The 255,188-nt window shown below is 42.0% G+C and overlaps 4 protein-coding genes across 4 annotated transcripts; 1 reads left to right on the forward strand and 3 right to left on the reverse strand.

Annotated features, from left to right (window-relative positions):
• Positions 1-14,921: 14,921 nt before the first annotated feature.
• On the reverse strand, positions 14,922-69,295 carry tmx3b (thioredoxin related transmembrane protein 3b). Its single transcript, XM_049564608.1, has 16 exons — positions 69,187-69,295; positions 68,880-68,937; positions 68,008-68,047; positions 65,631-65,754; positions 63,456-63,501; positions 59,547-59,627; positions 58,999-59,098; positions 58,681-58,758; positions 58,234-58,300; positions 51,356-51,454; positions 45,061-45,118; positions 44,783-44,836; positions 37,347-37,403; positions 29,844-29,973; positions 28,308-28,376; positions 14,922-19,905 (listed from the first exon to the last, which is right to left on the reverse strand). Exons 1-16 carry the CDS (start codon positions 69,278-69,280, stop codon positions 19,636-19,638), a joined length of 1,425 nt encoding a protein of 474 aa, XP_049420565.1. The 5' UTR covers positions 69,281-69,295; the 3' UTR covers positions 14,922-19,635.
• Positions 69,296-72,162: 2,867 nt separating this feature from the next.
• pxdc1b (PX domain containing 1b) lies at positions 72,163-89,527 on the reverse strand. The gene is made up of 5 exons (XM_049564609.1): positions 88,817-89,527; positions 78,236-78,327; positions 77,959-78,076; positions 77,757-77,868; positions 72,163-75,783 (listed from the first exon to the last, which is right to left on the reverse strand). The coding sequence occupies exons 1-5, from the start codon at positions 89,070-89,072 to the stop codon at positions 75,660-75,662; spliced, it is 702 nt and encodes a 233-aa protein (XP_049420566.1). The 5' UTR covers positions 89,073-89,527; the 3' UTR covers positions 72,163-75,659.
• A 17,975-nt stretch (positions 89,528-107,502) lies between these two features.
• Positions 107,503-119,385, forward strand: prpf4bb (pre-mRNA processing factor 4Bb). The gene is made up of 16 exons (XM_049565211.1): positions 107,503-107,592; positions 109,320-109,398; positions 109,768-110,912; positions 111,294-111,467; positions 111,644-111,802; positions 112,895-112,976; positions 113,162-113,363; positions 115,409-115,482; positions 115,664-115,754; positions 115,950-116,097; positions 116,213-116,350; positions 116,471-116,624; positions 117,441-117,555; positions 117,647-117,798; positions 117,928-118,014; positions 118,189-119,385. The coding sequence occupies exons 1-16, from the start codon at positions 107,534-107,536 to the stop codon at positions 118,390-118,392; spliced, it is 3,063 nt and encodes a 1,020-aa protein (XP_049421168.1). The 5' UTR covers positions 107,503-107,533; the 3' UTR covers positions 118,393-119,385.
• A 1,106-nt stretch (positions 119,386-120,491) lies between these two features.
• Positions 120,492-243,431, reverse strand: gli3 (GLI family zinc finger 3). Its single transcript, XM_049565152.1, has 15 exons — positions 243,020-243,431; positions 224,636-224,809; positions 198,165-198,410; positions 178,839-178,944; positions 154,008-154,213; positions 150,255-150,416; positions 145,279-145,480; positions 140,158-140,377; positions 138,956-139,069; positions 137,029-137,169; positions 128,587-128,736; positions 128,329-128,493; positions 127,935-128,222; positions 125,957-126,350; positions 120,492-124,629 (listed from the first exon to the last, which is right to left on the reverse strand). Exons 2-15 carry the CDS (start codon positions 224,766-224,768, stop codon positions 122,258-122,260), a joined length of 4,899 nt encoding a protein of 1,632 aa, XP_049421109.1. The 5' UTR covers positions 224,769-224,809; positions 243,020-243,431; the 3' UTR covers positions 120,492-122,257.
• Between the last annotated feature and the right edge of the window lie 11,757 nt (positions 243,432-255,188).

Below are 255,188 nucleotides of genomic sequence, written 5' to 3' on the forward strand. Positions count from 1 at the left end.
GGGTTGGTTTTTACTGATGAATGTACCCAAGATACATTTTTTGGCTGTGTCCACTGATTATGGCCGGATACATGTGGATGCTGATGATTGGTGCACATGTCACCGGCCACATTTCTGGTGCTCAACTGTGATGCTAGCAATATTGTGTTACTTGTCTTCTGTGTTAGAAAGCAAAAGTAGTTAGATATGAGCAAATGAAAAAGCATTTTTCAGGCTTTCAAAATAAGAAAGTGATCAAGCCTCAGCAGCGAAGAATATGCAGAGCAGCAGGACGAGCACCGAGTCTGCTAACCTTACTGCTGCTAGCATTAACGTTACAACGACAGAGGCTAGCAGCCAGCTACAAGTTCAGGATCCACCCGATTTGCAAAGTGACGAGCCCCAGGATCATCATGATATTGAAACTGATGCAGAGGCCATTCTGGAGCTTGATGCAACAGATGCAGAATGAACTTCAAATGCTTAATTTTCTCATCTGGCCTTTTTATTGTTTATTGTAGCAGCTTTGTTTGGGCTTCGTGTTACATATTGTTGCTGTATATTTTTTTATACCTAACTGTTGTTGTTGTGTCACGCTGCTGCAAAATGAGGGAATCGGTTGTGTGCTAAATGCTTGTACGTTTCTCTGGGCTATACTCAGTGTATTATATGGTATTCTATTCTTTTGCTGGCTGTTGTCAGGTCTGTTGACTTGTCTTTGAAATGCACGTGGTCAGCCAGTCCCTATATGAGGACATTACAGTTTGGATTTACTGAACCTTATACTTTATTCTGCTTAACTTGGGCCTGCTGTCCTTGTTCATGGACACTTTTTTTGTGCCATCTAGTGGCAGTAAGACCACAATACACTAATCCATGTAAAAACAAGATGGCAGCCACCTCTGCCAAGTCAGTCAAGGTCCAAAACCTGATTGAATTTAATGGTTGAAACTTGTTTATTTATGATTAATAACATTGGTAGTTTGATGGGCCATAGAAACTTTACCAGTTCTAACAATGGGAAGCAACAACAAGCTAAGACACTGTTAATTAGAAAGTACTAAAGATATTGGGAGTTTATCATCAGCTCATTGAAGGACTTTTGGATTTCATTATTGTCTCATTTGAGGATATTGGGATTATCATTGTTGACAATGTTTAGTTTCTTATGCTTATCAGGTCCTGCTAATCCCAAATAACTAGGACAAATTAAAAATGGCTACCAAACAAAAGTTCTGGTTTCAGGAGGATAATCCTGCTGGTGCCACTGGACATTAGGACATATCATGGAGCTTTGCTTTTGTGTGGTAGAGTTATGTACAATCCTGAATTGCATAAGTCTATGTCTAACATTTATGGAACTATTGTATATCTTGATAAGAATATCCTCCCAAGTATCATCAGTGATTTCAATCCCCAGCTCTTCTATCCAAGTGTTCCGTAATTTGGTGTCAGACATTATAACATAGAAAAGAGACTGACCCCTTACTATTGGGGTTGTGGTGGGTAAGGTTGTCAAGTGTGGTGTGTTTAGGCATGTTTTCTAATTGTGGTAAGTGATGCTTAATATTATTTCGTATTTGGAGGTATCTAAAAAAGTGAGTTGAAGGTAGACTATAAAACTGTTGCAGTTGTTGGAAGGATGACAATGACAAATATATACGTCTCCAGTTATGGCGATATTTTTGTCTTTCAAAACAGACCTGGAGGGAAAGCATGGTTTTTGTAGATAGGGCTATCTATGTATACTGTGGGTAAATTCAGATAGGACTGAATTTGCTTCCATGTTTTTAACATATTTAGATTAATCTGGCTGGTTATATATGATGGAATCTTTATATTCACAAGCACAGGAAAAGAAGTGCACCACACAGTCTGCCCGTTTAATCTGGAGCCAGGCAGCCGTGGTGGAATCTGCTGAAGAGCTACTGCACCAAAGATACAGTACTCTCAAGTTTGTGGCCCAATAATGAAATTTAAATTGAGGGAGGCTGAGAGAAATGACAAAAACTTAACGCCAAATACAGAAATGAATCACAATAAAATATCCTACTGCTGCAAGTCTGGAAAAACGGTTATGTTTATTTATTTTCATTTAACCTTTATTTAACCAGAAGCACTGAATTAAATTTTGAATCTCCTTTTCAAGGGAGACCTGGCCATGACAGGCAGCAGCACTAATTAAAACACATAGTTAGGGACAGAAAACACAAAAAGAGACAAAATGAAAAGGAAATAAAAAAATCAAGCAGAAGGAATTCATGTTTGAGAAGAGAAATTTAAAAGAGTTAATTCTATAACCAGGTAAACATAAAACATTGACCTCTTCTGCCTCTAACTCTTTCATTTTTTATTTTTATTTAAGAGCATTTAAACAGAAACGCTGCTATTTTTCAACATGGACTCTGTTTCAGTTTCTGAAACTGACCTGGTATTGAGTGAGAGGGCTGCAGCTGCAGCCTCGAATCAGGCTGCAATGTAACACAGGGCATTTGTGCACCAACAATTTATGTGCATTAAAAGTGCTTGTTTTTGCCACTGACAGGATCAGACTATTATTCTGACAACATTATGGAAGTGATCCCTACAGAGATAAACCTTTTCATGAAAGAGTAAGATCTTTGCTTAATCAGAAACAGCCCAGAAATAGCTATCACCAGACTCCATTTAAATAAATAATAGTTTTACTGTCATATAACACACTTCATTCAAAGTCAAAAGAAACAAACAAACAAAAAAACTCACAAAGGCTATCATGGTTAGTCTTTCTAACAACTACTAACTCTGGTTTGATCTAGATAACCCTTAAATTCATCCAGTTATATGTAAAAATATGCTAGCAATATACATGCTAAAATTACTCTTTTTTCAAATGGAGTCTGATGGGTCGGAGGTGGCGATTTCAGGGGTGCTTTTAGTTGAAAAATAAGGATCTTGCTCCTTCACAAAAGGGTCTGTCTCTGTAGGAATGCTTTCCATAATGTTGTCAAACTGAGAATAATAATCTGAGCCTGTCAGAAGCAAAAAAAGCACCTTTAGTGGATGTGCATTGACAGTGGACAAATGCCCCAATGGGTTACATTGCAGCCTGTTTTGCAGTTGTCACCTGCAATGGTTTCCTTAATACTGAACCAGTTTTAAAAAACATTGTTCCCATTAGTCACTTAAACACAAAAACATGGGAAAATAGGGTCCAGGTTAAGAAAAATACAGAAGTTACCCTTTAATGAGATACAACTTGTGATATTCCGACAGTGCTGAATACACAAATGCTCCTTTTCCCCAAATTCTGTACAGGTAAAATGTGTATCAATACTAAAAGTAAGATTTTCACACAAAATATAAGAGGATTTGTCATTATGATATTTCTAATAAAAACAAGTACAGTTATTAACACAACATTCTCCTTTTAAACTCATTGCAGTTGTCTTCCCCTAAAAAAATCATTGGCACACAGTGTCTGTAACAGATCACTGCTGGCATTAGAACAGGTTGAAAAGCTGGATAATTAGTATTGTCCAGTACATTTCCAACAACAAAATGTTTTAAATGTGTCAGGACTCTCACTGTAGAAGGATCATGTTGTGGATAAACTAGATTCTCTGGTAACTTTTGCCTAAACCTGCTGTTTTGTAGAGGCAGCAGATACTGAAGACAGGAAAATGACATTTTGCTGTCTTAGTGAATGCCTTATTGTTTTCATTAAAATTTCAAAAATCCTGTTTTAGATTCTTTTGTTTTAGACGGGAGAGAAGCTGTGTCACCAGCAGCTGCATGCTGAATGTGTTTTTCCACTTGTCCTCCTAATATTTTGCCCACAGTGAACACATATTAAAGACACTTTTCAGTGTAGCCCTATCCAGTGGCAATAATTCACTGCAACAACTAGAAAAAAACTGTATTATTACACCCCGGAAGGTTTCTATCAGAAATATTAAGAGAAAGCCCAGAGGAGTGTGTTAGACTTGGTCCCTATAAACAGTAATAGGCCTCCAGTCTCATTATTACTTGTTTTTATGTGTTCCTGAGCCATCCACTACCAACAAGAATGTATTTTAAGAGATTAGTTCGCACCTCTGGGTCATTTTAAACCAAATAACTACTCACAATTATGTTTTCCTAATTATGATTATTTCATGATTACATTACAGAGCTCCCTTGACATGGCAAACACAACACGGTCTCCAGGCTATTGAGGGAGTGAGGTGACAGTGTCACTGAAAGCAATTAAAAAGCTATCAGAGGGAGCTGGAAAGAAAACATTTCCTATTAGATTGCAAAGTTAACCACTGGCCTAAGCCAAATGTGGCCACAGGAGCACTGAGATGTTATTACTCTCTGCAGGCGCTGTGCTGTTATTCCTCTGTGGTGCTAGATGTTAAAGACTCAGTAATGACCACTAACAGCACTTTGCACTGCTGTTTTAAAGAATAGCACATCAGGAGTGGTTGTCTCTATTCAAGTTGTCATTGTTCACATGAATTCTAAAAGACATCTTGTAAATATTAAATGCATTAATTTCCTCCAGTGGAGGGAGGCAGGGGTGTGCAGAAGGGGGCAAAGATGGGCTTGTTCTTCTCTGGGGGCCGTTCAATCAACCTACAATTATATCTCTATATGATTCTGTCACTTTAAAGTTCTCCTGCTTTTTATCAAGTTGAAATGATTGCTTTATTAACACAAATTATGCCTGGCATCTGATTCTTTCTGTAACGGGTGTGACTGAACCCAAATGCAGCACCCTGTGACAGCTGGTAATGACCTTTATTTATACATGGAGTAAACAAGAACTTAAACTGACGGATATTTTGGTAACAGTTTGTTCTTCAGGGCTCAGAGCCCACACACAGTCTTTGGGGTTCAGGGGTCGAACAGTTCAGTTGATTAGATGGCAGAGGTAACAAAGAGGGGCAAACTGATGGCGTGGTTTGAGAAGGAGAGGGATCCGGAATCAGGAGAGCAGTCTAGCAAAGCAGCAGAGCCGACGAGGGATGAGTAGCAAACACATACACAAGGCAGCGTGCGGCATCTCACAGCAGGCAACTGACAAGCAGGTAGGAACTCTCACACTGAAATGCGTGGCAGGAAAACACCACACAGCCAGAGAAGCTGAAGCAGAGTTTGTGGTCGGGAAACAGACGACGTAGACAGGTCAGAGGCAGGCAGGGTTGGAAACCAGAGATCAGGCAGGTAAGGAGTGCTGGAAAGTCTTGCATGTGGTCAAAGCAGCTGTGTGCACAGGTGAGTGGAGTTGTCTTGATGAGGGGGGCGTGGCTGGCAGGTAGAGTGGTAATGCGGACACTTACAATATATCGTGCATCTGCCAAATGCTGCCGCTTAACGTCTTCTACATATTCAACCTCATTCAGTAGTAGACCAATTACAGTTATTAAAGAGGACTCAATATGCTCAAATTCACATTCATATTTGCATTTAAGTTTCTATTAGAACATGTTTACATACTTTTATTGTCAGAAAACTCATACTGTCTGTGCTAGAACACCCTCTGAGACACTTCAATTTGGCACCTATCTCTTTAAGCCCCTCTCCCAAAAAAGCCCAGTCTGCTCTGATTGGTTGATGTTTCAGGTCTTCCGCATGTTAATGGTGCTGCAATGTCATTGACTGTAACTGAGATTTTTTTCACCGTGAAAAATTACCAAGCTTTTAAACCAAAATCTTCACAGCTGGACATGTTGCAGCAGCAGTATGATCTGAAATCAGGGAGAAAGTGAAAACATCGGTGACCAAGATTAAGTTTCTCTGATGTTAGCATGTAGCTACTGGCAGCTGTGTACTTGCAGTAACAAGAATAGCGACATTTATAACAGTGAAAAACCACCGATAAAAGCTTCTGAACATACCCTGACACGTTCAGGCAGAAATATGATCTGAAATTAGGGACAAAACAAATTTTGGCAACCATGTTTACATGTTTTCCTGATATTAGCTTGTGGCTACATGTAGCAGTATATGTAATGTTAGCACTTGCAGTAGTGTAAAAGCTTCTAAAACAAAATCTATGCAACTGGACACATTTTGGGCGGCACGGTGGTGTGGTGGTTAGCACTCTCGCCTCACAGCAAGAGGGTTGCCGGTTCAATCCCGGGCGTGGGAGCCCTTCTGTGCGGAGTTTGCATATTCTCCCCATGTCAGCGTGGGTTCTCTCCGGGCACTCCGGCTTCCTCCCACAGTCCAAAGACATGCAGATTGGGGACTAGGCCAATTGATAACTCTAAATTGTCCGTAGGTGTGAATGTGAGCATGAATGGTTGTTTGTCTCTTGGTTGTGTCAGCCCTGTGATAGTCTGGCGACCTGTCCAGGGTGTACCCTGCCTCTCGCCCGATGTCAGCTGGGATAGGCTCCAGCCCCCCCGTGACCCTCAAGTGGATGAAGCGGTTAGAAGATGAATGAATGAATGGACACATTTCAGCAGAAATATGATCTGAAATCAGGATAAATGAACAACATCAGCAACCAAGATAACATGATTCCTTGATGTTAGCATGTAGCTACACTTAGCAGTGTATGTAAGCACTTGCAGTAGCGTTGCTGGAGCAGATGACCATTAAAAAAAAAACCTGTCACGAGCTGAGGTCAGCTTGTCTTGAAAGTAGGAAAAAAACATTTTAAACAGAGAATTCAAAACGGTCTGAAGCCTGAGGTTTTTGCTCAGTAGCAACTTTAATATATATATATATATATTGTAATATCACCTAACAGAAAATAGGGAAAAGCATGAAATGTCCTCTTTAAAGGAATTGTTTGCCATTTTCATATCTGTCTCCACATTTATCTATCTTGTTATCTTGTTTTATTTGCTTTATATTAGGTTTTGTAAAGCATTTTGTAACTGTGTTCTGAAAGGTGCTACATAAATAAAGTTTGTTATCATTATTATCACTAAATAAACCAGCCCATGATAATCTAATAGCCTAGCTTAGCTTTGTGTAAAGACTGGAAACAGAGAGACAATGTGCTAGACTCTGACTGTAAGTAGGAAAAAAAAACAGCTAAAAAACAGCTCAGTACAAGCTTACTAATTGAGACATTATGTGTCATTTGTTTAATCTGTGGAAAAACTGAAGAGCACAGACAGCAAGTTGTGGTTTTATGGGGGGTTATTTCAGGAAGTCACTGCTCCCTGCTGATTCATAGTAGAGCACATAGGCCTCCTGTAAAAACCACAACCTTTGGTAAGAGACGGGCGAACTATTTTGGTTAACTAATCAACAGTTCCAGTATGTTATATCCATGGCCCAGGAAAGTTCAATCAATATTATATTTGAACATGAGCTACTCTCTTTCAAAGTCAGAAACCAGAGAAGTAAGGCCCTGATCACACAGAAAGCATTGTAGCACCTGGAGGCACCTTTTTGTGATGGTTTTTAGTGAGAATCAAGGTTTTTACTTGTGTTATTTGCATTGCAATGTGCCTCATCTCTTTTTCGGCGTCTTTTTCCCCATCGTCCAATCGGATGATTTGGGAGGCGGGCCTTCTGTGGTGGTCAGGACAACAAGTTTACAGTTGGTAAACAATGGAGGAGAAACTGGTGGTAGTGGTTGCTGGATACCCAGAGCTATATGGCCCGACGATAGACTGCAAGTTGTCAAACTGCCCTTGAGTCATCCTAAAGTATGCCTGGAAATGGCCATCATGGATGTGAAGCTCCTGGACCAACTGGTGGTACTCCCCATGATCCACCCTCTTTTTTTAGGGTCTCATGTACCCACATAGATCTCTGTTTCCCTGTACCCAACAAGCTATTTACTGACAGCCTCTCACCCTCAACCAGAGCTACAGCAGGTACCCTCTGCCTGAACATTTTAGGAACTACATACTAATTACTGTGACATTAAAAAAACAGTAGATTGATTATACGGGAAGGTTAGGGTAGAGAAGTGATGGGGTGGTTGCCTGGCAACGATTAAAAGGCACAGCAAGCTTTTTGTTTTACCAGTGGACCCACAGAATGTTTGTTTTCTTTTTTTGGATTCTGAGAGAGTTGTTCATGTTTACAACTATGTTTGGACTGTCTAAGACCATAAGAATAACATGTTTAAATATTTTAAAACTTGTTTGATGCTGAGCTTAGCTACCCGTCTCCTGGCTGTAGCCTTATCTTTAGCACACCAACATGAGACTGATACTGAGCTTTGCATCTAACTGTCTGCGAGAGAGCATAAAAGCATATGTCCCAAAATACTGAACATTTTTTTTTGATTTTCTGTGGACACGGGATAATATAAGCAGATGTATTTCATGTTATGATAATGTAAGGCATGTTTCTCTCTCATGGCTTACTTATACACTTACTAGTTACTGAATTAACTGTCAAAGGGCTGTGGGTGAGGTAAGAGCACGGGGACTGCTTGTCTGTGTAACTCGATCCATTTTAATGTCCAAAAAAGAACTCAGGACAACAATAGAGGCATCTCACATCTAAGGTGCATGATATCAAATAGTTCCAAATTTAACATGAAGAGCAAAATAAAATATGTAAACAACATGTGAATGTAGTTAACATTAAATTATGTAGATGCAAAGTAATGAACAGAGAAAAACAATCTACTGGATACGTCCTCACAAAAATAAATCCCCTCTTTTCTCTTCAGATGAAAAGTCCTCATTCCAAAGTTTATGAAAAATAAATCTCATCTTACAATAATATATAGGTGTTGCACATTGGATTGAATCTGTTTTTATGTTTCGATCTCTTCTCTGTTTTTCTTGTTTTGTGAATATTTGTGTGGAGTAAGTGTGTTATTTGTGTATGTAGCACAGCATCAAACCTGATTAAATAATGTATAAACAAGATAAAAAGACAGACACCAGAATGCTGCAGTTGATATTAAAGTTAAAAAGGATAATACGAGACACCATGTGAATGATTTAATACACCAGTGTGGGTCCAAACTCTAATTAAACCTAAAACATAAGTCACACATACCCTTTTAGCTACATGTATATTAATTAGAGAAGCCCATTAATATTTTAAGACCTCCATAAGGAGATAAATTGATTGATTGATATCCTGCTCACAACAAGCCAGTCTTGAGTCTTGTTTGTGTTTATGCTCCACTGAAGTGAGTGTTTTTCTATAAAGGTTTTATGAACACAGATGTATTTGTAACAGTTTATAACATACAGTACAATCTATATAAACACACAGCCGTCTGAGACTGTGACCCCACCTATTCAAAATATTCTACACATTCTCCTGAAAGGATTATTGCACAAAAGCTCTTAACTTAAAAAAAATCTCACTTTCCTCACAGAATATAGCGCTCAGCTCCTCATGCCCCAGCAGTATTTCCTGAGATATCCAGTTTTCAGGGGTTAAAGGGATTCAGACACTGTTCCCACAAGCTCTCACATTTCCACAATCTGTTCCCTGAGCAGCAAAAGGTCCTCATGTCAGAAGTCTGTGTGTGTGTGTGTGTGTGTGTGTGTGTGTGTGTGTTTACAATGTAAGTGTGCATGCGTGTACATAAGTGTTGCTACTGTACCATCATTAAAACCCAGCTGGCTGCAGTCACTGTAAGGAGGTTTGGGAGTAAGCTTTGGACCCAGCAGGCCAGTCACGTAACGTCCCTGAACATCTGCGTGAAGGGACTAAGGATCAGATTAAACACAGGCTATGAAGGCTGTGACACACACACACATTCACACACACACACACACACACACACACACACACACACACACACACACACACACACACATTCACTACAAGCACTCATGCATGTGTTGATGAACCTGTTGTCTTCCTTGACTGTGAAAGCTGATTTTTAAGCTCTTTGGATAATCAGGTTGGAGGATGGAAATAGCCCGTGGCAAGTGGGTGGGAAGCGGCGGCGTCAGCGGCTGCACACATGTCACCTCCTCCAGGAACAGCTACGTCTTAGGTACTGTAAGTCACCCTGACCCCCCTGAGGGGACAGGTCCCTTCAGTAAATGATCACGACCTGGGCAACATCATTAGGCAGCTGCTGTGTGGCAGCAGCTCCTTGGCAGAGTGATAAGCAGAAACACTCCACGGGGAAATGCTTACATTGCACTTGTAGGTGACAGCGATAATATGGGCCATGTACTTGTTATTCTCTGCAGAGCTGCACATCATTTGTACGCTTCGGCTATAAATACAGATTTGTCACAAACCAAGAGCTGGAGTCAGGGTGAGGCGCTGAGCTGCAGTCATCCTGAATTTTATGATTTCTAATTGACCATTTACAAAACCTCTAACCCGAGGAGCTGTTGTCCAATCACAGCTTAGCAACTGTAACTAGGCACTGCAGGCAAATCTGACTTCCATCTGATACCAAATAATAACAGGACCAGAATCACCAATATCATTACGTTTTGCTGCACAAACCAACTAATAATATCACATTAGAAAGATAAACATGATTTATTTAAAGGAGCAGTGTGTGAGATTTAGGGGATTTAGTGGCATCTAGTGGTGAGGATTGCAGGTTGCAACCAACTGAAACTTCGACCAGCTAGAATTTCTTCAGTGTTCATTGTTCAGGAGGTTTTTACTGGGGGCTGAATTATCCACAGAGGTCTCCTCCTCTCAAAAACAAACAACCCATTGATTTAAACCAGTAAAAACACTGAATAAAGCTTCATGTCACAAACAGGATGCCAGCTGCGTACCTGCTAATTTGCGCTCACCTGTTTTCTGATCCAGATGTTCAGGTGGTTTTAACCAGACACCAAATTATCCGCAGAGGTCTCCTCCTCTCCAAAACAAAGAGACCCAGGGATTTATAGGGTAAAACAATGAATAAAGCAGTTTTATGTTACAACACTGGCTGCTAACCACAGTGGCTGACTCAGAAAATGAGCTAGTGTTTGGTTTGTCCATTCTGAGCTACTGTAGAAACATGGTAGTGCAACATGGCGGTCTCTGCAGATCAGGACCCGCTCCCTATGTAGATATAAACAGCTCATTCTAAGGTAAAAACAACACAATGATTTCTATTTTCAGGTTATTATACACTAAAGAAAATCATTATATCAAAACTGTTAGAAGTCTGACAGCCCGTCTGCAGCCCATCCTAAGGTGTTTTTTGATCATTTATGATAGGTAAATAGCAGCTGTATTTGTTGTTGTTTAAGTGGTTTACTCAAAGGACCTATCATTCCAAAGCTATGCTCCTCCCTGTTCTATTAATGCTGACCATTTCATAACCAAACAACCACAGCAGCTTCAAGAAACTCTTCTTTAAGACAAAAAACAGTTTTAACTTAGCTATAATAAATAATTTGAATCCACTGACTGACATTATCCAGACAGAACCTCTGCTTACACAGCTATCAATTCATTTCTCACACACTGCCAATAATCCAGATGATCTTAATCCAGCTAAATATTTAGTCCAACACACATCATTACATCCACAGATATCCACTAACTGCTGTTGTATCATTTCACACGTTCATATTTCTCCACATATTATCTTGAACTTCTGTCATTCTTCAAAACAAAGTAAACAATAAACCGACTTGCCGGATCTCAAAATGGAGGCAAACTCCTGGCCTTTTTATTGACACCTCACTTGAGCCAATAGGAACTTCCATTGCTGGTGCTATGGCCTCAACAGCCAACGAAGGTATGTGTTGAAGGAACATGTGTGTACATTTCCAGGATAAGACATTTAAATTTCCATTTGTTCTGATGGCTTGTGGGTCTTGTAGTCAATGACACTCCAGACCTCAAAAGGAGATGTGAACTCTTTACAGGCCCCACAGACTGTTATACATGTACAGAAAAGATGAACAAATGTGGAAAACAGTCTTTCTTATCAATTTCTTATCAACGTTTTTCTAGAAGTGTTTTATATACAGAAAGCTGCTAAATAGACATTTATGTCTGTGTTGATTAGCTTTTCACTCATATTCATACATTCAGCACATTTTTTTACCCTCTTTTATTGAAAAGCACTTGGATGAAGCCTTAGATGTGTAAAATGTTTTATTTCTGTGATATTGTTATCTACTTTGGACGATGTCAGGCTTCATGTTATGGCCCCAGTCATCTGCAGTATCTTTTTTCAAGAGAATATTCAGGTGGAGATAAAAAAAAATCAAGCCTGTGTGTTGAAGCTTATGTAACTCAATGACAGGAGCACTTACAGTAATTTTTAACTGTTGGGGAAAAAACTTGCAGACCTCACCTTTCAGATGAGACTGTGCATGTACATGTGCTAAACATGGAACAAGGACAGCTCTCAGTTTACTTTGGGTAAACCTTGGAAAAGTGTTTTAGGTACATTTAGGGGCATTTCTGCAAACGCATCCCCTTAAATCCTGCACCATGAACCTTTAACAAGAAAATACAGACAGAACAATACCAGACACAGACTTGATTAATGAGGTGAATGCATTATTAATAAGTTACTTCTGAATACATTTTAATCACCACTAAATAATGTGCCAAACACAAGGCATTTCCTTTCAATATTCTCTGTTAATTACTTGATCACATGCATGTTTAAATACAAGGCAGTTTTCAATGGCAAATTAACTGAAGATGTGATTATTGCAGATATGCACACAGCAGCAGCAGCAGCAGTAGAGATGCAAATATTGCATCTTCATAGCCTGTTTATTAAAAAAAAAAAAAAAAAAAGACTAGGGAACCGTAATGTAGTTCTCTAGAGAAGTAAATCTGCCCTCTCATTAGTGTCGACTACATGTAAGTGATGAGAGAATGGAAAGCATGACAAGACGGGGGCTGCTCTCTGCAGATGTGATTTGTGGTGACCCTTAATAATATATAATCACGGGGGAGCACTAATGGAGAGTTCAGGTTTATATAACGCTGCTTCAAAGCAGGAATTCTGATTGAAATTTCCATAAAATGGTTTTTATTATTGTTTGTTTATGTTTGTCTTACTGAAATAATCAGTTACCACTGTTTAATTTAGATTGTTGTATTTGCATTCAGAAACACAGTGTGTGTTTGACTCTAATGTGTTGTTATTATCTTTTCAGCTGGCAGACACCATCCTCCCGTGACTGTCTGATGATTTTTGATACAGAAGTTGTACCACCTTTGATGGGCATCTTGGCACACGGTCATTTTCACGCAACCCCTGAAGAAAAGTTTTCCAAAATGTCAGGTCACAACAGCAGCAGCAACAAGCACCATCAATCGGCTGCCAGGCTGACAAGCGGAGATTAAACCCAGTTGAACTGTTGAACGTGAAGTCACGGTGCCAAAAATAGTCTGACAGGGGGCTACAAGAAATTAAGAACTGCTGATGATGGAGACCAAAACAAACAAAAGAGGCATTTACCGAGTGGAGGCGATACCTCAAAAGGGCAAATTTGCTGACATTGTTTGTGTAATTAGGCATTGAGGTATTTGTGGCAGCAAACAGATGGACTTTAGCAGCTGCAGCCATCTATCAGCTGTAAGGAAAAAAACGGGATCTGCAAAGGCTCATAGAGAACAAGTGCCCTGCATACATTTATTACATTCCTGTTTACATTCACTGTTTTCATTTGCAATATGGTATACACACATTTATAAAACATAATTTATATTTTGTTTACATTTAAACAATATTTTAACTCGTACAATTAATTTTATTGAGATTTATTTTGTTTTTAATTGCTTGATTTTCTTTTTATAGATATTTAATGAGTATTGTAGGAGGGAGCCTCAGGCCTCAGATTTTCACTGCCACTGACTGCGTCTTTGTAACTGTAACTATGATAAGAACTTGAACTTGACGCAGGGATGTGTGCAGAAGGGGGCAAGGGTGGGCCTCTCCTCCCCGGAGGCTGTTTGATCAACCTACAATGAATTCCCTTCAAAATAAACTGTGCGTTTCCATAACCATACTACCATACTAAATAGTGTGCCAGCAAAAGATATAGTATGTCTCAATACATAGGACACAGGTCAAATGTCTAAAGCTCACAAGTTAAGCTGTAGAGCCAATCAGATGGACTTCAGCAGCTGCAGCTATTCATCAGCTGTGATGTAAAATATAACGAAAAAAAACCCTGCTTTTTTAACAGGATCTGCAAAGACTCACAGAGAACAAGTGTGGGTTGGTTTCCATGGTGAGCAAAGCTATTCAGCCATTCCTCATCTCGTTGAGTGACAAACCGAGGCCCTGAAACATAGGCTGGAAGCATTAACTGAAATAACCATCTTTACCTTGACCCTACGTGCGACCCTACACCATTAAACACCTCCCATGTGAGTCAGAAATGAGATGATTACTATCTCGCCTTAATATGCCATTTCAACACCCGACAGACGTCAGAATGAGCAGCGAAGTGTAATTGCCCTTGTCTAGTGCGCGAGATTGTTGGTTCTCTGAAAGAAAAGAGACAGCAGGCCTCCTTCATTTGCCACGCGACGAAACTCATTCTCAAAATATATGGCGAGGTAATTGTGCGATGAATTACTTTTTGCATCAGCACCACTCAGTGACACTGATTCTGATGTAGTAATATATTATCTCCCCCTTTGTGGTAAATTATCCTCAAAATGACATCCAATAGAAAATGAACATTCTTCTTTATCAGACCTGAAAAACAAACTTTCCAAAAGCAACATTTTTTTCTCTCTCTCAAACTGTGCGAGGGTCAGAAAGTACGCCGTGTCATTATGCCTTTTCATTATGTAAAGTCACGTCTCCGAGTTTGACTTTTGAGCGCTGTCATTCCCTAAAGAGAAGAAATAAATGAGTTTCACATCAAGTAATGCAATCAGCCGCGGTTAAACCTGGATCTCCAAAAATTTGATTACATCTGCTATAATTGAGTAGACACCTTTACCTTGGATTATACTGCCGAGAAAACACATTTAAATACGTGTGATAATTGGAGATAGATGGGAAGATAGATAGCTAAATGGAAGACGGGCAGATTATGTACATCAGATGGAAAAAGAAGATTACAGTCAACAAGAAAAAAAGAGGACAATCTTTATTTTAACCTTTCAAACTTGTAATAAAGTGTGACAATCTTAATTCAAACCCAAAGAGGAAGTTTGGCAGAAAATGGTAGGCAACTACAAAGACCAGAAGGCAAGGCGAGGGCATGGTTCCATTAGTGCAGTTTCACAGTAATAATACAGATGACCTCTGTATATTCAAAACAACAGGTGTGCTTAGGTTGAGGTGCCAAAGTCGATCAAGTTACAAGATTTACTGAGCTACAAAAGCACAATGAAATAAATAACGAATCTTGAAGCGATCTCATTACTCAGCTACACTTTTAAAAAGGGGGTTACAGAGTGGGATTAAGGATTACCTTTACACAATTACAGCATTAACAGCTCCAAACATTCATTACCATTTGAAAATATCTTAATTCAAAGTCCACTTTGTATCTTAATAGTTTGCTCAGTTGTTGAGTCTGTTCAAAAGTTTGGATGTAGACGTAGAGCTAAATTTACTCTGTCATATGACTCTTTCAAAGGTCAAGGATGAACTTAATGCTCATTCATCACCAGGTGTTGAAGCTCCCTTGAGAGAAAGTCTGTTTTAGAAGTTTTCTTTGCCTTTGCAGCTTTATATGTTAAAAATAATGTTTCAGATGAGTAATGTAAAAAATATTATCCAGTGTACCATTCCAAAGAAGTAGTTTGACATTTTAGGAAATACGCTTATTTGCTTTCTTGTCGAGTTAGATGAGATGATGCCAACCAGCGCCTCAAACTCTTTAAAGCTGGGCATACACTGTATGACCTGAGACTGTTTCTGACCCCATTTTTGAGCCGCACAAGTCATTTTAGAGTCAGACTGAATTTCAGCATCATTGGGCATTGTTTGTCGTGGACTATACGGGGTTTGGATGAATTTCTGACAAGTCAAATTTTGCTTGTCTCTATCACAGTTGAAGGAGAGCCACGAGTCGATTCCCCAAGATCAGTGCCTTTCTTCCCAATCAATCCCTCAGCGTAGCCTCAACCCAGCAAGTTTGGTGGTACTGCTAACTTGAGAGACAGAGGAACAGAGGGAATAAAAACTTAGAGCTACCCGTTTTTATAGAAATTGACTTTTAAGCTCTTTTTGGGACGTCTGTCTCAACATTATTGTGAACTGTAAACTTCTACCTGCCCTGGAACTTTCAAATATTTATTGACAATTGGCAATACCCAGAAGAGTCAGCAAGGGGCCAACGAACCATGTTACTGTATATTTTACATATACAGTGTGAGCACTCAGGTCGTGGTTTGACGATCACACTGCAGTGTGAGCACATAAATCGAGAGCTTTGGTTTTACACTGCAGATGATCTATTCATACAGTATTTCTTAAATTGTACATTGTATGCCCATCTTAGTGAACAGATTATATCCTGTTTGTTAAATCCGTACATGCAAAAACATGTAGTTTGGTACGTCTGAATCCTTAGTATGAAACCAGCAGTACAAAAGACAATGGTGAACAGCAAGGAGACAGCTCTGTAATGCCAATTATGCTTCAATTTACTTCTAAGTATAAGATTTCACTTAGCAGGGGCTGGGGTTTCCATGGTTATGCATCTTCAGCTGGCAGGGAGGCTCTTAGGAAGTGACGTGGTAATTACAGCTCAGTGACAAAGATACATACTACCGTTTAGTTAAGCAGAAGCATTGTGAATGATAGCATACATATTGGGTATGTAGTGCAGAGTATATGATTTCAGATGCAGTCTAGATGGATGTTATTATCCTTTGACAGAACCGGGCTAGCATGCTCCTGCTGTTTCCAGCCTTTGTGCTAAGTTAAGCTAATCAGCTGCTGGCGCTAGCTTCATATTTTCCCCGTCAGACATGAGTAGTATCAACTTTCTCATCAAACTCTTGGCAAGAAAGTGAATATGCATTCCAAAAATGTATACCTTTTGAGTGATGGGGTCCGACACAATTTACACTGTTACCTGCCACCCTGGTTATTTAACACAAGATTGTTATACAGTATTTGTGTATTTGTCTGTGCTCTTTCAACAAGTTCTCACTCCCAGCTTGTCAAATATGGCAGCCTGGTCAGTGGTCCTATGTTTCAATATATGACGCTCTAGGTACCCCTCTAGCATCAGTTTTGGATGCTTAGGGATGATGTGTAAATTTCTAACTGTTACATGCATTGTGTCTTTTCAAAATAAACTTCCACATTCACAGGTAATTTAGGTTTAGACAATAAAACTACTTGGTTAGGTTTAGAAAAACATGATTTGGCAATCAGGGGGGACAGAGTTGTCTCGCCTCCGAGCCAAGAATGGAGGTAGTAACAGCGCCAACTGATGTCTGTACAAGTAGGGGACAGCCGACAGAATGAGATCATCGGTGGCACCAGTGTGACGCTTTGATGATGTGTTATGCATACGACCCACCATGGTAAATTTAAAAAGTAGCTGATAGCAGCTGGCAGCTAACTCAAAGAAGAACAGCAGCAGAAAATGTCTGCAAATTGGGAAAACGATGAGGTCCAAGAGCTCCCAACAATCCGAGCAGAAGATGAGATCAGCCACCGTATAACAGAGATGGTAAATGATCGTTATTGTTTATAAAGCGCTGCCGATGCGTATGTTATACGTCACACTAACGGCTGATGCTGTTGTGTTACATGTCACACCCATCACTCTTCTTTTGATTCCGCAATGTTGTCTAAAATCACACGCAAGAGTGGTGTGATGCTGCTGTTGTTTGGCTTTGTGTTAAAATGCAAAGGTGGCATGAGAAAGGGACTTCTTAGTGGCCCTATGGTGCGGTCTGTGTGTAAAAAGGGCTAAAGGTCATATGTGACATGTATGTCACGTGACAGTAACTATGTTACATAGCACAAAAAAACCTTGTTGACTTTTGGTTTCACGCAGGACACAAACATTGGTCTCCTGGATAAAAGTCCTGTCTTTGTTTGACCCGTCTATATCCCCTCCCTCCCACCACAGACTTTCTCACCCTTTAAACTATGTCATTCTGGCGGACGGGTTTACACTGGAGTTAGTTAAAAGCTCTGTGAGTCTCATATAGATGCCAAAGGGTTCCTTGTCCGTCAGAATCTGATAGCCACTGACCAAGCTGCTGTATCTGAGGCCGTGTGAATGAGAACAGACTGGCTTTTCCCACTGGTTTTGAAGTGGGTGTTTTTTTGTTGTTGTTGGAAATATGATATTTAAAGTATTTCCATGCTCCAATCATGACCAAGAATCTAACGACAGCTGTTGAAAAATGTGCTTTTGTTGCCACAGAAACACCACTGTGAATCAAATCTCAAAATTACATCCTGAGTTCTGGAGTGTTAAGGGCTTTATCTTTATTTTTTTTCCATCTTCAGTCACAAATATTCAATTTTGAAGATAATGAAACATGTTTTTCAGGTGCTTTAATATGCCCCAATCCAACAAGTTGCACTCTAGTGTGCAATTCTCATAAAAATGGTATTACACTGGGTGTAACAGACTTTAGGAACACCTGCTCTTTTTCATGAAATAGGCTGGCCACTTGAATGCAAGAGGAAGTCATAGCCTCTACTTGACTTCAGCTATTATATACACTTTAGTCGTGAGGGTATGAAAATAGGATAGAGATGAATTTCTCCTCTATTAGAAAACCAACACTAGTGGGTTATGGCAGAAAAAAGAGGGAAAACTAAGCAGGAGGACTGGCTTAATGTTTTCTACGCTCAGTGTACATCTCAGTGTATCGGGATTTAAACTTCAACCTGCCTGCTGGATTCAATATAGCAACCAGAGATGGAGGGCAGATTGAAATATGGAAACAGACGCAGCCAGTCTATCTGAGGAATATGAGTTGTTAAAAGCTGCAGGAACTACTGATGCATGTTATGGGTGTCTGCTGTACAGGTACAACCAATCTGTACTAGGAATTTTATGCAGGTTGGTCATGTTGGGTTGAAATGAAAAAAAGAGTGCATTTGCCATGTTCTAGTATCAGACACCAATTATCACTCGAGCTTTTTTCATCAGCAGGTGGCTGGCATAAAATGAGGAGAAATGCACAACAGTCTCAGCACTTTGCACCTCTAGAAGAAGAAATGTTTTCAGGCAATAACATACAGTAGAAAAAGCACAATTCAGTTATGGCAGATTTTCCTTCTTGGGCACTTCCTTTGCTTTCTGCACGTCAGTCACAATCCATGACAAGCCTACACTTTGGGTTGGGGGTCGAGGCGGACAAAATGACTGTGTGTTCATGTTGTATTCGGTTTGAAGGCAAGATTGATCTGTTTTCTACTAGTCTAGGATATCATAGTGGAATCAAACAGAAAAACAGAAGAGATCGGGATATGACAAAAAAGAAGAAGAAGCTATAATCGGAGCATTTTAGTGGCTACAAAACAACGAGAGAAAGGGTAACATCACATGGAATAAACCACTCGTTGGTCGAATCATAATAAATAAGTGGTTTGTTTGGTTCACAGCCATCCCTTCTCCTCGTGATCATTATGTGTTCACGCTCCATCATTAAAAAGGCTGTTAGTTTGAAACGATGGCTTCGCTGAGCAGCTGACCTTAAACACAGAACTTTGAGATGGAACAACAGTCTGTGCTCGAGGGGCTTTGAGGGAGAAGTGATATGAAAGACAAAGAAGCAGAATACATTGATATGTCTTTGAGTTTCATGTCACTGCATTTGACTAGGCCTATCATCCTCTATCCGGCGAGTGCCCCTGTGTTAATCGGTTTTCTTCTCCTCAGGATCCTTCTCTACAGCGTCGCCTTCCTCGTTCTCGCCCTCTTCGGGGCCCTCCAGCTCAGCGGCGCGTTGCCTCTCCTCCTCCTCTTCGTCCTCTTCGTCAGTCAGGCCCTCCCTCTTGAGCGCGTCTATGTCATCCGAACCGTCATCCGACTCAGCTGTGCAGATGCCATAGCACATCAGGCTAATTACACCCAGCGGTAGGCCAAAAAGGAAGCAGCCCAGCAGAGGAGAGCTGCGAAACACTGACTGATGGAGGGAAGGAGACAATAAAAGATGAAAGGAAGACAAAAGGGAGAAAGTGTGAGAGAGAATACTGAGACAAAAGTATACAGACATGAATGGGTTGAGGGAAATATAGAAATAATGGAGCAAATGAGGACAGCAAAAAAAGGACAACGTATGAATTTTCTTTCACAATTAAGTGTCCTGCAGGAAAGATTTGGGCTTGTTTACTCTATATCCTGAAAGAACACACTTATATTCAAAGCCTCTATGCTCTTGATGTAAATATACACATACAGTTAAAAAGCATTTCCATCTATAAACACTGACATCACTCAGAATCCTTTCCTGAACCTTTGTCTTTTCTGTCTTATTGAAGTCTGGATTACCAAACCAGACCTCAGGGCCAGATTAATTAGTTTGTAAAAATGTGATTAATTGCAATTTTACTCAGTATATAACAAGTGATAGGAGACAGAAGGCGATTCCAGCAAAGAGTAACTTAAAGTGGACCTATTATGCTCATTTTTATGTTCATACTTGTATTTTGGGTTTCTACGAGAACATATTTACATGCTTTAATGTTAAAAACAATAAAATAAAATAAAATAGACAAGACGTCAAAACTACTGCTACGTATTGTGGAGCTCAGAGCTGCCGCGCCTCCTGTGTGAACAGCCCAACAAATTACAATGGGCGCCAAAAGCAAGCAGTTAGCGCCTCTACTGTGAACCTGGTGTAAATCTGAGTATTCCTTTGACCACCATGAAAAACACTTGGTTGCCTGCTAGTAGCAACCAGCTAGGGAGCCTCTGTGTCGGACAATTATGTCACTCACAGCCCAGCACCGTGCAGCTCGATTGGCATTCACCAGAGAACACCAGAATTGACAAGTCCACCGCTGACGCCCTGTTCTCTTCACAGATGAGAGCAGGTTCACAAAGGCATGAAAGAGTCTGGAGACGCTGTGGTAAATGTTATGCTGCCTGTACCATCATCCAGCATACCTGGTTTGGCGGTGGGTCAGTGATGGTCTGGGGAGGCATATCCTTGGAGGATTGCACAGACCTCCATGTCATAGCCAACGGTACCCTGACTGCTGTTAAATCTAGTTTTAATATTTTATTATTTAATTAAGATTTATTGATGGTGCAGATTCCTTAATAGGTTTGTATCTATTTCAATTACCACAAGCCTTGTTGAGTTACAGACCTCTAAATCACCATCCAAAGCTTCATGTTTTATCCTTTCTCATAATCTGATCATTAAATCATATGTAATATATCTTTTACATCATTCATAATACAATATCAGAGTTTTAACTTGCCAGATTTGCTCACAGCTTGTGAAAAAATAGACAAGACGTCAAAACTATTGCTGCGTATTGTGGAGCTCAGGACTGCTGCGCCTCCTGTGTGAACAGCCCATTGGCCAGCCGGCTGAGGAGCTTCTGCGTCGGACAATTATGTCACTTAAAAATAAAACAAAATAGTCCCCCGTCCCACCCTCAAATAGAAATAGTATGTATTCCAGCAAAGAAGAACTGACTCGGGGTAAGATATAAAAAAGCTGCCTTGTGTCGTCTGCCATGTGCTCTGTTCATGATGGGAACTTAAAGGCAGAGAAGATGCATGCACAGGCATAAAGAAATTGGATAAATCAGGGTTCAGCAGGGGCCACAAGATCATTTTTACCTCCTAATGGGTTAATCAGGCCCTGACCTTATTCTTAAGTTCACACATAAAACAGCAAACACTAACAGTCATTTTCTGTCATTTCTCTCAGTGCCTCCTCAACATAGTATAGCACAAACTGGAATGACTGTCTGGCTGTTTAATAACAGTGCTACATCTCTCTCAGCGGCCAGTGTTTACAAAAGTAAAAAGCCTCCTTTTAGCTATTAGGTAGAGTGAATTCAAAATGCTATTCAGAGATTCAAAAATATTTTTTGGAAATGTTGCAACAGAGATACAGCGTTTTTATTCATTCATTTATTCATTCATTTGCATTAGGCCATTAAGCCTCGCGGATGTGTTTAGAAGGCAGGTCACAAATCATTTGCAGAAACCCGGGAAGGCTTTAATATTTTAGTGTTAATTAAATTTCTGTTATGTAATTTTAGGATGTCTGTGTTATGTTATACTGTTTGTATCTTGTAATATGTTGTCTTGTTTGCTTTTGTTTTGTTTTACACCGATGATGTCCATATTGGAGAGATTTACCCTTTTATCTGTAATCCTTTTGGGATGTTTGTACTTTCAGATTGTTCAGTTTGAACTGAAATAAATAAAGAAATCTCACACTTCAAACACAAGCAAAGGTCCACCTTTTGAGTCTGTCTGAAGATATTTTGTGTTATTTTTCTGTCTTCGTCTCCTATAACAGGCTCACCTCCCATAACTACACACCCACACAAACTCAAACACATACTGTAGCTACATGTGTGCAAAGGTTGCATGCACACACACTGTAATGTCTCTTAAGAGTGAATTACAACATGTTTTTTTCTTACAGTGCTTCAGTGAATCTAACTTTTCTAGAATTCCTCTTATTGGGTGTCCTCTTTCACTCCCTGTAGATTCAATATAATTTGGTGACAGTCTTAGAGGCCCCTTATGTTGTGTTCACACCAAAAACAAAGATTATTTTTGCGTCATGTTACTAACTCAAGTTTGAACGCTAGAATATTTTGTGTTGACTTGCTTCATACGCCTGAATAACTCATCATACACACATGAAATCACTGAATCTATGAATGAACTTCTGCCAGTAGATCCTTGGCATCGTACGTCCCTGGAGGACCTTAATGTTGATTGGCTATTGCAAGAAGTGACGCAAAATTGCACTACTTGCTTCATTCGCTGCTTAATTCATGTATTTCACATCACGTTTGTCACGTCCATCATGCTGCCTGGTGGGAACTCAAGTCTAATCGCGTCTTTACATTGACTTTACATGTAATTCATCCACGCGAACTGTTTTATTCGGTGTGAACACAACATTAGAGTGAAAAGTTTATTGGTAAATGGAAGTGTAATTAAAGGAATACTTCACTTCCCAAATAAGCGTCTGTATATGAATTACTCATTCTACCTTGCATTGAAGTCGGGAAGGAAACTTTTCTCATATGCCTCTACAGTAACCGAGAAGAATCCAAAAACAGAAAAAAATTCTTGATTAAGTCAAACGGTTTGGCGTTAAACAACAGCAAACCCATATCATAATATCTATTTACAAACTCTCACACAACTCATGCAGTACAATCGAAGTCTCATTTATCCAGTCGTACACTCAGTACTTCACAAACAGACAGCCCTTTGCAATGGGGAACTGAGCTAAAGGGAAAACTTATCTATGCTCTATTCAAAGCCAGACTCCATCGACAAAAACAGTAATTTTACCTCACTGAACGCAGGAGCTGCTGGTTTATCACTACCTCGATTAGTTTGTTTGTGTGTTATTGTGTGACTTTGGTGAATCCAAATTAACCCTTTAAAAACACCAAAGCTCCTGTGTTCAGTGAGGTAGAGTTACTGACTGGATAACAAGACTTGGATTATACTACAGGAGTTGTGTGAGTGATTGTAAACAGGTATTTCGATAGAGTTTTTCTGTTGTGAAACGTGGTCCCCAATTACGACAATTCATGTAAAAGTTTGCCCTTTTTTTTGGATTATTCATTCACTGTCGAGGCATACAAGAAAAATGTTTTCTTCACGAATTCAGCATAACACATGGTGAGTAATTAACAAACAAATGGTCATTTTTAAAATGCAGACCACTATGAATTAAATTCATCAAGAATTTTCTCTGCTTTTGGATTTTTCGTTCACTGGAAGCAAACAAGAAAATGTTTTCTACACAAATTCAAAAACAACACGGGTTAAGAAATTGATGTACAAACGGTATTTCGGGGGGTGAAGAATTCCTTAGAAGAACACATAATTCACACCCATGTCATTAAGCTGCATATAAAATTTAACATTTTGTGACAAGGTACAAAACATGATCCCTGCGGGCAAAACAATGCTGGAGTCACTGAAGGACAACTTCTTCTTTAAATGATCTCAGTTACAAATGAGTCATTTGACCTTAATATAGCAGGATACATCAGAGACAATGTACCTAGAAGGGAGTGCTCGGTCACAACTTCTGTCAACCATTGGGCTGAGCAGAAGAGAAATATTCATGTTCCCTGCAGTCATTGCCACAGGAAGAGGGATGGTAATTGCTGGTGCTGTGTGATGCGGGATGAGGTAGAGATGGGTATGCTATGCTAACACAGCTGGCTATGAGTCATTGGGCCTAATACCTCATGTTGCTGTCAGGTGTGCATTTAGATAGGTTCTCCAGGGGCAAGGTGATGGCTGCCGCCTATCTGCTTTGCATCATCTTGTGTCACTGTGAGCAACACTAGCCATGGTGATGCATGCAGCTCGCTAAATTTAGGAAAAGAGAATACTATTTCCTTTCTCTCACTGGTGTAAGTCAAGCTCTTCACATGTGGATTCTTCCTTTGGTGTAGTTGCTAATGAGAAACAAATAAAATCCTGCACACTTTGCTCCTGCACAGCCCAAAAAAAGAACTGTTTTGCATTAAGATCTTTTCCTGACAGGTTATATTCTTCCACTGATTTACACTGTCAAACCAGACCTGACGGCTAAAATGTTCAACCTTAAATGAAAATGTTCCGACAAACCCTCCTTCATTCCTCAAGGTTAACTTCCATACCTTCAATTTAACAGTTTCCTTGAATACAATCTATAATTTTCCTTTAGGAGTTCTCTACATCCCTGTAAGGACACTGTTAAACTTCACCCGTGGTTACAGTACAAGTGGAGCATTACAACGCAGCTGTATTTGCATTCCTATCACACCCATGGTAAAATAAACACCAGTTCCCCTAAAAGAACCGACTACTTAGAGTAAAAGTGGGAGGAGAAGCAAGTTCAGCCTCCTGACCCTGTCTACTCCCTCATCACTCCCCCTCCTCCTGCTCTGTTGCCTGTTTCTCTTTCCACATACTGTGTTTACTGCCTGCATTGCATATTCTCAGTCGCACTCCCTCGTCTTGTCCTCTGAATGTTGTTTTTCTCCCACAGGGGAAGAGCAGGGCACTAGGGCATTTGTTTTACAGTGCTACTGAACTTGGCGCAGGTTGCATATGCAGTATGCAGTATTTACTCTAAATTGGCAGTCAAGGTGAGGCAATGTGTGAAGCCAATCAGCAAGTACAAGGTGATAAGCAGTGTCATAGTGTAATAATGAATGCTTTTACTGTAGAGGTAAAGAAATACCAAGGCTGGTACAGAGGTATGTAAGCTGGGTAGAAGATAATGAATAATGGAAGCCTGATGTAAAACAGACCTTATAGGTGAACTAATCAATATTTTTATATAGACAATGAATAAAGGATTATCCGGAGAAATTTGGAGAATTTAACTCCCTGAATTAAAGGCGCTGTATGTAAGAATGTGGCCAAAACGGTTACTGCACTCAAATTCAAAATACTGCCACGAGTCGTGTCCGCCCGCCCTCCCCTACAGATTCGAGGTTGCTGGACAGCGGCACGCTGGAGACTGATTTGTTTGCCCACGGGTGGCTGCCATGGCAGGGCCACATCGCCACGTCCTTGATCTTCGGTTTTCCAGCGGACCGTTCGAGCAAGTCTGGCTTCTCTGCTGCTAACGCTGCTGCCAGGATACAGCTGAGGAGGAGCCGGCTGCTCATGCTATGTACCGGGACACTGCTAATGCTGCTTGCCGTGCTGCTGTAGCTCAGTCGTAACTGTAACTGATGCTGAGACTCTACTGACTGCGTGACTGGTAGATGGCGGTGGGTGGCGCAACATGCCAAAACACAAATTCAAAACATAAACATGATTCCTTGCAACAGAGGTATTCCTCTTCTGTGGGCACTGGGGTACAGCATTCACAGGTAACGTTACACCACCGAGCTCCAGAGCTAAAGCCTTCCAGCAGCCATTCCTCCTCTGTCGTCCTCTAACGTTACCTGCTGTGCCTCCCTCTCTCTCCTCCTCCATTCTTCAATTTCACGAAGCTCTTCGTCAGTGTATTCTGGCTCAAATAAATAAGGGCAGCCATCGCCTCTCGATGTGGAAAGCCTATATACTAACATTCCACATTTAGATGGTCTTCAGAGTTGTTGTCTTACCTTACTGTGTGTTTACCGTTTACCTCTGCTTCCCAAAGCGCGGCCAAAATATCAAGAGAACAAGCAGCGATCTCATACCGTGCCTGAAATCTCGCGAGAACAAGCCGCAGCAAAGATTTATAGAATAATGACTGACTTTTTGCCAGACTTCGACTTTGTGGAGGAGGAATTTGATTTTGCAGAGTTTTATGGCCGCCATTATTTATTTGAGCCAGAATACACTGACCAAAAGCTTTGTGAAATTGAAGAACAGAAGAGGAGAGAGAGAGAGGCACAACAGGTAGAGGACGACAGAGGAGGAATGGCTGCTGGAAGGATTTAGCTCTGGAGATTGGTGGTGTAATGTTACCTGTGAATGCTGTACCCCAGTGCCCACAGAAGAGGAATACCTCTGTTGCAAGGAATGGGACCGGTTGCAGCCTTAGCTAAATGGTAAACAACAAACATGGCAGCACACCGGTAAGGTAAGACAACACGTTTACATGTCGTTTTCTATATGTTCTCTGACATTTATCCTAACGATATGAGGCGGTCTTTGTGGAGAAAAAGCTTGTTTAGTGGACTAACTTTGCACTTGAAGGGATGCCTGTTCACTTATGTTTTAACAGGTCTGACGCTACGGCTGTATCTAGGCTAACGGCTAACATGCTAACTATTATTTCTATATCACTAGTCACTTGAAACAAATTTAGGACGATAGGAGACAGGTTGAAATAAACCGAAATTTCCCTTTAAATGCGAATATTCTGACTGTACTATTGTTGTCGGTGAGATCGGAATGTTATATGAACATTATTCCTTAGTCTCTGTGACATATTAGGAGGATTTTACGACTATTTGCTTTAGATTTCTTACATATAGCTCCTTTAAATCTAAGGTTTCAAGTCTTGGTGTGATTATTGATTCAGATCTTCAAGTCCCACATTAACAAGGTGACGAAATAGTTAAGGTATGACCATTTCTAACTGAAAAAGATACAGAGAAATTGATTCATGCCTTCATTTCAAGCAGCCTTGACTACCGTAATGCACTTTTTACTGGCCTCTCAAAAAAACACCACTGACAGACTCGGCTATTAACCAGAACCAAGAGGAGAGATCACATCAGGTCAGTCTTAGCTGCTCTGCACTGGCTTCCTGTTACATTTAGAATTGATTTTAAGGTCGTCCTGCTTGTATACAAAGCCCTACATGGGCTGGGACTGAGCCTACAATGCTAATTCTCTTGTTAACTATTTGCCTCCAAGAACACTGCGATCATCTGCTGCTGGTTTATTGGAGGTTCCCAGAAACAGCCAGAAGAAGATCAGGGATGCAGCCTTTGTCAGTGACGCCCCAAAGCTATGGAACACACTACCTTTAGATATCAGTGAGGCTAGCTCGCTAAATATTTTTAAAAGAAAGCTAGAAACATATCTGTTCACTTTAGCCTTTAACTAGCTCTGACTTTCCTGATACAGGTCTGAAACTCTTTCTTTTTACACTTCACACTGCTGCAGCTCTTTCAAAATTAAAATTAGTTATGTTTATTGGGAACCATGCCATCCAATAATTCATGATCAGCCATGCTATTTATAGGCCTGACGTGGGCCTATTTCTGCATCCTAGGTTTACTCGCCAAATGGTTTATCTTCTGCTGCTGCTGCAAGATGTTGCAGATCGTGCCCTGAGGATGGAACGCATCTTCCCGGACAATGTAGATCTATTTGCAGGGAGTGACAGCCAAGCCTGTCGCCCTCCAGTTGTCAGCGTCTCTCATATGTGTTAATTTAAAAAATGTTGGTGTCGGATTTGATATCTAATTTTCTACATTTTTTAAAATTTTTTTGTAAGTTATACAGTATGCCCTTATCCGCATACAGCAAGTAATAGCATCCCATGCATCATTTTTTAGTATTTTTTACATTCCCTGCTAATGCTAATGCTAACTACTTGTGGAGTCTGTCGCTCCATCCTCTAGATTTTGTTTTGGGCAGTCTTGACATTCATTCTCTCAACTTTGCTTTTCAGTCTTGGTTTCAGCCCTGCAGTCTCACGCCCTTTTATGTGGACTGACAGGATATTTACCTATGCTAATTAGGATCAGGTGGCTCGTGTTGTCAACTGACGATTCATCATTATAAAAACACAGGCTCAAACATATCTGCTGTTTGAGAACAGGTCATGAATCTAAAGTGGACTTTTCTTTGAACCTTTCTGAATAAAAAAAAAACTGTTTTCCGACTGTCTACATGTAGCAGCAGTGAACTTACCATAATGGTGGATCTTGCATCAAATGCCACACGTTTGATCCTCTGAATGAAGCCATCACCTCCATACGCCTGCAAGGAGACAGATCATTTAACAGGGACAGATGAGCTACTGCATCTAGTTCATTCTAATTGTTTACAATTATATAATTTGATGCAATTACTTAGGGACAATCCTTGTCAGTAAAAAAAACTTCTCTATATATAAGGTTCTATATATATAAGTATAATATATAAGTCCAGTGTATCCAGTCACATGGTCAGTACCTTCTAGACATTTAAAATATTGTTTAATTAGCTGCTTCTCTGCACAAATGATCAGATGTGCCTGACTCTGGTTTGTTCACTGTCCAGCAGTTCTACTCAGTCTGAGCTCATTTGTTGGCAACAGCACCTGGCCAGCCAATGAGTGATCTGTCCCGACGCTAATTCATCAGGATGGCCAATTAGCGAGCTCTGACTGAGCAGGACTTCTGTGAACGAGCTGAAAGTGGGCATGGGAGGATTTCTGTGGAAGCAGCTGTTGCACAGAGTTATGTTTATGCTGTGTGAGGACTGCATAAGTAGTTTGAGAAGTTTTAAAAAAACACTGTTATGGCATGGTGTTAGAGCCTATGTAGTGAGTGGGGAGATACTTAAAAAATTTCGCAGTTCCCTAAAAATCTGCCTGTGAGTTCCACAGCCTGCCAACTCTGTCCTCCTCTGGCTGATTCATGCTTCATGCAAGGCTAAACACGCCGTCTGTGTACCTTAATGTGCATACTTCTTATGAAAAATACTCCAACATTCAAGAATTTTTTAGTTATGCTTGGGGAAAAAATCCAGCTCTCCGCATTCCCCGTCTAAAAAGAAAAAAAGACTAAGAGAAGACCGCTGAAATCAAACAGTAACTATTGTTACTTCAGTGAATTTAACACATTATTTTGTGTATTTCCACATGAAGCAGAAACCAGCCTCAAGACATTTCATGGGAGATATTACTAGCATGACGTGAAGACGCTGAAGCTGTCCAAGCTTTGGCAGCGACTGGACAGCAGAAACATGGAGGTTTCTGTTTCTGTTTATTTGGTGGGAGGTGGTTTGTTTTGCCAAGTGAAAAATAGTCCAGACCTTTCCTGGGAAAAAAAAGGACAGGACCTCTGGCTGTTTGGCTTATGGGTTCATACATCTGGTGACTAGCAGGGAAAGCGATGACATTTCTTTTCCCAGATTAGAGTGTACACTACAACACAGAGTCATGTAGTAATCTCAGTGTTTGACTTGGAGAAGAATTATTGCAGATAATCCATTCAGGGAGGACAGCAATACCAAATCTAAACATGCAAAAGAAGATTGTGAAAATACCTCATCTGGTAAAAAAAATTTTTTCCAGGGAGGACTTAAAATGCAAAGCAACGTGGTTGATTAATGAAGACTACTGGTATGATTACAACAATACAACACAGGGGGAAGGGAGGGGAAATGGCTCCACTGAGCTGAATGCTTAAAGAGGAAGCAGGAGAGGGAGACGAGGGGTAAGGAAGAGGAAAGGATTTGGACCTGTGCAGAACCGTTCAAAACGCTGTTGATGAATTGGACCAGCTGCTCCATGGTCTCGATCGGCTCACTGGGCAGGAAGTACTGCTCGTTGGATGTGTTGAGAATGATAACGGAGGGCACCGTCACCTCCCTGAGAAAAACAGGAAACGCAGCGTTTAATCTTCTTAACCTCGGCATCTAGGACTGCCATTATCAAAGTGCATCATTAGATGGGAACAAATTGCGGTTTCTTTAAGAACAAATTGTAACACAGAGAATACAATAGTGAGATAAACAAACCCTTTGTGCTCAGAGCAACCTAACTTTTCCCATGGGCATCATTTCAAAGAGAGGATTTCTTTTCTGAGGAAAAGGCGATGGAGCCTGGCCTATTTTAGATTGGCACTTCTTCTCACACGGTGTCTACAGGTATCAGATGCTTCAATTTAATGCTTTTTAAGACCTTTTTAAGATATAAAAAAAGACTTTTTGGACAAAGCTTTTTTTTTCTTATTCAAGTAGTGCAGCTCAGTATAAATGTAGTCTTGTGCAGAGGTAGGTTTTATGCAGGAATATGGAGAGTGAGTTAGGTTAACCTACATTTAGCCAACAGGTAAGTGCAAGTATAAAGTAAAAAGACAGCATTAGTTTCAGTGGCAGGTTTAAAGATTTGTAACGTAAGTAATGTGGACTTCTCACAGAAGAGCTTGACTCATTTGGACAATGTTACACCCCTCCTCCCATGCACCAGGTTGCTCTGTTGCTGTGTGCTGCTCTGGTTGTGTTGCAGGAGCTGAAAGGAGAGTCATCAGTCGAATAAGCCACACCTGGGCCCAGTGTGTTCTCCACCATAAACACTTCCTTGCTTTGACAGTCCCGGTCTCTCTCTCTGGAGATTTCCTCACCCTGGCCAGGCTCATGACAACACTTGGTTTCTTTGGTGTTTTGTTTGGTATTTTCATGCTCTGTTTTGATAAATGTGCTTCTACCTTTTTGTCACAGTGTTTGAGCCAGGGTGATACCAGTAGGGGCTCACCCAAATAAATTAAAAGACAGATAAATGAAATTAGATCAAATATACCGTTTAATGACTTTTGAGGCCTACGATTTATAAAACTGAACACATCTGAAACTTTTTAAGGACTCATACACACCCTGTCTTTCTGTCATGCATACAAAGGCGAATGGATTGCACAGTACAGTGATTTGCACATCACCTGCAACAGCTATCTGCCCCGTCTCAAGGTCCAATTCACAAAAGATATTGTGCTGCTTCTATTACAGCACAAACATGACACAAAACAAAGACAAAGTTTTGCAGCTGAGTGCAAATTGCCCTTTTGTTGCGTCAGATGCAATTATCCATGTGGCAAAGTATGAATGTTGCCTATGTGCCAAGAACACAGCGGACAGAACAATGACAGAGAGATAAAGAAAATTAAAATTTTCAGACTGCCAGCTACAGGTCCTCACTGACAAGGTAGGGATGTCTAGCCTGGTTCCAGACCATAGACCCCGCCCACTCAACTGAGTAGGCTTGCATCTCTGGTCTGGCATACTGCAATGAATTTGAGATTTATCTCGTCCAAACAATGGAAGGACCAATGAACGCTGGGGGTGGGGGCGCGTCAAGCGATTAGCCAATCAGCGCCACGCTGACGTCAAGCTGTGCGCCGGTGGGTAACTGGTGAGGATAGCAACAATGGCGACCGCTACAGATCCTACAGACCACATTAACGATGCTATCGAGGTATTTCGCCATTACTTGCGTTGATGGAGGACCAAATTAAGGAAGCTGCTAAACTGGATTTAACAGCGATGCAGCTGGGCGTGCACGACAACGAAGACATTTTAAACGGGCAATGCACGCTTGTTTTCAGCACCCCCGAGGCATGGATACTAATGACGTCAGATTCTGGGTGAGTCATTGATCTCTACTGATTGGTTAGGGAAAAATCAAATTCCCTCCCCCTTGTAAATCGCCTTCAATGGAGGCGATGTCAGACTGAAGGTTCTGGGAGCTTCAGTCTGACACTCATGTCATGAGAACAGGTACTCTGGTAACAAGTCGATGCCTGAATTCTAAAAACGTGACAGCACTTATTTTTCATCTGCACCATAGGTACTGGGGATGCACTTCTTTTAGACCTGACAGGTCAGTGTATATGTCTTTAAGTGTTCTAGTCTGCTGTTAAATGCCGAAGGAAGAAGAAGACTTGCAGTTGTACAGAGTGAGACGTCCGGGTAGCAATGATGAAAAGGCCAGAGCACAAGTGTGGGCTCGGGAGAGACCCAGATCTTTTCGGGCCACACCCAATATTGCCAACTGTGGCTCTGGGTCTATGGTTTTATTACACATGTATGAAAATATCTCAAAAATTTTGTCCCAAAATTGTCCGATCCTTAGACATGCCCAAAATTATTAGAAAAGAGTTGCTGGGTCCTGAATGAAAGTCGCCACTTTTGACCCAGCCATCCAATCACAGTGGAGGAGGGGTGGGGCAAATACAACAAAGACCAGTTGTCACATCTTACATGTACAAGTGCTGAACAACAAGAGAGGAAAAATATGTTAATATACTGTAGGCCATATATTCATATTTCCTCCCCGGCAAAATCTCATGAACCCACCGACAGTAGTTCCTGTTGGATCATCAGAGATTAACAATACAATTTAAATGTGATTTAATTTGAATGTTTTTAATGGGATTTAGGATTTTTTTGTTCATTCATTTGTTTTTCATCATGGTATCCAATTGGGTATTGAGAATCATGGAATTTCCTTGGTACTGGTATCGACTACTAAATTTCTGGTATTGTGACACACCTGCGAGATACAGAGGCAATCCTCAAAACTTCAGGCAAGGAATTTAAATGTGACAGAGAGAAACCATAATTGGGATTTATATCCCATTCTGCACTTCAGTTACCACCAACTCTCTGAAGACGCTAATAATTTCACTGTTACTGTGTTTGGCAATTAGCGCTGTTTTTGTGAATTGAACTGTTTTTGCACTGGGGCTCATTTGCAGAGAAAAGGGCCAATTTGGTGCCAGAGCTATGCATATTACCAAATAGCAACATGTGAAAGAAGCACAAAGGCTCTGAGATTCTATTTGCTTGGCAGCGCGATTCACACTTTGCAGGTGCATTGAGAATTACACAGTTTTGTTTTTGTCTGTTTGTGCAGGTTTAGTGGCTGCAGAAGCCGCACAGTCCTTTTGTGAATTTGAGAGGTTTTATGAGTCTGTGCCGGTCACAGTTAAGGAGACCTTCACAAATTAGAGCTGACAAGTGAATCGCAGGGAGCCCAGAGGAAAGCACCTCAGCATCCATGCTGAGACATACACAAAACATACACAAAGAAGCCCAGTAGTCCAGTGATGTTGCCACAGTTCCTTCAGAAAACCCAGAAACAGAGACACAGACACTGCATGCTCTACAGCCCACTTTTTTTCAACAAATCAGCAGAGGAATTACAAAACTCAGCGAGATAACGAACAAGGTCATATAAACAAGCAATCCCTCTTTCACACGTCTCACACAACACCAAACCCTGGCTTAGATAAGGTATCCTGGTGCTTAGACACACACACAGGCACACGAACAGTCCATCAGAGCGCTGCCACCTCACATCCCCGCAGTGTTACTCAATCCGGCAACAAATTGCACACACATGCACACGTATCCATCACTGTCCCAATCCACCACCCAGCTGAGATCAGGAGTGCAAACACACACGCACACACACACACATGCCCGCGTGGTAGAGTCATCAACACCTCACTACTCTCTCCAGCTGAGATCTGCAATCACATGAACACACACGCACACTGTGAGTGTGTAGTCCATCTGACATCCAGCCTACTCCAACAGATGGCACCCATTTAAAATAAATATGGATTAGCCTATTCACCTCTGTGAGTGGAGACTACTGGGGGTTTGCCGCCCATAATGAAGGGTCATATACCGTTCTCTATAGAATTAGGGCTGGCAGAAAACACACATTTAAGCCATTTCCTTTTCCGATGCCAAATACAGCTGCAACACTGTACAATTAGGGCTAATTGTTGTTTTATTACAGGAGGAATTTTATCCATGTTTATTTGGATTAATAAAGGAACAGTTTAGGTAGTGACATTTAGGTAAATACCAAGCCGCAACCTCCAGGGCTGAAAAATGAAGCTAACCCAGAAGTGCCAAAGTAGTTCCTGTAGATCCTCAAATGGCCACTTGGACCGGCTTCAGTCAATATCCATAGAATGCCCAACTTTATGCAGAAATAAACAAATGGTCTTGGTCTCTATGACTAATTTCCCCATTCATGACAACTGTATGGGGGGTATTTTTTTTTAATAACTCGCCTGTTAAATTGTTAAGTCTTTGAGTGACAGGTGGGTGTTGTCAGCTGACAGCAACAACATTGATTAGGTAGCGTTACGTGGTGTAACCCCAGATTCAGAATATGGGCATAGCCAAAGTTATTTCAGTGTGTTCTCAGTTCATAAAAGTTAACTGTAACATTTTGGTCGCCTAAAAAGTCTTGTTCAGCATTTGGTTTTACTAAAAGACCCTTTTAGGGTGCTTTCAGACCTAGAGTTGTCTTGCTTTGGACTGAATCAGGGACTAACTTTGTTACCAAGTTGCATAATTACCTAGAGTTGGTTCGTGTTCTCACGGCAGCATTTACAAGCGGACCAGAAAAAATGCCTTGTGGGAGAAAGCTGCTCTTGATTGGTCAGAATTTCCATGCAGGAAAAATCCAGGAAGTAAACAAAATGTTGAAGAAGAGTACACTTACAAGATAATGACACTTTCTCATGTCGCAATGGAGGGACAACTACGCAGGTTGATTTCAGCGCTGCTCATTGTGGACTATATTGCTGTCATTGTTCATTTTAGTCAAACCATACAGTTTGAAAACGCGGCACGGCTGTGTCATGTGACTGAAGTTGGTTTGGATGGAGGTCAGAATACGTTCTCACCACAAATGAACCGCACTTAGGGGGCAAACAAACTTGAGTTCTATTGAACCAAACCAAACAGGACAGGTGTGGAAGCACCCTAAGTAGTCGGATGTTCATTTTTTCTAGTAAGTACATTGTTTAAATGAATGTTAATAGGCCTAGGGGTGGGGAAATAATAATAAATTGCTTGGTGACATCTTATCATTACAAGGATGCCAAATATCAATTTGTTTTAGCATCTTATTAGATAATATAGATGTTGACAAAGTTTTTGTTATGGCAACATAATTTGCAGTTTATAAAAGGTGCTACACTGAGTGACTAGCTAACACTGCTAACAGTTATCATCTAAGACACTTAAGTGGTTATCAAAAACGCTATATACCAAAACAAACAACAAATACTTTCAGTTTTCATGTTTACAAAGCTAACTTTGAGAAATTAAGTCACTAACTTAGGGATGAAAATGCACTGTGATCACTGGAGGCGGAGGAAAGGTAATGTTACTGCAAAGTTGACAGGAAGTAAACAGATGTGTAGTGCGTAAAATTGCACACTACATTGTGCAGGAAGAGAGTCTGTGGTTTTAAGGGAAGTGGCATGGTGAAACAATGTCCTCGCAAACATGTTGTGTTAAACTAAAGCCTGGCTTTAGCTCCATATCTAAAACAGAGAAATGGAGTGGTGTTGATCTTCTCACCTAACTCTCAGCAAGAAAACTAAATGTTAAAACTATTCTTCATACAAGATAAATAAACAAATAAAAAATGAATTCAAATCCAGGTGCAAGCTGGATTTTAAAAATACCATTTGCATTCCAAACAATCAGTAGTTTACCCATTTTGAGTTTTTTTGAGTTGTTTTTTTTTTGGTGGGACTCTGGCTCATTATCTGCAGTTCATTAGTTCGTTTTTCCCCAAGTTTCCTTTTCACTTTGTGTTACCGGAGGCATTTCTTTAGCTTTAATTACTGCAGGAGGACTAATTAAAAACACTAACTGTAAAGTGTGTTAATGATTATCACAGTGTGTCCAGGAAACGTCCATCTGAGATGCATGGGGACATAAAAACTGCATGACAATCAATAGATTAAAAAAAAAAAGGTATTTGTTGATAAAGACATTAAAAAGTTGAAAACAGCAGAATGATGGAATTTAATGGAAATCGACTTTATTTCTGCGTGAGCTGAGACTTTCATTGTCACTCGCTGACAGAGGTTCAATAAATCTTTAGTGTAAAAATCAAATGGCTGGTTAGTGTGGTAATAACCTTTCTAACCATTCACCTTCTATGATTGCAAGCGTTCCCTTCACATACAGACTTTTCAGTCACCTCACATCTCTTTAAGTTTTTCACAGCCCACAATGTGTTCCATATAAGGGGTTAGCGATAATCCTACGTTTAAACAGAGGCAGAGACAGCCTCGGGCTCAGAGTGGTGCTCATGGTGTATGTGTGTGTGTTCATGAGTGTGTCTATGTGCCTCTGGTGAAAGCAGGGGCAGCCTTACGCCAGACAGACCGCTGCCAGAACACAGTAATCGCTGTGATGACAGAAAGAGGGATAAAAAGCCATCAGATTTATTTCCATGGCTCTCCTAAGGGAGAGAATTAGTGGACATTGACAGGCCAGGATTTCATTCCTCAAAGGAGGGCAATTAATCCCGTGCTACAGCGGCCAAATTCAGGCCCGTAAAAACCCAGCAGATACATATTGTATCCACTCATACAAAATTAGGAAGGCTAATCACCTCTTTTATCCTTAAATATAAACGCTGCCTGTCTAATTTCAGCCGTGCTACCAGGAGCCTGTTGTGTGAATGTCATCATATTTCCAATACCACCTCTACTGTACTCACCGACACACTTTTAATTACGCAGGACTTAGGAGACCATGTCTGCTATAATCTCCCTCGTACAAACAATAATGTGCTCAAATCAAAATAACATCCTGCAGCGGCCTATTACGCTTGCAGATTCTCACACTAGCGCTCACAACATTATACAAAGACACACATAATTAGATACTGTACACTGGTAGATACAAAACAGACACGCCAACTGCTACAGCCCCGCTGGCCTGTAACACTAGCAGGGTTCTAATTAAAAGTGTGGGATGTCAGTTGTGGGCCTCTCCGAGCACGACACGGCAGCAGTAGGCTTGGGTGCAAAGCTACTGCAGCAAGGCTCTCTGCATCATTAGCGCTGCTCTTTGACAAGCTATTAAAACACATGACCACTATAGGTTTAATCCATGCATGGCCTTATCCGTAAATTCCACTTATACTCCTCTTGCCTTCGCGGAAGCAGATTTGCAGGAACTTGTGTGCTTTTTCATGTGTGCATGATGGTGGGGGGTTGAAGTTTCCAAGTGCACTAAAAAAGAAATGACAGTCTGTCTGTGTAATTGACTTCTCCACAAGAGAGCATCCTTAATGGCAGAGGCTGGCATTACAAGTCAGTCCAGACCTGGATAAGTAGCTGACAGAAGGTAATACGAGGTGGAGAAAAAGGAGGATGACATGAGAAGAGAGAGGCAGGCTGGATTTGTGACACTCACCCCATAATGAGGCTGTTAATGTAGTCATTCCCGTCCATGTGGCCAAACTGGAAGTCCCTGGAGATGTAAGACAAATCAGTGGCATGAGAAATCGAAACAGTGCATCAAAAACAACATACAATAGAGCAAAATGAGCACATTGTGCTGTCTCAGTGGGCTGCACGAAACTGGGACGACAACTTTTCGGCACAAATATGGAAACACATTGAATGCAATTGCATGTTTTCGCTACGGAAACCTGGGATTTTGTCAGTGCTGGAAAAAAAAGAAAAGAAATCCCCAAAGCTCTGTCCTGTGCTGTCTCCTGTTCCCTCATCTTTTCCACCACAGAAGACTCAGGTGATTTATCTAAACGATAAGGCAGGAGGAGGAATTCAATTTGTATCTCATTGTGCTGCACTATGCCTGAGCAGAGTGTACTGTGGATAGACTCGGATAGGGGGGGTTGCACAGGTCCAGGAAAGCCAGTGACTTCTGCTGAATGACTGATTATGTGGGCCTCTACATATATATTATATTCATTTTGAATCATAGCCACATCTTGCGCGTTTGTCCCCTGGGCGCTACACAATACTGCCTGCGCTTATATCAATGACATGATTATGAAGAGACTGGACTACATAATAAATCCGGTGGATGCAATGAAAAAAAAAAAATCAGTCTGTGTTAGTGATGATATTGCTGACAATAGTCAGCCAAACTGGGAATAAAGCTCATCAAAAAGTCAGTCTGTAACTTTGGCTCTGAAAGCTGCCGCAGTGTGAGTTACAGATCAGAAATAGTTTGAGCAAACTGATGGGAGGAATACGAGATCATGGAAATTAAATTCTTTTTTACTTTATCATCAATATTTAAAGGTCCATTTCTCGTGTATGTCCGTCTTCCCTCCCACTCCCATTGACACTTCTTAGCCAGACTGCTGAGCAGATCAGCCAAGCGGGGTGAGTAACTAACTGAGAAACTTGCATGTGAGAGAGGAGGCCTGGAGCAAGGACTATTTCTAGTAAATACTTTGATTTGTCCAGAACAGTTGGATATTTGGCTAAACGTTTCCCTGTGGAAATGTGCAAGTGTCGGTTACTTAGGGAATTTTTCTGACTGAAGGTGATATTTATTGGCGTTATCTTTAATGTCATGTGTTTCTCACGAAGAGAAGAATGTTTTCTGAAGCCTGTTCCCACAGCATTAATGTTCCAGGGAAGGGATGTGGGGGTGAACAGCTATTTCCAAATACCAGCCGGTGGTTTGTAATACACAAGAAAATTCCACAGTAACATCATGTCATGCTTATCACCAGCAGGCTTTAAGCTCTCAGAGATAAACTATAAAAACACAAGGATTCTGTGCAGACAGGAATTAATTATCAACAAACAATGATTATATAAAAAAACAGTATGTTTTTGGAATTATGATAAATAGTATGGTGGGTATAGGAAGAAAAATCTCCCACATATAAACTTTAAACAGGATTTAAATCACAGATCAACACATTATATTAAAGGGGGCCTACTGTGCTCATTTTCAGCTTCACACCTGTATTTCTGGCTTCTAACAGAACATTAGAAAACAAAATGTGAAACTCTATTAGGAGCTGTGCCTTGTCAAAAAACAAACAAAACCTTAATTTGAAAGGACAGACACAGGAAGAGGCCATGCTCAACAGTCAGATAGGAGTCATGTTACAAACCAATCACAGCTGACAGATATCTCTCCCTTCTGTAAATATTCAGTCTGATAAATACGGAAAGGTTGATCATGTTAGTGCTGAGCTTTACATCTGTCCCACAGACGACAGGCCTACACACTTATAAACAGCATCTGGAAGAAGATCATGTTGGGCAGGAAATCCAGAGTGTGGGATCATTTTGAGAAGGTGAAGGACGAACCCAAGGTGATATGTAAACTCATCTTCATTGGTCGACTACAAACATGACGTATCATCTGAAACATGGAAGTAGCTACATGCCCGTTAGCCACTTAGCACAATCATTACTGCTTTGCCGACAGCGTCATTAACAGGCGGCTCGCTCAGTGTGTGACGTGCACTTGTAGATAAGATATAGCCCTATATTAATGAAGGTTCATTAGTACGGTTTGTATTTCTCTGTAATGTAGCACAGTGTTAACAATGTTACTGATACTATTCTTTCTAACACCTTCAACTCAAACCATTGTGCTGCCCCGCCAAAAATATATAATTCAATAATTAAATTGATATCATAAACATGCAGGTGACTAGACAACTATTGGCCCTAAATGATGACTATTGGTCGACCAGGAAAATTCTTAGCCGGGGGCAGCCATACTTTAATGTTCAAAAAACACTTTATGTTCCTCATACTGTTTGTGCACACCTGTATTCACCCTCTGTCTGAGATGCTCTGTTTTAGTGCCTGTCTCTATAAGCCACCCTCCTGAAAAAGCTGTCTGTTCTGATTGGTCAGCGTTTCCGCATCTTTTGAATCTTGGCATTTGTGCACCTTCACTGCAGCTGGGGAGTGGCAGTAAGGGAGAAAATCAGCACTTTCTATTCACCAGAATCACCAATAAATGCTTTAAAACACAACCAGACATGTTTTATTGGTACACAAAATTGGTAAGAAATTTAACAACATCAACAACCAATTTCCCCTGACATTAGCATGTAGCTACATGTAGCAGTGTATGTAAAATAAACACTTGCAGTTCCGTGCCTGGAGCAGACGACCATATAAAGAAATCTGTGAGGAGCTTACGTCAGCTTGTATTGAAAATAAAAAAATCATTGGAAACAGAGTACAAAGAACGCTCTGAAGCCTGAGGTTGTTGCTTTTGATTACTTTTACATACATTTACGTCATTATCTGAAACTTTGGCCACGATTAATAAGCGACAGAAAAGAAGGGAAAGTATAATAAGTCTCCTTTAAAATACAAGGTATCTTTGCAGACAGAAATCAATATTAAAAACAGTATATTCTGGGAACTATACTGAGTACAATGGTGGGTATGAGGAGAAAAACCTCCCACATGTGCACTGGACAGGATTTAAATCACAGATCATCACATACAATATTAAAAATCATTAAATTTAAAGCGATCCTGTGTGACATTTGTATATGATTTAAGCATCTGTCAAATTATTCAGATTGCATCGTTTTTTGTTAAAACGTTGAGCCTTGACAGAGTATTGGCTTGCAATGCTGTGCATCTTTCATAATACTACCACTGGGGTAGAGGCTTTATATATTCTTAAACCTATTGATTTATTTTGGCCACTTGCAACACAACAAGCTGTTAATGCAATGGTGACCCTGTAAAGTTGATATGAGGAAAGCAGGAAAACAGTTTTATATTAGCATTCATTTAGCTTTTAATTTTAGCTTTTAATTTTGGCCTTCACCCATAGAATATCTGGCTCTTTAGCTGCTTGATGCTCCTCTATGCTCACCAGCTAGTCTCTAACTGTATCTGCAATGTGGTGCTGAGCAGGTAGCATACAGTGGATTTATGAGAGCTGTTTGGCTGAAAACAGCTCACTGCTGCGCCTGGCAACAGTGGGTGCTGAGACTGAGCCAAAACAATGAGCTGAAAGACACTTCAAAGCTTGAGTCAAGGCAAACTGCAGAACCTACTGATCAGTAAGATTAAGAGTGACATCTCTCACAATACAAATTTAATCAATTTCAAACATAAACATTTTGATTAGTGCAGCTTCAAGACATTTTAAATGTTAAAAATGTTGCTCAACATCTAATTGCCTTTCAAGAGGTAGGTACCAATTTATCGGCCGAACAACGGTATCGGCAAATATTCACCTTGTTCACATATGGCACTGGCTGATGTTTATCTGTAGTCTCATGTAAATTTTGCGCAAGCTCAATGCTGCGTCGGTTATTTGCAGTGACAGCAGTAGCTAGCATACCCAGCTGCTGATTCAGAAAAGGCGAAGCTGCTGGCTGGACCGTCTCTGGTCTGACATTAGATGGAAACGGGTGCCATGCAGGACATGTGGTTTCTTTTTCACATATGCCCTCAGTGAGCAGCTGTTAAAAGAGTATTTCACCAGTGTTTATGCAGGTATGTGTCACCATACTGAGGGTAGTGTGTGCAGATGAACCACATGTTACCAGCTCCTGAAGCTCCCCGTCTGTCAGAGGACACAAAACACACCATCTATGACTTGAAATGATACGTATTTTTGCTCCAGCACAGTGGGAAAGCCTGACACTGTTCATGTGCACACTCTCCCCACACCCCGACAAAGAAAAGGCAAAGTATCTCTTTAAGCTCTGCGTCTCATACCCTGGATGAGAAGAGAAATAGACTGAGCTGCAGCTGCGCAGACATGCTGATCTTTGTAAAGAAAAACATGCATCTTACTAAGAAGTAGGCAGGCAGTGATGTAACAGTGATTTTTTTTTCTTTTTATCAATATTTTTAGAAGAGGAGGCACACTGTATGATAAATAAACAACAAAACAACAACAACAACAAAAAAAATCGATATTGGCATTGGCTATCAGCCAAATTGTTATTTTGAAAAACAAAATCGCCCAGAATTTCACAATCAGTGTATTCCTACTACGTACTATCTGAAGCCTCAACAGTCAAGGGCCGTTTATGGACAGTAAGTCAAAGGTTTCAGTTTGTGAAGAAGCTCTTTCTGAAGAGGTTTCTTGTCTGGCTTTGTTGCACAAACTCTCTGTGCAGCAACTGGCACATAAAAGCCAAGACAATAATAACTGGTGCTGAATTTCAGCCTGACACACACCCACTAACTGACGAAATCAGACTTTCCCACAAGTGCAATTTGCCACATGTAGGCATGTGCCTTTCTCCCCCCCCTACACAAAGACTAGTTCCACTCAGATCTGCATTCATTGTGCTGTCAAAATGCTACAACTGGTGGGTGAGCTGAACACCACCACATTTATTACTGCTTCAAACAGCGTCAGCTCATTCAAATGTCACTCATCACCTATGATCTATAGTCTGCGCGCTGTCACCGCCCACCAACGGGGGCGTCGCTCGAGCCCGCAACTTGTAATTACAAGTACCGTTTAGGTGTGTCAGAACACTGCAGGCAGCTCTGATCTCAGTGGGGTTTCTAAAACTCTAAAGTCTTCAAAAAAAAAAAAATAAAGTAAAAAAAAAAAACACAGCACAGAGTAGTGCAGCGGATAGCAGTCCAATTGATGATAGGAATCTGTGTAATTCAATCAGTCCTAATGGGAATGCTCGGAGTGGGACACACTCTTTGATCATGGCGGTCTGAGATACACCTCTTCAATGAAAAGCAGAAACCCATCTGATGAAGCAACATGGTCAATGACGGGGTGCAGTGAGGAACCTAAGCGCAACATAATGATGAAAATGTAATACATTTTTTCTTTTTAATCCTTTTGAGGAAATCCTCTTGTCGCCTGCCGCCCTGCTGGGAGATCAGAGATAAGGGTCAGCTACAGAACAGCGACCTTAGAGCTGATTTGAATTCAAGCCACTTGAGCTAAGCATGTTCGCTTTAACCTGGGTCCTCCAGCTAAAGGATGACCTACCTACTGTACTCACTAAATCATCCTGCTGCACACATGCAGCAATTGTTTCAGGGGTCCCATGTTACAGGTCCAGTGTGTGGGATTTAGGAGGATATACTGGCAGAAATGGAATACAATAAGTATGTTTCCTTCAGTGTATATTCACCTGAAATCCTGAATTATTGTGCTTTCATTACCTTACAATGAGCTGTTTGCATCAACACAGGGCTCACCATGGTGCACTGCCATGTTTCTACGGTAGCCCAGAAAGGACAAACAAAACACTAACTCTAGATAGAGCTACGCGTTTTCATGTCAGCCCCTCCACAATGAGCAGCATTGGCAAAAACAAAAAATACTTTTTTTAAAACTTGAAACTTCTGTGTTTTTAAATCACTGAGTCCATTTGTTTTGGACAGAAGGAGACCTCTGTGGATAATTTAGCTCCCAGTAAAAACTTCCTGAATGTCTAGATCAGAAATAAGGCGGGTGCACATTAGCGGGTGCTGGGCAAACAGCCCTTTTGCGACACACCAAACAATGTTGGAGAAACACAGATTTTGAACGTGAAACTGCATAATTCAGTGTTTCTACCAGTTCTTATCATTTGGACCGTTTGTTTTGGAGAGTAAGAGACCTCCTCTGATAATTCGCCTCCTGGTAAAAACCTCCTGAACAATGAACACTGAAGGAGTCCTGCGAGGGATGTATGATAATTTGACCAATACATTTGACCAATACCTGATACCAATATCGATACATCCACTTTTTTCCCTGCCTAATTTTAGTGATAAGTCTCCTCTGTAGTGGAATTAATGTCATATTATGCTGGCAAACTCTTATCGTGATGGCCCACCAGCAGATGGAGACATGAAATGTAATACTTGTCAATATATATAATATTCATTCATTGTACAAAATAAGAAAAAGTACGTTGGCCGATTCTGATAGTTAATTTTAAAGCCGATATCAGCTAATACTGATGACGTGCCGATATAATCATGCATCCCAAAATCCTAGCCTGAAGAAGTTTCAGCTGGGTGTGATCTGTAAGCCTCGCCACTAGATGCCACTAAATCCCCCTAAACCTTACACACTGAACCTTTAAATCATTTGAGAGTCTGCGATCTAGGGCTGAACAAGTCATAAAATACTATCGAAATCACAATATGGCCAAGTGCAATATTCAAATCGCAGGAGCTGCAATTTTTTGCCATTGTAAACACAGCAGAGTGGAGCTACAGAGATCCCCCGGCCTACAAATCATATCCCAAACCTAAGGGAACATGTTTGTTTGGTACAGACCCCAGCAAAAACTACATCATTATCATTTTTTTTTTTCGGTGATAATGAAGTGCAAAAATTACCATCCCCACAAAAATCGCAACTCATATAGCAATCGCAATGCCTGTCAAAATAGTCGCAATATAATTTTTTGGCATATTGTGAACCCCTGCTGCGTTCTTACATCATCTGTTTCCTACTACTGTTTTATTCCGACCTCTCCAGTCCGGTGAAAATAACAGTAATACTGTTGTGAAATTATACATTTGGAGTGCATTCCTTCTTTGTATTCAGAGCCTTGTTTAATTGGCTCCTCTCCAGTAAAAGAACAGGTCGAACAAGGCGGTGAGCAACACAAACATCCCGTCTCCAGTTGGAGCCGGAGAAAACAGAAATTATGCATTAATACAAACCGAGCTGAGTTTTTGACTGACAGCTGAAAAGAACACCTATATTTGGAAGCTGACATTTTGCATAATTACCTTTCTACTGAACCTCAACCAAAACAGACGTGCCCCGACAAAGGCATAAACTTGCTTGTGAATAGACAGCCGGCGCTCCCCGGTGAGCGCGCCAACCTCGAATAAATGTATAAATTGGATATTCATCTTTGACCTCATGGCGTATCCGTGCCTTACCTGTTAAAATGTTCTCTGTATTCCTTCGCCACCCTCTGAATCAAGGTCTTTAATCTAAAAGCAAATGAGAAGAGAGCGAAACACCACATGAGTCGGGAGTCTAACCTTTTTGTTTTTAGACCGAAGCCTGTAATTTGTGGGGAAGATCCAAACAATAACAGAAAGTCTTATCTTTATTTGAAAGCAGTGCACTTAGGCACAACTATAGTGGTAAGCGTGGGAGTGTGTGGGAGTAATTTATATTGAACCACGCTTTTTAATTTCAGTGTTCTTTGTACCTGCCACTCTCCTCTGTGGGGTCCTTCTCATCGATGACTGCAATCGCCACCAATTTGCCTGAGGTGGCAGACAGGGATTACAAATCACAATCACACACACAGAAAGAGGGTGAGAAGACAATGGCAGGCAGATAAGAGGCTGTGGAGGAGACGAATCACCTCTCAATCGCGGGAAAGAAAGGAAAGAGGCACCGAGAACACTTTATTCATTCATCACTCAAACATTAAGCTAGCTTAGGCTTTCTACTTGGTTGAACAGGAAACAAGTGGTCACTTTCTGGTAGAAGAGCTATTTCAGTACCATTCAAAACCCAAACCCACGACATGACAAACAGGTCTACTTAAAAAAAAAAAAAAAAGTGTTACACAACTTATAAGGTCTGTTTTGAGGATAGAAACCCCTTGTTGCTGGGATGAGAGTACCAGCCTGCCCCCTGGTGGTCACTGATGGTGGTTATGTGGGGATAGGTTGAGGTAATGTAAAGGCAGTGAACAGCCTGTCATGAAAAGAGATGGTATTTCACATGGTATAAGTTGCAGCATGTGGAGTGGCAGTTCAACCATGAAAGCTATTTCTAAATGGTAACATGTGTTAAGTGGACCAGAGCTACTGGATACGAGAATACTTCCAGCCCTCCCATGTGCAATATTCATCTCAACATATTCCCAGAATAACTTTGATTGCATTGTCCTCAGGCTGGCAGAAAAAAAAGGAATGCAGTTAACAATAGTTTTTGTATAGTTTACTCTGTGTTTTTTTCTACAGTACTTGGGAATATAACCTACAAAAATGTGCCTAATTAACTCTTTGCAGTACCTAAGTAGGGGCACCATATCTACTGTTGATGCAGCTACATCACTCCTGTATACTGTCAGAAAAAACAAGCCCATTTTGTTACATTGCTCAGCTACAGGCAAATGATTTCCACTAAAGGAAACACCACAATCTCAGGTTAAAGAAACACTTGGCAAGAGGCGGGGTACACCCTGGACAGGTCGCCAGACTATCACAGGGCTGACACATAGAGACAGACAACTATTCACACTCACATTCACACCTACGGACAATTTAGAGTCACCAATTAACCTGCATGTCTTTGGACTGTGGGAGGAAGCCGGAGTACCCGGCACTACCTGTATGCGTTTTCAAGCGTTTTGAATATCAAGCTTTTAACAAAAATGCTTGTGTTTGGGTAGTTCTGAGCATAGGACTAGATATACAGGGGAATGGATTTTACTTTTTGGATGAGTTGTGTGAGACTTTGTAAACAGATGTTTTGATATAGTTTTGCTTTAGTGAAACGCGGACCCCTTTAACTCCAATTCGTCAAGACTTTCCTATGTTTTTGCATTCTTCGTTCACCGTGGAGGCATGCAAGGAAAACAAAGTTTTCCCGATGACTTCAAGGTAACACGGGGTGAGTAACTGATACACAAATGACTGTTCTGAGGGTGAAGTATTCCTTTAACACAGAAGGGGCCACTTTCTCAGAAGTTCATAAATTGTAACTAATGGCTAAAAGTTATTAGTTTTGTTGGCATTTTTGCCTTTATTTGACAGATGACATGACTGTACAGACATTAGGAAGACAAAGAGATATGGCAGGCAACAAAGGTCAAATTGAATCCTGGACATTGCACTATACCCACTGGCTACCAACGCACTCCAGAATGTCTTAAATAATGGTTATTGGTAATGGTTAGTACAGCTTTTCAGATCAGATGTAACTGATCTGATAAGACGTTTTTATCCTTTCTGTGTGGTAATAATGCAGTTCAAATGCTGATAAACCATCAATACTCTGAATAGGTTTTCTCTCTCTGATAAGCCATCGAGTCTATGAGAAAGCATTTTAATAAAGTTATTCATTAAGAGTGACAAGCTTTAGTTTCAAATTTGTCTGGTAGAAGCTGAAAGAAAGAGCTATTAACACTCAACCTTCACTGTGAAGTGATGTAATCCATTTACAAGACATCCATCTAGCAACTTCTGAGCATCATATTTCTTAAAATCTTCTAAAGCACATTTATAGACTGGACCAGCTCATTTTCTAATTCATTGGATGGTGGACTAGACGTTGTTTATCTGGCTGCCTGTGCTGAATTGACTATTTGTGTGTCTAATGCTGCTTACATGAAATCAGGAAGACATTAGACAGCAAACCGGATATATCATTTTCATGGACGAAAGCAGGATGGTAAAATGAGGCGAGACTGTCGGAGAAACCTGCAACAGTAACGGCAGCAAGCATTGCTGTTTGAAGTTAAAGTATTTTAACTTTTTGGCATCATGCACAACGAAATTTACCACCGGATGTTACACACATTCTTTGCAAACAATATGGTGTCACCATTGCAACATATTGTCATGCATGTTTTGTTTTAACGTCGTGCCATTCTGTTGGACTGTTTGTTTCTCCTGTGCCGTTCAGAGGGTGTTTTCTGTTTGCTGTCTACCGTCTGCCTGATTTCACGTAAACGCAGCATAAATCTAGTGAATGTTATGCAGAAAGTTTGATGTTTATGGGCCAAATTTTGAGGACATTCACACCAAAATATATAATTATCTTTAGTTTTTGCTGTGCCTGTGACATTCTGTCACTCACTGTACACTACTTTGGATTAAGATGTGGTGAAAAATATGCTGTGCAGTCTTCTTTTAAGAGGGTTGGTTGTGTTTTAGTTACAAGACATACTATCAACATACTGCCACTGAAGAATAACCTTCAAATGCATCTGTACACCACAAAGCAGGGTTTCCTTTCATCTGGTAAGTAAAATCTGAACATTTTGAAATCTCTCCAGTCATAATGTCCAGTGTAAATGATTCCAAACAAGCGAGCATCAGCGACAAAATTCAGTTTGACTGCATTATTTTCTGTTGGAATGTCCCAACTGGCTGTGAGTGATGCAGGTGCTGCTGTTTCGAGCTTAACTTTTTAGAAACTTTTGATTCCTGATGCTCATTTTGAAAGCGTCACAATGGACAAGGAACAGTCGATTCATGAAATTGAAATAAGGAGTTATCTACACCAATGGTGTGCCAATCCAGGTGTACCATGGAATTTTGCGATAACCACACATTATTACTGCAATATTCAACTGGGACTATGCACTAAGTTAATGAATTTTTAACTGACTGTATCAGCATGTTGTGCGCACCCATTTCCTTATAAAGAGGTGAACACTACCCAAAAAATGTAATTTAATTCAATTAAAAAAGCCATTACTGGGAACCTATAAGTGTCTGACACATCACATTATATTACATTATTTTATATTATTTCCTGTTTAAATTGATGTGTTATTGGTGTTGGATGCAAAAAGTTGAATAAGTTGTACATGACCATCTCTAATAACAACCTCATTGCTGTTGGCTGTATTGTATGTCCTTTCCAGTGAATGTCAAAATATAAAATGTGTGATTTCTGTCTAAAAAGTATTAACGTAAGAAGTTAGCAAGAAGGCTACTAACCAATCTTTTAAGTGGTTACTTCTCCATTGGTTTGTTTACACAACATAACAGCACTAATGGTCGTTTTTAAGCTCAGTAAACACAGATAATATGACTGTAATTTCTCCCATTTGTCCGGGACATTGAAATCTACTAGGACATGGAACGGAACAGAAACCCTGCCACAAAGAAAACACAACTGCCTTCTGTGAATCTGTCAATTGTATTTTGTTTCCAATTTTATCCTCGCCTCTGCCTGTTCTCTCTTAAGTTTTGACCCATAAATAGATCTAAATTGCAGCTTGAGACTATTCATTGATTTTGGTCACACTGGTATTTATGGGTGCATAGACTTGCGTGGGATGAGGCTTTTAAAGCATCAAAATATCACTGTGCCACCCCAAAATGAGCCCATGGGCATGAAACCTGACACTTGATTGAAAAGCCTGTAGAGACGAGGCTGAAAGATTTTATACTGTTTCCACAAACTACTTCCACTTCGGTCTAAACCCTGAGTTATTGTAACAGACTGAAGCTACAGACTACGGCGTCTTTAATCAGTCGCAGTGTTTATCCAATTAAGGTGCTTTACAGACTGTTTTGTGTTCAGAATGACAAACTGCAAATTTGGCACAAATGACTTAGATACTGACTGTAAGCGGCAACAAATGTAGGTAAAACTCAACCGTTAGGCATCACTGAATACTGAGTCAAATGCACATAAAGCGGTAAAATACTGTGTCTAATATTAGAAAGCACAGCTCTCTTTGCACACAGCATCAATTTACTGTTTAACAGACAGTTTGTATTTCACTCTCGAGCTTAAATTTCCTGTGGGAGAGACAGTGTGCGTACATTTGAGTAAGTAGCACAACATGGTCTAAATCTGGAGGGAAGTGACAGACTCTCCTATCAAACCCCCGACACACAATTAACGCTGATACTGTTACGAGGAACTTTTGACAAGAGCAGCTCTGAGATATTTGATTTTTAATTATAAAGTCATCATGTGGTAGATCGGATATTCGGGGGCTGGGATGTTAAATATTAAAGATTTTTAGTGTGAAATAGCATTAAAGAGGCAGGCTGTGTAAGGCTGTGTGCTGATGCACTTCAAATTATGTGCTGGTAATCATTCGGTAATTTAAAAGTGTTGACTATTGACTTTGGCTCCATCATCATTAAGAGTTAAAGAGCGCAAAATATAAAAATCTACACTGAAAAAGTCATCATGCTCATGACGAACAAATTATCACCGTTTATAATGTTTGAAAATAAAACAGAGCAGAAACGAGGCAGAGAAAGAATTGGCATCTACTCTGAAAATTGTTTAAGTGCTTTATTGTTATGCAAAAATGGAATTTCTAGATCCACATTCTCAAATGTGAGGACTTCCTGTATTTCTTTATCTTATGTGACAGTAAACCAATATAATATGTGTACTAATATAACTAAGCATCTGAAGATGTCACCTTGGTAAAAACATTTCCTGAAAATAACAGTTTGTTGCAGGCCTAAAATTAATCTATATGTAATATGTAAGGGATACTGCCTGATGAGGAATGAGGAATTAATGGCTGGTTGCCTCCTCTGAGTCCATTAATCCCTGATAATGGACACCTCAAAGGGCATTATCCCCTTTATACCATGGTCACTTGCAGAAGAGAAAAAAAAAACAAGACTATTCATTTATATTTTTATGCGTTTTTCAATCAAAATCTAAAGTTTTTCACAAGCCATAACTCCTGGTAACGCTTGAGGCTTGGACTAACACCTGAAACAGTCATTACCACCCCCACAAGGCTCTTATGTTATGGAAACGATGCTCACTCCTCCAGTAAATAGGACGAGCCTTAGATACGACTCAGCAGTGAGATATTTCTAGTCAGCTCAGCTCATAAAACCCTTTGGCCAAGCTTAAAGCCAAAAAGCTAACGTTAGGGCTTGATCACACAAGACGCATCACGCATCATCATTTAGTGCTATTTAATCATGACTAACACTAACTGGGGTTGCATGAGCAGCCTGGTAACTCAAGTCAGTTAATGCTGCTTACTTAGCTAGCTAGCATGTTAGCTTTTGGACTATGAGAGAGATACAGAGTATGTGAGAGGGGGAATTCATGTCCCATGTTGTGATAGTTTCATGCAGGCTACTGTCTTAAGGCCAAAACACACCGGCGGCGTCATATGACATATATTTGAAGCGGCTACAGCTGTGGCAACATGTCTCGGTGTGATCAAGGCCTTGTGCTACCAAGATTCAAAGTCAGTAACATTGTGTACAGTTACAAATACTAAATATAATTTGACAGTATGTTTACCAACAAGACCAGCTAGCTACGGAGCCATGCCATTGTCCCCCAATCAATAGCAAGATGTTAGCTTGTTAACGTGTTGCAATAAATTCTTAAGGGAGGCTGACTGCATCCCTGTTGCTACGGTTACTTATTCTAGATACAGGCTGATACTATGCAGCCAGCGCATTAATCTAGAATGGTGAACAGATAATTTAACAGGAACTTCTTAGTAGGTATCCATTACTATTTCACCTTTATGTCTACGCTGGATTATGGTGATGTTTCGTACATGCATGCATCTTCACAGTGCCAACACACGCTGAAAGCTATCTACCATGGATCTACCTTGGCCAGCTTGAAAACAGATTTTTAACCTTAATGACTGTTTTTACTCCTGGTTGAATAAAGGTTAATAAAAATATAAATTATCAGGAATTATTCGACCACACCATGAAATAAGACTACGATATGAATATGTTATTTGGAACAAGTCATGGGAGTGAAGAACATATTCTGGATGACAAATTTTATGCATACGCCACCTGTTTCTCCCAGCTCATACAGTGTGAAGCCATCAATCTGAAGGTACCCTTGGAAACGCTCCTTGTTCACCCACGATGACAAACTCGCATCTTCGTACTCTGCAACACAAAGACACACATAATCTCTCAGAAGCAGAAGTACAAAATCGACATTCAGCACACAACATATTTGTATTAAAAGCACAGCACAACAGTGTATTGATGCCTGGATTGTGAGAAGATCACAGTGTTTACCACCTGTGCGCTCTCTAGGGAATAAAGAGTGGGACACAAGCTGAGTGTTCATGGACAGAGGTCAGTTAAACAATGATCAAAAATTGTTTTGACAGGGGGCTGCCTCTGGGTTAAGTAGTCAGGGAGGCTATTTTGGCTCTGAGACAGCATATGGATTGAGCCAGAGCAAGCAGATTGGGAATCGATCCAGAGGTAAACAATCAAAGGTATCAGTTTGGTTGTCAAGATGTACATGAAAGAACATTTCGCTCGGCCTGGATTGTCCACAATCAGCATTAATTTCCCACTTACCGAACAGCCGTTTGTCAAGATATAAAATGAAAAGTAATTTTCATTCACAATAGATGCTGTTTTTTTCTGAGATGCTGGCTCACCTAACCTCATTTTCACAGCTATTATGCCTTTTAAAAAAACACATTTGGTTTGTAAATGATTCTGCATGCGTACTACATTCATTTTCAGGACACAGTTTTGGCAGATTTTTACACATTAGGAGTGAATGCATAATTCAACAGATGCATTAGGCAAAAAAAAGATAAAGTGCAACAAATAAATAAAAAATAAAGTAAAATAAAGGATAGCTTCCTGAATGTGAACCACATGTTGTTGCCACCCTAGCATCTGGAGGCAACATGTAAACGGTAACCAGAGTCTGTCCCTGGAGGGTATAAACAGGGTGTAGTGAGGCTGCTCAAACAGTGCTGTTTTCTCCGGCTGAGAGAGGCTACAGGATGTTCATAATTGATGTCAAATGTAGCTGGGACCTCATTATGACATGTTAATAAGTTATCATGACCTTTTTGCTACCATTACAGTAATTACAACAACACTGATGACTTTAACATGGTTCTTGAGCTGCTCCCCAAACGAGCTGGGCACACAATACCGAACATGACAACCTAAAACCTGAACACGCTTTTAAACCCCCTGGGGTCGTAGCTTTTATTAGATTCGAAATGACCTTAATGCATTGCAATCTATTTCTCAGTGCTGCTGCTGTGCAAAGGCAGAGTTGTTGTTAAAGCTGCTGAGTCAGTCATCTGGTAGACATTCCACAGAGTTCTTTCCACAGATGTTCTGGCTTTATAGACAGCACGCAGCTGCCCGACTCTCCTCCCAGAAGCGAGGGAGAGAGCTGAAGGCCCCATACTGGGATCGTACAGCCCGATGAACCTCTACACCGACTGAACCTGCTTCACCTTCAAACAAATTAGAGCGGCTCTCTTCCTGGGTGCCAACCTCGCAATCTCCATACTGCCCTACAGGAGCCTGTCAGCCCAGAGTTCACACAGTGGGAGACAAGAGAAAAAGATGAGAGGCAGGAGGGGAATAAAAACAGACAGTGGGTGGAGTGAGGATGATCCAGTGTCAGAGTTTCGCGCGGAGGGAGGAGGCGGCTCTGACACGTTTCAAGGATGAAGGTTAATGGCACGGATGACCTCCAAGACAATGCAAATAGCGCAGAAAGAAAACTAGAGGGAGAGGCGAAGAAGAGACGGAGAAGAGGAAGTGAACATCAAAGATAATTCAAACAGGGTGAGACGCAGAATGTGGCAAAGGATGAAAAGACTGATGAAAGAGAGCTCAATGAGATGACGGGACAACACGTCTCGCTTTCTCAGAAAAAGGATAATCCTTAAAGATAAACAATGAAAATGCTTTAGCTAGTTGCCAAAAAGCACAACAATAAGGCCACAGTGAGAGATGGAAAGCATGTGTGGAAGACATGTGGAGCTCAGTTATGGAATCAGCTTCTTTAAATTTAGGCTGCAGCTAACAGCTATTTTCAGTGTTGATTAATCTGCCCATGATTTTCTCAATTAATCATTTTGTTGATAAAGTATCATTAGTAAAACATGTCCTGTATAATTTCTCTGAGCACAAGGTGATGACAAATTCTCACATTTAGGAGAAGCATGAAACAAATGTTTGGTGTTTTTGTTTAAAAAATTAATTCAACGACCCTCAACCTACTAATCAATTAATCAAATAATCACTGGAGGTCTGCCTGATTCGTAAGAAAGCAGACTGGTTGTTTATCACATTTTCCAGCCTGCCTTAGCATGTTAGTATGCTAACATTTGCTATAACACAAAGTGCGGATAAGCTGATGTGAATGTCATTGGTTTTTCAGGTTTTTAGCCAGAAACAAAAGTATTAGACAAACTGACGATTGTTATTGGATGATGGCACAATATGAAACATCAGGGGATCCACAAATTATTACAGTTCATCCTCTGGGGACAAAGGGTATTTGCACAAAATTTCAAGGAAATCCATCCAGTAGTTGCTCATATTTCACTCAAAACCATAAATAAAACCTCATGGTGGCACCAGAGGAAAAGTCAAGGCATCACCATAGTCAGTAAGAGTAATCTTCTGGGGACCATGAAAATTTCTACAAAATTTCATGGTGATCAATCCTATAGTTGCTCAGATATTTCAGTCTAGACCAAAGTGTTAGGCAGAAAGACTGACACCAAGGCCTAATCCACACCTACATGGATATTTCTTTAAACTTAGCTTTCTCTTTGTGTTTTGGCCTTGCGTCCACACACGTTTTAGGTCACTGAAAGCAGTCCTTTTGTAAAACTCCACCCAGGGTGAAAGTTTTTGGAAACTCAGTGTTCAGTGTTGATGTGTAGACAGTAGACTGGCTTGTAAACCAGAGTTTTGCACTGTTATCTCCTTTGTACGGCGTTCCAAATGAGGCAACGTTTCGTGCAATGGCAGATGTGTCAAAGATAGTGGTGGCTTTGACCTTGCTAACAGGACTTGTTACATGTCAACACATAAATGTAGAGTTACAACTCTTCCTAAAATACAGCCGGTGAGCGAACTCTGGCTAATGGAGTCCAAAAAAGTGTCCAGATCTACAACAAGCGACAACAACACTCAGGGAGTATCGAGCTTGGTGTTGCTCTGAAAACAGATTAGAGGTGCACGAAGCTTCACCAGAACAGAGCCAGGGCAAGCGGTTTTCAAAATAAGCGTCCCGTCACTTAGCCTGTTCGCTAATGCACGGAGCAGGTTAGGATTTCGTTGGGAAACACTGAACCAATCTGATGTTCGCTTGCTCACTTGTTTGCATCGTGACCAGTTAGAAATAGGTGTTACTCTTCCACTGTATTGAGGAACAGAGGCATCAGAATGCACTATGGAGGTCACCACTCCATGTAGCCTTTCAATCATAGCTTTTTCTGAGGCTTCTGATTAGCCAACGTCTTCTTCCTTTTTGCATGGCTTTAGGGTGAGGGTTGTGTCACCGCCTGTTGGTCTGGCATGTTACTGACAGCGATGCCATTGTGTTCTTGCATTTTCATTTGGACAGAGACTTCTTTAAAACGGTGCTTGTGTGGACAGGATTATTTTTAAGAGCAAAGGATGGAAAAAATATTTTTAAAAATACTGCTGTACTAATGGACTAGGCCTAAAACTAACAAACAAAATAGCTGGATTATTTAGGGTTGGGTACTGAAGTTAGCAGTTTAAAGGGTACTAACCAAATTCCATTGGTACTAGAGTACTAACTCATGTTACATCTGTAGGTGCCAAATTTCGGTAAGTGAGAGCTCATCTAGGTGAGAACGCCAGGCTTAGACAAGAGGCAGAGGTGCTGCGAAGCGTCCCAAAGCCTGGAAGCCAGATACAGAGCTCTGGGAGAGCTTCGTCAGCTTTCCAGCAAGCCAAAACTATCGCTACAGTGTCGACTTGCCACAACAGTTTAAGTCTACTATGTCCCCCCTACAGCTTGTAAAAAATAATTTTTTGTTATTACAGAGAAGGTAAAGTGCTGAGTGTTGGGTATCAGTACCGAATTCCAGGTACTGGTACCCAGCTTGAATTATGATGCAGTGGTGATGTTACATGTGTGGAAAATATGGTCACCGTGTCATCCGCACTGACCTTGTTGTCTTTGCCAACTCAAATAACCGATGAAGTGAATACTTTCCATGTGTGCTGTCACAAAATATCATCAGTGTGTTATCACCTTTTTAAGTGTGATCTCGTCTTGTCATCACATTCATGGGCCGTTAATCCGCCTGTCATTTAAGTGCTACCAATAAACACATGCAAAATAGTGCAGCCTCACAGCTGGCTGTATCCTTCCATACAAGGAGCGGTGAGGCCAAACCATAAACCACTGTAACAGATTAACAGAGAGCCTGATGCTGAGCTCTTGAGTATTAACTCATGTGCATTCACACTCAAAACACGTTTGAAAAAACACTCCTGTCAAGGCAAACAGCATGCTGTGAGGACTAACATACATCCTAATTACATTTTTCAGTCTTCTTACAGCGCTAATACATAGCCCAGCAGATTTCACTGCATGCGAACGATGATCAAAACCATTTGGCCCTTGAAGCACAATAACAGTGCAGACCTGTATGAAACTGAGGATTTGAGTTATTAAATATGTATGAGCCTCTGTGCTGTACCATATTTTAACAGCTCTCTACAAAAGGGATGCTGCTGTTTGTGATGTGCACTAAACCAATCAAAGCGCAACCATATGTCAAATATCATTTTACGCAAAGCGAGAGGCCGTGTTTGGACAGTGTGGCTTCCCTCAATGGTGTCTATTGTTTAAAAACACAACAAGTCAGACCTGCACAATGAGAACAGCAAAAGTGCTCTGAATTTCTAATAAGTATTCTGAATCTGCTTCTAGATAAAGGTTGCTTGTATGTTTTGGGAATATACAAGCCTCTGTAGCTGGTGGATAAACAGTACAGCTAATAAAAAATATATTATGTGTTATACATCCAGACATGAGTCCTAAAGGTGGAAATGAGTCAGCATTTCAGCACTGCCTGTTCCCTTGATTTGAAATCAACTGGGTTTTTTTAATGGGTTTTTGCTTCGATGCCTGAATTAAGGTCTGTGCTTAACACAAGCTTAAGAGATTTTCACATTGCTCAACTTCATAAATACAAGACGTCGTCACGCCTAACACTGCTTTCAACCTTGTTGTGGTGACGACACTAAAGGCATACGAACGTAGTGTAGGACATTTACAGCCTACTGTTAGCTTTATACTTCTGGTGATTGCATTTACACTTCAAAAATCATAAAAGTGGTGTTCACTTGTGAAGATTATCTTGCTGAACGAAACATTTAAGTACCATAAGCATTTGTTTGCTACAGAGCTTATTTTCTGTGTGGGAACCAGGGCGATGCTGACTTCCATGTCAGCCTACAGAAAAACCATCATCCCTGCAGAACTCTACAGTCGGCCATAAAACAGTGTTACTGGGTGCCTATGCAAATGTGTCTCAGAAGTTCAGCCAAATAACATTTGATAAAAAGTGTCTGACGGAACATCATGCAAAGTAAGTGTCACAAAAAACCACATAAGGTGCCTTGGGCTCATTTATACCCTCATTCAACATCCAGTCGGCGGACTTGCAGTGAGAACAGTTCTCTGAGAAAAACACGGCACAGCTGGAAAGAAACCAGATGCTGAGAACCACAGGTGGTAAAAAAATAGAGCAGGCAAACTACTTTCTCTGATGTAGAGTGGGAAATTTCTTTTTTTTGCTGTCATTGTAGGTAAGTGTTTAATGAGCTGCACTCTCATTATTTTCATCCATTTCCACCAACAATAACCAATAATAATTACAGCATTTTTCTTCAACTAGCTCTAAAGGCTTGAAAGGGGAGAGGAGAAATCCACCATTTGAGGAAGGACACAGCCATGTCATTTTGCCACGCTGCTTCCCTTCTCAGTCCTTGACAAGCTTAATATGCCGTCACCATGGCAATGCTAGACATTCGACACATCCTCCGTATCAAGGTCCTGGAGGACTCTTCAGAATGTGGAGTTTTTGTCATCAGCGTCTGCTGTGGCGAGCCTCTCCTGCTGCAGTTCTGGTGCAGGAAGCCTCCCTTCCGTAATGGTCAGGTGGAGCAGACGGATGTGAGCTTGCAGACAGCGGTGAAGGTGGATTTTGTTCTCCGTGCACTACACCGCGCACCAAACCTGCCCAACAGCCACTACTGGTGCCCGTTTGTGTTGACGTTGTGTCTTGATGCTCTTCCCTTCCGCTTCCGCCTCCCAGCTCGGGCCCACAGCGGCAGCAAAATACAAGACATCATGGAGGAATGTGGTGAACTCACGCTGTTGCGGTGAGAAGCTTCGGATTGGGCAGCAGAAAAAAAGCAGCTCCTCTAAGCCTCATATGTCATGTACGATCCTTCTGCAGAGACCTGACAGCTGCTGCAATGATTCAATTCTTGGCTTTAAATGACTGTATGTATACAGCACCAGCTCTGCACTGATTTCTTTGGCCTAAACTGTGGTCTCTCATGCCCATCCACCCTCGCCTGCTATGCATGTCCGCCCAGAGACAAACCACCACACATCACTGGCCTCGCCACACACACAATAGTGGGCAGAGCCCTGGGTGCTTTATGATGGGCCAGGCACACCATAACTCAATGTGGTGAGGAAGATGAAAGAACAGCAGCAAAGACCGGAAAACTAGAGGAACACAGCTGGAGAAAAAAAAGGGATCACAGCAGGGAAAAGACAAGGAGCAGGACACAGAGAGCACCCTACTGGCACTTATAAGCTGTGGTATGACTGACTGAAAGAAACAAGACGACAGTGGCTGAAGCCAGGGTGACACAACACTCACCATCATAGGTAAAGTAGGCCCCATCCTTGAAGACTACAACCGCAGGAAGCTCTGGCAAAGTTACGGACTGTGGAAAACACAAAAAGATGCTTAATTCAAAAGCAAGTTCCATAAATCATTTTTACTCTATGAATGTACACGCACCTGTAAAATATGGGACAAGACTGTAGGCAGTAGCGCTTTGCAGCAAACTGTGAAACTTATAATGATTTGCATAATGCAAAGACAGCGAGCAAGCCTGGTGTCTGTATATGCAGTTGTGGGAGGATAGTTATGTTAAAAGATTGTAATTATTTGCTTTAATCAAGAACCTAGCAACAATAGAAACATCAAGTGGTTGCACAATACTCAAGAGTATCAATAGTGGTGTTGAAACAATATGTAACACTCCGCAAGTGATTATAGTATTTTTCTGAAATTCAAAGAGATGCAAATTCAAAGAGTTACCTCTGGAAAGACTTCCTCCGAAGCCGAGAAGAAGTAAGTGTAGACAATGAGCTCAGAGGCTACGTCGTTGTACTTCTCCTGCAACGGCAAATGAGTCTTTCAGCGTGTACACAATAGCTTCCATTAAATCAGTGTTAAACAGATGTAAAGGCTGAGTCACTACAAGGTATTACACACAACCTGCTCTTTGTTTAAAATGTGATTCAACAGCAGCTGAGCCGTGCTTCTATCACTCAATCGATGCACAGTTTTAGCACTGCGGTAGCTCTGGAGAAGTCGGGTACTCAGAATAAAATTCATGACATAAATGATGCTTACTTTGAGAGGAGACTCCCCACCGACATACACAAAAAGAACATCATGTCGTTTCAGCATGTGCTCGAACATCTGCTTGCTGGGAAGCGCCCTGACGGCTGGTCTGGAGAGGGAAACAAAAACCCACACGAATTAGTTTATTTTAATGAGTAAAATCCTATTCAGCACAAAAATGGCACACTAATATAACTGATGGGAAAGACTCCCAACTATTCTGTATATTCTGTTCTCTATTCTGTGCTGGTGGCGCCACCCAGTGGAGACTCAACAACGTGCAGCCCTGAGGTCCGAGCCAAGCTTTTGATCAACCCCTCTGTTACGGATCTAGCTCGATTTCCCTCAAGGAGGAGAAAAATCTGTCAGGCACAGTTGATACAGTGGCTTAAACTGGAGCATTGGAGGGGGGAAACCCACTGAGCTATGAAACAAACACGGCCTACATTGATAAGCTTGCTTGGAATGGTTCTTATTAGCACAGCTGTAATAAAGGAAGTTGTACTTATTTATCAGTTTCACATCATTTGCTTTCAGAGCAGTGATTGAAGGCTTACCCCGCCACCCTGTTGGCAAACTCCACGATATCATCTTTTGTCCTTGGTCCCTTGTAGTTATAGGCGAGATCACCCTTTAACCTGACGAGGAGACAGAAGCAAAACAAGAGTGAAAGAGTGTCAATTTAAATGTGAAACCATTCGGTACCATCGGTTATTTTGTGTTGTTAATTTGCTGCTGGGTGAAGACATTCATGTGAAAATTAAAATGAAATGGAAATCAACTGCATGACATTGAACTTTGCATTCAGGATATTGGTTTGTCTGAAAAGCCTCAAACAGTGAGCAGTAGGAGGAAGAACGCTACAGCTGAGGCTGCAGCTCAAATAAATTGTTTGATTAGTCAATAGGCAGGAAATGAATCAGCAACCAATTTGATATTCGATCGTTTTTGTTGTTTAATCAAGCAAAAATGGCAAATATTAACTGGTTCCAGCTCCTCAAATGTCAACATTTGCTGCTTTTCTCTGTTTCATATGCTCACTGGCTACTTTCTCTGGAACACCTGCGAGATTTCCTTTCATAAATCCCAAATCAACTCTGAATTGCTGCACGTGGATCGGCCTCTACACGCCCACATTCAACTACAACTGGTTAATACAAAGCACCACATAAATGTTTATGCATGAAGAGAGCCTGCTGGTCAATGGCTCTTCACTATAAATTACGCCATAATTATGTGCGCCTGACATCAGTCGTGTTCTCTTCAGCAATTTTACACACAAAAATCAATACGAAAACTAAAATCATACTTGGCAATTTAATGCACACTATTAAAAGATATTATTGTAATCTATTGATGCTCTGCTCTGCAATTATTTAAAGCTATTTGATGTTATCTTGTATTTCTCTAACTGATGATGATTATTTCATCAGTTAATGACTGTTTTCATATCGGGGACAGGAAGCACAGACTATCCTGAATCCTGCCACCTGCCACATCCTGGCATCATCCTAGCATTTCAACATCTGACCACGAGTGTCAGCAACATACAGTCCGGGCCCCTCCTCTGTGCTCCGCTGGTGGGGAATGTGATAGTGCGCCAGCGCTGATGAAATACTGAGCAAACTTTGATTTGAGATTTGAGTTGTCTTGTGTGTTATATAATTGAAAGGTGCTCATGGATTAGCCATGGCTCACCAGCACAAGCACAAATAACACTGCAGGATTCAATGTTTATGATAAAGCGGATCTACAGGTAACGTGATATGAAGTGAATTTGAGAGGAATCGTCTTGAATCCCCTCACATTTCATTTCTACGACGTGGCTTCAATTCACCACCACACCATCTACGTCGCCAATTTGTCTCCAACATGTTTGTATGCATGGGTCAGAGTTTCCATAAAGGTGCCCCCATTCACCTGTCAAATTTGTTTTTTGGAGATCCTAACTCTAACATGAGAAATGGCATATGCCCTTTTCAGGCTCTGTCTTGGGCACACGCAACAATTATAGATGAGGCCCCTGGTGACTTTGGAGGCCACTGGAATAGACTGAATACATTCATTGTCATGTTGGTGGAACCAACTACTCATACCACGCTGTCTGGTACCAACGATCAGTCTACGGTCTGCCACTTAGGACGCATTCACACTGGCGCTATCTGGTCTGCTTTAAACGAACCCTGGTCCACTTCCACGGAAAGTTCGGTTCGTTTGGAGTGGTGTGAACGCTCATTCGAACTCTGGTGTCGACCAAACAAGCGAACCCTGGTCTGCTTAAAAACTGGGGGTCTCGGTTCACTTGCAAGTGAACCCTGGTGTGGTTCACTTACAGAGGGAAATGCAAACGGACTATCCAGTGAACCAAAGAGAGGAAGTGACTTAGCGCACAGTGCATTTTGGGAAGAAAAAAAACAAAGCCTACAGTGTGAACCGGGAGAAGCAGAGGTAAAAAAAATATTAGGTTTGAACACCAAAGTAAAAACAAAAAACCCCAAGACTGCATAAATTTGGTGTTGCTCCATTGTTTTTGTGGTGACTAATCCGGCTTAAGGGGAAGGATTTCCGTTTTCAGTCCCGGCCAATCGATGAGCAGGGTTTTCTTCTTCCTCATGCCTTTTTTCTTCCTGGTCAGACGTTGTTTCGGGCAATACCACCCCCAAACGAGCAGCTGTTGTAACTGCGTGACGCTGTCCAGGTGGTTTGATCCGCTTCAGAAAGTGCAGTGTGGATGCGAACCAAACCAAATGAAGGTGTGACATTTTTCGGCATTCCCCGCCCAATCGAACCGAGTCCCCCGGACTATCCTGGTGTGAATGCGCCCTTAGATCACATTTCATCTCCATTCTGATGTTCAAACAACAACAACTGAACCTCTCAACCAAGTCTGCACACATTTTTGCATTGACTTGCTGCCAAATGTTTGGCAGAACAGATATTTGCATCGACAAGCAAGTGTACCTAACACTGTGTCCACTGAGTGTAAACACAATGTCTTTGTGTTTGGGACTGTTAGTCAAAAAAAACACAACATGTGGAGCCGTCACCTTAAAACTATTTTACATTTCATAGACTAAACAGCTAATAAACAGTCAGAGACAATCCTTAGCTGCTGCTCTACTTCAGCCCATTAAAGACAACATCTGTCTTTGGCACTATTAAAGTCTGTGTCAGACATCCTAGCAACGGCAGCCTGTCTCTTCCAAGATGTTCTGATGAAACAGCAAATCTATCAGGAAAAGCTGCTTCATCACAAAGGTCAACTTAATCTAAATCCTCTCACCTTAAATGAAAAAACAAAACAGAACAAATGAGTGTCCCTAATTAAGTTCCAGCAAAAGAAACTGCTCGAGTTGAACTCTTACAACAAGCAGAATGCATTAAGGATTTCTAAGGTTGCATCAGCCCACAGGGCTTAATGAACTCAGGGGGAAACAGAACTCTAAATCAAGTCTCCCTCTGTCACCCAGGGAGGTATCTCATGTTCTCCGATGGATGTTTCATCACTTGCTTGGTTTAATGTTATGAACCCTGCCGTGATCCTGTGGCAGTTTTCCAAATGAGCTTGATGAAACTAAATGGGGAGCCTATTATGGCAGCGTGCAGATAAATGATTCTGTTTCAAATACATGGAGGAAAGTCTGCTTTGTAGGATGATCATTTCTCTCAAGTCAACATGAGCTCCGCTGTTGAGCAGCTGGCGTCTACCTAAACTCATTTATTTTATATGAAAAAATGAAAAAAATGTACTGAGATATATGGGAAAATCAGCTGATAGTTCGGAAGTGGATTTAGGAAATACCTGGGGGAAAAAAAGTAAAATATAAGAGGAGCATTTAGATTGCTAAAGCTGATTTTAATCAGTTTATTGTGCAAGAAATGTAGAATCAACAGCACCGAAGAGTGTTGCACCTAATCAAATTTAAGCTTTAAAGGTGTGAACAGAGTGTGTCCCTTAGTTATGGCTTAAAGAAGCAGCAACAACACCTTGTTCCCTCCTGAATAAGTCATCTAACGGCATCTCAACAGGCCAAACCTCAAAGGGAAAAAAGACAGCGGTGAAGTCAAAGGATCCTGATAATAACACAATACAGACTATGAATTAGAACGCTCAAAAATGACTTTAAATGCCTCTCTGACACAAGCTTAACAAATGCTTAACACTAGAGGCTTCACAGAAACAGTGTTATCTGCAGATATATTATATTGGACTAATTATTACACTGTGTCCAGACCCTGTAGGTCCATAGTAAATTCAATAAGCCTTTTAATCTTATATGGATTTCTTTAGGCCCGTTCAAAGCTGCACTGAGTGGTTATGAAAATTACAGCAATTAGCAAAAAGGCAACGTTTAAAGTGTTCAGGGTTACATCTTCATTCATATATGATTACACAAAGCAAATGTTTTGAATCAACTGTGGCTTTTAAGCTCAACATGATGTTTACAGAAGTTTGTGTCACTTACAGTTTTATTGTGGGGTAACCGCGGACACCGAACTCTGATGCCATTCCTGCAACACAGAAAACAAATACAGCATCTTACACATAAAAAAATATAAATATCTCAAAAACCGTCTTTCTCTTTGAAGGTCTTAAGAGTCTTGTTGTTTAACTGGCAAAATGACTGATGATTAAAGGAATAATTTTGGAATATGTGCATATGTACATATTCTCTTTCTTGCAACAAGTCCTCCAACACATACAACCACATAGGCTGTTTGTTCCTACCCTCTAATATGACCCACAGGGCTGTTTCCTAAATTAGCATCCCTACCGGTGTCAGGAGATCAACACAAAAACGACATATAAGACCGCTTGAAGGTAGCTTTTGTATTTTTCAACCTGGACCCTTATTTTCCCATGTTTTTGTGTCCAAGTGAATGATGGGAACAACGATTTTGAAATCGGTCCAGTATTGAGCAAGATGGCTGCAGCCAGCAGCCCTGAAATGGGCAATTATGTACCATCAATGTACGTCCAATAAAAGTGCTTGTTTTGCCACTGACAGGCTCAGATTGTTATTTTAATTATCTGAAAACATTACAGAGAGAGACCTTTTGGTTAAAGAGTAAGATCCTGTTTAAACAGAAACACCCCCAAAATCACTCTTGACAAACCCACCAGACTCCATTTAAATAAACCATAATTTTATAATCGCGAAACACACTTCATTCAAAGTTGATGGAAACAACATAAAACTCACAAAAGCCGTCTTGGTTCCTGTTATCACTTATTAAACAATCACCAAATCTGGTTTGGTTAAATTAACCCTTAACTCACCAAGTTAGATGTGAAAATATGCTGGCTCTGCACACACTAAAATCACTGTTAATATAAACGGAGTCTGGGGGGTTTGGTGTTGGTGGTTTCAGGGCTGTTTCTGGTTAAACAAAAAAACTTACTCTTTAACCAAAGGGATTCTTTCCATAATGTTGTCAAACACTTAGATTAATAATAACACTTTTAGTGGAGATACATTCAGTGCACAAATGCCAGACGTGGTTACATGCAGCTTGCTTCAGCGGTCTCGCTCAGTTTCAAATATTGTTTTTCCGATTAGTCTCTTAGACACAAAAACAAGGGAAAATAGGGTCCAGCTTGAAAAATACCAAAGTAACCGTTTAATGCTCACTATAGTGTTAAAAACACACATGGTTAATGCTGGTTTAGGCAACAAACCTACTTGGTTAGGTTTATGAAAAGATCAAGTTTTGGGTTAAAATATGTTTGTTACATAACATCCGTTTAATAACAATATAACTGACATAAATTCCCTGAAGTACATGAAGTAAGCAAAAAAACAACAAAACTCAATGTTGACTCTTGGTCTCACAAGGGACACACACACATCAGTCTCCTGGGTCAAAGTCCTGTTTTTGTTTGAACCATCCATTCACCGTCCTCCATCCTACGCAGACTGTCTTGTTCTTTATACTGCATCACCTGAATCCCCCCCTTCCCTCTCCTCATAATTACTATGGCCACTGGAGGTCGCTGCCTAATAATAAATGTAAATATGGGTAGTAATACAACCTAATTATACGACCTATGTGGTCGTATTTTGGGGACAGTCTCCTTTCTTGCTGGTAGTTAGATCAGAAAATTGATAGGGAAAAAAAAAAAAGAAGCCATGCTATGCAACACTAACCGGCTGTTAGCTGTGCCCTTATAATTACTATACTCAATCTAACTCTGTGCTACAATCTAAAAAGCATATTTCCAAACATGTTGAATCATTCCTTTAAAAGCCCAGTGGAATACAAACAAGGTTTTAGTCTGTTATTCAATATCTTAAATAATATATGTCCATGAATTAATCCTAAAGGACAGCCTACATAATTTAATGGAGGATTATTGTAATCTTTCACTATATGACTATTGTGGCCAATACATACATAACAATATTATTGAGATATCATGATAATGTCAAAATAAAAAAAAATTAAAATCTATCTTCAACATTGTTTACGGAGCTTTTAAGACCTCAGACCTGAAGGCCTGTTACACACACGGCGTTATCATGTTGTTGAACAACACAGTCAATTAGGATGATCTATGTTTGTCTCCAGCACATGGAATAATCACCTGGGGACAAACTGGCTCCAAGGGAAGACCTTGGAGTGCTTCATCGTTTACTCACCAGAGTAAGCAGTGGCATCCATCTTTCCCACGCGGACCGGTGACCCGGAGCTCTTCAGCTCGACTCCCACATCATGCCATACTGGCTCTAGTTTTTTGCAGTAGCCACACCATGGCGCATAGAACTGAAAATAACCAGGAGAAGGAGGCAATCTTTAGATCATGTGCAACATGTAGTCAATATAATGTTTAATCATACAAAATATAACATTATCTATATAATAAATAACCAAATCTAAGGGGTTTTTTTATAATCCCACATCATCTTCATACATACTGTAATTCATTCTGAGTGTGTTTTTAAAAAACAAATTTTCATTTCATTTTTGATTTTCCATTTCATCTAAGAATATGGATAATACTCAGGCAAGCTGCATGAAGAAAATATTGGCATTGTATTTTTCTGCAAACCACAAATACGTTATATTTGCACGTTTCACATGCATCATATCAACACAGTATATGAGCTGACGTTGTCATTAGGTGGCGGAGCAGATAGTGGGTGGTGTGTCTTCTTGGCAAGTCACCTGCCCAGCGGCAGACCACTGCAGATCAATGTTCGAGACCACCAAACAACAAAACCAGTTGTGCTTCAGCAAATCACTGCTGCATTTCCAGCAACTTTTTAGGAACCAAATGACAGTGTTTTGTAGTGACCAGACGCTGTTTTTCCAGCGGGGATAGTACCTCCGAAACTGGGTAGTTTAAGGCAAAACATGATCTTTTCCCCACCATAACCAAGTGTTTTTTGTGTCTAAACCTAACCACATTAAACACAGTGGTGTTGAAATTATAAGTTTAAATGTATCTGCTACATTATAACGTAAAAATGTAACATATCCATGGTTTGCAGGAATACAAACATACAACACCAACATTTTTTCTGGCAACTGGGTTGATAATACCACACTGACCAAACTAACTTTCACTTTATTTGACAATGGGAGTTCTAAAAGCACCCCAACCACATGAAATATTTGGTATTGCTGTAGTTTAGTGCTGCATGCTTCTACTGAAATGGATCTAAATGATTGTTTTGAGCTGTGTTGTTACCTCTACTTTAAAAGACTGTGTGATATTGGGTACAAACTTTGGTATGGATTCTTTAAGTGCAAACTGACAACACTGTGATGCAGTTGCTAGGTTCATCTTGACGCACTGCTGCTAGTTAGGATCAAATTAAGGGCTCTTTATAACATTTTAAAACTGTTACAGCTGATTTTTGGCCACCTAGGGAGAACAGAGACATGCTGTGAACACAACAGTGACCTACCATCACCTTTTAAGTCAATATGCTATTATATAACTATTTACCAAACAGTTACTTATTTACCAGAGCAACAATATCATTCATTTGGAATAGTGTTTCTGTCTACCTGGCAAATGTAACTCCAATATCATTTAGACACACCAATTTTAGCTCTGATTTTGGTCACCACCTCCTCCTGAAGGAAGAGCTTGAGATATCTGTCTTTTTAGCTGCTAAATGCTCCTCTATGTTCACCAGCTGGTCACTAACTGTGTCTGTCTGCTGTTTGGTGATGAGCAGGTGGTGTACAGTGGGTTTGTTGTTTAGCATTTGGGGTGTTTTTGCAGCTAACGGCTGTTTACTTCTGCTGGCAACAAAACTAACAAGAGCAGTAAGACTAAACCATATAGTTCATGTGTCATAAAGCTAAAACTATTTGCTAAGTTGTGGCTGATTATTCTGTGTGGATTTTTATTACTGGAAACACCACCTTGTACATTATGAAATGTATTTGATTCATTGTTATTATAAAAAGACTGATTAGTGGAGTTTTAAGAAGACACTTATACAACATGTAACTGGCATATATACAGTAATTCAGTTTAACAGAATAGCTTCATGCCCCAACAAATTCCTTTCTAGTGAATGTGGCCAATTTAGTTCTATTTGAACATTGGACCTGAAAATATTCCATAAGTCTCTGTGCATAAGCTCTGAACACAGAGTGTGTATGAGACACTGTAACGTCTATAAATCCAGTAGACACAGTACTGAAACGTCCACAGACAAGGACTCACTCCTCCGACCCAAACTAGGACTGAAAGCAGCTCGGGCTGCTCATGCTTGATTTGCTTATACGGACCCAGACACAAACTCTGATATAAACCCCTCCAAGCCCCCTGGCTTTGCCTGGCATGCATGACTTCTCATTCTCTAATCACAAACACAGAGGGCAGCCCGCACATCCCCTCCGGCCCCCCGCCCTCCTACATCCCGACCCGACTGCTGCAACTTCCGCAAGGGATGATCCGGACAGTGGCATGCTGGATATGAAGTAAAGCATAGCTGAATGGACCCAGACTGGTTTGTGTGTGTGTGTTTGTGTGTGTGTGAGTAATGTCAGACTCACGTCAACCAGCCAGATATCGTTCACTCTGGTGTCTTTAAATCTGTCAGAAAGAAGAATGAATTAAATAAATTATATGTGATATACTGAATGACTCACATTAAAATATGCATGTTGCATGTTAAACACCTGAAAATAATGCTGTAACAGACAGAAGAACAATTACTATTCAAGTTACGTGAACATGAGAGCAGTTGTTAGACTAGATTCCGCTCTGTCAGGTACTGAGACAATAATATGGTCTAACCAGAGGTGCAAATAAGATGCAAAGTGCAGACTAAGTAATGCACATGCATCTGGTAAATATAAATAATAAATATAATACACAGTAGGGGTGGATATGACTATGCTGGATACAGTGTTAGCAGTGTGAACAGTATGGACAGTGTGTATGAACATACTAAGGTATTATTTGCAGAAAGTTGAGAAAAAGGCCCCCAGTTACAAAATGAGGCAAATTAGAGGATCTAGCAAACACAAATACACAAGAGACAAAATCTCCACAGACTTCCTCACCACAAGCATCCAATTAAAAAGCACTGTGCAGCTAGAAACCTGACATGAAATCAAGACTACCCCCATCCTGCTTCTGCTTTTGACAACCCTCCTCTGTTTATCTGTAGTCATGTAGCCCTTTGGAAATGAGATGAAGCATTAAAATATGGTAAAATTGCATTAAACAAAACATGCACAAGTTAGAAAAAAGCCAAAGGAAGAAGTAAGTTGAGCTAAACTCTGATTTGCACCCACATAAAGTCTGTTAGTGTACTCGGAAGTTGCATTGCATGCAGTACGTTATAATGTCAGAACAGGAATTGCTGTAGTTTAGTGCTGCAGGAAGGTGGAACACTGAGGCAGTAGAGTGCATCACTTACGTGTCATCTAGGTCTTCAACAAATGCCAGCACCGCTGAACACAGGCAGGCCGCTATAACTGTAACAATAAAACAGAGATATACATGTTATCATAACGTGAGCAGGAGCTGTACAGTGTCTGTTCTCCAGCCCTCCAGCCTGAAACCTCATGACTGAAGCATCACCAGCTAAAGCTCGTCCCAGCTAACTCAGCATCAGTTTCCCTTCACTGTTTCAACAACAGGAGCTTTAAGGCTCGTTTTAACAGATGCTGTGATAACAGATAGAGTGTAGTATTAAATGTATAGGAATTGAAAAGTGAACGTACCGCCACAAATCAGGAACGCTTTCACTTCTGCCATCGCTACGAGTGGAAACAGTAAGCAGGAAATACAGCTGCTAAATCGAGCCGGTCTGCGCATGCGCGAGGTTACGCAGGCTCCTAACGGCTTCAACGGCACCAACAGCTGCATATTATTATTTATTATAAAGTTAAAATAACAGCACAAAAAGGAAAAGCGGTGGATATTTTCGCATATTTTTACTTTATCAACAATATCAGCGCATTTTGCTTAAACCAAGAGCTAAACACACCATCATAACCAAAATACTGAAGTGTGTGTTTTGCTTTTTTTTCTTAAATCTTGTTCATTCATCACACAATAAGCTGTTTTTAACCGTATTAAATTTGAATAAAATGACACTGATGGTGACTATCGATACTCACCACAAGGTGGCGCTCTAAGCTAATCAAAACGGGCAACAGGCCAAATCCTTCACTGCCTGCACCCTTTATTTAATGTAGGTAAACTCAGTACAATACACAAACATTCTATAAAAAGTAGTCCTGCATTATGATACTGATGAAGATTATAATCAGCAAAATGTGTTTGGCCAGTGTATTATATTGCCATACTGTGACACAGCACTTAATGTACTTGTTCTTACTGTTTACATCATTATACATTTACTACATTGCTGTTTACATTACCGTTTACTAATTTTGCAGTTATAGTCTACCACAATTATATATACTGTACTTATATTTGATGTGTGTTATATTTTATCCTCATAACTTTGCATTATTGTATGTCTTAGATTCCTTTTTCTAATGAGCACCTAAGATTTTATTACCTAAAACTGCTTCTCCATAATTGTTTTGCATATGCCAGTAAATAACTTGAACTTGGGTACTCAAAGTAGTCATTAATATAACCAGATTAATTGATTACAGGGCCAAATTTTACTGTTGGGCCCCCAGTACTGGATGAATTTCTTAATTGGTGTGACAAGTCTACCCTCCACATTAATATGTTTGAGAAGACAAGTTGAATTTTGACATGAACACTGATGGCATCTGTAAGAAGGCAAACCAACACCTACTCTTTTTAAGGAAGCTGAAGAGTTTTGATGTAGATAGGACTATCGTGAAAATGTTCTACTCTGCTTTTATTGAGTCCGTTCTTTCTTTCAACATTGTCTACTGGTTTGGTAATCTGAGCCTTAAAAACAAGAACAAGTTGGAAAAAGTGGTCAAGTTGTGCTGTAAGATCACTGGTGTTACTTTAAATAACCTACAGTATCTGGAGGAGAGGGTCACCTCTAAAGCTCGGCCTATTGTCTCAGACTCTAAACATCCCCTCCATGTAGATGCTTCCATCAGGGCGGAGGTTTTGCCTCCCTAAATGCAGCACAAAGCGTTCCATATTGTGCTTTGTCCCGTGTGCTATTGCTTATCTTAACCAGCAGTGACCATTAATGTCCATGATTTACCCCTGACAGTGTGTGATACTGGATACTGTTTTGTTGGACACACAGCTACTGGATATTAAAGTTTACCTTACCTTACCTTACTTTACCTTACCCACTAACCAACCACCCCACACACCTAACATCCTCTGTGCATTGTGTGTGTCCTGAGTCAAGTTTACATACAGTGCAGTGCACACACCACACTTCACATGGAGACAGAGATTTGGAAAGACTACATAATAATGATCTGCAGTTAATCAGTTCTCCAAGTCCCATTGAAATGCAGTTTTGAGGCTGCGTTTGGTTCGGCCCTGTTTGTTATCCAGCCTTGCTCATTACACACATGGCCAGTGATAGAGTTTTATCATCATATATGAATATTTATATCAGTGCTTGATTACTATTACTGATGCACATGTAATGAGGATGGCAGAGAGAGGGCATCTTTAAAAGTACATTTAAAACACACCTTTTCAGCCAGGCTTTTATCAGTGTGTTTTTATCCATCCTTAACTTTTATTACCTCAAAATTACGACTTTTACTATAAAAATTTTATTACAGTATACGTATGCTTATATATTTTATTTTGTTTTAATTATTCCTTGTCATGTTTTTACTCTTTTATGTTCAGCACTTGCAGTTGCATTTTATGTAGGCTATGACTTGTGCTGTACAGAAAGTTTGATTTGATCTGATAAGCAGCAAGGAATACAGTTGTTGACATGGAGCTACTTTTATTTTTTCTTTACCTTACTGTTACGTGGTGTATTTTATTAAATGATTTGTGTGTTTTGCATGTAAAAAATAATGTATCTGTAAAGTAACTAGCTTTCGGATAAATGTCATGGAATAAGATGTACAATATTTCTACCTGAAATGTAGAAAAGTACTGTATCAGGGGCGTAATTATAGACAGTGCGATTGCATTGAGGCCCCTGGGGTGGAGAAGCCCGCAGAGAGTGGGCCCTTTAAAGTAATTCAGATTGCAACCTTGGAAATATACCTGTGATCAGTGCTGAATGATATAGAAATACATTATCAATTTAAAAGGGGGCGGCACAGTGGTATAGGGGTTAGCACTGTCGCCTCACAGCAAGAGGGTCCCTGGTTCGTACCCAGGAGGGAGCCCTTCTGCACAGAGTCTGCATGTTCTCCCCATGTCAGCGTGGGTTTTCTCTGGGTACTCCGGCTTCCTCCCACGGTCCAAAGACATGCAAGTTGAGTAGGCTTATTGATGACTAAATTGGCTGTAGGTGTGAATGTGAATGTGGTGTAATTTCTTACTTTGATATTTTTTTTTTGAGTGATGGTTGCTGGGTAATATGTATGCTGATATTGTCCAATGTCAAGTCTCTATTTGTGTCAAGACAATACAATCGCGTGCACTATGACCCATCATAAATTCCTTACGCCACTGTATAAGCATAAAATGGAAGTGCTCTAAGAAAGTACAGGCACCTTGAAACTGCACTCAAATGCAGCACTTGAGCAAAAGTACTGACCTCTGTACCAACACATGCATTTCCATCATGATTTCCACACAAACACACATCGCATGAACATTTCTTTTATTGAAAACATATTTATTTTCAGAAGCTTTGAGAATAATAATTTGTATCTAATACTGTCTGAGTAGCTTTAAAGTTATCAAACATGTTACCACATAAATTCATTTTCCAAAGGTTATAATTCAGATTATCTTCATTCAATCCTTTTGACATATTTACACACAGAAAGATCTCACATCACACATAAAAATGAAATCACAAGGCATAGAATGGTTAGCTTCACAGAGCGTGGCAAGAGTTACAAAATAAATAAATTATTTTGTGTTATATTATTTTCATATTAACTGTCACTTTCTCCTCCGAGTCCTCACAATGCTGGCTGGCATGGTGGGCATACTGATACGTTTCATAGATCAGCTGAGTACCATTTTAGTCATAACATCACATAGACTGTGGCAGAATATTTATAATACATTACCCGGCCTGCGAAGGGTCTTAAGACAGACGGACATCTTAACAGATATTTGATCTTTAAATATGAACTCTTACACCATTTGATAAACGTTAATGCAGGTCCATGAAAGAGAGAGAATTTGACCCTGGCATGAAAATTTAAATCAGACAGTTTCTTTTTATTGAGTCATATTAATCATTACCATAATGTATGCTTGGACTTTTTCCCAACTGAAACTTTTATGTCCAAAGACTATCCTTCATTTCAAGACGTCATTCTTGGAGAAAAGCAAAAAGAAGCATGAAATAGTTTCACACCGTGAGAAAGAGCTGTACTTTCTCATGGGGTGAATGGTGATCATGACTGTGTTACTAAATAGACTCATGTGGAGGACCGTCCTGTTCAAGCCCCATGTGCCAAGTTTGTGAGGACTGAATGCCTTTTGTATTTGGAGGGGCAGGAAAGTGGACACAAGCTGTTAGCCCACATTGTAAGGCCACAATGACTTCTGCACTGACAACACTGTCAAAACAATGAATACAGATGGATTTACTTACAGTTAATCCTACACAAACATAACTTCTTTTGCCATATGTAATGCTCCGATGTGTTCCACAGATTCATAAGAGGTGTTACGAGAGGTGAAAGCAGCCCATAAAACATACAAAAGGCATGAATTTTAACCAAGTGTTTGATTATTTCACACAACTCTTTCTATAGAAAGTTTTAGTACAGCAAGGTCGTTTGTCTTCTTAAGATAAAGAGAGGACTTGTTCTCCCGTCGCAGGCTGAGCTGCAGACTCCCACATTCAGCTGTCTGACTGAACCCACACGTCATCTTACAGAACGGGTCAGATATGACCTCAAGTGACCCATAAAACAAAGCTTTCTTTGCCCCATTTTATCACTCGTCATCACGTGGCAACAACAGCAGTGAGATGATTCCACAAAACGTCAACACTCATTCTCCGCTCTCATATATCTAATTATTTTTTTATAAACATAAAATAAGCAACGTTATAAGCTATGTTACAAACACATATTACATTCTACTTTATTACAGAGAAACAACGTCATATAAAAAATTCTCACCAACATCTAAAAAGGCAGTATTAAAGGAATACTTCACCCCCAACTGACCATTTACTCATCAATTACTCACCTCGTGTTAGGATGAATTCATGAATAAAACTTTGTTTGTCTCACATGCCTTCATGGTGAACGAAGAATCCAAAATGGGGAGAATTCTTGATGAATTGAAGTCATAGGGGTCCGCTGCTTTTAACAGCAAAACTGTATCAAAACATCCATTTACAAATGCTCACACAACTCATGCAGTCTCATTCATACTTCCCTTGGAGTACCAAGCCAGACTCCATTGACAAAACCAGTAATTTTACCTCACTGAACACAGGAGCTGCTGTTCTGCTGCTGCCTAAGTCTGTAGTTTGTTTGTTATTTTGTGACATTGGTGAATCCTGACTAACCCTTTAAAACACCAAAGTCTCACAATAACACTAACTAACTAACTGACGGAGGCAGCAGTAGACCAGCAGCTCCTGTGTTGTGCGAGGTAAAATTACTGATTATGTCAATGGAGTCTGGCACTGAAGAGAGCATAGATAAGTTCCGTTCAGTTCCCTGTCGTTAAGGGCTGTCTGTTTAAGAAATACTGAGCATACTGGATAAATGAGACTTGCATTACACTGCACAAGTTGTAAGAGAATTTTTAAACAGATATTTTGATATAGTTGTGCTATTATTAAATGTGGCCCCCTATGACTTCAATTCATCAAGAATTTTCTCTCTTTTTATATTCTTTGTTCACCATGGAGGCATGCAAGAAAAATAAATTTTTCTTCACAAATTCAACATAACAGGGTTGAGTAGCTGATAAACAAAAGGCCATTTAAGGGGTTAAGTATTCCTTTAAGTTCTCACTTTGGAAAGTTGTAACAAAACTTTAATGACACTTCATATTTCTTCTCTTGGTTGGTTCTTTGATTTGACAGTAAACAAAGAACCAAGTGAAACAGACACTTACATAAAATACTGCATGGTTCGAGTCTATTAGCATAAAAGCTTTGTTTTTCTCATTTACTATAAAGTTTTTGTTTAATGCTTAAACAGGAAGACTTTGGACAAAATTTGCTCCAATGACTCCTTTTCATTTATCTTCACACGTTGTATCTGTTCAGTCCAGTTTCACTTGGATCTCAGAGTACTCTCATGCCAAAGAACCATCTGCATGTCACAGCAACAAAACAGGAATCATCCTATGAGTGTCAAACTGGTATTTTACAAAGAAAAACACTAGTGGAAATTGCACCATAAACAAATATCATACAAAAAGCTTCATGACAGTTTCCTGTGTTCCCAAAGGAATACAACACCAGAGTGGCAACACTGTGGGTAACACTTCAGGGAGCAGGTTTAAATGTGAAGAAAATAAGCTTTGCAGAAACGTCACATTTCTCCTGGCAAACTTATGGAGCATAAATGCGAAAGATAAACAACTCAGGTAGAAAAATAAAGAGTGCTGGTTGATTCAGCTACGTTTCTAAGTGACAGTGAAAGGTCCAATACTGTAAATTCACCTCCAAATTTAGGCCGATGTGTGGCCCTCTCCCTGCTGGTTGCACTCACACTCCACACCACAGACAATGATGTCTTTGATAAATTCTTTTGAAGTGGTCAAGCTGCATATTTGAAACCTCTCCAGCTGTTTGCATCTGCTTCAGGACCGAAAGAGCTCCATTGTTGCTTCCACAGGTTGTGTTACAACACCTGAAAGCCCTCTGTGGCCAGCATACACACAATCCTGTCATGTTTCTTCTTGACACACTCAAATAAGGCTCTGAATGAGGCACACTGGTGACACTGCCTGAAGGCGAAGTGGTCCTGCTGTTCTTCCAATACTTTGGTGCACACTGTCCATCTGCACCAACTCCAAAATGGGCGAGAAGCAGCTCTAGAGTTTGCAAGGATAAGCAGCATTCACTTGGAGCAGCTATTTGCAGTGTTGCATAGCTAGGTTCCATTTCCTCAACGACAGCATCAGATGTCCATCAACAGGCATCAGTCTCTCATTCCAGGATGTCAGTTTCAAATGGGACCAGATGGTAGTAGGAAAGGTTGGTGACATAAGCTTCTGTTTCCTCATCACACATGTCTGTTTCCAATGGCAGAAACTCTGTTCCATCCTCATACCTGGCAACAGAAAGAAAGACACATTACTCCAAGGACAGGATGTGTGATGCATTTGATTTAAGGCCCTGTGGTAATTGTCGACATCAACCCATAAACACTTTAACTGCTGGTAGAGTGGAAACCTCTTATAGTGATCAACCACTTACATGCATCAAAAGCTTGGGACAGAATCTGTACAAATGCTGTTTAAATAATGTGCTCATAGTGATCAAGTAGTCTGCTGACAGAGTTCATTTTCGGTCTTGACACATGGAAAAACTATCTAAAACTACGGTAACTGATGGAGACAGAAAACAAATGCATACTAGCAAAGTGGTTGAAGCTGCCATCATCAAGCTGACTGATAATGACCAGTCATTGAATGCCCTTGCAGTGAAAGTACAGCACTGTAATTTGTAACAGTCAATAACATTAAGTAAGTAGAGAAGCCGTTTGTTTCAGTGCTTCATATTCTTTTTTATGGTGATCAACTTTTTTTTTTAAATGACATTTATTGTACATCATGTAGCAATGGAAAACTCAAAATGGGTCACAACACTGCACAAAATCAACGTCTACAAGAAAAAAATAGTAGTAATAAGAAGGAACTAAAACAAAATAAAACAAAAAGGACAGTCTCATTTTAAGGACCACCCCAAAGCCATGTGAAAAACCGCCAGAAAAGATGTTGGCATTGTATGTTAGGCAAACCACGGAAAAGGTCACATTTGTACATTATTATGAAACGTAACTTTTCAACCACACTATGGTTAACGTGTGGTTAGGTTTAGGCACAAAAGCCACAAAACTCAGCAATGTCTCTGAAAAAATCCCCAGCTGTTTTTCATGGCACTATCCTGGAAGAAAATGTATCGACCACTGACTCCTGACAAAATATTGATTTTAAAGGGCTTTTAAGTTTCAAAGAGATTTTGCTCGACATCTCTATTGTTGATTCCTTTGCCCCATGTACACAGGCTGTTGATAACTCTAAGTACACAATACCTATGTACGTTGGAACTTAGACTTGAAAAGAGACTTAATGGGGTGGCTTCAAGCATGTAGCAAGCCATGTGTTTGCTGCTGTAAGCCCGGCTAATAATGCTTTCTTTTTGATCAGTCATATCCAGCTTAGACAGATCATTTACAGCAGTGTAACAGGTGAGTGATGCACAATTATCTCTAACATATCAGAGAGGTTAGAGGCAACCATTTCTCAGAATCTATCCACTGGAGCACATTCCCAAAATGTATGAAAATAAGTACCAACAGCCTCTCTAGAACACAGAGTCAGCAATTATTTTCATTGAACAAAGCTTTCTGAGTGTCCTATGCACTTGATGCACACAATTATAGTGTATTTGCTGATTTCTAGAGGCTAGCAGTATGTTGGACCAGACTTAGCTCCAATTAAACACAAGGCACAAGTCTGGGATACCAGCCTTACATTATATTCATGTGTTCAATATACAAATGTCAATAATATGGTAATCTGCATGAGAAATAACCAAAAAGAAAAAAATCTGTTATAACAATCATCCGCTTTTAGTGATCAAATTAACCAAGACCGACATGATCACTGCACACATAAAAATATCAGCTATTAAAGAGTTATGTAAAGTCATATTTTGCGTGAAGCACCAAGAGGAATGTGTTCCTCTTTTGCTTCCTCCACACACCCAGGGAAGGAAGAGGTGCACAGACACACTTCCTGTGCGGGTGGAGGGTCTTAGGGTTGGGTCACATTCAAGGACTCCCACAGTCATCAAAACACTTGTACACTGTGCACTCAGAGCAAAAATAGAAACCCTAATATGTGTGGGAAAACATGCAGGTAATTTGTGTTGCACTGCAGGTTTTAATCAGGCTCATGGCAAGATTTTTTTTAAATTATTGCTTACAGTCTTAGAAAGTGTCTATAAAAAAAAAGCCGATATGACAAAGACTGGGGCAAGACACAGGCAAAAATACTGAGAAGTGGTCTTAATACTCACGTATGCTCCACAGAGTCAGTGGATGAGGGTCTCTCTTTTTCTTCAGGGAGACTGTGATCAAATACGATGGTTTCTGTATTGGCCAGACAGAATCCATTGGACCGCATGATTTCTAAAAAGGCACAGAGCACCTGTTAAGTCATCATGACATGAGTCAACAGTGACTTCATCTTTGTATTACAAAATAATTACAGATCCATACCTGATATCTTTATTGGACTTTGAAAGCACGGCTGGATTCTGTGGACTTTGTCATTCCTCAGCACCTGATCCAGCGGCGATCGCTCAAAGAAAGTCAACATCACCTCTGACCTGGAATACTGTGGAGTCAGGTTTTATCAGTCCAGTCTACATAGCTGTAAAGTTCAAAACATCTACCTTTTACCCTCAAACAAGAGGTATTATGAAAATCTTCTCACGCACAGTAAACGTGCTAATAAAGTAGTGATATTATCTAGGTTTATGATTGAGCGACCAACCTTGCACGGCATGTTGATGGCATTCTTCAGTAGTCTTTCCACCTCGTTCAGTTTCTCCTCAATGTCGTTTGCCTCTTTGATTTTCACCAGCCCTGAAATAAACAAATATAAACATTTGAAATCATCAGCTCTTGTGTGAGGATTCAAAAAGAAATTCCAAAATACACAAAATTAAAGGGTACCTTAGGTATTTTTTAACTTGGACCCTATTTTCCCATGTTTTTGTGTCTAAGTGATGAATAAAGACAAACATTTTTGAAATTGTTCCAGTGCTGAGCAGGAGGGCTTCACTGGTGGTCACAAATCAGGCTGAAATGTAACCACTTGGAGCAATTGTGCATTGTCAATGTATGTCCATGTAAAGTGCTTATTATTGCCACTGAGAGGTTCAGATTGTTATTCTAAGTGTCTGACTACTTATGGAAAGGATCTCTACAGAGATGGATCTTTTCGTTAAAGAGTAAGATCCTTTTTGTTTGATCAGAAACAGCCCCAAAGTTGTGACCCCCACTCACAACAGACTCCATTTAAATAAACAGTAATTTAAGCATGTATATAGCCAATATATTTTTACATCTAACTGGGTGAATTAAGGGTTTATTTCAACCAAACCAGAGTTGGTGATTGTTGGAACAGTCAAAAGATGAACCAAGACCACTTTTGTGAAGTTCATTTTGTTTCTGTTGCCTTTTGAATGAAATGTGTTTTACGATGACAAAATCACTGCTTATTCAAGAGGAGTCTGGCGGGTTTGGCGATGGTGATTTCGGGGCTGTTTCTGGTCAAACAAAAAGGATCTTACTCTTTCACAGGTCTGTCTCTGTGGGGATCCTTTCCCTAATGTTGTCTGACACTTGGAATAACAATGTGAGCTGTCAGTGGCAAAAACAAGCTCTTTTGGTGGATGTAAATTGATGGTGCACAAATACCCGTGGTGGTTTCAGTGCAGCCTGTTTTGTCTCTCTGTCTCTCTCAATACTGGACACAAAACACACATAGGGTGCGGGTTGAAAAATACCAAAGGTACCCTTTAAAAGTTTATTTTATGTAATTGCACAATCTAATGTAATTCAGTATAATAGCTTTGCAATTAATCCTGTCTTTGTGTGAAGCCTCTAACCTTCAGAATTTGTTGTTACAGTGTCAGTGTCTGCTTTTTTTTCCAACCCCTAAAACCATCAACACAATCCAGTCCAAAAGTATAAATCACTACAGCCTACAGAATGGCATAAAAATATCATAAAATATTTATAACAATCAAGTCTGACCTAAAGAGTCTTATGTACAAAGAAACCCCACTATCAAAATGTGAAGTGCAACTATTTCTGTGCCTGTGCGATAAAAAAAAAGAGGCAGCTGCTTTGACCTTTACCACCACCAGGCTGTTATTTGTCCATACAAAAAGCCAGACAGGTCTGAATTTATCCCTCATCTTGAAAAGGGTTGCCACAAATGCAAGTGAAAAGGCAGTAGTCTGTTTAAAACATTAACCTTTTTATTAACAATACCCCCTGATATTTACCCAGAATAGGAGGAGGGAAAAAATAGACTGCTGTTATTGTCTTTAGAACAAGAACACAGTGCGACGCTGTAAAACTCCCACTGTAATTGCAAAGTTTTGTACGATAGCAGTAATAGCAGAGCCAAGTAATAACAGTGGTCGAGAGAAAAGCGACACAATAACACGATAATCCTGCATAACACTAGGAATGCAATTTAAGAAGCAGTGGGAGTGTACCATCAGCACTTTCAGCAGCACAAGGCTGCCGCCCATGCAAACGAGCAGTCAGCAGAGCATCATTTACAGCCATGCTGACAAAGGGATGTGGTGAGGGGAATAACGATGAAGACTGCAGCCACACTGATGACTCTCTGTCTGATGTAAGTGCTACAGACAAGATGTAGTCACACAGCGGTTACTGTTACATGGAAGCACTGAGTAAGGGAGAGCCTACAGCAACACTGTGCACAGTCACAGTCTCATCCATTTATAATGGCCAGCCGTGATGACATCATACCCAGGGGGATGTGAAGAGTGATTGGGCAGTTAAATCATCACTAGGAACCAAGTGAGACTCCCACCCAGTCTGAAGCTCACACTGCCTCAGGATCACGTTCTGTTGTTTAAAGTCCCTTTAAGACCTGTTTGCCAGTTTTTTTTTCTGTACATGTGACAAATCATACATGTTTCAGGCATATACTGATATATTGTGTTGTTTTCTCATAACCAACCAGCTGTGAGTCAAATCTTTAGGCAGTTTAAGCTCCTTTGAAAGTTTAGAGCCGATATTTAATATTGTAAACATAGTTAAAGCTACAGTTGTTGACTTTTATCAAAACAACTTCATATTTGCTGAAACTGTCACTACATCCACACAGTATCACATGAGACAGATAGTACATGAGAAAAATCATGTTCCTCCTCCTCCTTATATGACTGTAAATAAAGATGGACAACACGTCATCACTTCCTCCCACTGTACAAAAATGAAGCCAAAATATCTCAGATACAACTGCCGCCATTTTGTGCTGGTGACATTATTTGGAGCCAAAGTCTGCGCAGTAGTGTTCTCCAAGGTATTGAGTTCCCACTATCCAACTAATCGTGAGCAGCGCCCTTGATCAAGAGCACATCCATTGGAATACACAGCTGTCTCAAATGACATAAAGCATATTTGGGAAACATCTATTTGACCTTTATGACCAAGACAGCCAGACACCAGGGACCGATCAAGATGTTTTGGCTACATTTTGGGGAGCTGTCCCGTAATCCTTCTTTTTTTTATACACTGTATGGCCACAACTAGTACTGCTACTAATGGCATGTGCTGAAAACTACCGCACTCTATTGGAAAACAGCCAATCAGAGCTCATAAACTGCGGAAACTCTCAAATTAGGCAGCACTGATCAAATATGAATCACGATTCTGTTACTACATTGCCTATTTCTCACCTCAAATGTTTTCATAAACATATTTTAGTGTACTGTTTAGCTGTAAAACGAGACAATTTGCTCCAGTCATGGCAGCCAGGTCACAAAACTCATTGGTTGTTTTTATGCACTCATGGTGGATTGTTGCAAATGCCATTAGAAGCACTAAAAGGGGGCAGAGGTGATGTTTGTCATATTGTTTGTCTCAAATACTGCATGTATATAATGACAATTTCAGCAAATAGTGAATGCATCATAGTGGGGTCGACTGTTTTCATGTAGCTGTAGTCAGGAAATAAACAAGAAAACTCCAGTCTTCTTGTTACAGTGCATGCCATTTTGTGAAATGGATGATTTGTAGAATTACCAGCAGTTAACATCTCAACCGGAAACAAAGCCTGGATGATAACTTCACCACAGAGAGTTTACACCACACCCAGTCTTGTTAGCTGCTGTCTTTGTAAACAGATTCAGAAAGTTTATGTCCTGCCATGTCCATGCTAATGCTATGAGTCAAGTGCACATTATCTATTAGGTGCCAGCACACAGCGCATACAGGGTGCACATGGAAACAGGGTGGGATTAGGAAGAATGTATTGTCATTTGTTATCAGAGGGTGTGTTAGGGACTGGTAAAAATCATCACAAGTCCTCCGATCCTCTTTAAAAAGCTGTTATCTCCGCCATAACAAACTGATACTTTGGTCATGGAGTGGAAAATCTAGAGGAACCTATCCTGAGGGGAAACTTGGAACACACAGAATATTTAGTAGCCCAAATATCCTGCTGTAAACAGATAATGTCTCTTTTTTATTTATTTATTTAATTTCTGGACATATTTTAAGTTCAGAGGTCACTATGTTTTGTGTGAGAAGGACTTTATTTTGAATGGAAATTCAGACAACAGCCACATTTGAATTTATAAATACCACTGTGATGCATTCAAATTAAATTATATACGGGGTAATGGGATTATTTTTGCTGCATAAACCAGCAGGCTGTGTGAGATATAACCGGCCTGTTTGATGTGCAAAAGAGAAGTATGTGTGGTTATTTCTGCAACAGCTTGGTGTTTGTTGCGTAAGAATTAATCGCACTAACCACAGCGGATCTGGTGTGTGCAGCCGCAGTTGGATGATGCACGCCCCTCCAATTAGAGTCAGCAGATTCAACACATACCTGCAGCCATTAGAAGGGTATGAAGGATATTAATCAGCTGAAAGACTTACATATGAGCAAGCTGTTGTGGATGACAGGTATTGATGTTTACTGTGCGTTCCTAGCATCACTGCCATAATCAGAACACAACTATGTCTAATTCTGTGCAATTAGACACGCCTACGTGTTGAGGAATGCATAATAAAGACAAAACAAGGAATAAAAGAAGTCTGTGTGATTTTGGAGAGGTTAATGTGGGTCGCAGCGATCAATTAGAGTGTAAGAAAAGGCACAAAACTCGGGTGTGCCCTGCTGACTTGCAGGAGGGCGTCACAAAATGCAATCAATCCTGACACCAAAATTGCAGTGCACCACTAGTTTGACAGTGACACCCCTCCTACTGCACCTCTCCTCCCACTGTGGCAGCCAAAAATCATCAAAAATCCACACAGGCGCAGGGAAGAAATAAAAACAGCACATTGAGTTTCATCTACTCAAGAACTTTTAAATATTAATTGGTGTATATTTGATCTCAGATTTGCCATGTTTATGACAATTACAGGTTGTCTTCTTTAAAAGACATTGACACAAAATGTTTTTTCCTACCAGGGTCCCGAAGTTTATTTCCTCCAATTTCCTGTGAGAGTCTATTTCCTGTGTGGGCTTCCTGGCTCTTCTTTCTGAGATTATTCATTCAGACCCATTTGGTTGATTCTTTAAAGCTTTAATTCTTGATTATCTCCTTTGGAAGATCAGCTTAAGTAGCGGTGTTTATCTGCTTAGCGCAACAAGTTTGTAAAATGTAACGACAATAATGTACAGCATATGAAATTTTATTGTTTGTGCCCGCCTCATAATTTCTGTAATTGCACACTCAAGTAATCCGTCTGTTGGTTCTGTGACAGCATGCTGTGTTGACAAGAGACTTCATCTATTAGCTGAAATAACAGAGTAGACGTAGACGCACAACAGGAACTCGACTGAGCCGGAGTCATCCTCAAACACAGTATCTAAACAGTCATCAGATGTTGTAAGCACCAGCTAGTTCTACCGTCTGCGTTGATCTGATAAGCACATGTCAACACATCGTCTAACCACTAATGTTCCACAGTTTTGTCAACATGTTATTTTTGGACGCCTCAGTCAACAAACATCAGTAAGTATCCATGAGAGGGTGTTATACATTTCTTGTGTCCCGTCTATACAAGCACCAGTCTAGTATGTGGCTGTGTGTCTAAAATCACTTCTTAATGACGTTTTAAGTTTCTCTGTTCTAAAAAGTAATCAAATTATAGTTGTTCACTTAGACAACAAACATTACATGTTTAAAGTTAAGTTTGCATCATTCTCACTAAGCAGTTGCTTGATTATTTATTTTTTATTGGTTACACAAACAACACTAAGTGCTTAAACTGAGTCTCACTGTTGCTGGCCTTACCTTGATTTTTAAGGAATAGTTTGATATTTTCGGAAATACGAATACCGTATTTGTCCAAATAGTAGCCTGGGCGTTTATTTCACAAAATCGATTTTGACCCCAGGCGTTTAAAAGAACCAGGCGGCTATTTGCTCAAGGGGCTTTTTTTCTTTTGCACCGACCTGCACCAGGCCGTTATTTGGTTACAGTTCCTGTCCAGTATGTTTTTTAGTGCAAAAATACTGTATAACATAGGGGTGAGTTTGTGTACAAAAATCTCTAAACATTTAGAGTGGGTCATTTTTTTCGTGTACACGTGTGCATGGATTTCACCACTGGGTGGTGCTGATCTAAATTTCCAATCAGAGTGTTTTCACTAAATGACACGCTCAGCTATCTCCCATGCTGATTCAACATGATGAATTGGACGAAAAACCAACTGCTGACCGTCAGCTTGGTGTATCAGGGCCCTTAGTTCACTAAGGCTATAGCCAGCAGTCAGTTAGCTGACCTTAGCATAAAACCGTACTAAAACTGTGTATAAATGCCACATTGCAGTTTTACAGAAGTTTATTTGACAGACTATTTCTTGGCCAGGCACAGTAAGCTTCTGGAGTGTTAAGGATAACAAGTACACTGGTGAGCTTTAGAGATGCTGGTAAATGTATTTTGTTACTTCCAGGCAGAGCCAGGCTAGCTGTTTCCCCCTGTTTCCAGTCTTTATGCTAAGCTAAGCTAACCAGCTGCTGGCAGTAGCTTCATATTTAATAGCGTGATGTAAAAGTGGTTTCAGTTTTTTCATTTAACTTTCAGCAAGAAAGCACAAAAAGTGAATTTACCAAAATATCAAATTATTCCTTTAATACCGGCACTAATTTAGACGTCTGTCAGCAAATCAGAGCCAAGAATGTTAAGTGACCATTAAATCGTTATAACACCCTTTAAGTACGTACTGTAAATGTATTCCATGATTCTCTCAACAACTACACTATACTTCCAAAAAATGCTCTATGATAATCAACTGAAATGATGATTCATAAGTGTCAAAGAGTAAACTGTTAAGTATTTCTCATGTAGGTGGTAGCAGATGAGTGTAAGAGGGAGTGATTTCGGACACAACGCATGTCTAAATTCCTCGTGAAATCTGTCTCACAAGGAATGTGAGCCATCACTTCCTGTCTCCGTTCACTCTGGGGTCACATGTAAGGTAAGTGTTAAGGGCTTTAACAGACCACAGGGACTAAATATAGGAAGTCCACTCCTCCCTCTCTCCTCTGTCAGATCATGACATCAGTCTGAACGCTCTGCACGCCTTCCTTGTTGCTTGGACGCAGCACAGACACAGGAAAACATGAGGGGAGCCAGAAACTGGAGCAAAGTAGAGTGAGAAAGGCCAGAGCTGCATTTTTCACGGCGACTTTCAATCTTGCAGTTAGAAGGGATGAAAATGAAATATTGAACAGAGGTAGGAATTAAAGGCCATTAGGGGGATGTTATTAACCCCGTGGCTTTCTATCCATCCATGAAATTGTCAAAGCAGCCTGAGTCACTAAAGTAACACTGATGTCTCCCTCAGTGGCGATATCATAGCTCCATTTATCTTCGAGCCATAATCAGGACATGAGGGGTGACAGACAGTAAAAAATAGAAGTGAAAAGTGAGTCATGAGATCAGACACGTCTCCTCCCAAAATGCACTGCAGACTGCACTGGCAGCGGTAGAGCAGCGAGCTGTCAACAAGCTCGTCAGCTATTTCAGTGCAGGGGCAGGAAGCGAAGCTTTCCAGTCGCCACTAAAGGGATGTTTCCAAAATATTCGTATAGGCTCAGTGAGTAGAGACAAAAGGGGGGTGCCAAGGAACAAGAACAAGCTGGGAGCTCTGCCAAGCCTGTTGGCAGTGCCACAGCACCACAGTGTCAAAGATCCAAACCATGAGGGCAACAGGTTTGGGCTTCTTATGCCTAAAGGCTGCCCTCTACAAAGCTCTGCCTAAAACGTTGCTGTAGAAGAAGCCATGGTACCTTATCATAGATAATCAATATTTCAATTAAGTTATTTTTTCTGTATGGTTAATTCATGTTTCATTCGCTCTGAGTGCAACAGAATTTGAGATTTCTGTCTGATTTTGCCCTATTGCTAAAAAATACTTGAAGAAATCTAAATATTTCTTTTGCCACATACACACAGGATGTATCTATCACTTCATTAACTTTGGGGGGGACAGCACCAAGAACTGTCACCTCGCAGCTGGGTTCGTACAATGTGTGGCGCAGCCTTGGTCTTTTCTCAGCGGAGTTTAAAGCTCTCCCTGTGTTTGTTTGGGTTCACTCCCACACCACAGACTTGCATCAGATAGAATACATCTGCCGTTGTCTTTGATCAAAGCAGAACCGGGGTTTGTTCCTGAGCACCAGATAATAGCTGCTCCAAGAGCCCAGTAACATCACCTCCTCCTGAAGAGTTATGATGCGTCAGATGCAGAGAGCAAATTTCCACAAGGAAGTCAGCATTGGTACTTTTGGAATTCTCCCATGGGAAATCCAACGTATAGGTCACAAAGAGGAGGAAGCAGACCTCACAGATCTAACAGCCTTTTAGCTCTGAAATATTGACCAGGAGAAAAAACATGCCGTCACCATGTTGGTCTTGTGGTCTCAAGGCTATGTGATAGATCTGCTAATGTGACACCTGAAAGTGGACTTTGTTAAATATTAACCTGCTCAAACAAAAACATGCAAATATATTTGTTTAGTTCAGATTATCCAAAAAACATTTTAAATATTGACTTTATTTTCTTTCTTTTACTTTGCAGCCTTAATATGTAAATCAAATAATGTTAGTAGGAAAACCTTGTATTCAAGATGACTAATAGGACCATCGACCTATAGGACCCAAAGTTCAGGTGCCTGGAAGTAAGATACCCTTATGGTTCTCAGTTTAATAGTTATACGTCACACAGCTGGTTAAGTATGGGGTCTGACTTTAAACCACAAAAATGGGGAGAAAAAAAACTTTCGCGAAAGCACAAAACAGCAGTTGTTGTACTACAGTCCCTGAGCCAAAATGTAAACAAGAATATTATTTCGCAGTAGTTTTCCTGGGCAGGCCTGTCCAACAAGCCCAAAACTTGCAACCCATTCACCAGAGAAAATGTTGCATTGTAGGTTTCTGCAAACTACGGACATGTCACATTTCCATATTATTATTCAGCAGATACACTGAAACTTTACCTTACAATGCTGTGGTTAATGTGTGGTTATGTTTAGGCACAAAAACCACTTGGTTATGGTTGGGTAAAGATAATGTTTTGGCTTAAAATACAAGGTTTGGTAGACATAATCCTGGCACAAAAAAACAGTGATGTCTCTGCAACAACACAACCACTCTCAGTACCACTATCCCAGCAGAAAAAGTAGCAATGTCTCCATAAAAACACAGACACTGGGGTGCCCACTAGCTTACTTGGTAGAGCAGCAGGCACCCCATGTACAAAGGCTGTATTGGCTGTGGGTTTGATTCCAACCCATGGGCTTTTTGTTGCTTGTCCTCCCCCCTCTCTTTCCCCCTTTCGTGCTATAACTGCCCAACCAAATAAAGGCAAGAGCCCTCAGAAAATATCAAAAATAATAAAACAGATGGTTTTCATGCCTAAAGGCCACTGCAAAGAGCAATGACTCGAAAAATCACAACCTTTTTTGTGGTTTATTGATCTCAAACAGGGGTCTGCGCCCCATTCACCATCCCATCAGATGACAAAATCAGCTCATATACAACATCACTTTAAAAATGTTGATATGTATAAAAAGACGCAACGTAACATATTCGTGGTTTGTAGAAACAGGAGTCAGGGATGAAAAATGATTTGTAATGATAGTTATTGTGTAAAGGTGCATTTATGTTGTGGCAACGTGGAAGGGACTTTAGTACTGAGCTATCAGTCAATCAGGAGAAACCCAGTCTACAATAATAATATTCTTTTATCAAGCAAAAATGCCAAATATTTGCTAATTTTGGTTTCTTAGTCATTAGTTGCAGTATGAGAAAAAATAGTAGTGCAGATAAATAGAAAGATAGTGCTCACTGGTGCCAGAAAAAGAGACAGTATTACACCAATCCTAACATCCTAGCACTGGCTACCTATCAAATACAGGATTGATTCTGAGGTTCTTTTATTTGTTTTTAAAGCCATACATGGGCTGGCACCCCAGTTTTTTTCTTACTACTTTATTTATTTATTTTTGTTGTAATTATATATTATTTTGTCAGGGATAAAGGACTTTATGTCTTTTTGATTTTTCTTTTTGTTTGTTATTTGTATCACATACAATAACGTGAAGAAGGAGCAGGACAAAATAAGCCCTTTGCTTCCTCCTGTTCCCTCTCGAACACATTATTTTGTGGCTGTTGTTTTTTTTCTGGATAAGACTGCTTATTTGTCGTTGTGCTTTTTATGACATTTTGTTACTTATTATTTTTATGGTTATTTGTTGTTCAAGAAAAACAATAAACTAAACTAAACTAAGTATATTGCTGAACTTCTCTGCCCTTACTACAACTCCCGACCTCTTAGATCCTCCGAACAATGTCTTTTAACTGTCACATGATTGATGCTGAGGGGTAAGATAGATCGTGCCTTAGCGGTAGCTGCTCCAAAACTTTGGAGTAGCCTTCCGTTACCAATCAAATGCTCCCCCACCATTGACACTTTTAAGTCAGATCTTAAAACGTACATGTTTTCAATGGCCTTTGGTTGTTTGTAGTGGTTTTAATATTTTGTAGTCTTTTTTTATGTAGGCTATGTAATTGTTCTTACCAGTTTTGATATTTGTTACATTTTATATTGCTATACATTTGTCATTCTTTTAGTTTGTACAGCACTTTGGTGTTTTTAAATGTGCTATATAAACTTGATTTGTTGAGGGGGCCCCAGCCACCTCCCGTGCACAGGGCCCCATAATTTACAGCTACGCCCCTGCAGAGAATTTAACCCTAAAAGTGCAACAGTTATATGACTTGTGATGTTCTGTATTAAATGTTGTACTTGCACTTCCTGCCACATTTTCCATCAGACCCACCTTCTATCAGTGGAGACTTGGAGAGGTCTCTTCTGTCCTCAGGAAAGGACTCAAGCAGTCTTTTAAACAGCCGCCCCAGATCGGAATAACTCCGATGCAAGTATAAAATGTTCCTGTCAGACCACTCTGTCCTTATCTCGAAGAACTCCTCTTCCTCCCCCCGCTGGCTGATGATGAGTCTCCGGATCCCGTTGACCCAGCAGTCCCGGACAAACATGTTGACCAGCGACGTGCCTTCAAACACAGCCGATGCCATTCCTCAGACGTCAGTCCAGCATGCTGGGGCGGGCCGGTGGCGGACAGCAGGCTGGGTGAGGGCTGAAGGAGGCGATGTCACAGGGGATCTGCAAATTAAAACAATCCGGCAAACAAGCGGAGACAACTTCGGCAACTTTTCGGGTCTGGCCGCAGCTGTTGAGTACGCAGGAGGAGGGTGATGATTTGCTCAGCCCATCACAGGCGTGATCTCAAACGTGGCATGAGAAAAAAATAGACTTTAGAGTCATAGATACCGCCCCCGCAAAATTGATTCTGGTATCGATCCAACAACAGTTTATTTATCTGTCATCCCCAGCAAGATAAAAACTAAAAAAAGTCCAAAGATCTCTCAAAGTAGAAAGAGCTGCTCCCTCCTGCAGGCTGCCGTTAGTTTCCTTAATCCAGAGCCTGTCACTTCACACTGTCTGGATAAGCCTTTCTTTCAGCACAGTTTCCTCCCTCTCCTTCCTCCCTCCTTCCTTCCTCCCTCCTTGACAACAGGGTATTATTATGCAAAGAAAGCAAAAGGCCTGCAAAGACAAAACTGTCCATCTCCTTTATTTATAGAAGAAATAGCCTATTTTTCCTCTTTTTTCTTACTCAAATAGCTTTTACTACCCTGGGATCTGATGCCATTTGCCACGTCTTTCCTTAAATCTGTACTGAATCTTAAAATGAGATGCTTGGGAATAACCACAGGAAAAAAATCCTGGCATAAACAACTCAAACCCAGCAGCATTTAACTGTGTGCTAGATTCTTCATTTCTGACCTCACATAACTTGTGTCTTCAGTATTTTAGCCAATATTTAACCACAGTAAAAAGAGATGCACTGTAGCCCATTATTTCTCTCTTGTCGGAGTGACCAAAAAAGGAGCAGATCTTCCTTGCATTGCACAATTGAGCCGTGCACTAATGTTTCACCAGTAAAAGAGCTTTACAGGAAGTCAAGCAATGACGATTCAGCTGTAATTAACTACTGTACTGTCTGCAAACGGTTCTAGTAAAAGCAATTCATGACAATACAGTACAGGAAGTAGCATGTTGATTGGGAGTAAAAGCCAGCTGTAAACCACTCATTATTGGGCAGACAAACAAATGCACGTAAATCTGCACAGAAACCTGAATATTGCACTGTTGAGGTCAATCCTGCTGTAATGTGCACATTACATTTTATGGGACTGAGCAGGTGGTTGCTGCAGAGGTCTGCTCTCATGCTCCTTATGAGCTCAGAATCACATTTCTCTGAGTGTTTCAGTCTCATTAAGGACTCCAAGCAAGGCAACAGCCAATTAGGAAAATACACAGTTTTAATTTGACATATTTAAACTGTCCAAAGAAGTCTTCTTCACGTGACAGTTTCATATTTAGCTGTTGTAGTGAGGAAACATATAAGACGGTGATGCTGTCAAACTGTCTGCACTTAAAATAAGTTGAAAAATATAAGTTGAAATATTCTTAAGATCTGACTCAGTGGGGCATTCCTGCTGCTGGAAGTTCCAGTTATATGTTTTATCCCTGTACTTTTCTGTGTCATGGTTTCATTGACAGGTTGTCTGTTAATGTAAACCACTTCCTGTAGGTGTTTTTTATAAGCTAGATTTGTACTCAGTGATCATGTTAAAGGGATGGTTTGGAATTTTTGAAGTGAGGTTGTATGACTATAGTCAGTAGCTGTCTCCAAGTCTGGAGAAGCAGGCAGGAGTACCGCCACAGAAGCTAGGCAATGTACTGCTGTGGATGGGGGCAACAGCTAAATGTATTTTAACCACCTAAAAAAAGCCCCACCTAAAATCAATCAGTTTAGGTGTATGCTATATTTAGAATATTTTCACTGCTTAACCTTGACATGAGACCCCTTTCCAATAGGAAGCTGAGGCTGTTACATTGCTCTCTTCAAAGCCACTTTTGACAGCAACAGTAATTCTGTCACACTGAGCAAAGAAGTTGCTGGTCTACCACGGCCTTGATCAGTAGTTAAGTTACTGTGTAACTTTGGTGAAATCAAACTAACTCTTTAAAACACCAAAGCCACACAACAACACAAACAAACTAACCAGTCGAGGCAGCAGTAGACCAGCACCTCCCATGTTCTGCAAGGTAAAATTATTATTTTTGTCAGGGGAGTCTGGCTTTGGAAAGAGCATTGATAAATTTCACTGTGAGTTCAGGTCCCCATTGGAAGGGACCGCCTGACAGCAAGGTAAAACAGTGAAAACACTGATGTTTTTGGTGGGTTAAATGCAGGGCGTAAAATTAACACCCGCCAAGCGCCAATGCTGGGTAAAAAAATTAGTTTGGCGTGTAAAACAAAAACACACACCCGCCAGTGGCGGATGGAAAATTTTGAATTGCATGTGGGTTTTTTATGTGCTTCAACCATTTCTGCCAGTTGTGTAAGACTATTTTGACCCTCACGGCTTATTGTATGCGTGCCGGGAACACATGACGTCAGCTACCGGAACCCTGGGCATTCTATGGTAACTTCTGACACAGTTCTGCCGTGAAGCCACTGCCAGAAAAGAGGAAAAACGAAGATGAACATGTTGGACTTGGACAAGAAGAACAGACAGCTAAACGGAGTACAAATGTCGCACGGCATTTTATTGAAAAATGGAAACTAGACGAGGCTGGCCAACCGCGGTCATGGCTGACCTATGACCCGCACACCAACATGATGAGCTGCAGCCTTTGCCGCAAGCACGCCAAAGAAACACAGAGGACAGGGTTGGATTTTCCTGAAGTTGGATTTTCATACTAAAAATGTAAGGTATTTTTTTTTCATCAAACAAGACATGATTTTTTTATTTGGCTGGTGAAAAATATGTTTGGCTGGTAAATTTTTGGAGGTCACTAGCCAATAGCAGATGAGGTAAAAAGTTAATTTTACACCCTGGTTAAATGTATTTAGCTGCTGCCAATGTCCACAGTAGTACATTGCTTTGCTCCAGTGGTGGTACTTCTGCCTGTTTCTCCAAAATCAATGATACAGTACATTGGATTCATATAGCACTTTACTGGATACTCAAAGATGCTTTACAGAGAGCAACAAAACAAAAGAAAGTAACAAAAATGAAGTAATTAATAAGAAGAGAAACAAGCCAGGGAGGGAGAAGAAAAACACCATTTTTTAAGAGGTTGTAGGCAGTTTTGAAGAGGTGGGTTTTGGGGGATTTCTTGAAGGTGGAGAGTGAGGGGGAGTCTCTGATGTATTTAGGGAATGAGTTCCAGAGTTGGGAGCAATGGAGAATGTCATGTCCCCCCAGGTGCAGTGGTTAGTCCTGGTGGAGGGGGACAGGAGGTTGGCATTAGCAGACCTGAGAGTGCATGAGGGAGTGTGCCGGTGGAGGAGCTCAGACAGGCAGGGGGAGCCATGTTGTGGGGGGTTTCATAGGTGATGATGAGGAGAAGTGGATACGATGGGAGATGGGGAGCCAGTGGAGGTAATGAAGGTGGGGGGTGATGACAAGACGAGCAGCTGAATTCTGGATATATTGTAGTTTCTTGCAAGTTGTGGATGACAAACTGTAGAGGAGACTGTTGCAGTCGTCTACTCTGGAAGTAATGAATGTATGAATGAGAGTCTCTGCAGCTGAAAAAGAGAGAGGGTTGGACTGAAGTTGGCAGTGTTTCTGAGATGGAAGAAGGCTGTTTTGGGGATGTGTTTGATACGTTGGTCAAAGGAGAGTTTGATCGAAGATGACACCAAGGTTACAGACATGGCAGGAGGTGAGCACAGTGAAGCCATCAATGGAGAAGGAAAAGCTATGGGTGGATTTGATAAGAGATTTGGGAGCCGATGATAATGAATTCTGATTTTTCACAGTTAAGTTTGAGGAAGTTGGTTTGAAGCCAGGATTTTATTTCAGTGATGCAGTTGGTGAAGATAGAGTGAGTGGCAGGAGTGATGGCTATGGTAGAGATGTAGAGCTGAATGTCGTCGGCAAAATCAAGGTGTGTTGACAGTCATCCACTGTACTGACTAAGGATAGGTACCTCATAGAACCCCACTACAAAAAATCCAAACTGTCTGTTTAATTTTCTAATACTCACAAAAATATATTTAAAGGAGCTATATGTAAGAAATCTAAAGCAAATAGTCGTACAATCATCCTAATATGTCACAGAGACGAAGGAATAATATTAATATAACATACTGATCTCACCGACAACAATAGTACAGCCAGAATATTCGCATTTAAAACATGTTTTTACGGTCTGCAAATTATGTTTATGTTTTGAATTTGTGTTCTGGCCTGTTGCGCCACCCACCGCCGTCTACCAGTCACGCAGTCAGTAGAGTCTCAGCATCAGTTACAGTTACAACTGAGCTACAGCAGCACGGCAAGCAGCATTAGCAGTGTCCCGGTACATAGCATTAGCAGCCGGCTCCTCCTCAGCTGTATCCCGGCAGCAGCGTTGTTGCAGCTGTGTGCTGTTGGACTGCATTTCCCAGTGTTCTCTTGTGTTTTCCCTGCCCCTTTCCCCAGTGTCTGTCTGTGTCTTGTGGCTTCCCTTCCCTGGCTCCTGGCTGATTAAACTCACCTGGCTGATCACACACACCTGCCTTCCATCAAGCTCATCAACCTCCAGTCTATATCTACCCCTGGTTCTCACCCACTCATCGCCAGAATGTTGTTCAACCCTCTGTGGTAGTTCTCTCAGGCCAGACTTTAAGAAAGGACAATTTATTGCTTGTGATTCCCCGTGTTGTTTCCGTCTTTTTGTTAATCCTGATTCTCCGTATGTTCCAGGACCAGTACGCATCTGCCTCTCCGTTCTCCAACCAACCTGCCAGCCATCCACCCATCTGCTCCCCAGCCAGCCCTGCTCATCATCCCCCTCACCCTTCTCACTTGACCCTTGGACCCTGCTCACCACCATTCACCATTTTTTCCTTTTGTTGGAATAAATCCCTATTTTTTCCACCAACTGTTTGTGTCCTGCATGTGGGTTCCCCCAGTGTTCTCAACAAGCGTTAGCAGCAGAGAAGCCGGACTTGCTCAAACGGTCCACTGGAAAACCAATGATCAAAGACACGGCGATGCGGTGCTGCCACGGCAGCCGCCTGTGGGCAAACAAATCAGTCTCCAGTGTGCCACTGTCCAGCAACCTCGAATCTGTAAGGGAAAATGCTAAATAGCCTGCAAGTTTAAATGCACCTTTTCTTATTATGGCAACTTGTTTTCAGATGAATTGTTTTATGAATGAAGATTTACTTCATAAGAATAATGTCTAAAGTAACATGCATGACTAAAACTAAACACACAACCATTTTGCAGTTGTTGAATTAATTACATTTCCACATTCACGCTTTTTTGTGGTGCTTAGCAGTTGAATATAAAGTGTAATGAATACTGAAAATTACTCTAAAGAAAAACATCAGGAATGCTGTGGAGCCAAATCATGTGATCGGTCATCTGTTTGTTTGCAGAACAGAATCATATTACACACAGAGCTTCTGTCCGCACAGTGACCTGTATCATTACCAGAGCAGAAATTATACAGTAGGAAGAAAATTACTGTGATGCACTGTAATAATAAAGGAGCTGTTGGTAAATCGTCATGTGGTTGAGGTGTGAGATGTTTTACAGAGGCAGCACTGATTCATCCTGATAAGCAACCAGACCCCAAACTTAACTGTACATCTTCTATTGGCTGGTCTCTGCTGGTACAAAGCCTAGCTAGTTAAAGATAGATATTGAGGTACAGGTTTGGGGTTTTAATTATGCTTTAATAACTGAGTCCAACCTTAGTGGATGGCACTGAAGAACCATAATTGTCAGACTGACTTCCAGAGAGAGAATCAAATGGTGAAAGTGAAATCTAGGCAGCCAGTTTAATGCTCCAAAATGATGGATAATTTGGCTGTTGTCTGCCAAAGTTTCTGTTTAAATCAAATTAAATTCTTTGCCATTCAGAGGCGGCACTGTGGTGCAAGAGGGCTCCTGGTTCGAACCCAAGGTGGGGGTAGCCCTTCTGTGCAGAGTCTGCATGTTATCCCCATGTCAGCGTGGGTTTTCTCTGGATCCTCCAGCTTCCTCCCACAGTCCAAAGACATGCAGGTTAATTTGATCTAAATTGCCCGTAGGTGTGAATGTGAGTGTGAATGTTTTTCTGTCTCTATGTGTCAGCCCTGTGATAGTCTGGTGACCTGTTCAGGGTCGCCTCTTGCCCAGTGTCAGCTGGGATAGGCTCACAACAGTGGTTGTGTAGCACCACCTATTGAGGTTTTATGAATAAAAGAGATTAAAGTAGCTTTGCATGTGTTGGTTTCAAGCTGCACAGTCAAACTGAGGTAAAGTAAAATAAGACTATGCGAAGCTAAAAGCAAAATGCTACAGTAACATCAGCATGGTAATATACTTACAGTCACAATGCTGACATGATGTTGTTTAGCATGTTTACCATGTTCAGCATCTTAGTTTAGCATGTTAGCATGCTAATGTTTGCTCATTAGGATAAAACACAAATAATTATTAGTTTCCTTACAATTATTAGTCAATTGTGATTCATTTTGCAGCAGTTTTGTCATACCCAAAAAGATGAACAATCAAGGTAATACTAAAGATATTAGAATTTTGATCCATCCCCTGGGCACCATGGCAAGTTTTTGTTTTTTAGCACAGCACTATTCAGACTCTAAGCAGTCCAGTTATCAGAAGACCACTTTTCGGAACCAAAAAAAACAACAAAACGGGTTGTTTTTTTTAGGGACGTGGATGTTTTGTAGTGATCATTTGCTGTTTTTCCACTGGGGATAGTACCACAAAAGCAGTTTTTTTAACCAAGACATTACTGTGTTTCCTGCTACGATAGTGCCATAAAAAGCGGTTATTTTAAACTGAGACATTGCTGCATTTATAACAGCTTTTTGGCCATCAAAATCAGGTGTTTTAAGCCAAAATATGATCTTTTCCTAACCATGACAAAGTGTTTTTTGGTTGACCATGGTAGTGGAGAAAAGTAACATATCTGTGGTTTGCAACCTGCCAACATTTATTCTGGTGATAGGGGTGACACAAGGCAATTCAAAGTGCTTTAAAGAGGTATAGAAATACATTAATGTAAGACGAAGTGAGAACAAGTAAATAATAAAATTTCATGGCAATCCATCTAAAAGGTATTCAGATATTGAACTGGTAGCACTAGATAAAAAGTCAGGGGATTAATAAAGCCTGTACGATTCATCCTCTGGGGACCATGTTTGAAGTGATTTATTCAACAGCTGTTGAGATACATTCATGTGGAACAAAGTCAACAGCCCATCCAAAACTTTTAAGTGTTGGAAAAACAATGAACCATGCCCCACTGTGAAATAATTACTTTATTACTGATTTTTTTCTTCAAGTATGGAGATGCTGTATGCTGCACATTTCATTTTAAGCACGAATGATTAGAGGATGATTGTATTACACAGAGAAACCGCCTCAGTATTATCAAAAAACCCCTTCCTCCTGTATAATAATAGGATCTGTCTGTCTTGAACCGGGCTTCAATCTGTGGTTTGGCCACATTTACAGAGTCAGCACATTCTGTCTCAAAACCTCATTCCAGTGTAATTCCTCTGAAAGAGTAAACTTTAAATGGAAAAATAGACTTTTGCCCACTCATCCTTAAAAGCTTTCTCATGCAGAATTCTAAACACATTTGTCTCTTGTTACAACAGAACCAAGGCCAAAACTCTGTGGGGGGAAGTTTGCGAGCAAGAGGAACTTTTGAGGAATGGTTTGTTTGATGAGAGATGGATGTGTCACCAGATAGAGGACAGTTTGTTTTTCTGACAGAAAGATATGAAAAAATCCTGCAAATGTAGGTGCCACTCTACTTTTAATGGACATTTTTAGGATTAGCTAGAGGGTTTAGATTTAAAATACGAATTTAGATTTGCCTGTTATGATGGTATTGATCTTGGCATAACAATAAATGAAGTTATAAGTGTACGAGTAATGCAATAAGAGTGAGGGTTTATAGTGTAGAGTTTACAAAATCAAAGAGCTCACAATCTTTAAGACTCAACAGAAAAAGGTTTACATTTTGGTAAATATGCAACATGTTATTGCTTCCAACTCATCAAATATGGCAGCTTAGATAATATCCCTATGCTTCAAACTATGACGCTTTAGGTACACCTCTAGCGTGGCAGTGTGGCAGTTTCAGCTTATTCTATGCGTCGTGTTTTTTCAAAATAAACTTCCAAAATAAATTTCCATGTTCAGGAAATTTGGGTGTCATCACCAAAACTACATCAGGTTTACGCAACAAAACTACTTGGTTAGGTTTGGAAAAAGACCATGGTTATGTTACAATAACTACATTAGTTACGTAACTTAAATAAGTTAGCAACTTTGTCATTTTGCCCTCAATGTTTCACATGGGACATTAACACCAATCTCCTGGGTGAAAGTCTTGTCTTTTCTTGTCTCACCCACCATCCCTCTCTCCTGCTTTACTTGGACTTTCTCGCTCATCATGATGAATTCCATTTTCACTGGGAAATTGGGATTTCCAAGTTCATCCATCCATCCATCCATTCATCTTCTAACCGCTTCATCCTCTTAAGGGTCGCGGGGGGGCTGGAGCCTATCCCAGCTGACATCGGGCAAGAGATTTCCAAGTTCCCAGCTGTAAATTTCAACTGGAAAACCCACCTAAGTTGAATTTTCAACTTGAAAAGTCTGAGAACCTCACCAACCACAACCTCAAAATCCAATATGGCTGCTCCGCACATCAACAGTAGTGACAGCAGCAGTATTACGTTGTTTATTAGCAGTCCTGTTTTACTTGTATCTCACTGAATCAGTCGTACTCACAGTGCTGTTCAACCTCTGTCTGTGGACATGTTGCTACAGTGTTGTTATACGCAAAATACAACATAATGCATTGTTGTCAGTTGTCAACTAGTATAAACCAATTTTCAGTGGACATCGCAATTACGTCACAGCAGTTGTGCACGTATACTAGTGGCAGAAAAACAGCAAACAGTGGAAAGAAATGGTTGAGATACCTAGAATAAAAATGTCTTTTTGTGCCGCTGGATGTCAGAACAGGAATACAAAAAAATATAATCTTAATTTTAATAGAAAACCCTCGCTGAGGACGCCATTTGAAGTGAAACGAAGACATTAATGGATGCTAGAATTTGATGTAAACAAAAAAAAAATCTATATAATATTCACTTTTGCAATTCATAGAGCCCTGCAGTTACAGCATGAAATAATATTTAGGCCTATATTTACACATTCCTGGTGGCAGCAGTATTTACATTGTACTAAAATGCATTAATTAATAATGAAAAGGAGTTAAAACTAACTGAGCCATGAAGTGCAGTTTGCTGTCAGTATACAGCTGTTTGACTTGTTTATGTCTTATATAGCTCCGTTTTGTCTTTGTGGCTAGCTCAGCACCCCGCCTGTCTGTAATAAAGAAAAATCATTTGACAAATCTCAGTATTTAACATCCTGAACGTGACTGCAAAGTACAAAATTGTATGCATTTTGTATGGGTGATAGGTTTTTCCACAAGGTAAATGAAGATGTCCGGCCACTGTAACTGGTTAGCTTGTTAGAGACCATAGACATATACACATACATGCATACATCATGATCTACGTGTAGTGGTAAATAAAGTTTTGTCTCATGGTGAAAATTAATTCATCATCAAAAGGAAGTGTAGAAACTAACATTTGTCAAGCATGGATTTGTCGTGCTGTCCTGAAAAAAAGTTGAAAGCCTGGTACAGACACTAAAGGCTGCTTGTGCGTAGGAATCGCAGGCGGTCACTGACCAAGCTGCCATATTTGATACCCTGGGAATGAGAATGGGCTGAAATATAACCTATATTTGCTTTCTTGCAGAGAGTTAGACGAGAAGATTTATACCGTTCTCACATTCATTAAATATAAACCCTGAGACAGGAGACAGGTAGCCTAGTGTAGCATAAAGAGTTTAAAAGGGGGGCCTGAGCTAGCAGATGATGCAGCCACTTATGAATGTGCTTATTAATTTCTTAAAGTAAAGCAATGAAAAGAAACACTGAAAGCAAAGCCATTTGTTCAAGCAGTCGACAATCTGTGTTTCTGAACATTAAGAAAACCCCACAGTGGCACATGCAGTGCAACTTATGGTGGATGTTTACCTTGTAACCTGGGTGGTGGACCTACAACATAGTTAAAGGCTGACATTTGGGGCGTAAATTATCACCCCCCTAAAATTTTACACCCATTTCTAATTATGCAGCTGAGAGGAGGAAAATGAGGGCTTCTACAGCTCCTGTTTACTAATTTGTCACTCCCTGGAAGCCAGACTCCACACTACCACGCCCGAGCCTGCAGTAATGGCGTTAACACAGATGTCTCCAATCAAGCTCCAAATGATGAACAGCCTGCCTCAGATTAAAAGAACCTCTGTTGATTCCTACACTGAGATCACCTGTGATAGAGAAATGATCACCAGTTTCAAAGTCACCCTACATGACGGTATAAACCTGCCTTGCCGTGAAGCAAACGTAAATTTAAACCTCTGACAAGGCCATATGCTTTGGTCGTCTTTGCCCTTGTAAATCCTGTGCCAGCCCCTGCTCTTTCAGAAAATCAAACATCAGAGGCCCGTAAAGCGAAACTGTTCGGAGAGAAAGAGAAAAGAAAGAGAAACATAAAGATGGACACATCTGTCAGGGAACAAAGAACATCTGCGTTGATGGAAACAGGCGTTCCCTTTTTCATTGGGAAGCATTGTGAGCTGTGGCAGAGCTTCACTCGGAGGAAGTCATTGTGAGCCATAACTCTGTCCCCGTCCTCACCAGCAGACAAAACCCAATGAAGAGTGCAGGGGCTGGGGTGAAAGTGGGTTAGTGAACTGGCAGAGTATTTTTAACAGGCTGTATAATGGACTGTGTCTGTCTTCACTGAGCATCTGTTGGACCTCATGTTTTATGGCCTCTTCCTTATTGTGTCTCCAGTGAAGCTTGAAGAGCAGAGGCCCAAAGAGTCAAGGCGGACCAAACGTCTGCTCGCTTTATTTCCTCTGTGGAGATCCAAGTTCCAGCTACAAAAGTCGTAAATTAGATCTGTGGTCGGGGCATCAAGAAACTTGTGCAGTTGGCTCTGGTTTTATGCGTATGTGTTCTTTCCTGATTCAACACTTTGGTTATGCTAGGTGATGCTGCTCACGGTCAGTTAACCGCACCATTAAATCAATTTAAAAAAATCTATTTGTCTAGTGCATCAAGTTATACACATTCCATCTAAATCTTTGACCTTCTGCATTTTTAATTTCTGTAAGATTTTTGTGTGTTTGAAAACTTGACCACACAAAATGAGTTTGTAAACTAAGGATGACTTGAAGAAGAAGTTTGGGGGGGACAGTTATCTTAGATTAGCATTGGTGACTTCTCGCCTCACATTTTTTAAACAGTTAGCATTTGAGCACCAATTTTGTGAGTGTGGAGCCATCACTGATTTGCATCTTATCTGGGGCCTCTGGTGGGGAGAGCCAAAAAATATTTTCCATTATTTTAAATTAGTGGCAAATTAAGGCAAATTAAGTCTCACAGTGTTAACTAGGCATAACACAACATGGTTCAAGATCTTCCCTGAAGCTGAAGATGACATCCTTGAAGCTCTGAGGATGCTTTCAAATCATTTTAGAGTAATGGAGGAACAATAGAAACGCTTGACCAGGTTTGTGTGTGCTTCCTATTACTCAAAAGGAATCGCAATAAGAAACATTCCAGAGCTGAGATGGCACATTTTGACCAGTATAAGGCAGAGAGTAACGAGCTACCACCTACAGAGGATGTGCTGAAGCAGCTTATTGATGGGGAGCTACATGTGCAAGCTGGAGTTTGGGGCCAGGCAAATATTCCTCTGCAAAATGGCTCCTACATGGATGATAAAGGCCAGTTGAGACCCACTACCACTGATGTACTACCAGCTCCTCAGGGCATCATTGAAATGGTGAGATGCCACTGCAAAGGAGATTGTTCAACACTAAGATGTTCCTGTAGGTCAAGAGACTGATGATGCACTGACCTTTGTTTTTGCAGTAAACAATGTGAAAACGATGAGGACTCAAGATCTAAAAACTGGGATTAAGATGAAAGTGATACTGAAGGTGAAGAATGACATTTTAAGTTTACAGGCAGTCACTAAAACTATAATTACCTCCACGTGGTTGTATGTCTCCGCCCACCAGTTTCTCTGACAGTTTCCATCCATCTCTGTGAAAACATGGATGCTTCACACACAGAAGATCTATACAATCAGCACAGTTTCAAGATTAGAGTCACCAATTCAGTATCTGACCAAATATTTCCCCTTCTTTTCCTGAGATATGACGCTGAATAACAGACAATAAAAGTGTTTTAGGCAGATCATTATGATGTCACAATGAAGTTGACCTTTGACCTTTGACCTTTTGGAAATAGAGTGATATCACCTCCTCATTTTATCCTATTAGACGTGTGTGTGAAACGTTAGCACATGAATTCTTGAGTTATGGCCAAAAACATGTTTTATGATGTCAAAGTGACCTTGACCTTTGACCTTCGACCACCAAATTCAATTAATTTATATCCAAGTGATTGTTCTTAGTTTATGTGAACATCTGAATAAATAAAATGTATGTTTAGCCACTGAAAGTAAACACCTGCATAGCTTGGAACCTGACTTTTTTTTTTTTTTTTTAAAGGCGTTTTGAACTAAGCTAAGCTAAGATAAGCTAAGCTAAGCTAACTGGCTCCAGCTTCACACTTAAAGGGACAGTTCACCCCAAAATCAAAAATACATCTTTTTCTTATTCCTGTGGTGTTGTTTATCAGTCTAGATTGTTTTGGTGTAAGTTGCTGAGTGTTGGAGATATCAGCCCTTGAGATGTCTGCTTACCCTCGAATATAATGGAACTAAATGGCTCTTGGCTTGTGATGCTCAAAGTGCTATAAAAATACATTCAAAAACTTGACAGCGATGTCTCTTTACGAAAATCATGACCCGCTTACTCAAGATAACCTACAGTCCTTGTTGTGAGCGGTTTCATGTAGGAACTATTTTCTTTCTACAGAACTACACCCGCGAACCGTATCACCGCACAAGGGGAAACATGCATCTACTCATGGATGATATTAATGGCGTCCTCCTCAGCTGAACTGTAATGTTAGCTAGCTCAGTGGTGCCAATTGAGCTAGCAGTAGATGCACGCTTCTATCTGCGCAACCAGTGTAACTCTCTGCAAGAAAGGGAATAAGCATATTTCTGAAAATTTTCTTTGCACTTTCTCTTTAAGGTAGACTACTATAAACTACCATGTTCAAAGTCATTAGTGTTGTTTTGTTTTTAATGTAAGTTAATACATTAAAAACCTAAAATAAGAAGGTAAACAAGAAAATACGGTCCAAACAAAAGAGAAACTTCATCTTTGCAAACTGGTCACACAATATAATAAATCTAAGCTGTACAACACACAGTCAGACAGCAGCACACAGCTCTAACCATACTCTGCACAGGTCTGATTTACTGGGCACGCTGGGACAGAGGTCTCAACTAATGGAATATCTAATGTTTCCATGACCGACACTTTAATCTGTGGTGAGACCTCCACGTTGCAACTTTACAATATAAATCTGAGATACTCTCCACAGCTCAGACTGTGAGTTACAGCCTTTAGACCCACTCAGTGTACTGTCTATGCATATATTTATATCACATGGGCTCAAGCAAAAACCAGAGTCCCATTAGATTTCTATATAAATTGCTTTATAATCGTAAACTTAATCAAAGGAAACTTTTTTTTTAAATTCGTAGTCAAGCCTACACAAAGCAAGATGTCATTAAAACACATGATAATAATGGTAACACCTGCAGGCCTGTCATCTGCCAGAAGCACTCGTCCCATCTGCCAGGATGTCAACATTAATGCTGTTACATCTACACGCCTCCATTACTCTCGCACTGCTGTGAATAAGCAACCACAGGTGCCTCACAATAACACGATTTACTGCTTCATATAAAACTGTCAAGTGTGGATAATAACCATCCCATGAATGCTCTTGCATTCATGGGATGTCATGTTGAATGTCATGTGAATCCACTGAGCTGTGTTAGAAGCTCAGTCCTGACATTTTTAATACTTATTGCGTTGCAGCATGTCTCAGGAGCATGATTATGTTTTAAATTGTATATGAGGCAAAACATCCAATCAGATGATGTGGAGATTAGTATTTTCACACTTTCCGACCACATTTTGTGGCTTCTCATCTGATAAAGATTAACAGAATGTCTGATAGTGGAGTTGTTCTTTGTATGTTCTGATGAGACGAAACTGCAATTACACTTCAGAAATGTAACTTGCATATCTCATTATGAGCGCAGTGCAAATTAAAACTTATCTTGCTGTTTTAGAAGATACCCTCATAGCTAAAAATGAGGTTACTTGTCTTGTCAAGCTCGTTTTTTCAGTGTGAAACACTTGTCATCAGTAACACTTTCTATGACAGTCACGTTTAATGCATTATACACACTTTTAAAAGACATTATAATGCATATATAAAGCTTTAGAAAAAGCTTGGTGTGATGGTGCCATTGTCATTTTTAATAAAACTTGTGTGCTTTGGAAAATAAAGGCACTTTAATTGCAGCCAGTAAATACAGCTCATAATTCTCCGTAACTGTATCATAGTTTCATACAACTGCAAAAAAAACCCTTAAACTGTGCTCTCACTTTACTCAAACCTAACAAAGTCATGCTATAGCCTATTGTTGATGTTTATAAGGTATTATTCTATTACAGAAACTTAGAATTTATGATCTGTTATGATATGTTAGAGCAGTTCTCTATGTGTCTTTATAACTGGTTGTTACAATGTGCTGTGTAACCCAGGACTGTATATGAATGATCTTATAATGCATACTAGACATTACCTTCATAGAAAGTGTTACCATGTCTTCTTTGAAATATGTCAATTCTGTATAATATTTGTCTCAATATTACAACACTATCTTTAGATAAACAGCATCATTTGTGCAAGATTTACACAAAATTATACTATAAATATACATTTTTTAAAATGAGCCAAAACATAACCTGCTCCGCAAGTAAAAGTTAATAAATGTGTTTTTTCTTTGATGAAAATGCCACTTAATAAAACCACGAAGAATAAACTGGATGCAATATTGCATTATCAACAATTCAAAAACTTTGTAGCTGAATTAATCAGGCAGATGAAGTTTCAGTTTTGTGACCTACAGTTAAGGTAACAGGAAATGTTTGTGCCAGTGCTGGTGAAGAAATATCTCACACAGGAAATAGGCTAAAAAATACATAGACTGATAGATTGATAGTATAAATACATGTAAATGAGATCTGTATCAATCTTGCTAATGAAAATACACGAGACGTTTGTATTTAGGTTCACTTAATCTGTGTCTAAAGGGGCCGCAGCCTCCAATTGTGTAACTAAAAAGGCAGGTCCTCCACAGGACTTATATACTGTATACAATAGTATATTGTTACTTATTTGCAGAGCTTTATATTTATTTAATTATTGCCTCAAACAAGATCTTAATTATTTAATTTCCAGTATTTTGTTTTTTGATAAACTTCATTTTAAAGACTAATTCTTATGCAGTGGGCATTTTTCATCAAACTCATGTATTTACGAACCTTAAAAATGTTTTTGTTTGTTTGTTTTTTGTTTTGTTTTTCTTACAGAACTTTTAAAGTACGTTTTTAGACAGATAGTTCTTTGCTAGTGGATATAGAACCACAGGTTGCTAGAACATTGATGTTTTAGATAGAACCCTAAGAACCCCTTTTTCTGACTGTGTTCAGAGCTTAAGGGTAAATATATATATATATATATATATATATATATATATATATATATATATATATGCTGCAAGATGAATTCTATATGAAATCAAGTAAAAAAGTACAGTTACAGTTTGTGTAACGGGATAAACTTCTTCTCTTCACACAGTCATGTGCTTTTACACATTATACTTCTTACTGCACCCACAAATACACTGAAAACTGCTGTTAAGTGCAAAAAATCACTGTTGTTTGCTCTTTTGATACCTTAAATATATACTTCTGTGGAAAATGTTTCCCCAGTGAACTGCTGTTACAGTGCTGTGCGGTGCTGGAGGAGAGAAAATTACAATCAAGCACTCATATGACATTTTTGTTGCACATACCACGGGTGCACAGAGAGGAGCACAACTCGTGGACCCCATGGTGAACGAGGGGCCCTCAAAACCACATGACCCACTAATTGACTTCCAGGGCCATCCTGTGGTACGAGAGAACTAAGTAACCTTCCAGAGCCCGCCTTGTGCTGTTTTCACTCTTTTTCTCTGTAGCCTATTTGGCTGTCTCTCACAGGCTGCACCCGAGGGTGGTGTGAAAGTTCAGTGTTTAACACTGTACAGCACTGCAATGATCAAAGAGAAACTGTGGAAAAAAAACTCTCTCTTTGTTTTAGTCTTGGCTCATGCAAATACTGAAGTTCAATGATATGAACATTGTCAGCAACCAACAGGTGCATTCTTTCAAGCACCAAACAGGAAGCAGCAAACTGGGTGGACAGTAAACATGCAAGGGACTGCGGGGAGACTCCAGAGAATATGAACAACTGATGGAGTTGTGGAGTGAACAGTTTTATTTGGTGTGTATCTGATCCACCAACCAGCATGTCTTTTGGTGAGAGATCTTAATTTTTGAAACAGTTCACCTCTAATTTTCACACTCTCCTTCCACTAAAATGGCCCAGCTAACTGAGAGGGTTAGAGGCTAATAGCAAGTTAAGGCGACAAAATCCAAAATGTAAAGTTTGTATGCAAATGTATCCTGTGTTTCTAGAATAATGTGTTTCTGCAGACACATAAAGAATTCTTGAAATATAATATTTCTTTAAGGGAGTTTGGTGTAATATTTTCCACCAGCATTATAGAAAATTATCTGTAGTCTTACAAATAGTGACTCTAGAAGATCCCCAGTCTTTGCAAAATCTTAGTGTATGAGTAAGAAATTCACATTGTCTAGATGTGAGAGGGCATCAGATTTTAGTCTTTTAATAGTCTTTTCTTATGTCTTATGCTGTCTCACTGGCCCTGTTTAGACCTGGTATTAACATGTGTTTTGGGTGGACAGCACTAAATACAAGTGTAAATGACCACTAAAAGGCATTGACTCGATTACTCAAACCCACTTGCTGAGGTGGTCTGGTACATATTTGACCACATATCTTTTGTAGCATAAACACAAACACATCCCTGACAAGGACTACATCATCAAAGCAGGACATGGTGATTGTTTTGGTGTCTGTGCGCTAATGCAGTACAACTTACCCATTTTATGTCGAGCTGGACGGAGTGTTGCGTGACCATCCATTGTTTTGCTCTATGAAAGAAGACATGTTGACCTCTGCTGACAGTGATATCTCTAGCTGTTCTGACACAATTGTTAACCTGACCAGCGAGCTGTCCACTTGTGTTCGGATCACCAAAACAGACATTAATAACAGGTCTGAACAGACTCACTGTCACTCTCTCACTGGGACACTTGAACAGATCTGAGCCCTTGTAACACCTGTGCTTATCCCACTATGACAAGGCAAAATGTCTGCTTTCCACATTTCAGAAATTGTCACCATACAGTATAAGTACATATGTACTTTGTAGATTCAGATCATAACTGACATAGACCTATTATATTGATAAAACTAGTAGGCCAAATAAAGTAACTGAAATAAGCTCCATCATTAGTCCACCAGCTGCAACATTAAACTGATGTTCCAGTGGTGTAGTGGGAGCTGATGAGGTATGTGTACTCCTGTGTAGATGGGTAGGGTACCTTAGAAAAAGTGGGTATACTCTCCTATATATTCTAAAGGCTTTTTGGCTGGTAGGTGGGTATAGTGTAAACAGCCAAGATAAGAGGTGGGTATAGCTCATATACCTGCATATATCCCCAATACACCACAGTGATGTACACATTAATGCATCAGCAGGCATAATTATTATTTGGTGACATCACTGCATATGTATTTTTCTGAAATGGTCCATTTGGATAGTCAGTAATTAGCCTACTTTTACTTTTGGTACTTTAAGTATACTTTAATGCTAAAAATAAAAGTTTGATGCAAGTTTGATTACACAATGGTAGGCCTATTACTATTTTGGTTAAATATAAGATCAGAATATTTCTTTCACCACTGGCTGTCAGCTTCTTTATTAAAACCTCCTGTAATGTTCTGACGCCAATGATGTTGTAAAAACGTCTGTTGGCCTCAAAACTTTGTACACAAGCCTTTTTACACACCCTGGCGGACAAACTACACATTTCCTTGCACAGCTCCGGGCTGCGATGCACCGCCAGCACAGCAGAGGGCGCATCAGTGTTTTGATATCTTAGCACTTTTTTTTGGTCAAAACAATCGAAAAAGAAAAGACCCTCAGCTGAGGAAAATGGCCGACATTGAGATGGACATCGCGTCCACAAGAATGAATAATGGCAACGAACACGTGTAAGTCATTTATTTTAAGATAAAATGTTCGTGTTAGTATGCTGTAAGTGCCTTCCCCACCCGAAACCAGAAGCGAATTGTTCTGTAAGTTTTAGCTGCCGAGGTTAGCAGAGTAGCAGCTTCACGTTGTGGCCGGGGCTAGCTAAATTACACACCAACGGCTGGCTAACGTTCTTAGCCAACTAGCTAATGTTCTTTAGCTCACCTAGCATTAAGTTGAGCTAAGCGCATAGCATGTGGAAATATACACTGACAGCATTTTGTGTATTTACCTCCACAATACACACGCGTCACACTTCATACAGCCAAACGCTTACATTTATTATTAGTAGTATAAGTTCGCATAGCGAAAAGCTGCTCAGGGATGTAGCCTGCTAGCTCTAAGTTTGCTAAGATGGGTTAGCGTAGCCTAGCTAATGAGAGAAGATCATCTTGGCGGTCGTGCTCAGGGGAAGAGCGAAGTCAAGTGTGCATGGTGACAACCTGTCAAAGGTTGCCACACAACTAAGAGCATTTACGTTAATTTATATAACTTAAACTTGCTGTCATTATTCTGAGCGTTGCTGTTCAGTGTTTCTGCAGTTACAAGCTAAATTCAGCACATTACGTAACCATGTTGTACCTATCGTTAATGATAACCACTGAGCTAACTTGTGTCTGTAGAGATCTAAAAGCTGCTTTCTAAGTGACTGCTTTAACTTTATTCTAAACGTGCTGAAAGTACTATAAGTAGGCCATATGTCTATTTCGTAACATACTTACACAACGTCTGTCAATTAATGCTGGAGAAGGTTAGCAGTTTCTGTGGTGTTTTTAAATTAAATTTACATGTAAATAAAGCCGTTGATAATATTGTTGTCTATATTTATTAAAGCGATATTTTTGTTGAACACTGTAATGGACGAAAATCGCTTTTACCATAGCTCAGAAAGTTGTTTTTTTTTGTCACGGTACCCAAACACACTGGTACACTGGTTGCTATTGGTTACAAGTGTTAGAGGAGAGACAACAATAGATGGCTTCTGTTCAAGCTCCCTGCCCTCAGTGTTTATTATGGCTACCAATGGGTGTTCTTTTCAGTATTAGTTGATGCACTGATTATTTTTCTGGGATGTAATGGCACACAAAAGTCAGGATTCAGTTCATACCGTGGTTCAGTGGGAGTTCAGCACAGGGAGAGAAAAAAACACAAATTCAATTATTTTAAACACACAGCAGTGCAGGAGTCCAAAGCAGACTGTTGCTTGGAACTGAGGTAGCATTTCCCCACCGGCAACTTCGGTAAACTATTTTCATAATAAAATTAAGGGATATTTCAATCACTTCTGTGCTCTTCAAACATGGAGTAAATACTTTCCCAAAAGGCAACAGGTCACAGCAGCCTGTAAAACTGAAAAGCATCTCTTGGGACCCCTGTACCGTGATGGCTTGGTAGGAATACAAGTTCTGTTACAGCCCCATTATTTTTCTCAATTAATTGATTGTTCATTTGTTATAACTTTGGTGTAGAAACTGTTTTTATTGAGGATTGGTAATGTCATGGCTGAAACTTAATCCCCTAAATAAGATCTGCATTTGAATCAGACCAGGGATTCCTTGTACCCATCAATACCTAATTGAAAAGTACCTACAGTTTGACAATAAATTCTGTCTGTCAACTCATGTCATTTTAGCACTACTGTGTGATATTGTTTGCTGAGTAGTTAAGATTTTTGTCTTTGAAACAGGAAGCAGGATCTGGAAAGCCACGAAAGAAGTGGAAACGAGGACAGTGGAGACATGTCTGAGGAAGAGGAGGAGGAAGAGGTAGGGGTGGACAACAGCAAGACCTAAATATCTTCAGTGGTATGATGCCATGATTCTGATACACACTTTCTACCTTAAATTTAACTTAAGCAGTCTTCATTTTAGGGGCAGTGGTGATCCATGTCTGCAATTTAATAATATGAAAATAAAATGCATCATTGAAATAGTACCCATATTCTTGCTGCTATGAACACACATTTTATCTTGTCATATGATGAACACTACTCAAAATTCAACACAGAAGAATGCAATCATACAAAATTGAAGATATAAGATTATAGCTGTGTTCTCAACATATTTATAAATGTGCATAATGAGATGATCTTACACCTGAATGGGTTGTCAAGCTGATATGTTGTCTTGTCGTAGGAGGAGGCAGAGACAAATGGCGAAAAGACAGAAGAGGGGTCCAAGCATCACAGCAGCAGTGGTAAACACAAGAGGAAAAAACACAAGCATCGTAGTAAGCACAAAAAACACAAGCATGCCTCTGATGAGGATAAGGACCGCAAACGCAAGCATCGTCACAAACATAGGAAACACAAACGCAAAGAGGGCTCCTCTCCCTCCAGTGCTGCTCTCTTTGCCTCCTCCAGCCACAGAAAAGTTGAATCTTCTCCCTCCTCTGGAAATCCAAGTCTGGACGACAGGGCGTTGTTGGAGGATTTGGAGAAACAGAGGGCCATGATCAAAGCTGAGCTGGACAGCCAGTTGATGGAGGGCAAGGTCCAGTCAGGCATGGGCCTGATTCTTCAGGGTTATAACTCTGGATCCGAAGAGGATGGAGATGCTAGGATCAGAAATGGAGAACAGCGTCAAAGGGGCAGCTCAGGTAAACCCATATCTCCCAGAGGGGGAAAAGGTGGGAAATCTAGAAGGGACTCAACAGAGGGCAGTAAGTCCAGCTCCAAGCGTCGTAGCCGGAGTAAGTCTGCGGACAGGCTAGGACAGGCCAAGGAATCTAAGCAGGATAAGGTGACCAAAACCACCAAGGACACAGCTGTTAAAGACAGAGGTCGCGGTAGAAGCAGGTCGAAAGACAGAAAGCATTCGGACAGCACTGATAGGTCCAAGGAGAGAACCAGGAAGTCCAGCTCCCCAACCGGCTGGAGAGGAGAGCAGAAAAGCAGCCGGCCTGACAAAAGGCCCTCTCCACAGCGGGAAGACAGACCAAACCAGGAGAGAGCGAGCCGGCGGTCCAGATCACCTGGACGAGAACGACCAACTCGCTCAGATGCTGACCGGGACAAGCGGCCGACCAAGTCCCCGTCCAAGGACGCTTCATCGGGGAAAGAGAACCGCTCCCCTCATAGACGAGGGCCTCACAGCCCCATGAGGAAACGCAGTGCTTCCCCTCGCCACAGAGATACCCACCACCCCTCGGCTAGTGCCTCAGACAGGACATCGAAACAGAGCCACTCTCCATCCAGAACAAGGTCTCCTCCCAGGAGAGCCCGCAGCCGCTCACCAGATGCCAGGAGGAGGGATGCTGACAGGCAGGACTCACCGCTGAGGTTGGTGAACTGAGCAGTTTGATTTTCATAACTTCTCTTAATAATTTAAGTTAACTTTGTTTGAGTGAAATGCTACACAAGTGAATAATAGCTTGACTGATTCTATAATATGTACGGGCATCAATTATTTATCAGTTCATTGTTGATGGATAAATAGATATATCTATACACGACTGACAGTGGCTTTGTGGAATGGCAGAAGTCATCAGTTAATAATGACCGACTTTTACTATCTGAAAATCAAAAACAGATATACAGTATTTGAAAGCCTTTTCTGATAGTCCTTCATGGTTCTTCTTAATAGTTACAGGTTTGTTTGAGTATCTAAATTGTAGAACGCCCAGTTCAGCTTGTTTGTCCACTCCTCTGATGTTTTGACAGGAAACGCCCACGGCCGGAGGCAGCGCCAGGCAGAGATAGATCACGGGAGAACAGTCCCAGATCAGCTGCTCGCCGCAGGCCAAGTCGCTCACCTCTGAGACGGAGGTCTCCATCACCACGACGACGCTCCCGCTCTTCCCCCCGCAGACGGAGCAGGTCTCCACTGGCACACAGGTGAGGGCACCTACTCAACTTTCATTCAAGTTTGGACCTTATTCCCGACTTGTTTTTTCTCGTGCAACTGGAATCTGGGACTGTGTGTCTTGCAGCAGTATTCTGGCCAGACCTTTTTCAGCGTGACTCATTTAGGAGGTGATAAACTATACCTCCTTTACACCTGTGCTTTGCAGGTCTGGGGAGAGAGACAGGTATGGAAGGCTCAGACAGTACCGTCGCTCAATGTCCCGTGATCGGGAGAGGAGAAGACGACGCAGCAGAGATGAGGACAAGTTCAAGGGCAGCCTTTCAGAGGGCATGAAAGTCGACCAGGAATCCTCAGAGGAAGAAGTGTGAGTAAAAGAAGATATTACCCCCTCTGTTTGCCTGCAAGTCACATAAGAGGCTAACCACGGACAGCTAGCAAACATATAGAGGCTGTTGTTTGAAGATTGCTTTACAAATTATATCAAAGGCAACATGGCCTACTGTTTGAATTTTAGTTCAAAGACAGTAAACAAAACGAAAAGTAGATATAGACAGGCATTTTGTGAACTAATTTCATCTCTGATTCTGCATTGCCAAAGTCAGTCTATGTTATGCAGGAAGAGAAATGAATGAAAATGCATCCTCTCTGCAGCTCTCCCCTCTCTGTCCTAAACCCCTCCTACTAGACAACTACAGGCATGTGCACATGCTTTATACAGTAACTTGTACGAGAACTTCTACAGTAACACAGTATTGTATGTTGGTTTATTTTATCTTATTTCATTCTCTGTTTATCAGACCACAAAAGACACAAGAATTATCTTGCTAGCCACCTCATAGTCCCTTTGCCTTGCTCTCCACCACTGTGGACTGCTTCACCAGGGGGAGAGCAAGTAGCCACTGAAGAGATGGACCTTTAGTCACCTGCTGTAGCGGCTCAAGTTCGGCCAGCGCAAACCCCCCCAGAGCTGCATGTCATACTGGGAAGGTGGCCAGCAGCAGTGCCGGGTCTAACCTGTGTAACAGCAGCACCAGAAAGTTTGCTGCTCCGGCTTGCAGTAATTGAGACTGTCCAGTCCTGGAGTTGGGGTTTAAGTTGTCTTGATTTGGGTTGCTGCAGCCACTGATTGGGGGTTATTCTCCACAGTTGCTGCCCGCTCTCCTCCCGTTGAGGTGGTCTGTAGAAGCAGTGAGTGAGGCAGAGGACACACTGTGATTGAAGGCTGTAGCTAAAGTTAGCTACATAATTGTGAACTTGAAGCCACAACCGTGAGCCTTAAGTTCTGGGTAGCAGAAGGCTAAACTATTAGTAACATTTTGTCTCCATCTCTGAAACGCTTCGCTAATAGACGTGTTTTATTGCTTTTATTGTCAGGCTCTCTTAGACTCTTTTTGATAAGGCTGTCTTCTTCATTGACAGTTATGTGTAGCCATATTCCTATAACCTGTGTTTGTAGGTTCGACGACTTTGATGGAGAGGAGGTAGATGAAGAGGCTCTCATTGAACAGCGCCGCCAGCAGCGTTTAGCCATTGTCCAGGTCTGTTTACAGCTGTGCTGATTTAAACCTGCTGTTTTATTAGTCACCACATCAGTCTTAGTTGGTGAAGAAGCTATACATTATGCTCGTTATACAGTGGTCTGTGTACCAAATTACACAAATGTCCATGACTTACTGTGTTTGAAATGTATTCTTATGGTCTCTCGATTTCTGCCATTGTACAGAAATACAAGGTTGTGAATGAAGACACCAACATGGTGTCAGAGCCGAGCAGCCCTCAGAGCAGCACACGCAGCCGTTCACCCTCACCTGATGACATCTTGGAGCGAGTCGCTGCAGATGTCAAGGAGTATGAACGCGAGAACCTCAACACCTTTGAGGCCAGCATCAAAGCCAAGCACAACCTCATCGCCCAGGAGAAAGACGGTAATGTCCTGGTTAAAATTAGCACATCTGTTGGCATACAAGGCCAACTGAATGAACCAACCGGTCAGACGTGTGTGCGCGTGATAGTTAAATGCAAGTGTCAAGATGCAATTCAGTCATCTAAAAATATTTTTTGAATCATAATATTGTGGCCTGATGTAAAAAAAAAAAAAAAAATGGAAAGTGCAACATATGCACAGGAAATGTTCAGATTTACATGTCAGTTGGCAGGCACTCAGGTCATCACAGTCCTAAACACTTTTCAGAAGTATTGCTTCTTCATATGGCACATTTAGTTCCTTTTACCGTAAACAATCAGTGCTTTTCCTTCACATCTGGCTGATCAGAAGTATAATCACACTAGTGACTTGGTATGTTCAATCACGTTTTTTGCCCCCGATTCCAGTCCGAGTCATTTAATGATGAGTATCTGCCGATACCGAGTCCTGATCCAAAACTATTTTCCTAGATAATGCATCTGCACAGCGCACATTGATAGACTATGCTTCACAAGTGAATAGTTCTGCATTAAGAAAAAAAATCCCTAAATCAAAGCTGTTTAATGATTTCTAATTTCTTAGTATTTATTTTTACAAAAATAATGTATAAAATAACAAACCCTCTCTTTATTTTTTGCCCTTGTCTCTCAATTTATCTTTCCCTTTAAGAGAGTGTTCTCCACTGAGTGTTTATTTTTGTCATCTGTAGGCTACATCTTAGGTGTGGATTAGGCTACATTAAAATAGACCTATTACTCCTATAGGTTTTTTGCCCTTGGGGCTTTTGTTGCACTTGCAATGGTGTGGTGAGTGTCGTAATCTCTGCACCACTGTCTGTCGCCATAGATGACAACAGAATGCAAGAGGCTCTCACACTGAGCTGACATGAAACGAATGCTCATAACTTCGGTAAATAATATAAACAGACTCGTAGAGCGTTTTGCTGTTGTTCATGGCATGTGATATTTCTGCAGCTGGTGGGGCTCAGCCCATTCTCTTTCACATACACAGGAGCTCAGCAGAGTGGAGGAGAGACAGACAGCGTAGAGGTGGAGAGTTGACATTTGCTGTACTCCTTGTTGCAATGCATGATGTGTGATGGCTGATTTAAAACAAAGGATTGGATTGGGCTCTATAAACTCAATATAGCCGAACCCCATCACTTGAAAAATGCTTTCATCAACACTGATACCATTCTTTGAGATCACACTGGGGCATCCCTACACGTTACCAAGAAGATATCACTCATGTATTGCTTGAATGGGGGGGGTTAAAATTGAAAGAGGAACTATGCCACTATCTGTGGCAGAATGGGGTTAGCTTGACCATAGGTAACTATAGAATATCCTAATATCCTTCCCACAGCGTCACCCGTCAGTTAAACCTTTGAAATGTAGAGATGTGGGTCACTGCATCTGCTCCCTGTCATAACTGAAGAGCAGTCTTATGTAAACACTTACATCAGAACCTTAACAGCCAAAAGCTCTATCTGGGATAGGTATCACTCTAAGCAGTCTCTCCTGTTTTCTATCTTTAGTTTTCATTGGAAGCAAAATGGCAGTTTTTTTTTAATGCAGTCTCCCGTTTCAATCATGGTCAGTTTAGCAGATACAGAGGAAGTCAAAGTTTTGGTGGTAAAAGCTGATTAGTTGCATTTTTTGGCCTGCCTTTAAAGTCACTGAACTATAGAAGTGCATTAATATTTGCGCTTCCCTGCAGTTTTTCTTGGCCTATTTCACAATATGATGACGTAGACTGACCAAAGAATTCCGGTCTATACAAAACTAAAATGGCATTCGGTGGCTTGATATGTGTGAGAAGTGCAGAGCTGTGTGATGCAGGGATTTTAATTTTGTTTCTTTCTGTCATGTGTTCATTCAGTTGCTGGCTTGTAATCCAAAGCCTGGGTGTCTCTGCCACCTGCAGCATGTTTTGATCTCTGCAGAGTATGTGAACCAAACACATGTTCCAGATATTCTGTTTTACAACATGGTGGATGACTAGAAACTCATCCTGTATTTTTTTTGTTGTTTTTGTTCATTTCAGGAGCCAACCCAAAGAAGCCTTCAGCCCCCGACATGTTTACAGAGTCAGATGACATGTTTGCTGCCGACTTTGATGTGAGTATTTTCTTTTAGGGAAATTAAATGTCAAATTTTGCAGCACATCTGAGCATTCCCCTCTGCATTGTACATAATTTTCACTGGCTTTATCTGAAGTCTCTGCAGAGAATAAGATTGTAATAGGAAACACTTGAGTCTCAGCAACTGTTTTGACCTCATTTTTGTGTGGTTTCTGCAGAGTGCCAGGATGAGAGCAGCAGGTGTAGGGAAAGACTTCAAGGAGAACCCCAACCTCAGGGATAACTGGACCGATGCTGAGGGTTACTACCGTAAGAGCTGCCTCTCTAATCCTTTTATGTTCTCAGACAGGTCAAGCCTGTGACATGGACTGTGTCTGTATCAGAGGAAACACTCATCAATTCCTGCTAAGTGTCATTAATCACACACATCTACCCCTGTTTGTTTTTAAGTGAAGTAACAGACTTCCTGCTGTTAACAAGGTTGTGGATTGTGTCGTTATTTAGGGGTGAACATCGGAGAGACACTTGACAAGCGCTATGATGTTTATGGCTACACTGGCCAGGGTGTATTCAGCAACGTGATCAGAGCCAGGGACACTGCAAGGGCCGGCCAGGAGGTGGCAGTCAAGATCATCCGAAACAATGAGCTCATGTGAGTTACACCTTTTTCACATGTATAAAGTATAGGAATGCAATAGTCTCAACAGCAACTATGTTTGATTGAATTTGCATTGATAAAACAAAGTTTATGATTTTCTGCTCAACAGGCAGAAGACCGGGTTGAAAGAGTTAGAATTCCTCAAGAAGCTGAATGACGCTGATCCTGATGACAAGTTCCACTGCCTTCGCCTCTTCAGGCACTTCTACCACAAACAGCATCTTTGTCTGGTGTTTGAGCCTCTCAGGTACTGAAAAAGGAAACATAACTCTATTCTTCTCATCATTTGAGATATGTGCATCTACTGTCATTCTTAACATTTATATAATGGCCTCACATCCTAATTAATTTGTATTCTCATCCGTAGTATGAATCTGCGAGAGGTGTTGAAGAAATACGGTAAAGACGTTGGGCTACACATCAAGGCTGTGCGCTCCTACAGTCAGCAGCTCTTCTTGGCACTCAAGCTGCTCAAACGATGCAACATCCTCCATGCTGACATCAAGCCTGACAATATCCTGGTATGGTTTAAATACCCAGTCTTAAAGGGAAAGTTTGGATCTTTTGAAGTCAGGTTGTATGAGGTACTTATCCATAGTCAGTGTATTACCAGCGGTAGATGATGGTCAGTACAGCCCCTAGTTTGGAGAAGCAGACAGCAGACCTGACACAGAAGCTAAACATTGCATTGCTGTTGAAGGAGGCAGCAAAATGAGTTTTAGCCACCTAAACAAATCCATATCAGTTAAAGTGTTTGCTATATTGAGAATATTTTAAGCGCTTTGCCACAGACAGCCCCTGCTTCCGTTAATGGCTTCAGTTCCACATCTGTGCTCTCATCAAAGACACCAGACTCCACTGACAAAAACAAGTATTTTAGCTTGCTGAACACAGGAGCTGGTGGTCTCACACCATAACACAAACTAATTTATTTAGTTGGTGGTAGACCAGCAGCTCCTGTGCTCAGCAGTGTTGAATGAATGTTTTTCTAAGTAGAGTGTGGCTATGATGAGCATTCCAGCTTCAGTTCCTATTGTAAATAGCTGTCGGACAGCAAATTAAAGCGGTGAAAATGTTCTAAATATAGCGTACACATAAACTGATTTAGATTATTTAAATGGGACTTTTTTAGTCGGCTAAAATAGGTTTTGCTGCTGCCCCCGTCCAAAGCAGTACTTTGCTTAGGTTCTGTGTTGGTACTCCTGCCTGCTTCTCCAAACCGACCAAAATCTTCACTTTAAAAAATCCAAATTATCCCTGTAAAATTCAGTCAATTCAGTTAAGAGAATGATAAAGATGACGTAATCTTGTGTGTACTAATGTTTTGTCCTGTACAGGTGAATGAGTCAAAGACCATTTTGAAGCTCTGCGACTTTGGTTCTGCGTCCCATGTTGCTGACAATGACATCACACCTTACCTGGTCAGCAGATTCTACAGAGCTCCAGAAATCAGTGAGTTGCAGTATTCATATTAATCAGTAACCTCTTCATTAATCAGCTGCATTTCAGACTGGACCTTGCTCACAATTTCTTTCCATCTCAGTCATAGGAAAGCCTTACGACTATGGGATTGACATGTGGTCTGTTGGCTGCACTTTATATGAGCTTTACACTGGCAAAATCCTGTTTCCTGGATCTTCCAACAATCACATGATCAAACTAGCTATGGACCTCAAGGGCAAGATGCCCAACAAGGTAAAATTGCATCATAAAATTTCAGTTCAGTTATTGTTTCCCTTTCCGAAATGATGGGAGTCGTGTTGCTGTTCCATGCAGTGTTCAAGAAGTTATGGCTGATGCAATTTCACGGTGTTCTTTCCTCAGATGATCCGTAAAGGCTTGTTCAAAGACCAGCACTTCGATCAGAATTTGAACTTCCTGTACATTGAAGTAGACAAAGTGACTGAAAGGGTAAAGTGTGTCTTTTTTCTCCTACAGCACATACTCACCTGATAAAAAATGATTTTTCTGACAAGTATGGAATGTTACTGTACTGTGTTTTTGTCTTACAATCACTATTTCATACATAATGTTCAGTAGTTGTATTCATTGATTTGGTCTCCTGTCCATTTCTCCACCCATCAGGAGAAGGTGACGGTGATGAGCACCATCAACCCCACCAAAGACCTGCTGGCAGACATGATCGGAGGCCAGCGACTGCCTGAGGACCAGAGGAAGAAAGTGATGCAGCTGAAGGACCTGCTGGATGGCACCCTGATGCTGGACCCAGCCAAACGCATCAGCATCAACCAGGCTCTGCAGCATCCCTTTATCCAGGAGAAGATCTGACACCCTGAACGCCACACACTCCCAGAGCAGACACAGAACCAACCACTAAACCAGCTCTGACAGGAACTCTGCAGTGACGCAGCCAACCCACAGACTTCTATTCAGAATGTCATCAATTTTTGTTCTTCCTCGACTTTTGTTTATGGATACATAATTATGTTCTAATGTAAATAGATCATTGAAATGGTAGCCATTATTGAAGACGTTGATTTCGCATAAACTTCCCCTCATACCCAGCAATGCAGTTACAGACTTTTTTTTTTAATTTAACTGGCATTGGAGTGACAGATGTTTAAAAGAAAAGTATAATTCCTGTAAATACTGTATGTCTATTGCATTAACAATCTCAAACAGCAGATGGTTGAGTTTTGTGTAGTTGCAGATGACTAAAAACATTGATTTTTTTTTTAACACCACAATTCTCATTGTGGGGCGATGCATGCTTTTGAATGTGCACCCTTTGTGCTCTAGATTTTTGTGGTGCAGGCCTGTGTAAATGCTCTGTATGTGCATCAGTGTCCCACATGTGACGGCAACCCTCCCCCTCCACCCCTAACCAAGTCTTCAGGCCTTGAGGACTGAGCTGAAGGAATAGATGCATATTATGTACTCCTTGAACAAGATTTTTGTTTCCCTCAAAGCAGGTAGTCATTGTTTTCTGTTGCTGGACATTTCCATGTTTTTTACCTTCCTCCCCCTCCAGCACTCTGGCTCGGTCCTGGCTCTCAAGGCTCTCACATTCAAGTGCCTCCCATATGAGCCTCGTGTGTTAAAACACCCAACAATGCGGGCCTATTGAAGCCACACCTGTGACCCTCCTCTCCCATTGTTGTATATAGTCCATAGTTACTGTCATTTCATGTGTGGTTAATCTGTTTTTTTCCATTAAGTGGTAAAAAAACAATCTTGTGATTTCAATAAAGAATAGTTGTGGAAACGCTGCTGAAAGAGCACCTTCAGTTCAAGACAACTTTTTAGTAATAAAATGTTTCCTATTGTATACCAAACCCCCTTTCTTCATTTTATCCCAGCATGTTGGCATGATGGCCTGTACGTCCTGTTTATCAATAGCTCGCTTGGTATAAATATGCTCAAAGTGTTGGATAGGAAGAGAAACAGACGTGGAACACGTGTACAGATTTCACAGCTGGATGTTCGCTGTCCAAAAAGGGCCTTTTTTTGATCCTTCTGCCACGCTAAGTGCAGTCTGAAGATGGCAAGAGAGTGGAAGGGGATATTGCTGCAGCCTCAGAGCACTGAAAGTAAAAACAGTCTGCCTTGTATCCAGTTGGTACAATTTGCAGCTCTCACGCTCCCATCTCCGCAGCGGAAAGTCTTAACGGTGCCCTTCATTTCCATCACATGATTGCACTTCTGTTGAGCTGCTAAAAAGCATAATGGGAGACTCGCTTAGAAAAGATCCCCATTTTTCTCCCGTCTGGAAAGTTAGGGGATGATGTAAGAGCTCTCTGCTCACATGAAGCGCACTAAAAGGACTTCTGATAGAAGCTGATGGGCTGTCAGCCTTAAAGGGTCTAAATACATGTAGGCTATAGTGGAGAAACCACTGGTGAAGATGTCAGTGTTAATGAGCAGGGATACTATCTCCTACTGGCTTTAATCTCAACACACAGAGAGGAGGGCTTTTAATGTTAATATGTATCCAAACAATTTATAATCATGTCATCAAATTCATGAGGACACACTGCATAGCTCGAACCTTGCGATGTAGCAGTTGTAATTACTTGAGACGATCTGAAGAGGGCATCAGAAGCTCTAGATATCCTCTGTGAGTGAAGTGACTGGTGTTGGAACTTTTATTTTTAATGACAGGAGCATATTCCCAAACTAAAATCTAAGGTAACATTTAAGCTACATACTTATTTACTATGTTTTTATCAAGTTGCATAACATGGTTTCTTTAAATGTGGTTTGATGAGGTTTTGATATATAGTTCATACAAGAAGTGAACACAATTAAAGAAGTAGTTATGTATTTACTCTCTACTGTAAGATAAAAAAAAAACCTCAAATATGTTTCAGCATATGAAGAAGAAAAGAGACTTAAAATATAATTTCTTTTTAATTTCATTTCTCGTTTTTATTAAAACCATACAAACATTTGTAGTCAGTTATAAAAGAGCAAAGTGGCTCTTCTTGGCGGAGGGGCAGTGCTGGGCACATGAAGCTCCGCTCTGAGCCAGATCTGTCTGGCCTCTACCCAGGGCCTGGGAATCCCTGCTTTCAAAGTCAATTCTTTATTGGCCCCAGGATACTCCCCCCCATTTCCTCTGCTAAACCTACAGAAAGAGTATTGTATTTACACATTATATATAAAATAGCACAATAAATGTGAAAACTTAAAAAACAAAAACAATCAAAGAAAAGTAGAATGCATTTCGCAAATCTTAACTTTTCTGATAGTCAGACTTTTCTTATATAAATGTTCTGTCATGTTCTCTTTTGTTCGGGTCTCACAAGACACTTTACATGTTTATTTTTAATTTTTTTCAGAATTCACAATGGAAGATTGGCAGTGATCTCTCTCTTTACCGACAGGCAGATACGTATAAGGCACATACCTCAATGTAATTTCCTTCTTTCAAAGGAAATGAGTTCTACTTCTTTGAAAACAAAACAAAAAAAACACCATCAATGCACAGCTACAAAAATGAAAAAAGTACCAAAGAACAACAAAACCATTTGTACCTCATTGCTTTGACGCTGAATAAAAGGTAAACTACTCAATATTCTGTGTTCAGTCACGTAAGACTGCAAGGCAATACTAACACTGTTGACAAAGTCACTGCAATACTTGACGGCAGTACACATTCTGAATTTAAGAGCTTTGGAGAAAACAATACAGGTGATTTCCTATAAAACAAAACACGTCACTTTACAGCATTTAGCATCATGAGAGGGATATTCATGTGCTGTGGACCACTGCAGGTCATTAAGACAGATTCAAAAACATGAATATCTATTTATGTAAGCATACATAAAGCACCAAATGGGACCTTTGATCATCAAGGAGAAAATGTCCATTTAACTCCGAACAACCGTGCAATCCAACGTCAATAACCAGATCACAAACAGAATATAAAAACACTGTTATATACATGTGTGAGTACCTTACCAGACTAACTAAATCAAGCCATTTAGATATCAAGGAGACGACTATCTACGGTGCCGTGGATGTGTTCGATACCATACCGCAGTTACAAACACCACTTGGTAAAACTTGGTAGAAGCACTGAAACATTTACAGATTCACAAAAGTAACATACAAACAAAATGACAACAAATGTAAATACACCACTTATCAAATCCTATGATATATAAAGTTATCATTGGGGGCCTGTTCAGTTGAATGACCCATGTCTGACCTGCTGTGACAAGATTTAGCGGCTTTGTACCTGTGGGATCAGAACGGTAGATACTTGGCACATGAGCTAGTCTATGTACTTATATAGACAGTGTTCATGTTTAACCTTGAGTACATGCATTTTTTTCCAGACAGTGTGTACAGCAAAAACAGTGACAATACACAGAATACTGTTTTAAAGAAGTGAACTTTTTGCTCACCATCACATAGAAATACAAAGAGAAGAGCTTCCAAAAATAGCCTACATTCCAGAAAAGGAATATAACTATTTATCTATACACAATTTTGACACATCCCATTTCTGTGTGGGATGACATTTTTTTTTTACAAAATAAATGGCAACTGCCTGTTCCAGAACACTTTAAGTACATAATAAAGTTCTCATAATTGCCACTTTGGTCTTAATCTTCACATACACCAGAGTATTTCTCTTCCTTTTTTCCATTTTTCCTAAGGGAGGAGAAGCAGAGAGAGGGAGCAGCTACTGCATGATAGCCAGGAACTTGCTCTCCTCAGCCAGTGTGGTGAGGAGAGAGCTCATGTCTCCAATTGCCATGTTGTTTAGGCCGGGGGCCACGCTGTGGAAGGTGGCAGATGCTCGAGGGGTGGTCAGGCGTGATGAGGTCCTGGACAGACCCTGGAAGATGGAGGGACTCAGGACCCCTGAGACTAGGCTACCTTGGTCATAGCCATCCTCCAGCATGGCTCCAAAGTCCAGACTTACCCCCTCGTCTAATACACCGGGCACACTGGCATCTACTGTGCTGGTCACCTGGTCTGCACCAGGGGAGAGAAGGGCAGCCGAGTTCCCGCCACTGCTGCCGACACCTTGTCCCACAGACTCAACCATGGAGTCCAGCAGACACTGGTCCTCCAGTACAGGAAACGAGGAGGCCTTGCGATCCACTGATTCGTAAGCAAGGCAGTCACCAAAGCCCTGCTCTATGTATCCATGCTCTGGGCCCTCTAGTTTCAGCCCAGATACCTGATGCGCAAGCGAACAGTGGTCCCCACTTCTCTGCAGTTGTTGCTGCTGGTTGAGACTTGCCAGGATTTCACCGGAGTTCTCTGGATTGAGGTACTGCTGAGTCCTGGCCAAGTTCCTGCAGCCGTTCGGAGGGCGAGGGACATGGACCTGCCGATTGTGATGAAGAGCAGTTCCCTGGGAGAGGCTGGGGAGGCTGTCCATAGAGGCCCTGCTCAGGATTAAGTTGTTCCCGATCTGACAAGAGGTGCTACTGCTGTGGTTCTGCTGGAAGTTGCTCTGTTTCTGAGGTCCATTGGGGGCCTGCTGTTTGAAGCCCTGCTGAAGAGGCCTGTCGATGATCTGTGAAAAATTCGGCCTTCCAAAGGTGTTTGTAGAGTTCTGACCTCTCATCTCCATGCAGGAGTTAGGCGACGTCTCCAGCTTCACCACAGGGTTGACACAGCAAGCACTTTGAGATTGATTCGCCTGGGCACAACTGTTCTGGAAATCAAGGGGCACTTGCTGCTGAACCATCATGTTTCCAAACCTGCCAAAAGGCGCAGACACAGGTCCGTGTTCTACGGCCGACCACCTTCCACATTGTGTCTGGTGATTTTGCTCCCTCTGAGGGGACCTGTCAGCACTCCCAGACGTCACTTCATTCCACTGGATGGGAAGCTTACTTGGGCTCGTTGGCTCTACTATCTGCTGGAGACTGTGGGACCCAGGGAAGGCCATATTTAACCCTGCAGTCTGGATCTGTTCTATCTCCTCCATAGATGGGTGGGAGGTGTCCCTTTGGCTAGAAGCTATTTGGTCCTCATTGTGCATGTAGGAGCCACCATCCCCCTGAACCTGGGAGTGGAGATACTGCACCAGGTCATCTGGTAGCATATCCTCATCCCCAAGCAACAGGCCTGCCTCCCCATCGTCCTCCATCGCCAGGGCTTCTAAGGCTGCGTGTTCTGCGATGCTTGATGTGTACGGTGAGTGCTGCAGGCCTCTCTGCAGGTTGCCCTCTGAGCGTGTGTAGTTCTGTAGGCTAAAGCTGCGAGTTTCAGGTGTAGAATGATGAGACAGAGGTGGAAGAGGGTGGAGGTTGTTAAGGCTGTTGAAGCGTTGCACTGGGGGCAGACTGCAAATGTCACGAGTCTGTGTCCGCACTGGGTCACTGGCCCTCCGGTTCCCATTCAGCGGCCCCTCGCCAGGATAGAGGACCCTCCTCCTGTAACCTGCATGTCCCATATACCCATTGGTGTACCCGTTAGTGCCATCATTGCAGCAATGTGGCCTGACAAGAGGTGGCAAAGAGTGGTTGCTACCACCCTCATCCATCATGGCCATGCGAGTCTTCAAGCTCATGCGCTCCATGTTGGGAAGGGGCGTGGGAGGCGGGCCGCCAGTTGCTGCTGCATACTTGGCTTTCAGGTGGTAGTGCTGTGCTGGGGTTAAAGTGAGCATTCCCCTTGACCCTCCTCCTCCTACACCTACTCCTCCTACACCTCCACAGCCCCCACCTGAGAGTATGCCTCCACCCCCTCCTCCTGTCCCACCTCCATACTGGCTTGCCTCGCTGGACCGGCGGGAGGCATCAGTGGAGATGGGGTCATAAGAGTCGGTGGAGCTAAGGTTGTGGAGGCGGCGGTGATGGGTGGCTGCCGTCGTACCCTCACTCTGGGAAGCCTGGCTGGAGCGTCGACTGGAGAAGCAGGGGGAGATGCCTGAGGAGCGACGGCTGCTGCTAAGGTAAGCTGAGCTGGTGGCGCTACCACTGCTGTCACGCCGGTCTCGGAGCAAGTTGAGCACAGTTAGCTCTGTGCTACCCAGCTCAGCATGAGCAGGTGGCTGAGGAGCAGACACCCCCCACTGCCTGCCCAGACAGGATCCTGGGGAGAAACACAGACAGAGAGGGAGGAATGAATAAAGTTTGGACACTGAAATGATGATTATGAGATTAGAGAGAGAAAAGGCCAAACAAGTTAAGTGTGAGTGCAGAGAGATCCCTCAAACAGATGTTTCCACAGACAACAGGCAGCACTTGGCCATGAAACACTGTTACATGCTATTTTCTCTGATATGATATACGGCTTGATATGGTTCTGATACCATTTTACAGCGGAACAGTAAATTTTAAGCATTTGTTTTGCTTGAATGCTTCAGCCAAAATGGGCAAGATGGAATTCAGGATAATTTATTTCTCAGAGCGGGATTTGTGCACACATTTGATGTGTAAATTCAGTGTACAGGTGCTTTTCAACTGTAGAAATTCCTACATGAGCTCAATCGTGTTAAAGTGAGGATACTACATGCTGTCAGAAATTTGTGAGGGTTGTCGATTAAGGAGTACTTCACCCCCAAATGACCATTTGTATATCAATTACTCAACCCATGATGTGTAATATTTGTGAAGCCTCTGATGAACCAAGAATGCAAAAATTGAGGAAAGCATCCGTTTATAAAATCTTACACAACTCGTGCAGTATAATTTATGTCTCCTTATCTAGTCTTATGCTCAGTACTTCCCAAACAGACAGTGATTTCAAATGGGGAACTTAATTGAAAGTGAAACTTATCTATGCTCTCTTCAAAGCCAGACTCTATTGACAAAAACAGTAATTTTACCTCGCTGAACACGGGAGTTGCTGGTCTACCTCTGCCTCTTTCAATTAGTTTGTTTGTGTAATTGTGTGACTTTGGTGTTTTGAAGGGTTAATTCTAATTCACTACAGCCACACAATAACGCAAACCAAAGTGAGGCAGTGGCAGACCAGCAGCTTCTGTGTTCAGCAAGCTTGAATTACAGTTTTTGTCAATGGAGTCTGGCTTAAAAGAGAGCATAGATAAATTTCACTTCCAGTTTAGTTCCCCTTCGGAAAAGGCTGTGTGTTTGGAAAATACTGAGCATGACTGGATAAATTAGACTTGTAGTAGTAAGTTTGTAAACAGATGTTTTGATGTAGTTTTGCTTTTAAATGTGGACCCCAATGAATTCAATTCATTATGACTTTCTCCGTTTTTGGATTCCTCATTTACCAAAAGCATGTGAGATAAACAAATTTTTCTTTACAAATTCGAAGTAACACAGGGTGAGTAACTGATTTACAAATGGTCATTTGGAGGGTGAAGTATCCCTTTAAGAGCATTTAGAAAAAGGTTTCACTTGGGCCTAAAATTCAGGGACCTTGAAACAAAAGAAAAAAAAGTTTAACTTACCCTTCCCCAGGATGTTGGGTAGTGTGGAACCTTTAGGGGGCGGTGTAGGGGACAGGGGCCCCAGCCTGGGCAGCGCTCCATTCACCTGCTTCAGCCTCTCCATCTTGATGTGCTCCATCCAGCGCAGGGGGCGGCCGACACTTCGCCTCGCCTGCAGGGTCAGCATGGCCGCGGTCGCCGTGGAGACTGTGGAGTCCATGATGGGGGCTGGCTCACCCTCACACTCCTCCTCCACCTCCTCATCATTTTCCTCTTTCTCCTCGTCCTCCTCCAGCCCCTCCCCTGGCGAGCGTCCGGCGCTCACAGCAAGCTGGACTCCACTGCTGGGATAGGTGCTGACGGGGGACTGGTCACTGCTGCATGTAGACTGACCGCCAGGGCTTGGCTGAGACGTCTGACAAAGAAGAAAGGAAAAACAAGATTAGGAAGTTTGTCTCAGGAAACACGAGGGAAGGTGTATACAGTATCACATGTCACAAACAATGACAGTGTAATCGTTTGAAGGATGTATTCCCTAATGATCATACCAAATGAAAGACCATTAAATAAGATGACTCCATCCTTGTGATCACATAATCATCTTGCATAACCACTGCAGTTTGAACTAACTGTCCAAACCACAGAACCAACTGCCTTTAAAAAAAAGAGAAGACAGTGTTTTTCACATTACTGGGGCATGAGTAATACCTCCCCTGTGATCCAGTCAGGAAAAACACATGAAGAAAATAAATACAATAAAAGAGAAATCATGTTTTGGGTTGTTTTCAGAAGATACACAAATAGGATAAAGGCCTCTTGTGAGACAGAGTGGAGCCTAATTAGGTTGTTTACTGAATTTTAGGAACTATGTTGCACTGAGGAATAATGCAATTACTTTTTTTGGCATCAAGTGTCAACAGAGTTTAGAGGGTATTCACTCGCTTCACTGTTGAACGAATTTGGCTGCACAATGGGGCCCTGGGCATTCTTTCAATGCCTCACAGTTTTGCCCAAAGGCATGGGCACTGCTTAGAAAAAAAATACATCGCCTCTGGTAAATAACACTGCAACTCTTCAAAGTGTGGTAAAATGAGAATCTTTTTATGAATGTGAATAATGAGGGATGCCTACAATGAGAACAAATCTGCCATGGTTTGGGTGAAAGTCAAGCAGATGTGATGGGATGAGAAAAGACGATAATCAGACAATAAAACAATGAGCAGGATGGGAAACAGTCAGACTTGGAAAGAATATTTTACAAATGCAATGTGAAGGGACACCTATCTCACCTGATTACCCACTGTCCTTAGAAAGGGAAGGAGAGAATGCCGAAGCATCGGATAGAAAGAAAAAGTTTACTCATTAGATGACTTCAGTGTTAAATGTGTATGCCCCTAATTAAATGTTAAATCACACTATAAAGTAGGCATTTAAACTAACTATGTTAAAGGAATACTTCAATCCCCAATGGACCACTTGTATATCAAATACTCACTCCTAGTTGTGAAAGAAGAATCCACACTGGAGCTATCAGTTTGCCACTGCATTGATCAGTTAGTATGTTTGTCTTATTTTGTGACTTTGGTGTTTTGATGTTTTTGTCAATGGAGTCTGGCTTTAAAGAGAGCATAGATACGTTTCATTTTTAGTTCACCCCATTAGAAAGGGCTGTCTGAGCATACACCTGGAGAAATAAAACTTGGATTTTATTGTGAGAGTTCCTATGTGGATGTTTTGATGTAGTTTTGCTGTTGCTAAACCTGGGCCCCTATGACTTCAATTCATCAAGAATTTTCTTTGTTTTTTATTCTTTGCTCACCATGTGAGAATAATAGTTTTCTTCAAAAATAAACATTAACACAGGGTGAGTAACTCATATACAAATGATTCTTTGGGGGGTGAACTATCCCTTTAAGGTGAAGGAATTATTAGTAAAAGTATTAGAAAATAGTTAAAATAATGTTAAAGCTATCAGTGCAGGCCTTAAATTAAGTCTTACCATGGGCTTCTCTGTCTTGATGGACTTGACCTGCAGACATTCATCCTGTTTTGAGGTAGCATGGTTGTACTCCCTTTGGTCCGTATACCCTCCCAGGGGCAGTTGCCCTGGTGAGCGGCCCTGGCTGTTGCCCCCAGGCTCTCGTTGGGGCGGAGGGCGCGGGTAATCTCCGCGCTGTTTCTTGGTGACGTGCGCCTCCGGCCCGTGCACCGTCTTCACGTGCTTGCGTAAGGAGCTGGGGTCCGTGTAGCGCTTGGTGCAGCCTGGGATTTTACACACATACGGTTTCTAAGAAATGAAAGGAGAAAATGAGCTGTGAGAAACACGTTGCTTGTAAACACCACATTCAAGCAGCAAAATCAAAGGAGCATAATTGTTTGAAATTTGTCAGTACCTCATTTGAGTGTGTGCGATTCTGATGTTTCGCCCGGTCTGAGGCGTTGGAAAAGGCCTTGTTGCAGCCTTCATGTTCACACACATAAGGTTTCTCTCCAGTGTGTGAGCGTAAGTGAGTTTTAAGGTTTTCCAGACGGGAGTAGGCCTTGGCACAGCCTTCAAACTGCAGGAAGAGAGAGTAGAGGACATCACTCACACAGCCCGAATCTCCTGTTAGCAGGTTACAAGTCAACTGAGCAAACAGCAGTTTCCTTACTGTGCACTTGTGGGGTTTTTCCCCAGTATGCCTGCGCATGTGGACCACCAGCATGTATTGTGCCTTGAAGGGCTTCTGCTCTCGGGAACATTCCTCCCACCGACACACAAACTCCTTCTTCTCCCCATGGATGTGGTCATTGTTGATGTGCTGGAATAAGAAGATGAAAGAACTCAATACAAAAGCTCCTCAGAGTGCCATTTTCCCCTTGAATTGATTTGTGGTTCAACATGAGGGTGCTTTGCTCTGCAACATAAGAGGTAAATTATATAAAATTCTTTTTTTCTGATTTCCATTTCTTTTCATGTGATACTTCATTACATTTCTTCCACCTCATTTCTCTTAACTCTTTCCTTCCTTTCTATTCTTCCTCTCTTTCTGACTCTGTTGACTTGTGAGTCTCAGTGTCCGATCTGAACAGGATTTTCAAATAAAACCCCTGTCACTTCGCATCACACTGGGGCCCCTCGCCCCTCCATGACAAGTGCTGACAGTTGTGCTGCCGTGGCAACTTCCAATCTGAGGCTTAGGAAGGAGGGGAGGCGGGAGGGGAGGTGAGGAGATAGGGCGAGAAATCAAAAGTTCAGTCGTGGCATCTGAAATGCGGAGGGCTTTACAACTCCAGCCAAGCATTATATCTGTGAGCACCACCTTTCTCTTGCTCCGTCCCCCTTCTCTCTCCCCCCTTTCTTCTTCTTTTCTCCCTAACTGCCTTGTAAAATCTGGTAAGTGGTGGATGCTACAGAGGAATGAAGGAGGTGAGGATGAAAAAATGTCACGCAGACCCTCTGGGGACAAAGTCAACATCTGGCTCTCTTTCAGAGACAACACTGTGGTGGCCTCTGAAGTGCCTTTCAGGGAGCAATTTAAACCCAGGGAGACAGACACAATATCCTGACCATAAGAAACTGGTATTATTACATTCCTGAGCAGCAGAGAAAAGTCTTTTTTACCTCGGGGGTGAATGAAGAGGGACGGATGGAAACAGGAGAAAAGGAAGGGAGATAAATAGAGACTTGACTTTGAATGCTCTTAAACGTCTGGGGAAAACGTGCTTTCTTTGAGCACTTACTCGCAAGATTGTCGAGCTATAAAACACACAGGACCAAAGCAAATAAAGCATCCAGGGTCAGTTCCCCTCCAGGCATGACACTGCTCTGACAAAAGCATCTTTGTACCCTCTATGCGCCCTGCCCACTGGCCAGATTATGACCCCACATATAAACATGACACCAAACAGAAACCGCCTTTTTAAAAATCTTTCTTCAGGACATATTGACCCTAAAGGCCCCAACCCAGTGAAGTCCTTGCTCCTACCAGTTAGCCCTTACCCCTCTGTGCATGCTCACATCTAGAGATAATGTCTCAATTCTTAGTGGGATAGAGGGGTAGGACAAAGTTTTATGCTGCGTTCACACTCGGAGCGACGATGCAGCTGGGTGCCTAGCTACATTATCGCCAAGTCCCTGTGGAAAGGCTTCTGTATGTCGGCGCTACAAAGCACCTCAACTGAATGGCATCTAATTTTTGTATTTCATCATAAATTTTTTCGATCAATGTCTGAGCCCCCTTTTAACATCACATTTCACTGCCCCAATGCATCCGTGTGTGCACCACAATGCACAGAAAACTAGCATAGCCTTAGCATTAGCTTGGTTAAATGACCCAGTACCATAGCTTGAAACAAAAACATATAATTGGTTGACGCTCCACTGGAACACTGAAGAAAGTTGAGGCCAGCTAAACTTTAGTTTGTAGAGTGTCACGCCCATCAACAGCGACAAGTATTGACGTAAGTTTGTAGCTTCCATTTAAATGGGTCGTTGCTTGTTGCTGTGTTGCTTGTCGTATGAGCACAGCATTAGGACTACATGGCACTCCAAACATAGGTTTTTCAGAGGCACACTCAAAACCGACTGTTATGAGAAATCATTGGCAACATGGCTGTACAAGCAACAAAAGAAACCTACAACTGTAGGCCTATTGTCTTTGTTTATAAAGATTTAAAAATTGCGATAACCATAGTATTATCTTACTTCAATGTTATTTCAACGTATTATGGTCCTATTCTTTATGAGAAACTAACAAAAGAACTGCTAGTACGCTGATGTCTCTGTAGCTATTTAGCTAGCTAGCTAATGTTACACTGTACTGATTTCTACATGACATTGCCGCATTTTGAAATATTTCCATGATGCTTTCTCCCCGTTTTATGGCATATGATGTCTGAAATGTAACTTAAGTCCAACACCAAAGGGGGCCTGCCCATTGGTCCGACCATATTAAACCCATTGTTCTGAAGTCCCGTCGTTCCGAAATCATCATGATGCCCTGTGGTTAATTTCTGGTTAGGTTTAGGCACAAAAACCACTTGGTTATGGTTAGGAAAAGATCATGGTGTGGGTTAAAATGAAAAAGAAAGTGGCAAACACATAAGCTGTGAGCTTGCTTCGCGTCAAGCCTTTCCCAGCTGACCCAGAGCCGGTCGCGGCGCACCATCAAGGCAGAAATACACCCGCCAGGAGCCGTTCAGCACCGTGGAGAGCTTCCCACACAACCCCGACCCCAGAGTTAATAACAGGAGGTTACGGTGTTTCATTCTCTCCTCTCTATGACACTTGTATCTCGACCAGTAGCGTACTTTTGGTGTTGCTGATCCTCTATGGTACACAAATACAGTATAGCCTAGTATAATCACATATTGGAACAACAGGACATTGGACTAATGAGAGGTCGGAACAATGAGAGGTCGGAACAATGAGAGGTCGGAACAATGCTATGGCACCCACCGAAGTTGCTGCACTTGTTAACACTCCTCTTATATCAGTGCAGACTGACAGGTTGCTAACGTTAGCCTACAGCGCACTGCTAGTGGCCTGGTAGTGAAGCAGATGATTTGTTTGGCTGCCTAGCCAACACAACAGAAATCCCAACTACAGAGGACAGCATATTTACAATGTCCGACAACACTCGTTGTGTCTCTTTATGTAAATGCCAGCATACTGATTAAATATCAGGGTCTTGAAGGATTGTCCAATTTCATAGGGGAAGTATTCAACCACTACCCCTTGTAACTCTGTTCAGAGGGTAAGGTGGTTTGAAAATGAGGTGTAAGGGTAAAAAATATGAAAATGGATTGGGCCTCAGTCTTCCACTGCACTTATTTTCCAGTAATACTAAAGGAGAGTATCGACAAATGAGTCAGCGCAGTAACAGCAAGGGTGCAACAGCAAAAGCAAAGGGTAAAATGGACACTAATATATCCGCAAAGGACCTCCATTATTCTCACTTGACATTTTTTTAATTCTAAAGTGACAAAACAAGACTAATTCCATGGAAAATGATTGGGGACTGGATGACCACAGACGTTAGTGAAGTTTCCCAAAGATTGATCTCCTCCCCACCTCGGCCGGGGCCTCAGAAAACCTGACTCGTCTTCTCTTTTTCTTCCTCTCTGTGAGGGAATCCCTGTGGCAAGCAATCGGTCTGTTGCGAGCAGCATTCAATATCCCCTGGCTGAGAGCGATTGGTGAGCGCCATGGTGTTGGATCACGCGGGTGGCTGGCACAACAAGAGCGCATGCACGCACTTACACACACAGGATGGATACACACTCGAACCCTGTTTGTACAAATGAAGGAGGTCGTTGACGGGTGTGATGCATGAGCCTCTGAGCTGACAGAGAGCGGGACAGACAGCACGGGGAGAGGGGCCGCCGAGAAACCTAATGGCATGATCTAATGGCAATTCTTATTGAATCAATAATCTCCATGCTGAGCAGACAGGCCCCGTTGGCCGGCTAAATCGACAAACAGGTGCTGATAGCAGCGGCGCGGCAGGTTATTCATCTTCCCCCTGCCAGCTTATCGGCCAACAACTGTAAAAACGCCACCAAGATGGATTTAGGAGGGAGTCGCACGACAGGGAGCGCCGGGGACACGGACACAGGGGACACTGAAGCCGTCTGTGACGTATGAGAGGTGCACACACACATACACACAGGTGCAGGCACTGTTTTCTTGGTCTAGACCCCTGCTGCTTGGATGCATGGCAAAAAAAATCCATAAACATAAACAGGAGAAAATTTTACCCTTGGTTTTTGTATTCTTAAAAATAAAAGACTTTTGGTCGCTCTATGCAAATGTTCAAACCCATGTATCTCAACATACATTACTGTCTTTTTTCCTGCTTTTTCAAAGCTTTTGCCCACTTCAGTCTCCATTTCCATGTCTCCTTATCAAACTCTCTCTGGGACATAGCCCTCATGCATTAGAATGCAAGGGTGCATGAAAAGAGGGCCTGTTTACAAGGCAATTTCACTAAGCTGTGGGACCCGCAACACCGTTTAGCTTTATCAAACACCGCCTAATAAATCATATGCTCTTTTGTGATGTCAGTTGCTGAAGTGCTTTGTGTAAAGAGGGGGGGGGGGGGGGGAAGAGCATGAAAAAGGCAAAGAAGGGAGGGAAGGAGGAGGGAGGAAGTAAAAGGGGGAAAAAATTTGAGTGAGCAAGGCAAGGAGGGAGGATGAGAGTAAGTGAGTGAGCAGAGCAGGGGGCAGGGAGCTAGAATTGGCATGTGTAATTCAGCACAGTCTTTTCATCTTAGAGTAAGATACTCTTGGCAGATAAGGGGCCTAATCCTTCTCCTGATCAAAAAAAAATCTGCATTTTACCAATTAAAAGCCTACGCCAGCAGCCAGAGAGGGGGGCTGCCTTCAGACTGCGCCCGCGTTTATCTCCCTTTAACACCGGGGAGGCGCACAGCAGCCGCCTCAACAGGGCTGCGCACGGGGAGAGCCAGCTCCCCATCGAAGAACAAGGACATCACAGCGCCACCTATGTAGATGACCTGGAAGAGAATGGTGAGACTGTGGAGGGTGGGAGCGACCTGATGAGCTGTGGGAACACACACATACAGACCACCAAACCCATCAGACACTCACCATATAGAGTCAACCTTTTGCCTTTTCTATCATTGAGTAAAGTGGTAACCCCTGACTAAATGACATGGATATTTAATGTTATACATAAACAGTAGAGAGCAGCTCATAACCTGCACAATAAACCCAAATTGAGAACGCAATAACTGCAGGAAGTTTGTGTAAAACAAGTGATTCGGATGGGGTTTGAGCAGATTATTTCCTGTGAATGTTGCATCAGAAATTAATTTTACTGATATATATATTTTTTATATGATTCTCTGTCCTAATTATGTTTTTTTTAATCTCTAACACACTTAATAGGGTTTGTTTTTGACAAATTCAGTGTTGTCTTCTCCCCAACAGTTGGCTGTTGTATTAGGGTTAGGGTTAGCTTTAACAGCGTACTTTTCTAATGCAGAATGAGGCTGTTTAGCAGAGATTGAAAACTCTCTTGTGGTCAGGTCTTCACCGTGCCCTTATCCTGTGAGATTTTTTTTAAAAGTTTATATCTTAAATAACATTCTACACTTCAAAAATAACAATTACAACAAATGCTGAGAGATAGGTCAACTGTTTTTTTGTTTTTGTTTTCTTACACCCTTCAAAATCAAGAAAGACTTGTGACTCCCTATGGAGCTTTAGTGACCCTGGGGGGGTGGAGCGGGACGCTCATGTTGGCAATCAGTGCTCTAAAACATCCTCTAAAATTGTCTGTTAGCAGACCTGCACTGACAGGACGGAAACTGAACTTTCATGTTCGCAGCCAGGAATGGTTCAGCAGTTGAATAATAATAAATTATACTAATTCCTTTAGCAAATCCACGCAGGGAAAAAACAGCCAGCTTTTATGCTGATTCAGATTTGGTCACCTTTCATGAAACACTTTGTTGTCCCCATACATCTACATCCAACACTTCTATGGCCTCTTTACTAAAAGATGGCTTTGCCACACAGAGGACAGTATGGCTTACATGAATTGTGCACTGAAAATGCATAGCTCCCTTGTAGATTTCTCCACGGTGAAGTATCAGTAGTAGATCAATGAGCAAATAAAAGATTGTTGAGCAGGGCCATATTAGGGAGTTGTGGGAGTGTGTGTTTGGCATTTCGGGCGACAAAACTGAGTGAAAAAAGCCCACTTCAAGAGAGACATTAAAGAAGCCACCAGGCCTTATCTTTAAAAGTACTCCCTTCAAGGGGCAAAGAGGGGTGGGAGGGGAAAATGAAAGAGAAAATGAGAGAGGGGAGAGGTTTGTGCCCGAAAATGGGGAAGCGAAAGAATGTCGGAGCTGAGTGGAGAGGGAGCTGGAGAGGTATAGAGAGTTGAAATGTAATAAATGAAATAAATACAGCAAACTAAAATTGACACCCGCCTCGCTTTTGCTGACTGGGTAGGCCAGATAAGTGAGCTAAATTGCATAGATCTGATGTTTATCTTATCGGCTGCACCGAGAGCGCTTAAACGCAGATGATAAAGGAACGCCGTGGCGTGTCATGGTGAGAGCATGCTTGAGAGTGTAAAAATATGCATGAAGAGCACGGCAGGAGTGCTTTTGAACAAGGTGGAAAGCGATGAGGGTGGTGTGAAGGCTTAATTCTAAAATTAGGCCAACCACAAAGGAAACGGGATGTTTGAATCAGTGCAGCTGTTACTTTTAATACTTAAAATATATATTTCATTACACAGGCTTTAATCATAGAATATAAATCTACGTATAAACTTTGTGGTTACAGCCAAGGAGAAACTGTTTTTTTTCCCCATCATGTTTTTCTCCCCAAAGCCATTTCAGAAGACAAGTACAAGGGGGAAGGGACGCTCCATTGTTTGGTTATATGGAAATCCCTCCACCCCCAAACCCCTCCCAGTGTGCGAGGAGAGCCACTGTGGTCCAAATACTGTACTTATCCTATTACTGAGGGGGGTGGGGGTGTGCAGAGATAAGAGCATTTTCTCGTCCGCTCTGCTGAATTAGAGGGCACGGATTCTGTATGCGAAGACTTTTATTGGCATCTCTCTGCATATCTGCATGTGCATAGAAAATGAGAAATAAAATGCAATATCAGGAAGTCAAATGGCAGAAAAAAGAAAAACAATTCCAAGACGGAAAAATGGAAAACTAATAAGTTGGTGTCTGTCTACACGGGAATCTGATAATAAGTGCAGCCTGGCGAAGGGTAGGCTGGATGTGGAGGGATGAGAGGACATTGTTTTGCCGGGATGGCCACCTGGTGTGACTACAGTAGGGGGAGGATGTGAGCAAGCTTTTCCTCTATTAAGAAGCTATCCTCCCCTTCCTCTCCCACCACCTTAACTCATCCCGCCTCCTGAAACAGGGGCAAGAAGTTGTCAAGATTCTCAACCTTTGAGCCGAGCCCTTCAAACACGGGAGGCAGCCCATTCCGCGCTGAGGATATCAATTATAGATAGGGGTTACCACCGCGGCTGAGGATTGCAATGTCAAGACGGCAAATAGACAGCTGTGGAGAGCTGGGGATCTTTCTATCAGATGTGTGGTGATGTGTGTTTCATGTGTGTGTGTGTGTGTGTGTGTGTGTGTGTGTGTACAGTCTGGCGTCCCTTGTTCGCAGCATTATATTGGTGTATTTTCACCACTTCTCCAACTTCAGCCTGCTCTCTCAGTTGGCTGACGGGTGAGCAATTCACAGGCCGCGAGAGAGCAGCAGAGCTAATAGCGCCAGTGTAAGTAGCAGGGGTGACACGACCATAATATCATTAATATTTAGTTTAACGGTGAACCCCTCTGGCGCAATTCGATGAGAGCCATCCATCTCCCGGGCTGTGTAAGAGTTCTGATAACAGACAGGAGGAAGGTCGGTCCAATGTTGTACACAAAGCTCACATCCTGACTCTGGGAGGCTTAACCCGCCAAATCAGTTAGCACCGTTCAGCTGTGAGATGTGCTCTCCAGCTTCTGAGCCCATTACCACCGTCCCTGGATCCAATCAGGAATCCAGCAGCAGTATCAGTCAATGCCTGCAGCTCTGACTCTACTGTAGGTTTGCCGCTGCACAGGGGTTGTGGCCTGATAGGAGGCATTGTGTAGGATAGCACAGCTGCAGTTGATGTTGCTGGGATCTACTGAGCTTGAGGGGAGAAACACTAAAAACTCTCACAGCATACAAACCAGACATTGTAGTGTTGGTGTGTGTTTTTGGGGAAAGCTTTTTATGAGTCTTCACCCATCTTACGGTTGTAAACACCCCGTTGTGTCTCCCTGTTTCCCTGCAAGAAACTCCAGTCCGAGAGAACAACTGAGGTCAAGTGTGAACTCTTCTCTGCCCACAGGAAGTGAGAGAGTGAAATGCAAACCATCTGCTAAACTGCAGCAAGCAAGTGTTAAAAATTAACATTCTGACACAATTTACTGACACACCATTACGGGATCTCTGGATATTCTCATATTCGGCTTTACATGAATAATAAAGCGTTCTGTGCTGGAGTCAGACTTGAGATAAGCAGCTTGTACCACTGTCTTTTCAAAATGTGCTACACTCACTTGTACTAGCTGCTCCTGCGTGTCAAACTCACGGCAACAGTTCTCCCAGTGGCAGTTTGTCTCATAAACCACCTCTGGCTCCTGTTTGCTCTCATCCTTGTCCCCTTCCTCTTTCACCAGAGTCATCCCATCCGGATGGTCCTGAAGAACAACAGTGAAAAAGTCATAAAACCAGCACAACAATGTCAAAATAATGTAAATAAATGTACTTAAATGGTAGCAACAGTATTCTTCAACATATTTTACCATGTTTTTTTTTTTTTTAAGTGACAAAGGGGAACAACTTTTTGAAAGCAAGAGCCTGTATTGCAGCTACCGGCTGCCCAAAGAGTTCAATGTGAACTCTTGGGGCATGTTCGCACCGTCAGTTTACATCCACTAGAGGTTTTTGTTTTTGCCACTAACAAGTTGAGATTGTTATTTTAAATTATGGAAAAGACCCATACAGAGATAGATCTGTTAAACTTTAAGATCCTTTACGTTAACCAGAAACAGCTCCGAAATCACCTTAGCCCATATCAACCAGACTCCATTTAAATACACGGTAATTTTGTAATCATACAACACACTTCATTTAAAATTGAAAGAAACAAAATAAAACCCACGAAAACCATCTTGGTTCGTCTTTTCACTGTTTCAGAAAATACCAGTTATGGTTTGGTGGAATTAACCCTTAATTCCCCCAGTTAGATGTGAAAGTATGCTGGCGCTATGCATGCTAAAATTACTGTTTATCCAAAGGGAGCCTGTTGGCTTTGGCAATAGCACTTTTTGGGCTGTTTCTGGTCAAACAAAAAGGGATCTTACTCTTTAGCAAAAAAGTCAATCTCTATAAGGATCTTTTCCATAATATTATCAGAAACTAATTCTAACAATCTGAGCCAGTCAGTGGCAAAAACAAGCACTTTTAGAAGTTGTAAATTTACAGTGCGAACATGCCCTGAATCATTGCATTGCAGTCTGTTTTGCCCCTGTTGTTCCTATTAGTCACTTAGAAACAAAAACATGGGAATAAAGGATATGGGTTGAAAAATACCAAAGTTAGCCTTTAATACCAGTCTTGACGTAGAAGTATAAACGCTAACAGAGGCTGCCCTCCTCTCTCCAACATCAGTCCATCCAAGTCTGCCATAAAAGTAATTTTTACGGCCCTGCTGGTTTACATCTAAGCCACAGCCAAAAATGATTTGGTCACAGGTCTCAGCCACAGTGCCCCTGTGAATCTGGCCTTGTTTGGCTGCCTGGGAGAAAAGTGTGGAGAGCGGAAATGTAGCGCTGAAAGCCCCTCTCTGTATTTGGCGGGTTGTTATACGACAGGACCGGGGCGAGTATTTGAGGACTCTAACCCCCTTTTCCTGCTGTAGGTTGCTCTATTAGCCCAGACATATTTCACTGTCACAGTTAGGAGGCTGCGTGGAGCAGGGAGTTGGTGTGGGCTAATACAGGAGAGCTTCCACAACACACCTCAGGCTAAATCTGCCGCTGCCTGAATATCGACTCTAATAAGGTTTTTCCTGCAGATACAAACACTTACTGTTATCGCGTTTTTCTTTCGTCTCTCCAGCCACTTAAAATTTTGATTAAACAAAAGCAAAAAACAATTTCCTCCTAGTCTCCCAATGATCAATGAATTGTTTTGCTTCGGAAACAGCGGCTGATAAGAGCAGGGTGGGAAACACCACGAGCAGCCAAAAGCAGGTAAATAAATACAAACTGTGGCTGGTAAGCTTGTCTATTGTTGTGGCGACTTTGGCAGGTGACCAGTCATTATATGGGCTTCCTATTCTAATGGAAAAATCTAAAATTAAAACCAGCTGGTGAATTCTGGGATTTACCAACCAGTTTGCTGTTTTTGCCAAATAGGTGAAGAATATCCTGTCACTGAAAATATTTTTTTACATTGCTGAAAAATGTAGACAATCCTCACCTGTACGCTCACTGCTCCTGGGCTCGGCAACTCTTCCTCTGGTTTCATTTTGGAGCGTTTGTGGTGCATTGGGTCTCCTGTGCTGCTCACTGCAGATTCACTTGTTGGTTTGGTCTGAGGAAACAGAAAATATTTCATCATTTTGAGCTTCCCATGACATGGATTTGACTATATAGATAATTTAATGCCATATTCTACTGATATTTCTTAAGTAATCCCCTATAGAGCCATTAAAAATGCATGTGATGCTTATAAGTCAATCAATCATTGACTTAATCAAGCAGGAAAAAACAACGGTGCTTAAACCATAATGATTTCCGTATCCTCGGTCCCAGGCAAGAACTTTAACTGCGCTAATGAAAAACTATGCAATTCACTGTATCACATTAGCTCCTCTAATCACAGCAATTAAAACACACTCATGGACCAATTCAATGAGCCATTCACTGAACCAATGCATGACCTGACTTTGGCCCAGGCTTAAAAACACCCCGTAGGGGAATTCTTGTTACATAAAAGCTCACAGGAAAAAAAAGAATTATAAAGTTGCTTCTGGAGAAGTAAGTTTTCTTCTTCTCCCCTGATGTTGCTGTTTTTTTCACAGGACTCTCATAGTTGCAGTGTTCCTGTCTGTCTCTGTGTTACTATCTTTGCTGAAATACTATATGAGATTTGGCTGTGGCCGCGAAGCAATATTCCCTTCATTCAGGAGGAGGAAAATTGCAATTTTGGTGAGCCCAATTTCAATGAGGCCTCATTTGTGATAACACAGAATTGGAGAGATGGGAAACAGCAGGGAGGGTGGGTAATAAACACTGAATATTTACTTCAAATGTGGGCCCGCACATAGAGTAAGGGTTGAGGATGGAGAGAAAAAGCCCCTTTGGATCCATCCATCCATGTCAATATTGCCTCTCTATATCCTTGTTCTCTCTCTAGTGATTAATGGAGTCAGCAGTGGGATTCTATGCTAACAAGCCCCTTGTTGTTTGCTGCGGGCGCGTTCTGGGCCGTGCTCGGCAGCCTAAAAAACAAGAGACAACACAAGTAGGAGGAAAGTCCCAGGAGAGGAGCGCGTGGAGGGGGGGTCCTGCCTGTACCATGTTAGCTCGCTGCGTTTTGCTGAGATGTGGCTGGCATGCGACGCCTGCTATCTATTACCTGTGATGATGAATCGCACAGGCGCCTGCCGCCGCACTCACCTGTGAGGAGTCGTTGGAGAGGGCTGAGCGCTCACTGGCGCTGAGCCCGGAGGAGGGGATGCCGGGGACTGGCCTCTGGGTGGCGAAGGCCGGCGATGGGTGGATGAGGGGCGGACTGTGGCCAAAGGCAGAGCCCACGATGCCCGGTTGACGGCCAATCAGCTGCTGGTGCACATGCAAAGCCACAGGGGTTGGAGGGTAGGCGAAGCTTAACGCAGGGCTGGGAAACAGAAGAGTTTGGAAAGGTTGAACAGTTATATTGGGCAAAATAATCATAAAACTAAAACTTCACTAAAACATCAGTTCAGAGGCAAAAAAGGAAAAACAGTGAGTAAATGGATTATTCTGGATAGCTTCTCCTCCCTGAGGACAATCTGACAGGAGATGGTGTGGTAATGCTGGAACCACGGGGCTGCCGGCAAATCCCTGCCAATGAATGTTCAGCTTGTTAACACACAGTGAATTATCATGTGGTCTGTGTAAGGCAGTATGTCATTCTTCCACTGGGCAAATGATACAGATGATAAACAATCTGGAGTGTGTCGTATAGCCATGTAAATACAGCTAAATTATTTCCCTGTTCCCTCAACCTGAGCTAACTTTGTTTATCCTAAAAAAAATCCCAGAAGCCACCAAACCTCCTCTGGGGTCTGTGTAACCACAGGTGAACCACCGGATAAACACAGATCTGTGTGGCTCGACAGCAGCGGCCTCCATTCATCCTGAGCTCTGACGCTTCGCTCTCGCTGCAAACCCATATGTCTGCTGATCTTATTACGAGCCGAGTGGAAATCAATGGGCCGAGACACATTTGGGGGCCCATCCACTTGTCATATCACTCATCAGTCTGTTGGCTCTGGCTATTTGGGTCCTGTCACTAGGACAGTGGCTAAGCGCGCAGCGTGATTGATCAGGCTCTTCTTACAGATCGCTGATCAATGGCTGTGGGTGGGGCAATGGATCTTTCCTTTTCCCTTCTCTTTTCTTTTCTTTTGCTTCCCTTTGCTCGCCTCTGGTACCGGGGTGTGATGTATGTGATGTTTCCATGAGGTGTTACCCGATGACTGACACGAGCCGCCGGGGAGGCAGGCTTGACTGGCTGGCTGGGAGATCGTCACCCACATGGGGGGTTGACATGGACGATACACACATACTCTTATTTGCTACACCACACACTTTCTTTCCCCCTTCCTCTAACGTAAATGCTACACTAATGTAACGATGCCATGTAGAGATGAAACTATGATATATGCAGGTGATGCAGTTGCATCAGGGCCCGCACGCATGGGCCCCTCTCATCTCACCACTATCTTATCAAAAAATATCACGTAGTAATGCTGCATTCACATGCTCCTCGGATGGTTCATTCAGATGGATCATTCTTTCAACTTTGGTGTGTTCATGGGCTTTCAAGTAACATGGAAATAAGATGGACGCTACAAAAATGTGCTGTGTTTTTTTGCTCTTAAACAACATGTATGACAAAGTGACTTGCTTCTGCACCAGTACATCCCCTAAAACAACTTACATATTGCTTTGCCTGTCTAATGTTGTCAAACAAATCTAGGTCACTCTAAGTGGACCACAACTAACAGTTACGACCCAATACCATATTACAACATGGCAAAAAAACTGACTGGAAATATGTGAATTAATAAAAAATGTATCACCATCAACAGAACATTTACTTTCGTCCGCCATGCTTCTGTATACACGGAGTCAACCAAACTAATGCATCAAAATTTTCGCCAACTTTCCAAGCTGTTGTTCTGATCTGAGGGTGCTTTGGCGTAATTTTTTTTCCTGTCAGAAACTATCCTCATTTTTCCAATTATTCCGACACCACATGAATGCAGGTTAAGTAAACATTAGTCATGTGACCATTTCGCCTTTCCTGTAAGAGGTACCTTTTTTTTTACTTATTAGCCAATTGAGCTGGTCATCTTGATGGCCTAACTGATTCCATTCACCAAATAAACAACAACACAATAACATAAAACAGTTTCACACATACAAGCATATAGTTTGGTGACTCATACCTCTATAGGACATTTCTAAATTATGGATGAATATGGATTACTTGATCAATTTGATGTTAAAAAAATGCACCAGTGGAATTCTAAGTTAAGGTAATTATGGACATGTGCACTACTTTGTGGCATAATCCATACTGAAGGGTTAACTAGCTAGGTAGCAAAATTTCAAGACAGCAACGAAGTAATTAACAAGCAATGAAATACAAATACAAAAGCAGGTTCCAAAAGTGAAAACTGAAAAAGCTGTGGAAAGAAAAAGCAAAGACGGGTTCTTTAAAAAAGAAAGACAAGACAGCAAAAGTAATTCTCCCGGGCAAGAACCAAAGGGAACTGCCCACTGGTTCAACATCCCATTGTTCCGACCATATTAAACTCATTGTTCCTAAGTCCGTTCCGAAATCATCATGATGCCCTGTGGTTAAGGTCTGGTTAGGTTTAGGCACAAAAACCACTTGGTTAGGGTCAGGAAAAGATCATGGTGTGGGTTAAAATGAAAAAGAAAGTGACAAACACATAAGCCGTGAGCCTGCTCCGCCTCAAGACGGTCGCGGCGCACCATACGCCCGCCGCGAGCCGTTCAGCACCGCGGACAGTCGGACTGATGGGATGTCAAACCAATGGGCTGTCGAACCAATGACATGGACCCGAACCAAAAAGGACACCTGCTAATGCTAATGCTAATACTAGCACCAGCGTGCCATCCAACACCACTGGAGATGGGGAGAACGACGTGCAAAGGAACAAGCTCAAGCACATTTTCCAAAGAAGGTAGACACAAATGTCAAGCATGCAGTGGTGGAAAGTAACTAATACATTTACTATACTTAAGTACAAGTTTGTAGGCCTACACTACTTTACTTGAGTATTTCCATTTTTGTATTACTTTACTACATTTACAATATTAATTCAAAATGTAACTTAAACTAAACTAAACTAAACTATGATGTATTATTATAGATTAAACTACTAATCAGTATATAAAGTAATTAAAATTACCTTTACCAGCTGCAACATTAAAGTGATGCACACATTAATGCATCTGTAATCATAATACAGTAGCCTAATATAATATTCTGAAATGGCCGATTTTACATGAGTATTTCTACTTTGGTTATTTTCATGATTTCACTTTTCTACTTCTACCTAAGATTTTGAATGCAGGACTTTTACTTGAGTATTTCTACGCTGTAGTATTGCGTCTTTTACTCAGGTGTCACAGTTCATTCCTTTGTCCTTCCTCCTCAGCCACATTGTCTATTTCCCAGGTTCCCTGCCATTTTGCTTCTGTCCAGCAGATTTACTTTAACTTTCCCTCCTCTACCATCACTTGAGTGCCACACCCATCTACACACCTGCTTCCACTTCACTCATCAGCTCTGCCTGGCCTTACTCCCCACCTCCTCACCTGTATCACCTAATCACCCACCTGCTTCCCATTTCCTCTCATTAGCTCCTGCTCTACTTAAACCAGCCCACTGTCTTTGTTTCCTGCCAGGTTGTCATGTTTCAGTGAGGTTACCTGTCTGCCTGTTACCTGCCTGTTGAACCTGCTGCCATGTGGACTCTTGCTGCCTGTAGGCATTTCTAAATAAATCATTGAACTGCACCAGTCTGCCTGTTTTCATCTGCGTTTGGGTCCATCCCCTGCTGCCTGCTCTCCGAACCATGAAAACCTGGAGAAAAAGTTCTGAATGCTTCTTCCACCACTGCAAACATGACACAGTGATCTCCCAGCTTGCACAGAGGGTCGCTGGTTTGAGGACAACAGTGGACACATTCAGTGGCACACTGTGCACTGCAACAGATGATGAACTTCTTGAGCAAGCAAAGTCACATTTACAAAGATGACATAACCTCAGCATTTCTGACACATCTCCTGTCATTCAGTGGGTGTTTAAAAAAGTACCTCAGAAGTGAAAACACTCCAAGAGCTAACCAAGATGTCGGTGATAGACAGCAGCTATATTGCTGCAAACTTTTGGGAAGTCTGTACCCCTTTACCACCTCTCTTTAAAATTCCAGTGACTTTGCGTCTGTTCAATGATCCTTTTCCAAACTGAAACTTATTAAACCTTTCTTGAGGAGTTCAATGGGACAGACTCTCTTATATGGATGTGCCACGTTATCAACTGAGGATGCCCTGTGCCTGCCAGCTGGATCTAAAGGGTTTAATGGACTATTTTGTAGAGTGGAAAAACCCATAGAGTGCACCTATAATGGAAGTAAAACTTTTCAATTATTTGACCAATAATCAAGCAACACACTTGTGTTTATAAGACCTATGAGCAGGAATGAAAAAAGTTGTATTGTGTGAGTGCGCGGTCACCATGTTTTCATCTGTGTCTTGGCTTCGCTATACCGACTTCTCTTCTATAGTCATAATTTCATTTAGGCTCATCTGTGCAGTGCATTTCTCTGTTTTTGGTTGTTCAAAAGCTGCGTGCTTCTACTTCTTTCCATCACTACTGACATTACGTTATGTTACGTCTGATTGTGATGGGCTGGTCAGGTTTTACCGTCTTGCATTGGGGCCTGATGTGGCCTTGTTACGCTACTGGTGCCAAGTGTGCTTTAAGAAAAACAACAATCAGTGATATTAGAACAGCTTTGAAAATATCATTCCCCCTGAAAAGATCCTACTGTTTGAGTGATTATTGGTCAATTTTAGTTCCTGAATGATCACCTTGATAGAAGCGCAATCAAAAATAACTTGTGGAAGACATTCTGTCTGGATAAAAGTTAATTTTTTCCCTTTTATAATGGGTAATCCAGCGATTTAGTATGCCATATTCCATAACATTCGGGGCACAAAAGACAGATTTCACAGAAGCAAAGACTGACGAAAAAACTGGAAGCTACATTTGCCACAATGCAACTGGATAGTTTGTCATTACAGCTCCCATATAACTCCTCAAAACAAACTTCTTACACATCCCACACTGTCATTTTATGTCTCAAGCCCAATCTGAGATTTTTAATAAGAAGAAGAAGTACATTGTAGAAGACGAGAAGAGAGGGAAGAGAAGGAAAAGGAGGACCTTCAAGAATAATAATGCAGGACAACATTCACAACAGTCAGCTGTACCTGATGGCTCCCGCAGAGAGGTGCCCGTAGGAGCCGCTGGTGGAGGAGCTGGAGCGAGAGTTGTTGAGCATGGTGACGAGAGAGTTGGGCGAGTTGCGGATCATGGTCTGCAGGTCAAAGCTGTGCTCGGAAAGCGGCGAGATGGGCAGCGGACGCTTCCTGCTGGGCCGTGATGGCAGCCTCGGGCTCGAGAAACGAGAGTCTGCAGAATGAGGAGCGAGGAGCAGATCAGAGTGAGGTGCTGGAAGCGAATGCCTGTGAGAGTGAAAGGTTAAAATGCCCTTTAAAACTGAGCATTAAACCTTTTCTGCTCCCTCGCTCCGTGTTCTTTTGGGGTAAAACAGCAGCTAAATTCAACAAAGAGCATCCGCTGGTTTATACGTGACTTCTTCCAAACTCTAACCTAATCTAACCCTAACAGATGACATTTTTGTCAATCATCAGACAAAGGGCTCGTCTGAATGAGTGTTCAGCTGTCACTTGATGCACTGCTTGCATTTCATCCATGAGAAAACATGTCTTTTATGTTGGAGAAATGCTCTGACTGTGTATGGTAATATTTAATCAAGTCCAATTTGACTCGTTATTCAAATGCAATCAGTGTTGACTGGAAATACTAAAAAGGGGGTTTGAAAAGGTAAAAGGCGGAAACGGCGCAACCATTCTCTCTGCACATACAATGAGCCACGGGTAGAGATTAAAACATGACTTTTGTTGTCTTTTCACATGGAGATGTCACAAACAAGACAGGGAAAAACAGAGGCAGATGGAAGGAGGGGGAAAAAAGCGCTGAGGGGATGTCGCGCTTTGTGCATGAACTGACACAATGACTTTGTGACTCAAGACTTGGAAATAAAACATTTTGAGTTATTTTATAAAGGCAAACAAAACCAGCTTACGCAGCCCCGATAACCCCCCTCCATATTTACGTCCCCCACAATCCATCCATCTCCCAAACGTAAATGCTCCATCTCTCGTCTGACACATCCAACGATTACAGAACGCTCCATTCACATGGTAATCAGAGTGTGTGGATGTGAATGTGTGTGTGTGTGGATGCCTCTGTGGTGGCAGTGGTGGTGTTCTGGCATACATAGGCCTGAGTTTCCAGTACCGCATGAAGCTGTATGGAGAGCAACGCCCCCTTTACATTGTCATTGTATGGAAAATCTGTCCTTCTTTATGTCCTTTTGAAGAGGGTGTTGGAGAGGGGGCTAACGTATGCACATGTAAATCCCTGTGCACACACAATTGCTAAAAACATTGTAGTTTGTCATGTGACGCTCTCGACATGTCTGATTTTTCACCATTTCATTCAGCTCGTACAAAATATATAATACATATATAATCCGGCAAATAAAAATCATCCTTTATCCTGGTTTGGACAAAAGTTAACACCACAAGTGAATTCTCCTAATTCACCACAAGTGAGAGGGGGGTAGGAGCAAGGCCAGCATCCCACCACTGCAAAGCCTCATGGGAGTGGTGTTTATTAATGCACAGCCCAAATGATAAATCGGCCAACTGGAGAGACGGAGAGAGGAGCGTCCTGGCTCGTAGCAGGACTGTCCCTCTAATTTCCTCTTGATTTATGGACGGGATGGCTGGTTACGCGCCGCGTCATTAATTCTCGTGGTCAGGGAGGGTTCAGACACGCCGGATAGACGGCCTTGGATATAAAAGCTGGCTCCAAAACTGAGGTTGAACCCTTGCTGGCACACTTTGGGGGCCACCTGAGAGGGGACGCTATCACAGGGGAGGGCTGGAGTGTGAATGTACAACCGGACAGATTTTTTTATGCAACAGAAAACTCACTTTAGGAAGAAACAATAACTCTGGACATGAATAAATAGATATTTCTCTACTTACAATCAGTGGTGGATTGTAACTAAGTACATTTAGTTGAGATTTGAGGTACTTGTACTTTACTTGAGTCTTTTTTTTTCATGTCACGTATTAGTTTTTAATTCACTACATTTATCTGACAGCTTTGGTTACTTTACGAGTTAGGATTTTTATATAAAAAATGAAAGAAGAGTTTATAAGATATGATTTTTTGTTACAAATTAAACCCTCTAACAGTTTATATAAGTACAGCTGAAACAATTAAGGCATTAATCCATGCGTCCTCTGATTTAATGCAAGAGCAAATTATTGTTTGATCATTTTTACTTTTTTGTCTTCCCCCATAAGTAAAATATGTCTTTAAATACACACCAACATGAATCCAACATTTTGTTATCAAAGATAAATTAGACTATTTGTACAAGAACAACAAAAACAAAAATTTAATTTGATGATAGACTAACTGTTACCCATGAACCCTTGTCAAATAAATCCATGATGTATAAATTTATGAATCTCTTAATTATTATTTTAATAGCTTAGTATCATATGCACCATAAGTATGTTCATACATGGCACTTTGGGCCCTGAACATTAATGTAGGCCCAGTTTAACGTGCAACACAATTTTATACATGTAGAATTTTCTGCATTAGGTTCATTTACTTTTTAATTCTGCAGTGTTGCATACAATGTGGTACTTGTACTTTAACACAAGTAAAGGAACTGAATACTTCCTCCACCACTGCTTATTATCGATTTTCAGTATCAATATCATATGTCACTTTTTGTTTATAGAAGTGCTTTAGTGCATTTTGCTGAAAAGATACAATTATTGGCAATATAATAAAAATTACAGCCCAAGAAATCTAATCAATAACTACAATTAAATGGTTTGTTTGTATCAAACATGAATTCCAAGGTTCAAAATTTTACTAGACGTGAACCTATTACTGAGAAAAACACTGCATATGTAGACAAACTAGCAAGTAAATTAAAATGAACTCATAAAGAGCATAAACACAGACTTTAGTGTAGTGATCTATGAGAGCTATGGCACTAATTAGGCAGCAGGAACATAGACAATAGCCCATTAAAGCACAAATAGGCAGTACAGGCCCATTGTTTCATTAGCACAGCTCTCTCTGAAGGTAATTACACTGATGTGAAATAGACTAAAATAGCCGCTGTAACATGGTAACCCAGATTATCAGCGAAAGCCTCTTGATAGACTCTTCTCTTTGTATGTTTTTTTTTTTCTGAAATCCACCAAAGCTTTAAAGTGTTAATTTTTCAGGCGTTGGAACACACATTGTTGAAACATGATGAGTTATTACCAGCAATGATCACAGGCATTTTTAAAGTGAGGAGCATCGCATCTCCACTTAAATTTGGCCCTAATTGTTTTTGTTTCAGTCTATTAATCTTAAAAAGTGACACAGAAGAAAGGATTTCTCCAGTGATGAATGGCGGGACATTCCAATTCCCACTTAATAGCAATTAATTTTCTGATACCCGCACAAGTTTGGCTAGTTTTAATTAGTTTGTTCTGAGGAATGGGGGGAACTTCACCCCGGATTTCCATGAAAGCGGCGTCTGCCTGACTAAATACATTCTCATCAAAGGGAGCGGGGTGAGGCTGTCTGACCTTTCTAAGATTCAGAGTGCGTTTAATTTCCTATTTACACTTTAAAATAACTCATTAGCATAAGTCCTCTGCACACAGTCCTGAGCCCAACACATTAAGACAATAGCTCATTTAAATCATGTCAAAGTGAAGTTGCAGGTCCCTCCTCGCAGCGGTTGAGCCGGAGCTTGATCTATATATAGCACAAGCTAGGTGTATTGTGAAGGTGCATTTTAGAGGTTGAATTCCCACTGGGGCCACCCATGCTATAATGTGCAGGCATGCACTCATAATACTTTAAAGTGTAATCCCAGTAGGCATGGAATGGGTGGGGGTCTTTTCACCCGCTGGTTGGAGAATCAAGGTTTTTTTTTGTTTTTTTTTTAGATGCTTAGCTTACTTAAAATTATTGTTTTGATATCATTCCAATAAGGTCATTCCAGTGTGTAGTTAGGATATGATACTTATTGAAATTAGGGCTGGGAGATATGGCAAAAATCAGGTATCAAGATATTTTGGACCAAATACCTTCTAACCATTGCTGCTTTCATAAAATATTTACACAATGAGATGTTTAATCAATAATCATCAGTAATGTGGATATAATGACTAAATGGGTAAAAGCAAATAAAAGATCAGACAGAACAGTCTAGTAAGTTCAGAAAATTAAATCACTTTTGTGTACTGCAACCTTAAAAACCAGAAAAAGACGACCCTTAAAATATTACAAAAATCTAAAACAACATTTAGTCTCATATTACGGTATCGACATAATAGCGATATGATGCCCAGTCCAATATGCAACCTTTTACCAGCCATATTCAGCTTTGTTTTAATCTAGAAGCTGTTTAATCTGCATATCAGTGTTAAACTGAACAGATAAAATAATTCACCAAATGCAGATTATTGCTGTCCGCTGAACAAGGGTGCACTGAGGGAAGCAAACAAGTCAAATGTTTGGGCCCCTCCAAAAGATATGGGGAAAGGGGCCCCTAATAGCCACTCATATTGGCACATTTTGCATTGACAGTACAGTGCACCACTGCTTCCCCAAAAACCCTCCTCACTAGGGCCCCTTCTAGCTACCATGGACCTCTAAGGGCATCTAGGATCGCCACTGCCACTGAAAACCCTGTATCTTTAATTTTGGAGATCCTTATTTATTTATTTATTTATTTTAGAGAAATCATGGCTTGAGTGGTACTTAATGAGCTGAGAAATTTCTCCAACTCCATACGCTAAAGAAACCATTTACCATTTTTCATTATTATTTGAAATATCCCTCGGCACAAGCTGAACTTGGCTTTTTTTATAAGTGAAAGTTTAGCTTAAAGATGCGTGGTTGAATTCAGGAAACTCCCATGGTCTGTAAATCTCACACTGCTAATCACTTTTCAACCTTGTGTGACATACAGTGTAGAAAGTAACTACTGCTCCTGGATCAGCACTCCTGAGACAATTAGAAATGGGCTTGTGTGTCATGTGTGAGATCAGCGCAGACTTACTTTCCATCGCCTGCAGGTACTCCATGTGCAGGGCGCTGGCGCTGCTGGCGCCAGCTGTGGACGCCACAGAGGGCAGCAGGTCGGTCGTGTAAGGGCTACGGTGGCCTGCCAGCAGAGCCATCTGGTGATAGTATTCGGCCGTGGTCAGACCTGTGTGAGGGGCTGGAGCAGGAGAATGAATGGGGTCAGCAAATGAAGGAAACAAGGTAACCAAAAAGTGAAGGTGACAGATGAGGAGGATGAGGATGTGGGTAGAGAGGGCGTTATTTGAAGAAGAGAGAGAACACGGGAAGAAAAAGAATGAGGTAGGGAGGAAAAACACGACAGGGAGAGCACCTGCGCTGCATTACAAACCTGCGTTCATTTACATTAGATGATAATCAGCTCAGCAGAACAGTAATGAGCACATTAGCAACACCATCAAGTTAAGCAAAACAGCTGCACAGGGAGCATCACCTGAAGTGGAGAGCCTCACTGGGGATTAGCGGATGCTTGCTCAGAGATTACAGTGAGTGTGCATTAGTGTTTGATTGATGCACTCATGCCGAGCACAGCATAACTGATCGTCTTACAATACAATTCTTAAACAGCCTTTTCTCTTCCTCTTACTGTTCCTTGATCACTTTAGAGAGAGTGTGTATATATGTGTGTGTGGTAAGAGTACGTGGGCTGACACATCTTTTGCCAGAGATGGTGCTTGTGTGCTGTACACATCAGGGCTGCAGTCTGCAGATATGCAACCTGCTCCTCGACTGTGCTCCCTTAAACTCTATGGGCAAACAAAAGGCCTAAATCTGCCTGGTCGTATCTGCATGCATAAAAATACAGCGAACGATTCTGCCTCCACTTCACTTCCTCTCTTTTTTTTCTCAAAATGCTTCTCTTTTCCAAGTCATTCCCTTAGTTAGCTATAGAGTGCTGTAAGTCCTTGAACCGTAGCCTAAAAATAAACATCTGGTGGTGGGCTTCCTTATGCAAATATTCTAAGAAAGAGAGAGCGAAAAGACTAACACTGTGGTTTTGGATGCAAATATAGAATCGGTTCAGACCCACAGAGCGCTGCAGCTCCCCCCAAACTCAATGAAATAAAGACAAAATAAATAAACGCTGTATGAGGAGATTTCCTCTTAAGGCTGGCCTGTATGCCTGCAATATGCATCCATGATTGGTTGAATGAATGTAAGAAAAAAATCTAAATTAATTCGATCTGGGTATTATGTCTTCAGTGGAAGGGGGGAGTTTCTTAATTGTCTCTGCTGTTCCGCCTTAGCTTTGCTTTTGCATTCAACCATAATATGGCCCATTCAGGATCCAACACGCACAGAAAAAGGGCTTTGCAGAATTTCTAAATCAGAAACGCTGGCATCCGAGATTGATCCTGGGGGCAAAAAGTGGGGGGAGTTTGGGGCAGGCTGTCAGTGTGGCACTCAGGCAGCGATGTGCCTCAGGACTTGGTGAGCCACCGGGTGCTCCTTCAGCATTACAATAGGATCAGGGGCGAGCTTACCTCTGAACCCCATCTCACGTAGAAAAGAGAAATACTGTGTGAGGGAGGAGCGAGAAAAAAAAAAAGATGTGAAAGCAAATGTGTGGCAGCGAGAGGGTGGCACTAAATCCCACCCACTTTAAATCTCCATTAGATTCTGTTAATTAATTCATCATTATTCAAATGTACATTTCGGTAGGAAAAAAATATGCATATTGAAGAAGGAGGCTCCCTGTAAGCGTGGTGATATACTAACAACACAAAAGCTGATGGGTTAATTAATCACCGGATTGATTAAAGGAGTAATTAGGTGCCTCATTCACAATTCACAGCATTATGAGCTGAAAGGGGATCATGTGGTAGGTTGGAGAAACTATTTTGATTTAAAGCAAGCTGAGACTGGCGCACATTATGTTGTGGTAATGGAAAATTGGAGGGTAGAGTTTGAGTGTTCCTGCTTGCAGAGAGCAGTGTTGCAGGGCAGGAGAGGGGTTGAGTGAGACTCTTGGTCTTCACTTAGAAACAGCTTTTAGCAGAGCTGGATGAGATCAAGTGTGCTGGTGTAGAGGAAGTGCCCCTTGCTATCTGCCAATTCAGACATACACTTCAACACGAGATGGGAAGATAAAGTGGGTCTCTGCTGCTGAAGTGTCAAAAGGTTGATGGCTGATGACATGAGGGCCGTACGGGTCATCAAGCCAAGGCAGTAATTATAATTCATACTAGAGGGACATGCATCACTGCTTCAGGCCATTTCAAGACCTTGAAAGTGAATGTAGATATTTGGCAAATATGATCTTTAATAGGCCTGCTTTTTATGGTGTGGTTGTTTGCACCTACTGATACATTGGTCAGCCAATCACAGATATGTTGATATCGTCTTATATGTTGTCCGATATGCATCGATATGAAAAGTTTATTTTTATCAGAACATAATGCAGAAAATGATGCTTCGAGTAATTTATAATCATTAAATTCCCCATGAATTTTATTGTTTCAGTGCACAGATGTCATTTTTGGCGATAAAGTTTATAGTTAAACTGTAAAATATCCTGCCTCCATTACAAATCTTTGGTCTTTGTCACAACTGTTTGACCTTATTTAAGAGTTAACTGTATTGCATAATTACATATATATAAAATATGGGCCAATATACTGATATCTGAATTTTTTGCTCCTATACTTTGGTTTCTACCCCTGGCTAGTAGAGCTTTTTTTTAATGATCTTAAAAAACAGAAAAATACTACAATAATATTGCAACCAAAAAAATTTTCATTCATGCTTATTCTGTTGTTTATTTTTGTAATAAACCACATAATTATAGTCAATCAAATGTCTAAGAAATAGAGAAACAACCTATTCTGGAGCCAAAAGCGATGTCTTAAAATAGCTTGTTTTGTCTCACCAGCAGTCCAAAATCCAAAAGTGTTCAATTTTAAATAATAGAAAACATTGCAAAGCTGGAAAAAGTAAATACATGGGATTTTTTTCTACTTAATAAATGACCTAAAGATCCGTTCCTAACCTTTGATCAACCATTCATTTCAGCACTGCTAATTACTAACATCACTTAAACGCTAGGTATTCATTATAGAAGTATGTTTTTTTAAAAAATCTTTTTTGAAGTTATTTTCAGTTCTTCATAATTTAATTGCTTCTAGTGACCACTTTAATGGTTTCCTGGTCCAAATCCATCTTGACATCGCAGGAAGCAAATGCTCCCTGTAGGACATCAGAACATAACGCCCCCAACCCTGAACTTGAATCCAACCCTCCCTCGGTGTGCGCGCTGTAACTGTACGTGACCCTGCCGCTCACTGATGCGTCCTCCAGAGGTCTCTGACATGACTCACAGATCAAAAGGATTAGCCTCCCTCCAACCTGCACCCCCACCCACACTGATCGTGCCGCACTCATAATACTCCCATCCACCTCCTCCCTCACCCAGATAACATCTCGCCAACCCCTGGGTCTTAATAGAGATGGATCTAGTTGCCTCTCACCTGACCTCCTCTGATCTCAAACAGGAATTAAACTGAAACAGAGAATCAAGGTTCCCACTAATAGCAATCGAACCTCACTAATCGATTCCAACAATCATTTTTACTGAGGCTTTGTCGCCTACCTCTGCTCTGCTGGGGTTTGTGTGCAGATGTGTGTGCCGTGAGTGTGTGTGTGTGTGTGTGTGTGTGTGTGTGTGTGTGTGTGTGTGTGTGTGTGTGTGCATCACGCTTTGTGTCGTCGGTGTATGTTTCACTTTATTCACCATCTGCAGGGCTGAGGCCCCGGGTGGCTGACAGAACGGAGATGGAGGGGCTGCTGTGAAGCGAGCGGATGTAGTCCATGTATGGGTTGATGTAGGGGTGTGGAGGGTGAAAGGGCGACTCCGCCCCCACGGAGGGGTTCCGCTGGGGCGAGATCCGGATGAGGGAGATGTCGGAGAAAGCCGGACTGCCTGCCAGCGCAGGAGGCCTGCAGAGACACACACAATAGAAAATACAGGAAGAACATAAATACATATTTTTAAATGTACTATAAACTCAAAACTTCAAGCATTTGATTGACACTAATTAGTTCACCACACGTGGTCGTTTGATTTGATTAAAGGAACACTTCACCTTCCAAATGACAATTTCCATATCAATTACTCGCCCCATGTTAGACTGAATTTGTGAAGAAAACTTTGTATTTGTTGTATGCCACCACAGTGAACGATGAATCCAAAGCTGAAGAAAATTCTTGATGAACTGTAGTGATAGGGGTCCACATTTAACAACAGTAAAACTATGTCAAAACGTCTGTTTAGTAACTTTCACACACTCCTGCAGTATAATCCAAACACCACTTTTCATTTAAGTTTGGATTCAGCTAAGTAACACAAAAGATATGGTCGATTTTGGATTGATAATCTGAATCTCCAAAGTAACTAAGTTATCAAATAAATTTAGTGGAGTAGAAATATAAAGAAGCAAAAATGTAAATACTGAAGCAAAGTACATAAAAAATGAATTCAGTTGCATTCCACCACATCTCTTATGTCGCAACACTGTGTAAACAAAACAATGATCAAGTTGATTCCACAATTTTAACATCACGCTCATTTCACGAGGCCTGACAGGCTCTCACCATCCAGATTTAACTACCGTGGGTGGACTGGCAGCAGCAAGGCCAGACAAATGGACTGTGACACTATCTCTCTCCCTCCATCTGCAAGGCAGAGAGGAGAGCGCTGCATTCCAACTGCTCCCTACGCAGACATTTCCTCAGATCAAAGGCAGCTTTCACCACTGTGTCTTAATCAGAGGGAAACGTTAGACCGAGCTCACCGCTGGCCAGCGCCAGACAAGCAACGCTACACCACTTTACTCAGATGGCTTCAAACTTGGCTTTGAGCTGAAACCCGTGTACGGAATTGCACATGACGGATACAATGTTGTACAAAATCCATCAGCGAGTCTCACACAAGATGCGCAATCTTTTTTTCTTTAAATAGAAACTATGAGCGCTATCGGGCTATTCTTTTTTATCACAAACCTTTACTGTGAATTGTCTCTATGGTGCGAGATGTGAAATAAAGTTGAGAACAATCAAGAAAACTTCTTAGGAGCCAAGTTTGAGATGAACTAATTTGTCTCCCTTCTTATAATTGGCTAGGAGGGCTAGGAAACTTCATAATGATGGCCTTCACCACAAAGGCCTTCCCCTGAGGATGTGGAGAAATCCACATATCAGCCAGACATTAACAGGCTAAGAGATTAGACTGAATTAGCCCCTCCACTTCTCTGTGGCTCCCCAGTGGACCAGTCTACTGTGACAAAAGACCCCAGGAGGAGGAGAGGATGAGCGAAGGAGGGAGGGAGAGGAAAAAAAAGTGAAGGTTTTAAGAAGTGAGGTGAGGAGGGATGGAAAAAGGGTGGGAAAAGACGGGGGAAAGGGGAAGAAAGAGTGAAAGACCTGGCCCAGAGTTTGTCTCACAGTGACCTTGAGCAAGGCCAGGGGAGCGGAACAGCCCAATTACGACCTCCGCCCCATCCCCTGGTCCCCTACCGGCCCCTCCACTTCACAGCCCCCCTAATGAAAGAGCTCAGGCCAGGGCAAATAATGAGCACTGAGGAGCGGAAACTACACACACACACACTCTGGAGGACAGACAAACAGACATATGTGTACACAGGCATTCACACATACAAACTTTGTCTTCTTTCTGTAATGAGTCCAAAGGGGCTACGGGACGATTTTTAAAAGGCTCTCACTGTGTTCAACAACATGTCTCGGTGATGCTGAAGCAGGTGTATGTGAAAAAGACGCTTTCAGTCTCAGTGAACATTGTTAAAGGGTGAAAAGGTGACAGATTAAGGGATCCTATCTGACACCGCAACACAACACAACGGTCATTGGATTTTTTTCTCTGTTTCACCTCCATTTGATTGGTGCGTTTCTGCACGTCTCCTGTCAGAAGATTCACGAGGAGATTGTTTTACTTCCTCCACACCTACAAAGCCAACGCTGCTGACGGCGACCGTGTACCTCAAAACAGGTGTGTGAAAGAGTGTGTTTTATGATAAGCAAGTCATACACCCACATGCCACCATTACATGCCTCATTTACACAGATCGACAACACAGCTGCAGAGTGATACTAGCTTTGATGTCACATGGCTGACCTTGCATCTCTCTCACACACACACACACACACACATACGTACACACTTACGCACAAAGGAGCACATGCAGCCGAGGGAAAACACAAAAAACCTGATTTGTCATTGATGACTAATGACACCCTGCCAGTCGTGAGAAAGTATTCAGATCCTTTACTTACATAAAATACTAATACCACATTGTGAGAATACTCCATTACAAATAAATATGCTGCATTCAAAATATATATATTATCAGCAAAACGTACGTTAAATATCAGAAATGAACGTCCTAATGATGCTGAAAAATGACCCCTGCAAGTGCTTTACTATTATAAGCTATATTATTTATGCTGATGCATTCATGTGTAATTAGCATTTTTCAGTGGTGTAGCTGAACTATTTTATATGTTGTTGGGTAGCTTCATATATTTATTGTATTAAAACAAGTGATAAAGTGATGAATTGTCATCACGGTCCATGTTCAATTGCACTGTTTGTACATATGGCTACAAAAAGTAATGCACCAGATTTCGTATATAACCCACATAACCAGGAAGGCTGTGATTGCGGAACCAATGCGCTGAGACGGAGGCAGGTTGAGGTGGTGGCTGGGTCAAACAAACGCAGAACTTTCCCCTGTCTGTTGTTTGTGTCTAATGTGAAACCAAGTCAGCTTAGAGTTATATTTAAGATACACTGTCACCATGTTTCTTTTCCTTAACTTAATCTATGTAATTTAACATGAAGTAAGAAACTTTACATTAAATAAATAACGCTATAACAGCTAACCATGTTTTTTTTCCTTAACCTAACCTACATAAATCTACTTGCCTAAATCAAACCTATGTATCTTTACACTGAGTAAGTAACTTTACGTTAAGTACCTAACATGACATCATCTAACCATGTTTCTTTTCTTTCACCTAGCCTACAGAAATTTACTTTCCTAAACCTAATCTATGTAACTTAACACTACGTACAGTAAGTGACTTTACATTAAGTACATAACGTGACAACAGCGAACCCTGTTTCTTTTCCTTAAACTAACCTAAGTAACTTTACTTGCCTACACTTAGCCTAAGTTACTTTAGTTGCCTAAACCTAAGCTACGTAACTTTACTTGCCTAAATTTAGCCTACGTACATTTAAACTAAGTATGTAACATTACGTTGAGAATATATTTGACAACAGCCAACCATGTTTCTTTGCCTTAAGCTAACCTCAGTAACTTTGCTTGCCTAAACCTAACCTACGTAACTTTACACAGAGTAAGTAGCTTAACGTTAAGTACGTAATGTGAAAACGCCCGACCATGTTTCTTTTCATACAACCTAACCTACATAACTTGCCAAAACTTAACCTACGTAAATTTACTTGCCTGAACCTAACGTACATAACTTTTCTTGTATGGTGTTTGTACTTTAAATTAATTTGACGACTCCATTCGTGGGGCGCTAATACGTTAGATATCATATGAACCATTGTATAAGGATATGTTGAATGTTTCATAAGTTCATGATGTGTTTTGTACATAAAATCTTACTCTTGAAAGTAACTAGTTACTAAAGCAGTCCAATAAATGTAGTTGAGTAAGAAGTAAAAAAGTAGAATAAAATGTTAATAGTCGAAGTACAAGTACCTCAAAGTTAGGTACAAAGTTAGGTACATAGTTACACTCCATCAACGCACCCTGCACATGACATTTTAATACACAACTCAGTGGAATACATTTAAAACCATGAGATTCACAGCTGTATAAGGCTCCATTTTAAAGGCAAAGTATATGGGACAAATATTTCTGTGTCCCTGAAATGGCTGCATATGACGCTTTACACATTTTTAATGCAGAAATAAGACCCCAGAAGGAAAGGTAGAAAGATTTCATGACTTTTTTTTTTTTCCTCGTCTGGCCCTCCATATGCCTGTTTGAGGAGAGCCAGACACCCACTCTGGCTGCCATGACACTGATTAACCCTGTCATGCGTTGGCTGCATCTCCCTACACTGACCCTGGCTAAATGCCTCTGCTTGGCTTGTTTTTCCAATTAACTTAGCGAATACGAACAGGGGCCAGGAGAACTGAAAAAATGAGGTGATCAGACAACAAAAGAAAAGAGAGCACACGTGTTGATTGGTAGGAAGATGGTGGCACGGGAGGTGGGGAGATTTCAGCCTGTTGAAAGGTGAAAGGGAAAGAAGGTGTGGAGAGAGGATGTGAGGGAGGGCTGCAGAGAGGGAGGGAAGAGAGTTAGAGCATGAACAGTAGTCAGGAGGCGGTGTGTACAGATATGGAGTATGAATTGGGAGGGAAGGGCGGACAGAGAAGACTTAAGAGAAAGGGGGAGCTGGTGAAGGAGGAGAAAAAGCGGTCTCCAGGGGTGTGGAGCCAGGTGTGAGGGGATTTGAGGAGGACAGGAAAGAGATGGATGGTTCAGAGGAGTGCGCTGTGTCGACTCTGTACTTGTGAGAGAAAAAGCAAGAGCGTGTCCGCCGCTCTCTGCAGGGCCGTGATCGTCTTAGCATCTGCCAGTATGCATTAATCAACATGACGAAAAGAAAGGAAGTAATCTGACAAAGTGCAGTGTGTGTGCAGGAATGTTCGCCCTGTGTGTGCACTGAGTAGGTGTGCGCCAGAGAAGCAGCGTCTTAGTTACACCTGATTTAAGATTTACATCAAAGCTGTACCGCAGGCTTCTCTGCCTCACCAGAGAGAAAACTTTTTCCTTCACTCCTCTACTTCCCTTCGTAGGTTTATAATTCCTATTAACCCTCACAGAAGACATCCTGCAAACAGGGCACGAGGAAAGACTGAGCCTCTGACATATGGAAGCCATTTCCTTTCACGTGGCCTCACTTAAACCAGCCAGCGCCTCTTTAAGACATCGCATGTTTACACGGGGCGGTCTGTGGATTTTAAACTGTCGTCTTATTTCACCGGATGAATACACACTTGCCAAGTGTAAATATGCCCCCAAAAGATTTTGAGGTTTCATGGAGGGGTGTGTGTTCGTGTAAACAGGCCTTGAATCTTTGTTTGGAACAAGGTTATATCAACACTAATAATTCTTTTGGGTGAAAGCTGCAGTAGAAACATACAGTTGCGGTGAAGGTTGATGACTTCACTTAGGACAGAAGGTATCATTGTGGTGCAGCAGTTAGACCTGGTGGTATTGACACAGCGGTCTGCTATAACAGGAACCGGGCTTTTGCAAAATACTTTTAGCTCGAGCATGAAATGGTTGCACATGAAATAAAATGAAAATTTCTTGATGTGTGCTTCGCAGAAGGGTACAGGAAATTGGCGAGTCCAAATCCAATAATCCAGCGACTGCAAGTGTTCATAGACCATCGGGTTTTTTTTTCATCCACAGCTGCTGGAGTGGTCCAAGAAGGAGATTTGAAGAGACAAAATATAAAAGCTGAGAAGTCACGATAGCAGCTAAAGTCCAACCTGACAAATCAGCATTAAGAATCATCCGTGAGTGAAAGACAGAGGAAATATTTCCAACATCTGTGTTTGAGTGTGAAAATGAAAGCAACAGAAATGGGAAGTTTGGTCTTTAATCTTGAGAAACAATAACATTGCCACCTGCGTAACATAGAGGTCATTAATTACTTTGACTTGATCTCATGTGTAGCAGGATGGTCAGCAGTGGCCATTATTAGGTTTACTGTTGCCATTGCAAGAACTGTGACAGTTGTAGTGGGCTAACTTCCGTATAAACCAGCGTGCCACGAGTCAGGAACTCACTGAGGTGAGGTTTTGCAGTAATGACAAAACAAGCAGTGGAGTAGAACGATGCAGGCGTTTTTTGTGCATTATTTCCATTGCCTATTGAGCATTGCTGGATTTAATTGCTTCATATTTTGTAGTATAAGAAACACAACCTTTGTCCATGTTTGACAAAGTTATCCATGTCTCCAATGTCAGATGCTGTTAAGATTTCAGTTGAGTTTTGACCGTTGTCTTGGTAACACACCCGAACACACAGATGTTGATAATTATGAATGTGATTATAAGCCCAGGCTACATGATGAGCGTACCGTACACACCAAGCTGGAAAACCCTGGCTTAGAGTGTATGGTAGGCCAAAATGGAGTTCTCAAACTAGTGAGAGCGACATAATTTATGGCCCCGCTGATATGTGTTGTCACCATAACAACTAACAACCATCGCCTTTTTTCTTTTGAATGAATTAAACAACCACTTTAAACAGATCAATGTCCTTTCTACTCTCATTCTGTCTCTATAGCTATGCCATATGCATCCTAACTTCATGTTACAGCCAATTACTTCGCATGTTGCTTCAGATACCATTATGGCAATAAATGCAATCCGGGAGGTCCAGTTTAAGAAACAGATTAATGAGTTTAAGGGCTCTGTCTTACACTCAGTGCAAAGCAGTGCACAGCAAAACCAAACTGTTATTGCTAGTTTCAAGCCAATGCAGTTGTCATTTTCACAGCCAGCATCCTCGTTGTGTAAGTCATTAATGTACTCGCAACCATCTATACGCCACTGGATGCATAGATTTTAAAATAAGAAGTGGTCAGCTCAGAGAAAACAGCTCACTTCTCCAAACTACCAAATCCACCATGTATATAAGAGTGTGTTAGGTTCAAGGTTTAAAGGTTTCTTTACTAATACCCAAGGGCAGGCGCACCTGGCTTTTAATGGGAATTGGAGATGACACTGATTGACTGAATTCCTGTCACGCCCAAAACACACCTAAAATATATTAAGGGACTAAATACAACCCCTTTGCCCCATGCACCTTACTCTGCATTCAGATTATACGTCCTTTAACTAGCGTGGGCGGTTGGACACACCCTAAATACAATTGCACGATGGCCATGTGCTATAAATCATTCAAATAGGGCCCTGAAGGTTTTGCAAATGCCAAAACACTTCCAAGCAGTTTAAGATGTTATGCGGAGGGATTTTTACCACTGTGGAAAGTTATCATAGTAGCATCTATTGCATCTTTCATTGTGATGATCATGTGGTAAACAGTAGAAATACAGTATGGGTTGTGGCAAGTCCCTTCTTTGAATGGGAACATTTTTATTGTGGGAGGTAAATTAAGTCCTTGGTTGACAAAATGATACTACTGCAGCCAGTCTGCACTTTAATTCAAGGTTACAATTTTGTACTGGATACTATGTCCTCATATATATATATGATATATACATGAAGAAGAGGAGGTACTACAAAAATGCAGTGTAGACCCATCTGTCCTGACATGTTACACCTGTGGCCACAAGGGGCTGAGTGAGGTGGGAACTGGGGTTTTGGAGGGAACTGGGATCAGTCGGGTGTCAGTTCCTCTCCTGACCGAGGCTGACAGCATCACACACCTATTCCCCCTCCAACCTCGCCTCAATCTCACCACCTCATAGAAACCTGTGCCCCCCCGCCAACCCCTCCGACCCACCCAGCCACAGCACAAGGCTGCCACCGCTCTGAAAGCCTAAACCAGAGAGGAGGAAGAGAGGGGCTCCTGACAGCGGAAACAGAAGCACTTTAAAGCTCCAAACCCTTTCACTGAGATCAAAGGGCCACAGGAACAGAGCCAGCTGAGAGCCAAGGAGAGAGGAAAGGGAGCTGAGACAAGGGGAGAGAGAAGACAGACAGACAGACAGAGACTGAGACACAAACAGAGGAAGGTAGATATATTCTTGGTTCCTAATGATTCAATGGGAAAGTCTTGATTAAGTCTGCCACTGAAGCACATTCCAATGACTTCATTTTCCACATTAGTGATGACAATTACAGCAGCAAAGCAGCAAAACTCACGATACTTTCACATCCAGCCTGCCTTCAAACAAACCACTGACCTCTGGATCTGCTGCTTTGGAAAAGAATTCATTAACATGTCACCACAAAAGGTGGATACATTTAAAAATACATCCTGTATAGGCTGTCAACCAACAGAGGAGTTACCACTGAAATATTTTCCTGTTTCTATGTCAAATCGGCTGATGATTTAGATTTAAACAGCCCGGAATTACTGTTGATGAGCTTTGGCTTACTCTCTTGAACTAGAGCTTTCAAGCATACCCCATGGTCTTCATCAGCACATGGAGTTTGCTGAGTTATCTGAACTGTAAGTGTTAAAACTTTTTGTTCTGATCTGTCATCTATTCAGACTATCTTGAAAGTTGAGCTTGACGGATGGGTTTATGGTTGACACAAGGGTTAACACTAACAGGAGTCCTGCCACAGATACCTACAGCTCAGGTTTTGATTTATACTTCAGTGATGGATTTCACTCGTTGATAGCACCACGGCAACACTGGATGGATGTCTTGCAGCTGTTGTGTGCTTTAATTACATGCCCCACATAACTGTGTTTACTATGGATGCGCAATAATATTGGCCCATAATTGGAAATAGTTTAAATTTGCCCAGGTTGTGATTATTGTCAGGACTGTTTCAGGGAGAGCATCATCCAACTCTGTTAAAGTGGGATGATTTTTACAGTCTTGTTTGAAAATGTTACATGAAAATAAATATGGCATGTTTTACATGTAACCTTAGCTGTAGCAGAAGATAAGAATTAGCATGTTAGTATGTTACTTACAGGACAGACTTGATGTTCTCTGTAATAAGGTGGAAACAAACATGCATATATCGTTGGCAGCATCAGTAATTGGCCAAAATGAGTTGGAAAATATCTACGTACGTTGCTTGATCCATCATAATAGAGTCTGGGGTTATGGTGAGAAGAGGGTATGTAGCGGTGATGGCTTTGCTAGAAGTGTCCTTCATATTATCTTCACTATCACCTACCTCAACGAGATCATTAAAAAAGCTGAGATATCATGAGTCCTACTTGATATCTCATGTTAGCTATGGTGTAGCCCTATAGCGTAGCTACAACAGCTGCGTGCTTCGGCTCCGTAGCTACGTCATAACCCCTTAATGCAATACTATAAATGAAGCTTTAGTAATGCGTCATTTTAATTACATGGATATTTTGCTGATTTTCAATCAGATCTGTGTCAGCATGGTGTGGGAAATGTATGCAGATGAAAGGTGTTGAGACAGTAGTTCCCAACTAGTGGGTCGCGGTCCAAAAGCTGGTCGCAAACATGTCAAGTTAGTAATAAACACACTTTATTTTGAAGCACAGTAAATATCCACCACAGAGCTTTTATTTTGAAGTGCCATATCCTGCTGCAGAGTGAGTGACTGACTGACAGCTACTTGACGTAGACAGCAAACTGCTGAATATATTGAACTGTGTGGATTTTGCAGTCCAGTTGGGAACCAGTGCGTTAAGGTATCCCTCATGCCTCCAGCCGAAATCCATTGGATGATGCAAAATGATGCACTTTGTATCATCCGGCAGATTTTTGCTTATGGCCCAGGCTGGGAGTTCCCAGCATTGCCGGCACAGAGGGGAAGCCAAACACACACAAAAATCCCTTTAAATGCCGTTAAGTTAAAGGGACAGTTCACCTAAAAATCAAAAATAAGCATTTTTTCCTCTTACCTGTGGTGCTATTTATCAATCTAGATTGTTTTGGTGTGATTTGCTGAGTGTTGGAGATACCGTCTGTAGAGACTCTCTCGAATATAATGGAACTAGATGGCACTCAGCTTGTGGTGCTCAAAGAAAAAAAAACTACATTCAACTACATACAACTCAACAGCAACGTTGAAATTCCAGAAATCATGACCCGTTTGCTCAAGATAATCCACAGACCTTGTTGTGAGCAGTTTCATGTCGGAGCTATTTTCTATCTACCAAACTACACCCACCAACCGAATCACCGCACAGAGGGAAGCATGCATAATATTTTTTTAAATATACCAAACACATGTAGTTATTATAATTTAGGCTTTCACCCTCTTAGAGCAAACCAGAACAGCAGATGTTGCAGAGATCTAATCTGTCAGTCTCTGGCTGTATATTTGAACTTTTTTTAAACTCTTGGAACTCAATTTGTAGAATTCAGGAACTTGTGCTTTCACAGTTTTAGTTTCCTCTTCTCAGCTTTTTTTCCTTTCTCCTCCTTGCTGGGCAGAGCAGACCGTGGGCCTGGCATGGCACGGTGACGTTGCCAGGCATTCAGAGTAACTATGTTCCCCCGGAGCTGCGAGGGCTCTGTGTGACCCCCTGACATCAAAGGCCTGGGTGGGTTCAGGGAGGTGGGGATGGCTTTCTATTCATGGTCACATCAAGCAGGATTCCCTCTCTGTGGGATACTTCTGGAGGCGTGCCAGACATTCCCATACGCTGCAGAGTCAGTTCACACACACACACACACACACACACACACACACACACACTCGCTGTCCAGTTGAATACCCACGACACTCTGTCAGTTTCGCCGTCTCCTCCCCCCTGTGAGTTTCAGTCACACTCACATTGTCTACATATAAGCAGCAGAAAGAGCACACAGTACATCCCTGTTGGCACGTATCACTTCGACGCTGCTGGAGTGATAACACGTGTTTATCAACAGGAGCCAGTGAGTGTGACAAGCTCAAGTCATAACAAACGGGTCCAGGTGTCAGAAGATCTGGTTATAACTGCCGCCTGAGTCACGGACCCGCTGAAGGTGTGTCACACATGAAAAACACTGCTTGTTTTAGATCAAGGCTCCTCTGTGTTCCTTCAACAAAGTCATGGGATTATGCTTTATCAAAAAAATGACACATCTCTGCACCGCTTGTTCCAAATTACGGCTGAACACAACTACTGTTTTGAAAAGTTTATGTTTGGCTTTGCCACGCAGCAGGAGCCTTTTTTTTTTCTTCGCAGGCTGTTTCGAAAACCATTTTTCCACACTGCAATTAAATGTAATTTCAGCCATCGAGATAAGAACGTCTACCAAAACGAATCAACAGAGTGTATAGCGAGGGGAATGAAAACATGAAAGTGAAATTACACAAAATGAGGCTGCCTTTTTTCCTGTAATTTCAAGGAGGGCTGGAATCAGGGAATAAACATGAGACCAAAAAAAACCATTTCTTGTTCTTTTTGTGTTTCTCTCCCATGTTTGATTTTGCCTTTTTACAACAGAGCGATTGTTTTGCATGGACCGCTCCACCTTTATCTCCACTTTTTACGTGATTGCTGCTTTTTTTTCCAAGCACAGGTGGAATTAGCGCTCGCTCTCAGCCAGTGTTTTGAGCTCCTCTGGCATGCCCGGGGCTAGAGAGAAGACAGGAGGGGACTCCTGGGTGTTGAAGTGTTAAACTTGTGAAAACAGGGAGGAAGCACATCTATCTCTTCTTTTCCTCTTAAGTAATGTCTCGATGGCCCCGATGCCTTTACACAAAAACTCAGCTGACGCCCGCAGCTAAACAGGGTTCAGATTCCACACCCCATCGCCTCCGCTACCCTGGCAAGTCTGGGTAATGAGTGTGCGCGTCTTGCGTGCGCACCGGCCCATCTCAGGTGAGGAGAATGAGTGTGGCCCAGGGCTGCGAGGAGCGGCGTGGATCTTCCCCCCCCCCTCAATTCACAACGTCACGCTGGGCTGCTGAAATGAGCAACCGCACGGATGGGCCTGAGCAAATCACAAACAATACACAGCGCTACAAGACAGCAGAGACACACTGCTGGAGATGGTTAATCCTTCAGACAGAGATCTGAGGTAGAACAACAGAAAGAAAAAGGAGGGGGGAGGAAGAGGAGAGGAGGGGAGGGGAGGAAGGGGAGAGCTGAGACACAGAGGGAGGAGAACAGGAGCATCAGGTACAAGACACAAAAATATATGTTTCCTTCTCGGCACTGAAAATCTCCTTCTCAGACTGAAATCCATCACGTTTTGCTAATACATACTTCTTGTAGAGGAGGGGAAGGAAAGAAAATCCGGACAGAAGAAAGGCAAGTGCTGGTGGGAAAGTGAAAAGACACAGCCTACTTTATTCTGGCCATTTCATCCATCTTGTTGGACTAATAAAATGTCATGTGGAGTTCCTTGATATTTAATCATGACGGGGCTGGGTGCGTGGTGGTGCCAAGCTCAGGCTTGATGAAGCTCTGGGAGGCTTAAACACAGACCGGTGTTAAACTCTGGATCTGCCGACAAGGGCGTGGGTTTGGTTTCGATACTGGGGAGGACGTATATGAAACCGGGAAGAAACACTTCCTCCCTTCTGGTGGTTGTTTTATGCCCAAGTTTGTGCCTTTTCTGCATCAATCTAGGGTGTAAATGTCTTTAACCCTTCAAACTCTGCAAGGTCATGGAAATGCTTTTTTGCACTGTTTTGCGCACCATACATAACTTGGCTTAATGACGTCATTGTGAATGTACAATATGTGTGTATGTGTACATGATGACACGTAAAACTGAAGCAGAACAGAACCTTTCTGCTGCTTTCAATGTTTTTACTTCAGATCAATATATACAAGTTGCAAACTATCTCCTGTAGCCATTACAGGGAAAAACCGGCATTATTTCAGCAAAATCCTACATTTGCACTGAACATAAGGTAGGGAGATGACGAAGAAGACATAAGTCTGAGCTTTTTACCCCAAAAGAATGAATGCTCTAGCTATTATGATTCATATTTTAGATTAAACAGGATAATGCAATCTCAGTTAAACAGTCTCCTGCTGCCATTACAGGGAAATATTAACATAATTATAGTGAAATACTACATTTCCTCCGCATGTATGGTAAGGTAATGTAAGTTAATGATGTAATGATAAGGAAGACAAAAGCCCTACTAGGTATACTAGCTATTACGGTTCTTATTTTGGAACCAAAGCGTCCAATTTTAAAGGGTTAAGTCAAAGTAAAAGTCCTCTACTACTCTCATGTTTTTAATTAGAGGGGGGACAAATGCACGTTCTAAATATTGAGGAGGATGTGTCCCCTGCGTTCCCCCTGAATTCTGCGCCCATGTATAACCAAAGGAAGATGTTTCACAAACCTGCTACATAAGTGACTGATGAATGGGAGGGAATGACTAATAAGCCTGCTGGGAAACTTTTTTACTCTTACTTCAGCTCTACAAGTTTCCCAGCTTTATTTAATCCCTTTTAAATAAACGTTCACTCCCAATGTAGCAAAATCACTCACACGGAGATGCGAAAAAATGACGGGCATGCAACATGAAGCTCGCTGCATCCTTACAAGTGTGGTCACCCTGCAGCTGCGTGCATGACTGCACATATCTGTACAGCTCCCGCTGGAACGCTTCACAAGCTGACCCCCTCTCAAAAAAAAAACCAAAAAAAAAAAACAAAAGAAAAAGGGAGGTATCATGGGACACAGAAGTAGCGGAGGGTTTCTTTTCCACATTATTAGATGAAACTATCACACTATCAGATGTAATGGACGCCACGTCTGATAAGGGAGATAACGAAGGGCTGAGAGAATAGAATCGCTTTATGTGATATGAATTAATTTGCATTGGTGGGGAGAGTGTAAAAGGAGTGAAATTCTCTGTGACTTGGAAGATAAACAAATAGAAAAGGGAGGAGAGGAGGTGCAGAAGCTGTAAGGGAGGCGATGAACTCATTTCCTCCCACGTTAAAACTGTAATTGGTCTTTAGCAGAACTTCAGCCAGACTGGAGGCATTTTTTAAACATGTGGCAATATTTTACATTGTTGCATTCAAGTTTCTTAAATCACATATTGAAGGCCCGACTAGGAAAGATGGAGAGAGGGAGGAAAGGAAAAGGGAGGGACAGAGGGAGGATGGAAAATGAGGAGAGCTGGAGAGGATTTATGACCCTGTTCCCCTGGTCTCGTTACTTGCTGTAACTGGCCCCCAGAGTGGGATCGCAGGGTCTGGAGCCCACAGCCCAGAGATCACAGTAATGGAAATTCCACATTTCTACACTGCTACAGCATGACGTCTGTAGGGCAAAGTCCGAAAAAAAAGAAGCTGAAAACTGACTCAATTCAAAAGGTCTAGAACCAGATAATTGTGCATTAGGTAAGGAGCAAAATATTTCCTTTTTTACAATCAGCATTTCCTCTGATTTAAGGCTCGTTTTTAAAAGTATTTGTGAGGAGAAGCAGGCGTCAGGACAGCGGCTGCCTGAGGTTGTGGAGACGATGTGAGGCGGCGTGCTGCCAGTAATATCTTGACAGTCACCGCTGTTCTCTAATAGCTCCCCGCCAATGAGAGGAGGGTCTTTTTACAAATCCAATTAAGAATCAGCACGGCTCATAAAAGTGACAGCCCGCCACACCCATCGAGTAAGTTACCACTAAAACCACTGTGTGCTCTTTATGAATGTGATACATCATTCAAGTTAAATGTTGCTTAAGGTTTGTCAAGTGCTGCTGCCCCACGGTATGTGGAATCAGAGCTGAAAAGATTCGTTGATTAATTACAGCATTTCTCAATCACTTAGGCTCATTTTTTTAAATACTCTCAATACAAGAAGGTCAGTTTTGTCCAGCTGTACAGCTTTTTAGATTCCGATTTCAACAGTAAGTAAAAGTTTGCTGTGAAAAGTCAACACTGCACAATACTGTCGTACAGAGAAAAGATATGTATATCAGTACGTGTACAGTAAATGTATCTGTGTAGCAATGCGTTACATGTACTCTGAACCGAAAATTCTTTTTGATGTATCATGTAAAGTCAAATCAGTGAACAGATAATTTGTCAAGAAATTACATCCATACCAGAAGCCATTGTTCATTGTGGTCATCCATGTTCAAAAACAGTAGTGATTGTGCTTCATACATATGCTTCCAAACTTGACTAGTTGATTGTAGGGATGCTCCCATATATTGGCCACACAACGGTATCCAATATTCGCCTTGTTGACCACCATTGGCCTACCAGCAAATAAGACGACACTCACCAATGGCAGTGGCCGATGTTTTTCTGTTGTGTCACATCAATTTTGGGCAGCCTAAAAAGCAGGACTCGATGACTTACGGTGTTCCGTCATACCAGGGACAATAGAAAATGAGTTTGGGATGAACAGTCCTCCCTGGGACACCAACTGGACAAAGTGGCACAGTAAACTTGCTACCCATGGGTCAGAGGACACACCCTATTGCATCTGTGTTGACATCGCCAGAAAGAGGGCTAGTTCAGGTTAGCTGTTAGCAGTCGGTGGTGGCAACTAACAGCTAACGGAGATTGCGTTATTATGTGTTCAAGGTCTTTTCAGTAAAAATGAGTACTAGGTGAAGGTGAATTCTCATGATGTGTTCAAATGTAAGCTTGTAGAATATAGCTTTGGTGAGAAACTTGAACTAATAGTTGTTTGAAGAGGAAATTTGTTGATGTTTTCACAGAAATATTAAGTAGAGATTAGAGAGGGAATTATGATAGACTATATATAGTGAAAAGACTTCTGAAGCAGTTATTTTAAAAATGTTTTCATTTATATGAAGGTTAATTTAAATGTATTTCTAAAATGTGTATGACTAAATTTGTGTAATTTAAAAGGGGGGATAAATAACAAAAATAAATCAAGAACAACAACAAACATCAACTATTGATGCATGCATCAATAGTTGATTCCACTTCATTGCTGTCACCTGGCAGGTAATTTGCAAATTCAGCAGACATCACAAAAATTTCCTGTGATAGATATTTATAGAATACACATACGTGTCAGGCAGATTTTGTTAAGTGAATCGATCATTTTGCGTAGCATATTGCTCTAACAATGAAATAATATTTACTCTCTTGCACAGATGAAACATGTGCAAGCTGCAAATCTGTTTAAAAAAATATTGCATTCAAGAACTGAGCCTAAGCAGATGAGAAAAACTGTAACTTGTCAACTGACATAATATTAATCAGCAAGTATTTTTTATAGTTAATTATTCGTTAGTCATTTTTCAAGCTAAAACAGAGAGCACTGTCTGGTTCTAATGTGAGGATTTACTACTTTTCTTTGTCGTATATCTTCATAAACTGACTACTTTTGTAATTTAAAAAAGCATTATGAATGCCTCACTTTGTCATTTTCCACCACACATCACTGACATTTTATAGACAAAATGATTATGAAGAAAATAACAGGGAGATTAACCGCTAATGAAAACAATCGTTAGTTCGAATCCTGTTTATAATGCATATTTTAATTATTTAAATCACAATTTTGCAAACTATACATTACAATATGAACTGTAAAAGGGTGACTGTTGACCAGGGAGACCAGGCTGTGTTCACTTTGTCATAAAATACAGGTTGAGACAGCATCTCACTTCTTACTGTACTGTGAGAAATTAAAGGGTGTGAGAGAGGTTTTCTCTGAGAAAATAAATAATACATATCCTGAGTTTATCTATGTCATCGTTGCTCAGAAACTGCCCTACCTTTGTGAGAAGAGAAGTCAGTGTGCAATATTACTAGAAAGCTCTGCAATACATGTTTCTGAGGGATTACATCTGTGAAAGAATATCTGTAGTTAAAGTATATTTGTTATTTTGAATTATTTTGTTTTCTTGTCTAAAATGTAATTATCTAATATTATATAATTTACTTTTAGTATCATTGTAACTTGAACATTCATGCCAATAAAGCTTATTTTGAATATAAATTTGAAAAAAAAGGGAAAATTCATCAAATAAATAATTTAATTTGTTTCATAAGCTATTTAAGAGGAAACTAAAAGGTGAAGATCTGGCAAAAAAATGACTGTGAAGTAAACTAACACTCAATGACGAGAAAATATTTCAAACGTGTGTGTGTGAGCATGCGCGCGCGCACACACACACACACACACACACACACACACGCGCACACACACACACACGCACACACGCACACATTAGCGCAGAGCTGTTGGCACCTGCCTGTTATCTCTTCCCCTCAGACCTGGTTTTCTATTGTGCTCCATGGGAGAGCTACAAATTGAGATCTCAAACATGAAGAGGGGGCAAATGACTCGAGTATAGAACATCAAATCCACTAATGTGTTACATGTGCAAATTCATAGGCCTCGTATTAGAGATTAATGCATTCCTCTTTTATCGAAATGTACCTTTTTCAAAGATATCTATAATGGAGCTTAAAATTAAATTCAACCAAAGGACGAATGGTGAAGAAATTACAAAGAACAGGAAATATTTGCTGAACGAATTATCAGATTTGCATGAGTAGAAGTGTTATGTAAGGAATCATTTGTTTGAATTTGCTTCTTTAGTTGAGATTTGCTGTTAGGACATACTAAATCAGTCATAAACCATTTAACAAGGAGCAAAAAAAACATTAAAAATGCATGTGATATTTAATAAGAGGAGAATACAAATACACACAGCGGCAGGAGCAGCCTCAGCGTAGGTAATCCTAGCCTGGTAAGTCGAGTTTTTGGAACAGGTCTTAACAGATCTCCACGGGTAATGACTCAACCCTAAAACCTTTACAGGCCTTGTCAAATATCTGCTGTGCCAAACTCTTTTTTTTTTAAACCCAACCTGCTGGATCCATCATTCTCAAAATACACAGGTGCCTTCAAAATATCACGCTCCTGTGCACAGGCTGAAAAGAAAAAAAAAGACTACACTGCCCATTTAGGCTTCTCAAACTGGTGTATTACAAAAAAATAGATATACTGTAACTTCAATCTGCCCACATTTCTGCTTAGGCATTTATCTCCTTTCTCTCTAAATCCTGAAATTGCCTCAGAAGAAAAAAAGGGGAGAGATACTTTCCCCCCTTCTTCGCACATTTTCACAGAGTGGTGCACAACTTTCTTTCTTCCCTCTTTTTTTTTTCTCCAGTGAAAATTGAAGAGGCTTTATGTCAAATACGGCTAAAGCCAGCCTCTCCATATCAAACAACGCAGCGCGAAAATTACTGTGGCGATGATAAGGCTGCCAGATAGAGTGGGAGAGGAGAGCGAGGGGGGAAGAAAACTGAAAGGAAGTGACTCTACTCAATTATACTGCAAAATTGGTATGACTGAATATTTTTCATTCAGGTGACTGATAGTATCAGTGAAACTGCAATGCAGATAAATAAAGGAGCCTTCTGTCAAGAATAAACACCATTAATCATGAAGCCAGCTACTGCGTGACCGCCTGTCCCCCCGACTTACTCCATAGAGAAAGTATTAAAGAGGGGGGAGGAGAGACGGGAGGAGGGAGGGAAACCAGTGACTGCACCACAGAGGGGTGACCTATGAAGTCACACAGAATGGGTTTTGGACAGTTGGAGAGGAGGATGAAAAAGTGGCCTTCGTCTCTCCGCCCTGCTTCTCGGTGACAGCAGCCATATCTGGACACAAATTATCAGATGCGATTATGAAATCATCATCAATTCTTCATGTAATTTATGGCTCCACTTCACATTCTGTTTGTCTAGACCATATTCAAATGTGAGTATTAACAGAGAATCATCAAACAGGCAGTGATATTTATTATTTTTTTTACGACAAAGAAATGTTGCTTGCAAATAAATCACATCAGAAAAATAAATGGCTGCAAATTCCAGCTGCTGTGTCAAGAATTTGATGAAAAATGAAAACAAAATCAGTAAAATTTGCATTAAAGTTTTGCCTGAAACTGAAATATCAGCTATTAAATGAGGCCCTGACAGTGCAAAATCAAATCGTACTGCAAACAGCCAGTGATGAAGCTGCACACCTCCAAAATATGTCTCCTCTAGCTTCTATAAAAGCTACAGTAGACCCTTTTGTCTTTCTATTGTTTTGCATTATATGTGTGTGTGTCTGTACTTGTGTGTGTGTGTGTGTGTGTGTGTGTGTGTGTGTTGCAATGCTCGGCCTCATCCCATCTGGAAGGAGGTGTTGAGATAAGACTGTGGTCTTTATGCTAAGCAACACGCCGCTCCTCTATGCCCAGATTGGGCGCTCTGACAACAGTTTATGTAAATAACAAAACAACACGGCGCACATCTTTAAAAAAAAAAAAAAAAAAAAAAAGAACCCTCTTTCTACGCCAAAGGCAGAGGACAGCGAGGGGGAAGAGGATGCAAACAGTGTGAAATTGGCGAGAATCTCTGGTGCCTTAAAAAAATACAATTCAGAGGTTAACAAGGTGATCCACTTGCTTTGTGGTGCAGTCTTTACATGCCATGGCGCTTCTGAAGCAACAGCGCACATAGCCGTTAAGTCCTGCTTCATCATTTCAGAGCTGAGGTTGTGCCGCGATGACAGAGACGTGCAGCAGCTCTCTCCCCTGGTACCTCCAGAATACCTTCCAGTCAGGCCGGGGCCCGCAGCTGAACAAACACACTCCTGAATGAAATAACCACACAGGCTGGGAAACACACCCCCCACCTGCACTCCTACCCACACACTGACAGAAAATACAGTCCATGACTTTATTCATGAGTCCCACTGAGAAGTTTGCTTTAAAATCCAAACTTTTTTTTGGCATCTTTCAGCTTCAGATTGTTGTCTTTTTCTAAACCCATTAATACATCCTTAATGCAGTTGTGAAAAAACTGCAGTTTTTGTGTCAAATGGTCTCTGTATAAATTTTAAGACAGAAAAAATATGCAGTGATTTTGTGGTTCTGAGTCATTAGAAACACTTCCTCACAAATTTAATGATGTGTATACAGGACAAATGTCTCATCACAAATCCACTATCACATTGAAAAAAAGAGTCAAAGCTCAGGTCTTTCTATTTGCTTTACAACTTTACAAACTCCTAAATAGACTCTGTCATTCTGACCAGTTCTTTCCTAAATCCACATACGGTAACTGCGCTAAAGGTTGCGAGTCAATTGCTTATCCCATAAGAATGTTTTGTTGTTTTAGCGGCCCCATTCACAGCATGAGGGCCCGGGACTCCAGAGTAAACTCCGATGCTGATAATTGACTTGTGACGAATACCTCTGTTTGTTCTGAGTGGTCTCCGAGGTGACCGAGAGCTGGCGCTGAGCCGCATGAGAGGGCTGTTTTGTTTTGCTGTGTACTGTGGTCAGGCAATAAAGCTGGAATGAAAGGAGCGGTCTCTTCTCTTGGCTCCGGCCTCCCCCCCAAAAAACTCCCATTAAGCCAGTCCCAAACAATGGTGGTGGCAGAGGGGACCAGAGCTCCCATGGAGAGCCTGCTCTTCACCGATCAATGTGTTTATTTAAGCAGGAAGCATCTTCACTGGAGTACGGAGGGATCTTTCTCTTTTTGGTTGAGGCTTGAGGTCAGCTGTTCCAGATCAGAGGCAGGAAAAAGTACACAGCTTCAGAACAGGACAGACTTTTGCTCATCCTGGACCAGTATTGAGGCATAGTCAGTGTAGTATATACATTAGATGTCAGTCTCCAACCCCCCCTCCCCAGTTTGGAGAAGCAGACTGAATTCCGACATGGGAGTAAAGCGATGTGCTGCTGTGGACGAGGGTAGCAGTAAAACGTATTCTAGCCACCTAAAAAATCAGAATCAGTTTAACTGTACACTATGTTTAGAATATTTTCAATGCTTTATCTTAAATGTCAGACAGCTTTCCAACTGAACACCCGTAACAGCTTCAGTTCCCCATCTGTTCTCATCAAAGCCACCAGACTCCTTTAAGAAAAACAGTAATTTCAGTTCGCTGAACCTTGAAGCTGCTTGCCTCGCACTGTTTGGATCAGTTAGTTTGTTTATGTTATTGTTCGACTTTGGTGAATCTGAACTAACCCTTCTAAACGCCAAAGTCACACCATAACACAAATAAAGCAACTGTTTGAGGCAGTGGAAGACCAGCTGCTCCTGTTTTCAGCGATGTTAAATCTCTGCTTTTCTCAATAAAGTCTGGCTTTGAAGAGAGCAATAAAATGGCCTCACTTTCCAGTTGGAAATCACTGTCTGACATCAAATTAAAGCAGTGAAAATATTCAAAATATACCGTACACTTCAACTGATATTGATTTTTTTTAGGTGAGACTTTTTCTAGGTGGCTAAAATGCATTTTGTTGCCGACCCCTCCACAGTAGTACATTGCTTAGCTTCCATGTCGGACTCCGGCCTGCTTCTCCAAACTGGGGGTGTGCCAACTGACAACTACTGTATGTGATATACTGTTGATGGATGAGTGCCCCATACAACCCCACTTAAAAAAATGTGAACTATCCCTTTAAGTTAAGAGGTTATGGAAACTCAAAAAAAGTGTGTTGTTAGCTGGCTTCATTTTAAACTGTTGAAACTCTCTTCCATGAATATAAGAGTTCCTTAGTACAGCCAGCACCCACAAGAAGGGACCCCCACCCCCTCTCTCCTGACCCTGAGGCTTTAATATTGAATGGCACATTGGTACCTTCCCCACAAGAATTCATAAACTAAACGATTAGCCTCTGTCTGTAATTGCGCTCTCCCTTGCCTAATAGGGGAGGTGAGGTAAAGAGGGGAAAAAAACAAAGGACAGTTAATTTGTGATTTCCTCTGCTCATTTGAAGGCAAATTAAGTGTCAAACAGCTAATACGGAGCATATTTCATTTTATGAGCTTTTAATTTAATTCTGCCGCCTCATATCGCTGGAGCCCGTTAGCTGCGCTGTTAAAGCCCGCTCCTCGCCTGAAAACGGGGGCCATAAATAAACATGTTTCAATTAGGCCCTTCACAGTAATAGGATATGATTCTGTTCATTTGCCACGTATGGATGGTGGATGTGTCATTGTGGCGGAGAGGAAACAAGCTGCTGGGCGTTTCACCATGTTTTTCTCCGGCCACGGATGCCCAGTGGTGGCTGGCTTGTGTGCGTGGCGGGGGAAGCTGGCTGGATTGATGGAACTGCCGCGGGGCCAACCCAACTGTAATTACAGGCCGTAATGAGAGGCTGCATGGGGAAGTACTGCAATAATAGTCCCTGTGTACTTAGGCATATCTTTGAGAGGGCTAATAACGATTAATTCTGCTCACCGAGGAGAACTTGTCTTAAAACAATTCAATATTTCTCCATAAGCCGCCTCCTGTCCTCCATTTCCCTGAAGCGACAGCTATACGTTGACTGCCTCTATTTGCTCAGGCCGGCTACAAGCAGCATTACGGAGCTGAATGCATCACTTTTAAATCCTCAGAGAGGCTGCAGCTCTGTGCTTGTAAAGTTTGGCTAAAACTTGCATGAAGCCAAACCTGGAAGTGTAATTAACTGCAATTTGCCATCAGGTGGTTGGGCCCAGCTGTAATACCAAACCTGATGAGTGTTTATTCTCACTGAGGAATTCAGTGCTGCTTTTTTAATCAAGCAGGCAATATTGCTGCTTCCCTGTGCAAAGACTCAAAAGTCGTTTCTGCATAAAACCCACGTAAGTTCATAGATAACGTGTGTGACAGTGAGTTCACAGATTTAAATAAGGCTGGGCACTAAACAGCTGTCTTATAATAATGACAAATAGTTTCCCTCAGCACAGCGTGTCATATTAAACAGCTCTATGCTTAATGGCTTGGATAAATAGGCCCTAAGTAGCATGGCAGAGCACGGCCGTGTTTCCAGTGACAGCAAACCGAGCGCACAGATAACGCCTGTCCGGACAGAGTGACTGAAGACGCCGGCGCAACTTCTCCCCCTTAATTCAATTCCCTGGCTCCGTGTTGTCCCTCCACTTCCCTCCTCATTTCTTCCCTCCCCCTCCCTAACCTGTGCTCCAGATCATACCAAAGCACTCCTGACGGATAACAAGCCAGGCTGTTTGTTCGAGCCTATGTTGCCGGTGCGTGTTCGCCCCATTATCTCTGCATAAGCTAAATGCTAAATTATATTTGCCATTTTGTTTGCAGTGACACGGGGCATCAATCACCTCCCTTTTTTTATTTCCTCGCCTCTCTCCCCTCCTTTTTTTCCCTCTGCTGCAGCCCCTGAGCAGGAGATGAGGGGTTGAGAGGTAGGGTGGGCCGGAGGTGGGGAGGCGGAGGGTAGGGGGGGGGGGGGGACATAAAAAATTCATTACGCTTAGTGGCACATCAGCAAGGGAGAGATATGACTCCTGAGGAGGAGAAGGGGGGAGTTGATAATGATGAAGAATATCAAACATAATGCGGCCCAAGTAGCTGCCCCATCCAATTTGTCCTCGTCGCGCCGTGATCGCTTCCTTCGTGTCTGCGGGTAGGAAACAAGCGCCGCAAGGACGATGAAGCATCTCCTCTGGTACTCACTATTTAGATGCGAAGAATACAAATTATGGAGAGAGTAAAAAAGACAAAAAGAGTGAAAGACTAAAAGTGAGGAGAGAAAGGACTAATATGTGCACGAGCGTATGTAAGTGAGTGAGCTGAGGGAATGCTTTGAAGTTCTGTGCTGACCTGGCCAGCGCCATCTGAAGCACTCCAGGGAAATACGAGACTACTGCAATAAGAGTTCCTCTGCTTATAAATACTTCTCTCTTACGAGGCATGACACCATGTTTTACTTTACTTCATATCTGATAGCCTGTACGTGCATGTGATTGGATGAGGCGGGCTGGTTAGTAGCATGCAGTTTGTGTGTCAGGAGCCCATCTGTGTCTGTCAGAGATGGGTAGATGTCAGCGGAGGCATTGCTTCCTGCTCTTGACAAGGCTTGATCACTGCTCTTATGAGAATCGCACGCTCCCAGGCTCCCCTCTCGCCCTGCTCTCATTTCCGCGTCTCTGACACATGTTCATTTGCGTGTCTCTGACATGCGGATCATGTTGCGCACGTATACAGGGCCGTGGCCTTTGATCCTGAAAGGCCTGAAAGAGAGGCACCCGGCACCCATGAGGAGGATGCTCCACACCCCACAGGCGGAAGGAAGTGCAGGAGCTTGATTTGTATCGCCATTAGGAGAGCGGGGAGCTCGCCGATGATGCGTGTGATGCAGCTGAATCAAATGTGTACTCTGGTCAACCCAATCACCAGGATGAATGTTGGCACTGTACAACTGCAAGCTACAGATTCATTACATCTGCATGCTATTGTGTATCAGATCCAGTAAAACTTTATTTAAAAAATGCTGTGGTTAAAGTGTGGTTAGGTTTAGGCAAGAAAAAGGAAAAAAACACTTTGTTAGGGTTAGGAATAGATCATGTTTTGGCTTAAAACACTCACTTTGGTTGCACAATCCCAATAAGAAAGGCAGTAATGTCTCTGTATAAAACAACCCTTTTCTTATCACTATCTCAGTAGAAAACAGGGTGATGTGAGGGTAAAAAAAACCAACCGCTTTTCATAGCGCTATCTTGGCAGGAACAATACCTCTACCAATACCTCTGTAAAAAAAAAAAAATAAATAAAAACTATAGCACTATCTTCAGAAGAAACACAGCAATGGGTCGCTTAAAACACCCAAGTTCGGTGGCTACAAAAGCTGCTAGAAATGCAGCGACGACTTGCTGAAAAACAACCTTTGCTGTTGTTTGTTGGTCTTGAACACTGGCCTGCAGTGTCGGCAGCTTGGCAGGGGTCTCGCCATCCACCATCCCCTCCATCTCCTTATGACAAAGCTTATATACTGAGTCAATATATGAATTGCGTATGAAACGTACAAATGTAATGTGTCCCTGGTTTGCAGAAATGTGCAATGCCAACATCTTTTTCTGGCAACTGCTCAGGTATGATTTGCAGTATTTTGGTTGAGTGTGTGTGAGTTTGAGAGACTTACACATGAAGAGGGGGCACAGGGGAAGGCTCGTAGATGTAACGTCCCTGGGTATGTCTGTCATCGATTGGCACAGGGGGATGGAAGGTAGGGAAGAACTGCGGTGCAGCTGTAGAGAATAACAGAAAGAGAAAGAGAAAATTTTTCGTTACACTTTGCAAGACCCCTGGTCCCTCTAAAACATATTGTCATGTGAATGTATTCCCTCCTCAGCTAATCTAAATAGCAGCTATAATGAAACGCAGTGGTTGATGGCTATCTTTCAGCAGACCCACCCAAATGAGACCTCATTAAATGCATTCAGCTAAAAGCTGCATTGCTTCCAAAATGTTCGCTGCGGAAGTCTTTGTAAGTGTCTCAAGGCTGATAGAACTCAAAATAAACAGAGATAAATAACCGTAAGAAAAGCTTCTCACCGTATCAAACATAATATGGTTTTGTACAAAGGATAACGTTTAAGTACAACCAATGAAATGTACAAAACGAGAACAAAAACACCCTCTTCCGTTTCAGTGTTTTGTCACAACTGCCAGAGAGAATTGAGAGGCTTGTTTTTTTTTTCTCCCTCCAGATAAAACATTAAAACATTTGCATAATATGAGCTTCCAAGCCTTTCTCTATTTTTACCCCTGAAATTGAAACTGTTGTGCTGCCACCAGACTGCGTTCACATATGTACGCACTCATCTTCTAACCTTAACTGCACTCCACACCATAATCTTAAAAACTAAAGCTGGAATTTTGTGTTGCAACTGTGCATCCATTGTTGGACAAGTTGCAACAAGCAAACCATGAGTGGGAACCCTGCTGAAATGCTGCCTACCTGAGGGTCGACTGGTGAAACTGAAATGGGTTAAAACTTGCACGGAGACAGAAACAAATGAGTAACACGCACAACGGTCCACAAAGCTACAAATCATTTCTTCATTCACATCTCATTGCCAGAACACATGTCACTTTATTGCCTGTTACTGAGCCCATTGCCAAGTTGCGTATCAGGACCCTGAGGCAAAGCATGTGTCAACATCTGCATACCTTCACACAGCAAGACTCTGAGGCTGCTAGCTATGTGTTTTTTTTTTTTTGCTTGTAAACATTTGCAAGTGAGTGCCAAGAGGGCAGATGGCCAAACAGTGGGGTGCCCGACAGCTCTAAGAGTGTTGCTCAATGCCAAACGCAGCTGCACCGCTGGGCAACACAGCAGGTGTTGCTCCCCCAGTACCTCTCAGGACTGCTTACCTCATCACTCACTCATTCATTGGGGGTGATCGCTGCCAGTTTGGACCAACACAGCTACAATTAAAAGATCAGTTTGGTGTTGTTTGTAATCCTGCAGTATTATAATGTAAGTCATGAAGAGGCACTTCGTAATGCACTTCCATAAAGTTGGGGGACTGGCAAAAGACAGATTAAAAACTGAGGGCTGAATTTGCAAAAGGGTTGCATGGTTTTTTCAGCTGCTAAACCATATAAGACTAAAAGTAATTCTAAAAGCAACCACAAAGATCTCTGTCATGTTTAAATCCCTTGCCTAAAGCTTTGAGGAATGTCTCTGCACCTTGTGGGTCAGGATCTGTGGCTTGTGCATGGGCAGATTATGAGACAATGGGCCCCTGGGCACAGATGTGCAAAGAGCCCCACTACCTCTCCCACATAAGAGCAAAACACGCAGGCTGTGAAGGTTTTGAGTCTCGTTGTAGTCGTTAAGCATCTTTCTGTGGTTTCATGTTTCCTTGTGGTTGTTTTGTCCATTTTTTGAAGTTAATTTGTGTCTCTCTGCAGTTCCTTTGCATCTCTTCGTGGTCTTTTCCTGGTTGCTATGTGTTAATTTGAGTACCATTTTGCAAATAAGCCCGTTAAGTAATCCATCCATGAGGCTGTGGTCTGAAAATTTCAGTTTTCTTTTTCTCTCTGCCTTCTGCCCACTGTAATCTTGGCGCAAAGGCTACATTTATATTATCCCACATGGATGACTACAGTCAGATGCAAAAAAAACCAAAAAAAAACAGGTGAATTGCAATCAGCTGCAAAACTTTATGGGTGTGTTTTTGCTGTGATATCATCAGCATGATAGCTTTTGTGAATTGGACCTTGAGATGGGGCAGATAAAGGTTGCAAGTGATGCACAATTCATGATGCTATCAATGGTCGCAATCCATTATTTGTGAATTCACCCAGGAATGGTAAAAACTGAGCAACAGAGGCCAAGATATGCTAATTTTCTGTCACTACTGACCGTTCAGACCAACATACCCGGGTGAGACTTCATAAAGCTTTCTTAACAGCCAAAGACAACATCATATATAACTGTTTTTACAGGCTATATAGTACTATTCATTCATTCATTCATCTTCTAACCGCTTCATCCTCTTGGCTCCTCTTGAGCCTATCCCAGCTGACATCGGGCGAGAGGCAGGGTACACCCTGGACAGGTCGCCAGACTATCGCAGGGCTGACACATCGAGACAAACAACCATTCACACTCACATTCACACCTACGGACAATTTAGAGTTACCAATTAACCTAGTCCCCAATCTGCATGTCTTTGGACTGTGGGAGGAAGCCGGAGTGCCCGGAGAGAACCCACGCTGACACGTGGAGAATATGCAAACTCCGCACAGAAGGGCTCCCACGCCCGGGATCGAACCGGCAACCCTCTTGCTGTGAGGCGAGAGTGCTAACCACCACACCACCGTGCCGCCCCTATACAGTACTATAGTACTAGTAATTGAATTTGATGCGTTAAATTGGTGGAGTGCCACTTGCACCCTACAGTGTGCACATCGACACCTATTGTTCTCTGAAGGAAGCCACACACCTGCAGCAAAGAGCTGGACCTCCCTGCAACAGTTGACACCATATTTTTCTGTGTTGATGCCCCAGAAAAGTAGCCTCTGTACAGATTCCATCTATTTGCTGGGCACAATGGCCTGAATGTGGACTTGTCTCTTTTGTCAGGTGATAGCACATCTTTGAGGTCTTGTAGCGGTGCCAATGAGTAAAGAGAGACTCATTGTTGAGGTACCAAAAGTCTAGAGAGGATTGATTAGCTCCTTAGGGGATGAATCAAGTGAAATAATGCACAAACAACCTTTATGTCCAAGTCATAAGTCTGAGTTCATTGTCCTGTTGACTTTGGGTAGTTACATTAAGAACCTCTGAAGGTCTCTAGTTTGTAATTACACGAATGTTCCCAAATGCACCCTGAAGTATCATTCAGAGCATTATTACAGCACATTAACATTTGCTTAATGTGCTCAACAAGTAAAAGTAAACTTAGGCAAACTTCTAGAAACCATTCAGGGGTCTTCATCCTGTTTTCACAATAGCAGAGATAAGTAGTAAAAGCCTCCTCCATGCAGCTCTGGCGAGTATCTGACCACTCAGTCTCTGTCTGTTTGATAGTTTCCTCCTGATGACTCAGTTTTGGCTTGGCTCACCTTGGCTGATTCCAGAGCTGCTGAGCGAGGGAGGGAGGGAGGGATGACGGGTTTCTGGGATAGAGCTGGTGGTAGACAAGGGCAAGAATCTGCTTTGTTTACTCTCCACAGCTCTGCGCCGAGGCTGTCAGCCCTTGGCTGTCAGAGTCGGAAATGAACCTTCAGGTTTTTGCCGTGCTGTGTTGTAGCTCGATGGGAGTAAAAGCTCCATGTTCTGTAATCTTACTGATCCCTGCCCACATTGCAGGAACTTTAACCTCTGTCCTGTTGGGTAATGAGGGATGACTGTAGAGATTACAAACTGTGAAATCATCTTAAAGACCCCACCCCTTCACCCCCACAACACACACCTACATTCCCACATCCGCCACTCCTCATTGAATTACCCATATCCCCCCTATGTTTATGTCTCTGGAGCTCCTCACTCAGCACAGTCCTGTGCCTAGACTCGACCCTTTCTTTTTCTTCCTCCTTCATCACTCCTTCCCTCCCTCCCTCCTCTTACTGCGGCCGCATGGCAAACCATTCTGCCGAGGTTTATTTAAATCCAACTCTGAAGTTTACTTTACCATGGCCCTATCTAAATAGAGCCTGCCACCTCTTTTACGCCAGCACAGCTCTCCATTAGCGAGGCAAACAGCCCCCGTGTCACTGGAGAGAATGTATACAGTTGCAAAGAACAGAGGGCGAAGGAGAGAGTGGGGGGGGGGGGGACTCCATCCTGCAATCCATCTCCAGTGTTTCCTGTAGGGACTCTTTAGTGTTTACTCCGGGACTAAATTGCCCCTGCTCTTCTGGATATTCAGTGGTATACTCGTCTCTCTAATACAGCTGGAAGGCATATAGGAAGCCGGCACACGCGTCACAATTTTTACCTTCCCACTGCGGCCACACACCACAGCAGCTCCAGCATTCCTAAGGAAAGTGTAATCACGACGGTTTTGTCCCGGTAGCATTTGGTAAACCACAACTGGCAAAGTGAGAGGGGTTAAAGAAGTCATCAAACGCTGAAAGTTTGAAAAAACTGCATATCATAGTTTGCAAACTTTTCTGACATGCATCTTCTGAAATATGAACCCTGTACCGATTCATCAGAACTCCTCTCAAATATTTTAATGACTCCAGAGCAGCAGCATTCATTTTTGGTTTCAAATTTTCCCTTTTTTATTCTTTTAGGAGAAGGGATGGAAGTCATTAAGACATGATTACAAATGGGTCTTAATGAAAGGGCAATTAGAGGCAAACTTTGACCAGGCTCATTAATTCTAATTCAACACAAACACACCGTGCTCAGGACCAAAAGCCAGCTTCCCCTTCATTAAAGAAAGGATGGTAATTGCCTTGTCCTTTATTGGACACTTGAATAATTTCAAAAGAAGGGGGAGGACAAGGGGAGGATAAAGCCTAAAGCACATCATTTGCAATATCCTTATTGGTTAATCTCCTTTCATAAATGGCAGTTTTACCACAAAGGATCTTCACTGTGCTTCGGCGTGCAAGTGATGTGATACTTTAGGAGAATTTGAGCTGTCACTCACAATTCTGATTTGAGTTTTGATAATATTCAAACAATTTCTCATCTTTCTCTTTTGTTGTCAAGTCAGCTCTGCGAGTTTATTGTCTTGACTGCTAAACCTGGGCTCCTCCTCTCCTCTGGTGAGGGTTCAGCGACTCCGCTCTAACAGAGTGTCACCCGCAGCTGAGGACGAAACGCTTTTCCATAAACACTGCACTTCTCATCGACGCTCTGCCGCAAGAGCACAAAGAGCCAGTGACAGATTGTCATAAGCGACTAAGGCGGAGTGAGAAAAGGGCTGCTGGGGCCTGCTCCAGAGGTTTGTGAATTGCTAATGTGGAACATATGAAGCCTGTGCCGGGGCTGTGACTGCCAGATTTCATTATGCCACCTCTCTACCCTGCTCATGATCTCACCACTCAGGCACGCTTGTCTGCAGCGAGGCCCACAGTTGCACCATAACTCAGCAACACTTTGCAGAGCGTGTGAAAGATGCTCCAGACTTTGTCTGTTTGCGTGTTTGCGAGCGCATGTGTGTGCAACTTGTGTCACTCCTTTCTAGGAGTGAATACAAGAACATGTACATGACTTTACTGTGCAGATAAACAGGACAATGCAGCCCTGGGTGATCTTTTTTTACTGGTGTTTATATACCTGCTCCTGGAAATGTCACCTTGAGATAACCTGCAGTAATGGTCTCCAACTATTTTAATTTAGAACTTCTTAAAATTAACACCGGCACTCTTTGCATATGTCCAAGGGGTGGGAGCAGTTTTGTTTGTTTGTATTTTTCACCAGTAAACTGGTGGAGGTGGCAAAAGATAGAAACTTAGAGAAAAACTGGGTGCAATAGTCCACCTTCAACCTTCTCTTCCCCCTCTTTATCGCTCTCTCTTTCACACACACACACACACACACACACACATACGCACACACACACACACACACACACACACTAAAACACACAGGGCAGCATGAAGTCCTGCCTCAGTCTGGTGGTTGATTAGCATATATGAATATGATTGCTGACTCTAAACACCCCTCGCATCCTGTCAAAATTTTGAATATTAGCAGGTACTTATCACTGAATCTTCAAAGCCCCAAAAATGCTATTTGGGACAGTCCTACTTTCAGGACATGTGGACCAGCACCATTATTTTTTTCAAACTGAAACCCTGGACTGCTCACATAAATATTTTCGCCCCTTGGAGGGCACAGAACCCAGTGGTGGGAATTGCTGATGAACAGCATAGCTACATTTAAGTGAGGCACGTAGCACAGTATTTTCTCTCCTAAAACACCAATTTTTAGCATCAGGTTTTGATGTCAGCAGTTTAACATCAAAGCACAAGAGTTTTATACCGCATTTAAACAATCATAGGAGGAGAAATAAATCAATCAATCATCATAAAACAAATAAAATGAATTACACTTTGAAAATAACTCTTATAATGTGCAACATTTCATATTGAGGGTATCTGAGGGGTTTTTGATTTTATTGAACACAGATGTGACATATCAGCTAAAAGGCATGCTTTTGTGTATTTATCACGCCTGTGCTCTCTCTTCTGAAACAACTTTGCTCAAAAAGCATAATACTGAGCTTCCCTACAATTATCTGCTGGCAAGAGAAGTGATGGAGAAGCCCCGTGCAGACTATCAGTTGAAGTAGTTTGGAAGCTGGCTCTCTTGCCGACTTCTCCCTCTGATCAGTCCCTTCACACCCCGTCTCTCATCATGTTTGCTTACACTGAGACCTCAAGCTGTTTGGACATGTAAATAACACTTTCAGAGACTGTTTAGCTAAGCTCAATGGGAGTTGCTGTTGACTTTTGGAGCGCTTTGCTTTAATTACGGGTCCCAGATTGTTTCAGGTCTAATGGCCTAATTACTGCTGTATAAATTAGCCTAATGTTCTCGCTGTGCAGAGCTTTCTCTACTGTACGCGATGCTCGGGCGCTAGAACAGAGGAAGCTTTTATTCAGCAAAGAGTAATAGTAAGAAGGAGGGAGAAGAAAGCAGGTTAAATAACAGAAGAATGTTAAGTGTTGCCTTGCCAATCTCTCTGCCATTCATCATATACGCGAGGCTGGCAGATCACACTCTGCCCTTCCTCTGTAAATCAATAGATTTTTTTTCCCTCTCTCTTCCGCAGTGTTCTCCTCTGTTTCACACTCTCTCTTGCTCACTTGCTCTTACACCCTTTAACACAAACAGTCTTTCTGTGGGTAAATGTAATTAACATGGTGGAAAAGAAAAAAACAGAACAGAAGAAGAGAAAGTGAGCAGTATAAAAAAAAAAAAACGTCAGCTATGCGCTATAAACAGGCTCTCTGTTTGAGTATACATTCCATCGCTACTCGCTGTCAGGAGTAATTTGTTTGTCTAGACTGAACAAGTTGGTCAATGCCAATCTGTTCTCTTCATGGTTCTACAAGTCTGTGCATATTTGCACTGGAGCTTAATGTTCAAGCAGGTTATCTCTTTGTGCCAATATTTACAAACTTGAGTTTAGGATCGTTTTTTCATTCAACCAGTATGCAGCACACCATCCACTTGGCATGCAACAATTTCCTGCCAAACTTTATCTAAGTTAAAAAATTTTTACAGATAAGTGTCCCCTGCAAAATATGCATCCATTTATCTGAAATTATATACAATACGAAACCCTTATTTAAGCAACCAGCTTGCTCTTCTACCCCCTTCCTCCTCTGTAAGCCACACAAATATCCTAATGGAACGCCAGCATCTGCAAGACATTTACAGGGCCGAGTCAATCTTAACAAATTGCACGCCAGCGCAAGGACCCTTGCCTTGCTACAGAGTGGAGCTAAGCACGCACACTGCTCTTCCAGGGGCCCCCAGCACCATCCAACCCCAGCTATACCCCGTTTTTTCTTCCCTTCCCCACCTCCCTGCACTCCCTGTATCCCACTGTGGATCAGGGAGTGAAGGTTATTTCACAAGGCCTCTGCGGAGCGCCAATCTATCTCCTACATTTGGTGAATTTCTCCAGATTGGGATAAGCTGGGGAGCAGAACAAAGCGCTGTGCGTTGGCCCTCCTCTCCCCCCTCTTGCTCCAGCACCCTCTGTACCCTACCCCACCCTCCAGCCTCCTCTCCCCCACCCAGCTGGGGAGAGATTTACACAGCAGTTTAGTAGCTGAAACACTGCGCTGCACCTCCTTCCCCTTCTCTCTCTTTATCTCTCACATCTGTCTATCTCCTCCTCTCCAAACAACGATACCTCTCAGAGAGAGGGGAGTTGATTTAAACCTCAGGTTAACTCACCAGGACTTTGCTACATTTATTTTGCTTCAGCTCCCCCCTGTGTGATTTATTCTACTCAAATACAAGGCCGCTTTAGGGTTTGATCTTTTTTTGAGATCTTTATTTAGGAATTGAGGGCACAGAAGGAATATTTTGCCCACAATCTGTTTTTAAAGACTCTCTTTAAATGTATTATAAATGTAAGATAAATTATTCAGATTTACGGCGACATCTACTGTATACGAGCGGACGTCTTTTCAGTGACAGTGTTCATGATTGCCACTGCTGTATCAGAATACCCTGTGTCAGACTGACCCTCTATAGCCCCGTGTCATGGATCCTCCCTGAGCCCCTGTGCAGGTGATACTAAAACTGCATGTGGCTGTGTGATAGTGACTGTGAGGCTAATACACCTGCATTATAATAACACACTGGGCTGGATTCTGCTCTGGGAAACTGGACAGCTTCTCAATTCTGAATCATGCTGAGAGGCCACTGACCAAAGCCGGTTATTTTTAATGTAATTTTGTTCACAAAATTACATTTCCATGTCTCCATTGTTCTCAGTTCGTATCCTGTATTTGAATTCGCTTAGAACTTACAGAGACTTAATCTTGGTTCAGAGTGGTGATCCATCACAGTGAATGTTCTGTCACCTTTATTTTTATGTCAGAATTGTGTATTATCACATGCTAATGTGGTTAAAAGGAGGGTCCGGTTTAAAAATTCTCCTCAGTGGTGCATTCAAGGGCACTCTGATATCTGAGATTTCAGGGTGAACTGCCAAAAAGCGATGCATTAATGTTGTGGCAAAACCTCAAATCCAGTGATTCAAGGTTTTGTATATTGTTGCCTTATATTAGACAATATTGTCAACTCCTTTTCCATCTTCTGTCTGACATTGTGTCCACACTAACTGATTTTCATGGGGAAGGGGATTTGTTTTTCCCCAATTTATCACTGGAGACCAATGTATATACCTAAATCTACAGTCAATTGAAGACCACACTGATGCGTGACCACCTTACCTGTTTTGCTGAGGTTTTAAGAATGGAATGGAACAACGTAAAAACATATTATGATGTTGGAGACACAGAGACGACGCCAATTTAGAACAGTCTCCCTAACCCATAACCCCTATAGAGTAAAGGTTAGCCTTTAGGGCCAATTCGTAGTTTGTCACATGTCCAGAAGGGTTTGTTTTGGTCCATGTGACATAAATGTCGTCATCCAGCCACATCCCAGAGGGTCTGCACAAATCCTTTGCAGACGTCCACGTACAGCCCATTTCATGTGACCCTTGCGGACTGTATGTATATTTTGGCGCATTGCTTGACAACAGCTTGACAACAGCGTTAGCCCTGCCTGTGGCTCTTGCTGATTTTATTTTATTTTAACCAAGAAACCAGTGTTTCATGTCATGATACACAAGTGAATCAGTTGCAGTGCAGTGGGCAGATTCCAGTGTCTGGACCCAGGCAACAATAGTTGCAGTTTGAAAACCAAGTCTGGAATCTAAATTTTGGAAAATCCTTAAAGTTCATGAAGCGGGTTGAGTTCATAATTGGCAACAAAATGTCTGAAGCAGGTTGCAAGCTCATTTTCATATGTGTTCAAATTAGTGGAATCCAGTAGGTGTCTGGAAGGTGTCAATCTGAGGATATGTTGTATCCTTTGGAAAATCATGCATAGGTGATTTTAAGTTTACAAGCTTAACATTCAAAACCACCAGTGCAGTCTTTTAATATGTTTTACATTCAAATGGTATTTCCCCCACACTGTAAGTCTGTTCCTCCATTTTCCACCAACAGACATTAGACAAAGTCTGTGCAGGCCTCTGGAGGTACGCGGCCATTATTTGGGCTAATGGAGGAAACTGTGTGTCACAGAGCAAAGACAAAGCCCAGTGTCACAGCAATCAGACAAATGGCTGCTGGGCTCTGCAGGGCCAGACAGGGGTCGACGCTTCTGGACCAATTAGGTTATATGAGTGCAACAACAGCTGGAACTCTCCAATTCTTTCCCTTTTCCACTTTCTACGCTCTTTGCATTGCTGTCACCTTAGCCTCTCTTTCACCCTCTCTCTCACTGTTGCATCGTCTTCCTAATTCTTTCAGTTAATCCTGCTCTCTGTCTATCTCTTTTTCTTTGCCTCTCTCATTATTCAAAGCGCATCCTCCTGATCTCTCCCCTTTCCCTCCTCACAGCATCCCAAAAACAAGGACAAAGTTGTAATCCATTTACTGCACCCCTGTCAACAGATTCCACCCAAATAATCCTAAAAGACTTACAACCAGGCCTAGGTACTATCAAGGGAAGGGGAGTGAAAAAAGAGGCAGAATGCACAGGGGAAGGCAAATGAGAGCCATAGAGAAACAGAGAGGAGAACATACAAGGGGAGTGGAGAAGTGAGGCAACAGACGGAGGGAACTTGTGTCACAGTGATTTGAGTCTTTGTCACGCAGGTGGCGCCCAGGGGTTCCCTCAGCCTGGGCAGAGAGACAAACTGGGGCCCATGTAAACCTTAAAGAGGATTAACCCTGCCGGAGCGCTTTAATGAGACCTGAAAGTGCCGGGCACCGGAGAGCCCCACTGATTGAGCCGCGCTCGAGTCGGCTCCCAACGGTCCGCCAGCCCAGTGGCCCAGCAGCGCTGCTGCAGCCCCGTGGCCTACAGCTGCCCACTCACACTGAGCCACATCAAAGCAGCCTGTCTGGGAGAACCCCGAGACGGGAGGAAGGGGAGGCAGGCGGGCATGAGGGAGGTGGAGAGTGCGAGTGAAGGAGGAGGAGGGAGATGAGGGTGCCTGGATGGAGGAATCCCTTATCTCCTCCTGAGAGGATGCTGCTCTGTGGTGCGAGATTGTCTGGAGCTGCCACCTGTCCCAGGCATCTTTAAAGGCAACACTAAAGCCTGTGATGGGCCTGACCTCCTTGAGCTCCCATTCTTTTATGTCTCTCTTCATTTTCTGCTTTGTTACACCACCCCTCCTCCTCCTCCTTCTTCTCCACTCTCTCTTGCTCTTCTCTGTTTTTCTTACCCTTCTGTCTCACTTACCCTCAGACTCCTGACTCCCTCCCTCTTTTCTCCTGTGATATCTTACATTTCACCAGGCTGCTAGAAACATTTTAATTACACTGTGTTCATCAGCCTCCTCTTCGTGTAGAACAATATATACTCACGACCCTCCAGAGACGAGAGTGAGATACGGGTTGTTGGCTGAAGGGATAAGGGCGCTTATCTTTGCCACGATGTGAGAGGAATGCAAATACAAAAAAAGGAACGATGAGATTTGGATAAACGGGAAGCAAATATGAAGAAAGGCATGAAATAACTCTGATTCTCCCGTAGCACACAGAGGTGATTATCCTACTGGAGACTACAGGGTAACTTAAGGAGGAGAGAAAAAGCTCAAGCTGAGGAGAAGCCCCCATGAGCATTTAGCCTTGTTGTTTTATAGTATAGTGCTTAATGTTATTGCTGCCAGTGGTGTCTGCTGCAGTTGATTCTCCTTTTGGATGGACAAGATGCAGCAAATCTTCATTTTAAGCCTTCACAACATCAGCAAAGTGCTATTGTTCCCGACTCGCTTCTGTGACTTGACTGATTAACCAATCTCATTTGAAAGGAAGTAAAAACACACTGACAGATGTTGCGAGAATGATACCAAGAAATGCTGACTATTCTTCTTTGAACATCTTAAGTTCTCCGGAAATTCTTCTTAATTCTTCTTAGCCCCTTCACATTTAATCTCGTCATTGTTAATAAGAACTGCCATTATTCGGAGATATTCTGTTCACACGCATCAGCTTTGTGGTAAGAGCACCACATGACCTTAAGATGGTATGAAAGTGCATTCTTGCAGCACTTCAAACTCTGCTTAACCCCCTTAAATCATCATGCGCTACAAAGGGGCACATGCATGTGAGAATATGGCCTATCTTACAGCATGAGATGCCTCTAATAAGCTGTATAAAAGGGGATCATCTGATTATCCCTGGTGCGCTGGACCAAGGGGCCACAGCAGAGCGCAAGCCCATGTTGTTCTTTCTTGATGAAAGGAGGTGGGTGGAAGGGATCCCTCTCCATTGCCTGCAGTGTGCCCCAGGCTTCTCTGTGCCGGCATGCCGCTGGGGGACTACATCGTGCCACCGCGCTCAAAAAGCCAATATTGAAACAATCACAAAGACAAACACTTACCCTTGAAACAGGCACGTGTCTTCTCACCCCAGGCTCTCCTCTGTACTCCCTGGTTCTTTTGGGGGAGGATGTTTGAACCCAGCCAGTACTTGTCATATTTGAACCAACAAGAGGCCAGAAAGTTTGTTCTCTGAGTGTGAATTCAGAGGAGTGCTCTGTTTGTAACTTTTTCCCCCACCTATGAACACTATGAACACAGTTTATAATGGCTCTTCTTTTTACTCTCTTTGCCGCTCTCCCTCTTTTAAGACACATAGAGAGGTCCTGTGAAGTCCATACGAACCGAAAGCACTGTAATTAACTGTGGAGAGCAGAGAGGCCATTGTTGTGCGGATCACGTTCAGTTTGGTGACAGCTTGCTCATTCAGTTCAGTGGTCAGCTGCATTTTGATATTGAGGCAGACAGACTGACGCCGGGGTAGGGGCTGGCGTGCTATGGCCCAGTAGACCTGAGATCAGCCCCGCACAGCAGTTTAGAGTTTAACCCCTGTGAGTGGACCCCCACTGCCCCCACCACATCATAAAACCCCAGGACGGGTTTTACGCTGTGGCTCAGTGTTCCCCGCTAGCTTTCCCAGAACACAGGACCAGTGTGATCCAGGTAGCGGACACCTTTGGCCAGGCTCAGAGAGCAGGGTTACTGTGATACATGTGAAGGAATCCTTCAGCCAAGAGATCCATACCTCCACTGCCTCCAGCTTAGCAGGCATGGTTTCTAAGATCAGTCAAGGACAGCAAGGCTTTGGTGTGGGGATTAGGCCCTGGCAGCCAGATCTGGGCTAGATTTTTTAAGGAGCTAACCTAAAGACTATTGGACTGATAGGCAGCCATCACAGCCTGGAGACACATTTCCCAATCCCATTTCTTATTTTTACCTCTACCCCTTGTTTTCAAGTGCCATCTTGCCCGTCAGAACAGAGTAACACGGGGTAGTGGTTGAAAGCTTCCCCTATGAAATGGGACAATGTTTCAAGACCTTGATATGTCATTGTTAGTCGTTAACGCTGGCATTTACGTAAACAGACGTGACAAGTATTGCCGGACATTCCAAATAAGCTATCTTTTGCTGTGGTGATTTCTCATTTGGGCTCTTGGCATCCTTTAGCAGTTGTCAGGACACTCTTGATTTGTCCACAACTTAAGTTTCATGCAATCAATAACTCAAACAAGTCATCAAATAAAAAAGAACACTGTTTCATACCAGGCTAACTTTAGCAACCCGTGCTCCTAGCCTGCCAGTCTGCACTGATATTAGAGGAGCGGAATATATTATTACACTGTTGTTAAAATAGCAATACATTTGGTGAAGAGTGCGTAATGACTTGCTTAGGACTCGAAATTCAGTGTTTAAGACTTGAGAATTGACTTGGGATTGGTCAGCCTTAAATTAGGACTTGACTCGGAACTTGCATGTCTTGACTTGGGACTTCAATTGGGACATGAGTGCAAAGACTTGACTCCCACCTCTGCATGTTAGAAAGAAAAGGACCATAACACACTGAAACAACGTTAAAATTACATAATACAATAGTTATTGTAATTTTTAAATCTTTGTTCATGAAGAAAATATATTTGTAGGTTTCTTTTGTTGCTCGTACAGCTATCTTGTTAATGTAAAATCTCCATTTGGAGGGTGATGCTGCCCTTAGTCTTTGCCCTATCCCACAGAATCCGCAGACCCTTCCCCTAGACGTGAACAAGCGAAACAGACGGGTAAAGTGGGAGCAAGGGTTGTATTGGGATTGGGCCTTAATGTGTCTTGTCTGCTCCTCTCAATGACCTACTGTATCACAAATACAGTACAAAACTTAGGTAACTTCTGTGCCAATATACTTAAGCATTGTCTCTAAAGCTTGGCAAAATGTACTTTCCTCCAGTTGCCTTTGCTTCACTAAACATTCTTGGGCGTTTCAGTTAACATTTGCAAGAAAGCCACTGAAAAGGATGTGCTTTAAGTCCCTCCATGGATGTGTTTAGTCTGGCAAAGAAGGGCAAGTGTTTAAGAAAGAGGCACTTTAAAGAAGAAGATCCCCTCGGAGGAAGCAAAGATGCTTCGCCAGCAAGTGGGCTCACTGTTGCTGCAGGACCACTGACCGGCTAATCAACGCACAATGTAAACAGATGTCGGCGCCGCGCATCCCATTCACACTTCTACACAATTAAGATCTTAAAAAAAAGACTTCTCCCTCATTAATCCTCATCTCAATCCTTTCTTCTTATCCCGCAGCAAAGCCCCATGTATTAGTGTTGTGGTAAGAAGGATGTGGACTCTTATCCAGTGTTTGCCCAAGAAAAGCGGCTAAGACTCAGGCATCACCAGCACATTAGCTAATGCTAACAATAGGGGCAATGTTTCCTTAGTGCCTCTGCCTTTCTGCACTGAAGTGGGTGTAAAAACCAGAGTAAACACAGTCTTAGGCCACGGACATAAGAGGAGTGGGAGATCACAAGTCTGGGTGAATAGCAGAGATTTACCCGGAGCACAAGCCCCCGAAGATAAACCCCCCTTGCTCTCTTCTCGTTGTTCCACCTCCCACGCCTCCCAGAGCTTCACCGCCACGTTAACGATCCAGTGACCAGGTGTGGGGAGGCTGCAGGTGCCGTCGCATTTAGGCACATTAAGCACTGACACACAGCAGCGCTAAGAGTAATCGGATTTACCTGGCTGTCTGCTGCGTGGCGTGGCACACTATGCAAGCACAGCACAAAGGCTTAGGGCCCCCTCTCCATCACAAACACACACATGCACACACCTGGGATGAATTTAGGAGGTGACAAAGCCCTCATAGAGAGGGACTACCGCTGGTGGAGTAAGAGGTGTGTGTGTGTGTGTGTGTATGGAACCAGAAACCAGAACAGAAGCCGGTGACTTTTTACACCTTGTGGCGCAGGAGTGGTGACAGACGCTACAGGCTTCTGGTTCAAAGCAGCTGAGGGAGGGAGAGAGGGGAAGCGGAGGTTTTAAGGGGAACCCTTTCGTCCTGCTGACCCCTCAGACCGCTGGAGCTCATGGGGATTGAGCTCTGGTACTGGGTTCAATCAGACAGAATGGGACCGCCGCCTTTAGGGACACCCCATGTCCTCAACACCTGGGGCCAGGAGGAGGTGTTTTACACAGCAATGCTCTCATCTCAGATCATAAGTCCTCCTGAGCGGAGTCGGGATCAGAGAATCGACATCAATGAAAAACACTACAAGCCTTTCCGACTTTGTTTTTAAAGTAAAAATCAGTGTTATTTTGAGTCTTTTTGGGTGTTATTTCACCTTATAGCAAGTGGTGGAACAAGTATTCAGAGCTTTTGCTAAAGTAAATGTTGCAATACTACAGTGTAAAAATACAAGTAAAAGATCTGCATTCAAAATCTTACTCAAGTAAAAGTATAAAAGTATAAGTATATACTTTAAGTACCAAAGTTCAAGTACTCATTAGGCAGAATGGCATATTTCATAATGATGTGACACATTAATGTTATTTAATATCCATCACTTTAATGGTAAAGGTGGGGATAATTTTAACAACTTTTTGTAACTAGTAGCTATAGCTGCTTAATATATGTAGAGGAGTAAAAAATAAAGTACATGCCTCCAAAATGTAGATGAATAGAAGCAGAAAGTAGTATAAAATGGTAATAATCAAGTGAAATACCCAAAATATTGTATCTTGAAGAATACTTTACCTGCAAAATGACCATTTTGTATCCATTACTCACTGCATTTTACCTTGAATTCGTGGGGAAGACTTTGCTTTTCTCGCATGCCTTCACCATGAACAAAGAATCCAAAAAAGTCTTTGACTTAAAGCCAAACACATTCACACTTCCCAAACACATTTAGTATTACATTATTGCAAAAACGAATACGTGTATGCAGTTGAGCAGAGTTCAAACACTCATGGATACCCAGGCATGCTACTCGGCTGTGGATGAGACTGTGTTTTAAATCATAATGTTTTAGCAAAACTGCATGTGTTTGGAAAGTGCTGAGCGTAAGACTGGATAAATGAGACTTGGATTATACTGCACAAGTTGTGTGAGAGTTTGTAAACAGAAGTTTTGCTATAGTTTTGCTGTGGCTAAACACGGACCCCAATGACTTCAGTTCATTAAGATTTTCCTCAGTTTTTGGATCTTCTGTTCATCGTGGAGGCATGCAAGAAAAATTAAGTTTTTCTCACAAAAACAGAGTAACATGAGGTGAGTAATTGATATATAAATACTCATTTGCCAGTGAAGTATTCCTTCAAGTACATTACTTTAGTTAATGTACTCGGTTACATTACACTGCCTATAGCAAATTGAAACTTACTTTTTTGTGTATGTCTTATACTCATCTACTGACACTATGGCTGCAACTAACAATTATGTTTGTTATCAATCATTCAGATTTTTTTTTCAGTTGACTGATCAATTATTTTGTACATAAAATGACAGAAAGTTGTTTTTAAAGATGCTATTCATAATTTCCCTGAGCCCAAAGTGGTCCTGTTTTGATTTGGCAAGCGTTGAAAACCTTAAATAAAACTGCAACTGGCAAATATTTGTCATTTTAGCTTGATAATTTAAAAAATATCAGACTACTTAGTTCAGACTTTTTATTTCGGCACTAACACTAAAGACTTAGATATTAAGATGTGGAAGAAGCAGTGCAGAAGGAGGATCAAATCTATGTTCATCATGCCTACAGCTTCCCAGCAAGCATCACTGTGCTCCGCTCCACTCTGCCTCGTTTGATTGCAGCCTTCCAGTCTCTTGAGCCCCGATGCACAAAGAAAGCCTCTTGAAGCTCTACGGCCCTTTTGACTTTTCCTGCTGCTTTTGAACTCTCCATTTCAGACTGTGACTTTTCCACATGACCCCAAGCCTCAGAGTGACCCCCCCACCCCCCTCCTCCCCTCTCCCTTCCTGCTCCTTCCCCTCGGCTTCAGTGGTCTGGAACCTCCAGAGCTCCTTCACACATACCCACACACACACATCAAATGAGAAGTGGCAGTGTTGCTGAGTTAGGTCAGGATGTAATGGGCAGTAATGTTCTGCCCTCGAGGGCCCTGTCCACGGCACCATTGCCTGGTTTTGAGTAACCTTTCACTTAAAGAGGCACCTTGGTGACTCTCGGGCACCCAAGCACGAGGGGAGCAGTAGCTAATGAAGTGGCTGAATAAATAGAGTTACAGTACATGGTTGGGGTCCACTGGACTTTTCATTACTGCCACTGGATTAAAATCGCTCTGTCCCACTCTGTCTGCCCCAATTCAGAGCCAATTTAACCAAACTAAACAAGCTATCACATCAAATCCTTGTCTGCGGGCTAAGTCCTGGCTACAGTGGCCGCTGAATTAACCTCCTAATCAGCCTCTTACACCCCAATCATCTATCTCCTGTTCTCTCTTTCCACGTACACACACAGCTTCGCTTTCATCTAACGCCCACTGTCTATCTCACCTTTTTTTTCAAATTATCTTCAGTATCTTGCTCAAGCCACAGCTCTCCCTTCACCTCAATCTCTCAAGCTTCATCTCCATTAGTCTCTCTCTCTCTCTCTCTCTCTCTCTCTCTCTCTCTCTCTATCTCTCTCGCCGCCTTTCTCTCACACAGTCTCTGAGTCCCAGAGAGAGAGAGAGAGAAAGAGAGAGGGAGAGAAAGAGGCAGAGTAGGGGGTGGTGAGGTTTGACGCGGCGCTGCTTTGGGGCTTTGAAGTGTGTGTTGATGAGGGAAAGCAGAGTACTGTGTTCAGACAGGCCCCTAATGAGGGAATTAAGAAGCTACGCTGGCCGTTCCCCATACTAACTTCCCATGCGCAAAACAAGACAAGTGTGCGTGCATGTGTTCACAAAAGTGTGTGTGTGTGTGTGTGTGTGTGTGTGTGTGTGTGTGAGCACAAGAGAGAGGCTAATCTGTCAGACTTAATCAAGCATCTGGCAGTCCTGCCTCTCACCTACAGTAAAGAGACAAACTTGGCCTCAGCGCTGGGGTGCTACAAATATGTCCTTGAGCTGTGTAGTTTCTTTACTTAAAGGAATACTTCACCCCGAAATGACCATTTGTATATCAATAACTTATCCTGTGTTACATTGAATTTGTGCAGAAAACTTGTTTTTTCTCGCATTCCTCCACAGTGAACAAAGAATCCAAAAACTGAGGAAATTCTTGATGAATTGAAGTTAAAGGAGACCGCGTTTAACAACAAAACTTCATCAAAACATCTGTTTACATTCCTCACACAGCTCATGCAGTATAATCCAAGTCTCAATTATCCAGTTATATGCTCTAATTCCCTAACAGACAGCTCTCTCGAAAAGAGAACTGAATGGAAAGTAAAATTATCTACATTCTCTTTAGAGCCAGACTCCATTGACAAAAGCATCAATTTTACCTTGCTGAACACAGGAGTTGCTGGTCCACCGCTGCCTCGATCAGCAGGTTGGTTTGTGCTTTGTGTGACTTCGGTGAATCTGAACTAACCCTTTAGAACACTAAAGTCACACAAGACTACATACAAACTAACTGACCAAAGCAGCGGTAGACCAGCAGCTCCAATGTTTAGTGAGGTAACATTACAGTTTTTGTCAATTGAGTCTGGCTTCGAAGAGAGCATAAATAAGTTTAACTTATCGGAAAAGGTTTTCTGTTTGGGTAGTACTGAGCATATAACTGGATAATGACTTGGATTGAGACTGAGACTTGGATTATAGTGCACGAGTTGTGTGAGAGTCACCTATAACTTAGAATATCCACCGTTTTTGGATTCTTCTTTCACTGGAGGCATGCAAGAAAAACAAGTTTACTTCACAAATTTACACGTAGGTGTCACCCCCAGTGGCCTTCTGGGGGGTGAAGTATTCCTTTAACAAAATGTACAAGTTTCCCACTTTAAGAATAAACAACACCAACTTTTTTGTGGACTTACGGTAGTGTGGGTCTAAGTAGCCGTTGCGGGGGTCCATGGCGAACAGAGTGCCTCGGTACGGCAGGGCATGGTCAGTCAGGTGGGGCAGGGAACCATGCAGCTCCTTCTTGAGCAGGGAGGGGCGTTCTTCTGTGGAGGTGGAGGGCTCCTCGCTCACGCTCCTGTCAGGACCACCAGGCGTTGGGGCCTGGGAGCTGATGGCATTGCGCCTCTCGCGGTGGTAAGGCGTGCCTGAACTCTCGTCCTCTACAAAAGGTGGAAAAACAGAGAGAGAGGAGGAGATGTTAAAACTTTGGCAAAGGAAAAAAACAAGCTGCAGATTTATTATAAGCAGATATAAGAATAAAAGTCTGGAGCAGATGTGAGTATCTCTCTCCCTCCCTGGTTATGTGTACACACACACACACACACACACACACACACATGTTCTGAACACCCACACACATGGTGAGGAAGTCAGTTCACGTAGAAGGCGCGGGTAAAGGGAGGAGCTGGAGATCAGCTTTGTACACCTAAAACCTACTGGGCATTATGGGTGTAAATCTGCCTGCGTTTGCCTTCCACGGCGCCAGATGTGTGAGTTCAGAGGCAGGCGGTGTATGAGGAAATGGACACCGTGGATGAAGAAATCCCAACCTCTTCCTTTCGCACAGTTCCCCAAAAATCTGTTCTTAAATTCGGCTCTGTCTGTTCTTTTTATAAAGAAATGGATTCCCATGGAGGAGGCAACGCAGGCTTACTGTCTGCATTCCAAGCTGCACATTAACCAGCGTCATGGGTTGTATCAACACCACCCTCCTTCATTCTCCTGTTCTCTCCTTCTCCCTGCTCCTCTCTCTGTTCTCAAACTAAATCTGTCTTACTCTGAGGGCAAAATTAAGAGGGTCTCTAGAGAAGGCTTTCTGGCATGCTGGGTAAAGAGGACAAATGTGGAGTTGAGTTCAAGGGCTGAGCTCCACCAGAAAGACATGACCCGTGACCCTCGGCCTGACCTTTGAACTGACACATACAAAGGTCAGCGAGCCTCCTGACCTGGTATTAGTCTTTTCTGTATTACAATACTATACTATACTATACTATATAGACTAAGGCACCCGTCTACATGTATACGGAATATATTTTTGAAAAAGGATATTTTCCGTTATGTTCTGGCCTCTTGTCCACACACAAACTGAATTTTAGGTCACTAAAACAGAAATTTTTTTAAAACACCTTTAGAGGTGCTGATTTTTTTTACAACTCCAGTTACTGTGTATCTGGGCGGATGTGTAAGACTGAGCACTTTTAGAAATGCTGATGTCATCTCCCTAATTATGCATGCCCATGGTTGCTTTATGTAATATGCATACATCGGAAACAACAATAACAATGGCGGACTGCTGGTTTGTTTATGTTTTGTTAGCACTGTTTGGTCTAATGATTACTTAACACTTAAACTTAAGGCTTATTTATACTCCCTTAAGATACTGAAATAGATAAGTTCAGTTAAACATTGGAAATGTCACTGCTAACACACTTCCATGCATCCTTGGTGATGGTACTGATACATCCAATGGATGGCACGAGAGGGCAGAGTCAAGAGTTTTGGACAACCAAGGCGACGGTGGAGATTGTAATACTATACTTTTTAACAAAAGCAGCATTGTAGACAGTGAAGGTCTGTGATGTCACTAAATACATCACAACATGGGGACGAACAATTCTTTTCACAGTGTTAGCAATTTATTCGGTTCAACCAATTCTTAAAATATCTCCGTTGTGTCTCACTTGAACAATGCTACACTGCCCCAGTGATTCTCAGTGGTACTGCTAATTTTCATCATTTTCCACAAGCTTTAAAAAACATGCACAAATACGGACAAAATGAACGCAGAGTATGGACAGAAGTCTCCATCTGTGTCCATATACGTATCTCATGTTGAGCTGCTGTGCCAAATTTCATTTGGTCTACCTCAGCTTCTGTCGTTAGTCCCTGAGAAATGACAGTTTTGGATCAGGCTTGGTCACACCAGCAGATGGTTGGACAATTTCGAGTGGGATTGTTGTTGATGAGAAGTGGCAGGAAAACTTTGCATGTCCAGAGCATCTCTATTATCTTTGAGTGCGCTCCTTCATCCTTATTTCAAAAAGGAGAGTCAACAGTGATGAGATCTCCAGCATTAGCTTGTACACTTTCCTACCTTTGCTACGAGGGGAAATTGTGGAAGACAGCTAACGCTGGACAAGCATTGGGAGTCATTTTTGCATTCTAGTGTGGATGGAGATATTTTGTCAAACAAAGGTCGTGTGGACAGATGTGTTTTTTGGGGGGTTTTTGTCAGCTTTCAAAACATATTTGTATATGTGTAGACAGGTTTTTAGTCAGTTTCTACTTTTGTCTTTGCCCAGAGCACATTCTTCAAATCAAGCTCACTCAGTCTGATCCACACAGTCTGTTCAGCCTCTTCAGGCCCCGAGTGTGAGAACAGTCTCCATGTTCAGCCTTAGCTATATGAAACTATGATTTCACCATTGAGGATGTTGGTCATCACTTCACTAACATGCTCTTTCCTGCATTAATGTCTCTTGCTGAGAATCTGGCAAAATGCCGCTGTGCTGGCGCCAGAGGTTCTACAGTATTAGCAGCCTAGCGGTGCAAGGCTCCCCCACTACGCACTGCAACCCAACAGCATCCAACTGCCAATTAAGAACAAGAGGAGAGGGGCCAGATTAAAGAGCACCACCTTGAGCACTGAAGAGGGCCGCCATAATGCTGCAGCACTTCACAGAAGAAGAGAAGCGATCAGAAAGGGGGAGGTTAAGAGAGGGAAGAGAGAATGAGATTGAGAGAGGCAAAGAAGAGAGGAGCAGGAGGAGCAACCCACGGGTCCCGCTTTTATTCCCCTCACTCTCCCACATCCATTACCAGCGCTCGGGCCTCAGCGCAGCACTGGCAGCAGATTCAAGGATTCTTAACGCGGAACTGACAGCCAGAGAGGCAAGCCACTCTCATCCGCAGGAAATGACAGTGTCAGTTATGATATAAGTATTTAATCCTATACTGCGCAGCCAGTGATCTTATTAAGGGAATAATGGCACTTATACGGTTAAAGCTGGATTAATAGGTCTGCTCTTGCAAAGCGCAATATTAACATAAAGGGATTTCAGAATTGGGTTCATCTCCTGACATGGATTGAAAGAAGTCGAGACTGTAAACTATGCTGGGAGCAAGCACTGCTAAGGGTAGAGCGTGTAGCTGTGTGTAGCACACGCTTCCACTGCGTTCACATCCAGAGAAATCTAGCATTACATCTGGGAAAGTAAAAACTGTGTCCATATTTATAAGCTCTTTTTCTTACTTTCATACAGATATTTGATGTTTTATGAATACATTCATCACTGGGGCTTTAGATGGTGTAGCAGTTAGGAGGCTAGTGGGGACGAAAACTGCCTAAAACATCTTCTGCCAAACTTACGAAAAAATACTAAAGAGACTCGACTGCTTACTTTAAAAAATATACTATGCATTACCAGGGTTGGGGAGTGAAAGAATATAAGTATCGGTGATTAGAATTTAACAGAGGTGTGAACTCAAGTCACAAATTCAACTTGACAAAATCAAAAAAGACTTGCAACTTGACTTGGACTTAAACACCAGTGACTGATGACTTCACTTAGACTTTGACAAAAGTTGGTCACGAGTCCATTCTGAATGGACTGTAAGTGACTCACCAACGTGTCAACTTCGTAAAAAAATGCACTTACTTTCAAGTACAGTGAATTTCCACACACATAACTTTTATTTTGAAGTGCTGTTTCCTGCTGTAGAGTGATGGACTAACAGCCAGCTACTTAACAGAGACAGCAAACTAGCTGGATGACAACATGGCCAAACACAAGTATGATGCTGAATGTATTAAACTGTGTGGACCTTGAACTAATAACTAAGGAGAAATCTGGACCCTGAGACTCGACCAGTTGGGAACCACTGTATTAGACAAAACAGTGACTTGGTCCCACCTCTGACATGAGTAACTATATTCTTTTACAGGTGTAGTTTTACATGGGTGGTATTCTGAATACAGTTACTGTCTTTAAGAATAGATTACATGAAGAGTTTACTTTATTTGTTTTTTGTTTTATTTGCATGAACACCGTGTCCCAACTGAATGCAAGCGAGTATAAGTTTGAGTGCATTGTTTATTCTACAGTGTTCTTACTGGACGCCATTTCTATTCATTCTTGTCTCTCACTTTGAAAACTACGCAATGGACAAGGAACATTTGTTACATGAAGTTGAAATCAACGTCATTGATACCTTCTCATTTCACTACAAAGGACAAAGTAACGTGGCATATTCAACAAATTCAGTGTGGACAGAAAGCAGTGTTTGCTTGCTGTCAGGACACAGTGATGGTGTAAAATTCAAATGACGCACACATTTGCCATAAACAGTTTTTTTTAAGTGTGTACAGTGCACCTGCCACATGAAAATGAACAGATGCGGTATGCAGATCTGTTATGTATTACATGCCATCACAATGTGAAACAAGATACCAAAAATGGTCATTGAGGGACCCAGAAAGTTTTAATGGACTTCTAAAAACACACATTGTAAACTGAACTGAACCTCAAAGATGTAATGCAAATTGGATTGTTGTGATGTATATTTTTTTTTTACTTGACTTATACTTTTCTCGAACACATTCTTATTGAAACTTTTTATAGGTGTTATGTGTCTTGTTTTATGTTTGTTTTGTTGTGTGTGGACCCCAGGAAGTGTAGTTGATAGCTAATTTATCTAAATTAGTAGCTAATGGGGGTCTGAATAAAGAATGAAGAGGAAATGCAGCCAGGATACTGACAGGAATGTGTTTTTGGCTTGGAAATAAAAGACCCAAACAAATATCTCAGCAAGACGATTCTGAAGTATTTCGAAAGTAATCCAATGTATTTAGAATATGTTTCTTAGTTTGAGTAATCTAATGGAAAACATTACCGATTACATTTGAGGACATGGAATCTGTAGTGGAATACATTTAAAAGTACCCCTCCTCACCCTATGCATTACAATTTTTTTCACTGTTTTAATTTGTCTCGTTCACTCCCTCTTCCTTCTTTCTTCCTCTTCTCCAGTGACCCCACTGCTATTAGGATACGTCCCCCTCTTCTGAGGGAGGTCAAGCGACTAATGGTTCAATCACAGCAGTGTCACAGTCCCACCATCCCCCTCCAGTCACCCACAGAGAGGGTTCATCATTCTACCATATACCACCTTAAGGGGCTTCATTACTTGGGTTTAGAGCACCTTAAGTGGTTAAACAAACAGTCAGCAGTACAAGGGTCAATTGACTCCTCGGACTGGTAGAAGAAGAAACAGAAATCTCAAGTCTCTTCTCTACCTGCTGCTGCTGGAAACTTTCTGTATCCTTACAACATGTCAGCCATGTCAAAAAAGGGCTAATGAAGACAGAGCAGGTAAACACGTGCAACTTTGAAAAGTTCAACCAATGCAACACTTCTCTAACTCCGACCATCAGCCCAACAGACCCTTTCCCTTTTTCCCTCCCTCATTTTTCATTCCTCTTTTATTTCCCTCTCTTTTCCCATGGTTGCCACATCCAGTCCTCCACCAGTTTGCAGGTCTATTCAGCCCAATACAAAAGCAGCAGGGCCGGTCCTCTGTGGACCAGAGGAAAGCATGCCTCTCAAAAAAAAAAAAAAACAGAAAAAAGAACTATCCCGCTCTCTCTCTATGGTGATTGAATTTCTTAACATCTTTTCAAAAAGCGCTTAAATGCCTGGAGGCGAGAGGAAGAAACAAGCTAATGGTGGATGGGGAGCACTGAACAAATTTCAGAGCCCTTTCCTGCTCGCGTTTGAGGTTGAAAGCAGGCTCCTGCCTTTCAAGTTTCAAAGTCCTCCTTCCTCCCGCAGTGTCACTGAAGGATTTGAAAAGAAGGTAATTGTGCTCACTGCCGTCCTGATCAGAGCACACGCCCCAGCTCTAGTATTTCAGGAGCTTTCTCTGCCACTATTATGGTACCTGGTGCTCCATTCCTGCATTCTTCCTCCCTTACTACTCTTTCTCCTCTCCCCCTACAAATGCACCCTCTCTTGCTCTCCCTCACTTGCTTTCTATCCTTCTTTCACCCCCAGCAAGCCACTCATTAAATCCTAAAGCCCAGGTTTCTCCCTTTTTTCCCCTTGTCTGGGGTCTCTATTGTAAAACTCTGGTGCGAATACCTTCAGAGAAAACCCTATGCATGGCCTTTAATATGGCGGCATAAAAGAGAGCTTGGATGCAATGACAAAATGAAATTTTAAAAGAGATAATGAGATATGGAGTGGGGCCAGTTCCTCCGAGAGCTGGGCTCCGGGACAAGGAGGGGGGCTAAAGTTAAGGGTGCCCAGCCAATTCAAAGAAATGAAAAGTGAAACAAAACCCTCGGCTTGTTGTTTTGAAGGTATTCTCAAGAGGCAGGGGTTAAAAACAAGGATTGCTGCTCCTCAATATGCCAATCTGCCCTGTCTCAAGCATCCAATTTGCCCTCCGGCCTGCACTCCCTAAAGCAGGGACATGTATGTTTCTAGGGTGCACAAAGCGCCACTGCACATTGCAACTCTTTCCCCCCCGTTGCCGCCTTTCCTAAAAGCCTAAACATCAGAGGAGGTGTTGTTGTTGTACCTCTGAGCCAAAGCCAGACATATGCTGTGTTCCACCTTCGAACTTCTCAAAGCTGTTGTCAGTGGCACAAACAGGTTTTTTGGCTGGGGAGCGCATGGAGCGCGAACAAGGAGGAGAGGAGTGGAGGATATACAGTGAAATCACAAAACACTTCTTCAAAGCACCTCTCCTCCTGTGCAATAATCTCTTGCTCCTTTTTTTCTTTCTCTTGCAAATCAACTCCCGGGAAAGACTCAAGACTCCCCAATTAACAATGAGAGGGGGAAGAAAAATTCCAGCAGCTGGCTAGAGTTTAATAAGAGCACTTCTCCAAGCGGCTTAGGCTTATGTACCTGATTCACCGGCCCTGGCATTGGCGCTATAGACAGAGGGAATCATTCACGATTAGCGCAGGCTGAAAGACGAGGGACGCGAGACGTGAGACGCTCAAACTCCACCAAACCCAAGACAACAAGAGCACCGGGGGATTACCGCAATTGTGTGAGGTATTTTTCTGATCAACTTCTTGGCCAACGATTCGCTGGGTGCTTTCCCCACAACAGAGTTCAGCTCTGCATTATGTGAAGGTTACCAAGTCCTAACGGAGCATCCTGTATCAGCCTACAAAGGGGGACATTAGAGAAACTCCTTGACAAACAAATCTAAATGTCAGAAGGCAGAATCAGGTCATTACCCTGATGTCTGTGTGCAGGGTAGTTAGCAGTCAAACTATTTGACAGAGCTCTGGAGAACTTCAGCATAAATAAAGTTCACTCCCTTTAACTTTGCGCTCATGTTTGATTCTGTCTCTGCAGAGTGAATCCGTAGTGGTACATTATTTAACCGTGTGACTGATGTTCGGACGAATTGCAGAGAGAGGCACAGGCAGGTCAGGATGTTCCCTCTCCTGGTTAGCAGTCTATTGTCAGCAGCTGATTTCCCACACAGCGCCCGCAAATGCCCTCTTCAATATTCATCTAGGCAAATTCGACGACTCCCACATCTCAATTTGGCTCTCGGCAGCCCACACCCCAACCCCCCTGCTCCACAGCCCCGCAGTCCCAGCCTGTTCTCTCTGCCGCCAGGGGTCTGCCGGGACGCACCCAGAGCTCAGCATCTCGCAGCCCCAGCCTCCAGGCCCCGGGGCTGGGGAGGGGCAAATCAAAGCCTGCTTGGCGCCTTCCTCCTTCCCTACGCTCACCTCAAATCAGCCTCACAGCAGGGTTGTGTCGTGCCAAGCCTCCGCCTGCCCCTAGCTACCCCTTATTCACCCATTAGGGGCACAGGCCCACCATAGAGCAGCCCGAAACCCCACTACCATTTCATCAGGGCCACATTGTGAGGGAGCAATGAGCATTGCAGCGAGAGAGCTGAAAGCCCTGACTCTAAAATGCACACTGATGCAGCTTTTTTGACCATGGATAGTTATGGCTTTTAAGGTTTTTCACTCAAAGGGCACCTTGGCCTGCATTCTTTGAGGAATCAAACACCAAGAGATGCATTTGATCAAGGCTTCAAAGCAAAAAGTGCCATTTAGTGCTCTGATTGGCTTATAGACTGTATTAGCATTGCTTGAGATGGTCACAAGCCAGCTATGATCAGCCCAAAACCTGTTAGTTATTTATACTGTCCCTCTGTAACAATGTAAAATGATTGTGTGCTAGGGCAGACTGGGGCAGAACTATGTCCGTTTGGGATAGTGGGTCTTTTAGGGTGAATCTGGGCACAATGCCCACCAGACCAGAGCGGGCCAGCTTTCCACTGGGCCTCAGCACTGGAATCCCACTTCTGACACCACAGTGATCCGGACCAAGTCTGTGGCACTCAGATTAGGAACAGCTCGCCAAGAGAAATGGATATCCAGCCAAAGCAAAGAAACACAGAGCCAACAGTTTGGATAAAATAGAAAAAATAATACAGTAATTTCAAGCACATCAAATACGATCCAAAATGCCACTGTGGATGTTTCCCACCTTACCGTATAGAGTCATAAACTTCACTTCACTTAACTTTGAATAACTCAAACTTTATGTTGCATTTGTTTCCTTAATACTCTGATGTTTTTTTTGGCTTGTGTAAAAATGCACATTCACACATTCTGGTACATGTGTTTAAGCACATAACTGTGCACTGTATCGAGGCATAGAGGCCCCCATTAAGATAGTTAGCCAGCACTTACTGGGAGCTGGATAATTAGACACTTCAAAGGCACCTGCCCACCATCCCAGAGGGGGCAGGAATCGCAGCGCCCCGCCCCATTTAAAAGCATGTTAACTCCTATCTGAGGCTAGCAGGCTAATTTAACTCTTGACATTTGATATCTAAGGAATGAGAGGGATCAGCCATTTAGCTGGAACAGGATTACCCCCCAACCGCCCTCCTCCTCCTCTTCCTCTCCCTCCCCTTCAACCCCAAAACCCCCTCTCCCAGTCGGGCCGGATTCATTAATTTTCCTGCTGCTAAGCACTTTATCAATGACTGGTGAACGTCTAAGTCCAGAGTGGACTCTCTCTCTCTCTCTCTCTCTGTCTCTCTCCCACTCTCCTGCTCCCTCTCTCTTCGGTGGTGATTAGGCCTGTGGATGTTCAAATCTGTCTGTCTAATTCACTGCCTGCTCTGTTGCTGCTCATCTATTCTCACACCTGCTATGCAGCCCAGCAAAAGAGCCGTGTCTGAACAGCACTTAGGCTATGACCACACTAAGCAGCTCTAACTAACTCTGAAAATGCTGTTCAAGTGTGAAAGCAATAACAACGTTTCCAGGTCGTTTTCATAAAAAGGTCTCAGTCCAAACTAAAATGCCTAACTGGAGGATAATGCCTAAAACTCTTATCCATCCGATTTCACTCTGCAAGGAACAACTTTGGTTTGTTGGATTGGCTTTTTAACTTTACTACCACACACTCACAGATTAGGCTTACTTGAAACACATGCTATTTTTATACCTATCCACTCTGAACACCATTTTTGAAAATCTTCATTTATAGGTGTCACAAAGATTGGAATTTAGCCTGCTTAGGCTCCAATCACACAGAGTTTGCTCACTGCTTTTGCATTGCTGAGCGCCTCATATTTTTCCACTCTATGCATGTTACTTTTTGCAGGAGCGCCCTTAACACCTCCCGTTGAAAAATCTTCACCTCAAAGCATTGAAAGCGCCCTACAGATGAGGTGAGAGGCGGGCCTCCTGTGGTGGTGATGACAAGTGCAGCATACAGTTTGTGGTTTGTGTTTATCTAACATTAGCTCACTTTCATCTTCGCCCTACTAGGCAAGCTGGAAGACATCTGAACAAACTGTATCCTTAACTACTGACTAACATTTTACTGACCGTAATTAGGCCAAAAATTAACAGCCAATTGTCAAACTGTCCCCAACTCATCTTCAAATAAGCCTTGACCCGACCATCATCCAGGTGAAGCTCCTGGACCAGCTGGTGGTGCTCCCTTTGATTCCTTCTCTCTATGAGTAGCAACAGAGATCTCCATTTCCCTGTCACCAACGTACTATGTGGAAACAGCCTCACACCCTCAATCAGAGTCACAGCAACTGCCCTTTGCCAGATCTTAATCTACAGATCTGTGAATTTACTTCACGGCAAAATAGCAGTTAAGATAAGGACAGGTGATTCTGTGGTTGCCTGCCAACAATTAAGAAGATACAGCACGCTGCCAAAAGCAGCAGGCTTCAACGAAAAAAGGCAGTGTGGTGCGCCTTGCGTTTTGCAACCTGCAAAGTGTGCTCCGTCTGATCGGGACCTTAGTGTGGATGTATGAAAGTGTAATGCATTCACCTGAGGAAATCAGCTCTGTTTTTCTGAATTAACAAGATTATTATTTCAGATTCTACTATAGGTTTATGATGGAGAAAATCATCTGCTCTTGTTTTTCTGAATTACGAAGGCAAAAATAGGACATTTTTTCTTAAGTGGGTGCATTAAGCTACAGTGAATGTACGTTCTGTGTGTTGGCACAAAATTTTAGTTTACACTTGCTGGTAATGATGTTATTCGTCATAAACCTGTATTCATTTACAGCAATAACAGCACTCCAGCCAAATATATTCAAATATAGTAAGTAACCTTTGACGTATCACAGGTAGAGAGGTGCTGGGAGTTAATTCGCATCCATAACTGTACATTAGTCTCAGTCTAATGCCTTCTGCTGAATGTCTACATTACAGGTTGAATCAGGGGCTACACGAGTGTGACGGATCTGGGTTAAATGAACAGCATGCCAGGGCCTTTGATGCTGCAGCTGGTAATGCTTACAGTTTCTAACCCGTCACATTTGGACATAAGGCCTTTTTACCAGAGAGCATGACAATCAGAATTCCAAACTACAAGCCAAACGCCATAAAAATAACACAACTCAACTGACTCCTTCACTCTGCTCCCACAATGAGAGGCTGTTCTGCACACACATTCAGTCACCTGCTGCTAAAAAAACACAACAACACTAATTAAATCAACTTTTGCCTTTACAGCTTGACACATTAATTATCTAAAATAACATTAGTTCATTTTCCAAATTTTTTTCATCTGGAGGTGCCAAATCAACGCACAAAGAACTCTTTATGAAACTTTCAATCAGCCTTCCAACATCCTATCATCATTACGTCTGACGGCTGGCTGCGGAATCCCAGACCTGACCCTCACCCCGCCCCCAGCGTGTGATATGAATGGGAGTGCCCGCTTAATAAACAGGGTGTAATTCACCCCTCTCCCCCTGAAAATACAGGTGAAACCTGGACCCCTTCATTACAGTGTCTGCAGCAGGCAGGGAAAGCTCTGCAGATTAGAGGATCTGCTATGCTGGCCAAACAGACTTAACCGCTGTCTGCTGGGAAGGGGCTGGAGGTGAGTCGGGGAGAGGAAAAGACACCAGACTTTCTATATGTGATGAGATAAGTGGCTCTGTAGTGCAATACAGAGCAAAGGACAGGGTGACAGTGGCAGGTTTGGATATGATGGACTGTTGGAGCAATCATATTGTATGTTGCAGGTTAGATCAGCCAGTATGTGCTGGTAAGTGTCACTGAGTCCCTATGTGCTCACTTGAGGGACATTTTAACACATAGTAGAAATCAGCGCTTGAACGTAACTTAAGACATTCACCCTTGTATTGAACTTAAGTGCAAATTAGAGGTACTTCACTTGAGTATTTCTATTTTCTGCTTCTTATACTTAGGCCCAATCCCAATACCCCCCCCTTGCCTACTACCCTTTAGCCATTGGCCCTACCCCTAGCTCTTGCCCACTACCCCTTGGCCCTTGAAATGAAGCAACGAGGGTTAGGGGTTGAAATCTTTCCCTAGGAATTGGGACACCACTCACTATGTCACCGCGTCGGTTAGGTTCACGCATATGTAACTATTTTAAACAGGAAGCTAAGCTGCATTGCTAGCTGGCTAGCTTTCTGTCAACTCCAATCTACACATCGTGAATAACAATAAAAACTTTTTTCCCCATCTCTTGCCTGGCGGTAGCTATGGCGACGTCTACCCCTCGCTGGCAAGTCAGCATCTGAAACCCCTCGCTCCTAGGGCTAGTTTCATACACACTACCCCTCGTTATGCCCCCTACCCCTACACGCAAAAAGGAATTGGTACACCCCTACCCCTCGCGGTAACGCGCAAATCTAGGTTACTTTGCTCTAGTTACTTTGCGGATTCAGATTACCAATACAAAATATAATAAATATGTAAAGATAATATACATAGGGATACCCAGCAGTATGTAAAGTAATATATCAAATATATAAATTAAAAATAGCTTCATATTTACCAGCAGCAACATTAAAGCAGTGAACATATTAATGCATCAATAATTATAATCTAATAATATATTATATGTTATTCTGAAACGGGATATTCTGTATCATGAGGACTTTCAGTTTTGGTACTTTAAAGGTATACTATGCAGGATTATCGTTTACTGTTTGTTGACAGCTAGCAAAGACGAAGTAAAAGCCAACCCCATGATTTGCACCCATTTGGAATTTCGCTATAGCCTCGCTTTACTTGCATTTTTTCTGGTGTTGTGTTTCTTGGATACCTGCTGCTAACAGTCTGGCACCGGGTTGCTACCTTTTTCATAAAGCCTCAACCTCACCTGAGTGCTGTGCAGGTACACACCCATAGAAGTCCTGAGCATGAAAAATAAGTAGAAATCAAGAAAATACAGACCAAGGGCAGAGTCTCTGCAGCAAAATACAAGTGATGATTAAGAGGGATTACTTCTGTATGAGTCTATACATTGTCTTAAGGAAAACCCTGCATAACATACCTTTAAATACAGGGTTGTAATGCTATTTGTACTGCAGAACAAGAGCACACCTATGATGGCACGCTCATGCTTGCATAGTTACCTTGTGGTTGATTTTGAAGGTTATGTAACCACTGTTCCTAGAGTGGCAAGTCTACATACATGAGTCAACGATAACTATAAAATAAAATAAGGTTTCACTACCATGTCATTTTTACTGGATACTGCTACCTATAAACTAAGAAAAAATCATATAAGGTGGAATGTTTTCTTGCATGTTATTCAATACATTAGTTCACAGCACGTCATGAATCAATCACTACACCATAAATGTCAATATGACAACTCTGGCCGTTACATTTGTTTTTTATTGGCTCTTTTTAGTGACATGCGCTTCAGTGATGATTGGATCTGTAAGCACATAAAATATGTAGTAATTACAACCGGATTTTGTAAACTAGGAATATTTTATTTCCTCACTTAGAGACTAAATAGTGGCGGAGCGTCTTTCCGGTGTCCTCCAGCAGCACTATAACCCTGTTTAAGTACATTAAGATACTAACACTTTTGTTTATTTACTTGAGTAAGATTTTGACTGTAGGACTTTTGCTTGTGACAGAGTATTTCTTTAGGGATCCGAGTACTTTTTTCATGACTGATAGAGAGTTATTTGAGGTGTCCAAGATTTTGAAGGTTTGGATAGGCATAAAACTGTTTCTGTCGCGCAATCAGTGCAAAAGATGAGCAACTACCTTAATAAAAAATGGTGTCTGTGGTTAAAAAGTCAATGATACAAACCTGTGCATGACTTTGAAGGAGCACTGGGGAATGCAACATCCAATCGCTGAGTCTAAAGTTGTGTTTCAGATTGCAGATGTTACTTTCAGGTTCCTTAGTCACACCAAACTGACTCCTCAGAAACAAAGTTGTAATATTTCTAATAATGACAGATAATGACATCCAAAACAAAAAAAAACAAGAAAAGTGAAAGTTGCTCCTTTAACAGCCCATACATGAGACACGTTCCTCTATCTGCCCACATATTATGTAGCTTCCTAAATCACCTTACAACCCTAGTTCATCTCATCATACCTCCTGCTTCAACACTCCCTTACACTCTACATCTCCCTGCCTCCTGTTGCCGTCCCCTCTCTGTAATGAGCTCTCCTCATGTATGACCTCTCCTGTCACTCCCTCCAGTCCAATCCTCCTCTCCTGCTCCGCTCTCGCCTCCTTCTCTAATCTCTGCATTACTTTGCCATTAATCCCACATTCCACACGAGGATGGCCGGTGCAGCTCAGATGACACACTGCCTTCATAATCTGGTGTTCACATTGGGATGGAAGCAGAGCAGTGTTTAAAATCATCACAGTCTGGCCTACTTTAGGATTCACCTGTAGCATTCTCCATCCTCTGTTACCTCTCTACATCCCACCTTCTGCATCTAATTCGTGCTCTCTTCCCGCTAACCTCTTGTTACTCACTCCTGGTTTCCTGATATCATCCCTCATTCTCCCAGTTCCCATGTCTTTCCCAAATCTCCTCAATCTCCCTCCATCTCCCTTCATCCCTTTCCCGCACACTCCCTCCCTCTCTCCATCCACTACCTCCCTCCATCCATCCTCCCCCCCTCTCTCCAGAGCCGCAGTGGGACTGTTGGACTCACGCAGCCCCATGCTGAGCTGCTCCAGAGCCAAGCCAGAACAAAGAGCCCATTGAGCCGAGTGGAGACATAATGTGGGCCGCCTCTGACAGCGCCGAAGATGAAGTCATGAGGTCGCCAAACAGTTAATAATGACAGCCCATCCTCCAGCTGCACCAAGAGTGTGTGTGTGTGTTGGTGCCGTCGAGGAAAGTGAGAGAAAATGAGAGATTATGTGTCTGCATGCATGCATGACTGAGTATCTGCAGTATGCATGTACACATGTGTACATATCTTAAAGCATGTCGACGGATAAAAAGCTTTTAAGAGCGTAATGAGATACTCCATGACACTCAAAAATGCGCTCAATCACTTTGTAAATACCACAGAGGAAAAACAAAACCTTCAGAGAATTGCACTTTTAGTTTTGGCTTCGCTCCAGCTGCATTGAAGAACACCCACCCCACCCCACCGCCGCCCCCTGCTTTCCTTATTGGAGTCTGTCTGGCGCAAAGTCTGACATGAGACACATCTCCGCGGGACTGGAGCTGTCGCTGCAAGGCCCACACTCCGAACATCATTAGACTCGCAGCTCCAGGTGAGATCAGGCAGGGTAGGGAAGACAGAGAGAGGTGCATGTGTATTTGTGTCTCTGTGCAAAAGCATGCATGTGGGAGATTAGGTTCAAGTATTAATCTCAGTGCCTCTGAATGGACATGGCCTATTAAAATGCCTTTACAGGACCACTTGCTTGTCAAGAGGCCTCCGGGCCTAGTTGGGCTCAGGACAGGGGGGGAGGAGGCGGAGGCGGGGCGAGAATGGTGAAAGACAGCTATGCAATTGATTAACATTAGAAGGACTTGGTCAAGTTCAAATTGCACTGCCCCTCTGCTGTAAGCTACAGACATTTGTTTCCCCGCAAGTAGAATGTTTCTTTCAAACCCCGTCTCTGCTACACATCTGAGTTCAATTCTCCGCATGCCCTCTCTCTGAAAATCAATTCCTCCTCCTCTCCTCTGCTCTTTTCCTCCAGCTCTGCGAACAGACCAGGGCGAGGGGATTACACTGTCCCTCCCCAGATCCAAGCAAGACAACAAATGGTTCTTATCAACTGACACCCCCCTGCCATCCAGGAGGAAGAGGCAGAAAAACTGGCCTGGCCGCCCCGGCACGGATGTGTTTCTGGGCTCTGTCTGCCAATCGTGGCAACTCTTTTCACACTTAAAGCCTGAGCTATTTACGAGAGCCCTGGGAGAATGCGTACGCAGCACCGGAGGGTGGGAAGAATGGTGGGGAGAGAGCTGCTGCTTCTCAACCTCTGCTTCTAATCAATCACCAGAAATCACTGCCATGGTTTATGGCCTTTGATCCTAGCTCCTCTTTCGCACTGCGAGGGAGAGAGCCGGGGCGGGGAAAGGGGAGGGGGAGCAGGGAGAAGGGTGAGAGTCAAGGCCCAGAGGGTGTGGAGGTCAGGGGAGAGAGATTAGGGGGTATAGGGCCCTTTTGCTCTCGCAAACCTGAAAGCATGTCTTGATTTAATCCAGTGAGTTTTGAGCAGAGAGCGGAAAGTGGCCTGAAACATACAGGCAAAAAAAAAAAAAGTTTCAGGCTCCAGATAAAAATTCTGCTACATTTCTGGATGTTTTGTTAAACTGGACATCAACCAAAGAGCTTTCCCTGTGATCTCGATACAGCAAACGAAGTTCACATGTTGTCTCTTTAAAACTATAATACCAATAATAAAAACAATCTGCTTTTATTTAACCTCAGCGACTTCTTAAAAATGACACCACTAGTTTATCATTTTAAACAACTTACCCTCTTTGCCAACATTTTAGAAATGAATGTACTTTATGAGAGGAAAGGACATAAAACAACACAAATATTACAACATGTTTAATAAACTGCTGCATCGTTTGGTAAAGCATCATTGTGCATACTCCATAATCAGTAATACGTGTTATTTTTGTGCAAGAAAACTTATTGACAGACCTTGCCTTTTCTTGTAACATACACATAAAGCATGTATATGCAGCAGAGGTGTTGACTCAAGTCACAAATGTAATGACTTTAAAGGGAAACTACACCAATTTTCAAAATTCATACATGTTATACCTATAGTCTCAGACAGTTCAAAAATATTAGTAACAATGCGCAAATCTATCATGAAACCAAAAACTAGAGTGCTAAAACTCAATTTGTGACAGGTTATAAGGTCTGGAGCTGCTCCATAGACAATGAATTGGGAAAGATGTTCTAGATGACACAGAAAGCAACCAGGGGAACATTCTGAGTATATGGGTACAGAACAAAGCTTGCTTGGGTCCAAAAAAGAAAACAAACAAAAAATCAGTCTCCCATTCATTGTCTTTGAGAGACAGTAGCTCATATTCACAAATATTGATTGAACTCTCCTCAACCATAGAAAAAATATATTGGAATGCTTAAGTTAGGGGGTGTTCCCCTTTAAATTTGACTTGACAAAATCAAAACTCGCAACTCGACCTGGACTTAAACACCAATGATTCATGACTTCACTTGGACTTGCATCTGTGGAGTTGAAAAAAGTTGATACTTTCCCCCAAGCCCAAATATTTAAAAGTATGTTATTTTAAAAGTGTGTCATGAATCAATTCATTTCCCTTCATTTCCTGAATCAAATAAGATTAACGCCAGATTTACTTTGTTTGAAGCAATCCACAGCATTCCGTCAAGTTGTCAAGAGGAACCATGAAGAACTAACGTTATGCCAGATGGCAAAAAATGATACCAAAGAATTTCATTTACGTACAAAACTATGCAGTGCTCAACAAAAACCTAATGACAGTATGCAAAACATGCAAGTCGAACATTAGACATGGAAACACAACAAGTGTCAACAAACTTGTTTTAACAAATAAATGCAAATTTTTAAAAGCATACATAATTTGTGTGCATTTAATATATTACTCTGTTGATAAAATGGCATTTCACTTGATGAAGAGCACAAAGACTTGTTGAGGACTCGAAACTCAAAGTTTAGGTCTTGGGGCTTGACTTGAGTGCAAACGTGAGACTTACTTGTGACATGTAAATCAATAACTTGGTCCCACCTATTATATGCATTTTAATAAGACAATCTTGTGTGCGTTTTATCTTCTTTAGCACACAGAGATTCAAGTATTCATGAGCTAGATTGCATATGGCTTTACTACCTAGATGTCAAACTAGATATAAATCATTATGAAAAACGTTTGTTTTGTTGATTCCAGACTCATGATTATCTTCATGTGTAAACAAAATCACATGCACAATGCTAAAGTTCAGCTCTCTAGAAGGATCTGTCACTCTTTTATATAAACTCCAACCCTGGTGGTAAGGGCACTAGTTGCTACCTCATCCCATTCAAAAAGAACCCAACTGTGGTAAGGAGGCGTGAGTGAGTGAACAAAACAGAGAGGACGCGGAAAAGAACACACCACAATAAATCCTCCTGGCAGGGTCAAGACACCCCCGCTTTGTTCCTCGTGGCAGGAGGGAGGCCACTGATGCCTACCGACAAATGGACAGAGTGGTAGAATAATCAACTACTGTTTCCCCACTTTATGGGTTTATGAGTTTACAGGGCCCTTGGTGGCCCCTGCACCTCGCTCTCTGAGAGGAGTGAGATCCGGCAGGGCTGCAGAGTCGCTGGGATGCAGCAGGGCCGGGCTCGTCCACGTAGCCCCAATCCTCTCAAACAGGGCAAGCTGATTTGTCTTTGAGAGGCTGATCGTTGGTTCAGGGAGTTGTCTTTGAGACTTGTCTCTGACCCGGGTGACCTCTGACTCCGAGGCCATTCTGGCTCTCAGCGTGTCAGTGAAAATTATCTCAGGTTCTCCTGAGGCACCATTGTGATGGTCAGCATGAACCATCACAACATATTAGAATTCAAAATCTATGGCTGAGATGTCAAATTGGGATTGCGAGTTGAAAAATACAGCTTGGGTCTTCTGTACTGGTGATATACCACTGTACTCACTAAGTTACTTGCCAGGATCTGGAAATGCAGCAACATTGCAACAAGGTGCAAGCCCAAGCAGAGAACACAATCTTATGAGAAATGAAAAAAAAAAACCTCCCAGGCTTCCAAACTTATTTTCAAGAGAAAACCAATCACCAGTACTGTCTGTTGCAAATGTCCATCACAGTTTCCAGACTGAATTCTTAGTTCAACTTTGACCTGCTGTTCTTACCACAGTTGCACATCTGTCCAGTTTTCCTGTGCAACAAGGAACCAGGAATTCAGGTTCACTCAATTTGAGTTTCATTCATCCATAAAATGGTAAAAAAAATATCTATTTTATTCGTAACATGTGTGATTGCCTGACTGCTCGTGTCTGACTTCATTATAACAATTAGTCCTTTTCCATACATGTGTGCTGGCTTGGCTTGACTTGGTTTGAGTGTGTCAGCCCAGTGCAGCAGGGATTTGCATCTCCATACAACAGAGCTACTCGCTTTAAGGTGTTTCTGTCCGCCCCACTGGTATTACAACTTTATTGTACTGTTGTGTGAGTTTTTTTAATTTTCTCCCAGCACTGCAAGAACATATATCAGATGCCCATCTGCTGCCAATACAATTTTCTCACTCCAAGCAGTGTTTCATCTGCCATTCTCTCTTGAGACATCGTTGAAACTGATGAACTATGTCTGGTGATAGCAGCAAAGGCTATTTGAACATGTTACTGAAATGGTCACTGAATGTTGACGCCAAACAATGACGCCAAGGCCCATCCAAGGTCATTTCACTCTCCTTAGAGGTGGCTGGGCACGCTTTGGCCCAACTCTGGAGATGGTCCATCTCAGGTGTAACTGCACGACTTAGCACATTTAAAGTAGTAATCAAAATACAAATCAACGCAGCACTGTGTGAAAAGTGCCACTGGAAAAGCTCTAAATATGTTCCCAGATCTCAGTAATTGCTTGCTGAGTCCAGTGTTATCATAATCGATAGAAAAAAACAGCTAAAACTTCAAAAACATGACCCATGTAATGAATAAGGATTGCCTTCATTGAGGTTCAAAGCTTTATTTCTTGCTACACCCTCCATAGCAAACAAGTAGGATGATCACTGACCAAAAAACCAAAGATGCAATTCCGCTACAGCTACATTCTGGCTGCATCTCCACAGCGTGCAAAAGTCTTGAGGCAGTGGCTTATATGCATCTTCCAGCAGTGAAGGAGCAGTAGAGCTCCAGCAGGCAGATCTGGGCATGCAGAAGTGTGCCAGACAAGAGAGGCCAGGCTGGGCTGGACTGGGCTGGGCAGCTGAGGTTCCCCTCCGCCCTGAGTAGCAGCGAGGCTAAGCTAATCCTGCGCCTCAGGCCCCTGTGAGGTGGCTCTGCCAAAGCCTGTCCCCCTGCTGCTGCAGGAAATTGCCTTCAGTGCAGAGGTCCATGAAATGGCTATGGCTCCATCCGCTGTGTGTGCACATGGGGCCAGTGTGATTTCACAAACCCTGATCTACAGGTAGATTTTATATTTGCTACCTATATTATATATTTCTAAAACCCTGTGATGTCATGAAAACAGACATATTGTGGATAAATCGGTATTTTCTTCCATGTATTTCTGCTTATATAATAAGTTTTTATGTATTTTATGTATTATTTATGTACTATACAGAGCTCTTTTGACACTAAAAGCCAGTTTTCCTGTGTGGGGTTGTGTGTCAGGCTCTATAACGCCTCCTCCATTGTGCTGTTTGACCCGTGGGCCAGCCAGAGCTCCCATGAGGTCCCTTATCCCTCCATCAGTCCTCTCTCATTAGCCCCCACAGGCAGAGCCCAGAGTAAGGTAACACAGAGGGGCCCCTGCTTCCTCCTCTGGTCCCCATGAAATACATACAGCACAAATACAGATGACAGAGATCACCATTTAGCAGCGATGCAAAAACAAGTACATTTCTTAAAATAACCACCAGCTTGTTTCCTCAAAAAAAAAAAGGCAAATTCAAGGAAGATATATTTCTTGCAGTTCTTGTCATTTTAAAATCCCCGTCAGATTTAATCATGCTGAATCACTTGTCAGCATTTATTGTCAGTGTCTGGGTGTTCTTGTTAATTTTGTGTATATATTAATCATTGTTCTCTTCAGTTAAACAATAAAAGATCATCTTTTAGTGGGGATAAAACAGGGATAAAAAAGTGGAAAGCAGAGGTGGCAGCATGAGGAGGGAGGAGGAGGAGGAGGAGGAGGAGGAGATGGGGCAGGACACAGTGGAGAAACAGTTGATTATGAGTCCCATCAAGTGATCAATGATTTCATTAATAAGACGGATCACGCGGCTGTCATAGCTGTGACACGGGCTGAGGGATGATCCGCTCCTGGTGCTCCATTTCCCCCAAGCCTCCCTCCCTTCCTCCCTTTCTCCCTCCCTGTCCTTCCAATATCGCCTCCCTCTGCCGACGACAAGGGAACGCCAAGGAAAAAAGGGATGGAGCTGGGTGTTGACGGGGGAGGAGGGTGGAGGGGGTTAGTCATGAGGGAGGGAGGGAATGGAGGGGGGGGTGGGGGGGTGGGGGGGGAAGAAAAGTGAAAATCCATTTTGAAACCCATTTTCAATTAGGGGTCCACAAGCTGTTATCACAGGTGTCCCAGAATGGGGGCCCGTAAGTGAAAATGTCTCCTATCCGTTTCTGAAATGAAACCTTATCTGGGAGGCACAAAGATGGCGGGGACAGCGTATCTGTAAATTACTTTCCATCCCCGCTGTTAACGGGAACTTTATTTCTGTCAGATGACATTCCCCTCTATTTACTGTTGATCATTTAAATGGCTGCCTAAAAAGAAGGTGGCCCCTCTATCTCTTTCCTCTCTCCCCTCTCTGAATCATTCTTCTTCCCATCAGGAGTTTTTTTTTCTTCAAAGCAGTCAAGTGTTCTTTTTCTTCCGTAAACACTTTAGCCACGCTCTCCATTTGCTTAGGGATTTCTCCGGTAACCCACAAGAAAGCCTAACATTTGTTGCCCTTTAAGGCTTAACTTGTTTGCCTCTGAGACCCTTGCTCTTGCCCTTTTAAGCACGACCATTAAAAGGCCCCAACTTCATAACCTGCTTTACTATGGCTGTGTTATGTTTAAGCATTAAAGGGATAGTTCAGATTTTTTGAAGTGGGGACATAATCAGTGTATTACCTCCAGTAGAAGTCTGTCAGTACGCCCCCAGTTTGGAGAAGCAGGCAGGAGTACCGCCTCAGAAGCTGAGCAATGCACTGCTGTTGACAGGGGCGGCAACAAAATGTATTTTTTCCACCTACATAAGGTCCCACCTAACAACGTCTACATCAGATTAAGTGTAAGCTATACTGAGAGTATTTCCACCTCTTTACCTTTCTGTCAGACAGCCTGTTCCAGCGGTTTCAGTTATACACGTATGCTCTCTTCAAAGCCACCAGACTCCATTGACAAAAACAGAAATTTTGGCTCTCTGAACACAGGAGTTGTTTGTCTACCGCTGCATTGCTCAGTTAGTTAGTTTGTGTTATTGTGTGACTTTGGTCAATCACAACTTACCATTTCAAACACCAAGGTCACACAATAAGACAAACAAAATAACTGATCAAGGCAGTGGTAGACCAGTAGCTGCAGTATTCAGCGATGTTAAATCACCTTTTTTCTCAATGGAGTCTGGCTTTGAAGAGAGTGATAAATTTGCTTCAGTTCCCTTTCGGAAATCACTCACTGACGGAAAGATACAGCACCAAAAATATAGTCAGTATAGTGTTGATGTTGATTTAGGTGGGGTTTTTAGGTGGCTAAAATATGTTATGCTGCTTCCCCCTGCCCACACCAGGATATTGCTTATCTTCCGTGTCAGTTCTCCTGCCTGCTTCTCCAAACTGGAGGCGTGCCGACTGCCATTTACTGTAAGTAATACATTGACTATGGATAAGTACCTCATACAACCCCACTCCAAAAAATCCAAACTATCCCTTTAAAGCAGCATTCCCTGACAATTTCCTGAAATCCATCCAGTTGTTCTGTTCCCTGTTTTCAATTCTCATCCTCCTACTTACACTAACTCCCTCTCTTTCCTCAAATCAGCAGCGCCCATATCATAAAAGTCCAACCAACCAGAAACTTTTTCCCCTTCTTTTTCTCCTTTGCAAATAACCAATCCCTTAACCCCCCACCCCCTGTTTTTTCTCTTTTTTTATTAGCAAATTATCCCATGACGACAGGATTTATTCAGCCAAGAAGCATGGACATCTTTTTTTTTTTTTTTTTTAGCTCGGGACCCAACAAAAGAATCAGGGGACTTTGTGGTCCACCTGCCTGCCGAATGATGAGGGTGGGAGGGGAGAGCCACCCCCCACCCTCACCGAACCCCTCCTAAAGAGCACCAATCACAGCATTGTTGTGGCACAGTCGGCTCTTTTGAGCTGTCAGTGCGAGAGGAGGGGGCATGGAGATGAATGGCACACAGGATGAAGCCACCATTTAGCCAACCATGTGGGAACGCTCTACCAGGACTCAATAATTACTCTGGGTCTGCTCAACTTGGACAAAACTTACAGACTATGGACAAGAGGGGAGTGGAGGAGGTGAATTATCCCTGTAGTGCATGTAGAGTGAAGATTTTTTAGCCAAATCCAGACAAAGGTGCAGAATTAGCTACAAGATCTGATCAAATCAAAGCAGATCCCAATCACAGAAAAATGCTGTACTTCTAGCACAGACTGCTTTGGAGGCTAAAACATCCACCATGTCCACTCCATCTGCCCCCCTCTCCCTACTTATTTTCCACTTTTCACAACTTATCATAGCACGCTGTTGCCGGGTGCACCACGGGGTTTCCGCTGCGCTGAGATCAGGGGCCACTACTCCGCTTGACGGGGGGAAATATTTTGCCAGGCCTTCCTAAGAAGAACCAGTCACTGGGGTTCCACAGCTGCTCACAATTACCTTTTGTTTCGATGGAGGCAGTGGGGCAGGGGGCTACGGGGGTTAAAGTTGAGGCGAGTGTAGGGTTACACCTGATAAGAGGTTATGAGTTCTGGGGGCGACTCGGGAATGCGCTGTAATTATAACAACACAAAGAATGTGTAAGCTATCTGCTGATTCCAAGAGCGAGAGAGATTGGGATCTAAAAGGGGACCTTTCTCTGCAGATAAGTATCATCCCTCCCTTCGTCAAGTGAGTTATGAGACTACTGTATTTTAGGGAGTTGCTTAAAGTTGGAGTGTATCCTCTGACGTGGCCGAGTCCAATGTAGGAGACAAACCTTATGCTGCTCAGAGCTGTAATTACCAGCACATCACCAAGAAAAATCCACAATCACGGAGCCAAATTACATCCATGCTTTTTCCACAACAAACTTTTTTTCTTCCCCTTGCTGCCCCTTTAATTAATAAAACAGTGCTGGCCATCTGGGAATGAGTAAGAGTGTTCCCAAGATGCGTAAGGATGCACTACCTTACCCACTTCCTGTGATAACTCCCATATGGGGAGCAAGTCACAGCAACTTATTTACCCTTTCGTGGACTGTTTGTCTCCACTTCACACTCAGGATGATCACGTTCGACCTCAGCAGAGTCCCTGACAGACAACTCCAGCTACCAGAGCCAAACCTCCATACCCAAAAACCTCCAAATCCTCTCACTGCTAATGAGCACAGCTGCAGCTTATGCCTGGTGATCTCAACTCTGGTTTTGTTATGACTTTAGCTTGACGCTCCAAGGCTTTCCAGCCAAAAAAAAAGCCCTAAAATCGCCATCTAATATTCCTCATTCCAGCATCTGAATTAAGAATGAAAGGCTGAATGACGACAGGCCTGATGAACTGTAAGCTCCACTCCGCTTTTAATAGCATGTGTTGAAGACATTGCTATGTAAATATGCCAAGTTTTGCTACCAGTGAGGGTTGCATGTGACTCAACATGAGAATAGAGGAAAAGCAAACACAAGTAACGTAAGCAAGGATCTGTGATGTCTACATCTTTAAATCATGTTTTTGGGAATCGATCAGTTTTATCTAACAACATAGGCACAAAACACATTTCTCTGCCCTCAGTTGGAAAGTGGCCCCTATGCTCAAATATCTCGCTACTTTTGGTAGCACATCTCTGTCTCCAGCTCATAGCGGTCTGGAAAACATCCAAACATGCTTCACAACAAGATGAAAAATGGAGCCAACACAGAAGTGCCAAAATCTGCAGTTCCTTGAATGGTGTCTTGAGGTTGGTTCCAAGAGCGAGTTATTCCTCATAGACCCCCATGTTAAAATGCTCGACTTTACAGCAGAAATAAACATGTTTACAGCCTGGTACAAAAAACTTTTCTGGTCTCTGTAGCTAATTTCAATATTCATGTCAACTGCTGGGGGAAGTTGAATTGTTATAACTCACCCATTTAAATTTTGGTAAGGCTTAGAGTTATGCACATGGCAGGGCCACGTTGAGTGATGGCTATATTAGTTGACAAGTCACTACCATGGCAACAACACTGGCTAGGTGACGTAACCATGGCGTAACCCCAGATTCACAGATAAACGTAGCCATAGCTATCACGATTTCAGTGTGTTTTCAGCTCATGAAAGTTAATTGCAATGTTTTGGTCACCTAAAAAGTTCTTGCTCAGCCTTTTTGTGGTGCTGGAAGACCCTCTAAGGAGTCAGGTGTTCAGTTTTACCAGTAAGTTCATTTTGTCTTAATGGGTTTAAGCCTGTTTTTCACGAACAAAATTTCATAATAGCATTAGCATTAGCATTATCACAGTTAACCATAGCTGTAAATCAAGGATGTATAGAGAGACCTGGATACAGTGTTAGAGGCAGGACCATGTTCATTTCTATGAGAGCTGCTCAGTGGTGCATGAAGCCAAAAATGGTTAAACTGCCACATATAAAATAACCTGGATGATCCAGGGATGATCGGCACTGCTTCCCCAATGTGCGGCCCATAGAGCAGGCACACTCGAGGCTTCCGCTAGCTTATACGTCTACTTTGGGTTTAGTGCTCTGCTAACTTGAATGGGGATAAAATGATTCAATTGTGCAGCTTTTCTAGACTTTCCAAATATTACTGGACCGAATGGATTAAATCCTGATAGTGAAACGAGCCATTTTTCAGGGGCTTTGACACTCAAAAAAAGACATATCCACTAATTTACAGACATCTCTTTTGCCATTTGAGTCTATGAGAACAAGTGTTTTTGGTCTGCAGTTGTTTGGTCACTACGAAAATTGGCTTGAAAACACAGTGCATTTCCTGGGGGGGCCTGCTGTTAATGCACCGTGCTAACCAAGCTAACAGCTAGCATTAAGGTTAGCTTCACCCTCTCGTCCAAATATTGTCACTTCCGGCTCCAAAAGTCCAAGACAGTGATGGATAAAATGCCAAACTCAAAGCTGAAAACGGGAGTCCACAAGCTAATGGGTGCCGGCCTGGTGGTTACGTCCATTATTTTATTAAGTCTATGGCTACAAGCCTTTGTGGCACATGACCAAATTTAGGGATAAAAAATGTGTAATGTGTAAAGTGTAAAAGTTAGGGGTGATGTGTGATTAACAGATGTGAAGAACTTAGCCTGCAAAGAGAAAGCTGAATTTTTCCACACACAAACTAAAGATGGAGGTGGAGGTGCAGCCATGCAGAATCAGCAAGTCACCAGCAAAATCCAAACTATAAAGACTTTTTTTTAATGAACTGTTTAATTTTAAAACTGTCAAGAGATGAAAAACACCTGAAAATATTGACCTGGTTGTTATTTTTACTTTTGCTCAATCTCTTGGTAGCATCACATTCACTTATGCTTTTGGGCTCTATGTTCCCATTACTCAACTGGTGAGCTGACAAATAGACCAGTCTCTCCAAAACTGGGTGTGTTCCAACAAGACCCCAAATTATATTTACATTAACCACAGCGGCTGAGTGTGCAGTCAGAGGTGACACGTACCATTTGAGGTGGTGCTGGAGGCCACCGCCTTCTCACTGATGTCATTGCGCGCTGATGAGCCCTTGGTCGCCACAATGGTCTCCACCCTCTTCTTCTTCTCAGCTGCTGAACTGGCCTGGGACTGGGTTTCCATGGCGATTGCTCATTCCTCAACACCTCATGGAGACAGGATAACTGGTGGAGAGGAACGTAAAACATTTTTTTGTTTTAAAAGTGTCTTGTAAAAGTGAATCATTTAATTCGAGTGTAGAAATTGAGCTTCTCCTGCTTGATTAAAGAGTTAAATATTTTAACAAAAGAGTGCCTCAAAAAAAAAGACTTGAACACTGAGAACCTTGTGAGAAAAACCTCAGATCCAATCCTCCCTTTTCATGATGCCCAGAGCAGACCATGGGTCAATCCACCAGCTCACCCTGATTTATTTTAACTCAGACCTGCTGGGCTCTGATCCGCTTGTCGGGGGGGGGGGGGTGATCTCCTCATCCGCTAACTGTGGTTAAACATCCAAAAAAAACATAATTTAGCTTACCTTATTTTCAACTATGTCACATTAAACTTCTGACTTCTTGTCAAAAACATAAAAACTCTATAAACATAGCAAGGCGGGACATCCTGACTAGGTTTTATATCTCAGAATAGAAGTAAAGGCAGCTTGTGGATATACTGATAATCCTGCTCGAGCAGTCTTTCCAGAGAGAAAGGAGAAACCTTAAGGGGATACCACAGAGAGAGAAACATTCACAGTCCTGAAAAAACAAGGGTTGTTTGAAGGCCCTTTTGGGAATATCATGGTGCCGGGCAATTTTTCTTTCAAAGAATAAAGGTGGTTCAAGTTAATACTGTCTGTGGGTTTAGAAGGGGTTCAGCCAACAGTCTAGCAGACATGCTGCTCAGTTCAGCACCTCAGAGGCTGTCTACAAACTCGACTCTATCTAGGTCACGGAGGTCTCTGATTATGGAGACAACACGGTGATACACCACAACCGCTCATTTACACAAAGTACAGGACAGCTTCATTTGGTCCAATATCAAGCCTTTACTTAGACGCCATAATTCATGGATAATTACTGGAAATATTTAGTCTGACTAACATCTTTCCAATAGCTTATTACCCAACTGTACTATTTAATTGTCCTCCACCCTATAAACATGCATGGACACAAAGGCCAGCAGTAAAGTCAGCTATAATGCAAACAGAGGAGCTGCTGAAAGTACAAGAGAAGAGAGGGGGGGCTGGTTTTTACCAACTCCCCAAGGAGGGAAGGCGAGGGGGAAGTGGTGAGGGGTAAACTTCAGACAAACACTGTGTGCTTTGTTTGTTTTTTTTCCCCACCCCCTGAAAAACCAGAGTCTGTCATCCATTCTGACCCGACAACAACATCTGTAAGCAATTGCTGGCTTACGAAAAAAAGAAGGGAAAAAAAAAAACACAATGCAATTACTCCCTTACCAATCAAAACAGAATTAAACAAGAGCTCGTCCTCTAATCACTCCCACATGAATACATGTGTAGCCGTCATCCCCAACCAAAGACATTTTTGTCTTACTTGCGCAGAATATCATCTCTGCATGTGTTTGATAGAGTGAATGCTTTCATTTCGCTGCAGCGCAAGTGGGTTAATCGTCAGAATACATGCGGATGCATGTACGTCTGCACACGCATGGTTGTAAGTTTCTACTGAGGTAACTAATCATAGGTGCCACTCATTCACTTTCATCGGCAGAAAGTGAAACAAGAGCAACGATCAAAGAAAACTTTCTCTCTTTGAAACTGTCATTACATCATTCTAATGACTGAACTTGAGCAAAAGCAGCGAAGCGGCGAAAAGAGCAGGGAGAGATCCCACTTTACAGCTGTTCCTAAATAGCTCCCAACATGCTTTGTGTGTGCAGTGAGCATACATGTCTGTGTGTGTCTTCTTGTAGCCCCCCAGGTGAGTCAGAGCAGAGCTTAAAAAGAGCTGAGAGTGCAGCAAATATGAGGGTCAGGATTGGGGTTTGTAGGGGAGGCGAGGAGAAAGCAGGGCATTCCTCTGGTTCGGGCAAATATTCACAAGTCCGAGCCACTGAAGCGTGTCTGACTGGCCTTTTGTGTTCCACTAGGCAGGCCACAGTTCCAAAGCAGCAATTAAAAGCAGGACCTTTTCACCCATAATCCCTCTGACCTGGACGCCCACACTCAATCCTGCAGATGTTCCCGTCTCTGCTTTCGCGTTGCTCATTTTCGCCCCGTCCAACCCTCCGAAAACACTCAGAAACTCACCAGCACCAAGACACTTCCGCCTGTGTTTACATCAGGACAGCGGGGAAAGAATGTTTGTTAATGTGAAAAAGTTTTTCTGTGTTTATCTTTAAAGGTCCAGGATGAAGGATTTATTGGCAGAAATGGTATATGGTATATAACGGTCCTTGTCTACAGAGATCATCGTGTTGCACCGCCATGTTTCTGCAGTAGCCCAGAAAGGACAAACCAAACACTGGCTCTAGATAGGGCTATTCATGTTTTTGCATCATAATCATAACCATCAGGTCTGTTTGTTTTGGAGAGGAAGAGACCTCTGCAGATAATTCAGCTCCTGGTTAAAACCTCCTGAAAAATGAACGCTGAAGAAATCCAAACCAGGAGAAGTTTCAGCTAGTTGCAAACTAATATCCTCAACCGTATACACCACTAATCTCCCTAAATCTTACACACTGTTCCATTAATGTCGGCTTAGGGCCAAAAAATGTTTCGAGCGACTTAACTGTTGCAGAAAAATTTGCAATGTCAGAATAAAATCATTAGTTTTACCGCACTTGGTGCACGCTGCAGTGATCTCAATCATCTGGTGTAGGGTGTCCATAAAACTTAATCCGAGTTTCTTTTTTGCGTACATTCTTAATATTATCCTGAGTTTTAAGTCTTGGCTCATGCAAATAGTAAAGAATAAGTGTGCTCTGTCAAGTGCCAAACAAAAAGCGGCAAAGTGGGTAGACATGAAGGGGGACTCCGGAGAGCACAAGAACGTAAACGGGTCTCGGTTCTCTTGTACTGTGGAAAAGGAAGAGAATCTGGTGGAGTTGTGGAGTGAACAAGAGTCTGTGTTTAATTCAGCATGTATCTGATTGACCAACTAGCACTTATTTTAGTTGAGACTTAATTTTTGAAACAGTTTGCCTCTCATTCCCACAGTCTCCTCCCTCTAAATTAGCAAAGCTAAACAACAGAGTCTGGGTTTGGGAAGTTTTTGCGGACACATAAGGAATTGTCAATATGTCATATTTCTTAAAGGGAGTTTGGCATAATATTTTCTATCAGGAGCAGGATGGGAAATAATTTCTAAAGGAATGTAGCTGTGGTCTTGCAAACAGTGATCCTGCAAGATCCCCAGACTTTGCAAAATCTTTAAGTCAGTGACTAAAAAAGTAACAGATGTCAGAGGGTGTCAGACTTAAATCTTTTCAAAGTCTTTTCAAAGTCTTCTAATGTATGGTGGGCATAAACTGAAAAATCTGAGGGCAGAGATAGTTTGAACAACATTTTCATTTCACACTTTGAACCTTCACTGAAGAAACACTACCCACAAGCGAGATGCAGAAATCAGATTTTTAAATACATTTACATGAGACAGCAGAGAAATAACTACCTGCACCAGTGTTGTGTCACAGAGGCCTGGCACAAAAGAAGGAATTACAAGTAGGCATTGGTTGCTGTTGTTACCCAAAATAAATGTTAATTTCATATTAATGTCTTTCCCATGAAATGTCTGTCCTACACCCAATTAGAGAAGAGAGAAAGAGGGTGTATCTTTATTTGTGCTCAACTGTAATCCTTCCACACAGAAAGGGAGGCGATTAAACAGGTTTAAAATACCACAATTCAGACTGTTCCCCCAGAAAAAAAAAGAGAAAAAACATTCTTATTTTATAAGCACATTAAGCAAATCAATTTAACATAAATTATACGCCTTGGTGACAAAGGCACCGAGTTGAAAGTCATCTGCAAATTGTACACATCAAAGTGAAAGACTAAAATAAACTTTTGCCTTTGATAGAAAAAAAATCAGTTTTTTTCTTCATGCGAGCTTAAACGGCTACTAACGCTATCAAAAATCACTGCCTTTTGTTATTTAAAGGCTCCGTCTTTACAAGCTTAATTCTATGAAACTGCTTAAGGTGTACCTCCTATTCCACTGCACTCTGTCATTAGGGAGGATTTGCAAATGCATGGCGCACACACAGGCACGCACACATACACACACACAGAAACGGTGGGACATTTTTATATAAACTCTTGAAGTGTCTTCTTAGATTTGGCAACCCCCCCCTCACAGACGGGGTACTGTATTTGTGTTCATTTCATTAGGGCGACTGTTCAGTGTCGAGGGCCCCCTGAGGGGGGAGACTGGCAGCGCCACAGCATTCATCATCATTACATCAGCGACCACCGAGATCTGCTATCTTAGGCTTATCAACACGGCACAAACGCAGCGCAGCGCGGCGAGTTAGAGGGGAGGGGAGAGATGGGAGATGGAGACGATTGAGGGAGATTGTGAGCAAAAGTGGGATAAGAGGGGGAGAAAATGAATGGAGGAAGGGAGGAGCATGAGACTGTGTGTGTGTGTGTGTGTGTGTGTGTGTGTGTGTTCATGTATCTGTGCATGCATGTGTGTGCGCCTCGCTGTGCCCCTGCATGCCTGCACATGCTTTCCTGTGTGTACAATGTGTGTTTTTGCACATTTCGCAGCTATGCCAACAACATTAAGGGCTCCTGCACAGCTGGAATAACTAAAACACTGAGGGGCAAAGAGGGAGGAGTTGCCGGAGCCCTTCAGCGAGATTAGCTGAATCTAGCAATAAAACAGAATGCGCTGGCTCAGGCTGCATGTGTTTGCATTGGATAAGGTCAGTGAGGGGATGAGGCCCCTTAAGGAGACAGTGGAAGTGCTTGCTGGTGGTTAGAGGACCTGTCATGGGTTCAAAATCCCCACTGAGGAGGTGTTCTGAAACTCAATGGCTCTCAGAGGAAACCACATACTTAGGTTTCCATGCTGTGCACTTATGGCTTGCCCTCGGCCCTGGAAGGCAAAGGGGAAGAGGGGGGGATTGGGGATTTGGTGTTTGTGGCTCCCATTCACCAGTGAAACTTAACATTGTGCCCAGATGGCACTAAGTCTGGCCTACAGCTGATGGGGACCAGCCCCTCAAGTAAGGGCCATTTAGCAGGAATTAGTCACACCCCGCCACACACACTCATATCAAATCACAGATATGCACATGCAAACTGGTTTAGTGCGAGGCCCTCTCACCCTTTTGTATGCTGTGACATGGTTGAGCTGTTCAGATCGTCAGTCATTTGCATGTTTCTGTATCATCCTACAATGATGTATGAGTCCTACTTTTTACAGCTGCGTTGTAAAACTTCAAGTTGATGCATTTATTGAGATGATTTATTGGTTCATGCTTTGAATCAGTAAATCATCTTGTAAATACTGCATGGGAAAACGAATGTATGTTTTATGCTTTTTCTGCAGTAATATTTTACAAAATACCTACCTGTCTTTAATTTAGCTTCACACCTGAGGTAACACATCATAATAACATTCCCTATGCCAAGGGTGTAGGTGTCATTTTAAAATTAGGGTGGGGGCACACACAAATTTGAGCATCAAACACTTAATTTCCTGCATTTTGGTGAAGTTTTATGCCCCATTTTGTGCCCTTTCTGCATCAATTTATGGTGTAAATGTCTTGTCAAAATAAAAGCCCCCTACTACTTTCATGTTTCTACTGGGGGAGGGACAAAAACATCTACACCTATGATCTCAGCAAACAACGTGGGCTACTTTCACAAGTGCACTGCACAACATTTGAATAGCAAAGGCCTGTGCAAATGAGGAGTGTTTGTATTTTTTGTCAAGGGCAAACAGTGCAACACAGCCCATCAGTTGCTTTCAGCGCAGCTAATAAGATTATCCTCGTGTGCGCCTTGGTCCCTCAGACCTCTCCACTTGAGATGCTTTGGAGGGCTGGTGAGGGACCCTGTGTGTTGCACAGCAGAATGAGCCGAGCGCATCTTACATTCCTGGGTAACAAACCCACACGATGTAATCGTAATGCTTACACGATGCTTCTTTTGCATTCGCTACCCAGTAGATAAGGGGAAAATAAAGCACGTGCCACAATGGAAATCTTGAGCGTTTTCCCAGCAGCCCCTCTTGCTTATTAGATTGTTTATTTATTTTGACTTTGCATTTGTTCGCGAGCCACTTGTGTCAAGGCAAGTGGGGCTGTGAGGCGTGAGACAATGGATAATGCAGGCAGCTTTGTTGCACTGGTGGCCCAGTTATGCGGTATTGGTTTCCCCTGCTCTCCTCTTCATTCATTTTCTTCCCCTGCTGGTCTTTGTTTGATCAGACACTTTTCCTGATTTGTGAGAAGGAAAAGATGCTTGTTCAGCCGTTTACAGGAGGCCGACGCAAACAATGCAGCCTATTACTTCAGCAAAATATCATGACGGTCCTGGGGAAGAAAAGACAAACATTCTTCTCTATGCACAAGTTTTTTTTGCCTTGAACTTGCAGAGATTAAAAGTTAGTATGATTACAAATACTTTCCCCCACTTTATAACTTTGCTTGTATCCACAAAGCCAATTGAAATTCAGTTTACTATTGAATCTGTTGTTGCAACAGCCACCACGCTCTACAACTAAGGTTTCCATTCGAGTGGCCCCTGCACATGGCACCCGCTGTAAAGCAAAAGGGAGTGAGGTCTGTATCCTGTCAGTGGGCCTCTCATCTCCAGTGAAAACAGCCTTGTGTTTGCGGAGGCATTCTTCATACAAGGCTTTAGAAAGTACTTCGCACGATGCCACAACCAGAGCGCGACAACAACATCCTTCACTGTGCTTTCGCAGTGAAAGAGTACATGTTAACGCTGCGCGCTGCCTTGTTTGAGAGCACAGTTCCTATGTAATGCGTGTGTGTGTGTGAACGCGGCACAGGGAGGAAGAGGGACTGTTTCGACTGTGTTTGAGAGTGTGTGAGCCTTGCCGCTGTGTATAGGAGTTGGATGCACCAGGTGCTCTATACGCCTCTCTGTATGCAAGTGCGATCACTGTGCACAGAACATAAATAAGAGAGGGGACCCCAGGGAGGGGATGAGTGGAGGAAGAGAAATTCCTGTACTGATGAAAACCTCACACACATCTCTCCCTGCCGCCTCCTCCTCATCGCACATGCACTCAGGGAAGGATCAAGCAGACGGATGGTCCTGTGTGAGTGGAGTGGCGGCAGACAGGGCTTTGACAGAAGGCCTTCACACTTAGACTTAGACAGAGGAGTGAAACAAAGAGTTATTTGAGGTGACTAAACTACTGAGAGCAACCCAGGGCTGTGCAGCCACAGGTTACAGGGTCATTGCACTGCACACTTGGACTTCAAGTTCCCCTTCTTTTCTGTTTCACTTACTTCATGCTCACTCCCTCTCCTTCTCTCCTCCTTTCTATCTCCCTTTCCTTCATTCCTTTGTGTCACTGGGATAAGTGTTGGAGCGGAGTGAGTCAGTGCTGCCATGTGATTAATGACGGGCCCTGGCGTCTCCGGGGCCGAACACTAACAACAGCCAGGGGGCAGCGCGATAATGCACAATAATAAAGCCAGCAGACAAACAGCCAGGCAACGCGAGGCCTATTAGCTAGCCCCATCAGGACGGCTAAGTGAGAAATTAGCCCTTCCCAAGCTCCGCCACAATTCATCAAGTGCTGCCCCTGAATCCCCCCTCAAGAAGTCATAATGTTTACTTAAAGACTGGCCTCGATGCCCCAGCGGCGAGCTTTATTGGCTCTTATTAATTCCCGCTCTGGCCCTTGCGGCCATGCCATTTAAACTGAATTAAAGGGGTGAAAATTGGATGAGATGAAGTTGTCTTGGTGTTTGGCTCTCGCATGATAAAGCCGGACCTAAACAGAGGGAGACTTGGAGAGGGAAAAAAATAAGAGGGGAGGGGAAAACAAATCGGCATGTAAAGGAATGCTGAATGAAGCTGTCCTGAAATGTGCCGCAGTCAGTCAGAGGAATGCAGGGAGAGAGCGGGAGGGGGGGGAAAGGAAGAGAAAAGGGAGAAATGGCATCGCTTTAATGCTAGACTTCCTGTGTGGATGGGAACAGATCCAAGAGGGTAACACTGGGTCACACATTCCACAGATGCAGAAGTGATTCTGTTGTATCTTTGCATTCTGCTTATCTTTCATCGCACAGGTTGAAAAAATACCGTAAAATAAGGTCACTCTATCAGCACTCCAACCTTATTTCAACATGTCAGTGATGGACAGGGAGCGAGAGGGGAGGGAGTACACTCAACACAAAGTACGTGCCCTTAATGAGGTGGCTCTGCTGGTCTTCACATAACAGAACAATGAATCACACTTATAAAAAGCAATGATGAAATGGGCCAATTTTATCAGCTTGGTCAAATTACCCATTATTTTGAGCTTTTATATTATCTAGTGCTGAAACGCTTAGTTGATAAGTCGAATCAATTAGTCATTTATCCAAAAAAAGCAAAACATTTGCTGGTTCCAGCTGTTAAAGGAAAATTACTCACTGGTCTCTGTTTTACTAAACATCTTTGGGTTTTGGTTATTTCTAATAATGGATAGATTACTGATCGGGGGCCCAAAATGTCAGGGGCCCACCTGGTCTTCATCTGTACAAGGTTTCTCAAATTAACACGTACCAACCAGAAGGAGACTCAACATGGCCACAAGGAGATGCAAAGCAACTGCAAAGAGTTACAAAATAACTACAGAAATGGTAAAACAACCAAAAAGACACAAAATGACCTCAAAGAGACTTAAAACAACCAAAAAGAGGCACAAAATGACCTCAAAGAGAAACAGAATGACCCCAAAGAGACACAAAATGACCTCAAAAAGACACACACTCACTAAAAAGACACAAAATGACCCCAAAGAGACACAAAATAACCAAAAGAAAGACACAAATGACCTCATAAAGACACAAAACCACTAAAAAAGACACAAAATGACCATGAAGGTGACACAAAATGACCTCAAAGAGACACGAAACAACCAAAAAAATATACAAAATGACCCCAGATAGACACAAAAAAACCAAAGAGACACAAAATAACCTCAGAGAGACACAAAATGACCTCAGACACAAGCAAAACCTCTAAAAAAGATACACAATGACCCTGAGAAGACACAAAATGACCTCAAAGAGACTTACAAGGCCCAAAAAGACACAAACTGACCTCAGAGACACACAAAATGACCCAAAGAGACACAAAAGGATGAAAAAAAGAGGCAAAACCGCCACAAAGTCTGTGTGTCTTGTAGGAGTAGGAGAGGTGATGGGGCCTTTTGCATATCTGTGCCCAGGGACCCATTGTTTCATAATCCACCCATGCTTCCAATGGGCACTTTTCACTAGTTTCTGACCTTTCATACACTAAATAATTTATTCATTTATAGAAACAGATTAACTGATAATATTAATATTCCCAACAGTTTCATTTTGCCTTTTTGCGGTTGCTATTTTATAAGCTTTTCTATCTCTTCCTGATGTATTCATTTGTAACCACAACATCATGACTGGTTCCCTGGCCCACATGCAGGTCTGTAAGTAAGTCTCATCCATGTGAACTGTAGGTCTGCGTTGCAGGATTGGCGGCAGGCGAGAGTGTGTTCTATAGAGTAGTATGGAGTATACGGCAGCGGAGGTGTGAGATCAAAGACAGCTGAGGCTCAGAGGGAGTCCCGGAGACTTCTAGCTCCCTGACGGCTCTCCCAACGGCAGCGTCGGGAGACAACTCTCTCCCTTCACTTTCATATCAGCCACAGAGCCCCCCCATCCCTTTGCGCCGGCTCGTAGGCTCCACACACACACGCACACACACATGCACAGGGAGTCTCAGAGGATTTGGCAGTGCTGCAAAACCTGTACCCCACCTACAGCAACACTCCTCCACACAGCTACACACACACATGCTGTTGCTCATCAGAAACCCATGCATCAGAAACACGCAGCTGAATATTTTGGATTTTGAAAGGCTGAGTTCGGAGGAAACTCTCTTGCTCTTCCAGTTAAAGAGACTCACGCAACTCAAATACCGACACCACGCAACACTGCAATGAGCTGCCATAAACCTCCCAGCGCTGCCAAGTGCTCAACAAAAAACTTCCCATAAACTCCAAAGAGCACAGTCACAAAATGGCCCCCTGAAAATCCCCGGCATAAAGAGTGAGGAACAAGACTGTCATTAGACAGGCAGCCCCCTCAGGCCCGCCGACTTGATCGCGAGGAAGCCAAACATCTGGGTGCATTTATTCGTTTCAGCTGTTTGCAACCCCGCCTCGAATAAATCTGGGAGCTGTAACACCATTGCTTAGGACAGCTCCTAAACAAACATGCTCAACGCTCGCCACCTCACTCACTCACTCACTCCACACGCCCCAGCATCCCAAGCAAAGCCGAGGCCGGCTAACGCAGGCAAATAAATTCGTGGAGGAGGAGGCCTTAATTGGAGCATTTGACGGGTGCCTGGGGTTAATTGGGAAGCATGGAGAGCAGCTGGCTCCACGGTGGAAGTTGAGACAGGGATAATAAGTTCACCCTCTGCAGGAGAGACAGTTAGTGATGAATCAGATCAGAGGAACAGTGTACAGTGTAATCATCCTCACATCTCCCCTCCTCCACCCTGCTCTCCTGACAAGCAGAGACAACCTGGCTCCCAGCTACGCAATCTGGCACCTATCACACACGACTGGCGGATCACCCGGCGACACTTCACACACACACGTTCATTCAGCTAATCACTCACACACACAATAATTCTTACCTCTAGGACACGGAACCTAGTTTATCAGTTCGCCGGTCGATGTATGTAAATCTCTCCAACAATGTGTGTACTAATGGCTTATTACCCCGCGTTAGCTGGTTTGCATTGATCTCTACGCCAGAGGGAGACGGGGAAACTAGAGCAGTTCGCTGCTCATATGTACCGAGCAGGACTATAATCACATCCCAGCTTGTTTCAATAAAAGCAACATTAGCATAAACCATCTCAAACACACTAAAACCTTCACCCCTGCTCGGTCCGTGCAAGAAAAAACTTTCCTGGATTACAGGGTAATCAGGGCCATATGGGATGGGTCGGCATAACTTTGAGTGTCTCTCTGAAGTAGATTGTCTCCGCAGATTATGACTCTCTAAATGAGAAAACTAGTTTTTTTTCCAGAGGAGCAAATCTTTAGCCAGGGTATATAGAGAGAGGAAAGATTCTCTCGGGAAACTAGTAGCTGCAAAGGGTTTTGCTAACACCAAACTGAGTTCCTTGTGCTGGGAGGGTGGCTGAGGGAGCATTTGGGGGCTGAAGGAAGCCCAGGTAGAGTCATAGGCAGTAATGGGAGGAGACAGGGACTTAGAGCGCCACACAAAAGCCAGGCTTTATAAATAATTCCAAAAGCTAACAGGATCCCTTGTATGTGTGAATCTGTGAAATACATTCACACATGAATGCGCACACACCCGCAGATACACACACACACACACACACACACACACACACACACACACCCCGCCACCAGGGGGAATAGGTTATTCACACCGCTGCTCCACCGGGGCTGTTGTGAGCTCGACCTGCCTGGATTGGTAAATTTGGGTGAATATCTTTCTTGCATAGATGATGCAAGAAAAAAAAAGGAAAGCAAAAGGTCCATTTCAGCAACACACACACTCACTCACTCATAATGCAGGGCAGCAAAGCACACCGGAGACCTGTCTTGTAAATCTCTTTGTGAAAGCAGCTTTGGGGGGTAGACAGGGGCTTACATACTGAGCCCTGAGGTAGAGCTACAGACTCCACTCCCTCTAACCCCCCCATGGTCTTTCTCCCTCTCCCACACACATACTCTGCGCTCCTCTCTCTTCCTTACTTTTCCGTCTACCCCACATTTCCTGCCCTCCTCTCACCTTATCCATCGCTCCCTCCCTCCCTCTATTCCTCCCCTCTCCCCTCTCTCCTCCCCTCTGTCCCAGCCCGGCCTACAGAGCGCCGGTCCTTTAGCCCTGCAGGCTCCCGTGGCGTTGCGGTGACTAATGTCCTGCCTTTGCTCAGACAATGAGTTTGAGACTGAGCCGGGGAAAGTGTTGAGGAGGGAAAAAGACTCCAGCACCTTTTGACAAATGGAACCCTTCGCACTCCCGTGCCCACTGAGGGAGGCTTTACAATGTCGCGCTCCACGCTCCACGTCCTCCGAGGGACGGCTGCAACCCGCAAAGCCGCATCTGGGGGAATATAATGAATTCTTTGGGAAGTCTAACCTGGCTTTCTTCATGAATAAGATATATTTCCAAAGCATGTCGACCCCTCTTAATAAAAACACCAGTCTGGCAGGAATAGCCAAAGCCGTTTTAGGGCCCCATGTACACGTTAATATTTCTGTTTCTCTATAAATTTTCTCGGGCCCACTTTTTTCCAGGCCTGTCACTGCAAGGCCGGCCCTACATTTTCCCTGGAAGCTGGAGGAGCCATGATGACAAACTGTCATTAAAAGCGGCTGGAGTCCCTCTCTTTCAAGGAACTCAAACTCTTGGACGCTCCCCTCCTCTTCCCCACGCACCCTACCCCCCATGCAACCCTGAAAGGAACTGGGCTTTGTCTGAGGAGCAAAGGAGAGAGGAATCCCCCCCCTCTTCAACCCTGCCTCCCCTCCCCAAACCCTGTTCCTCACTCCCTGCGGAGTATTGTTAAAACACAGCCCCCTCTCTTTCCGCGGCCTGGGCTCTTAAAACAGCGTGCTTTGCATGAGAAAAAACGATTAGTCTTCAAATGCTGCGCTGTCAAAGGAGGGCTCTTTCAGGTTGGGGCAGAAATTTGCTCAGATAGTAGAGTTCCTCTTTTGTTTTTCTAAGATGAGGCATTATTAGAGCCAGGGTCTGTTAGCATTCATTGCTGAGAAGAACACACTAGAGGGGTTTATACGGGATGCCCGCCCACCACCCCCTCTTTTTCCAACTTGCCCCAAGTCCGCAGCAGACGGAAATGAAGGAGTAGAGTGGGGGAAGAGGTACTCATCTAAACATGTTTGGAGAGGAGAGAGAATGTCTGGGCATGTGCTTCTTTCAGGTATTAACCTTGGGATTTACATTTGACATTCAAACAATAGTCCCCTCCTTGACCTCCACTCCAGGATGCAGCAATACTCAGGGATAACTCTCACTGAAAGACAACCACAAGCAGCATGGGATTGCAAACACATGGGGTTCACATTGTGAGCATTATTGCATGACAATGCATAACTTAATTACTGTTGTAAAGGCAGGAGTTTTGTTTAGAAAATGCACAGCCAACAACATTGCTTTTTCTTGCCTAGTTCAAATAATTCAAAAAAGAAGAGTGTGCGCACTTGGAGTAGACAGAGCCTGACTCATGGCTTCACACATCAAGAGGCAGGGGTAAGTGACAGATCATTGTTCACAGCAAGCGGCCAGTTCATCTGTCCCCGATCACCACCCCGGACGAGAAAGCACAGACCCCCTCACGGATGCCACAACCGGCTCCCATCAAAGCTGACACAATGCCACATCTGCAATAACAGCCCCGGCCCCAGGAAACTCTTTAGGCGCTCAATTTTTACACACAGCCCACAAGCAAATGGGCCTCAAACCAAAGCACTTCACCTCTTGCTGCAATACTTCACACCGCAGACTTAAAGACGTTTTTACGGCAGCTACAGCAAACAGAGGAGGGGACGAGCAGCGTCCACATGCAGGCGTGACCCTGTCCTGTTTCTCCTCAAGCGTGTGAGAAAAGAAAACGCAGCCGCGGGCTGGCACACTCTGCATTCTCGCACACACACCGGTGTATTTGCAATAAAATTTACCATGACCTACAACGGGGCTTATGTAAAGCTGTCAAACACAACTTAATCGATCGTAAATTCAAATCACTTGATTTAAATTTACAGTTTTTTACTCTTTTTTTTTTCCTTTTTTTATTGCCGTCTTTGGTGCCTCGCTCTGGGAGAGCAGTTGACCAGACTAATTGTCAGGTCCAGTTGGAGTTTCCAACAGGCCAGAGCCATGGAAAACAAACCAGCCCTCTCTCAGCCACTGCTAAGGCAACTTGAGCCCTACTTTTTTTCCTCCCATTTCTTATTTCTTCAGACAGATGAAAAAAAAGTTGCTTCCACAAGAGAGGGAAGGAAAAAAAGAGACAAAATAAAAACTGAACATGCATGTTTGGGTATGAGTGACAGAAGAAGAAACAGAGGCAGAGAAGTGTATATGAGCATGTACATGCATGCAGTCTGAGTGTGGTGTGGTGTATGAATGCAAAAGCCCCAAGTGTATTAAGATTCCAGAATGTGTGTAATATACATATCTAAAATTACAGTGGGATATCTCGAGTCTCACGCCCTCTTCATCGCCACTTTCCCCACATCGCCTTATCCAAAGACATCACCCGGCTTGAAAGGTGCCTTTAGCAGGCTCCTTGAAGCGAGGAGCGAGGGTCCCGCTCTGGGACAATGATGGTTGAGGTGGAGGGGAGCCGGGGGAGCAGGAACACATAGCATATTAAATCTGCTGGCGGAGCTGGGTCGTCCGCGCGGAGAGCCAGAGAGCCAGATCTGAGGCATGCCCTGAAGGGATGGCTGGGCCTGGGGATTAGGAGGCCAAGGAGAAGCCCTCACGCGCCCGAAGACCCCTTCTTGTCTCTGCTCGCACGCAAATGCATCCAGACGTTTTGACGCTTCTCAGGTTTGCCATCTCAGCCCAACTTTTCATAGCACTCCTCCGCGCCTCGCAAAACCACACCAGCGAACACACACACACACACACACACACCCGCTCTCATGCACAGCCTTTTTTTCCCTCAATCACTACCTCTGCCTGACTTGTCCTCTTTCTTTCCCCACTGTGTCTGTTTCATTTGATGTCAACATATCAAAGTACCAAATCATCAAAGTGAGAGATTTCTTTTGGGGGCCATCTACTCAACTACGCCAGTTATATGCAAGGGAAGCAACCAAATTACACAGGGAATTACTCCAAACTTTCACTGGTCAGGTGGTTCCTGTATATTTAAAACTTATAATAATCCTCATTATTTACACCTCTGTGTGGCTCCTGTAACCTCCCAAGACACAGGATAAAATGGGACAAACACCTGCAGGAAAACAAGTGAGCTAACACTAAAAATAAACGACAGTCTTCATTATCTTAAGGAAAATCAACTTCCTCATGTTACCCTCATTTTAACAAAACATTTGCCACCTCTTTGAGAGCTTCAGGTCGCAGCATTAGCACAACAACACACCTCATTAGGGCCTCTTGCATACAAGCCTGATAGCAGGTATTCTTCCTGCGGGGTGTAAAAGGCCTGAGGACACAACCTGCCTTTAGCTGTGAATGCAAGACCCCTTAAAAAGAAGAGAGGGCCATACCTCAAAAGCTAATAGCATGTCATCCCCCTGCATTAACATGACAGGAACTTATTCTGCCAGGTCGCCAGGTCACGGGTGTACCGGGCTCGTGTCGCTGTGCATAATTTTACTTAAAGGAGTGCTTAAAGTTGATAAAAAAGCACGCTGCTGCTATCTGACGGAGTGACTCCTGCAGAGGGGAGCGATACCCGGCTGCTCCTCACGCGTGGAGCTGGAGGAGCAGAGAGCGGCTGTGATGCATCTCTGCTGGCTACAGTAAGCGAGTGGCTCTGAGCTGTGCATCTCATTCCAGCAGATTAGCATCTTAAACACTGCTGCATTCATCACCGCTGCTGCATCATAATGAGACAAAGTGCTTTTTTTTTTGGGAAAGGTGCACCTGTCTGACATCAGTATCCCCCTCTGTAGCGTCCTTTAGGTAAAAAGTATTAGTACTAAAACTGTTAGGTATTTTTATTTAATATTCATACATATTTTTTATTGGATTTTGCATTTTTTCATAATGTGAAGCTTTAATATGTCACATTATTAAAACATTACTGACACTCATGTCAAAAAACAATAATTAAACATAATTATGTTTAAAGTTAAAAGAAAGAATATTAAATTTAATTTAATCACTTGCAATTTAAATGTCATGGAAAATGTATCATATTTATATTTTCTATAAATAAAATCAGACGCCATCCTAATTTTGCCCTCAAGTAGAAATAATACAGGGGTGATCAAATGGTATTTCTAAGTATGTTTATTTCAAAATGATTAACAAGCCACAAAAAGCAACACATGCAGGGGAAAAAATGTGCAGCCCTGTTTGTAAAATCTCATTAAAGATAATTACATTATTCTCATGATGTCATTTTAAAATATAAAATATTAAGCTTTAAATCTGAGTGAGGCCTGACCCGTCTGTTCATTCTTTTCCACGTTAACTGACATGACAGTGATTCATTTCCTACCTACAGGCCCTGTGAAATGTTATTTTGTTATTACAAATAAAATAGGGGAAATATTAAATGACACTTTATGGGACAGTCCCTTTTTTATTTTATTAGACAAATGTAACCAGGACCTGCAGAACCTCTCGCTCGGAGCCAAATCCACAGTCAGAGATGAGTGATGGAGCAGCCTCATAAAAACAGCTAAAAGGAGATTTTTATCTGTGTGAACTTGTGCTGTTAAACATCTTATTTGGTGTGTTCGCTCACTGCTCCGTCTCAAGGCAGCCAGACCTGCGTTAATAATTTGCCAAGTGTCAAAGAAATAAAAAAAAAAGAAAGAAAAAAGAAAAAGGAGGATTTGAGCTACACCGCATGGTTGAGCACCTCGGACCCTCGTCGTCTGTATGAAACCCGAGAGCAGACAAGCAGATAAAATGTGGAACAGCTGGCGAGGACAGGAGGGAAAGTTTCAAACAAATATCCGCACATGTGGAGGCTCGGGGGCTCTCAAATGTTTTCATGTCCTGGACCCCCAAAAATGAACACACACACTTCTGTTATAGAGATTTTTTTTTTTTACACAACTCCATGTAAGATGTGAGTTTGTTTTTTTTAGTGCTGATTTTGTTTTTCAATGAAAGGCTGCCTATGAAAAGAACAAACATGTGATTGTATTAGCTCTTTCTGACTATTTTTAATTACAATAAATCCAGTGAGCTCTAATAAACTAAATTACAATGACTTTACAACCTTTCTAATTTTGCTTGGGGCCCCCATAAAACTCACATGGACCCCCGCAGGGCCACAGAGCCCACTGTAATGGGCTTAAATTTCTCTGAGCACATGCCTTCAAACACGCCATGCTGTATCCTTACACATTTTTCTCCTCTTAAAAAGGTCAAGCACAAATAATTTTAAAAGCATCTCATGCAAATTAAAGACTGAAATTAAAAAACATCCTGCTTCTAAATGTTTAGACTCTGTCATGTTTCAGATGCTGACACTTGTTAAATAAAAAAAATGCAGTGGAAACACAGGGAATTCACCTCACTGGCATTAAGCAGTTTTCACTTGTTTAAAATATAAGCTCAATGCAAAATCTGAGACTGAATGGATGGATTTTTTTTTGCAGTACAAATATGACTTTGTATTAATAAACTTTTACATTTTGAAATAAATATTATAAAGCAGTGATGTAGAAATGTTTACAATGGTTATAGAATTAAATATGTCTAATGTCAAAGGTCAAGGCAGAGGGTCAGTCCCAGGCTTGGCTGGATTTATAAAGTAAAATAGTGTGTGAGCATGTGCATGTAACTGTTTCAGTAAGTCTGCACAACTCTTAACAGGATAAACCGAATCAATAACAGACACTGAAATATGATCACACATGCACATAAATATGCATGCCCCCCCCCCCTCCCCTCCTCCTCCTCCTCCCCCCACGCGCGTTTCTTTAGGCAAAAGTCCAATAAAGTTTCTGCACAAGTTCATAAAGTTTCAGCTTAAACTCCCAACAGAATTACACGTGTTCTCTCCTCTCTCGTGACACGCCAAAAAAAATCCAAAAAGCAAGTTTTCCATTGACTTTACGCAACTTCACACTAGTTTAAAAATGCACATCTGTCTGTGGGATACTTGTTAAGTGTGCCATCCGGGGTTTCTAACAACCAACACTTATTTCACAGAGCATAAATCACACACACCCAGGCCAAGTGTAACACAGGCTCTGCTGCGTTTTCGGGCTCTTTTCGGGAAGATCCAACATCGAAGCTTTTCATCGTTGTTTTTTTTTGTTTTTTTGTTTTTTTTTAAAAAAAAGAAGCTGGCGTTTCGCACCAGTGTTTCCTCTCTTAATCCACTTCATGTCTGCATCTTAACTTGTATGAAATTTTGAAATGTGAAACCTCAGAGTCTGAGGCTGCGTCTCCAAACTTCCAAAGTGGACAAATAAGCGCAACAATGTGTGGAAATTTTAACAGATTACTTACTTCTTTCTGGGTGATTTCCCCCTCTTGTTCTTGACTTTATTTTATCTTCACAGAAACAAAAAGAAAAGATGTGTCTTCTTTCTTCGGCGTCTTCTCTTCCTAAGTTGCAGATGTGCCTCTGGAGTTGCCTGGGACTTTTTTTTTACGCTTCAACTCCAACTCCAAAGCGGCGCTGCCAGAGTTTTTCCTCTTGCCCGTCTTTCTCCTCCTTCTCACAGTTTGCTGTGTCCAACCACCGCCGGACCAACACCATCAGCCTGCCGATAATATCTGCCGATAGCAGACCGCAGATGTGCGTAAAAACAACATAAGCGTCTGAGAAGCGCATGGAGAGTTGTTATTACATTTAGTGCGCTTTTTCGAGGAGAAGAGAGAGGGCGAAGTGTGGGACTCCAGCTGCTCCTTCCCTCGCTTGACTCCTCCCTTCGGATTGCTCCCTCCTTTACTCACTGCCTCCCTCCTTTTTTTAGTTTCTGTACCCCTCTCTTTCTTCCTTCCTTTTTTTCTTTAAACCAACATTTTTTAACTTTAATCCCAGTTTGTCCCAATATCCCAATTTATGGAGCATTAACCAACATTAAACTCTATTTACCCACTTTGCTATTTTTCACATATCACACAAGTCTCCACCTGATCCAAGTAAGAACATTTAAAAAATATAAGTTTTCACAAAGAAAACAGTACCATTGTGATCATGTTTGACATCATTCTCCTGTTTATTTTCTCCTTGTCTGTTCATGTAACTTAGTTATGAGTGTTTGAATGAACCTGGGTTGGTAATGGATGACATTAAAGACTGTTTTTGGGTTTTATAAAGAACATTATGATTTCTTGCACCAGTCCTGTGCAACATAAACATGAGCTGCCAGTCACTTTTCACAAAAGTTTAAACAGCAGCATGTGCTCTGTGCACATTTACATACAGCTCTGTAATTAAACTTCTATGTGACATTACATTCAGCAAAATGTCAGCCTGCATACGTCTAAAAACATTCACATTAAATGAAATACATGCAAGGGTGCAGGTTTTGTTCCAACACTGAGGGGGCCACATATGAAATTGGGGTTTGGGGGTCCTCTGCCGGAAAATTTTGAGCATCAAACACTTAATTTCCTGCATTTTGGTGAATTAAAATGTCCCAGTTTGTGTTGTTTCTGCATCAATATTATTTAAATATCTTGAATTTTCTCAAAATAAAAGTCCTCTATTGCACATGGTCTAAATATTAAGGGGGGCATGGCCCCTGCATGCCCCCCAAAATCTACACCTATGAATAATTTTGAGATACATTGCTAAAATATTAATCCAGCGTCACATGAGGATGAGCAAGCAAATATTTGTTTTGCAATTATGACAGGATTTCTTATAAGTAATTAAATTAAACAGAAAGGTTTGAATGACTTTTTGCTCAGGCCTTTTTCTCAATTACCCACCTTTAAAAACCCTAATCTGCATGATTGGAGCTCAGATATTGGAAACTGTCGATTTATGAGCGCTAAAACAGTCCCCTGGGCTCAGCCTTCAGAGTGATACCTAATGCTGCGGTAAAGCAGAGGGAAGCCTTCCTGTAGGGTTAGGTTATAATCAATATACATAATCAATATACAGGGAAATTATGTGGTAAGAGAGGTCTTTAGGGTGCTGTTTCAATCAATGAAGAGGTGGGAGTTTGGAGAGGAAAATCACCGGTTAATCGTTTAACCAGGATTTGAATGTGTGTGTGTGGCCGAGAGGTCAAGTCCGTCACAACATAGTTAGTGTGTTTATCCTGATTGTAACACACATCCAATTAGCTGCTGCTGCAAACAGAGAAGTCTGTGACTTAAAGGAATTTCCTGTTTTTAAAAGAAGATGTTTTTTAAGTCAGTTTCTGATTCTTATTATGCAAATAAAGTCGGCATTGACTAATTACTGCCTTAATCAATCAGAGCCTGAGATCTTCTGTCACAGCTGTCAGCATCTTTGTCATCAATAAACCTCCAAATGTTTGATTCTGATTTTGTCAAGATATGAAGATGGATTTTGGTTGTAAAATTTGGACGACTCTGGTGACTCTTTGAGGAGCTATTTCAACTCATGTGTCACATTAATAAATCTAAAGATACAAATGCATTTTTCCTTATGATCCATAAAATGTCAAAATAAAAGCACAAGTGTTTAAATGTGATGATTTTAACTTAAAATCTGGGCATAATTAATACGGTTATGAGCTTAAAAAAGCAAGTACAGAAATGCTACACATGCACAGTGATAGAATACGAGCTGTGATATAAATCAGTGTCAATACGATGAAAATGCATGTGTCCGTGACGACAGGAAGTCGGGCCGAGAGAGGAGACAGTCAAAGGTGCTCTGTAAGACACGACTAATTCTCCTGTCAGTTTGTCAGACGGTGCTCATCTGGCCCGGACTACACAGAGATAAAGTCCTTGTTATGAATCTCTCAAAGAGAATCCAAGGAACGTGGAGGTGGGGGTGAGGTGGGGGAGAACATGAGGGTAAAGGAGGAGGGAGGGGGTGCACATGGGCATCAGTAGGGTTAGCGGCTCCCGAAAGTATTTCATCAAAGAGGGCCAGGATCCTGGGGATTGAGATTCTGCCTGGAGGCAAGTAACCAATGGTCTCCCAAGAACATATTCCAAAGTAAGGCTCGCAGAGCCAAAGCACACATCAAAAGCACCTCTGTAGCCAAAGCGATTCTGGAGGAGAAAAAAAGGGGGTTCGGGTCCCTTCTTGGCCCCCTTTAAGCCCCAGATCTCACCCCAATTAAGAAGGAACTACTGTTTGTTCCAGACCCTGAGATCTACAGACAGGGAGGTGTGCTCACTAAGGTAGACACTCAGGCATGCTCACAAACACACAGGCACACACAGCCAAGCATGCACACACTCATCCATGCGCACACACACACTCACATATTGTCACTTTTCGTCACAGCACAATCTAAAAAAAAAAGCTGTGCACTGAAGACAACATCTGTGTTCTTGTGCTTATTTCTTAAAAAAAGAAAAAAAAAAAGAAAATGACCAACTGACAGAGCGTGCTTCCAGTTTCAGCCATGATCTCACTGAAATAATATGTAGTGCTCAGTGTGTCCACGTATGTTACACGAGTAACAGTAAATCAATACTTGGCAGAATGTTGTGTAGGCATTTGGATTTTTGCCTTTAATTCTTCGCCGCTGGACAGATGTCACTGTGAAATGGATACGGCAGAATAAGCATATTATATCCACACAGATGTGACCGCTGGAAATGCACTGGCTGCATGAACAGAGGAATGACAGAGACTCCTGTGTCTTTCACAGCAGAAAGGCAGTATTTTAAGGTAAAGGGATATTTAAAATGTCTTTAGTTGAGGTCTTTGCGAGTAACAGTCTTGCATTTGAAATTCTACTGTAGTATAGAAGGAAAGTAATAAGTATTAGCAGGAAAATGTAAAAAAAAAGTATCGAAAGAAATAGTTCTCATTATGCAGAATGCCACTGTGACTGTTACATTTATCACATATACATATTGTTAGACTGCTAGTATGTGTGGAAGGTGGAAATGTTTTTGACTTTCCCATATACTGTTGAGCATTTAATTTCATACAAATGTACAGGCATAGACTTCCAGGGGGGCGACAGGGGACTCGTCCACTTCAATATCTAGAACATGTGCATTTAAAGACATGCAAGTAGCAGAAGACTTTAATTATGACTAAATCAAACACATTTACACCATAAATTGATGCAGAAAAGGCAAAAATTGGTGCAGAAAACTTCACCATGCAATGAATTGTAATGCAGGAAATTAAGTGTTTGATGCTCAAAATTTTCTGGCAACACTCTTTTTCATATGTGCTCCCATCAATGTTGAAATGCAGTTGTACAAATGTGTTATATAAGATGATCATAAGAGGGTTGTATATGTAAAATCCTGACCTGCAAAGTAACCAGTAATTACAGCTGTCAAGTGTGTTAGTGTGTAAATTTACACAAAGTATCGAGTAACATAAAATTGGAGAACTAAGAACGAGTAGCTTAAAATTATACTTAAGTACACTACTTAAATAAATATACTTAGTTTCTGCCCATGGCAACACATAATCTTGTTTTAAGTTTCCACGTTTAAATATAAACGGCATATATGTATTACAATCCACCTCTAACTCCCCATGATTCCTGTCTGACTTATACTTTTTAATATGAAAAACATAAAACACTTAGAAAGTAATCTTAAAGAGTGGCAAGACTCTGTACCTGATAGAATATATCTTAAAACATGGGAAAATAAAAATCAAATGTGTGTGCATGGCTTGATTAGATAGATTTTTTTTTTTTTTACATTCCCTCGCAATATGTTTTGCACTCTCTCACAATAAATTTTGCGTTCCCTTGCAATAGTTTAACTGCAATAGATAAAGTGAAAAAAGGCAGATATAAAAACTTTAGAAATTAACGTTACAGGTTGCAAAGAACTTGTGGTCACCAACTCCTTTTGGCTCTAATCATAGCATATGTGTGTTGTCACTGGAAAGATACCATTAAACATCTAATTTAAGAAAATAGAAATTAAAGTGTTTTTGCAGTGCTGCTACATAAGTGATTGATTGCTTTTCATGCCAGCACTGTCAGTAAGTAAGCTGCATTAGTACATATGTTAGTTAGAGGTCCAGTGTGTAGGTTTTAGTGGCATCTAGCAGGGAAGTTGCCGACTGCAGCCAACTGACACTTCTCCCGTGTGCCAAGCATGTAGAACGACTGACAGTGCTGCCCATGGCATAGGCAGTAAGGGTGAATTTCCACTAGTTGCTAGGCTTAGTTGTTTTGTCAATGAACCTTGTGAGTTGTAATGGAGCCGAATTTTGTTACGTTACCTTTGCTAGATGTTGCTGTTGTCCCTGGTTTCATATGAGTAGAGGAAAGTCCGCTAGCCCCTAAGCTAATGTATACAATGTAAAATTCCATAGGCTCATGCTAATAATGTTAGCATGTTGTATTTGTGGGGAAAATGTGTTCAGATAAAGACAAGTGCTTTGTCTGTGAATGCTGCGAGTTATAGTGAAGCTGATTTGTGTACTTGTGTTTGAAAATGTCTCTATTAAGCCATGTTTAATGTGTGTTTAATGTGTGTTTTGGATGTTTTGAATCAACTAAACTTTACAACACTTCACAGAAACCCCACTGCTTCCTAGTGTTCTGGAGGTGTAACTGCAGAGTGACACCCACACATCACTGCACAAGTATAAATGCTCACAACGGCGTAGGCCACATGCGTAGGCTACAGTTGCTCTGCATAGAGCTGATGCACAAGTATAAATCTTGCTTTATCCAATGACACGTGAACACCATACCACGCTGTATCATTATCACTGTCATCAAAACAACAAAAGCTCAGTGGTGCCCACTCAACTACCACTACACTGCTGAGAGGAGTGTGTGCGGAGAGAAAGAACATGAAAAAAACAGCAAATGTGTGCTCAAGCTCTATTCAGTTAAATGAGTTTCGGACAAAGGTGAAACGTTCTCATAATGTGTTCAGTGTAAGCAATATAAAATAGATTTTAGGGAGGAAATTGTGATGAATCATATATAGTAAAAAGGTTTTTTGCTTATTTTTTTACAAATGTTTTTCACGTGAAAGAAGGTTATGACAAAGGGGTCCATGTCATTGGTCCAACAGCCCATTGGTCTGACATCCCATTTGTCCGACGGTCCGCGGTGCTGAACGGCTCCCGGCGGGCGTATTTCTACCTTGATGGTGCGCCGCGACCGGCGCTGGGTCAGCTGGGAAAGGCTTGAGGCAAAGCAGGCTCACAGCTTATGTGTTTGTCACTTTCTTTTTCATTTTAACCCACACCATGATCTTTTCCTGACCCTGACCAAGTGGTTTTTGTGCCTAAACCTAACCAGACCTTAACCACAGGGCATCATGATGATTTCGGAACAACAGGACTTCAGAACAATGGGTTTAATAAGGTCAGAACAATGGGATGTCGGACCAATGGGCAGTTCCCTGATAAAGTTGTTACATAAATGTGTATTATTGAATTTGTGCTCATTCTAAGGTAGTGTAATGAAGGACTCAGTGACTTTAAAAAGTTAGTTAGTTAGTTAGTTAAGCTAACATTATAGCATTAACTCGCTAACTATGTTCATACTGACCTCGACTTAACATTCTTTGTGCAACTTCAAATGCTAAACAAAGTTAGAAGTTGCGTCTTTATCTGTAATTTTCGACCCACGTGTTTTGCAAACTGCAGTTCTTTTTTGCTGACTATGGTGTAGTTTTTGTACAAAAACAAAAGTATTGTATTATTTTGTCCAACTGGCGCTCAGTAATGTAACATTAGTTCTTCATAGTTCTCTCCTGCAACTTAATTGGATGCTGTCAGACTGGTTCAAACAAAGTGGATCTGGAAAATTAAGTACTTAATTACTTTTTAATCTATCTCAAGGGGCTCAAGACTAAGTGAAGTCATGCGTCAGTGGTGTTAAAGTCCAAGTGGAGTTGTAAGTCTTTTTTGATTTAGTAAAATCTGGTCTACAGTCATCAAATTTGTGACTCAAGTCTGTTTGGAGTCACATACAAGTGACTCAAGCCCACACCTCTGGTCTCTACACCCATTACGATTTACTTCAAGCAGACTTGTCCAAAGTACGGCCTGTAGGCTAATTGTGGCCCGTGGCTCGTCTTTTAGAATATACTATATTCAGCCCGCCGCACAATATTGGATAATCAAGAAAGGTAATTTTGTATTTTTCTTATCTACCTCACGTTTTTAGGACTATTATACAATTTCTAAAAATAAACAGACAGTAAACATGCAAACAAACGATTACCTAACAGCAGATGTTTCCTGCTGGGTAGCAGACATGGCTACAGCAAAGGAAGCGTAAAGATGACAGAGAGGGCTGTGCTTTCAGGAGCAGTGTAAAGTTGAATGCTTTTTCACAAGCTAAATCAACTGACTTTGTCTCATGTGATTTTTTTTTTTAAATAACCCATATGATGCGAGGAGCAGCTGGCCTGCAGGTAAATTCACGTTATCTAATCTGGCCCCCATTCGAAAAAGTTTGGACACCCCTGACTTTAAGTGTTTGCTTGCTCTTAATCCTCTAACTACAAGTGCAAGTGTGCCAACCCAACAAATGACTACAGCCACCTGACACTGGGCCTGTTTGCCAGGGACCAGAGATTTGGGACCAAACATACAACAAAGGAGAGCTTCAGTGACCTGTAGTCCACTGTCAGGAGTGTATCAGAGCGTCATCCATCCTTAAACTGTGTACAAAGAGTTCAGAAAGTCTCCCTCTACATCTCTACCTTCTCTGTTCATGTTGGTTTTTCCTCCTCTCTTTCCTTTTCCTCACACGCACTGTACCTGTACACACTTGTACATTCAGGACAGTCGACACAGCACTCCCCTCTTCTCCTCTCACCCCCCCCCCACCCCCCCCCCGCCAGAGGTATCGGGTGGCTTGAGTTGGCCCATTAGCGTGAATGACTGATAAGACTCTCAGCCCCCAATAATCAGAAAAGGATATTTGCAGTTATTTTGAATCCGTCAGAAATAATAAACGCCAAACTATATCCACTTGGGCTATTTAAGCAATTTCCCCATGATAACATCCCGTGGGGATTTCATGTGGATTCCAAATGACGACATAATAAAACCACGACGCCTGCACCCCCTTATCAGGCTGGATTAAAAGGGAATAATGAAACAGAGAGGGTTTGGAGCCTTGTGTGGCATGAATATGATTATCTAATGGACTCCAATGGAAAGGCATGTTAATTCCACTTTAACGCCAGACCTTTCCCAGACTATCTCCTGCCCCTGGCTCCTCCTAGGACCCCTCCTTCCTCCCCCCCTCGACCCGCTTCTCTGCCTCTTTCTCCTCTTCCTTTAAGTTTAAATAATCATTCTGCTTTTTTTTTTTTTTTCCACAGAAGTCATTATGCCCGCCGTCTATCTCTGTGTATGAACGTGAGCATGGGAGAGTGATAAATCCCCCCCTCGTCTTTCACCCTCTTATTCTGGTCTGATTGGAGTGTGTTGGCCTCTTAACTTTCAGACAAAAGCACTCTGGGCAATTATCAATATTCAGATTTTTTTTTTTTCTTGTGGGGAGATCATTGTTGCTTGAAGAATGTGGGTCACTCATACAAACTCAAATCAAAGTTTCTGAGCAGCCAGTTGAAAATCATATTACATGGTCTGATACTGGGCGTAACAAGGCCTTCATATTTGAATGCTAGGCCAAAAAAGCATCACTGGAGAGCCACTTTAAACATTAAATTTCCCAATGCTTATTTATTTGTGAGAGTTATTTCAAGATGATACATTTTACTTTGAAAGTTGACTGTCCATGTAAAACTAAGCATCAAATTAAAGTCTTAAAGTCTGGACTTTCTTTGATTTTTACATTCTCCGTGGTAAATTAAAGGTCCAGTGTGTGTTGTGGCACCTACCGGTGAGGATTGCAATGTTACAACCAGCTCAACTTTCTCCCTGTGAGAATTCCTTCAGTGTTCATTGTTAAGGAGGTTTTTACCAGGAGCCGAATTATTCAAGTCTCTTCCTCTCCAAGACAAATTGACCAAGGATCTCATTATAAACATTGCTTACTCGCAAAACAAGGCCTGGAAGAGGCGTTCCCTACTTCCTACAGAAGAGTTGTGATCTAAAAAAACAGACTTGGTGGGAGAAACTTTGACCCATGCTTGCAAACATCTTGGAGACGGGAAATTGGCAAAGCAGATGGTGAAGTGGAGGCTGTCCAATATTTCTGGGGGCACGCCATTTTTGGCTTTTGTCCCTAAGTACATTTTTAGTATGGATCCTACGCACTGTTTTATAAATGAGACCCCAGGCGATAAAACATACTTAATAAAGCAGTTTCAAATTACAGATCAGTATTTCTCCTACCGTTTTCTGAACGTCACAGACGACGTTCTTGCCAAGCACCTGCAAATGCTTACCTATTTTCTCTGATAATTTAATGTGTGCTCACCTTATTTCTGATCCAGATGTTTTTGCCAGGAGCTGAATTATCTCAGGTGTCTCCTCCTCTCCAAACCAAATGGGCCTGATGGTTTAAACCAGTAAAAAATGACAAATCTGTGTTTCTCCAGCGCTGTTCGTCACATTGGAGATGGGCTCCTAGCCTAGCACCTGCTAATGTATGCTGACTTTTCTTCTCTAATGAATTAAGATTCAGACGTTCAGGAGGTTTTTATAGTGACGCGATTTAACCACAGAGGTCTTGTCTGGTAAAAAATAAACTGGTGAAAACACTGTATAAAATTCAATACAATTTCATGTTAGAAAATAATTACTGATGCTTTCATGGCAGAGGGGATGCTAACTATGGTGGCTGACGCGAAAACACAAATGGCCCTATCTAATCTAGAGGCAGTGTTTGTTTTGTCCGTTCTGGGATACTGTAGAAACATGAAAGTGCAACATGGCAGACTCCGTAGATGAGGACCCACTCCCTGTGTAGCTGTCCAGGCCCTCAGGAACTGCCAAGCTTTGAGGTCAATTTTTGTAGTGCCCTAATAGTGGATTTACCACGTCTGAGTCCGTCACGTCATGCAATTGAGCCCAAAAAATACTATTTCCCACATACTGAAATTTGGGAAAGGGATGTCTGTAAATCAGTGAATACATTTTTTAGAGCATCATAATCCTGGCGATATGACTTGTTCCATTATCAGGACTTAAACCATATGGTCCAATAACATCTGGAGAGTCTAGAAGAGCTGCACAATTAAATAATTTTATCTCTGTTAAAGTTAGCGGAGTGCTAAACAGGAAGTAGCCGGCTCAGCTGGCGGAAGGTTCCAGTGTGCTTGCTTTATGGGCCCAGTGATGTGGAAGCAACACCAATCATGTGGGTAAATTTATACCGCAGAAATAGAGGTGTTTTGGCCTCATGTGCCACTGAGCAGCTTTCATAGGAATGAACACGGTCCCACCTTCACTGATGGATCCAGGTCTCGCAGTACATCCATGATATAAATGGCTCACTTTAAGGTAACAAAAACACAGTCATTCTTATTTTCAGGTGATTATACACTGAAGAGTATGTGCTTATTATATCATATTCCTTTATACCAATATATGCCCCCTAAATCCCACACACTGGACCTTTCACAGGGAGGCCTTCTCCAATTAAAAATGTGCATGTTAAAGTATATAACATGCACACTGAAAGCCGTTGCACCTTTGTTTCAAGGGCAAACAATTACCCATCCAGCACCAAAATAAAGATTTAAGTCATGTGCAGGCTTTGCTGTCAAGATCCTGTAAGGATGTTGTCAGATTCACATCACTTGTTGGTGTATTTTGCAATAGGTGTTGACTGATTAAAAGTACACTTCTTTTGATCAACTCCCAGAAACAGTCCCTGACCAATACAGGCCCCGAGTGGGGGGTCATCATTAGGCCCATTAGGACCGATAAGACTCCTTGAGCCGTATAGACAAGTCCATTCTCATCTAGCAAGGCACGGAGCAGTATTGTGCATCAGCGCACACATCCTGAGAGCAGACTGAGCTCCCACAGGACACAGTTAAAAAAAAAAAGCATCAATATTTCATCAAACTACTCTCTCTTTCTGGTCCAGATCAAAGCCTCGACTCCCACAGTCCTACAGGTAGAGATGGCTCTTTTGTTTTTGCTCCTCAGGTAGAGCAGCAGTCAGACTCTGTTCGCTTTTGGAAACCTTGCAACGCTCAGCCCATCCATCTCACGGCTTACTGCCTCGCTTTTGGAGAGGAGGTAAAAAGGAAGGGTAGAGACCGTGAGGGTGAAAACATGTTCCAGAGATGTCCAGAGATTGAACTTCATGGCCTTGTAGTGCTGTGTTATTTCCTGTTTTTCCCTGCCATGTTGGCCCATAGTGAGACTAATGGTGAAAGCAAACCGAGGGTGCTGTAATTTGTCTTTAAAAGACTGAAACAGTGTTGCAAACATTTCTCACTGTCATCTGCATCATCATCATTATTACTATTTGAATATATAATTAGGCTATGATTAGGCTCATTTAAAAATCCTGTCACGCCAGGGGTCAGGAAGTTCAACTATGGGCTAGGTTTTCTGAACAATGTTCATCAGGCAACGTGGAAATGCAGACTAATATGTTTTCAGTATGTTTATGCCGTCTTTATGAGTGTAGGTGCACAAGTACCCAGCAGGCACACTTCCAATAAAGAATGAAGACACCAGAGTGCATTTGACACTTTCACTGGAAGCAAATTCAGTGGTCGTGATCACAAATCAGAAAGCAGTAAGATTCCAGAATTAGATGAAATATTGTTAAACAAACAAAAAATGACATTAACAAGGAAACAAGATTAACACAAGTAAAGATTAGCTGTCAAATGAGTTACATTGTGCTTCACATCAGAAAGAAACCAGGTATAATCAGTGAGAGATCAACAATAAAACCCTAAACTAAGTACAATTTAGTTAATCTAGTAAATATACACAACGGTAAAACTAAACCAAACAATAAGTCAAAAGTGAACTTAGAAGAGTGTGTAAGGGGAGTCATCTCTATGTCCAGAGGATCCTATGTCTCTTGATATTAACTAATGTAGTTAGAGATTGGTAAGGGTTGCCTACACCATTCAAAGTGCAAAAGAACAAAGGGAGATGGACATTTCAAACACAGTTTGAGTGATAAAAATCTGTTCAGCCACTGTGGAGATATCAATGTCTCGAGTTAAGACAACTGTCTCGCTCACAGATTTGAGGGTGTAGGTCTCAGGGAGTATAACATCAGAAGGTTATTAGCTGCAGGTGGCTGATTTGTACATGTTGACCCGATGAAACATATATTAAACATTTGGGATATTTAGGAAAGGATTTAGGATTCAGATATTTAGCGCAGAGGGTATATAGGGTAATGGAATCATGGGGCAGCACCGCCATTTTGAAGGATAGCTAACGTAGCTACGATAGCTGTCATTATCTCTCATTATCTGTCACTAATCTAGTCATCTGTCAGTCATTCATCAACACAAATGTGTAAAGACAAACACACACATATAGAGAAGCTCTCGACAGAAGGAGAGAAGCAGTATATTCCAAAATGAAGTGAAATGAAATGAAGTTATCTAATGATATCCATCCCATACAAACTAGGAGACATAAAATGATTAAAGGACCATG

This window comes from Epinephelus fuscoguttatus, linkage group LG21 (assembly GCF_011397635.1).
Source record: "Epinephelus fuscoguttatus linkage group LG21, E.fuscoguttatus.final_Chr_v1".
Lineage (NCBI taxonomy): Eukaryota > Metazoa > Chordata > Actinopteri > Perciformes > Serranidae > Epinephelus > Epinephelus fuscoguttatus.

What these genes read in the sequence shown, in the direction of transcription:
- gli3 (XM_049565152.1), bottom strand. Translation starts at nt 224,768, where the DNA reads ATGGAAACCCAGTCCCAGGCCAGTTCAGCAGCTGAGAAGAAGAAGAGG. An exon ending in CTACTTAGACCCACACTACC is followed by an intron (nt 178,945 to 198,164) that starts GTAAGTCCACAA and finishes TATTCTCTACAG; the next exon opens with CTGCACCGCAGTTCTTCCCT. An exon ending in CCTGTGCCCCCTCTTCATGT is followed by an intron (nt 154,214 to 178,838) that starts GTAAGTCTCTCA and finishes GTGTCTCTGCAG; the next exon opens with GCCTCCTGCGCTGGCAGGCA.
- prpf4bb (XM_049565211.1), top strand. Translation starts at nt 107,534, where the DNA reads ATGGCCGACATTGAGATGGACATCGCGTCCACAAGAATGAATAATGGC. An exon ending in AATAATGGCAACGAACACGT is followed by an intron (nt 107,593 to 109,319) that starts GTAAGTCATTTA and finishes TCTTTGAAACAG; the next exon opens with GAAGCAGGATCTGGAAAGCC. An exon ending in CATCGCCCAGGAGAAAGACG is followed by an intron (nt 113,364 to 115,408) that starts GTAATGTCCTGG and finishes TGTTCATTTCAG; the next exon opens with GAGCCAACCCAAAGAAGCCT.
- pxdc1b (XM_049564609.1), bottom strand. Translation starts at nt 89,072, where the DNA reads ATGGCATCGGCTGTGTTTGAAGGCACGTCGCTGGTCAACATGTTTGTC. An exon ending in CCATCAACATGCCGTGCAAG is followed by an intron (nt 78,077 to 78,235) that starts GTTGGTCGCTCA and finishes CTGACTCCACAG; the next exon opens with TATTCCAGGTCAGAGGTGAT. An exon ending in AAGTCCAATAAAGATATCAG is followed by an intron (nt 77,869 to 77,958) that starts GTATGGATCTGT and finishes GTGCCTTTTTAG; the next exon opens with AAATCATGCGGTCCAATGGA.
- tmx3b (XM_049564608.1), bottom strand. Translation starts at nt 69,280, where the DNA reads ATGCGCAGACCGGCTCGATTTAGCAGCTGTATTTCCTGCTTACTGTTT. An exon ending in TTTGCCAACAGGGTGGCGGG is followed by an intron (nt 59,099 to 59,546) that starts GTAAGCCTTCAA and finishes TTCCCTCTCCAG; the next exon opens with ACCAGCCGTCAGGGCGCTTC. An exon ending in CGGAGGAAGTCTTTCCAGAG is followed by an intron (nt 58,301 to 58,680) that starts GTAACTCTTTGA and finishes TGTTTTCCACAG; the next exon opens with TCCGTAACTTTGCCAGAGCT.